Genomic DNA, 271,487 nt, shown 5'->3' with positions numbered 1-271,487 from the left:
CTCCTCCCCCCACCTTCCTCCCTTCTCCCACTGACAATGTGAAAAAACAACCCTTAAGATGTTCAGTCTGTTTACCACTTCCATAATAACCTTGTTCAGTCCATTTAGAAAGAGAAGTCTCTTCTTGCTCGTGCTATGAAACCATTATCACAACGAGACAGCCGCCCACTTCCAAATATTGTTCAGTCCATTTAGGAAGAGGAGTCTCTCTGCTCACGATGTGAGTCCCTTCCCCCGACTTGCAGCTTTTCCCGCAACTGCTTTCGAGGGTCCACTCTTGAAGTTTTTTGGGTACAATTTTAAGGTTGAGCCGTTCAGAAACAAAACCAGAGGCCCTTCTCCTTCCCTGGGAGCAAAGGGTCTTCCTTATCTTCATCGTTAGGACTATCTCTGGGAGCATCTCTAGGGACTGAGGTTTTCTCCTTTCCCGTTTGGAGCAAAAGTCCTCATCTGGTTCATCTCTCCCTGTCCAAACTTCTCATGAAATTACAGCTGCGTCAGCATCTGCCTATCTCAGCGCAGGTGCTTTTGCTTACGAGTTGAACACTCCACCCCCCATATCTTCATGAAATTACAACAGGATACTCTGATATATCATAGCTTCACAACAGAATTTCAGCTTTAAGCATCTCCTCTCTCTCTTCCCTCAGGTTTTCAGCTCTTCACAGCAATAAAAAGGGTTAATCTCACCTCGGCCTTGCAGCTTTGCAGCTGGAATGTTGAATGTTTCTTATCGCAGTGGAGAGGGGGGAGAGCCGAGCCGCTCCGGCTGCCCACGGCAAGGCAGTGGGGGGGGTTCCATGGCTGGAACAGGTCCATGGCTCCAGGATGGCCGTGGCCCGGCCCAGCCTGGCCCAAGCAGGGCCTGGCCGGTCCCGCTGGCCCCCACACGGGGCCCGCAGCCACCTGTCCCAGTGCCGGAAACGAGGGAGAGCTTGGGGGGGAGTTTGTCTGTTCTTAAGTGTGGATCACAGAGGTGGTCACAACTATAAGTGGCTTAAAGAATTGTCCATATTCAAACAGGCCAACTGATAGGTTCTATCAGTTCCCAGAGGAAACTGTAAGCACCCCTTAGCAAGGACATCCCTTCCGGGACTATGCTTGCTAACCTATGACAATTTTATATGTACATTTTTGGTATATTTTTTTATATGTATCTTGGTATATATATTTCATATATAAATATATCTTGGTGCACAAGTCTGTTGAGGAGCAGCTGAGGGTGATTAGCCTGGAGAAAATGAGGCTTGGGGAAGATCTTATCCTCTCTACAACTCCCTGAAAGGAGGTTGTAGCCATGTGGGGGTTGGTCTCTTCTCACAGGTAACAAGCAAAAGGACAGGAGGGAACAGCCTCCAGTTGCTCCAGGGGAGGTTTAGTTTGGATATTAGGAAAAAATTTCTTCCCTGAAAGGGTTGTCAAGCATTTACAAGGGCTGCTCAGGGAAGCAGGAGGTATTTAAAAGAAGTATAGATGTGGCACTTGGGGACATGGTTTAGTGGTGGCCTTGGCAGTGCTGGGTTAACAGTTGGACATATTAATCTTAGAGGGCTTTTCTAACCTCAAAAATTCTATGCTTCTAAAGATAGACCTGTGGGGTCTGTTAGAGGAGGTCTGTGGGGACCTTAGAGCCCCTTCCAATCCCTAAAGGACTGCAGGAGAGCTGGACTATTACAGAGGCATGTAGTGGCAGAACAAGGGGGAGTGTCTTTAAACTGGCAGAGGGCAGGTTTAATGAGATATAAGGAAGAAAGTTTTTATCGTGGGAGTGGTAAGACACTGGCACAGGTTGCCCAGAGAAGCTGTGGATGCCCCATCCCTGGAAGTGTTCAAGGCCAGCTTGGATGGGGCTTGGAGCAGCCTGGTCTTGTGGAAGGTGTCCCTGCCATGATAGGGGTTTGGACTAGGTAATATTTGAAGGTCCCTTCCATCCCAAGCCATTCCATCATAGGATGATTCTGTGGTGTGCTGTGTGATACCTGGTGTGAGCCCCTGACCTGCACTCTTGGCTGCCAGGAGGAGATGGCCTTGCAGGAGGAGATGGCCTTGTAGGACAGGCACAGGCACAGGCACAGGCTGGGTGGGGTGGGGTGGGGCTGGCTCAAGCACTGCAAATACCCTGAAGCCCAGTGTGCTCCTTTCCTATCAAATTCCGACAGAAATCACACCACCTGTTCAAGCACTGAAGTGAAGCAGCTTATTTTGCCATCTCACACCAAGGATGACTCCAGCACAGCAGCTTAGTGACTCACTCCTCAAAATCTAAGATTAGGGCCCAATGCCTCCCACCCTTCAGGGCTCACCAAGCTACATCCTCTCCCAAGTGGTGCTGCCCTGCCTGCCCCTCTCTTCCACTGCTGCATAGCCAGTGCCCATGCTCCTCCTGACAAATCTGTTTTGGGAGAGAAATACCCTCTTTAGGACACTTATCCTCATAACTGAGCCCAGGGCTGAGGGGTATCAAATGCAGAACCCATTTGACCAACTTCCTCACTATGTTCCATTTTTGAACTTCTGCAACTTGAGGATGAAGCTCAGAAGAAGATGGGATTTTTTTTCTTTGTTCCCTTAATAGCCTTTCCTGAAGGATGGTATTTAAATGGCCCCATTTGGAGTGATCTCCCCTCTTTGACTCTCTCTAGGGCTGTGTTAGTGGGTCCCCAGACCATTCTTTTGGGATTTGTGTTTTCCCCTTCCCCTCCAGGTGTTGCAGGAAGCTGAATTTCAGCACCACATCAAGCCCTGAGATTTCAACCATCTTCAGGCCACCTTTGCTCAAATCCCCTACAATGTGCTCCCAAGTGCTGGAATTAGACAGGAGCTGGCAGGGGGGAGGATGGGACCTGCATCACCCCAAAGCTCAGTGAGGGCATCTGGATGGGGATGGGGCAGGGGGTGGCCATCCTGGTCTGCAGAAGCAGGAGGTCATGGGGACCATGTTGCAGATCCTGCAGGTGCTCCTGAAGGCTGAACCTGTCCAGAGGAGGTGGAAAGACCCCACACCTAGACTTGTATGGCTTAAAACCCTGAGCCAAAGCAGCCAGGGAATTCCTGTATTCTGGATGATGCTGCAAAGCCCTCCTACATGCCCAGTTCCTGGCACTCTTCTACCTCCCCACTGCTGAGGCCCCAAACACCACCACCCTGAGTAAAAAACAACCCCTGTGAGTTTTTCCCCAGTGTCTTGACAGCATTTCTCTCTTCCCAACCTTGCAGGATTGGCCATTTGATGATGGAGCGCCTCCTCCCAGCAAGATTGTGGAAGACTGGCTCAACTTGTTGAAGACCAAGTTCTGCGAGGACCCCGGCTGCTGCGTGGCCGTGCACTGTGTGGCCGGCCTGGGGCGGTGAGTCCGAGCCCAGCACCCCAGCTGCCACCCTCCATGAATACAGGAGAGGGAAAACCATGCCAGCTCTCCTCCTTCCCTTCCCCAGCCCTACTTTGAACAGGGTTTTATCCCAGATGCCCTCTGTGAAGGCAGAAGAGGGAGGACCATGCCTATGCTCCTCCTTCCTTTCCCCAGTCCCTCTTTGAAGAGGGTTTTGTGAAACCTTAGTGGGAGTAGGTGTTGATGGGGGGGATCTGCTACCTTGAGCTTCTCCTTGAACTTTAAATGATGGATATCAGCCTCTGGGCTGTGTGACTGGGGAGTGACAGCCACTGCTTTTGCCTTTCAGCGCTCCCGTCCTCGTCGCGCTGGCCTTGATCGAGAGTGGGATGAAGTATGAAGACGCCATCCAGTTCATCCGACAGTAAGTGCAGCAGTGTTGTGGTGTCAGAGCAGAAAGTCCCTCTCTGAGTTTTCCCCTCCATGTGTTGCAGGAAGCTGAATTTCAGCACCACATCAAGCCCTGAGATTTCAACCATCTTCAGGCCACCTTTGCTCAAATCCCCCCTACAGTGTGCTCCCAAGTGCTGGAATTAGACAGGAGCTGGCAGGGGGGAGGATGGGACCTGCATTCCCTCTCTGAGGGAATGGAGAGACCTGGCATGTCCCAGGGTTTTTTTTTTTTTGTGACACCGGGGTTCTCCTTTGGGTTCTCTCCTTTGGGAGTGGGAAAATGAGGCATTGGTATGGAGCACCCTGTGCCTTTGCAGCAGGGCTGCAGGAGGCTGGGGCAGCATCCCTGAGTTTTTGGCAGTCACCCCACCTCCCTCCCCCCTTCCCTCCCCACTCTCCATGTCCTGGGACTCCCAGGGTGGATGAGAGAGGAAAGCTGCTGGGGTCAGTGCCTGTCTCCATCCCTGGAGGGTGCACCTGGCTTCAGCCTCCAAAATCCTTTCGTGCTCCAGACAGGGGGGCTCAGCACCCCGACAGGGGTGGTTTGGGTTGGGGGGGATCTCATGTCACACCTCTGACTGTTCTGGCCTTTCTCTGTCCCCACAGGAAGCGCAGAGGAGCCATCAACAGCAAGCAGCTGACGTACTTGGAAAAATACCGACCAAAGCAGAGACTCCGATTTAAGGACCCTCATAACCACAAGAACAAATGCTGCATCATGTAACCTCAATGACCTCTTGCCAAAATCCGTGCACAGACCCCCGGGCACTCGCACACATCCCACCCCCTCACCTCCTCGCCCAGCCCTGCGCTCCCCACGCGCTGCCCCTCTGCCAGGGCTGGGCTGAGGACATGGAGCATCTCCAGTGTGTTCCAGCACTCACAGCACACTCATCTTGCTGGATCCCCAAAAAAGGCTGCTGTCTCCAGCTGCAGCACCGAGGAGGGAAGGCAGCACTGCCCTCTGACTCTTGATGTTAGCAGGCAATGAGCTCATGTGACCATTCTTCATCACCACCTCCTCCCCCCCTTCCCCTCCTGTTGCACTGAGAGGGGTGGGAAAAGGGTGCTTGGTTTGGGGTGATGCAGACAGGGCTGTGCCAGCTGAGAAGGGATGGGGGTGCAGGAGGGCCAGAGCACCCCCAGAAAAACCTTTCCCCACCTCTTCCCCATAAATAAGGGCTGAAGCAGCGGGGATGGAGGTGGGGATGGCACAGTGGCCTCAGGGGGGAAGGTGGTGATAGCAGGGAGAGGTGACAGGGGCTCTTAGCTCAGTGCTGGCCTTGTGACCAGGGGAAGGGCTGAGCTAAGACCCCCAGCATCACTCCCTTTCTCCTGGCCCCTCTGTCACCTCACCACCTCCCTGTTGCCTCAATGCCAGCTGGGACGCTGCAGATGGGGCTCGTTGGGGGCTTGCTGCAGTGAAGGCAGAGCCCCTGGGAACCTTGGGGACCTCGGCAGGGCTTTTGAGGCACTCAGCTTTGCTGGGATGCTGGATCAGCACTGGGTCCCCCAAAGTGTGGGGTGCTCTTACAGTTTCCAGATTCAGTGCCCAGGGTGGTGGGTTCTCTTCTGTCAAGTCCCCATCCCTGAGCTGTGGCACAAACCCCAGTTCTGGCTGCAGTGGCCTGGGGACACAACATGCCTCTCAAGGCACAATCATGTCCTCCACCATTGTGTTTGCTGGCCAAGGGGCTGGGCTGCAGCTTTCCTAGGGGATTTTGGGTGTTCTGGCAAGAGCACATCACCTAATTTTGCACCTGCCTTTTCCATATCTGTACCGAGGCGCCTGGCAGCCCTTGGCACATGCCCTGATGGGGTGGGCTCAGAGCTGCCACTGAGCTGGGACATTAAACATCTCTCAACTTTCTGCCTTTGAACGCTTGCAGCAGCTGGAGCAGTGGGCACGTAGGGGGGGTGGGAATGTTTTTTTTTCTTTTAACGAGGATAAAAAGAAATTTGCTAATTAAAGGAAAAAAAGAACTTAAACAAACCAACCTGTTTGTCTTCCGCACATCCTCTGGCCTTTCTTTCTCCCATCACTGCCCAGCAGAGCCTGGGAGGTGACCCATGGTCCCCCAGACTGATCCCTACCACTGTGTCACAGCTGGCTGCCATCCACTGTCACCAGGACATATGTGTGGCCCAGGGGATGCTCCAGGTGTCCTTTGAGCTGACTGCTGCTCACCCCTCAGCTGCAGAGGATCACAGCTGCTGGGACAAGGAGGGCTGGTCATCCACCTCCTGGGGTTTTAGGCTGCCCAGCTTGAGATGTCTTCAGTGCCATGTGTTGGGTGTTTTCCAAAGGTTTCTGTGCCTTCCAAAAGTAGATACCCAGAGAAATTCGGTTCAGGGGGTTCCTCCCTTGGGACAGGTGGGGAGGAAGGGTGGTTAGACACCTTCAGTACCTGCAGAAGGTCGGGGACTGCTTTGTACCGCCACATGGGTGGGCAGAGGAGATGTTTGGAGCTGTTCCCAGCACCACTTCTGTCCCGATGGGGGCCAACCCCACTGCAGGGCAGGGAAAGCCATCCTTTGGGATAAGCTGTGGTGCTGAGTGAGGTGGGGACCCTCCACACATGGCCCTGGAGTTGTCACACCACACACCCCGGGCTTCTCCAAGCGTCCACATTGTGAGGCAGCCCTCACTCCCTTGAGTTTCTCTTGCCCTATCCCAGGCTGTTGGTTCCTATGACTCGTGGAGAAGGCAGCAATGGTCAAAGGGTCTGTGTTGGTTGGGAATGGTGTAGAATTGGGCTGATAAAAAGGCCTGACCCTGTATTAGAGCACCCTGATGGGTGGGTCGCCATCCCCTTCCTGTTTGGGTCTGTCCTCCTGCTGCTAAAATAGGTGCTGCTTCATCCCCAGGGACATAGGAGGTGGCTCAGCATTGTGGTGGTGACAGCCTCAATCCCTGCTAGCCAGGAAACCTCCCGATCCCATACCCTTCCTTGTGGGAACTGTTGCTTTATAGGCTTGGAGATGTTTCTGACCTGGCAAGATGAGTTTTCCTCACCCATGCTCATGGCAGCATCACCTGGAACATGGCCCAGGGCCAGAGGTCCTGGGATTCAGCCACAATGCCTTTGAGTTGGAGTCAGGCTGGGGACAGAGGGGGTTGAATTCAGCCTCCTTTGGCCACTCCTGAGCCAGTTCAGTCAGGCCTCAGCTTGGGGGGCTGGTTTAGAGGGAAGACCATGGGGCAGGCTTCACTTTATGTAGCATCAACCCAATCACCTTAAAATCAGGGAGCTTCTGGTATAAAAGCAGTCCTTGACCTGGCCATGTGGCCAAATCCTGAGGGCCTCTGACTGGCAGAGTGGCATCTTGATCCTCTTCAGTTTACGAATCACTGGAAAAAAAAAAAAAACCACCAAACTAAATCATGCTGCTTTAATTGTCCTAGATCTTCTTCCTTTTTTTTTTTTTTTCCATGGAGATCTCCCCCTTAACCATAAAATGTGCTGCTGCCATAGAAAGGACACCTTAGCAGCCCAGGAGCTGCTGTCTTGCATGGAGGGCTGAATTCAAAAGTTTCTCTGGGTTGGACTGCCAAATACTTGGGATTTTTTTAATATGGACTTGGGCTCCTTCCTGTGAGGTACCAGCTTCTCAATGTTTCAGCCTCTAGAGAGGGTTACAGAAGCAACAGGCTGGGGAAATTGAGGGGTCTTCCAAGGGGGATTTGGGTTGGAAATCTGAAAGAACAGCTCAGAAGTCTTGAGACAGTTGGGAAGAGGGAAAGTTGAAGCTCAGTAGACAGCACCAGAGGAAGGCCTAAGCAGCCAAGGGCTCATGGTTTGGGCTGGTCTCGGGGTCTCTCCTTGTACACTAATCCTCATTTCACCTCAAATGCCAAGATGCTGAAAAGAGAGCCTTAAAAATCTGATGTTATTTGCCAGTGCTGTTCCTACTCCGGTTGTTTCCATTGAGTCCTGGCAGATGTCACAGGGAACAGACACCCCCAGGGCTTTGGCTACAAACCAGCCACCTCATCCTGCCCTTTTCTCCAGAAGCAAAGGCTCAAACTGGGTTTTATAATTTCTCACCCCTATCCACCCCCTCACCCTCCATGGAAAGCCACCATCCTCCCATAATTTGCAGGGACAAGGTTCCAAACTGGTGCAAGAACTGTGGAGACCCAAGGGATGGCAAAGCAGAGATGCCCCAACCATCAAACCAAGAGCCTGTAGCCTTTACCCAGGCGTCAGTCATGGTTGAGCCTCATATGAGGGAATAAATCTGACCAGGAATTTGTAGCTGTGTCCTCTCATCAGTGGCACACAGCACACATATGCCCTCAAATATCCCTTCTGTTGTTTGTTTTCCAGTCAGATGGAAACACGTGGAGGGGGCGGGATGGTGGGAAGGCAGAAATGTGGCCATCACAAATGTCCAGCTCTTCATTTAAGAAGGTTCTAGTGACACACATTTAAAGACTTTGCATTTTTAAATTCATGTTATGAGTCTTGCAGTAAGGCTGACACTGTGGTGCTTGGGCTGGGAGCTTCAGAGGTTTATGAGGAACAGCTTTCCCGAGAAAGCAGAGTCTGGCTCTATCCACAATAGAACAAGTAGTTTCCTTTTTTATTTTTTTCATTGGGTTTGTTTGGTTTTTATTAGTCCCAGTGGGAAAGCACACAGGGAGATTCGTGACTTCCATGCAGTTTCCAAGGTCTTGTATCTTATTTGCTGCCAGCACGCTGGGTAGGTGCAGCTTGGCGGGTGGGTTTGGATGGGATTCTGTCTGGTGGGAGACAAATGTGGCTGGTTTCTTGGTGCAGAGGGGGGTCCTGGGCTGGGCTCTTGCAGACATTCCCGGGGAGGGGGCGTTCTGCCGCTTCCCTTCAGACGATGATCTCCCAATGAACTCTCCACTTCCCTGCTGTTCCTTTCTGTGCAACAAAGAACTGCATATTTTCCTTTTTAACCCCCTGGGCGGCCATAGTAGTGTGTAGATTAAGCCCAGATGACTTTTTTTTGTTGGGTTTTTTTTGGTTGGTTTTTTTTTTTTGGTCTGAGCCATAGCTAAATTATTGTACCCAATGCTTTTTGTATCAGACAGCATCACTTTGAATATGCAGATGAGGTATAGGATCTTGACACTTTATAACCTTTTTAAAAAGAAACTTGTCTGTTTACTTAACATCTTGTGTAAAAAGGAAAAAAAAAATGTACGCCTTCGGTAATCTTTTTTTGGTTTTTTGAGTTTTATGAAATTACGGTGGTTACACTCCAGCAGCGAAATAAAAAGCGTTCACTGTTTTGTACATCCCTGTGTGCCTGGTGCTGCTAATGGGAGTTATCAGGATGTGGGAGGAAAAGGCAGAGCTGAAGTCTGGCCAAGGGTGGAAGTGTCTGGGGGAGTTTGTTCCGACTGGAAAAGAGAGGGCTTCAGGAAGACCTCAGAGCACCTCCCAGTGCTACCAGAGAACTGGAGAGAGAGACTTTTGCAAGGGCCTGGAGTGACAGGACAAGAGGGAATGGCTTCAAACTGACAGAGGGTGGTTTTAGATTAGGTATTAGGAAGAAATTCTTCCCTGTGAGGGTGGGGAGGCCCTGGCACAGGTTGCCCAGAGAAGCTGTGGCTGCCCCATCCCTGGAAGTGTTCAAGACCAGCTTGTACGGGGCTTGGAACAGCCTGATCTAGGGGAAGGTGTCCCTGGCCATGGTGGGGCAGTTGGAACTGAATGATCTTGAAGGTCCCTTCCAACCCAAACCATTCTGTGATTTTATATCCAGTAGAGCATGGCCTAAACTTGGTTGGACACCCTGGAATACACCCAGAGGAGACACTACACACACCCCACCTGACCTGCTCATGAAATCAGCTGGGTTTTTAACTCTGTTCCCCATGACCAAGGAAGGCAAAGATGAGAGTCTCCGTGGAGGCTGAGGAGTTGGAGCTTGCATAAACAGGCTGGTAAGAAAGGAAAGCTGACACAAAATTGTGTGAACTCCCAAGTAGTTACATGGGGTTGTGTGGAAGAGGGGAGGAAACTCCCTTTATGCTGCTCTAGGCTGAGGAAAGCTTTTAAGCCAGATGCCAGCTTGGAAGAAGGTAGAGGTGAAGCAGGGTGGCGTGGCCAGAGCTGTCCTTGGATTCCCCCAGCACTTCCCAAGCACTTGGCACAGCAGATCTTTATCTCCTGCAGGCTTTGAACCACAGCTGCAAGGGGCACTGCCTCCTCCTTGTGCAAGAAGCAACTGGGCCTTCAATCAGCCTAATTGCTGCCTCTCCTCTCAAGCAGGAGGGCCAGGGGGACTGCTGAACACGGCATGTGTGCTGGAGAAACACCCACCCGTGCTCCTGCCTGTACATGCTGTCTCCTACCTGCTGCATTCCTCCTTGCTCTCCGTCACCCAAAAACATGCACCTCTCTGCAGGCCAGATCCCATCTCTCTGTGCTAGGCTGCTGCCACTCCGTGCACGAGTTCCTGCCCTCCCTAAGAGGACTACTATGAAAGTTCATTAAATTGAGGGGTTCTGGAAAAGTCTAAGGTGGCCACTCACAGGGATCTGCCCAGAGAAGCTGTGGCTGCCCCATCCCTGGAAGTGTTCAAGGCCAGCTTGGACGGGGCTTGGAGCAGCCTGATCAGGTGGAAGGTGTCCCTGCCCATGGTGGGGGGCAGGGGTAGAACTGGATGATCTTTAAGGTCCCTTCCGGCTCAAGCCATTCTATTATGATTCTATTCTATGATTCTCTGATCTCTTCCCAACTGGTGCCACGGTCCACAGTGCCTTAAACCGTTCTCAGCAGAGGATGTTGGTACCTGCAAGCCCCATCACAGCCCCACATTGCAGCGCATTCAGTCCTGCCAACAACAAAATCAGTGAGATCCTCCCCAGCTCAAGGTGAACATCCACAGCTTGGTCTCATCCCTGACTCCCTTTCCAGTCATCAGAGATCAAGGGACAACACCATAGATTCAGGAGGGACTGACCTCAGATTGTCATGGACACTCCTTTCAGAGCTCCACCACCACAGAGGAACCCCCAGAACTCTCAGCTCACACAGACACATCCATGCTGGAGACACCCAAAGCCTTGGGAAATGACCCATGGCTCACAGCTCTCCATGTTCCTAACCCACCTTAGCAAGACAGATCTCTGCAGAGCAAGGAGGCAAAGGTTGCAGGGTCTTCAGTAAAGTCTAGACCAGCCACAGTCCAGCCTCATAAGACTAGGTTAAAAAATGTTTTCTGAGGGCTGCCTTGGTACATTCTGAACCATGATGAAACCTTCCTTTGATTACTTTGGACTGCTGCTGGCTGCCATGACCAACACTGGCTCTTCCCAGGCACAGCACAGCTCTGATCATTGATCCCATCTACCTGCTTGCAATCAGTCCATTTGCAACACCTCCACATGAGGATCCCATTCATCCTGATGCCTGAAAGGGTCTCCCAGCTTCCCTCTGTGCCCAGGGAGTCTTGAACCATCAGCTGTGCAGGGCAAAGGTCTCACCTCCCCCCAGGACCTGGCAGACCCCGTGGGTCTGGGCACATGGTCTTGGAGGGTGGGAAGTGCTGCCCTGCTTGTGCTGCAGTATCTGGAAACTCCTATGCTCGTAGGGATGAAAATGTAGGGCAGCTCTTGGGTTGGGAAGAAAATTAAAATGTTTGCAACAAATATAGCTGAAAAGTCAAGTGGAGAATTAGGCACTGCTTGGCAAAGGTACAGGAACGCGGATCACCAGGGGTGGGTTTTGCCCGGGGAGCTTTTCCTGGGAACAGAACAAGGAGGGGTAGGAAAAACTCTTTGCCCAGGCTCACACGACAGCCCGCACGGTTCAGAAAGGGGATCCTGCAAATCCCCGCTCTGTGCCGTGACCACACCGAGGAGCCGTGCTGCCCTGCCTGAGCCGCTCGCCGGGCAGGACCTCGGGGCAGAATTTGTTTTAACCATCGGAGAGAAAGAACATTTGAGTGGCAGGAAGAGAAGAGAAGAGGCTTGCGGGGAGCCTGGAAAGGGCTGAGTCACTCGCTGTCGGCGTCAGCAACCGAGGAGAAAAGCGTGACTGCCAAACAGCCACCTGGAGCTTTGTCAGCGCATCCTTAAAAAAAAAAAAAAAGGAAAAAAGTCAACTGACAGCCTCTCCCGCATCCCACTGGAGAGCTGAATGTGCCGCACGCAGCCGGAGAGTTCCGTGCAGACCAGGGGCTGTGAAAATGCCCTTCCCCGGCTGCAGGTGCTGGTTTCTGTTGCAACATCTCCCTTGGGGCTCGCAGAGCAGAGGAGGCAGCGCTGCTCTCCCACAGCACCCGGGCAGCCTCCAGGGACGCGTCACGGCCAAGTCGGGGCTCGGTCCAAGGACCGGGGGCGGAGGTGATTAGAGAGACCTGGCGGGTCGGCGCTGGCAGAAGGACGACGCAAGAGCTGCCTCCGCCTCGCAGAGATAACTGCGGCTGACTTCAGCCAGGGACTGACTCACCTAAGCCAGGGCATCTTGTCTGGATATCAGGTGGAGACAGGGAGAAGCAATGCATTTAAATGAGCTTTGATCTTTAAAGCAAACAACACCGCCTTGTTTTGCAGCGCTCAGGCAGCCGTGGGTGACGGGCAAGGACGGCCAGGCTGGTTTTGGGGGGCCCAGTTCAAGGCACTGTTTTCATGGATGGGTGCTCAGCACTCAAAACAAGGGCTGTGATAAAGGGCTTATCATGAAAACTCACCTGGAGCTGCCAAATACCTTCTCGGGGCTCTGTCTGCGCTACAAATCTGCCAGGTTGAGTAAGACAACACAGCTGGGTAAGGCAGAGACACAACTGTAACCACCCCAGCTGCAGCCAAATGACACATCTGGGAACAGAAGTCTAGTCTTTCTGTTTGCAGTTTCTCAATTTGTTCTATCCAGTCTCCATTCTGGGACTATTTCAGGGTGGGCTGACCCCCATAACTGCCCTGCTTTGAGCAGGAGACCTCCTTCCAGCCTGAATCATCCTGTAGTCCTATGAAGATCCTAGAGAAGAAAAGGATATCTTATAGCTCATAGGGTGCAGAACTGGGTCACTGAAGAAGATTCCAGAGAGAGATACTCCCCCTGGGGCATGTACCTTCTCCAGACACTGCACCTGTCTCCTCCAGCTCCGTCTGCTATGGTTAAAATGTCCATGGCTGCAGAGGGAATTATGTCCAGACTGCCTGCTCCCCCCACAGACAGTTCAGTATGCTCTCTAAAGTGTGATTGTACTCAGTTTCACAGAATCCTGGGATCACAGAACAATTTGAGTCAGAAGGGGTCTCAAAGATCATCCAGTTCCAACCCCCAGCCATGGGCAGGGACACCTCCCACTACCCCAGGTTGCTCCAAGCCCCATCCAGCCTGGCCTTGAACACTTCCAGGGATGGGGCAGCCACAGTTTGTCAGAAGATTTCAACATCCACAACTCATCAGATGAGGATTTCAGACTCATCTAAAGCCGTTAAATCACTTCCCTACATGCACCTATAACTCAACCTGTCTTCTGTTTTCTCTTGAGAGTGTTTCTACCATGAGATGCAGATTTACCACACTCAAAGCCCTGTCTCTGGCTCCATCAGCTTTTGCCATGTGATCCATCATGTCCTGAAGAGGCTGAGCTGTGGCCCCTCACATTTTGATCCTCAATCCACCACTGGGGTGCTTTCCAGCTGGATGGACTGAGGTCTGCATGGAAATGCAGGCACTGGAGCATGTCCAGAGAAGGGCAGCAGAGCTGAGGGAGGGTCTGGAGAACAACTCTGATGAGGAGTGGCTGAGGGAGCTGGAGGAAAGGAGGAGGTTGGAGCCAGGTGGGGGTCGGTCTCTTCACCCAAGTTACAAATGACAGTACAAGAGGAAATGGCCTCAAGTTGCACCTGGGGAGGTTTTGATTGGATATCAGGGAAAATTTCTTTTCAGAAAGGATGATCAGGCACTGGAACAGGCCACCCAGGGAAGCTGAGGTGTCACCATCCCCGGAGGTATTTAAAAGGCATGTAGATGTGGCGCTTGGGGACACAGTTTAGTGATGAACATGGTGGTGCTGGGTTAATGGTTGGACTTGATGCAGAGAATCAACCTTAATGATTCTATGGTTCTGTGAAATGGCTTCATACTAAGAGGGACTGACCAGTCCCTGTGGGTGTTTGTCCTTTTACACCCCATTTTTCTCCCTTCACAGCTTCTTTAGGAGCAATTTCACATTTATTTCCAGCTCACTGGAGGGAAAGGCTGCACAGCTTTGGGCCAAGGATTCTCCACTGAAGAAACAGATCCAGGCCCTGATGATTGGCCATTGATCACCACTTTTTGAGATCTGTCTGACAGCCAACTCTTAGCTCATTTAACAGGTGCTCTACTGATGTGTGATGCTTTTTTCCCCTCACTGGAACGCTACGCTGTACAAATCGAATCTTTTACAAGCATGTTGCATATGCAGTTATATTTATTGCCAGCCTCATGATCTAAAAGAATGACATCAAGCTGGTACAACAAGACCCCTGTTCCAGAAAACCACATTGACTGGTATTTTTTATATTTCTGTTATTTATGCTTTTGTGAATCAGATTCTAGATCAGACGTTTTATTAACAATCAGCCTGTTTTTATTACTAGCCTGACATCACCCCTAGACATGTCTGGCCCACGAAGGCAGTTTTGTTGCTCAGCAGGCTCCTGAGGCTTAGCACCGCATTAGCACTGGAACCAGAGACCAGGAGAAGATGTTGGCCCATGCATCAAGGCCTTTGCATCTTCCAAGGATCTGAGATCCAGGCTTGCTTGGGTTGAGCCTGAAGCTGCTGTTCTACATCCAAGAACCAGTTTCCTTACTTTGTCCTGAAGTTTGTATGAAACTCAGATAGCAGACAGATGTTATAGCAGCCTCTAAACTCATGAGGGTTCATTGTGTCTCTTTTGCACAGTGGCCAAGGAGAGGAGATAGTTCTGGGGAGCCTGGCAGGATACACCAGGTGAGACCTGAACTCACCTCCCTGAACTGGAGGAGAAGCACAGCTACAGTGACCCTGCAAACCTCTTTGTGTGTGACAGCAGAGTGCTGTGCTCTTTGACCCTCAGGCTATGGGACAGCAGGGATAAGGCTGGGTGTCATTATAGAATCATAAAGGTTAGAAAAAACCTCTAAGATCACTGAGTCCAGCCATTAACCCAGCACCACCATGTTCACCACTAAACCATGTCCCCAAGGGCCACATTGAAGTGTCTTCTGAACATTTCCAGGGATGATGATTCAGTGGAGGGTGCACAGCTTTAGGATGCACAGCTTTAGGAAACTGTCCCTGCCCTGAGAAGATTAGGAAGCAGCAGCACCATTTCTAAAATGTCAAATCCTACCCAAAATCAAATGTGAAGCAGCTGATCTGCTGAGACCGCTGAACCACACTGTCAAACCCTGTGTGACCATTTACATACAGACCCTCCTGTTGCCTCATCCCAGGCTCTGCTTGGGGCTGTTTGCCCTCATTTTATTCCACGCATGCAGTTTCCTCCACAGCATGTGCTTCAATTCCTGAACTTCTGGGTCCCCTGGAAACCTCTAAAACTTCACTGTGAAAAAGAAGATACTTCAAATACTGAACCAAACCAAATCCTGGTGCACAGTTTCACCTCCTCGCCCTGAGTTTATACCCAGCCCAGCCTCCTCCTGTTGCAGCCTGTGCTCCAGCGAAATCATTTGCACACTAAAAACCCCACCAGACAAAGACCCAGCTGCCCACCCGTGCTCTCAGCCTGCCACCAGCGTAGAGAATCCCCGTCCTTAAGGACACAGCCTTGAACAAAAGCCAGGGAAATTTAAAAAAACCCAACAAAATAAGCTTCTCTGCAGCCTGACCTTTTATTGTCTGAACGGGGCTGCCAAACCAAACCCGCGCTGTGGGTCCTTCCCGCTCCTTGCATCCTGTCCGAGATTCCTCCCCTCCCTGCTGCGGCTCAGTCGCAGCCCTGGCTTTGTCATTGGGGCTTCCCAGGAGTGAGGAAGACGATGGGGGGCATTCTCGGGGTGGTGTGGGCGGCATCCTCTTCCTCCATCCAAGGAGGGCCTGGGGGTTGGCTCAGCGCAGGGTGGGATCCGCAGCTCCTGGCAGATGGAACAGTGAGCGAAGGTGGAAAAGCATCCGCAGCCTTGCGGGGTTGGCAACATCAGCAGGACCACAGGGGACACATCAGGTTTAAACAATCTTCTCCCCTCCAGGGTCCATACAAGACACTTCAGGAGGGGAAAAAAAAAGAAAGAAGAAAGAAAAGATAATCCCTCTGTGAATGCCTGGTGCCGGCTGCCAGAAGAAAAGCTTGGCTCAGGGCTGTGCTTGCCCCAGCAGAGCCTGTCTCGCTTTTGCTGCCCTTCACATTTCCCCACCACCCCCTGGCTCAGCCCGAGAACTCCTGAGGACACGAGCTGAGCTGGAGCATCCGAGAACCCTTCACCAGGACGTGGCAAACCCTGCCCCCCCTGCCTGCGAGAGCGGAGCCAGAGCTTGTCCACATCACACAGAGCCGGCTGCCTCTCATTAGCGCTGGGTGATAAATCCAGGGGGGAGATGACAACCCAGCGGGATGAATCCAAGCGTCCTACCCTTTCAATTCTCCTCTTCCCATCACACATGGCCGGGCTTGCCTGGTCCCATCATCTACTGATGGCTGTAAGCCATCGCCCCCAGATGGGGAATGAACCCTAACTAATGGAGCATTTCATTTGTGTCCTCCTGTTGGGAGGCAGAGGTTGTCGCGGCCTCCCTGTCCTGCTGAAGGTGGAAGGAGATGCCATGAGCTCTCCCGTGTTAGACCATGGAGAGGTTTAGCCATATTGTCCAGCATGGACTTGCAGTGCCAGCTGGCCTGGGACACCACTTTGATTTGGGAGACAGCTTGGGTGCAAAAACCACCTGGTCTCGTGGTTTACATCAGTGTCCCCTCCTGAAAAACAGGCTGTTGCAGTTGTAAACAGGATTTATGGAAGTCAGTGTTCTGCTGTGAACAACCAAGAGAGGTGGTGCTCAGCATCCACCCCTCCATAAGCCTTGATCCGGTCTGGCACAGGAGACTGGGAGGGGCTTTAAAAGCCAGTGTGCCATGGATGAGGATGCCTGCATGGAGGCTGGGTAGAGGCAGATGGTAGAGGGACTTCCATGGATCACTGAATCATAAAATGGTTTGGGTTGGAAGGGACCTTAAAAGGTCATCTAGTCCAGACCCCACTAAACCAGGTTGCTCAGAGCCCCATCCAACCTGGCCTTGAATGTTTCCAAGAATGGGGCATCCACCAACTCTCTGGGCAACCTTTGCTGGTGTTTTACCACCCTCACTGTAAAAAACTTCTTTCTAATATCAAATCTAAATTGTCCATCTTTCAGTTTAAAGCCATTGCCCCTTGAACCATCACTACAGACCCTGCTAAAAAGTCTGTTCTCATCTTTCTTATATGCCTTCTTTAGGCACTGAAAAGGTCTTCCTGGAGCCTTCTCATCTCCAGGCTGAACAGCCCCAACTGTCCTAGGCTGTCTCCAAAGCAGAAGTGCTCCAGCCCTCTGATGTTTTTCATGGCCCTCCTCTAGACCCACTTCAGCAGGTCCACGTCTGTCTTGTACCTGGGTTGATAACAGGCATTGCCCCGATCCAGGTGCGTTGGCTTTGTTGAACCTCATGAGATTCCCGTGGGCCCACTTCCTGAGCTTGTCCAGGTCTCTCTGGATGGCACCGTGTCCCTCAGATACGTCCTCCAGGATGGAGAGGTGCAGCTCAGACCATTTTTTCACCAGTGATTCTCTATCCTCCATCCTGCCAAGCACAGGGAGGGTCCCCTCAGTGCCACAGTCCCAAGGGCAGGGGCTGCTTTTCCCCTGCAAATCGGAGGGAACAAAATCTGCTTGAGGGCTCTTCTATTCAGCATAATTTGGGTTGAAACTGCCTGGATTACTCACATAAATCTTGCTTCTTTAGGAAAACAAGGGAAAAAAGCTGGCCTGTGGTGTCAAAGCACTTTGCTGTGCCAAGAGCATCCCTGCTGGGTTTGCAAAGCCTTCCCTGGGTCTTGCAGCCCTTCTCTGTCACTGGCACTTTGGGGAGACCATAAACCAGCACTGGACTGTCATGTATTTGGGGAATGCCAGCCCCGGGGGTGATGGAGAACGATGTCCTCTCTGCAGATCTACACAAACTGCTCTGAGCCCAGCCCTGCTGCTGTCCAGGGTGGACAAGCTGTGGATTCATCCCTTCTGAGGAAAAAAAAAAGCTCATGGCCATTTCTCAGCTCTGACCCCTGAAAAGAAAGGGTGCACCTCACTGTGGGGTTTCTGCACAGCCTTGTACGGTTGTGCTTTGGTTTATGGCACATTTTCCATTGCACCAGACTTGTCTAATAAAAAGTGAGAGAAGATGTAGGAAGATGGAAGCCTCGGGTTTGGGGTTAGGTCAGGGTGGGATACATGCTGGATTGGGAAGGAGGAGCTGCAGGATGTGACTTCATGGTGATGCTCAGTTACATTTGGGAACACCTCGTTCCTTGTGGAGGCATCACAGATCCTGCCTCCAGACTGGGGAGGAAAACACCACTGTGGGTTGGGGGACGAGGCAGCAGATGAGGCCATGGATGCAGAGACAGTGAAGGCTGGAGGCCTGGAGTGCAGCCTCAAAGAGCCACTGATCTGCTGGTAAATCAATTCTCCTCTTTTGGAGCAGCCTGACTCCTTTTTGGAGCACAGTTTCACTTGGCTGTGGTGGGCAGTGGCACAGTGGGGTTGGGTGGCACACGTGGCTGGGATGGGAGAGCTGCAGGCCCAGCTGTTCTCAGCCCAGCCCAGCGCTGACCCAGCCCCATGTGGGGGATCAATGACCTCTTCAGGAGCCCTGCAGCACCATCACACCGTGGGCTTCCCCACATGGGACAACCAGGGCAGGATTCTAAGGCAAACTCCATGGTCTGAGAGGAAAGAAGGAGGCAGAAGGGGTGTAATTCATGACAAGGCAAACTCACTTCTTCTTTCCTCCTCACTAACCTCCCTGGAGGAAACAGCAGGGAAAAATAAAAGGCTAAATAGAATAAAACAGACTAAATAGAGCAAAAGAGGGGACCTGGGAGCAGGTCTTTGTAGCTCCGGCTGAGGTAGACTGCTCCCGAGCCAAGCCTAAAACACTTAAACAAGGCCAACCTGGCCATCCCCCAGGCAGGCCACGTGAATGACAAGTGCATCAGCTGTGCTGGCAGCTCTCTTTCATTAGTGTCTTTATAAAGAAATACTATATAATTAACTGCAGGCCAATTAAATGCATCAAACAATCATTGTTGATAACCTCCACCACCCTGTGCTGCCAGGAAATGTGAGAGTGGCAAAACAGGTCTGGCCCTCAGAGTGGAAGTAACAACTCTCATGGCTTGAGGATGTCAGGGATGGGCCATGGCTGGTCACCTGGACTCTGGAATGTCACAAGGCTCCTCCACATCTCCTGGCTTCTTGGCTCAGGTGGATGCCCCCAATGTGGTTACCCAAACCTCCCGGCACCACGGCTCTGGGACACAGCGGAAGGAAGACACACATAAAAATGAAGCCAAGAGCCCTCCACAGGCTCCCATCTGGATGGCCAAGGCCTTTTCCAGCCCCTGACACTCCAGGGCTCTCAGCTTTCTGCTATAGGCAGTCCAGCACCACGGCAGGTTTGCAATGAATATTTCTTAGTGTTTCTCCCCTGCTGCTCCAGGCACTGGGAGAATTGCAACCACTCACAGCAAACTGGTGCTGGAAAACCTACTGGTGTCAGAAAAACAGCCCCAGGATGTCATTGCTCCAGATCATGCCATGCACGAGGGTAGGAAGCTGCTGTGGGCATAGGTCTGCTGCTCCCTGTGCTCTGTTCTGCAGAAGGGTCTTTTGCAGCCTGCAGGAGAGCAGGTTCCCTGGGGCAGGTGGGCAGACCCTGTTCACAGCAAGGGATGTTGGTGTCACAATAGCTACAGGAGCCTGTTCATGAAATAGCTGCCCTGCTTGGAGTAGCTGGACCCAACTTTTCTTGAATGAACTCTGTCAGGGCCAGCCCAAGAAATTACTCCTGGATCCTGGCTTTTAAGAAGCCCAGCAGTCTCCTGATCAGTGGTCCTAGGAGGGTGCACCAGGGACAGTGCTCTTCCAGAGGTTTTCCAGGAGGAGATCCACAGCATCTTGAGAACACCTTACTTTTACTAAAGCCACACACCTCACCTTGGACATTCAGTGTGTCCCAGTTAATGTATTCCTCAGGGAGTGCAGAGGCTGGGGAGTTAGGAGCTGTCTCCTGGTGGGCATTTCTCAGTAGAAATATACAGAAAGAGGCTTCCCCCACCCGGGATCAGACACAGCATAGGCTGGGTGGACCCCCAAATTCAGCAAAATATCTAAGCATCCTTTCAGCTGGCAGGTCGGGCTGGATGTTCATGGGTGCCTACATCAAACTGGGTAAGGGGAGCTGAAACACCTGAGATATCTTGTGAGTGTTGGCTCAGGTTTTTTTTCCTTTATGTCATTTGTACTCATTGCTATTGTGCCATTATTTGGGGAGCTGACACTGAAAAATGTCCCACCACATGATGAGGTAGATAGATGTGAGAAAAGGCCTTTGATTTTTTGGCCTTTGTCTTAATTACACAGTTTAAATTCTTTGGAGAGATTTTCTCTGCTTTTTTTCCAATAGAAATGGAATGGGCAATAATGTCATATTTATAGGTAGGTGTATGATATGCTTGCTTATTGGGCTAATAATTGCTGGGAAAAGATTAATGAAGGACAGATATTTGAATAGTTAAGTACTTTTTTTTTCTGTTTGTGTTACATGAGAGAAAGGGTCGAGTGCCTTGACTGCTACACCAGCCACTCATTGGATCCGTAAGGTTTGTGTTCCCTGTGTTCTTGGGCTAAGTTAACAAATATTTACAGGCTGGGGCTGTGGTTCAGCAGAGCACTCTCAGCTGTGTGCTCAAATCTCCTTGGCCTCAGCGGTGCTTAAATGCAACCTTGTGCAACGTGCTAAATGTGAGGACCTTGGATTTTTTGGATAACAAAGACAACATTTGTCATTGCCAAACCAAGGGTCACTGAGTCACGTTGCTGGCTAGCACAAAGCCCTTCATCCCCTTTGTTCTCTCTGAAATGGTGAAATAGTACCTGACTAGATGATTTCCACAAGTTTCTACTTTTTTTCTATGTGTGTTTGTGTGTGAATGTTGTTGGTTTCTGTATGAAAATCTTTTAACCTGGATCCTAAGTTCACACTTACTTGATTTGCTTTTTTGTGCTGCTGTTGTAATATAATCAGGAGATTTTCTCATACCCACCAGGAGAAGAAAGGTTACTGAGAATGTCTAATGTCCTTTTTTTTGTGTGAAAATGCAGAAGGACTCACTCAGCAGATGGCCAGTAGGGTCTCTTCTCCAGAGGGCTCATTCATCCCGGAGCCAGGCTCATGGAGCACCTCAGATCAAACCCCCTTACATTCAGTGCGTGCATTTCTCTTTTCCTTGCTCTTGCACTCCCTCTGCTGCTCCTGGGGATCTGTTAGAAGAGAAATGCTGGTGCTAGAGATAAGCAAAGTACAGGGGGAAACAGCTGTATGGCAAAAAAATGAACCAACTCATCCCAGATGGAGAATTCCTGAAGTTCAGAGGGCAGAAGAGAAAAAAACAGTGATAAATGAAAATGCAGCAAATATAGTTCCTCCTATCAGCTGATTTCTTCTTTCCGGTGACCAGTGACAGGACCTGAGGGAATGGCTGGAGCTGTATCAGGGGAGGTTTATGTTGGATATTAGAAGAAGGTTCTTCCCCCAGAGGGTGGTTGGGCACTGGAACAGGCTCCCCAGGGCAGCGGTCACAGCACCAAGCCTGACAGAGCTCAAGATGCATTTGGACAATGCTCTCAGGAACATGGTGGGATTGGTGGGGTGTCCTGTGCAGGGCCAGGAGCTGGGCTCGATGGTCCTTGTGGGTCCCTTCCTACTCAGGATATCCTGTGATTCTGTGATTATACTACCCTTCTCTTGGCACAATGCCTGTGAGATGTGGCAACCATGGTTGTAAGGGCAGGGCAGGAGGCAGCTCTCTACTCTTCACAGAACAAAGCTGTCCACTGCCCCCTTTATCTCCGCCAACCTTGTGGTGACAGCTCAGGCCATGGTGATTCTACAACCCAAAATACCTGGGGAAGATGAAGTAACAAGGGGACAGATGGGATTTACCCTCCTACTCCCTCTCCAAACCATGACCAAGGACACCTGTCTGCCTCTCACCCACCCTCCTCTGTGGATGCCTCTTGATCCTTTGGGGTGAACTTGAGCTCTACTTGCATGTTGAGTGCCTACCCCTCAGAAGAACCAAACTCAAAATTAGAAGACTCCTTGCTCTGAGAAGCTGAGGATGGCCCATCCCTGGAAGAGTTCAAGGCCAGGTTGGACAGGGCTTGGAGCAGCCTGGGATAGTGGAAGGTGTCTCTGCCCATGGCAGGGAACTAGATGGTCTTTAAGGTCCCTTCCAACTGAAACCTGTGATTCTATGATTTTTATGATTTAGCTTTGAGGGCCTAAAGAAGCACAACCCACAGGGGCTCGGTTAACCTTTCCCTAGGCTTCGCCTTTCATAAGCCAAAGAGATAAAAACTAATGGGACTGCTGGGAAGCAGGGAAGAAGCACAGAATTGCTCTATGTGTCCTTTGGAAGGTCCCAAAAGGAAAAGGTCCTTGACAAGGAGTTTATTTTCATTAAAAATTACAGGCCCAGCTCAACCAGTCAAATAAACAAAGCAAGTCTGTAAAACAGCAAGTGCAAAAGGTCCTGGGTTATTTATAAAGGGCTTTTAAATATATTAGGCCTAACACCAAGATAAATCAACCCTGCTAGGATTCCAGAGGCATATCACATGTGGCCCTAGCTGTTGTCAGCTTTGTGCTGGAATATATTTAGTGGCCTGTTACACTACGAACCTTCACAGCTTTTTCCCTAGTGACTCCCCCTTGAAAATTAATATGTTGGGACCAGACACAGGTTTCTGTCTTCAGTCACATATTGACTTGATCAAATTCTTCATGGAATCACAGAATATTTTGGTTTGGGAAACATGTGAAAGATCATCTTGTTGCAACCCTCTGCCATGGGCAGGGACACCTCCCACTACCCCAGGTTGCTCCAAGCCCTGTCCAACCTGGCCTTGAACATTCCAGGGATGGGGCAGCCACAGCTTCTCTGAACAACCAATTCCAGTGCCTCACCACCCTCACATGGAAGAATTTCTCCCTCATACCTAGCCTAAATCTACCCTCTTTCAGCCTAAAGCCACTCCCCTTGTACCTGTATGCCCTTGTCAAAAATCCCTCTTCATAACCATTCAAATCCTTGACCCTGCATTCAGCAGACCTTTTGCCACCCAGGGTGTTATGGAATGGTGAAGGGCCCTGTTCAAGACCAGATTATTGGATCCAACAGGGTTGGGGTTTTTTTTCCTGAAACAGGATATTCAGTATCCTGGGCACCAACATTTACCACTATGAACTTCAGTTCAAGTAAATCTCAGCCATTACTTCTCAGCTGATCAGAAGGAAGATGAGGATGTTTGGGATCTTACAGGATTTGTTCACACAGTCATTTGAAGACCCTGGGCAAAGTCAATGCTGGGAAACAGCTATGTGCTTGTCTGCTGCTCCAGCTCAACCTCTCTACATTTCAGATCACTCCTTATAGTGGCACAAACACAGAGTTTCTTTTTGGGTGCTTTCTTCACTTGTCCCACCAAAACAACTCTGCACCTTCCCAAGGTCCAGACCAAGTCCAGCACAACATGGGGTGTCCAGGAGTGCACAGAGCAGAAGAGGGTTTGACTGGGAGTTTGTGGTGTGATTGCTGGGACTGTCCTGTGAAGGACAGGAGTTGGACTCAAGGATCATTGTGGGTCTCTTCCAACTCAGGATGTTCTAGGATTGGCTATAGAATTGTCTACATGTGCTCTACTTTATGCAAAGGGTGCAATTTAGTGTCCTAACACAGGTTTCTCAGACCAGATGGGGTCTGAAACATCAACCTCCAGCTGCCACAACAGGATATGGGTGTCCTAAGGGTTTAGTGGCCTTCTATAAAAATCTGTGGGGTATCCAGGGGTATCTTGAACAGCACCAGATGTTTAGGCAACTTCATAATTCTTTGCAAACCCCCAGAAATTTGGAAAAAACTTGTTCCATTTAATGCCTTGCACTGTAAAGTTAGGGATAGCCCCATTTCCAAGTCTCGTTTCTGGTTTTGATTGCTCCTGCTCCTGTTTGGAAAGAATGCCACATCAGGGGAGGGAACTTTTTAGAGGGAAAATGTTCTTAGAGCAATGTTCAGATGGGTGCCCATCATTAGGATTCCAGTCTACTCCCCATATAATCTGGCTGGTTTTGCATCTCTGCTGGAGCAACCTGGACAACTGATCCACCCCTCCAGAGAGGATTCAGGACAGGTTTTTTCCTTCATTTTGTGATGAGTTCAGACACCTCTGTGGTTCCCTGCCTGGAAAGGTGATGATGTTCTTTCATTATCACAAGGCCAAGGCCAACATCACAGGTAAGTTTTCTGAAAGGGAATGCAGAGAAGAAAGTACGTGGTTTGGGAAACCCTTCGGATCTGCTTTTTTTGATGCCAAATTCCTCAGCTGTTTCCAATTTATTGAAATTAACTCCAGTTTAGTAACACCCAATAATTGCCTAATTTGTTTGAACTAACTGACTACATACAGCCCAGGAGATGCCAGCTGGTGCTCCCCTGCCTTTCTGAAAGGGCTGCAGGAATTGTCTGCAGGAACAATTGCTCAGCAGGATAGACATGTTGTGCAAAATCAAGTTTCGCTGTGAGAAAAAGCTGTGGTTTTGCTCAAATAATTCCAATTTTTTTGTTTGTTTGTTTTTCTTCCCGGAAAACTCAAATAAAATATCTTCATTTGAATAAGGTTAGTGCCAAACATTTGCTTTTAACTTTGTGCCATGACACACACAGAGTCCCAGAAAACTCCTTACTTCAGCTGAGCCGTGTTGGTGGTGCCTGCAAACACAGTTTTGCTTTCTCCTTATACAGACAAGAAGTAGATGAAAGCACTGAGACAGAGGAAAATAAAAATTTAGCTATTTGGCTACTGAGTTATATTATATAGCAACTTCTGTAGTTATTTGCCACCATGAAAAGAAAATAAAACTGGGGTTTTTTTCTGGCGTGAACTCAGCTCTCCATCTTAAATAAAAAAAGGTCATCTATCTTAAAGATAAGTTAGTCAAGTTTTAGCAACCTAATAGCCTCAGATGCTCTCCATGGAAAACAGGGTCCAGCCTCCACTGCCCATTTCTTTTCTTTCTTTCCTCTATCCCAGCACTCATCAACTTGCTCTTTGATGCCCCAAATATTTCTGTGGGGACAATCAGGCTGAAAATGCTGAGGATGAAGGTCATCTCTCCTTGAGCCACTCAATCGAGCAGTGCTGGGCTGGGACCAGCAACACCCCCATTGTGCTGCTCAGTTTTTCAATCCCAGGAAGGTATTTCCATGCTGGAGCTGCTCGGTTAATTCTGGGAACTTGCACCAGATGGCGATGCCAGCCCATCTCCAGCTTCATCTCTGCAAAGGCAAGCTCCGAGGCATCCCTGGATTGTTTGGTTTGGGGTTTTTTTCTGTGTTAATTGCTGATGCCTGCTGGGATCCCTGAGCCAGGCAGGTGTCCCGCTCCAATGTTCCCTGCTAAGGTGTGCTCCCATAGGAATTCACTGCTGTATCTTGCCATTATCCTGTGAGGAACAGACAGACAGGAGAGAAAACAGCCTTCACTGTGTTCAGGACAAGGAAACATTTACAGGGATGAAAACATGGCTGGATATAAGGGGTCAGAGCAGAGTGGATGGAAGGTGACAAGAGCAAGGTCAGGGCTGAGCAGCATGAGCCATCAAGAAACTGTCCTTTCCACTGGCACAGTGGAATCAGTATCATAGAATATCCTGAGCTGGGAGAGACACACAAGGATCATCAAGTCCAGCTCCTGGCCCTGCACAGGACAGCCCCAAGAATCCCACCATGCTCCTGAGAGTGTTGTCCAAATGCTCCTTGAGTTCTTGTCAGGCCATGATCACCCTGACCTCATACAGATATGCAGGTATTCCCACCTCAGTGGGTTAAAAGCAGCTTGCACAGAACCCTGACAAATGCACATCTCTGATCACTGATCCCCCACATGCTGCAGCACCGGCTTTGCAGTGATGTTAAGCAGGTTTTGTTGTCTCTGAGTTTTTTGGGACTCCCCTCCAGCAGTTCCCAAGGGCCCCACTCTCGGAGGCAGACTGCAGCCATCCCAGTCTGCCTGGCCACGAGCATTTTCACCACCCTGATGTTCCCAGTGCTTCCAGAATCTGTCAGGGAGCTGCTCAGTAAAGAGCAATTGGATTTACAAAGCTCATTCTTGGATGAGAAGTGCTGGCAGGGTGACAGGACAGATCCTGCAGATACCAACTTATCTCTGTCCAGGTGGGATCACAGCCCTGCAACCCAAAGGGTGGGAGGCAGAACTCATGCCACGAGCTCTGTAACTCATCTGGCAGTACTTTGGCTTGGATTGGGATGCAGCACGAGCAGGGCTGTGGGCTGCACACAGAAACACCTGCATGGACACAAAACAGACCTGTCAAGACATTCTCTGGGAAAACTGAGCTGTTTCTGCATGGGCCTCTGACATGCTGGTCTGAAAAGCAGCAGCCAGCAAGATGGGACTGCCCCCATTATCACACTGGGGATGCACAGACTGAAAGTTGGTTGAAAGATGCAACTTCCCAGCCTGGCTCATCTCTGTCCAGCATTTTTTACATATTACTTCTACCTGAACAAGACTGTGAATGTGATTTACCTGTTCAGATGGGAATCTGGTCTCCCTCCTGTGCAGAGGTGAAGGAAGGCTCTGGGAGGAGGCAGGGAGAAGGTGGCAGGGTTGAGGCAACCAGTCTGGTCTCACTGGGGCATGACATTTGCCATTGTTGCTGCAATAATAACCACCTGCTCTACACTGCCATGATTTAAAAGCCCAGGTCACAGCCAGTAAAAATTTCCATCCCCCACTTGCCCCTGCAAGCACAGCCTGATCCCAGGGGAATTCTGCATCAGAACCAAAATATGTCCTAACATTAACATGTGCAAAGGTTTAGACCAGGTTGTCAAACAAACCTTGGTCACTCATTGCTTAGCAACTATGGATCCAGGCTACATAAATCGGTGACAGAGCTCACTGGGAATTCATCCACCTTTCTCTTCTGTAAGTCCTCAAGGAATTCAGCCACGACCCAGCTGATCTCTTCAGTCAGGCAGATGTGTTTGCAGGTGATGTCAATCCCCTGCATGACACTATAAGCAACCTCTGGCCACAGAAAGAGCTCAGGGAAGGCACAGAGAGCAGGATGCAGGTACTTGGAGGTACTGCACAGGGTCATCTCTCTATTCAACTGAGTGGGTAATATCATGATTTCCTTGTTCTCAGAACCTCTGACTGAGGGAAAAAAAAAAGTAAATCAGCATTTTTTGTCCCAGGAAATCAGAGAGCATAAGACAGATTATTGTTACTTTGGTTTTTTTGATATATATATTTGATTATTGTTAATGGTTACTTCAGCTTGCCCAGCCCACAGACAGGTCACTTATCAGAGTTGACATCTCTGTTCCACCCTCAACCACCCCAGCTACCCAACTTCCAACCATTGCCACAAGTGAAACCATATTTACCCCTGTTATTCCAGAATCCTACAGGCTGGAAGGCTACCAACTGTTGCTGCCTGCTCCGAGCTTCCCTTCCCCCTCCCCAAGACAAGCCAGGACTTGCCTCTGCCATGTGCTCTGAACTCCTTTGTTCCAAGAGCGGGCAAAACCAAATGTAGCTCAAACTCTTTAGCAGCAGTGTCTGACTGGCCGGGTCCGCCCCCAGTCCGCCCCTTTCCCCTTCTCCGAATAAAAGAAGGACCCGAGAGGGGGCCCGCCCTCTTTGGCTTTGCATCCCTTCTGCGAGCATCATCTGCGTGTCTGTCTCTGTTTGAAAGCTTGTAATTGCAGGAATTAGGCAAACTGAAGGCTGTATTTCTCCCTCTTTGCTTCTGCTGGTGGTATCAGCTTTGCAGCTACCATTTGCCACTTTCAGAGCTTTTGAAATGCTGGATTGCCCGTGCTGCCTCTCTAGGCTGCCCCAGGCTTTCTAAGGCATTGAACTACGAGCGCTAGCCGGTAAAAAGCTGTGAGTATTCCACAACCAACCTTTCCCAAAGCTGGATTCAGAGCCTTGTCTAGTCAAGCTAACAGAACTCAGTATATGGTTAATCTTCATCACTGCAAAGACTCTCTGCTGTCAGGTCTGCATTGCTCCATTTTCTAAAAGCTGATATTCACAGCAGCAGGGATTTCAACCACTGTGATCCTTGTGCTGTGGGATTTCCACATCCTCCAGGCTCAGATAAAATAGCACACAATCTCCTTGCCTCTCTGGTTTTGGCCCCAAACTCAGACCAGGACCTGAGAAACCTTTCTCACCTGAGGTTTCATTGAAATGGGTATGTTCCCATGGAAAGTTTCGGTTTCAGTTACATCAGCATTTTTTATGGGAAGAAAAAATTAATCGGAAAACATTCCAGTCAGATCTAGAGAAATTTGCTAATATTTACTCAAAACAGACACTCATGGCAGACTTGTGTTTCATTATGAAGATGTTTGGGCTTTCAGGTTATACCCAGAAATCTTTCCGATGTAGAAACAAGGCATGAAAGGCTTTGGATTGATGACTTTAATATTTCTGTCTTTCCTTGATTAGGAGTGTTAGTGTTGGCCTGCCTTTGTTCTGCTGAAAAGCCTTTTCTGGATTCAAAGGCATATTTATTGCAATCTCTAAATTCTTCAACTGAACAGGGAAAGGAGTCTGAATCCTTAATAAAGACTTCCTTCCTCCCAGTGTTATTTATTCATTGGATGAAGATTGGCTAAAATAAACATCAATTACTTGTAGACTTAAAAGCTTCAGTGATTAAAACATCATTCTCCTGTGAACACTCCACATAAATTGCTTGATTTCTAGGACACTATTTCTCAGTTTCTCCCATTCAGCCTAAATTATCTCAGATGGCAGACAAAGCCAATCTTTATCATGAATGAAGGTTACAGATTTTTGGAAATAAAGCACTGTGTGCTTTGTGCCTTCTGAGGTGAAATTCCTTAAACTGGGAAGCAGTTAGGGCAAAATATGGCAAAAAAGAGAAATGTTTTCTGACTGCTGATCATGCTGGAACACAACCAGTATCCAGAGTCAGGCAGGCAAAGAGTTTGATACCAGCAAATGCAAAGGGCTTTCCTTCTACACCATGCTTGTAATTAGTTTGTGGGACTCATTGCCAAAGGAGGTCATGAAGGCCAACATTATACATGAAGATCACAAAGGATTTATTAAAAATTGTGGAGGATTTCACTGGGATAACTTAACACAGGGATCTGGCTATGACTTCTACATCAGGAAATCCATAAAATAACGAAAAACAAAGGCAGGGTCTGCCTTGCTCTGGGCATCCGTGTTTCAGATCTACTGACAGGGCAGCAGATTCAGGTGCACTGGCAGAGTTTAGCAGTTATTTATTGACCAGGGTGGCAAGGAAAGATTGGGGATTAAGGACATAATTCTATATTTAATCAGATGTGGAGAACAGATTTTGAACTGCTGTAAATCAGTTTGTGTTCCCAGTTTTCCATGAGGCTCTGGAGATTCTCCTTCCCCAGGGATCTGGTGCTCTTTGTCTTTTCCTGACTGCCAGGACATCAATTTCCAGCATGCCCTCAGGAGCATTGCAAAGGGTCCTGGCAAAGCTCTCAAGACCTGCTGGAGGTTCCCTGCAATCTCTGGATGTTCACAGGACCCTGACTGAAGTCCTGTGCCCACACAGCCCATGCAGGTGTCACATGGAGTTCAGACACTTCAGCACCATCCAAATGCAGGGGAGCAAGCCAAGGAGCCTTTCTCCTGTACCAAGCTGTGCGCCTTCCTCTCTTCTCCCTTGGTCTTGAGACTTTTTCTCTCCCTTCAGAACTGCCCTCAGCAGGGAGGGGAGGATTTCTTGGGCAAAGTGCCCCAAGAAGAGCTAGTAGCTGGTTTGGGAGGTTTTTGATACGGTATGGACTTCACTTAGCAATGAGCAACATGCACCTCTTGGGATCCACCAGCTACTTGGACTTTGAGTGGCTGAAGAAAGGTACAAATCAAGTCCTCCAAACTAACCATGATAAGAAAAGCCAGTCCTCAGAAATAAGGACAGAAACCCTCTGCTGCCAGCAGAAGGATACTGTGCATACTAAGCATAGAGTGGGCACCGGCTTGGCAGCCCCCACCCCTTCCCACAGGACAGCTTTATCTCTTACTGTAGGATTTGCCCCCATCTCAAAACATCTTGAGGTTTCTTTCCCTGTCATTCCCTAAGTAAACTTTTCTAATGTCCGTAATGTGAACCGACCCCAGGTTCTCCAAAGACAGATGGCTCTATCACAGATCAGTATCAGATACACTGACATAACACTCCAGAATTTTGCCTTCCTCACTTCCCACCCCTTGTGATACCCTATTTCACTAAAACAATTCCCAGTCAGCAGCCCAGCAGCTGAAAATGATATGTAGAGAGGAGATCTGCTCCTGCTCTGAAGGATTTATGCCAGCTGACTCAGTTTCTGGAGGCAACTAGGGAGAAAGGTTGCATCCAAGCAAGAACAATTCATCTGGCAAGTTTTGTGGTTCCTGCTGGTTGACGCAGATTCAGCCTGGTATGGTGGCAGCCCATGGAAAACAGGTGATTCCAGACCTTTCTCTGCTGGTTTGAACAGCATAGATCCCCTGCAGAACTGACATCATATGCCAAGCTATTTGGGATGAGAGGCAACATCCACCTCCAAGCCAGTGGCTTTCCCAGTATGAGTCAGCCGTGGCCCAGGGACAGGCTCAGAGGTGCACTGAGGCCTGGTGCATGCCCAGAACTCATCACACTCACTTCTGCCAGCAGTCTGATGTCTAGGAGGTGTCTTGCCTGCCTGGAGGCGATGCTGGGCATCACTCTGGGTGTATGGGGAAGGCTAAGCCTGAGCTGGCCCATCCATACCACAGGGTGATAGCTGCAGAGGGTGCCCTAAAGCACTATGGCTACATGAGGCAAAGTGGGAAACATCAACCTCAGAGGCATGATCTGTACTGTGCTGCATTTCAGCTTTCCTTCTGCCTCCAGACTAGTGAATCCCACCCCGCTGGCCACTTGCACCAGCCTGCAGAGCCCAAATGCTGACAGAAATGCCACAGGCTGCTCCTGTCCCCCATATGCTCCCCACACCCAGCCAAGGCTACTCCATGTGAGTCTAACAGAGACAAACTTCAGAGTTAAACATCCTGCAGTTCAGAAGGGGCTGCCAAAGGAAAAAAATAAATTAGTTTAATTCCTTTCTTTACATTTTTCTGGCTGGATACACCACAGGGTCTTTGCTGGTGTTCATTAGTCTTCTCTCCCCTGTCCCCACTGGAGGGATGCATCTCTGATCCAGCACAGGCCAGGAGCACAAGTGGAAACACTGAAAATCCCATGCCGGATACCAGGAATCACTATCATCTTCCCCAGTGCCAGCTCTGATGTCCAATGCTGTGTGATTATGGAAGCTCTCACTCCCATTTTGACATCTCAAGACATCATCGCTATGCCCTCTGAGAACACCTCCTTTCCTAGGTATGCTTTGGAGGCCCCTCCCATCTCTGAAACAGAAGAGCAGGGCACTGGGTCAAGCCTAGAGAGAGAGATGAGGTGTCTCACACTCAGTTTTGTTTTCAGCATCAATTTCCAAGGAATTGCACCAAAAGAAACCTTACCAGGAGGCTGTTGTCTAATGCCACCCAGTTTGTTCTTTGATATATGTGAAAAAACACTTCACCTCCCTTTGGGCTGGTATGTCTTCTGCCTCCTTCTGCTCCCAGCTCTCGATCCCTTCCTTGTCCCCAGACAGAACTGGAGAAAACAGCAGCTTCTCCCGAGCCTTGCACCCAACAAAGGGCTCAGAGTAACCCCAAAAAGCTGGGCCAGTTTAATAATACACTTGTTTTATCCATTTAACTAACTCACCTTTTCTTCCTGATTTGCTCTTGCTGACCCTGGAGTGCAGTTTGCTGCCCTGCTCTGCAGCCCAGACCATCTTCCCAATCCCAAATCCCTGTAGCAATCCTGCTCATCTTCAGAGGAAAGACCCTTTGTAGCAGATATACAGCAGCAGAGGGTTTTGCTGGCTCTGCCCATGACCCTGGGAGGCTCCAAACCCATTCTTTCACCCTACGGCATCTTATCATCCCTATGGGTCCAGCCACTGTCCCATGGTAGACACTGGCATGGACATGAGCTCCCTTGAGGAAACGGAGACCAAGGTGCCAATGGATATTATAGCCCTGACAGCTGGATTTACACTTTGTTCCTCTGTTTTCACAACTTGTTGCTCTGCTTTCTGTCCAGCCCTGCTTCCAATCCCCGCCCCCCTCCTCTCCCTTTATGTATAGATATTTTATTACAAACACTCTGGCTTTTACGACCGGATTTTTCACGCTCTGGACCACTTCCCCCATCAATTCTTTTGTCACTTTTACTGTCAGCTGCTCCTGGATAAAAATAACAAGAAGAGCCAGGTTTTTTGAGCTGGTCTGTTCTCTGGGGGGAACCTACAGAGAACAAGGGAAAAATTACACTGAATAACCTGCCAGGAGAAGCAGTTGCTGATAATAATATGGCGAGTGAAGAGCCCAGTGCATTGTAACTCACTATTTAATTGAAATTATGACCCTTTGAGATCTTCATCTGACCAGAGTGTTCATTAGACAGCTTCTCACAGTCCCGGCCTGAGCTGTAACTGCTCAGTGAGACCCTGTTCCAATCAGAGCTGAACTCTGTCCTGCTCTCACCTCACCATGGGAGCCACCAGCCGCTCTCCCTGGCAGTCCTTAGTGACCGATTTAAAAGGCATCATGCCATGAAGTTAATTCCAGAGGAAAACTCATCAATTCCCAGACCCAGCACCTTGCCTCACAGTTCCATACCAGCAGTGTCTCATTAGGAATGGGAAAAGCTCCAGAGCCAAGAAAGGCAGCTGGTTCTCCTTGCTTGCACCCCGTGAGTTTTGCAGCTAAGAAGTCAGTAGAATCCCCAATTGCACACCTGATGTAACTGATGCTGGTTTTCTACCACCTTTGAGTAATTAGAAAGGGACTCTGTTAGAGAGGGATCTTCATCAAACCCACAAGAGCTCAGCCAAGCAGAGGGGATCCTGCGTCTGTTCTTAACCAAAGCCCAACTGTCACTGTATCTGTGTCAGCAGGGAAGTACTCCTGGGATCACACTGGAATGCCATCTTTTATACTGTTAAACCACTGGCACAGCCAGGGCTCTCCTAAATGATTCCCTAACACAAAAATCAGGAGTTAAAGCCAGGCTTTCCCACCAGGCAACTTCCATACAGCCACCTCATCTTGGATGTAAGGAGAGTTCAGCAGTACAGATGTGCCCTGGTCATTCCCACTGAGCTCAGGGTAGGAGGAAATTCCCTGACTCAGGCATATTTACTATTGTGGGCATCAGTGGCCTGTGCAGATGAGTTGGCATCACATCTGCTGCCCTTCCGGCCTGAGCATGGCTCAAACTATAGAGCTTTGTAGGACTATTCCTTATGGGACCAGGAGTCAGTGTGGCAGCCAAGGACTTGGCTCCATGCTTGCTTACAAAACCACCAACTGGAACTGACCTTTCACAGCAGTTCCCAGCTGCTGTGACCAGCAGACCTGTTCTCTGCTGGCCTCTGTCTCCAGAAAAGTTCCATCTCTCTGCTTGTCCTCCTCCAAAGATGTTTTTCTGAATTCCCACCCGCCAACACCCAGCCCTGGTTTTAGAAACTCTGAGACACCTCTCAGCCTGCGCCTTTCTGTACCTCCACCTTCTGCTCCTCATGCTGTTTATACTCCCCAAATTATCTTCCTTTTAATCTTTGCAAAACAGACCTTCCTTGGCTGGTTCCCAGACAGCAAAGAGAGGGCAAGAATCAGGCTTTTTTCTTCTCCACAGCACAAATCTGTGGGCTGCAGTTTTAGCTCTTTCCCTTTCCTTCCAAGGCAGGATTGACTGCGCTTCTCATGGCAGCTCACAAGGTTTAGTAGGGATTCACTTGAGCAGTGCTTCCCAAAGTGTCATAGGATCCTTAAATGGTTTGGGTTGGATAGGACCTTAAAAGTCAGCCAGTTTTGAACCCCCTGCCATGGGCAGGGACACCTTCCACTATCCCAGGTTGCTCCAAGCCCTGTCCGACCCGGCCTTGGACACTTCCGGGAATGGTGCAGCCACAACTTCTCTGGCCAGCGTGTGCCAGGGCCTCAGCACCTTCACAGTAAAGAATGTTTTGCTAATATCTAATCTAAAGCTGCCCTCCTTCAGTTTACCCCTTGTTCTATCACCCCCATGCCCTTCTCTTTCAGTAGATTGCCATTTTTTGGTAGAGTAAAAGCCACCTCTAAAAAACAACCACTGCTGCACTAACAAGAGAGAAAGCAAAATTCATTTCACTTTACTGCAGGCCTCCAACAGTTAAGCATTAAAGATGAGCCCATCATTCAAATTTTTCCTATTAGTATCTGAATAGACCATCCCATGTGTATTGTAGCTGAGTCTTTTCAGATGTTAATTATTTCTGATAAAAATACCTTCATATAAAGATGGAAGATTCTCCTTTAAGTGTTTGCATATCTGCCATATAACAAGGGCTACAGTAAACGAGGGCTGGCTTTGGCATAGAATACAATTCCTTGCAAGGAAAGAAAAACTTGATTTAGAGTCTGGTAATTTTCATTTGACAATGATGCTGAAAAAATAATTTCTCAGGGTTTTTTCACAAGCACAGAAGGGAATGTGGTACAGCAGCTCATAAACACCTGGAAAATGAAGCAGCTCATCTCCGGAGATATGAATTTCTTTTGTATTACAAACTAAACAAAGAGACTAAAGTTGCACAGGTTTTTTCATTTGCATTCGTGAGACTGAGAGTTTCACAGACAAAATGACACAATTGTGACTGTAATTGGCAGGAGAGTGCAGTTCCCAAGTTGGCAGGAAAAAAATTTCCTGTCCAAATTGGATTCAAATCAGTAAATGTCTCATTTTTAGTTTCCTACAAACTGGAAACTTTCCAACCGTGGTGCACACCCACCAGAGTTGGCTCTTTATCAGCTCCACATCAGAAATTGATACCAACTGCGCCGCAGTGCCACGGGCAGCGCCCACGCTCCCCTGCTCCTGGGGTTAATTCCGCTGTGAACTCACCCAAGGCTCCAAAACTGGCAGGTTCCAGAGCTCCTGGCCCATAATCCTGGCCAGTTTCCACTGAAGCCTAACCTTGGACTCAGTAAAATCACTTTTAACCCAGGGGTTTTTTTCAAACGAAGAATTTAGTGTTTGCTGAATTGGTATTTTCTCATGACTCTTTAGCCAAAAAAAAAAAAAAAAATTAAAAAAAATATTTCCAGTGGCTACAGTAGGACTTTTATGTGCCTGCCCCTGATTCTACACGGACATCTCTGCAACCTGTCCTACCCAACCAAGGGCCAAGCATGCATAATATACCAAATAGCTAATAAAAGTGGTTATTTCCGACAGCCTGGAAACAAGAGATAAAACAACAGATTAAAAATAACTTAAACCCAGACGAAGTCAAGGTTGAAAACTTATCAGAAATTTTCAGGTAAGCAATTTACAGAGTGGAAGTGCCAAAAAAACCCCAAAACATTGCAAACACTAGGAAATTACTTAAGTTTAAATTTAAAGAAATCCAACCACTTTAATGAAGAATAGCCAAAAATATTTACTCTAACTGTAGCAAGTCCACATTTCATTGTGATATCTGCTCTAATTCTATTTTTAAGTCATCATATGGATTGAGCTGCCCAGGCTCACACTGAATACTCTCACTTTTCTCTTTTGTGATGCAATTCGGACAAAATTAACAAACAGACGTCAAGAGCCCTAAAAAAGTGGTTTTGCAGAAGGACATGTAGGCAGTGGAATTTTCTTGCAATAACAGTCTTCGTGCTGGAGTTGTTTAAATCTGGATGAGGCGCTTGAGAACGAAGCAAAGAGACAATCTCGTCCTGCTCCTGCCAGGGCATGTGGACAGGATGACCTAACAAGTCTTTCCCATCTGCCATCCCTGTGGTTCTCTGAGAAATAAAATCCCAGGAGAGCCAGGGAATGATCCTGAGAGGTGAACCCAGAGGACCAGACTTCACCCTGCTTAGGCTTTGCTATAAATAAGTTTGTGTCGGGGCCAATTACTGGCATTTGCCTCTTTCTCAATCCTTTCAGTCAGAACCTCTTGGCATTTAATGATGTGATTTTTCCAGCAATATGTGAATTGCTTTCACTTCTATGTTTTTCCCAGCTGTCTGACTCAGAAATGCAGGCTGACTTGGTTAAATCGAGGGTGCCAATGCTAGACAGATGGGCAAAGATGTCAAAAAAAGAAAAAAAATCCCACATCCTCATTTTGCAAATATTTGTGCAAAGGAAGAAGTGAATACGCCTCTCTTATGTCTCCCCTTTGCTGAGTTTATAGTGAGAATGCCAGTGAATGGCTTTTCTGGCAGGAAAACTAGTGTATAAAGCACACATTGAGTGAACATTCAAAAATAATCAGGAGGGTTAATTTTCATGGTGCAGCCTCACCATAAATGTCATTAATCTCAATAAAGGTCAAAAACTTTGCTGTTTAATCTGTGTACCCTGCAAAAAGTTAACCAGACATGAAACTGTCACTAACTGAGAAATGTTTACCACCACAAGATGAAAAATAGTATCCCCTAATATGTACGATCAAGAAAACCTTCATCCCCTAGAGGACAAATTAAAAACAGAAAAGGAGGCTAAATTCCTGGCATGTGTTATGTAACTGAATTATGTTCTCAGCCTTCATTTCATTTTTTTCATATGTGCCTTCCAATCTGGGGAAAGCATTTGACAACATTTTAGAATCGTTCAATTTTTTTTTTTTTTTTGTGACAAACTACTTATTTGCATGAAATCCACCATTTTCTGTCCAACTGGTAATTCACACAAGAAGTTTCCAATTTTTCTACAATAATTTTGGCCTTCAAAAATTCCCTGGGACAGACATCTCAGTCCATTTAATGGTTGTTATCAATTTAGTCACAGAATCACAGAATGGTTGAGTTTGGAAGGAACCACTGGTGGCATCATGTGGTTCAACCTCCCCACTCCAGAGTGAGTTGCCGAGAATCTGAAAATTATTTTCACTCAGCTTTCAAACACGGAAAAACTGGAGCTTTAAATATGCTAAAAATCATACAAAGTTTACAGAAAATGGCCTTTTTTCCACATGCCCATCTGGGGGCAGAAGGTGACCTTCTAGCACATCCAAAATTCTTCCCCGCATGCTGGCACCACTGACGAGATCAGCAGCAATGTTGATGCCAACCTGCTGTGTCCTGTGTCTGGCAGCTCCAAGAATTTGCCATCACCAGGGTTGCCCCTCAATTCTTGATGGAAGATTTCTCCCCCTTCATGCCCCACTGAGCCAGAGGCCCAGGAATCAACTGTGGAAAAATGCTGAGCAAAAAAAGGTGACATCTGACAAAGATGAGATCTTCCAAGTTACGTTAAGCAGCACACATGCATATTATCATTTCTGCAGCAGGAGTGGCTAGAGTATTTTTCCAGGCCTTTTCTCACCCACAGAGGGTCCTGAATCCTGGACAGGACTTACTACATGTGCTCCTTAACAATCCTTCATGATTCAATAATGAAACCTTCATCCAGCCCAACATCAGACCAGAAAACCGCTCCTTGACATCCCAGAATGAGACATAAAAGGGTCTTTTGGTGTACAAATGGGTGATTTTCTCCTTCTGACTCATTCCCTGGTTTTCATTTGCCATTTCCTGTCCACTCTTCACAGGATCACTGGCCATGGTGAAGGTGAGGGATGGATCCAGTGCATGTCTGCCTCAAAAGGCCACTGAGCAACAAGATCAGAGGTGAAGATGTCCAAATTGAATGAAGAAAATGTCTTGGTAGACATTGGTACCTTGACAGATGGTAAGACCTGGGGATGGGCAGGGGGATCTTTGAGGTCCCTTCCAACCAAACCATTCTGTGATTCTGTGACATTCCTGGCTCTCTGTACCTTTTTCAATACAGGTTGATCTGTGTCAGACAGAACCACATCATACACCTGAAAAAAGGCAACAAGGAGAATGTCCTCCATGCCCTGCTCTGGTTATGTTCTTGTCCTGACCCTTCCACCCAAGGCCTGTGTCTGGAAGGTGCTGAGTCCTTCCTGGTGGAATAACAAGGTATTTTCTTCCTGTATTCACACAGTCTCAGCACTTGACAGCTGGACAGTGTCCTGAGCTTCCACCCAGCCTGATTGGGCTTTGGAAATTGACAGCCCTTCAGCAACACACTTAATCTGTAATAATCAGATCAGTTATCAGTGATAATGTGAAATGCATTTATGGGAAGGGCTAGGGCCACACTGGGGAATGACTGACTCCACATAAGGAAAGACAACTGCATGCTCATTCTCTGAGGATTTTCCCTACACTGAGCTGGAAGGCAGGCTGACCAGCAGGCCACCGAGCAGGCAGTGAGCTTGGGGAGGACTGGACCTACTGCCAGTGGTGGACATGACGGTGCTGTACCTCTCCAAAGGACCTGGCTATAGGAAGCTCCCACCAGCACGGATTTCTCAACCCAGTCGCAGGAAAGCTCTCCCAGGAAATGCACCGTGCTGCCTGGTCTGCCCAAGCCAAGGCATAAACCTTCTGTGCACAGCAGTCAAGTCTTTAGTCCAGTCTCTGCAATGCCTTGCCCTTACCAAAGTGGCTAGTTCCAAGGGGCAGGAACTGAGACCTGTTTATCTGAGCCCTGAGAAGAACAGAGGCAGCAAAGGTAGAAGGAATTAGGGCTGCTCTGTTCCTGGTAGGTTCTTGCTTCTGTACCTCTAACCACAAATCAAAGCTACTCCTCTTCAAAGGAAGATCAAGCTCCTATCTCAGCTGACAGCAAAACACCCAGCCGTTTCAGTGGCAGCAGAAAACAGCCTCGGGGAAAAAAGGGCAAAGAAAGGCAGCAACTGTTGCCATAAATGTACCTGCACTTCAGCTTTCTATCTGCAAAGGCCCTGTGTGAGCCAACCACCTCCCCTTCACCGTGAGCTGTCAGCCTGTGCGTGGGTGGTCAGGGCAGGTTCATGGCAGGGTGGACGTACATCAAGGAGCTGCTGAGCATCAGAACCTTGCTCTGCCCAGAGAGAAGGCCACACAGGTTGAAATGGCCCATGTTAGGTAGTGCTCAGGAGACACGTGGATTTTGCCAATCCATCATGCCAGACCAAGGAGACAGATGAGGGAAATCAGGCATGGGGCTGGGAGCCTCCCAGCATTGCCACACGGCATTGTCATCCAGTGGTTGCTCATTCCCTGTTGATTTCAGAGGCTGTTCCTGTCCTCATCACCCCATGCTGCTGACACTGTGCAGATGAAGGTGATAGATGAAGGGTCTTTCAGGTGCTGTTTTGAAATACAGATTTCTTCAGGATTTGTTTTTTTCCAGGAAAAGGAACAGAGTCCAGGCTCTGAGGCAGATTGCCAGGCAATGATCCCAGAATCTCCAGCTCTGGGCATTTCACCTGTGGAGCATCCTGAAGGGCCACAGAAAGGCCAGGCTGCCCAGGAACCCCTACATTAAGCAGCAGATAACCATGGAAGGAACCAGGCAGATGTGCACTACCGGTCATTTTGCTTGGAGCTTTATCAACCCAATTGGATTTGCTGGCACATCAGTGCCATGCAGTGCTCCAAGATATGGGAGGGCCTGGACTATACTCCCACTATAATGGTAATTATTCTTTATTTGTCTAGTTCATCAGTTGGGCAGTTTGTCTGGTGGGACAGAAATAGCTTCTCATTTCATCTATTCACAACACCTCCTTTCTGAAAATCCTGCAGAGAAAATCAGAAAATGATAGACTTGGAGATATAACTATTCTCTTGGAGATATGCCAATTTTTTTTTTCTTTTCTCTTCTTTTTTTTTTTTAAGGGAGAAAAGTGTTGACAACCTTTATGGAGGAAGGAGGAATAAATATTTTATAAGATGAAAGAGGGAGGCAGGTGTGACATGTTCGCCCATCTTACGGAGCTGTGGCCTTAAGGAGAAGGATTAGGGCATGGGTTTTTCAGGCATTCATCTCCAGCTCTTGTATAAACAAAACTCTTATCCATCAAGTGAAGGCTTTATGTCCCAGGGAACATAACATTTTTTTCCTGAGAACACTTCAAAGGAAAAAGAAAATGTAGTTCCAGAGCTGCACAACTTTCTGTAAGCCATCGTCACAGCTGATGTCACCATAAATAAACACAGGCATGCTGGGGCCAACCATGACAAAAATGTCAAATTCTTCCTTGAACAGTTACCTTGCCTGCTCTGAGAGCAAAGCAAGCTCTTGTTCTGCTGGAAAGAGGGGTCTTTGGAAAATGGAACAGAGCCTGGAAAGGCCACAGAGACCTAATTGATGACCCATATTGTCACAAATACCACCATTTTCGTCAATGGGCAGAAAAGCCCCAAGAAAATTGTACTCCAGGCCAGTCCTTCCTCGTCATCCCTCACTGTGCAAAATGCAGTATACAAAAGAAACCTGTGTGATGTGGCCAAGGGTTTACATGTAGAGGATGGGGATATTATCCTGAGTAACAAACAAATGTTTGTTTTCTTCTCCTGAGCTTGCCTGAGAGGAATGAAAACAGGATGAAATGGTTTGCATGAATGGCACCTAGGAGGCAGTGCAGGTTGAGACTCCCTCCAGATGAGGACACCCATGTTTAGGTGCTCCCATGTAAATTTGGTGCCTGAATTTCCACTACAGGCACTGAAGTTACAGTCAACAGCCCTAGGACTCAATCCAGCCCAATGTCCAGTAGATACCCAGCTTGGGGTGGATTTACTTTCCTGAAAGGAGACACCTAGAAAGGTGTCCAAGGGTATCTAAGTCATCCACATGAGGCTGGTTAGGTAAGACACAGGATCCACTTCAAATGAGGAGTGTTTCAGCAATTGAATCTCATCCACAGATACCCCACAGGGGTCAATGACATTGACAAATCGGGTACAGATCTGTCCTCGGGAAAGACAAATGCTGTGTTTGCTTTGTGTTTGCCTAAATGATTCCACAAAGTTTAGAAATAGTGTTAGGCAACCGTGCCGTTTTTTCTGTGATGTCTGAGAAAAACTAAGCCTTCAGCTCTCAAGGGTGCCAGAGCAGCATTTCCCTGAAAGCTCTGAGGAGACACCTCAGAAGAATCACTATTCTCCAGCTTGATGTCATGCAGTATCAATGAAACCTCTTGATTTTCAGAAACATTCATTATGTTTTGGGTTTCCTACTATTTATGCACCATTTCCCACCTAGTTTTTGCAGTGGCTTCACCAGTGATGGTGGAACGTCCATGCAAATTATGATCATCCTGTTTGAGTCTTTTCATCCTAAAAGGCTACATTTGAATGTCAGTCATGTCAGCCTATTTCCCCTAGCTCAAAAATAAGAATTCAGAAGAAAACCCTGAGTCACCAGTCTGTGTCTGTACCAAGGTCTGTATCCTCAGGGCTATTTCAATGTCTCCATTCAGTGTAGATGTCTCCACACTGACAGTTCCTTCAGCATGGAGGCTGAGACAACAACAGAACCAAACTGCATCCATTTTCCCACTGAAATAAGGATTTCTTTGACTCTATCCAAGATGTTTTAATTCCCTGGTTCCAGTGCACCAAGCTGTACATACATCACCTCTCCTGGACCCTTCAGACATCCCGTGGGACCAGGAGGAGAACAAGTTGTGTGAGTCAGCATCCTGCCTCCAACAGTGGACGCCCAAGAAAGAACATAGGCTTAGAACAAATATAAAACAATATTTCCTTGAAACACTTCCCAGCATTCAGCAGCTTGTGGGTTGGGAATTTCCCAGGTAAGGAAAGGGATCTTTGCATTTCATAGTCTTCAGTGGATTTTTCTTCCAAACTTTTCCAGTCTCTTTCGGAGTGTACACAAACTTTGAGTATCCACAACCTCCTGCAGCAAGGCACTCCACAGATTTTATAACACAATGTGTGAACAACCACCTCTTTTTTCTTGAACGTGGCTCTCATTAATTTCTTTTGGTGTCCTCTAGTTCTTGAATTGGCAGGGGCTGTGGAGAGTCATCCCAAGTCTCCAGTTTTGTGCTGCTGGAATAGTATTGCCCTATGTCCTTTCAGTCCTCACTTTTCCTGAAGTACCAAAATTTGGCTGCACTTCTTCTCCCTGTTGCAGGTCAGCAGAGGGAGCTGATGGTCTGAGCCCTTCCAGCAGCTGCTGTCGCTTTCCGTGTTCCAGCTTTTAACACTCACCCTAAATATAAAATAATACCCATTGTTTCTCCCGGCTGCACGGCTGAAAGTTTCAGAGGAATGAAATCAAATAGCCAAGAAAGGCAATGCACTCAAAAGGAAGAATGCTGGTACGTAAGATAATGTTTTATTCTGAACTAAGACAAATTTCAGGGCTTGTCCTCAGACAGCAGCCAAGAGAAAAAGACAAGTAAGAAAAAGCAATCTCGATTCAGACTCCTCAACAAGGTTGACAACTCAACTTTAGTTTGTTTTTAACCAGTTGCTCTCATGTGTATTATCAGGATATGAAAGATCTTGCCTTGAATGTCATGTACAGTGGGATCTATAGGAGGAAAGGTTGACTTTTGTAGGAAGCCCCCTTTAGGTCTCAGAGATGTCATCTGAGGTGTCTGTGCCTCAGTTTCTCCACTCCTCTATGCTTTATCCATTTTATTATAGTTGCATTGGGACAAGGAGCATGTCCTAGAATTACAGAGTACAGAATTATTTGGGTTGGAAAGCAACCTAAAGACCAACCAGTTCCAACCCCCTGCCATGGGCAGGGACACCTTCCACTAGACCAGGTTGCTCAGAACTCCATCCAGCTTGGTCTTGAAACTTGCAGGGATGGGGCAGCCACAGATCCACTGGGCAACCTGTGCCAGGGCCTCACCATCCCCATCACCCTTATCACATGCTCAGCTTGGAGGAACTGATTATCTGCAACTGTCTGAAAAGGCCCAGTTTTCAGAGTCTTTCCCCAAATACTTGAGCATGTTTCCCTTGAGCACTTTCTGCGCTGTAAAAGGACTTTGCCTCGGCATGGGGAAAATCAGGAGCTGCAGGGATGTTGCCCAAGAGGAGGAGAGGTCTACCATGAGATTCAGGGCTTGGGAAGCTCTGTCTGCAAAACCTGATCTCCCCACATGTCGCTAACCTGAGTCCTGGACCCACCAGCTGAAATGTGCTCTCTGGGAAGCCAGCTGCATCAGGACAACCAGGAGCCTGACTCCTTCCAGCCTTCCAGAAGCTTCAGGGGGAAACAAACCTGGTTTTGGTCCGATTTGGACCCAAACCAGCTCATAAAAAAAAAATTATAACCCAACATTTGATGAGATTTCCTGCCAAGAGGAAAGCCAGCGAGCTCTCACTCCCCTCCATCACCCCTGGTTTTGGCATCCTCCAGGGGCCACATGCTTTGGCCAAGTTTTGTTTGATCCACAGTGCAAAGGAGCCCTGTGTCTCTGCTTCTGGCAGCTGGATTGCACCATCGGGTAATTCTGTGGCTAAACTGTTTAAATAATGTTAATGGCTTTACAAATTCACTTTCAAAACAGCCTGAAGTGTAAAGCCAGCAGCATGCTGGGGCTTAGGCATGTTTAGATAAGAGTGGGTGCAGAGTAAGCTTTCCACATGAGCTGCAGAAACCAGAGATAGCTGCCTCTTAACCACCCCTCCTGCACTGCAAAGGGATAGATCCTTGCAGGGCAAGGATGGAAAGCCAGCACAGCTAGCGGCTTTGGGATCATCATTTTTGTTCTTCTTGGCAGCCAACTCCCTCTGTGGCAGGTGCTGTTGGAGAAAACCACAGCAGAGCCATGAGTAGTCTCAGGTTTTCAAAACAGCAATAAATAAAATAAGAAATAAAAAATAAAAGGGTTAGCTGACAGTGCTGAATGTACGATGAAAAGTCAAGATTTAACACAGGGCAAGTCTGGCTCATACCCCACCTACTTGAGGCAAAACTACAATTCTCTGTCACGTGTCCTGCTCTTAGCTTTTATTCAGGATGCTTCCTGGCTCCTCAGCTGGTAAAGAGGGAGTTGAGGAGTGCAACACAGCTTGCTGGAGGGCATGACTGAGCTACATGAAGCTGGGGAGAGTGCAAGCCACAGGGATACAAGCCCAAAAGCAGAGGCACAAACATGGCAGTGTGGACAGTGACTCTATTTCCCCATCCAGACCTTTTCTGGGCTCAGCACAAGAAGCTGAGAATACCAGAGGTCCCTGTGCTTGTGTGTATCTGCACACTGACCCTCCCCGGTACCTGCACTGGCTTTGTGCCCACCATGGGCCATGCTGTGATTGTGATAGTCATAACAGCATCATGCAGGATTATCTGTGCCTCTCAGCAACCCAGATTTCACACAGGTCACCCACTGCATTCACGTAATCACAGTTGTACTCAATAATCTCTCTTGGCCCAATAAAAATAGGTTGGGGCTATGTTTGCACTTTGATTTACATCAGGATAAATCAGCTGTTCCGCCCCAGTGATCAGCTGTCTACAGGCAAGGGAAGAGTGAGGTAAGGTCAGCACAGACCTCTGGAGTGTCTGCAGGAGAGATTTAATGTCTGACAGCGTGGCTCAAACTCGTGTTTAGGAAACCAAACAAGTTCAAAAGAAAAATTAAGCACATGCTTAAACAATACGGATAATAAAACACTAAAGTCAGTAACGGGAAGGGGTGGATTTGCCAGTTCTTGATCCTTCAGATCAAAACCAAAGACTTTTCCAGTGAAACATAACTTACAGCAAGTGAGATGCTCTCTGAAACACCCTTTGTCACAAACCATGGAAGATTTGGGGGTTTTACGAAGAAGGAAAGATGGGTTTGCAGCCAGTGAGTGCAGAACCATCCTCACATTGATCCTGACACCAGCTAAGAGGAAAACCAGACATGACCAGGTAAAATCCAGAGCCCAAACACAGCCCACAGTCCCAAAGCAGAATTCATCCTGTCCCTCATAGCTGTGTCCCAACATGAATCAGCAGCTGCTACTTCCGTCTGGATCCAACTTTTTGGTTGTGCAGTGCCCCTGCCAAGAGCATCCACACTGTTCCCCAGTGCAAACACAAGAGAAGAGGAGGGTCAGGGGGGAACCTTATCACTCTGTACAATCCCTGAAAAGAGATTGGAGCCAGTCTCTTCTCCCAGGTGACAAGTGATGGAATGTAAGGAAACGGCCTCAAGTTGTGCCAGGGGAGGCTTAGATCGGATATAGGAAAACTTTCTTCACTGAAAGGGTGGTCAGGCACTGGAAGAGGCTGCCCAGAGAAGTGGTAGAATCACCATCCCTGGAAGTGTTAAAAGAACCCCCCATGGATGTGGCATTTAGAGATGTGGCTTAGTGGTGGACTCGGCAGGGCTGGGTTAATGTAGGACTTAATGATCTTAGAGGTCTTTCCCCACCTTAATGATTCTATGATTTATGAAGCCACTGGCTCCAAACATGCTCTGAACAGAGCTGTTGGTGACATGGACCTTGCTCAGTCTCAGGGCTGTGTCTGGTGGCACAGTCTCATGCTCAGAGCTGGGTTTAGGCACTATGTGGGGCATGGTCCACCCTGCCATGCCGTTCCCATGTCACACACTGCTGGCACTCCTTCCATGCTCTGGATGGGGACTGCCAAGATTTCCTGCTCTCTCATGAGCTTCTGCCCTCTAAGTGGTGAAAGTGAGTCAGCTGCACCCTGGAATAGAAAAAAATGCTAATACACACCACTCCATCAAGCTGCCCCATGTCTCCTCCCTTCCAACAGCAATCCCACAGGTTCTGTAAAAGTGGAGCTATGTCCAGAAAGACGGGAACAAATCATTCAAAATGGGAAGTCTGGGGGAAATTACTTCACTTTGTCAGGCCAGTAGATGCTCCTCAAATGTATTTTTCAATCTGTGCTCATCTGGAGTTAATACAGATTAAGTGAATAAGAGCATCCAGAGACTCACATGTGATGGCTGGCCACTGGTCATCTACAGGATCGTTTTTCTTAACACTTCCTCCCAGAATTGTTCTGGGCAAATTACCCAGCAATGATGCAAAATCCTGAGGCTGCTGAAGTCAGGAGAAGATCTGTCAGTGATTCTGAAGATTTGCAGTCTGGTTTTAGTCCTGCTAGGAAGAGAGAGATCAACCCACGGAATTATGGAATCATTGAATATCCTGAGTTGGAAGGGACCCACAAGGGTCATCAAGTCCAACCCCTGGTCCTGCACAGGACAACCACAAGAATCCCACCAAGTCCCTAGGAGCGTTGTCCAAACACTTCTTGAACTCTCTCAGGCGTGGTGCTGTGACCACTTTCCTGGGGATCCTGTTCCAAATGTCCTTGTAACCTGTTCATCCCTCACCTTGGCTGCGCTGGGTCAGGTCCCCCCAGAGGCTCAGGTGTGTCAGAGTAACCCTGCTCAAAGCACCCACAAAGGAGGCAGCACAGGGAGGAGGCACAAGTCCATGTTTGCTGAAGCTCGACACGGCCCAGCAGCCTTCCTTCATCTCTCCCCAGGAGAAGAGCAGCCTGTGGTCCTACCCAGGGGGGCTTGCGGGACTTTGCTCTTCCCACACCCTCAGTGCCCATTTTCCCTGTGGCCTCTCCCAGGTTGCAGGAGGCCAAAGGCACCTCATGCTGCTCCAGGTTTGCTGTGGCTCCTCCCAGCTCAACCCTCAACCCAGCACGGGTGCCCTGCAGTCCTTCCCCAGCTCGTGCCCTGCCATGATTCATGGCTCTCCTTCTGCTCTTCCTTATATGGGGACTTGGAACTTCACATTTCCTGCACTAGGAAAGCCAATGCCAAAAAGTACCTTTTTCCATGCTCTGCCACCAGCCCCGTTTGTTCCTCTGGTCCCCTGCCCATGCTGGGCACAGACCCAGACTGCCCCACAGAGCTCCCCACACAACAGTTCCTTGGGGTGCCCCTGTCCCACGCCATCCCCTACCCCACAGATGCCATCCACATCCAGAGGCAGGAGTCCCATCCCCATATGGCAACCCCTAGTCATTCCCTTGTCCCCAAATTATGGTGTACATGCAGCAGGGATGACTGACCAGGGAACACATCCCTGCTGACCAAGGCATGGGAATGGCTATGGTGCAGCAACCTCCCTCTGTTTAATCCTGACTAAGGCGTTCGTTTTCATCTAATTGCAGCCAAATCAGAATTTTTGCTTTTATGGTTTGAAGTGAGATTTTTTTCTGTATGAAGAAAAAAAAAAAAAGGCTGAGGATTTATTTAGGGAGCAAAAATGTAATAAAATAAAGCAAGTAATAAAGTAATAAAATAAAGTGCAATAAAATAAAGTGCAATAAAATAAAAGCACGGAAGTGCAGTAATTAACTCTCAGAGCCATTAAACTACATGTTTTTAACTGCCAAAGTCCTTAATGAGAATATTTTGGCCTGTAATGACAATCTGCCTTCTCAGCAGCCCTTTCTTGTCCAGCAATTTCCGGACAAGGGTTTGTCAATCCTGACTATGGCAACCAGCTTGAAAATTCTCTTTTTGCAGCCAGGGAATACAGCAGATATGGCAAAAAGGGATTGGCAGATTCTGGGAGGCAATTCCCAGAAAAGGAATCTGGCTGGTGAGAAGAGGATGGAAAGGAAAACTCTCCTGGGACAGAAAAGCCTGTGGAGCTGAGATGAGATGATGCAGCACTTCAGACATTCCAGCTCTCTCTCCAAACACCTGATTCTCCAGAATATAAAAACAAAACAAGAGAACATGAAGGGACAAAAAAGTGTGGAGTAGGAATGAGTTGGTCAGAAATTCTGGAAAAGGAAAAACTGTTTTTTCCAAACATGTTGGACAGGAGAAGAACATCCAGCAAGTGGGTACTGCAGCCCAGCAGGATGGAGGATCATTGAACAGTTGCTTCTCATCCATTCCCTCCCACCTCCTGACAGGCACAACACCCACAGTGACAACTCCTCCAGGACCATTGCAAAGAGAAGTCTGAGCAAGAGGAAAAAGTGGATCCTGCTGGGTCTGATCCAAAGGGTAGAATGAGTTTTTTGTCATTTCCTCCTCCAATGCTTTCCACTGCTGTGTCTCAGGGTAGCATTGATCTGTGCTCATTCCAGCTGCTTTCCAGTAGGACAAGCCTTCTTCCCTTTCCAGGCAAAGCCAGCTTGTCCAGTTCTCCAAAGGACTGCAGAGCGATGGAAGGCACTGCAGAAGTCCCCAGGGCCCTGGCTGCACAGTCGTGTTCCTGGAAGGAGTGGGGATGTGCAGCCAGGGTGATTCCTGTTTGCTGCTCTCATGTGCTCAGCTGGAGTTTGCAGACACAGAGATTTGGCTCCAAAGCCCTGGGTGTGATTTCAAATCCCACAGTCTGTGCTGCCTCCCTGCATTGCTGCTGCTTTTCCATGTCCCTGGCAGGTGAACAAGGAGAAGGTGACACGTACTCTCATGGGCCTTGGGTGACTATTGCTTTTGCTGCTCACATTTAACAGCCACATGTTCCCACTGACATTTATCTCAGCTGCCTTCTGTCTCTCCATGAAATGATCACAGCTCTCTATATGGAAAATTTAGCTGCTCTGAGGATCAAGCTGTGCTGTGTTGCTGCCTGTTTTGAGCTTCCCCTCCCCCCTCCCAAAGACATGTGCTCATAGCTCCTTTGTTCCAAGCGCGGGCAAAGCCAAATGTAACTCAGACTCTTCAGCAGTGTCTGATTGGCCGCTCACCCCGGGTCCACCCCCAGTCATCCCCTTCCCCCTTCTCCGAATAAAAGATGGTCGAGGGGAGGCAAACGCCCTCTCTCAGCTCAGCTACTTTCCTGTAAACATCTTTGGTCGTCTGTCTCATTTGAAGGCTTCTAACTGCAGGGAATTGAGCGAGCAGGGAGCTATATTTCTCCCTCTTTGCTTCTGCTGATGGTATTTGCTCTGCAGCTGATTCAGGTACCGATTTTAGAGCTACTAAAGTGCTAGATCGCCCTTGCTACCTCTCAAGGCTGCTCGAGGCTTTCTAAGGCATTGAAATACAAGCGCTAGCCGGTAAAAAGCTGAAAAGATACCTTCCGCAGTGCTGCTAGTTCCATGTGGGAAGGATCGGAAGTGGATTAAGTGGGGTTCCAAAACACAGATTGAAATGATGGGTTGGAACGAGATCTTGGTTTGGAAGCACCATGAAAACATCATCTCAGATTTCGGCACGCTGACAGTTAGGAGTGAATTGCATGCCAGGATTTTTCAGACTGAGGAAAAAAAAGATGAGCAATAGGAGGGATGGCAGAGATTTATAAAATCACAAAAGGAACAGAAAGCGTAGTGATTTTTTCACTGTCTCTTTTAATGCAAACTCTAGGGAAATCTAATGAAACCAAAACAAGGAATCATCAAGGCAAAATGCAAGTCAGTTCTTCATGTGACACGTGGTCAAACTGTGCAAGTCCTCATCACAAGATTCTGTGGTGCTAGAAGAGGTGAGGCTGACAGGTCAGTCATTCACAGGGTCCTCCTGGTCCTTCTTTTTATTCTTATTAAGAATAGGTTCAATGGTTTCCTTTTTTCAGTCCCTGGGGACTTCACCAACTGCCATGACTTTTAAAATATCAGAGAGTGGCTTGGCAACTGCATCAGCCAATTCCCCCAGGACTCTGAGATGCCTCTTGTCAGGTCTCTCAGACTTATATATGTTGAGAACCCTCAGGTGGTCACAAACCTGATCTCCTAAAGTGGAAGGGACTTTGCTCAGCCAGTCACTGCCTTGCAGTCCATCCAATTCCACTCTACAGATCATATTCATGCTCCTGGGATGCTCCTGAGTAATTTACTGCTGCAGGCAGTCTGTGCATCCCCTCAGCTCCAGCCACAGTGGGACACATGAAGACAACACAGCACAAAGGCTGAGCTGCAGACACTTTGAGGTGTTGGACAAGGTGAGTTCAGCTGTGACTTAAATCCCTAGTGTTCTTCATGGCTTACAGCTGTCAGGATATGTGTGGAGAAGAAAACATTGTCCACCTGATCCAAAACTGGTGCTGATGTTCCCAAGCATCAACAATCACTCAGCACTGATAAAACACTCAGTCTCCCCCCCGAGCTTGTCTCTCTCCTGCTCTCTGCTCTCAAGTTCAGTCTTCCCTCAGGGGAATTGCTGCACAACTTGGCTTTAACCAAAATAAACTGTTCTGGCACGAGTTCCTGTTTTTCAAGATATAGCTTTAAAATAACAAGGAACAGATTTTCCCCTTCCTTGCTCTTACAGGCTCCATTGTGAAAGCTCCAAAGATTGTCACCTACAACACCATGGCGACCTCCGAGCACCCATCTATTTATTCTCTTATGAGAGGCATTTCTGTAGCTGATGGAGATTTATAGGTTGAAAGCAGACAAGATTTTCCATTACTTGTAAACTTGTGGAAAAATCAGAGGGACAAAGACAGCTTGGGGCTTCCAAGCCGTAAAACAACACTCAGCCCATCTGATTTTAAGTGTTTTAGACTTTATATCAATATTGTTCTTCCATCATGGGGTTAGAAAGAGGACTTCAGAAGGAAGAAGGACTCATCTACCCCAACAGCAGGAGAAATCTTTTGGAAACAACAACAAAACCACAGGCCTGGGTAATCCCTGTTAACAAAACAAAGCTGCAGTTCGGATTGTATGTACAAGCTGGAATCAGGCAGATTTATTCCCGTGGTGCTGAGAGACCAAAGAGATATCAAAGTGGTCACAGAAGTATTTTGGAAACTCACCAAGTGCATCCTTTTGTCATCTTCTCTTTTCTCCTTCAGTTTGAAGGAATCGAGCCCCAAGTACTCTAATCCAGCTTGGATCTCCCACTCTGTTCCTCCTGTTATTTTAACTTTAGGCACAGCAGTCCTTTGAAAAAGTGCCCCGTTCCCACTGCCTGGGAGCTATGGGAAAAAGCTATCTTGGTCCTATCAGGAATGTGCCTCGCCTCTGCCCTGCGGTTGTGTTGCCTTCAGAGAAACTGGTGTCACAAAGCACTGCAGAAGGACAGGCCACAATGTTCCCTTGGAAAAACTGGGGAAAGAGGGGGACAAGTGGGTCAGGCTGTGCTGTTCTTTTGCTTCTGAGAAGCTGGAGAAAAGTTGGAGATACCTGGGTTGTTTTTCCCTGCTCCTTGGGGATGTTTTAGAGAGGTGGAAAGTTTAGGACAACAAGCAGCTGGGATTTGAAAAACTCAATCCCTGTGAGCAGCTAGAGGCTGAGTTGGATTTGACGATCGTAAAGGTCTTTTCCAACCTTAATGATTCTGTCATTCCAGGATTCTAAGGGAGGTGCTGGAAAGCATCTCACACAGTGCTAGGAACCCACACATTTGCAAGTGAATCAAGAGTTTTCTGGCTGGTCTCTCTCCACAAGGTGTGATGGGAGTTCAGACACCTAGTACACATGGATACATGGACATGGAGACTCCCACACATCTGGGTCTCCATCCAGAGCTGAATTCCACCCTGGAGCCAGTGACATGAATTCCCACCCACCTGGACAAAGGGTTTTATGAGTGTGGGTACCATGAGAATGACACAGCAAGGGTTGAGAGAAGAGCAGGTTTTGTAGCTTGGGTTTGCTGCATGTCCTACCTGACACAGTTCCTGGAAATTCATCTTTCGACCCAAAGGTTCAGCTCCTTTGAAAGTGGAAGAGCTTAAGTGAGAAAGAAGGAGTCCAATGAGCAGGTACAAACCCTCTGTGGGAGCAGCTGTACTTGTCTTCCAGCCAGGAGGGGTGTTAAGCTGGAATATATTCCATGCTGAAGAGCTACATCGGGCATTTCCCAAATAGAACCATTATCCATGTAAAGTTAGAATATCCTGCCCCAAATTCCCTAACAGAGCTACAAGGAATGACCAGGAGAGACATGCTGAGAAATTGGGACACCCAGCCTCAGAAGGATGAGAGCCACTGCCCTCCATCCCACAGCGTGTGCAAGCTCCGGGCTCCAAAAGTGTCTCATGTCAGTGTCAGGGAAGTCTACCTGGGGATGGAAGATTTGTCACCTAAGGAACTACAGGAGATCCATGACCTTCTGAATCAACTGCTCACCCAGTATTTCCAGGGGTATCTCAAATACCACTACATGTCCTTGTTCAGCTAACTGTAATCTGACCATTCCTGGCCATCTGACTCAAACAGTTTGAGTTCAAGGAGCGTTTGGACAACACTCCCAGACACAGGGTGTGATCTTTGGGGTGACCTGTGCAGGGCCAGGAGTTAGACTCAATGATCCTTGTGGGTCCATTCCAACTCAGCATATTTTATGATCTTCTCATACACCCAAACCCAGCATTTCCCCCTGATTTGGAGGTTTAGCTTGTGATACTCAGAGTCCAGAAATGGGCAGGTCTTCCTTCCCTTCATGTCCATAGCAAAATTCTCACCGAACTCAGAGAGAAGAATCAGAAGTCACAGCTCTCAGTGGTGGGAAATGCACAGACAAGTGATGAGGAGGGAAATCACAGAAGACAGCTTGGCTAAAGCTCCCCCAGACCACTGTCATTCCCTCCTTCACCTCAGCCTACTCCTCAAGCACAGGGACCCCATCTGTGTCCCCAGCTGCCAGGGATATTGCACTTGGCACCTGCTGTGCCTCCCCCAAATACCCTCAGCTGTGCAGAGCATGGTGGGGTCCAGCCTGGAAACGCAAGCCACTCTGAGAAGAGTTCTTCCCCCACTTGCTGCGATGGAACAGAACTGGTTAATCCTTTTGCAAGGGTGCTAGGCCAGCTGCCAAGCTTGCCTGTGGGGAATCCATCCAAACTTGACTCATCCTCAAGTGATTCAGATTGTTCCCTTTAGTACTTTGAAAAAGGTTATCAGTCTTCTTGCTTCAGGCCAGAGCAGGATTGATGGATGGGGGAGAAGGCAACATGCACCACACTTGGCCTCTTTCAGAGTGATTTGGGAGTGGCTATTCACTTGCCCTTCACAGAAATCCACTTTCCACATGTGAAATGAAGGTGTTTGCACTTCTCTGCAGTATCTGAGTGCCTCAGGAGATGACCTTGGGCTAGCCAAGCATCCTGGCTCTACTGGACTGGGAGCCCATAAAAAGCAAAGCAAGGGCTGAGTCAAGCCCTTGGTATGCTGCCCTTGCAGCAGCCCTCTGCAGTAAATGCACTGGCCAGAGCACAAAGCCCAGTCACAGAAACAGCATGTGCAGTGCAAGCACTTCCTAGAACTGGGAACATCACACTCTCCACAGACATCCCCACGATCACACTGTTTTCCAGGCTCTGGAGAAACCTGGGTGAGAATGGCTCACCTTTGCTGACCCACCAAAGCCAGGAGAGGAGATGATCAGCATCAAGCCACAGGTAGTCACTGCTTCTTTCCTCCTCCCTTGGAGCGAGCAAGTTCTCCCTCCTCATGCTCACAGATGGGTAGATCTCCCTCACTGGACATGTCAGAGTGTTTTCTGGTAAATAACTATTATGAACCTGTAGGAGGGGATAGGAAGAGCAGGTAGGAGATGGGAAGATCAGCAGGGATGCCTGGAAAGGACTAGAGTGAGCTGGTTCTTCAGCAACACACTCAGCACCACCAGGCTCCACACTTGGTCACCCATCTAGACTGTCTCCTCATCTGCTGAGCCCACATCTGCCCTTGCAGGTACCCCAGAAAACTTTTAATACCAAGGATAATTTAGGAAGAGATTTTGGAGTCCTTTTAACTGAATAATACTGAAACTGAAAGAACAGAACTGAAACTAAGAACAAAGGAGATCAGAATGTCACTTGCAACTAGACTTTTTCCAAATAATGGGGTGTCAGAATAGCCCTAATTAGATCAAAGACATAAAACACAGGTCATAACAAATATATTCTAGATGAGAGGTCATGCTTATGTCATTGTGTCCCATCCAAAGTGGTCAGAAGTGACCTTGGAAGACCTCAAAACCAGAGGCCAATTCTGGTAACAGCACAGAACAGCCACACAACCTCCATGTGTTCCTCAGTACTTGATATGGGTTTGCCTCAGAGCTGTGCTGGCAAACAAAGGTAAGTAACATCAGTTTCCCATTAATCTATGGCCACAGGATCATTGGGTGCATGGAATCAAAACAATATTCTGAGGTCTACTTCTTTCCCCCATTTTTATACCCATGATCTTTTGCCAAAAGCTCCCAAAGCCATCAATAAAAACAAATCAATAATAGGACTGCAATCATTTCCAGGAATGAATGGAGTACCTGTTTCTAGTAAACTCCTAAAGGAAAGAGCTTGGATTCCTTGCTCAAGCACACAGAAGGGCTTTATATAATGCAAATGAAAAAATTATAAAAAAATACCAATGGACTAGCTATTCCTTAAATATTTTACTGCTGCCTTTTGTGTCAATGTGTCTTCTTGACAGGCTTGAGGCTGAAGGGCGGTTGATGGATACCACCAGTTGTGTAAGTAGCTGGAGGGAGCTCGACGCTTCAGTGCACATCGGCCAAGTTTGCACAGCACATCCCCTCCAACAGGCTGGTACAGCAGCACAGGGAGTGATGTCAGAGGCCAAGTGCTCATCAGAAAAGAAGCATTTTCTGAGCTCAGAAGGGTAATTACCCATGGCACCATGTCCTTACCAACATCGGCCCGAGTGTAGCTCTGCAGCCATCTCCAAACTGCTGCAGCAAAGGCCAGTCTGGCTTCACCCGCCATGACCTTCCGAGCACACATGAGCTCCCACGCTCCTTTTCTGCAGAAAAGCTCGTGGAGGAAATGGTCCAGCATGGGATTAAGCAATGTTTCATTTTTCCAAGACCCTTTCACTTCCAATTCTCTTGAGTCAGTTCCTAGGAACTTACTCCAGCATTTGCCCAGTGCAAATGGGGCAGGAGAAACGTGTGTCTGGGTGGGAGGGGAGGGTGCATAGACTGCAGGGCTCTGACCAAAGCAAAGGAAACAAACAGCAACTCAGGCATGACTGCTGTCAACCCACAGGCACAGAGGCAACTTCAGAATGTGGCCTCCAGCCCTAGAGAACAGTCCCTTGAGAGCAACAACTTTGTCACTACTACCAGACCCTTTTAACCTTCTCTGTTCCTACCTTTATTTGCTCCATGCCAGAGCAGACATGAAAAAAACCTACACTACATTTTAGGGCTCCTTTGCATCATCAGAGGAAATTTTGCATGTTTCAAACTCAGAAGTGGATTTGTCTATGGAACATATCCCTGCATATACCACAGAGCATGTTGATGGTTTGCCATATCCATACAAGAGCTTGACAACTTTAAATTGTAGTTCAGGGACAGCCCAGAGAACTTCATTTCCAAGGCAGGTTGCTGCCACCCCCTGCCTTGGGTGTAGACAAGGCTACTCAGTAGATACACATAGGAAGAGGAGCACTCAGACATGGGCAACCTGGAGTTTATAGAGAAGAAGAATTAAAATAATTTCATCTCCATCTCAGGTTTTGATTGATTTTTTTTTCACAAATTGCTTTGGGAAACTCTTTTATCCAGAATGACTGTTCTGGAGAAGACAAGGAACAGCTAATACATCTCAAGTAAAGACACAGAAAGTCTTGTGACAGCTCTTAAATTTATGTCACAGTGCATGACACATGGCCTACCATAATTCATGTGGCAGATCCTGCCTAGAAGCCAAAGGACAGAAAGGAAAACTCCCACTGATTTCATAGAGTCATAGAATCATGGAATGGTCTGAGTTGGAAGGCACCATAAAGATCATCTTGTTCCATCCCTGCTGCCACAGGCAGGGACACCTCCCACTAGACCAGGTTGCTCAGAGCCCCATCCAGCCTGGCCTTGAACACTTGCAGGGATGGGACATCCACAGCTTCTCTGGGCAACCTGTGCCAGGGCCTCACCACCCTCACAGAAAATAATTTCTTCCTAATATCCAATCTAAACTTGCCCTCTTTCAGTTTAAAGCCATTCCCTCTTTTTCTATCACTACATGCCTTGTCAAATATCCCTCTCCAGCTTTTTCAATGGGAGACTTAACTGCAAAAGATTAACCCATTTGATTGCACCAGTAATGTTCAGATTCTTGACACTGTTATCCATCAACATGGTGAGATTGCCAAGGAGTCCACCTAACACCAGCCAGCTGACTTTGGCCCATTAAAGTCCTGGCAGTTCCTCCACTGGCTGTGCTCATCTACATAAAATAAATGTGTTATTTTCTTTCCAAACGTCTCAGCTCATCCCAACCACAGATCTTTGAGTTCACTACACACTTGGAGCAAACTGGCTGAGAGAGAGCAAGGACACACTTCCCGCAGGGCGGGAAGAACTTGAGTCCGTGAAGCTGGAAATTAAAGGGAATAGATTTTTCCCTCCCTTTTTCTGCTCTGGGATAGATAAATCACTCTGATGTCCAATCTCATGTATTATCAGAGATGGTTACTGATTACATACCCACATATGAAACTAAACCACAGAATCACAGAATCACTAAAATAGGAAAAGACCCCCAAAATCGTCAAGTGCAACCTTTGACCAAACACCACCATGTCAAGTAAACCACAGCAATAAATGCCACCTCCAGTTGTTTCTAGAACTTCCAGAGACAGTGACTCCACAACTTCCCGGGGCAGCCCATTCCAACACTTAATATTCCTTTCAGTGAAGAATTGCATGTTACCTGTCAAAATCACTCTAAGTAGCTAAGGCGCAAGAGCAAAAAGGGGCATCTTTGCATCAAACTGGCATTCTCCTGGTACCCAGCTTATGGTAACTCTTGTCAAGGTTGGGAACCAGCCCAGCTGGTGTTGCTGTTGCTGCTATGCTGCAGGGCACCCATGCCATTGCACAGCAGGGATGGGAGGAGGTAGTTCCACCCAACCTCCTCCATCCAAAGTTAAACTGTGGAAAACTCCCAAGTGCCAGATGATCTGCCATTAACCAATCAGTCATGTGTGCTCTTCTCTGACCAGTTGAACTAAGGTCCATATGAGTTGTGCTGTTGATTAATGGAAAGCTAAGCCTTAGGGGCTCTGAAGGTTGGGCCATTGAGCCTCAAAATCACTGTGCTTTGCCAGTTCGTCTGAGACATTTCAGGCTGTACAGAACATTGCTGTTGGGTTTTTATTTTTATTTTTAATTTTAATTTTAGCCAGAATGGCAGAGCAAGAGGATGGAAGAAATGTAGTAAGTGTATTTGAAATGGACATGGAATTTTACACAGGGCAGAGCTCCCAAAAATAGATACAAAACAGACTGCTTTAAAAAATTTGAAATGACAGATTTTATTGGTGTTAGAAGAATGATTTCTCAGGGCTGTATTTACTGTTGCAAGCCTAGAAGGAGGGGAACGTGTTCCTGCACAACAGAAAGGAGGAGATGTGCCATCACACAGCTCATGAGACCAGGCTGCTCCACCATGTATGATTATCACAGTGGTGCTGCAGTACTGTATGTTCAAATGCTTTTGTAGATATTGACTGAAGACTCTTGAAGATGTGCTCACGTCACAGGAGAGGAAGAGGAAAAGTAAAGACACAGATTGGTTGCAATGTGCTTCTTCACTTGGTCACTGTGGGAAAAAATATCCACGTGTTCATGTGATGAGGAAACTCCTCGGATACAGTTTCATGTTTCCCTGGGTCTGGTCTCATACATAAGTTTCTGTGATATGGGAAAGGCATAAAAGCAAAAATTCTTGTCAAAATGAGCTCAGCCAAGTTCCCAGTATGCTCAGGCTGAAGCTCCTTTTACAGAGCAGCAAAGCAAGGAAACTGCAAGCTCTGAATACAACCTCCAACTCAGGCAAAAGCTCACTGAGAGAAACAATAACCCCTGGCGGAGCTCCAAATGAATCATTAGGACTTTATGAGCCATTGTTTCCCATTGATGGATCTGCTCTCATTCACAAAAAGCTGCTTTTGCGAGGCAAGAGGAAAAAACATTTGGAAACCCAGAAGCGAGTCCCTGAGTGGTCAGGGTAGCATGGGAGCACTGTGAGAATCCAGCTGTTATTAACCCCAGACAGCTGTGTGGACAGTGTTGAAATGTCTTCATGGACAAATCCCCTTGCTGTCTGCTTCTGTCCCTTATGCCTGTGAACTTTGCAGTGGAGTTTTCCCTTTGGAATTAAAGTTTGGCTACAGCACCTCAGGCAGTTCCTGTTGTTCCGGTCAGTTCCACCGACACAGACCCCAGTGATCACACAGCTCATGCCCTGCTCAAGAGTTTAAATGAAGACAAAAGAGGCTGAAATCTGCTCTGTTTCATCCCTCCACTGATCAGTCAGCCAAGTGACAAGACCACTGCCCACCCAGCTTGGCAGAGGGGGCTGGGGCTCAATTTCATTGTGTACCTGGTGGCACCTTGAGCTATTGGAGTTGTCCCTTGGCACCGGTTATGGCATGTGGAAGCCCATGCAATTAAAGAAGAGCAAACAGAGGTGAAGTTAACACCTCTAAAATGGCATCTACATGTAGGCAACAGACTGGGGACCCTCCTGGCTTGTGCCTGAGTCTCTGTTTTGACTATGCAGCTGTGTGGACTGGATGTCCAGTGACTGGGGCAGGAATCTGGACACCCAGAGGACCAGAAAACACCTACACTAAGGAATCTTCACACCAGACTGAATCCAGCTGTTTGTGCTCTGATGTCTAGTGATGCCTGAGATGTTTTACTGAAACCTACACTCCTCACGGGGCTGAGAGACAAGGCACAAGTCCTGCTGAAGACCTGTGAGCTCAGTGGCTTTTCATCATCTCAAGTGGGACCAGGCACCTTCATACAGACAGTCCAGCCCCAAGCTTGTCTTGTCTGCTTTCTTCTCTAAGCCAAGCCATGCTGGCCCATGCCATCAAATGCACTTACATGCAGAGCTCAGGATGCCAGGCTGGGCTGGCTGCTGACATGCAGCCTTGGGGACCAGCCATGGGGACATGGCCACATGGTCCTGTGTGCCACAGCCAGCTCTGATGTCTCTAACAGTCCAGCCCAGCTCTGCAGAAGGACACAGCAGGATGGCTGGGAAAGGGATGCTTTTTGCCAATGCTACTGAAGCAAAGAGCTCCCACTGTGCTCACAAGGATTCCAAGAGTGGTGTGTCCTCCTGTGCTGGGTGAGAGGCATTTTTTTGGCAGCATGAAGGGCTGAACTCTTGTTGGACCCCACCTCCACTCCTGTTCCCTTTTGGAGAGGCCTCTGCTCTTTCTGGAATGATGCAGATTTGCCTGCCTGCAGAAGAGGTTTGGAAGCAGCTGTTGGAGCAGAGAGATCCCATTCTGCTCTCTCTCCCCAGGACACCTTGGATGTTCATGTCTTCAAAGCACAGAGCCAAGCTCCTGCAGGCTCCAAAGGCCACCTTTGCTCCCAGCATTAGTAACTGGGGGAAATACTTTCTTCCATCTTCAAAAACTCCTCAGATATGTGCCAGGCTAAATCTACACTGTCCCAGCTGCTCTGTGCTCCTCTACACAGTGTGGGATTGGAAAGCTCATCAGCTCATCTAAGTACCTAAAACACTTGGAAGTTTGAAGCCTTATGAGTCTGACACTGCCTGGGGCCCCTCTCCTGAGGAGAAGGGAAGCTGGGGAAAAGAGGATCATGCTTGGAGCCATGAACAGCTGAATATGCACCAGAACATCCTAAAGGAAAGGAGCAGCCAAGTCCTCCCTGCAGGGCCTGGAAAGCTGCTGTTTAGCTTTGAAGAAGAAAATATCCCACAGGCTGCAGCCACCAGCAGAGGACCTGTGGGACCCCATCCTCCTGGAAGGTTTGGGAGCCTACAGCCTCTCTAGCTCCCACCTCAGGCTCATATGTCTAAAACTGCAGTCCTAAACCTCTCCTTCACCAACTGCTCTGAAACCTGAATTCTCCAGTGTACCTAGGGGAGGCTTGCCAATATTTTTCACTAAAGGCTGTGAAAAATGTGAAGGGTGTGAAGGGGAGACTGAAGACACCTGCTCAAGCCTACAGATACCTGTGTTTTCAGATCTGGTCTGCTCACCAGGCCCACCTCACCACTGAGCCTTGCTGAGATCAGGGGCAGTTCAGCCCAGGAGGCACCTCAGCACAACCAGCCCTGCAGAAGAGCACCAAGAGACAAAGAACTTGCTTATTCAATTTTTTTTTTTTTATGCAATAGCTTGGAAACTCCCTCAAAATAGGGAGAGAACTATTTTTCTCACTGCAAAGTCCCTCCTGTACACAGCGGGATTCAAATCCACATGGCCTGACCCTCAGTTACCAAGATAAAATATCCAGGGATGAGAGACTCATATTCACTGCTGTAGAAATTTCCTGTTTTCCACTAGGACTCCCTGCATAGACAGGGCATGTTATTGTGCAGCTATGTAGCCAGGGTCATGGAAGAGATGACACAGTATTCTCCACTCTAATGAGCATTAAGATATTTCAAAAAGAAACAGACCCTGAATATATTCCTCCAGAGTTAACAGAGCAAGGACTGCAGGTCTCCAGCAAGGCTTTCTTTTCTTTGAGGAGTGACAAAGAGCCCCCAGATCTCTGCCATCCTTGAGTGTTACCACCATCTACCCATCTACCCATCAGGGACTATGTAATGAGAAGTATACACTTTTCATTCAAGTTGAGAGCTCTGAATCACGGATTTCAAGTCCCTGCAGCCAGGTGCAATCTCTGTAGTGGCAGTAGTTCTCATTTCCTGGACATCTCTGAGAGCCCTACCCAGGATATGGCACTTTGCTTTGAATCCAGCACCTTCATGACCATAAGACCGCCCTGAACAACCCTTCACACTCACTGTGAAAGACTGTAAACATCCCTGTCAGGTAAATGAAGAGTTAATATTCCTGGGAGGTTATCGCTAGAATGGGACTCCTTCCCAGGAATGATGGCTTTATGGGCACAGCTCCACCGTGATGCTTTCTTCAGACCTAGCTGATCTGCCTTCCTCTGTTCAGGAGGTCCATTTGTAGTAAAAATCTACAAATAGTCTGATAGGTTGGTAGAAGAGATGAAAAAGAGCCAGTGCTGGGTCATTTAATGTATAGACAAAGACATGTTCACTTCATCTGTCATGTAAACCTCAACTGCTCAAGTTTATCATTCACTGCCAAAAATGCTATTACAGCAGCTTGAGATTTCAAAGACAGTTTTATTCCTGTTTCTGACTGACCTTTGGATGGATTTTTCAACTCAGAAAAAGAAAAAAAACACTTTATGTGCTCTGAACTGGAGCTTAGAAAGTCTAACACATTTCTAAGTATAGATGTGGTGATTTACAAGGAACCTTTTTTCTGGTTTTTATAAGACTCTGCCTTTCTTCAGCCATGAACAGTGTATTGGTTCTAACAAGGACACCGCGAACCTTTGAGACTAGAAATATTTATGAGAGGGAGTGTGTGATCCAATGGATAAGAAACTGGACTTATTACTTGGCTCTGCCATGGATGAGCTGAACGAGAAGAGCTTTCCCTTTCTGTGTCTCTTCTTCTCTGCAGTGATGGTACATCAGAGTAAAAATCTATTTTCTCACTACTGTTTTCCAAATAAACCAGTACAGCCCAATCATCCTGACAGCACCAGATGATGCCTCCTTGTCAATAATCCCCGCTCCCTGTAGGGTTTTACTGGCACAGCCAAGTGCCCTCCAAAACAAATACATCAATATCATCAGGTAGTTGGTGCTCTTTATGACTCTGGTACCTGGATTCACACAGACTAATCTCAGTGCCTGCTCCTAAGAGTTCATATTAATTTATTTGTATCAAAGTACAGATGGTCTAATAATGGATGACAGACCAGCTGTGTTAAGAGCTGGACAAACGTATCATGGAAAAGTGATCAATGATCCAAAGAGAGCACAGGTTTAATTGTTTAATTACAGTTGGTCATCAGCACTGGGGCAAATTCTATATTTGCCTTACCTGAGGCTCTGAGATCCAAGTGCTCAAGGGTTTGCATCACACTACTCAACAAAAACCTAATAAAAAACTACCAGCATTTAGGGCATGAAAGCCCTAGTCTGGAATTCCTGGAAGTTATGTGGTCACACAAAGGCATCTGGCTTTGCTCGTGGCCAAAAGAAACCCTAAACATAGGTATGATTGATCTGCCGTGAATAATTCAGTATTAATGATCGCACTTGCAGGTTTCACTTCCTGATGGTGTTCTCCAAATCCCTCACAAGTACCAACCCTTTCCATGCCCCCCAAAAAATGTCTACACACACTTTGGCTGCACAGTGTGTGCACAGGGCTGGGGGAGGGAAATTCTTTATGTTGAAGATAGTGAGGTACTGGACCAGGTTGCCCAGAGAAGCTGTGGAAGCCCCATCCCTGGAAGTGCTCAAGGCCAGGTTGGATAGGAGCAACCTGGTCTTGTGGAAGGTGTCCCTACCCATGGTAGGGGATTAAAACTAGATGGTCTTTAAGGTTCCTTCCAACTCAAGCCACTCTAAGTTTTCTACAAGTTCTGTGTGCGGGTCAGGTCTTCAGTGTACTCATGTTCAGATGACGAGATACACCCAGGATTACCTGGTCTTCATAAGCACCTCTTCTTTCAGCATGAGCACCTAAAACTTCTCACCACTGCCTGCTCACATCACAAAAGTTCATCTCCAGCTCATCCTCATTCCTCTCCCTTCCCGACCCCTCCCCTCTCCCCTGAAGACATCCTTTTTACCAAAACGAGCCGTGGAGGCTCGAAAAGACACTGACGTCAACGTAAAAGTAAACCAAAGAGGTCTGGTTCCTGTATCATCCCCGCGCCGGGCTGAGCGCCGGGGAGCGAGCCCACGGCCACTCGCTCGAGGAATCTGGAGCGGGCTCAGGGCTCAGCAGCTGAGCTTTCTCACTCCGGCTGTGTGAGTACTGGCTGCGGCGTGTGTCGGGCTGGGAGCGAGGGGGGAGAGGGAGGGAGATTCGCCGGCTGCTGCTTGGGAAGGCAGCGTGTGCTGATCCCGGCTGGGCTGAGAGTTTGGAGGCATCCGGATGGGGATGGGAGTCCTTGCAAGCCGGGCCGGGAGCGAAGCACGTGGGTTTGGAAGAAGTTTGGCTCCACGTGGGTGGGAACAGCACTGGAGAGGAAGGAGAGCGTTGGACACCAGATGCTGGAGGGATAGAGGAGGGTTGGGGAGTCTAGAGCTGTTGCAAAGGAAAAGAGCATCTCATCTAGGGAAATGTTGGGTTTTCTATAAACTGAACTGATCTATTTGGATGGTAAAGAGCCATCGAAGGGATTCTGCATGAAAACTTGAATATTTCTGGTAAGCCTCCACATTCGGATTACCTCTGTCAAATCCAGCTACACGCACACCTGTGCATCCCACAAGGGTCCCTGTACAGAGGTGCAGAGCTAGACAGAGGATTTTTAGACCCAGGCCATGAAAAAGTGATCTGAGAAGGCTCAAAATTAACTTTACAGTTTAAGGTTAGGAAGCAGAAAACTTTCCCCAGGGAAACGATATGGAAATGTCCTTATTCTGATTGCTGTGTGGGTGGGAGAAGTGGCTGGGCCAGAGCTGGGGTGGCTTAAAGGGATGAATGGCCTCACTAGGTCCATTGGCAGGTCTCTGCCAACTGGGACATAGTACAGCATAGAGGGAGCATCTCCCTGTGTTTACACAGCCTGCACTCAGTGGCAGTGTGATGAATTGGCAATGTGGCTCTTCAGACTCATTTCAGCTCTGTTTTGATGACAGGAGGCACCTTTTTTCTAACATTTCTCACATGCCAGGGCCAATTGTTCTTCTTCAGCAAAAAGCCAGCTCTTTTCCTGAAATGACAGCTCCTTCTGCAAAGCTAAAACTCCCCCATTCAGAAATAACAAAGTGGGCATACAAGTTTAATCCCTATTACTTGCGCGTGACAGTACCAATTGAAAACCACCAGGGCAAATGCCTCTGTCGCCCATGATTAGATGCAATGCTGCACCTCAGCTTGCCCTGTAAATCCCTCCCTGAGCAGGGGAAAGCTGGGCAGCATGAAAAAGAAGGCAGAAATACCCACCACCTTCCTGTTGTAGCATCTGCCAGCACAAGTGAGGGCAGAAGCCTCCCTTTGGCAGAAACCTCTTACTAAGAAATTTTCCATCTCCTTTGTGCACAGAAATCTCTGCCAACCCACAGTAATAAAGAAAATCCCCATCTTCCCCCATCCTTTCTTACAAGGACACATGGCAACTTAGCAATGCAATTGAGCAGCTACTTTAGTAATCTATTTCAGAGCGTTTTCCCTCACTCTGCTCAAGTCTTCTTCCCCATTTGCCCAGTGCATTGAGATAAAAACACAGTGCCATTTCTTCCCTCCCCACAGAGCCTAAAGGTGCCAAAAGCACCCTAAAAGTCTTTCTTCCCCCGTTTTGAAGCAGGAGGCAAAGGCCAAGGAAGAAACTGCACATGAAACATCTCTCACAGCACGTTCTCCCCAGGGCAGAGCAAGCAGAACGGAGGAGGCTCCTGAACAAAGCAATAAATCCCACCAGGCGCACGTACAACACCACCACAGCTCTGCTCCCCCTTAAGTGCATCATGCCCTTGGGATGACGTGGTTCCCATAGGGATGCAGGCTGTTCTGGCCCTGCATCCCCTTTCAGAGGGTCAAGAACAAAACCCTGGACTCCAGCTTGTCAGGAGAGCAACAGGATTTTGGCTGTCCACATTTTAACAGGCTGGAGACAAGTAAAGAGGGATGTTTAGCAGGCAAGTGCTCAGCACATTCAGAGAAACCTCACCCATTAAGATGTGAGTCTTGATGCCTAAAATCAGAGACATCCAAATCCCTGGACCCTTTTTAAAATGGGAGACAAGTATTCCCCACAGGAGTAATGCTAACAAACACTCAAAGTGCACGTTTTTGTTCTTCAAGTCCAGGTTGGATGGAGCTTTGAACAACCTGGTCTAGTGGAAGATGTCCCTGCCATAGCAGGGAGGTTGGAACTAGATGATCTTTAAGATTCTTGCAACCCAAACCATTCTGTGATTCTATCATTCTGTGATTTTTCTTTCCAGCCTGGGTTATTATAGCAGGTTTCTATAAATGTCCAGTCACCAGGTTTAGGAGATGAGACTACTTATTACCTAAATATACATGTTAGTGAACATCCCATGACATCTGTGGTAAAATCTACAGCCCCTTCTGAGGAATGTCTGCTGCTTTTTAGCCAGCTCATCTGTAAATGCTGAAAGGACCCTTCCTGCTCTCTGTTTTAGCTCTCATCCATTTTTCATTTGTAGCCTGCATTTTAATTTGTAGGTTTTAACTGTACATTTTTTGCGGATCACAAATAGCTGAGCAAATCCTACTGATGGCTTAGCAGGGAAACACTTCCCATCCTGTAAATCCCAGAGGCACAGCAGAGTCCAGCCGAGCATGACAAAGTCCAGAGACACAAGTAGTTGTGCTGAGGTGAAGCATGAATCAGGGGAATAGAAAAGTGAAGCCCAGAGCCAGAGTAAAGGATCAGTAAAGCTGTGGGGGTCAGATGGGATTAGGCTGATCTGGCTGTGACAACCAAAGAAATGATGTCACCCATCAGGACGACACTAACCAGGGATGCTGCTGTTCAGTCTCAGCAGGATATTTACTGGGATCGATACACCGTTAGTGTATAGACACAGAAGGACGGAATTCTTTATTACCTCTTACACATAATCCATAAAAGATGTGCATCTCATCTATCACAGCCTGAAAAGCACCACTACAGCCATTATCACACAGCAGAAAGGATGGCTTCTTCCACATTGGTGCAAAAAAGATTTACTGTCAAATATCCCTTCCTCTTCATGGCTCCAGCCATCTTCTCTACAAATACCTGCCAAAAAGATGGGGCTCTGGGAAATGCCCCTAAGGCTAAGAATGTCAGCTATGGCTTCCAGTGTGGTGCACCAGCAGAGAGCTTCCCATCCTTGAATGTGCTGAATTTGTCAGCCTGTCTATGGGACATCTGGACAGATAGATTTGGCCACTTTGGGGATCTGCCCCATAGTGAGGCTATCACAAGTAGTTTTTGTCCTCATGGATGAGGGCAGGGATGCCTGTGGAGGTTTGCCAAAATTTTGTTTCATTCAGACCTACAAACAGCTGCAAACACCTACATCAGAATAGGTTGTTTGCTGCAGGTAGGCATTAGCAAGGTGAAATGGCACCGAGCTCTGAGCACACTGACCCACACAGAGACCAGCACAGGCATTTGTAACCCACCAGGGTCCTCTCAGTGGTCAACTCAGAAGGAAGCAGTAAAGTGGGTACCTGGGCACAGCAGGACAGGGCACTGAGATGGCCTCAGTAGGACAACCTGCTTCTTACATGACATGAAGGTTTCTAGCAGTCAAGTGCAGAGGACAGGAGATTGCTGGAGGTCACACACCTCCACCACACAGAGCCACTATTGTGCAACCAGCCTCTCCTCTTACAGGGATGTATGATCACCCTCTTGCTGGCCTGGCCACACTCCAGCAGCTGATCCACGAGCAGTGCAGAATGAAGAGGCAGAGCACACCTTTTCCTGCACCCATCACAGTCTAACTGGTCATTACCCATCTCAACAGAGAGGCCAATGCCTTATCAGGCTTATTAAAATCATAGAATTACAGAATAGTCTGGGTTGGAAGGGACATTAAAGATCACTTAGTTCCAACCCCTCTGCCATGGGCAGGAACATCTTCCACTAGACCAAGTTGCTCCAAGCCCTGTCCAACCTGACCTTGAACATTTCCAGGGATGGGGCAGCCACAGCTTCTCTGGGCGACCTGGTCCAGACTCTCCTCACCTTCACAGTAAAGAATTTCTTCCTCATATCTAATCTAAATCTCTCCTAGTTTAAAACCATTCCCCCTTGTCCTATCAGTATCCCCTTGTTCAAAAAGTACAGAATTATAGAACAGCTCAGATTGGAAGGGACCTTAAGCAAGATATTCAGACAGGTGCAACTTCACCTTTATCCTCAAAGTCTTTTTCTGGCAGGATGGAGAGAGAAAGCTGAGTTGTCATGCTGGGTTTCACCTGCTTGGCACTCACAGAGCTGCAGTTCCCCGGCAGCCAGGCTGGCTCCTTTTGCCTGGGTTGAATATGCCAAGCAATACATCTCTGAGAAAAATCCAGGCTGCCAAGCTGTGTTATGCTGTCTCCAGCTACCAATTATGCGGATAAATTGATTGTCATTAGAGTGATAAAGTAGCACAACAAATAAACTTTCAGGAACCATGCAGCCCATTTTTCACACACCAGCTCGGAGGCTTCCCGCTGCTTTGATCAAACACACAGAAAATTGTCTGCAGGCTGCGGTGGTGTTAGAGACACAGACTTGTGGAGGCTGAAGCAAACCAGCAAGAGGTTTAAAATACACCAATGACTCCACATTTGTGCACTATTGTGCAAGACAGGTTGATCAGATGCTTTTTGAAGGGGTCACCATAAAGCTCACTCCGACCAGCAGCCGCCTCAGAGGATACCCAGGACTAAAATAGCAAGGGGCAGACGTCAGGAATCAGTCACTGGCAGCAGAGGGAAAGGAAGAGGAGTCGTGCTGCCTCTGTCCCCTGCCTAGATTAGATCTGTCTCATACCAGGGCTGTTCATCTCCCACTCACAACAGTATCAAGTTCACCCAGAGAATGAGAGCTGCTAAGATGCTGGCATTAATAATTCCCAACTGTATTATTCTTTGTAAGCAGCTTACCTAAGGAAGTGTGAGATTATTTTAAACGCACTGATTTATTAATACACCCAGGATGGCTCAAGCTGCTGGTTCTTACCCAAGGGAGTTCAGCAGTGGAGTTCAGCATCTTGACTCACAGTATTGGGTCTGATATATGACTAACTATGATCAGATGGCATATCTAAAAATACAGAGCCTGCATTTTATTTTTCTTGGAAAATGGAAAAACACCCAAAGAAGCAGAGCCCAGTTTAGCAACCACAGCAGGCTGGATTTTTGCTTTAAAGAAGCCAGCAGTATTTGCCCAAAAGAAGGTGCCATCTTAGGTTGTGTTACAGCCATGGGATTAACCTGTGGCCCCAATGCTGTGGGAGGAACCTCTGGCTGCTGCTGTGGCTCTAACTCTGAATTACAGAGGACAGGGATGCTGATTGCACATCCCTGCCCTAGGAGACACAAGCAATAGGATTCCTCTTACCCAAAGGAAGCCTCTACACTGAGACCACCACAAACTGGGCTGGTCAACTGGTCCAGACTGGTGTTAATGAACTAAACCCTGCGAGACAAACCCGCCTTGCACCATTCCCAGGGAAGCTGCCACAGACATCTCCAGAGCTGTTATCAGGTTTGCCTTCTGTTGTCTCTTCTGTAGATTAAACAAGCCCAATTCTTCTGGTCTGCCCTGATGGTTCATGATTTGCTTGCCCTCAGGTAATTCCTACTGTTTTGGTTTGGACCTTTTCCAAGGCAGAAACACATCCCCCTTTCATTAGTCAATTTAACACTATTTATTTCATGTAATAGTGCTTTTGTAGAAAATAATCCCTCCATGTGACATGAAAGGCACATCAAAAAGCACCTTGCAGCACTCCCAACATAACAAAGACCGAAGCTATCAGTACCAAGATGAAGTTATGGAAAGGAATGATTCAGCAGTGACAGGTTGAGCTTTTGCTCCTGATATAAAACTTGCTTTGAGGCCAAGCACAAACTGGAGTAGGGCTTTGGTCTTCCCTCCATTATGCCATCCGTTGCCCACACCTCAGTGAGTTCAAGAGCTCACCAGCAGTGACAATCTGGTGCTATCTATGATCACATCCCAGACAGAGAAAATATCACATTGGATTTCTGAACCATTATATTTCCACCTGACTCAGGTCTCAGCAGATTTTCTCTGCTCCAGGTGGGAGACAAAAGGGTCCATGACCTAATAGCAAAACACAGCACCACCACAAACACTGCCAGCTGGATCCTGCTGTCCAGCACCCTGTCCCATTTGTTTTCAGGAGAAAATTGATTATTTTGGCATTGCAGTTTCCAGTAAATCACACATGGGATGCCTTCCTTCCCTTCCTGAAAATTTCTCAGAGCACTTCTGCACATTATGCTTAGAGGGATGGTTTCAGCCATAAGGAAAATGAGGCACCTCCCCAAAAAATGGGGGTTTTGTCCCCAGTGAGGCCCCTCACACAGAACGTGCTGCAAGGACAGAATCTGTAAACAGCTGAGAACAAAACAGAACACACGCCCTCCAAAATAAAAGGAAAAAAAAACCCAACAGCAAGTGTACCAGCTTATTCCAGAGGCAGCAATTCTAGGAATCACTTGTAAGCAGGCAGCAGGGTGGTTGTTGGGGTTTTTTTCTTCCCAGATGGGGCCCTTTCTTTTCTTCCTGTTCCTATAGGGCTTTTCATCACTGTGGCATTTCCTACGATAATCCATCAGATTTATGCTGCCCTGTTCCAGATCAGAGCATTGCTGAGGTCTGTGCACGTCTAACAAAAGACAGCCCTGCCCTGAGCCCTTCCGAATCTCTCCAAACCAGGCAGACAAAGGGAATGGGAGAGGAGGATTAACATGTTTGCAGAGAGAGAGCAGGGAGAGGATGTCTTTCCCTAAAGCCTTTTTTTGGTTTGTGGGTCCAAATACCAGATTTTCCAAGTTGCAGGTGTCCTTCCTCCCGGGCTAGGTTACTCATATGGCAAAAAACCCCAAAAGTTGAACAGATGACCCTGGGAGCATCCCACTGCCCCTTTCCAAGTTTGTGGTCACTTCTAAATCAGAGCAGGTGGAGATAACAGACTGGTTGCCTAAGGTCCCCACCACTTCCTTGCCATGGGTTTTCAAATGTTCCTTCGTCCTTTTCATCCTTGCAGGGCACAGCACATCTCGAGCTCAAGGTTTTCTGGCTCAGTCCTGCCTCACTGTGCTTCCCACTGCCACAAACACAGGAGCAGAGTGCTGAGAGCTCCCTGGGGGCTCTTCAACCACCCAGCACCAACCATCCTGCCAATTCCTGCTTTGCAACCTTCAAACCAGAGTGGGGCAAGAGCCACTCCACCCAGCCCTGACCTCCCAGGGCATGGTGCCCAAGCAATGCCAAAGCCCAAAGCTTGTGTAGCTTTCCCCTTCAAGCACCAGTGTCCCTGTGTGCTCAGTGACAAACAAAACCAACAGGAAATACTTTGCTGAGAATAGGGAGAGTTCTGCAGTGAGGTTGTGACACTGGACATTGAGTTCTTGGCAATTAGCTTCTGAATCTTTGAAAAAAATAGCAAAAAAGAAAAGTACAAAAAGTGGCTGCTGGCTAGACCTGGGTTGGGGGACCAGAAAGATTGGAGCGGGACCCTGCAAAGGATCCCAGTGAGGTTTGGATCAGTAGGGGCAGCTGAGACATGACATGCTTTGTTGGGTGGCCAGAGTCCTGGTGGCTCACTTTGCTGGTGCCTTGACTGAGGAACCTTGGCAGAATCCTCACAGTTGTGAGACCTGTGGTAAATTGAGCAGAGTGGAATGGAGAGAGAGATCTGGGTTCAGCCCCACAGGGTACATTTATAACAGGTTAGGGACTTCACACCCCTTGTAAGATACCCCCATGTTCATACCCCATGCAAGAACTGGAGATAGGCAAGACCAATGTTCTCCAAACCAGTCACTCAGGAAAGACCTCAGGGTTGCCCAGAAGAGCAGCTTGCTCTTTGGTCCTGCAGATATCTTCATTTTTCTTTCAGGTCAACAGGTCCATCAGCAAAAATGCCACAGCCTGGGGAGAAAAATGGAGGGGGAGGCAATGGTCAGCAAAGTCAATTCCCAAATATGCAGCTGGCAGGCAGGAAACTGGCTCCTACGCACTTCTTCCCCCATCCCTGACTCAGGCAACAGGAACCATGGCCATCATTCTAGGGCATCACTTGTCTTTCCCTGTCCCTCATCAAGCAGATGAATCACAGCTGGATCCTATCAGCAGAGGCCCCGTATGGTGACTCTCTGATCTCCCTTCTTGCACAAACTCACAGATGGGGAGCCTGTTCAGAGGCAGGGATACAAAATTATGGTGGCCTCCAGCCCTTGCAGTCCTCTGAGGAAAGTGAGTGATAGTACAGCAAGTGCTGGGAAGTGCCTGTGATCCTAAGCAGTTGGCTCAGATTTTGCCCTGCAGAGCTGACGATGTCAGGTAGGTACAGCTGCCTCTAGACCCTGCTGAGATGCCATCACAGAGCCAGGTGGACCATCTTTTGTGGCTCTTCACAGCCTCTGTTATCCATGCTGACAGTTGGGTAAAAAGCCATAGGGGTGTCGAACATCACGGGGGGAACGGTCCAAACCCTCCTTGTCCAGGGACAAGTAGTTCACATTTCTTTGTCTATTTGGTGTTTCTATGCCATCATTGCAGGAAAGGTACAAAGGTTATCTCTTACCTGTCGTTTCAGTCAAATTTTCAGTCATATATCACCCTCCCAGAGGGAGTGAGAAAGACAGAAAAAAAAAAGTAAAGCTTTAGTAAGTGGAAAATTTTCAAGCTTGTTCATTGAATATACAAGAGTGTTAAATACTGGGGTGAGATTGTAGGTGGAAGAAGGCATTGTCTGAGTCAAAATCAGCACACAGGAGGCAGAGACAGATTCTGTCTAAGAATCAGTACAGAGAGCTCTGATCTTTTCCTCCAGTCATTCCAGCTATCACCTTAGGCATAACTAGCATGAATGTCTCAGGGTTCAGATCCCAAAGCGGTCCCAGGATCTCCCAGATGTCCCAGCATGGCACACCTGGATCACCAAGAGAGCAGCAAAGAATGGCCTCTCAATAGCCCAGCAGGTGAAGCCACATGTTGCTCTCTTTGGCTCCACATGAGTAAGTGCCACAAGCCAGGCTGGATACAGATGTCAGCCCTGATCTTCAACTGGACCTCCCATGGATTCTACCTGGATCTGCTTTAAGGATCCATCCATTTGCCATGCTATCCCTTCCACAAAGCACCAGCTCAGGAGCCACCAAAGAGGAGTGTGTTCCCACACTGCTCTCCAAGGGAACATGCACATCACTTCTTTATGGTAAGGAAGTGTGGTGGGGTTGAAGAACACCTCACCTAGATGGAAAATTCCTACACGTTTGAGTAGAGCCTCAGTGCCCACATATTTTCCAGCAAATCAAAGGTGACTCCTGGAGGACGGTCCAGTGCAGCAATTTCTCCACCCTTGATCCACCTGTGAGAACCTACACAGTTCTTTGGGTCAGTTCTGATTTACAGCATCCCACAATAGCCTTGGAGACTGAGGACAATCATGATTTTAGGGCTCACGGGCAGTGCGTATCATAGAGACATTCATGAATGTTTTCCAGCACTTTTTAAGGCCTGAGGATCTTCTAGAGTAGGTTTACCAGAAGGAAGAGGAGTTGAGGAGGGTAAAATGGATGTTGTAGACTCTCCTCAATGCCATTATCTTCCTTGACAGAGGGCTACTCACCTGGCAGAGACCATATTGTTGCCTCTCCATCAAGCCTGCAGCTAAAAAGAGGTTTTCCAGACAGTGCAGTGAAGATCCCACCCTTCAGAGTCCTCCATGCAGTGAGGATCCCACTCTTTGGTGACCTCAACACAGTCATGACCATGGGTAAAGGCTCCTCAGTTTTCTGAACTCTGTTACGTCTATGTCCAAGACCTTCTTGGGTAGGAATTCTCCTTTGCTTCTGGAGAAAATAATTCATTTGTGAGCATCTGTTCAGTATAACAGAGCCTAAATTAAGCTTCCTAAACAAACACAGGCATGTTCAGACACTGGATTTGGGTCCTTGCAGAGTTGGTCAACAGACACACCTTGAAAGCTGATCTGCCCATGTGCCTTGAGCCCGTCTCATCTCTGTTAAAGTTCATTATGTAGTGCCCAATCTCAATCTCTTCTCCTGCAGCAAGGGATCAAAGGATGCTCAATTCCCCTTTTTGAATAGGACTGGAAGAGTACACCCTTCCCCTGACAAAAACAGGACACATCTCCCCAGAGGGATGTGTGGTATCAGCTTACTCTGCACCTCCCTCAAGAGTTGTCTGGCCTCCTGCTTTGCTGCACTGTGCCACAGAAGACTTTTAACCAGGGCCCTATTTCACATGGCAAGGTTAAGGGATTGCTAGGAATTACCATGGGCTAGTAGCATCCTTCCCTGATGTAACTATTAGTCCTCCTGTGTGCTGATTTTGACTGAGACAATACCTTCTTCCGCCTACAATCTCACTCCAGTGAGAACGAAACAGACCACACCCCCTCCAAAATAAAAGGAAAAAAAAACAACAGCAAAGTTGAATATACACTATTGTATATTCAATGAACAAGCTTGAAAATTTTCCACTTACTAAAGCTTTACTTTTTTTTTCTGCCTTTCTCACTGCCTCTGGGAGGGTAATAAATGACTGAAAATCAAGAGATGATAGAAGCTCTTCATTTATCAGCTACAGTTGCAACTCCTCCTGAAGTCGAGTGTGGGAACCGGGTCTGGGACAAAGTGTGGCCCTGAGCCCGGATGTGCCTTCTCCACCTTAGCATCTGCTTCCCAATATGGCATGTTCTGCACTATCTCAGGCACAACTTGAAACTTTGCAGCTGTTGCCACTCAGAGCCTAGCTCTAAATCCAGCAAGGAGGGAGAGGCTGGGATAGTGGGGGAGTGCAGGGCACTGATTATCCCGTGCACAGGGATGGGAATGCAGCTCTCGTGTCATCTGGAAGCATAAAACCAAACCAGTCCTCATACAGGAAGGACCAGGCAGTCCCAGAGAAGGTGGACAGAGTGCAGCTACCAACAGCTCATCCTGGAGAAAAGTCTTCTCTTTCTTACAGTCTCACATTTGTAACTCCAGAGAGACATTCCCTAAATATAAAAATTTTGTTGACAGTCTGGGGGAATCTTAAGCATTTGCCACAATAAGCATTGAGAATGATAGAATCATAGAATTCTAGAATGGTCTGGGTTGGAAGAGACATTAAAGACCATCTAGTTCCAAGCCCCTGCCATGGCAGAGACACTTTCCACTAGACCAGGTTGCTCCAAGTCCCATCCAGCCTGGCCTTGAACACTTCCAGGGATGGGGCAGCCACAGCTTCTCTGGGCCTATCCTGGCACCTTGATAGGGTCCAAGTTCACCCACCCTGCCCAGCATTAGACCATGAGTTGGTTTCTTCTCTTTGTTCTTACCCCTGTTGAATTTCTAGGATGGAGGGAACTGAAGGCAGAATGATCACTCAGACAGGGCTCATAGAGAATTTCCAATCACACTCTCTTCCCAAACATAAGGAAGTGAGAAACAAATGAAAGTTCAGGCATATGCTTGAGCTAGAGGTCAGCTGTGGAAGGCTGGATACCCAGATCAGAGGGCTCATAAAGCCAAGGAGGATGTTCCTGAAACTGGCGGAACAATCTGCCCCTCAATGTGAGGAAACTCAAAATAGAAAATCAATAAAATAACCAGACAAAAAGAATCAGCTCAGTCTTCCTGGGAAAGATCCAAGGGTGAAAAAGTAATTCCAGAAAATGAGGTCAACCTTCTCTAATAACCATAGCTACTGTTTGTGCGCCAGTGAGACGCGCATGTGTGGAGTTTACCTCTCCTCTATTTATGGATTCGGCCTCTTGACCTGGAATTCAGTGCCTCTCAGTTGATCCTGTCGTGTTGTGACAGGCCATATCCTGCGTGTTTATTGCATTGGCACCAGTGTTCTCTTTATCTAAAGTGCGATGCAGGCCAGGACTGATACTAAAATGCAGCATCCATCCTCTCTGTATTTCTAAAGAACTGAATTTGATGTAAGTTCTCACTTTTTTTCTGCATTTTCTCCCAGAAGGACTTTCTAAAGCTACTGAAAAGCTCCTGGGGAGAACATCTGTGCAAACCCCAAAAAAGATGGGGTTTTGGTGCCCAGTTTAGAGCAAGAAGTGGGACTTGAGATGGGACTTGAAGGATTTTGAGTCCTTAGAACATCAATCAGCAGAGGTGTCTTGAAAGCTGCTCTGGCCATGTGATTTGAACCCGTCTCAATAATGGGATAATTCATTATGCTTTGTCCAATGTCAGTCTCTTCTCAAGTAGCCAAGGGTGTAGAGATACTTAAATCCCCACTCTGAGAAAGACCTGACACCCACAATGGCTCTACCATCAGCAAGGAAGAGCTGTGTGAGGATGGAGGAACATGTTGGGGGGCTCATGGTGGAGCCTCAGACTCTCTATTGCCACCCACGCTCAACCATTTCAGCCCTGGATAGATCTCATTATCTCCTCTCCCAAATGACTGCAGGCAGCACCACCAAAGTGTGCAGGGTCACCCTGTGGTTCCCTGTGCCAGGGGTTTTCTCAGGGTCTGAACATCTAGATTGGTTCAAAGGACATCATAGGTTGTGTGGCATTTGGTTCAGCACCTTCCTGCAGCTGCCAGGGATGCTTTTCTCTAATCCCAGTTCACATCAGGAAGAAAAAAAGAGGGGTATTTTCCTCATCTCACACATGGTGGTGCCATTGCAGGGGCCTTGAGCAGGCAAGTTTCCAGCAAGGAGATTTTGTTCCCACAGAGACACAGGAAAATTGACCTGGGGGCAGCAACATCAGTTTTAGTTTACTAGAGATGTTCAGGCATTAGCACCGTGAGTAAGGCTGGAGCCCTCTTTAGCATTTACAGCACTTCATAAATTTCAGAGAGATTTAGGGCAAGGAGCCAGATGTTTGGGGAGAAATTCTGAACACTACAGACAAGTGGAAATATTTTTTTTTTTGGTAGTGTGTATTTTTTCCCATTAGTTGCAAGGCTATATTTAGAAGGGGGGGGGGGGAGAGAGGGAGAGAACGCAAGAGAGAGATTAGGCATTTCTTCATATTCTGTAGTCACTCCAGTTGTTCTGCTTGTAGGAACAGATGTCTCTTTCCTGGGGTGATAGCAGACAGGTCCATGAGGAAATTTTCTTACCGGCAACTCCTCTAACATAGAAGGGAGATCAAGCCAGAGGTAAGTCAGTCCGTCGTGCAGGAACACACTGCAGGGATCATTGCAGGGAATGCTTTGGGATATTGGTCAGAGAGAAAGAGGGGGGCATGGGATTGGAGACAACGTGGGGCCAGGAAGGATTTGCTGGATATTGGACTCCAAGTCCTGGCTATTGCAGCAGGGAGCCCTGGCAGGGGTGGCAGCAGAAGGGGTCCACTGAACATGTGGATGAGTAGCTTGGGAAGTCTCTGGCTCTGCCCATCCAGCAGGTGTGGAAATCCATTGGGAAGTGCCTGACCTGAAAAGCCACGCTGTGCCAGCAGCTGGAAGGGTCTGCAAGGAGCTTCTCCCTTGTGACCTTCTTTGCTTTTGGGATTTGGGGCAGTGTAATGATATTTAGTTGTTCTTCAAAGAGATGGAGAGTGATGGGAAGTGTGCAAAGTTGCTGGCTTTCCCTTCTTGAAAAGTACTGTGCCAGCTCTTGTGAAGAGGGGGGGTGATGTCGTTTGTACATTTGTACTCCCAGGCGTAATTAAATTTTCATGAAATGCATTCAGGAAGGTTTTGGAAGCCAGGAGAAGAGATGATGTACTGCCCGGAATGGGGTCAGCTGTGAGTGGGGATGTTTTACCTGTTTGGCGATGCAGCAGGGTGCAAGCTCAGCTCTAGGAAAGGTGCTGTCTTCCCTCTCTGAACCCACTTGCTGGGTCAGTAGAAGGAAAAAGAAGATCCTTTCTAAGGTCCTTAGCAGACCACTTCGGAAATGCTCCCTGATTTCATAGCAACATACTCACCAACAACAATGAGTTTTTCCAGGTTAACCTGGTGAATCCAAAATTTGCAAAACCCTGAAGGCACTGTGGGGTCTGCACAGCAGCGTCATATGTGCCTCTCTAAGGAAACCCCAGAATCCAGTCTCCCAAAGGGTTAAGACCTGGTTGACCATCTTGGGATGCCTCAAAAACTGTCTGCTCCCTAACTGGGTCTCCCACCTCAATGCATTCCCTGGGCCAAGCCCACACATGGCTTCATGCCTCAGTTTCTCCCTGCAGCCAAGAGAGCAGCACAGCTTGAAGTGAGTGCTGGGAGGCAGAGCTGGTACACCTGACTCCTCTGCATCGCCCCTTCGTCCCTACCTCCACTGCTGTCACCTCCATTCCCTGTGCTCCCTGGGGTGTAAGCATTGTTTCACCAGTCCTGCACTCCCTGGCTGTGCAGGAGCCCAGGTATTCCCCAACAGCAGAACTCTGCTGTTGCTCTTTTACTGCCTTTCTCAGCTTCTTGCCAAAGGACAGAGCAAGCAGGCAGCTGAAGGCAGAAAGAGGACAAAGTGCTCAAAGATTGCTAAATTTGTAATTAAAAATTTCTCAGAAGCAACCAGCAATACACTGGCCAGATTGTTTTTGCACTTGCCTGCGAAGTTCCTGCATGTGCCTATATGGTAATTCTCACTGCAAGGTGCTCCTTGCACACAGCCACAATAGCTGTTATTCCAAACTGACATTTCTAGCACTTTGTCTCCGGCGCCCTGGAAACACTCAATGGATTACTGTGATCCCTATAAAATCAAATACATTTCTCTTGTTCTTTTACAACCTCCCAAGAAGATAGGCTCAAATCCATCTTTCCTGGCTGAGCCCTTAAGAATCCAAATCCATGTGTTTTGTTTAAGATGTAACTTTTTTTTTAAAAATGTTAATCATCTTGGAAAAAAATTCCCCCAAAAATACGTGTTTTCCCCTCACGTATAATGGTCCACAAGGGACAGAGAGGAAAACACTCAGGAAGTCATGCTGTGATTTCTCTGAAAGTAAGAGAGCTGGAGACACACAGCACCTACTGCAGAGATGTCACTCCGTGCTCCCTTGTGACAGATGGCACTTGGTACGAGCCCCGACAGGCTATGAGATATTGGCCTTTTAAATGCTAGCAGCCTGATAGAGCATTCACCAAGACACTTAGCATTTCTGTCACTCCAAAGCCAAGATCTGATAACACAGAAAAGAGGGACATGAAAAATACAGTAGTATTGATAAGGTATCATAGACTTCCAAATGTTTCAGGAGGGACTTTTCTACATAGTGTGGTAAAAACAAGCAAAAATACACAACCTCCTTTTATTATTACCTGTATTATAGATGACCAGTACTAGCAAGCCTCATCAGAGATGTGCTGGGGGATCTCTAGGTGTCCACCACTGCTGGGTGGATATCTGTAGGTCTGGAGAGGCAAAGTATGTACAATCCCAGTTCTCTTTTTCCTTGCACATGCACATCTGGGCTCTTTCAAAGACTGAGGCATTGCTGCTACAAATGGCCATAGAGGAGGTATAAATTCATAAGAAATCTGCCAGTATGTGAATTTTCTCCCCTGTGTATCTTTGGGAGCTTCATTTCAGTTTTTTCATGCATGCTCAGGACAGGGCTAAGGGAGAGCCATGCAGACCTTTCCAAGTTTTAAATAGATTGTCCCTGGAGTGTCCAGGACTATGATCTGTCACCTGGTTTTAAGAAGCAGGTTCAAGCCTGGATGCAGAGAGTTGGCATTTGGTCTAAGCCAAGTGGTATCAGTCCCATCTGGGTCACTTTGCTCCGTGGAGAAGAGGAATGCACTTTGGAGAGTTGTGCTCTCTCCCTCTTCTAACTGGCAGTGATCCCTCATGGCCTAGGGTGACCTGCTGGACTAAATCATTGCTTGGGCACCCACAGACTATTTCTTGTCCCAAAATGAGCCAGGGATGTGGGTTCCTCACTCTCAAAGGATGTGATTTTGGCCTTGGGCCCATAGAGAGCACAGGATCCATCCATGTGTACACACAGCATTGAACACGACGTGGTGGGTGGAGCTCAGATCACAACACAGAGTAATATCCATTGCCCATCCACAGCAGGGCCTTGGAGATGAAGAAGCACATAGAGGCAAACTGGGCATCTCAGGCAGGAGGCAAACAGCTCAAACAGCACATCAGCAACGCCAGCCCAACAATCAGCATCATGCCTGAGACTGGACATTGAAGTTTTCCCTCCAGCCAGATGGGAAATCTGAGTCTCATGGCCAATATTAGAGATTCAAAAGTCAGTGGGGGGTGTTAATCTCTCCTGGCCTTGAGAGGAAGCTGTATGAGGAGCAGGTGAGGTCACTTGGTCTGTTTAGCCTGGAGGGGACCAAGGGGAGACCTCATCACAGTTACAACTTCTTTGTGAGAGGAGGGGCAGGCACTGATCTCTTCTCTCTGGTGACCAGTGACAGGACCCGAGGGAATGGCCTGAAGTTGTCTCCAGGGAGGTTTAGGTTGGATATTAGGAAAAGGTTCTGCATCCAGAGGGTGGTTGTGCACTGGAACAGGCTCCCCAGGGCAGTGGTCACAGCACCAAGCCTGGCAGAGTTCAAGAAGTATTTGGACAACTGTCTTGGGCACATGGCGTGACCCTTGGGGATGGTCCTGTGCAGGGCCAGGAGCTGGACTCAATGATCATTCTGGGTCCCTTCCAGTTCAGGATATTCTGTGATTCTGTGATTCCAGACAAAAGCTGTAACTCAGCACATGACCATTCAAACTACCAGACATTGGCCATCACACTCTTCGTGACACATGGGCAAGAAGGCCATGGCTGGATAGTGCCAACACCCAGAAATTAGCTATGAGCTGTCCCAGTCAGGCTGGTTCTCCCATGGTTTGGCATAAATCTGAAATTATTTCTCTTCAGGAAAACAACAAGAAGCAAGCAATACTCTTTTCTTCACAGAAACCATCCAGCCCTGTTTGCTGTGTTTCAATGCCAAAGCAATTGTAAATTTGCAGGGAATGAAAGGATGTGTGGTGGAGAGTGTTAAAAAATGCCTTGCAGGTTCACATTGGAGGAAACAAGGATCACTCTCAATGCCTGTTTGTGTGGTTGTCAGCTCCAATTTCCTCTGTCCCCCTAATGTTTTTCAATCTGCTGGCTAATTTCAACCAGAATTTGGCAGAAGGCAAAGATCACCTCAATTTTCAGGAAATTAGGCAGCAAAGAAAGGAGAAAGTCAAACAAGTGTTGGAGCCAAGGGAAGAGCTGGAATGTGAGTGCTCATTAAGGCAGCCAAGTGTCCACATGGGAAAAAGTTATAATAAGCATCTCAAGCAGGGCAAAGCATTCCCTCAGCCCTGCGAGCCACTGCGAGACATGAGACTGCAAGAAAGCAGGTGTCATTTAATCTGACACTCATAAAACTATGTGTTTTGTGTCTCCAAAATCCCTTCTATGTCCATGGCATTGGAGGGGAACTCTAGACTGGATTTGGCTATTTACAACTGCAGTTCTCCACAAGGTGGGTGTTTCACACACTTGGTCCAGCCACCCTCAGACCTGGAGGTTTACAGGAGACTTCAATGCCTAGGAATCAAGTGAGAGTAGAGATCTGATGCCCACACAAATGGGATCTTACCTGCCCTGAGAATAGCCTCGTTTCTGCTTCGGGATAGAACCTGTCTCCCTCAGAATTAGCTCTCTTCTCACAGCCCAAGGGGCAGACGGGCACCAGCTTTTTAGTTTCAGCAGCTGAACTAATTCCCTTTCTCTCCCTTTCTCTCTCTGTTTCTCCTGTCAGCAAACCCACCCTCCCCAGGCTAAACACAAGACACACAGAACAAGCTCTACCATGTATAGGGCAAGGTCGACATGCACAAAAACACCATATTTGGCCAGTTTGAGCCAGAGTTGAGTGAGAGCTTGCCAGAAGGAGAATCACACAATTTAAATTGAAAGAGAGTGAGTTTAACCCTTCATTTATAAATATGATGATAAATCACCAGGGGAACTTTAAACATGGGAAGGCTGCAAAGCTAAACACACACTGCTGCCACCCCAGGCAGCAGAATAACACCAGCAGGCAGGACAGGGTAAGGGGGACTGGGGGGGTTGATAGAGGAGCCAGGTTGCCGGATCAGATGTTCCAGTTCAGGACAGGGAGATGAGAAAAGCTGAAGCTGTTTATACTAAATTACACTCGTGCTTGTTAACGTCCTTTTCAACTTTCCGATCCCAGTGTGTGGCTCTGGTGTTTTCTCTGGGTCTGCACACAGAGATCCTTTCTGCACACCAATAAATAACCCTTTTGGCATGCAGTTAGGACAAAGCTCAGTTGTCTGACCTGCCTTTTCATTTGTATCCCATTACTTGAGTTGCTGAGCCGGATCCAAAAGTCCCCTGGGCTAAGGAAGTGAACCCTACTAACTTCAGCAAGTGCAGGGTGAGGCTTAACGCTGACACCAAGCACAAGGTTGGGTGAAGTGGAATACGGGATGGTCAAGGATCTCTTCCTGGGGCAGAAATAGCACTGAGATGCCCATGCTAAGTTAACAAGGGTGATGCCAAGCAGTGAGTGAGTGAGGGAAGAGGCTGCAGGACCTATGTTCAGCACAGCGACCATCTGTTTCCTATTTGGCCCAAGAATGATGGAATTGGTTGTGTCACACAACGATGAGAAAGTATTTCAGAGCAAGTCCCCCTCTCCCAGCGCTGAGCAGGGACCTTTATCAGAATGAGGGAAAGCAGGTCAACCTCCAGTCTCTGTCCCTCCCTTTATCCCATTTCTACCCAGATTCCTGCTGTACTTTTAAGGAAATGCTACCAAGAGTCTCCCAGCCAGACAGACAAAATCCCGCCTCAGAGGTATAATATAACAGCATAGGCCAACTGGCACGGTCAGACAGCACTTAGAAGGATGTGTGTTTACCCATCTTGGGCTTTGCAGACTGCCAGCTCCCAGAAACAGGGATTGCATGGAAATGTGGGGGGCTGAGAGCTCAGTTAGGTATGAAGTAGGCTGAGCTCCAAGCTCTTTGTAGATTTTAGCAAGGGGGTTAACCCAAAGTCTATTTGCTCTGTAAGTAAAGGTGGTTCTTGCAGCTCTTCATGAGCTCATGCCATAGCCATGAGTAATAAATTGTGCAAAACACAGCAAAATAAAGGTTTGCAGAGGCTGAAAAGCTTCTCATTAATTTAGCCATGCCCCTCACTGCCTTCCATATGCCACTACTTCATGGTGATGGGTAGCTGAACTGACTCACTTAAACACCTGCATGAGTATTTCTGATTGCAGAGAAAGAGACCTGGTTGAGATAATATTTGGACTCAGAAAGGGGAAGAATTTAAAATCTTTGGAAATTTTTAGCTTTGCTCAGACACAAGGTCAGGCTGCCTTTCTGTGCTGCAAAATGGGCAGTGTACCTTTCTCATGGGTTTGGAGTCCCACAATGGAAAAATCCTTAGCAGCTGTAAACCAGGGGTTTGGTCCAGCTCCATCTCATTAAGAGTACTCAGAGGAATTTTGTTGCTTTGCTAGTCCAGTTCTCCATCCTTTCTGCTTGTGAGCCATGAGATGAGGACAGTCCCACAAAGAAAGGAAGAGGCCATTCACCCAAACATCCATCAGTAACAATTTGATTAGAAGAAGATTTTTCCCACAACAGTCCAAGAGGCAGCTTTTTCACAGACTGTCAGGGAGGAAATCTTCAGGATTAATTAAATTTGCCAGGACTTCTTTCATGTAGTTGTTTGGATTTTGAGTTCAGATCGGGCAGCAATGGACTGGGAAAAGACACAAACTCTAATGCAGCACTTCTTTGCATATTCAATTTGGCAAACACAATGTTACCTGTTGTTTTTCAGCAGTTTTTAACATCTCGAGTTTTTTTCCTTGCACATGGGGCTCAGTGGAAAAGGTGACTATGTAAGCCAGGACATAGTATATGCTGATTATTTTAATTTTCTATTTGTCTGTAACATGTTCTACATCCCTCAAAGGCATTGTGAGGATGAGGAATATTTGAATGTATTTGGAGGCACTGATTTCACTCAGGCAAGAAACGCAAAGTAAGATAAATATCAGGTGTTTGTGATAAGGGATCTCAAACTGAAGAAAAATCTCCCAGAGGAGGCAAGTTACTAACAAAATGTAATATCAGAGCAAACAGCCAGTGCCATGGAATTACAATGAGAAAACAAATGCATGTGTAATTCAATACAGCCTAGTGCATGCTCAGGGATGGGATGGGTGATTTTGTCTTCTCCCTTGCTCAAGAATGTGTCTGAACACAGATATACAGACTCTCACTGCACTCCAGGGGCATCAAAGTCTTTCTTTATTCCTTGGTTTCCACAGTGCTCCTCTTGATAGCATCTGCAAAGAGAAAGCTGGGAGCAGATCCAGGCATCTGCTCATTTCAGTTTGTTTTTGTAATTAAAGAGTGAAACAAACAGAGAAGATGGTGAGAATTTTAGGAAATCAGTAGCAAACAGACCAGGGTTCTGCATCCTACCCATGCATCTTTCTCAGGTGTCAGACTTTGCAACTCCACTACCTTCAGCCTATCTTGAGGCCAGTTTTTCCTGTTTTTCTCTGACAGTGTGCTTGGCACAAAATGTAAAGAGACAAGACTCTCCCTCAGGAGTCTGCAGGCTCAGTCAGACCCAGAAAAAATGCCGTGAACATGTGTGCTACTTTGGCTGCCACCAGAGCTCAGTACAGGGTGAGGTAATCTGGTCATTCCCAAACCAGATGATGTTCCAACGTCTGGTTTCTGCTGGAGATGACCTAGAGGTAAAAAGGGACAGAAACTAGCATTGTTCCTCTTTGCCCAGTAGTTCTTTGGGACATTAAAGGTGGCCTGACCCCAGGCTTCAGGATTTCAGTCCTGCAGTGTGCTCTGGCACTGCATTGGATCTCAGGAGGGCTTTATGTCTGAGCACCAGCCATTCCAATGGACAATTAAATTCCTTGGGCTTGAGTGGCTACCTAAATAAAACAAATTGCCATTTGATTGGAAATATCCTTCTGAGCTCAAGGATATTAAAAACCAGTTTTTTCCTTCACACCATTTCCACAGACTGAGAGTCAAGAAGGAACTATAGTAATCCCCAAACTCCAGGCCAACAAACCCAAGTTCCATCATGATGGCAAGGTCACTTCTCCAAGAATTTTCACACCTGGTCTTCTAAATTCTCAGTCCTAATCTCTGCTTTTTCTCAACAAATGTTCTGCTTCATGCTCACCTGGCTTGAATGAACCATGCAGAGTAATCACAACTAGGCTGTAGCATCCCGTGAGGACTCTTGATCTTGAATGTTGGCTATTGACCAAACACTGGTGAAACACACCAGGAGTGCTGTATGCAGGAAATGCAGAGACGCTTGGTGGCCAGGCAGGAGAAGGCTTTGGCACTCATCAGGCAGGCTCAGAGCTGCTGTGATGTTCTCTGGACCCATTAGTACTGTACCTGCAAAACATTTTCTTTTGGAGTTCAGCAGGAACTCTTCTGAGGATCCACTTTCATCCTAAGTAGCTTCTTCCTCCACTTTGTACACAGCCACCAACAGCTTGAAGCATCTCACAGGCGACAGAGCACTTTTGGTCCATCATCCTGATCCCCATAAGCAGCAAAAAGGATTAGTGCAGGAAAAAAGCCAGCTGCCAGAGGATGGAGCGTGCTTGGCAAAGCTGGACATCCAGATTCCCTCAGCAATTCCAGCCTTCCACAGTGAAACACCCAGCCCAGGCACACTGCAGTTCTGTGAGCGCTGGGAGATGTGTTTGCAGATCCTTGTCTCCCAGTCCTTCCGCATTTGGCTCACTGGTAGCACGGATTTCAAACCCCCATAAATCAAGTCTTTCAGCATCATTCTCTGCTGATCCAAGCTGGTTTTTTTAATGTCAAAGCCCTGCCCAGCCACTTTGAGATATTCCAGACATTTTTCAACCATTTATTTTTATTGAAACCAGCCAAGTCTCTGTATATATTGGGCCCTTTTTTTATCTTTTTAATATACAAATGAGTTTAAAATAGTGTATAAGTCAGGAATGATTTGCAAATTAAACTGTCAAACCCTGGCAGGACTAGTGGCTGACACCCTTAGCTTGAAATCTCCCAGCTGCTGTTGCTGTTAGTGCAGATCTCTAGAAGATGCCACACAACCTGCTTCTGCTTTCTTAGAAAATTCAGCCATTCCTTGATTTCAGGGAAATCTTACAGCTCCTGAAAACACTACCACATATAACTCTCTAATGGGATCACCTGCCCAAGGCAAGAGATGTGATATTTTAGGAGTCCAGTGCTGGGGTTATGGTTATGCAAAGGTCTTCTGGTCTTAAAACCATTTATGTACAAGGAAGAGGAAGAGGAACTTGAAGTGCGGAGTGTGTGTCTTCCCTAAAACATGCATCTGAAACCACTGGAAGACACTAATTATAAACACAGGTATTTTCCTTGCGATTATTGGTAATCCCATATTGGCAGATGGGGATCTACTACTAAGGATGTGTAAATACGTAGGTTAAAATGTTCTTAGGTGACAAGATTTTGAGCCCTGAGGAATGCTGACACACTTATCATTATACCTCTGTTTCTTTTCTTCCAGACTGCTGGAAGTCAGTGACCATGCCGACCTCCTCCACCCAACTGCCAGCCCTTGACTCTACCAACTCCACCGAACAACCAAAGTCCAACATCAACTTGTTCTCCAAATTCATCCACTCAGACGAACAACTGGCCACAGATTTTTATAGCCTGTGGATTGGCCTGATGGTAGTCAATGCCATCATTTTCCTGGTGGGTGTTGTGCTGAACAGCTTGGCATTGTATGTCTTCTGCTTCCGTACCAAGACAAAAACCACCTCTGTTATTTACACCATCAACTTGATTGTAACTGATCTCTTGGTGGGCTTTTCCTTGCCTGTCCGGATCATCATGTTCTACAGTGCAGGAGATTGCAAGAATTGTCCCTTGGTTCACATCTTCGGCTACTTTGTCAACATGTACTGCAGCATTCTCTTCTTGACATGCATCTGCGTTGACCGCTACCTGGCAATCGTCCAGGTGGAAGCCTCACGTAAATGGAGGAACCCCACCTGTGCCAAGGGGATCTGCATCTTCATTTGGATCTTTGCCTCTGTGGTGACTTTCTCCATCCTGATCATGGCAATAAAGTTTGCCGAGTGCTGCCTCTCCAAGATTCTGGTCCTGATGGTCTGTGAGTACTTCTTCCCCCTCATCATAATCATCTTCTTCACCACCAGGATTATGTGTGCCCTGTCCAAGCCCAGCCTCATGCACCAGAGTCGGGAGAGGAGAATGAGGGCTGTGCAGCTCCTTATCACTGTCCTCATCATCTTCATGATCTGCTTCACTCCTTTCCACGTGCTACAGGTCGCAATCTCCATCAACCCAGACATTCCTCACAACATCAGCCTCCTTGTCTACCACGTGACAGTGACTCTAAGTAGCCTCAATAGTTGCATGGACCCCATTGTCTATTGCTTTGTCACCAATAACTTCCAGTCAACCATGAAAAACATCTTCAGGAAAACCGAGCCACAGCAAACTAATGCAGACATCCTGGGTACGAACAAGAACTCCAAGGGCTCCAATGCAATCATCGCCTTCTCAAACACAATAGGAAGCCCTCTGAGCTTGCCACCGCCAAGCAGTGCCCAGATACAACCCACATCTGATGGGACACACTGCAGTAAGACAGTGCCATGATGCTGGAATATTGCTAGGATGCACGATACTATTGTTTTTGAACTCTTTGTGTTTTAGGCTGAGGTTCAGACTAACAGTGGTGGAATTTATTCCTCAAGAACATTGTGGTCTGTTTGGAAATGGAACCTACAATGCTGTTAGTACCATACAAAAGAGAGTCTATTAATTACTGTTCCCAGCAGGGAAGTTTTCTTTGTATTTTAATACAGACATTTTGCTAGCAACAAACTCTTTACTGTGGTTTTCTTTTCATGTTTGTCGTCATAACGCAACACTTTTAGGATGACTTAGAAAGCAGGATAGCTCTGGTTTGTAATGAAAGATTTTTGTGCCTTGGGCATGTGCTTAAGAATAAAGGACAAGAGGGATGCTTCCAGAGCTATCCACTACAAAGATTTTAGATGCCAATGGAATGGGAAAGAAAGTATTCCAACCCACATATCACTAGTGACTACTCATTTGTTCCTGAAAAAGTCTGAACCTTCTCAGGGAAGAGATGAAGTCAAGCATCTCTTGGCTATGAGACAGCTATAAGAAAACATACATATATTTTCATAAACATTGTCTGTGTTGGGGAGAGGTTAAGGATATGCTCCACCTGTATTTGGATCACTAAATCCCCTGAATTGCAGATGAGTGTACAAAAATCTGTGAAAATGAACATGCAGCCCAGCAAACTCTGCTGTTCTGCTCTGTTTCCCCGAGGAACAGCCAAGATGAAAACCAGAACCAGACTATGATGCTATACTATTCTGGTTTGGTTTTTCTTCCTGTCATGTTGTAACATCAGGGCTTGCTGTTCTAATTCCCCCATCAGCCCATCCACTCAGTCACTCAAACGTTGATACTTCCAAACACAGAAAAAGAATCTGTTGCAGGCATCTAGGTTGAAATTCACCCCAGTACAAACTCACTAGGATGTTTCAAAGAGCCATGTTTAAAGGCTCTTAAAGGTTTAAATAGGCTAAGGATGCCGCAAAATTCTAGCCATAATGGTGGGGGAATGTTTTAGACAACATTATATCAATGAAACAATGCAAATGCAAAAAAATAAAATTATCCTAGGAAAAGTGCAAAACCTGTGGATGAACAGCAGTAACTGTTGTTGTTGCTCCACACCTCACTCACATGTCCATGGCCACTCCAACTGGAAGACTACCACGAATTCATCAAGTCTAGTGATCAGCTTTTCTTGGCACTCACTGGTGTAACCAGTCAGAAGAGCAAGCATTGGTCCAAGCTAGAGCATCCTGGAGTACTCTGCTTCCTTGGGACCTGTGGTACGGCCATCTCCATGCCACAGGAACACAACATAAACAATGCCTCACACTGCCTCTTGCAATGGGGTTTGCAAGAGTTTGCCTCTTGCAACGCATATATGTTTCACCTGACCTTTTTCCCTGCCCAATCCAATGGGACTAAAATTTGAACCGTCAGTATCACTGCAATACAGGGAATGGGGTGCTCCAGTACCTATTCCAGACAGTGGAGTCTGTAATTGCCAGTAATTGCCATGGCCAAGCATGCGACCTCTTTCCTGAGCAATACAGCTGACTCAGTGCCCTTCTGCTGGGACCCCTATTCCTTTGTAGAGGATTTTCCTTCCAGGAGGTGGTGATGAGGGCCACCAATACTGTGGCACTATCCCATGGGAGGTAAGACTGTTGTCCTCATCATCATTTCCCTTCCCAGGGCCCAACTGTACTGTGGTTTCCTTCTGCCTCATCTATTTCCTTATTCATCTGCAAATCACTGATACAGGCACCTCACAGCCAACATCAGTCAAATGATGCACACATGGATCAAGCTCTGACTTCTCAGCCAGGCTGGCCACTTCAAATTTCTGCCACCATTTTCCACCAACCCCTCCCTCAGAGAAAGTAATTTTGTGCCTCAGAGGTCTGCACTTCCCTGCAAACTCCCGAAAACTCAAGCCCACCAACGCACCACAAACACTCAGATATTTTCATGCCTCCCAAGCTATTTGTAATGAAAATGTGTGTCACATATACAGAGTTGTTAACAGCACTCTTTTGCCAAGGCTACTCAGAGAAAGAGAAGGAAATGTGCAGGCCCTGTGCACAGCTTATTTTAGCTTCTTTGTTCCAACAACTCACAGATTCACACCTCCCATTCTCTTGCTATCAACAGTATTTTTGCCATATACAGAAATGTCTTAACATCTTTCTCAGTGCAGTTGTTCATTTGAGGTCAGTATAAAATCTCTAAGATTATTTGCTTAGATTTTTTTAAGTTCCTAAACAGCATCTCAGTCAAAGCTCTGTCTGTCTGCTGTAAACTTCTCTTGTGGTAGTCTGAATTCCCCTTACCGTCAGTGTATTATTCACTCCCTATAAAAGCCTCCTGAGACTGGATAATTCTCTTTATTTTTAATGCCTATTGCCTTATCCAGAGCTTTCAGTGGTCCTTCTTCATTTCATACCAGCTCCAGAACAGGGTCTGGTCCCTTATCAAGGACACAGCCTCCAAAAATAGGAAAGAGGTCAAATTTTTCACAAACTAACCTCCTTTTTTGTGACTTTTTGAGCTCACTATTTAATCCATACTGTTTACACATCTTGCTTTTCCTCAGGGTGCAGTACTTGCTAAACTTCTATCCTATTTTAAATCACCCATTTGTGCTCAGGGCACAAAGTCGAAAACCAGAACCAAAAACTAAGCTATCATCAGAAGTATTTCCCCAAACAGCACGGTTTTGGGGGGCACCTTCCACCAGCCAGTTCCCATTGCTGCTGAAGCATACCTCAGTTCTCTGTGTTTCTGGAGACTGGGGCAAGGTCTCTCAACCCTCGATCTGCACCATCCCTCTGCTCAGTGTATCTCCTTGGGTTGCCTCTTAGTGATCACCAAGAGGAATTGGAATTGTCCCTTCCTACCCCAACCTGCCCTTTCTCTAATGACAACAGCTACACATGTCAAAATATAGCAGCTTCCAAGGGCAATGTGAGTGATTCCATGCATCATTAAAAACATGCCGAGACTGCAAAGGTAAAGCACACACAAGTCAGCTTTTGCAGGGCAGTCTTTCATGCAGAGTATTTAAAGATTTAGATGCGAAATTCCCGATGATTTCAAATTAAATCCAGTACTTAGCAGTCTTTGAGGATCTGGATCATTCCCCAGAGGCTGAAATAGTAATCGAGATGGATGGGCATTGCATGCCATACTACCACCACAGAGTCTGTGGTAGACAGAATGCATTCCCTAAAGAGCTTAACAGCCATAAAGAGCTCTGTAAAAAGCCCCGACCTTTCAGGGAATTACAGCATTCATTCCTCTTTGATGTGTTGTGCTTCTCTTGCGCATCTAAAATCCTATAAAGCGAATTAGAAATATCCTCTTCTACCAGCTGCCCAGAGGCCAGCAGAGAAAGACTGTGTAAAATCTCTCATGTATTTCTTGGGATCTCGGTCATGCCTGGGATACAAAATCTCTGCTAACCCTGAGCCTGAGTCACAACACACAGATATTTGCAGTCTGTTGACATGCCAGGGGATGAGTATCCAGAAACAGTTGAATTTCTTTCTCTTCCTGCTGTGTCTCTCACCTGCATTACATACAGGACAGCCCATGATTCAAAGCGTTTCTGTCTTTGCAAGGTTTTCGTGTTACAGCCCAGAAAACAGTAGCAAGGCAAAGCTGCAGAATATCCAGCCCTCAGTCACACTGCAAATATATCAGGACCCAGAAAAGCTGAAGACCTCCAATTCTGCACCAGAAAATGAGTCCCTGACTGCAATGTGGGGGAGCCTATTAGGCCTATTAGGCTTAGGGAGCTATGGCAGCCTAGCTTCCTCCTGGGCTCCAAGCAAGCTCTGCCCTCCCTCCACAAGCACCTGCCAAGAGGAAAGAGCACAGCCATGTGCAAGGGCAATTTCTTCCTTCCTTGTCCCTCTGGGGTTTGGTCTCTCTAAGATGTGTGCACAAGAGTCACATTAGTCAGGCTAATCAACATTAATAAGCACTGCTAGCAGGTGTGGGCTCTGTGAGCAGAAAGGCTGAGGGAAGTGGAATTGCCACGTTAGGGATATGAGCACAGGTCACTCTGCCTCTTCTGCACCTGTCTTCCAGGTGTAAGGGCAGGAGTGGCTCTGGGCAAGAATTTGGGAGAGGACAGGTCTGATCTCCCCAGCTACTCTGGGTCAGAGGAAGATGAGGAAGGCATTGCAGAGGAACCTAAGCCACAAAGTAATAAAGGAGGACAGGAAGGACAGGGACTCAACAGGTTAAACAACAAACTTAGTTCCATGAAGGGCAGGGCTACTAAGAACAAGGATAAGGAAGGTAGGACAGGGGAAAACAGACAGGCAATGCAGGGACATGATACCCAGCAAATGATGACAGGAAAACAAGGGAAGGCTGGCTTGCTTTTCCTCTTCTGGACACAATTAGTCCCAAAACAGGAGCTCTGGGGAGGATGCCAGTGCTTGGATCAGAGCTGAAAGACTCCCATTTTAGGAAGAAAAAGCTTTAAAGCAGAGCACTTTAGCACCTTCCCATGGTGAGGCCCAGGAAAGGGATGAGGGTGATCTCCCCACATTCATCAGAGCTTTTTTTTTTTTGGTCTTACAGTAGAAGACAGGAAGGCCTCCTGTGTGCTGGGAAAGAGGAAGAGTGTCTTTATCCCTACACCCTTGGGAAGAGGGTGCTGGGGATGCAGGAGGGGATCTGGTGTGGTGTGGGTGCTCATGGACTCGTATCAGCACCCATTGTAAATGCCGGCTACATGACGAGCAGGATTGTCATGGGAAGTGCTGGGTGATGCTTACGACAGACGGTGCCACCTGAAATGTCACATCACAGCACATGTCCCATGCTCTGCAGGGCATCCCAGGCAAGGCAGACTGGGATTGCAGCCATGTCTCCAAGCACAAGAAATGATCGATCACTTCACTGCAATGTTTCAGTGCTTTGTGGTGGGCCCTGTTCGACTATCGGTACCTAATAGGGATGCAAGGGAGAATATCCACTGCAACCATAGAATCATAGGATCATTTGGCTGGAAAGGACCTACAAGATCATCAAGTTCAACCCTTCTCCCAGCAATGTCAAGGCCACCACTATGTCCCTACGTGTCACATCTACACATCTTTCAAATACATCATGGGATGATGACTCATACACTTCTCATCCTTCTGATTCCTTCTTATTCAAATCAGTCAAAAAGCACCCAAACTTCCCTGGCAGATATATGACTTTCTCTAAGTGTTCTTATAAGCAACCAGTGCTGGCAGGATATCAAGGTCTTAGTTCATGAAACTGTCCTTCTTCATGATTCTTTGCTATAGTGTCAGAGATCAGATTAATTTAGGTATGGAGGTATGGGTCTGAGTTCTAGCACAAGTGATTTTGCTTTTCCTTCACACCTGTATTCAGAGCTAAGAGCCCACCTCAGGACTGAGGTTCTTCTTTCCAGCTGCTCTGCAACAAGGAAGAGCCTATCAGATGAAATAAAGCTGAGTTTACACGGAGGAGAATGTTAACCTCACAGCAATCCCAGGGAAAGCTCACAGAGAGGAACTTCTGCCATCACAATGAGAAGGTAGCAGAATAATGGAATCATAAAATATCCTGAGTTGGAAGTGACCCACAAGGATCATCGTGTCCAACTCCTGGCCCTGCACAGGACCATCCCCAAGAGCCACACACCATGTGCCAAGAACTCTGATCCAAACATATCTCCTCCGAGCATATCACCTGTGCTCTCCTCAGTAGGAAAAGCCAAAGAGCAAGGACTAGTCTGAGCTCCAGTCCCAAAAGAAACATTCTTGAAGGCCTTGCAGGAGACCCCTTGGCTTCTCTTTTATCCCTCAGTAGACCTTAATATGACTTCCCTGACATGTCCTTAAAGCAACCAAACAAATTTCCCTCTATATGGTTCAAGTACCCAGGAGCAAAATAGCAGCAAAGGTTTTTGTTTAGAGCAGTTTTATTTCCATCTCCTCCAAAAGATGACTCTAAAACAGGCCTAGAAGTGCTTGTTTGTCTACAGATGGAGAAAAGTAGAAATTGCTGCATATTAGTTAAACAGATTCCCCCAAGGGACTTGCCCAGGGGAAGTCCATATGGGAGTAGGGCATGGCATTAAAGCCTTGGGCCAGAGCCCAGCCATTGGCTCATCCGTCCTTTGATCCCACAGTCAGCATCTTTCCAGAGAAGGATCCTTATAAATTCATTCCTGAAGTTCATTAGACAGCAGCCTAGACCAAAGCCCAGTACCAACCCCTTGATGTTTTGGATAGCTTGGAGACTGCCCAAATCCTGTCTTCCCAGGGAAGGCCTCTCTTGATTGATTGTATTTAGAGGTGGAAATGCCGCCCTGCCCGCATCACTTGGAAAACACGGTGAGCTCAAGACATCGGTTCAGACGGACTTCTCTGCACAGCTGCCCATTTGCAGAGCATGTGGTGGGAATCTGTTGATAGGTTCTTGACAGAAGTTATGGCTTGTTTATCTGGTAGCTTTACTTTGTGCCTCCGATCCAACCCGGAAACCCTTCCTCTTCTAACCTCTTGGCCTGCTATTATACACAGAATCGTCTACATGATAATTTTGGTAACCATGATTCATCTTACAACAAACACTGCATAAAGTAAACAGATTTGTATTGTCATAATTAAAGCAAACGATTGGATGGTTTATCCATACAATCCTAACAGTTCTGCCACTGCTAGCACTGTACCTGACCTGCAGAGCTTTCAGTAAGTCACTGTAGGGTGTATTAACCCATGGAGTATCAAAACAGGCACAACCCTGCTGTTTCTCAAGGCTGGAAGGAACTGGAAGCCAGCAGGACTTCTTTCTAAGGTTACTGCTTGCCTAACGGAGGTGAGAAAACCTCTCCCAGTCATCCCAGCATCAGCCCATTTAAACTGGAGCCCATTTTTCAGAAAGCCTGCAGTTCTGCTCTAATTTCTCTGAGGTTTAGAGAAGATACAGCTCCTTCTTTGTCTTTGCAGTGCTACGTTCCAAAGCCACAGATATTTGTTCTTTGTCTAACAGATAACTACACCCTGAAATGCCAGACCTTTTTTTTCCCAGCAAAGATATTTGTAAACAACCCTCTATTCCTGCATTCCAAAAAAAATTAAATTACTCTATCTCTTCCTATGAAGCATGTTTCCAGGGTCAGGCTTTCTGGTGGTTATTTGCTGAGCTTCTTTAGATGTTTCAGCTGCCTTTTCCACATCAAGGCATCAGAAGAAAGATGGGGATGGGGAACAGAGGAGAGTTAGTCTATCAGTCGATTTAAAGTAGGCTAAATCCCTTCTTTACACTGGGGCAGAAGCAGGGTGAAACAAATGGACTGAGGGACACAGTTGATGTTCCAGGACACAGGACCATGGTGCTTCCATACCCACCACCCAGAGATCCAGATCTGCCAGCACCAATGAGCATCCTTAACATTTTTGGCTTCCTTTCAGCCATCACGCTATGTCTAGATCTCCCAGCAAAGCCCACATACTCTGCATATGGGAGCTGTGTGTGAAGCCCTCCCAAGCCCACAAGGATTGGAGAAGTGGGTGGAAGGGTGTTCTCTGTATGTTGTCTCTACAGCTGCCATGTCTAATACCAACAGCAGCAGCTACCAGTACAAGGGATGTGGATGCACCATTTGTAACTTAACTTTCCCGAACAACAGCACAGCTGTTTGTCCTGCACTATGCTGGGAGGCAAGAAAAATCAGTTGGTTCTGCCATGAGTGTCCTGGAGGGTTATTTGTCAGCAATGCTGAGCGAGGGAGCAGCAGAATTCCAAGGGAGGGATGCACAGAGGAGGGCAGGACACCTGCACAGAACATAGGTGTGCAGGTAAGGGTGGCAAATGTGGAGTGAGTGTTTGCAGTAGTAACTGTGTGATGGAAAAACAGGGCAAGGTTTTGGCAGAGGCAGCAGCAGGGAAGAGGTGGGGAAGTCTCTTCCTCTGTGGCAGGCAGCAGAGGCCTGTGGGTTGTTTAATATACCCTCAAATTCCTGCTATGTGATGCAAAAAAGACATCACCCAGATCCCAATCCAGCACCCAGTAGCAGCCAGGGAAGATGTCAGAGGAGTGTCTGGTGTCTGTTCTGGGCTGTTCCTGGAATTCTGTCTTACTTGCCATTCTAGTGGCATGGTGCAGTTGGGGACCTTGCAAGATCTCCTGCCTGTGGACTCCAGCACATGGCTGAACACCTGAGGACACAAGCACCTAAAAAACAGGAAAACAATTTTGCCATAAATCCAAAAGGGACAAGTTCATGCAACAATGTGTTTGTGTGTGCATGTGGCGAGAGAAAGAAATTATTCAATGTGACTGGGGAGAGGACTCACAGACCCTCACCATGACGCACAAACCCTGAAGAGACCGGGGAAATGAGAGGCAGGACACAGGTACAGTGAGGAGGTGTGGGGTGAAAGCAAGAAGCAAATTAAGGCATAGTCTCTGCATTCAGGTTCCAGTGAAAGATGTCCGGGGTTTATCTACGCCACATCCAAGGGTGTCCTTAAGGGGTCTGGGGAGTTTCCCCCTTGCCAGGTGGGAGAGCAAGACAGCAGCATGGGCACCAACAGGTGATGTGAGCACATGAAAACCACAAGATAATTTTTGTGGGAGAGGGGGCTTTTTAATGCAACTTCAGTAGAGAAGGAGAGCGCTTCATTGTCTTTCCAGTTCCCCTCAAGGACAAAATTTCTTTCCTGTACATGGCAAGGTTCAATTTTTTTCCCTGCCATCAGCAAAAATCTTTCACAGATTAAATATGTTCTAACACCTCTCCAGGGAAGCCTCTTTGTCCAGCTCACAATGAATAAAATCACAGGAAACAGCCTGCCTGAGGGCCTTTCTCAGCAACTGGAGAAAAGACAAAGCTGCTGGGACACAGGCATAAATATCCCATTGGTTTTAGACTCAGGCTTCATCCTGTGAAGTCTCATCCCTTTTGCCTGCAGCAGGACCAGAGGATGCTCAGCACCAGGCAGAATTGCTGTTACACCTGTCCTGGGCACTGCACCAGAGCAGATGTCGCATTTCCAGGTCCTTTCACCTTTCCATGCTTTCACAGCCCTTCCCAGCTGGAACCTATAGAACATACTGATTTTGATTAACTTGTACAGTTAATCTTTCCTGAGCAGGATTTTGACCCAGGTGTCACTTTTAAAACCCCCATATACCTGTGTGGGGAAGGGCACAGGACTATGGCAGGCACACAGTGGGATAAAGGGCTCCAGTGGGCAGGCAAATCATGGCCAAGTGCTGGAGTTTATTTTTGAACCTCACTTCCAGTCCTCCCAGTGTTCAATTCCTCACAAGCTTTGCTCTGAACTTATACCTGTGTTACAGTCATCCCACCCTCTCTTCTCACCCATCCTTACTCAAACCAGTGCATGCAGTGAACTGGAACCCAGCTTTTCCTGCACAGAGGTGGGATCCTGAAACTGGGAAACCCCAAGGCTGCTCTGCACCAGTAAGTTTGATGTCATGTCAGCTGCCACCAGCCCTGTACTCAGCAACTTGCCAGGAATCCCTAGCTTTGATTTCCCTCCCACAGCAGCATCTGCCATGCCAGCATCCACAGGGAGACTATCACAGGAGTTGTGCCCCAGCATCCCCTTCCCAGGCTTTCTGGAGCAGCTCAGAGCAGCTCCACATGAGTTTTTCTGTGTTTAAGTAACTTTCCCAGGACCACTTAGGACATATTGCTCAGTCCAGGTGGCTGGTATCCCTGTGCTGAAAGAATCTTTCCTTTTTCCTGCATCTCCTCCCTTCCCACGGGAACAGGATGCTCCAATGACAAGACACCGCATTGTAACCTTTGCTCATATGAACAGTACTGGTTACAATTACTGTTTAGGGAAATTCTATAAACACACACAGCAGGTTTAAGCTTTCTTTTTATTTATTTTAATTAAATACTCGTGGATAATAAATGGCCAAACTTCTCAAAAAAACAGCAGTAAATCTGAAGATTTAAACAAGGTCAAGGAATCATAATCCTTTTCCTTGAAAACACTCTTTTAGATATATAAACTCATATGGGATGGGAAGAGGGAAGTTTGCTGAATTTCCCCAAGAGACTTCAGTAACCCACCATTACCTCTGCATTACACGGATGCAAAGCAGAGAGGATCTGCTTGCACCATCCTTTTCTGCAGCTTTTTTTGGATTTTCTGCAGCAGAATGATTTCAGCAAATGGCCAAGTCCATGGTCTGATGCTGCTAGCCAAGCAGTGACCAAACCAACCACTGCCCTCTGCTGAACACAGCCTGGAATCCCCACGGAGCTTCCAGTGGTCCAGAAAATTATGGTTGAAATCCTGTTTTGCTGGGAGGATGGGAAAAAAATCAAATTACTCCCTTAGATCATGAACGTTCCCTTCAGGTCAGCTGCCAAAATCCTATATTTCATGGCTTCCATGCTGTATTCCTGCTGCCCTGTCGCATCTTTACAGCATATTTAAGTATCTCCTTCAACCTCAGAATATTAATCACTTTGTTAACTAACACAGTTTGGGTTCAGTTTCCCTCACTACAAGAGCTCAAGGAGCCCTGGGTGTTTCCTCATGGACACCTTCGTGTGCTGGACCCCACAGAAATCCCTGTTGGGGTCTCCTGTCCCTGAGCTCCAGCTCCCTGTTGGCAACAGACAGCACTGTTTGTTCATGGCCCTTGGCAGTAAGCACTGAGGAGGCTGTACCCCAAATTCTGTGCTCAGTTTTGGGCCCCTCATGACATGAAAGACATTGAGGTGCTGGAGCAAGTCCAAAGAAGGGCAACAGAGCTGAGGAAGGGACTGGAGCACAAGTCTTGTAAGGAGTGGCTGAGGGAGCTGGGGGGCTCAGCCTGGAGAAAAGGAGGTTCAGAGGGGACCTTATCGCTCTCTACAACTCCCTGATAGAAGGTTGTAGCCAGGTAGGGGTCAATATCTTCTCCCAAGTAACAAGAGAGTGAACAAGAAGAAATGGGCTCAAGTTGTGCCAGCGTAGGTTTAGGTTGGATATTAGGAAAAATGTCTTCATGAAAAGGATGGTCAAGCATTGGAACAGACTACCTAGGAAGGTGATGGAGTCACAATCCTTGGAGGCATTTAAAAGACACATAGATGTGACATTTAGGGACATGGTTTAGTGGTGGACTTGACAGTGCTGGGTTAACAGCTGGACTTAATGATCTTAAGTGTCATTTTCCATCTAAAGGATTCTATGATTCCATGACTTTTAGTCCCCCTCAGAGCTTGTTGTACACCTGTCCCCAAATCCCCGAGGTTCAGTCACCACTACCCCAGGGCAGTCCTTGCTTCAGGACCTCTGGCATGGCTGGAAATGGTCCCCAGAGCTACATTTAGCTGAAGGCAAAGGGTGGGGAGGCCCCGGCACAGACTGCCCAGAGAAGCTGTGGCTGCCCCATCTGTGGAAGTGCTCCAGGCCAGGCTGGACAGAGCTTGGAGCAACGTGGTGCTGGACGACGCAATTTTTGGGCACAGCAGTAGGAGGGGATTGATGCTCAGCCTTGTCAGGGAGGGGGCCAGCTGCAGGTCATGTCCCCCCTGGGGCTCCTCAGCACTCTGACAGGGTCCCGCACACGAGCTGGGCCGTCCCCGCTCCTCGGCCGCACCCGGGGCCTCGCCGGGCCGAGGGGAGCGGAGCGGGACGGGCACCGCGGCCGCCGCGAGATGGCGCTGAGGGAGAGGCCGAGGCGGGAGCGCCGCGGGCCCTCAGGGACGGGACCGCGGCCCCTCGAGGGCGGGCTCAGACGTCGTTCCCCAGAGACAGGATCTCCTCTATCCTGGGGCTCGGACCTCGTCCCCTCAGTAACAGGACCCCCAGTCCCTTGATGCGGGGCTCAGCATCCCCTCAGTGACCGCAACCCCAGTCCCTCGCTGGTGGGGCTCAGACCTCGTCCCCTCAGTGATCAGACACCAGTCCCCTTAGTGGCAGGAATCCCCCTCTCTGCAGTGGGGGCTCAGACTACATCCTCTGAGGCAGAACCCTCACTCTGGCCCTTGGTTGGGGGGGCTCAGATCGTGTTCCCTCAGAGGCAGGGTCCCCCTGCTCTTCAATGGGGCTCAGAGACACATGAGGCAGGACCTCTGTGGTGGGGCTCAGACCTTGACCCCTCAAACCCAGAACCTGCAGACCCTCGGTAGAGTGTCCCCTAAGAGGCAGGAGCCCCCTGCCCTATGGTGGAGCTCAGACCACGTCCCCTCAGGGGCAGGACCCCTACTCCATCCCTTGGTGGAGTGCTCAGACCTCTTCCCCCCAGAGGCAGGACCCCCACTCTGCCCTCTTGATGACCAGACCCAGGGTGCTGGAGCTCTCCGAACACTCCTCCAGCTGTCTGCAGTCAGGAGCAGGACCCAGGCCAGGTATTGATGGCTGTGGCCAAGGCAAAAACCACTGGGACCACGGCCATAGTAAGAAGCCCACACTCAGCAACAGAGGGAGCCCAAAGATGCTCTGGGCAACCCTGCTTTCCTCAGCCTGTGACACAGGAAAAGGGACACACTCCTCTCTTTGCCCATCCCCACACATAACATAGCTGAGTTGCGGCTCCATCACTCAGCTGCTCTGAGCCTTGAACAGTCTAAGTGCTCCCAAAACCAGCACCAGCCAGGCATGGGACATGGTCAGGGCTGGGAATTGTTTTAGGGCACGGTCACAGCTGGGAGTTGGCTTTGGGTGATGCTGTGCAGGAGTAGCTCCTCTAGCCAGGCACTGGGTGTCAGCCTGCTACAGACCCTTCTCCTGTATGGTTCCCCTGCTCTTGCTGTGGCAAACGCTTGTGTAAATGCCCATGGGATAGCCCTGGGATAATGTTTCCCACTACAACTCCTTCCTCTGTCCTTGCTGAAGCCCCAGTTTGGTCCAAATGACCCCTTTCACCCTGCAGCCACATGAGGAGGTCACTGTCCATGTCTTGACTTGTTTGCTGAGCCATGTTCAGTGTCCTGGAAACACCTGGCTAGAGCTGCTGTCATGGTCTAGAATGCATACACTCCAGGGACAGCTGGTCCTCCAAGCCCAGGCCTCCAAGAGAACTGTGGTTATGGGTGCACTGCTGGATCCATGGCTGGGAAATGCTCTGGGTCAGTCACATCACTGGAGCACGTATGGGAATGTTTTCAGCTCCAATACAAACCTGCCTAGTTACACACTGCACTAGACTCTGACAGTTTCCTGTCTGAAACTGTTTCATTTGTCATCTTCTTGAGTTGCTAGTAAATCAGAGGGGGAAAAAATGCTATGACTTATCCCTTCCATTCTCAAACACAAAGTGCTCCTGGTTAGGCAATGCCTGCATCAGGAATTTCCTTTGGGTTACCAAGTCACTACGGAAGTAAAAGATTCTGATGGAAATAAGTCACCTCACACCAGTCCTGGGAACCACTTACCTTGGAGCACAAAGCTTCAAAAGAGATCACCATGGTCACCTTATGCATTGTCCCCAGGCAGTAGCTGCATGTCTGGAAAAGCCCCCAAAAAGCTCTGTTCGGGGTCTTGCTCAACTACAGCCCTTCATGGGCATCCCCAGCAGTTCACAGTCAAGAAAAGACTCGAAATATAAAGGACTTAAAAGCCTCCAAGTACAATGTGCCATAGCAAAAAGGCAAGAGACAGCAAGTATGTTGCCAAAGTCATGGATCCATGTCAAATGACGTCACCCACCCTCTGCATTACAGAGAAGGAAGGACCCAGCCCAGTTCCTCTCTGATGTTAGGTCTGACTCTGGGACAATTTTTGGGTGTGAGAATGAGCTGGGGCCTTGAAACATTTCTTTCTTCTTCTAAAAGCAGAAGTGGAGTGCTCAACCTTGCCTCAAGCTAACTTTGACTTGGGTCAGTCTAACGCTAACTGAGAAAGGAGAGAAAAAAATCCCAGGAACAAACTGAACCCAAAGCTAAGTTCTGCATTCCTCTTGGCAGAAACCCTGAAACATGGGAATAATTAAACACAGTCAAAATGGCAAGTAACAAACTTGAGAACAGCAATGATCATCTTCCAACACCTTCCTATTGACAAATTCCATACCCTCACTCTGGCAGTCCCTGTGCAGTTCTTTCCTCAACTTTACCTCTTGCACACTGAAAGAGGCTTGATGCCTTTCTTTGGGAAGGTTTCCTAAAATGTCTCAGAGGTTTAGAAACACTATGCTCCTTCCCAAGCTGAAGATGTCTATGTCCAATTTATTCCCACTTGATCCTCCACTGGTACTACCTTTGAATATAAATACCTCTTTTACCACAATATATTTAATATAAATACTTCTTTTTCATCCAGACTTCTTTTGCTTTGTTTACAAACAGCATCTTTCAGCTTTGGTTGACTAAGTGATTCATATGCTTGTAACAAAAAATACATCTCGCTTTCCCTGATCCAAGCACAGTCTGAATTTCCTGAGACTGTTCTGCACACTGTGGACCTGCTTGTAACCCTCAGTGCTTAATTCCTCCTTTGTTTTCCTTAGGAACGGAAACTTCCATGGTTCAAAATGCAGCAAGAGAGACAATATTTCTCTTATCCCACTTCTGTCCCTCACTGCACATATCTCTCTCTGTGACACCCAGCCTGCTGCAAAGCCACGAGGCATCCATATGCTGGGAACATTTTTTGACGTTCTTTTCCTAATCCATTTGAACCCTAACAATTTGACAGGTCAGGCAGACCTAACAGGTTTTGCTCCCAGCTGGCAGAGCAGAACAGAAGAGCTCATCCGTCTTTAAGCAGGACCCAAAGGACCAGGAGGCCACATCAGCCTCCAGCCCTGTGAAATGAATAATTTGGTGGAGTGCTCAGGGAGACAATCACCAGTAATCCGGGAGCCTTTCCCTCTAATTCATGCTCACGAGGACAGGACATGTAACCTGCCTGTGACTCATCTCGTTCTCAGGCAAAGTGCCACAAAGGAAGAACACTCAAAACGGCCCAGGACAACTCTCCGCTGCTTCTCTCCAAGTAAAACAGGAGAAGGAGAGGCAGGTGCAGAGTTGTTTCCAAACAGATCCACAGAGAAATGGTGGTGACACAGCAATTCACACAAGCCCAAAACAGAGCACAGCTCTGACATAAGCAGCCTCTTTTACAACCCAGCCTAAGGAGGGGGGCAGCTCACCTGGCTGGGGATTTGATCTGTTTCTGACTGACAAGTCAATGCAGAAAAACATGGTGATGCATCAGTCAGAAAGAGTTGTGCGCAGCAGCCAGGCAACTCCAAAACTTACCCCTTCTCCTCTTTTCTGCAGAATTGTGTCCCATAGGTCAACATAGGCTGTTATTTCAGAGGCAGAGGAGTCCCCAACCTTGCAGATGAAATGTAGACTCCATGGACGAAGTACAGTGAATGGCTATATCTGGCTAAATATCCACCCTGAAGAAATGGTATCATTACCACCTTGGCACTGTTTTTCATCAGGGCTCTGGGGTTCCCTATACCCTCTACCCTAAAAGATTAACCTACCCTGGTAGATATTATGCTTTTCTCAGTATACTGATGCCTTGCTTAGACCACATTAAATTTCTGTCGGCACTGTGAGAACTAAAGTAACTTTATTTCTAAGCAGTTTCATTCACTTTGTCCTGGTTTAATGCATGCACTTTCAATTCACTTCTTGGTTAGTGAATTTAAAATGCAAAGATGTCTCTGCAGAGATGAGCTACTGCCTTGGCACACATCACAGGCTTATTTCTCTGTGCTTTAGTTTAGCCTGGTTCTGGAAGTGGAAGCTCTGGAAACTCCAGCAGGAAGGACTAACCTATTTGTAGGGTGCTATCTACATTCTAGCTGAGACAATTTCAACATAAATATTGACTGTATTTATTTTCCCCTACATTTGCTCACGCAGGACCCACACAGGACCCCTAATCCTCTTCCCACTCACATCCATCTGGTGAGCTGAGCCCAACCCTTTAGATGTGAGTTGATACCAAAACTGTAGTGTGGGAGGGCAGAGAGACATGGGGAGCAGGGCGAATATAGCTACAGCCATTCAGGGAGAGGAGCTGGCATAAGCCAGCAGGAGCAGAACGGATGGGGCAGGGGTGTTGGGTAGAGCAGGTGTCCTGAGACTATGAGGTTGCTGGCAAGTCTGAGGCCATGGTGGTTTAAGGGAAGAGGAGAGTGCTAACAGCTCAGAGAGCAATAGATAGGGTGCTCTGCTCAGACTCATTCAAAACTGAGTCCATCCTTTGTATGTACAGAAATGTAGTGGGAGGGGTTCCTCCTTCCCTCCCTGGGGAGACAACACCCAAGTCAACCTCATCAGTAGAGGATGGCCCCACCCAAAGACAAGGAAGAAGAAAAGGCATTAGTGACTTTCATGAAGAGGCCCTGCTGCATCCCAAATAATCTTCCTTGCTGAGAGTACAGGAGCCAGCAAAGCTTAGAATCACAGAACCATAGAATATCCTAACTTGGTTTCATGTCATTCCCTTGGGTCCTGTCACTGTCACCAGAAGAAAGAGACTGGTGCTGTTCCTCTGCTTCCCCTTGTAAGGAAGCTGTAGTTTGTGATGAGGACTCTCCTCAGTCTCTGTTGTCCAAGCTGAATAAGCCAAGTGACCTCAGCCACTCCCATATGACTTCCCCTCCAGATCCTTCACCATCCTCTGGATGCTCTCTAACAGCTTAATATCTTTCTTGAATTGCGGTGCCCAAAATTGCACATAATATTCAAGGTGAGGCCGCCCCAGCGCAGAGCAGAGTGAGACAATCCCCTCCCTTGCCCAGCTGGTGATGCTGTACCTGATGGCCCCAGGACAGGGTTGGCCCTCCTGGCTGCCAGGCCAATGCTGACTCACATTCAACTTTCCATCAACCAGGACATGCATGTCCCTTTCTGCAGCACTGGTCCCAGGTTGTCCGTACATCCAGGGTTCTCCCATCCCATGTGCAGAACCCATCACTTGCCCTTGTTGAATTTCATATGGTTGGTGTTTGTCCAGCCCTCTATTTCATCAAAATCTCTGCCTTCGAGGGAATCAACAGCTCCTCCCAATTTAGTTACCAGGGTCATTCCTCTTGTTCTTCTTGAAAACTGGGACAACATTTGCCAGCTTCCAACCTGTGTTGCACATAGATCCTACCAAGACAGAGAACATGATGGATGTCTTCAGGAGGGCTATTAAGCATGCGAAGGGAAGCTCACAGTGAGATGAAATGAGGTACTGTATTTTTTAAAGTGTAAATTATGCCTCTGCTTTTACATCATATTTCCCACAGATTGGAAACTGCATTCTCAGGAATGTCCAAGATGATCTGTATCTCCATAAAAGCTTAGTCTTCATTAAACCAAGGAAATGCATCATTTGAAGGAAGCCTTTGTGCACTCCAGACACAAACTTCTCCAAAATCCCCCCCAGCTGAGACAAACTGCTCTGAGACTTCACCCTTCCTGGGTGAAGTAAGTTCCAGGATACTTACTGTACCCTGGCAGGACAGGCAGCCACAGTGTTTCAGCTGACATTCTCGTTCTGGGAGAAGGTTCAAGTCCGCCCAAGGTTATAACCAATAAGTGAAATTAGCAGTGGCTTCATCTCAGTTAACCTCAAATTGCCTCTGTCTACACAGACATGCCTTGAAGCAACTGAACTCAAGCTTTCCCTTGGCGCTGGATCAAGCACCATGGATTTGCATTTGAGTTTTAGCCCATACTTCACATAACATTTATGCAGACAATAGGCATATATGAGCACTTACCATCAGCTTCCCTTCCTTCTTCCTATTTCCACAGCAAATTGGTGAGGAGTGTTTCTGACAGGCTTTTAAAGCCCAAGTGGTCAAAATAAATAGGTATGGTATTTACAGACTACTAAGGCTATAGGAATCAAAGTGAGAGCCTGCTACTGAGCTGTAAAACTTGGATGCAGCCTGCATTAAATCATGACCTTTAGAGGTCCCTTCTGACCCAAGCTATTCTATGATTCTATGCAAGCCCCTCCACACACAGCACAAGACTTTACTGTGCAGAGAGATTGTATTCACATGTGACACATGGTCACTACAGGTGAAGAGTTAGAATGCTTGTAAATTCTTCCCTTCACCCTCATCATTCCCAGCGCTCTATGGCACAGAGGTCACTGGGGCTGCCTTCAGAAATCTAGTTTCACCCACTGAGTCCCACTGCCTTCCCATTGGGAGACACAGGCAGTTGGAAAAATCAGTGGTGCTCTGGAGAGCCTGGGAATTTGGTTCATTGCAACCAGCTGTAGGAGCTGGTGATGCAGTTTGTTTATAACAATGTCAACATCTCTTCATTCTTGCAAAATAAAGCTATGGGTGTATCATGGCCACAGGTCTATTGCAGTGCTCTAAAACTGGCAGCAGTATCTTGCTGAGATGTGCAAATGTAAGAAAGCACACACAGAAAACGACTTAATGCAGACAAGGACAGAGCCGTGCCTTGTGCCTTCCCAGATCTCCAGGATGCTGCTCAGCACAACACCCTGTGCTTCACCACAGCAATCACCAGTGATGTGCTACAAAGCTTCAGCAAGTGACAAGGCTCCTTGGGATCTGGCTAAAGGAATGCAGACACAGGCAAAAGTAGAAGGTGGCCTACATGGAGAACAAGTTCTGCTGAGAGATACCAGCCTTCATTCTCCTCTTTTGGGTATAACACCCACTCAGCAAATTTGAGCAGTCCATAAAAGTGACACAAACTGAATGATGGCTGGAGGAGGTGGCAGAAATCTGTCTTAGAGGAGAGCACAGGCTGAGCTACAGCAGATGTCTGCTTAGACACTAGGTAGTCAAAATCCTCTTTTGTCTCTTTCCTTACAAAACCACAGTCAGATAAACATCAAGATCTTTTGATGTTCCTGAAATATTGTGGGGTCTTGGCAAAAGACACAGTGAGATGCCTGGGATGCGTTTACCTGGTCCATGCATGTGGTAGTTCAACAGCATTTCTCAGATCAAAAGGAGAGGCTAGGCTGTTTTTATTCCAAGTGCACAAGGTCTGAAATCCCCAGACCCCCTCATTTCTGTTTGTTTAGCATTTCCTTTGTGCGATTTTTCATTTCCATCTGAAAGCCTTCACTTTTGGATTCAGGTGCTGCAATGTGAATCAGATGCTGTCAAGGAATAACAATCTGTCCTCTTGAAATGACAAGGTGTCCCTTACTTTTAAAACAAGAATCATTGGCATTGATATATTTGACAATTACAATATTACTGCCTGCTGGTCCCATTCCCCTACAATCTGTCCCTTTTCCCACTGTCCTTCTGGACACATGGACACTTGCAGATTATAATTCTGTTTTCCTATCTTCTGATAAATCCTCCCAGAGACTGTCAGGTATCCACATGTATCATTTCAAGCAATGTTTTCTACCTCTACTTTCCTTTCAAACCATTATACCCTGGAAAAATGTCTACATCCATCACTGCTGCTAAGTTTCAGACCATCTTTCTCAGTTCTCTCTAGGTACTGCAGGCTCCCACCAGCCCTTAGCCTGCCCTGTGGCTCCACAGCCATAAGAGTGGCAGCTCTTCTTGTTTCAAAGATGATTTCACAGCAGAGGCAAAACAGAAGGAAGGAGGATGCTCACCGAAACTTTCAGAGGCTCCTTTCCCTAACAGCTTCCAAGACTACAGCCCTCAGGACCAAGCAGAGGCCTCTGGAAGACGCCTGTGCCTCCAAGCCCTGTGGAACATCTTTGCCTGGCTGAGCACTGTCACCACACCTTGGGCCATGAGGGACTGAACGGACATACTGCTCCTCTAGCAGACAAAAAGTACACATTGCACAGCTCCAGATCTTTTTCCCTCAGCCTGTTTATAAGAGAGGATGTCAGTGTCAGGCACTCCTCACTCACTTGGCTGGGCTGCTTGGCACAGGGAAGGTGCTGGATGAGAGGCTGCCTGTTTTTCCCCTCCTAAGCCCCCAATGCTACACCTTGTGGAAACTTTGGCCCAGACTCTGAGCTGGTGCAAATGACTATAGCACCATCAAAGGTGCTTAAGCTGCTGCAAATCAGGAAGGATCTGGATCTTTTGCCTCTGGTGCATCCCTGCATGTGCCGTGACTTTATAAGCAATAACTAGGAATAACATTCAGCTCCCAGCCTGAGTGCTGTGCAGAATATCAAAGTAATTCACCAGGAGTGCAATAACATGACTTTCTTCTGTCCTTCATGATCATAAAAATGTCCTCGCCTCCCACATCCAGGGAAACAGTGAAGTCACTTATCCCCTCAATTATACTGAAATCAACAGAAGCAGCAGAGTCCTTGTTTTACCTGATGTTCCACTTGAGAAGGAGCAGCGTGAGAGGCTCTGTCATGGCAACTGCTCGTCCCTTGCAGACGAGCTGTCTCCAGACCTCTCCGATTACATCTTTGCCGTTATAATTCACATCCTGCACTTATTAGTGATAAGGTCAATGGGAGCAATTACAATGGGAGCCACTGAAAACTCTGTTGTTGCACATGCTCCCAACAACACTCACTGTGCTACAGAAACCAAAAATAACTTCCTGGTCTCCCAGAGCAGCATGGAAAATATTTCCCTGTATTTTCTAGGTTATGGATAACTTCCCTTCTTTAGGTTTGCAGTGGTTATCTCTCCAGGAGAGCCAAATACAAATCTCCCTTGGGACATGGACCGTTTCCTCTGCTTTCACCCTGGAGATCTCCATGTCCTCCGTATGAGGGCAAGAAGTCACCCTCGCTCCCTTCTCTGACTCCTATTTATGTGTACACATCTTTACCTCAATATTTTTCCTTTTCTTTTTTCCAGCATCCTCAGACTTACCCTCTTACTTTAGGGTTTTTAATACCTGTATGAGGGTGTGAGCTCTCAGTGCACACCCATGGCAGAAGCAGTGACATTGCTTGCGTCCTGTGTTGTTCCTCTAAATGAAACACACGAAACCCCTGAAAGTCCCAGAGGCTCTTTTCTACTTTCCTAGTGAAGAGAAGGAAGTGTTCCAGGAGCTGCATTTCTTCCCTAAGAGAAATCACATCTGTACTGCCTAGACAGCATGACAGCAATGGACAAGGAAAATTACTTCTGCTCAAGAGATCTAATTTTTTTGCTTCTTCCTGCCATTTTCCCGTTGCTTCCCATGCTGTCTGTCACTGCCTTCACGTGGCTCTGGCTCTGAGTGGCAAATGCAGAGACTGCCTCTCTGCACTGGCTTAAAAGCTCATGAATTATTTCTGATGGTCTATAAACATTATTTGTTTTTGACAAACAGTTGTAAATTACAGAACCACAGTGAGTGCTCAAAGAGACAGGAATGGGATATGAGAATCCAGCTGGGTTGAGAATGAGAAAGAGGTGTATCCAGAGACCTTTGTGAAGGTCGAATACTGCAGGTAAGTCACCGTATCATAAAAGCCATTAGCATAAATTGTTTTTCTAGGGAAAATCTGAGTCCCTTTCCCCCATGTGTTTGAAAATACAACTCACACACACATGGGGTGACCCTAGAACTGCCATTGCAGTGACACCTAAAGACCTCAGATGCCAGCAAGGCCCTGCTGTACCACCCTATGGAGATGAGGCAAATCCCTGCCCCCAAGTACAATAAACAGGTAGGGCAGAGAGGGCAGAGCAGGCACAGGCAGTGCTGGGCAGGGGAATAAGCGATTCGAAGTCCCTTCCCTCTAAATTTATTATTGCACTAGTCACAGAGAGACATTCCTTTGCTGGAACTGATCTATCTCACTGATCCCAGACTCCCAAAAAAGCACATGAACTTCTGTGGTTTAAAGTGTACTAAAGACTTTAACTTTCCCTGATCCAGATGCAAAAAACACCAGCTTTCTTGACAGCTACAGCTGTGGTAATGTCTTGTTGTCAAAGCAAACATCTGTGTCTCATCTAACATATGGGGCAGCACAAAAAGGGAGCAAGATATTCTGATAATCAGGCTAAGACAAGGAAGGTTTTAAGCTGGTCTGAAGTGCTCTGCAGTCTCCAGAACACTATTAAATGTATGAGGATGCACAAGACCTGGAACGGGGATCACATGCCCTTTCCTGACCTCACATGCTGCATTCAGTTAGAGTGCCAGAGCATCACCATTTGTGAGCAGCCAGCTTCTCAGGAAGGAAGCCTGGATTCTGTAGGAAGGATTGAGTCCTGCAGGAGTAGGATCTCCTCTGAAAGGTAAAATTCCCAGCAGTCACTCAGGTCCCTTCCAAGCCTATGGCCTCCCAACTTCTTCTCCTTCTTGCTCACCTGAAACCAAGACCCCAGCACTTAGACTCTACTCTCCACCTTCTTGACCCTGCTCTCCCTGATTCCTAGTCCTTTTGAAGAGCAGCCTTTCCTATATCTAGCCCATAAACCTCACCAGACTTCTTTTTCTCTCCCATGCCTTCTACATCCTCCATGGTCCAAACCTTGGGTGTTTTAGAGCCAGCCCATCCCAACATAGGGAACCATTTGGGTTACTCCTGCTCTTATGGGATCAGATGTGACAGCAGTGAACACAACAGAAAAGCTCTTCACTGAAGGAAATACAGGGAGTTCAGATCTAATGACTGGGAACCATTTCAAGTATTAATCATTCTTTGTTGTTCTTTATCCAAATTGAAGCTAAATCTTAATCTCCTTAATCCCACTATTTCCATGTGAAAGGTCTGCAGGCAATATGGGAGATAAACTCATTTATTTCTCTTAGAAGTTATGTCAAGGAGCACGATGGGAAGATCTGCATAGGCAGGAATTTTTAGGTACAGTCCCCCAGGGTGTGAAAGCTGTGTTCTTTTTTCAAACCTGATTAATTGCATCAGCTGGGCACATTACAGACACCATTTTCCTGAAGTCTACAGTGTATTCCCTGGGCCACAGCTGCTGCTTCTGCCACTACTAGCTATTTGTGGAGTGATTGCATCTGACAAATAGCAATGGGGAGACATTTTGGGAATGACTCAAAGGCAATTGCACATCCAATTTTATATCCAAGGACAGCTTTTCACTGGTTACAGAAATATGAATGGATGAGACTTACTCCCACTGCAGCACTCTCTTGGAATCTTGTCACATCCTAAGCCATGAGTATCCATCACCCTTCAGCATTTCTCTGCTCCAGGGGCAATGACTATCAAGCCCTCAGCACATTTCTTGGGTTTCTCCCAGACTGGTGACAGTGTGCTGGGTTTGGATGTGTCTATTTGTCCCTGAAGAAGCTGCTAGTGATTGATGTCTCCTACCTGAGATACCTTTGTGAGTCACCAGGATTTACTAACTGGCTTTTCTTTTCCAATCTGGGTGTCTTGAGACATTGCACGTAGCTGTGCTGGGATCTTGCTGATTTGCTCATCTAGTGGCCATCTACACCTGCCATTTTTGCAGCCCTCTGCTGTTTGTCCCTTCTGGTGCTTCTACCTCAATCCTCATCCAATTTCCATTCTTTCCAGTCGCAACATTTCCATTATTACTCCCCAACACACACAAAATCCCTTCTCTCACTGACAGCACAACAACACCTTCATGATGGGACAAGATGCTGCTACATAGGAATGTGCCCACACAGACCTCATCATCTGAGACATTTCAAACACAGTCCCAAGTTCCTGTGGGAAATACTGCAGGATCAACAAATTCAGGCTACTGCTCTTCAAATCCTTTCACTAGAAACAGCTGTAAACTTTTAGCCACTCTGGTGTAATCAACCAAGAAACACCATGAGCCAGGGGTTGCATGTTCACGTGGAGCTGTCCCTAGGGGAACATTTCTCTTTGCTGGTAGAGATTGGTGTGAATTTATCCCAGGGAGAGCTAAGACAACAATAACCCTGCCTTCCTCCCCTCCAGAACCATTCCACAAAGCAGAAGCTCTCTCTGCCCCATCCTGGGGAGGTCTGTAACATGCTCCATGTCCACCAGTTTCACAGCACATGGCACTGCTGGGCAATTTGTGGAGTGGTTAAGGGGATCCTTACACTGTAGTGATGAATTATCCATAGTGAGCAACCAGCCTGGCAATACTGAGTGCTCAAGCTCCATCAGGGTGATGAGAATTGAGGCTATTTCCCTTCACATCCAGTCCTTTCTGCAGCACTATCCAAAGCCCATTCAGGAAATGAAACAGCAAGCGGCAGATGTCAGTAGTGCAACTTGCAAGCTGCAACGTTGCTGAGCTTCGGATACAACCCCAGAGCTGGCATAATCCCCAAACAATTAAAAATGGATCTTCAGTGCTCCATTTGCAAAGCACCCAGGATATGAATTACTGGTGACAGAACATCGGTCAGGGTGGGATATGGCCACAGTAGTGACTCTCCTGCACCTGCAGGACCCACCTGCTAATGGGAACCAAGAGAACCCTCGTCCCTCACTGTGGGTAAAGTTGCCCCTGTCACCACATCCCTGCTACCCCTGCACAGAGAATCACTGAATCACAGAATCATTTAGGTTGAAAAGGACCTCTACAATCATTTACAGCCATTAACCCAGCACTGCCAAGTCCATCACTAAACCATGTCCCTAAGTGCCACGTCTACACATCTTTAAAATACTTCCAGGTATGATGACTCCATGGCTTCCAGGGGCACCCTGTTTCGATGCCTGACCACATTGCTCAAAACCCCATCCAGCCTGGCCTTGAACACTTCCAGGAATGGGGCAGCCACATCTTCTCTGGGCAACCTGTGCCGGGGCCTCACCACCCTCATAGTAAAGAATTTCTACCTAATATCTAATCTGTCATCTTAAAGCCATTCCCTCTTGTTCTATCACTGCCTTTGTCAAAAGTCCCTCTCCAGCTCTTCTGTAGCACCTTTAGGTACTGGCACACTGCTGTAAGGTCACCCTAGATCTTTCTCTTCTCTAGGCTGAAAAACCCCAACTCTCTCAACCTGTCTCCATATGAGAGGTACTCCAGTCTTCTTAGCATCTTCATGGCCTCCTCTGGACTCACTCCAACAGGTCCACATCCTTCTAATGTCAGGGACTCCAGAGCTGGATGCAACACTCCAGGTGGAATCTCACAGAGCAGAGCAAAGGGGCAGAATCGCCTCCTCACCTGCTGCCCTCACTGCTTTTGTAGCAGCCCAGGACACGGGGGGTTTCTGGGCTACCCGTGCACATTGACAGCTCATGTCCAGCCTCTCATCCACCAGCACACCAAGTCCTTCTCCTCAGGGCTGCTCTCAATCCATTCTATGCCCAGACCACATTTGTGTTTAAGAATGCCCCAAAACACATGCAGGACTGTGCACTTGGCCTTGCTGAACTTCATAAAGTTCGCACAGTAATGGTAATTAATAGTAGATACTAACACCTGTTTTCACTTCCACTGTTATGAATATTAATGATAGTAGTTGTTGTTATTCCTCTGTCAATTAGAAGAATAATAGAGTTATTGCTGATATTATATGCTGTTGTCATTGACCTGTAACCCTGAAGCACCTCAGAGTGCTCATCGTGGGCAAGGACACCCCTGTTCTAGGCTTTCGCTGAGCCAAGCCAGCCATGGTGGCCTGAGCCTCAAAGCACAAGCCAAGAGGCTGCTTGAGGAGATGCTTGGAGGGAGGTGAAGAGGTGGGGACATGAGACATGTCAGCACCCTGGCATGGTGAAAGCAAGCAAGTTGAGAAGTCAGGAGATCCAGAAGCGTTCCCCATCTCCATCACAACCTTCCTGCATGACCTCCAAGGAGGTATTTGGAAAGCCACTGGAAACAGGAGGCAGACGCAGCTCACAATGCTTAATTGCAAGTGTCTCCTTGTGTGTTAATGCCTGATCTCACATTACAGCCACCAAGGAGCTCATCAGCACTGTCAGCGCAGACTAATTAGCAATTTAACTGAGTGAATGTACAGCCAACCCATTTGCCTAAACATAAGCACCACACATTATTTCAGATGCTTAGAAGTATCTCTGACTAAAACCCACTGAATCTCTTCATGGTACAGCTCCCCACCAGCTACACGGAGATGTTACAGCTCGCTCCTCTATAGCCAGGTGTTCTGACATGCCACCCCTCACAATTAGAGGAGCCCAGAGCTCTGTGCTCGACTGAGAGACATCAGTTATATCAGTCACAACATAAGAGTTTTGCTTTGTGGCAAGGTCACAATGCTCAACACCTGATTAACTCAGTTCTGGGTTTCTATATGAATCTCACATCTGGATGGAAATCTCAAGATGAGCCAAACACTACATCTATATTTTTTGATATATTTACATACTTCAACCCATCCTGGAAGCTTATAAGATATGTGAATGTTGGGGCCCTCCCCCCTGCCATGGGGTCCTGGGGGAGGGGCCCTGGGGGGGAGGCACGGGGTTTCCCTCGCCCCTGGTCAGCCTCGTTCCCCATTGGTTGTTTTGTGTTCCCCTGCGTGGGCAAAGGACCCTCGGGTCCCGTGATTGCAGCAGCTCCTCGGCAGATCCCGGCCATGCGGCTGGAGAAACAAACATCTCTGAAACATCTATCAAGAATCTGTCCATAGATATTTCTTTTCCACGGGCCTCGTTGTCTGATACATCATGTTGCAGTATCCGTACTGTAACATGTGAATGAGAAGACAGCCCAGCTACATGTGCTGACCACATCTCTAACAGTGATTCACTGTTCCAGTCAGGAACATTGCAGAAACCAGTGTTGGTCCTGCTGGCCACCCTCTGCTCCCCAGGAGTGACACATGACAAATGAGACTCCTTGTCCTTCCCCCAGGTCTGCCACAGGTTGTACAAGAGACCTTCCAGTGTCCACTCCAACTTGAATTATCCTGCAATCATAGACTCCTGAAACAAAGCATGGATGCACTATGTGAACATTGTGCCCACCAGTGTGGCCTCATGTCAGGAAGGGTTCTTTAAGAGGCAGTTTTTTGTTGATTCTGGAATAACACCAGTTGTGCCATTTGTCCTTCTCTCGTATCTTCTCTGTGCCAGGAGGCCTGGGGGGCTCTGCCTTGACAGCAGACCTCAGGTTGCCCTGGCCAGACCTGGCTGTGGAACCCCTGCCAAGGCAGAGTGGCTGGGGCACACCACCGCCTCCATCCAGCTCTGAGCAACAGCACAGCGGGCCCAGAGCGTTGTCTTTGGTCACCCTCCAGCAGGTGATTTACCTTCCTGCTTCTGAACAGGGGTTTTGGCAACAAGACCCATGATCAGTATTTATTTGTGAGTCAGACAGATAAATAGCAGTTAGCCCATGTCCACAAAACAGCAACAGAACTGGGGAAGGGTCTGGAGTATAAATTGGGTGAGGAACAGTTGAGGGAGTTGGGGGGGCTCAGCCTGGAGAAAAAGAGGTTCAGGGGTGATCTTCTTGGTCTCTACAACTCCCTGAAAGGAGGATGTAGCCAGGTGGGGGTGGGTCTCTTCTCCCGAGTAACATGTGACAGGACAAGAGAAAATGGCCTCAAGATGCACCAAGGGAGATTCCGTTGGATATTACGCAAAATTTCTTCACAGAAGGGGTAGTCAGGCATTGGAACAGGCTGCTCAGGGAAGTGGTGAAATCACCATCCCTGAAGGGATTCAAAGGACATGTAGATGTGGCACCTGGGGAGATGATTTAGTTATGGAGTTGGCAGTGCTGGGTTGATGTTTGGACTCAATGATTTTAGAGGTATTTTCCAACCTATATGACTCTATCGATTCTATTTCAGCTGCCTTTCCTTATGTGCTTCATTAAGCTGGTGACTTTGAGCTCTGGGCTATGGCTACACAACCAGCCTGGATCCCCATCCCAGGAGTTAACATTGGTGATGGTTGTTGGATGGAGCTTGTGATTTCCTCCTCCTGGCCCAGGGCCATGGGAAGGACTTTGGTACCCAGTGCCCCGTTTAATCATTTACAGCTGGACAAAGGTGGGGCAGACATGGTGTCCTGCTCTCAGTGCCTGGGGAGGTGTCACACCGGAGCGTCTCCCAGCCTGCCCATCCTGCTCCTGCAATCCCACACGAGGCCGATCCGGGGACTCACCCCTGCTGTGGCAGAGCTCTCCGGGAAGGCTGAGTTATTTCGAGGGGGTTTCAAAACACTGTTTACTCCACATCTAGCCACAGGTCTCCCAGGTAATGCCATTCCTTTGCTTCACACTATGTGCCTACTTGACCCACACCCAGTTCTTTGCCCTCCCCACCCAGGGAGAAATTAACTCCTTCCCACCCACAGCAAGACTCCCTGTCACACCCAGGGAGCCCTGGCCATTCCCTGGTGATACAATCTCTGTCCACAATGCTGACACTCGCTCTGAGTCCCAAAATGTGCCTGTGGGCATCCCAGTCCCTCCCTTGGGGTCAGGACCACCTCTGCAGTTCCCTTCCCCCCTGCCATGCACTGGGGGCATTCACATTCCTAGTGGGTGCTCCATGCACGTCATTCCCTGAATCCTGCACTTACAGTCTCAGAGCCCCAAGCACTGCAAACACTGTGGGAACAAGAGCATCGGTAAGACATAAACAAGAAGACTGTAAGAAACTCTGTGTGTCACTGGTGGGAGGGCCTTGTTTCCACAGTAACTGGGTGGATCTTCAAACCATTGAAAGCAGGATTGGGAAGGACACGAGGAGGGGACCTTGTCCTTCCCTCTGCCCCAAGGCAAGATCAAGCATGCCTGAACCAGTCCTGAGAGCTCTCAGTTTAACCTGCCCTTGGAACATCCAGGCCCACAACATTTGTTGCCTCCAGCTCGGCCAAGTCCCTGCCTCAGTTTCCCTACCTGTAAGAGGAGGAATGGACAGAACCAGAGGATCCATTGCTCTTTTACTGGAGAGGAAAGAAGTGGGGAGGGAAACCTTTGGCCGGTGATTGATGATTCACAAACATCTGGTGAAAAGCAGTAAATAAGCCTGGAGTATTGTGTACCTATGGGCAGGGACTGTGATCAGATTTCCAAAGGATACCAGGTATCTACTTTTAACTTGCAGCAAGCCTTGCTTTTTTATTTTATTGGGCATGGAGAAGTGTAGGAATCACAGAGCTGGACTTCCTAAGAAAGGTCAACATTGGGTAGATTAGGCCAGCATCTTACTGCAGTCAGGAGAGTGGCAAGATGATCATTATTTGTGTCCAACACTGCATATATCTGACACTCATGTGAGCACATGATTCCAACTACACTCAAAAGGGTGTTTTTAAAAGGGCAGAATTTTTATGACACTTACAACTTCAAGATTTGAACTCTACTTCCTTGAAAGACATCTTGAGCCTCGAAAACTGGTTATTGTGGGTCCAAGTCTCTGGTCAAGAAGAGTCTGTTTGGAGATGGGAGGTGGCAAAGGCTCCAACATGGGCTGGGGGTACCTTTGTGTGCTGGGGCTCATGCAGAGGCACAAACCTATTTCAGCTGTCTAAAACCATGGATGGGCTGCACCTCTGCTGGAAAACATGAGGAGCCATGAACAAAAGGAGGCTGAAAACCAGGCTTTTAACCTCAGATGCTCTCCTGCACCATAACAGCATCACAACACACATCTCAGAAACCTCCAATTTGCCGAAGGAGCAGGGAGAAAAAAACAAAACTAAAAAGGATTTTTTTCTCAAATTTTAACAATAGTTTTGGCACCTGCCAGAGCAAACTTAGCTGAAGTTGATTTGGTGTCCTATATCTTATTATGTTCCTAATTTAGCTCTGAAGTCACTGCTTCAGCAAGTGACTTGATACACTAAACCTGTGTCATTAAATCATCTCGCAGCTCTCCAGGGAACAGATAAGATTCAGGATGGCCTCTCAGCATTACTGTGCAATTTAGGTCTGTTTAATTCCCTTTAGCCGAGAAATATTATGAAAATGTATCTAGGAGACCAGTAATCAGCCATACAGCTTCTATTCTTGACAGATGCACAAGCCCAGCTTTCCGCTGGTAGTAATTGCTGAGACCTAGGACCTCATGATTTATCCAAGGCTCTTAAGAGCTTGATGTCTGCTGTTCTTCCAGCAAGGAAATGCAAAGTTTAAATATAAAACCTGCCTTGAAAAGTTCTGTGCAATCCAATCAGCCAGTAAATTTCTTACAGATGATAGCACACTGATCCTGGTGTAATCCAATGTTTCATAAATGTCTTAGAAGATTAAGGCATCATTTTCTGCCCAAATGACAGAGGAGATTCACATGTCTGCAGAGTAAACACTGGCAACAGTCTTGCATAAGAGCCAGCAATATTGTTAAAATTCTCCTCTGTGCTGCCTTACAAGGGCAATTACATAACCAGAAGCCTTCAACTATCAAAATAAAACATTTTCATTAAACAAGATGCTGTATTGTAAGTGCACAAACACACATCCATGGGAAGGAAGGGAAGGTGGCTGAATTGCATTGTCTGACTGACCTGGAAGGAGGATTTTAACCCTGCAGTGACTCACCCCTGCTGGCTATTCTCTTTGGTTGATTTCTAGCTCTGACTCATGAATCACAGACCCCAACATGCCAGACACTGTGCGTACAGTCACACATGTCCCATCCTTTATAACAGGCAAGGGTTGTACCTGCAGAGGAGAACGGGTCAGAGCAAGACTCTGGCTGAAAGACCTTCAGGTGCAGAACTGCCAAAGAAACCTCATCAGATGCTTGCCAAAATTTATCCTGCTCAGCCAAGCTCCCTTAGGGACTGGTAGTTCTGCTGCTCCCTCTGCCAGAGGGTCCCATAGTTCCCAGTTTATCCTAAGCTGCAGTGAGATCTGCGAGTTAGGGCAATTCCTGTCTGAATCCTAAGGTGACAGTAGACAGGAGCAGGTGTCTGCATGTGACCTTTCATCCAGATTCCGTAGCATCCAAGAGGAGACTTTCCCTAGGATGAGATGTCCTGGGCAAGCCTGTTTCCCTCTGACTGTGGTGGGTGAAACTGTCACAGTCTGCAACACCTCTGCATCAGTTCTAAAACAGATACAGCAGTGGTCACCTTTGTCACCACCTCGTGGTACTACACATAGCAGCTGTCCCAGGAAAAAGCACATCAAGAGCCATATACGTGTCCTGAAGAACCATGTCCAGTTATAGAACCAGCAAATGTGCCAACTCACCTGGAATAAAAGATCTCTGCTGTCTGCTCCCTAACAAGAGACCCTGGGAGAGCCTGGGCTTGCTCCCTCACAGGAAAGCTGTAGCATCTCTTATCCTCACTGGGACTTTCTCTTGAGCCTGGTAGCTCAGATTAGGACAAATATAGTGTCCTCAAGGGAGATAAGGACAAATCGTGCAGGGGCTCTGAGGATGCCCATCAGGAGTTGGGATGAGCCTCATGTCTCTGTTCTTCTTATTGCCATCCATAGTGCAGCTACAAGGGGAAAATTAGGGACAGAAAGGACCGGATTCAACGTACATGATCTCCTCTGAGACAGCTGAGGAGGGATGTAATTCACTGAAGTGCCTTCCCTCAGCGGGAGAAACTTTCCTGACCACTGATAATGAAATAGCAGGAAACAGTATTTTCCTGCTCAGAGCTGGCAAGCACACAGCACAGAGGGGGAATTTTTGGCAGAGTTCCTCTCAGAGAGTAGAAGGCAACATGATAATTGGATGAAGGCAAATGGGAAGCAAGGAGAAGGAGGCCATGATGGCAAGGTCAGCGTCTGCAAGACAGCTCAGGACAGTTGTGAACTGGAAAGGGAAGGGAAGCAAGCACAAGGAAAAAGAGATTGAACGAGGAATAACTGGGACAGGAACTAGGGGCAGGACATGGGTATCGCCAGAGAGTGCCCACCAGGGGCAGACATACAACAGACATACAGCACAGCTGTGACCTGCTGGTGTGTCTGGGGCTCCTAAAGGGACCATCTTACCTACAGAGCAAAAACATAAAACAAGATGAGTTTATTTCTGAAAAGATCCCACCACATATTTAGGCTTATCCACTTCTGATCTAAAAGTCCATGTTATCTTTCACTGCCATTTCTCTGACTTCAACTCAGGCCTCTTGGGTTTCAAGGCTGAAACAATGCAATGTTATAAGACCACAGAATGGTTTGGGTTGGAAGGGACCTTCAAGATTATCTCATTCCAACCTCTCTACCATGAGCAGAGGCACTTTCTACTAGACCAAGTTTCCCAAAGCCCCATCCAACCTGGCCTTGAACACGTCCAGGGATGGGGCAGCCACAGCTTCTCTGGGCAGCCTGTGCCAGAGCCTCACCACCCTCACAGTAATAAATTTCTTTCTAATATCTTATCTAAACCTTCCCTCTTTCAGTTTAAAGCCATTGCCCTTTGTCTCCCTGTTCCCCCACCACAACCCATCCAGCTTCAATACTTTCCTTGAGAAAATAAATCCCTGCTTCTGAGGCCATAGCTGGATGTCATGAGTGGCAAAAGGAGTTGATTTAACCAGCACAGCTACCAAGGCTGGAGGACACTGCTGTGGTCCTCCCTCCCATCACCAGCATGACCCAGGCCACAAAGCCACAAAGCCATCCTCCTGCAGTGGCAGTTTTTGAGGTCTCTCAGCTCATCCAGTCCAAGACTCACAGACTGGGGAACTACAAGGGCAACAAGGTATGGGAGAGGACCTAAAAAAACCCTGAAAATCATTCACTGCAATGAACAAGCTGTCCTTGGAGAAGTGGATCAATGAAACCTGCTTTAAAGGGATTGGAAGGGTTTTTACAGAGAGATTGTGGAGATTTTTAGAAACTTCTGCTCTGAGGTAATATGTAGTGTCCTCATAGCATTGTATTTCCATTACTGGAGGCACTGAAAGAGACTTTTCGTTTATCCAGCAATTAATATTTGCAAAAGTGTAGGAATTTTGGTATCTACAATCTTTGGCACTTCACCAGACTTGGCTGAAATGGGAAAGGATTCAAAGGTATGGAAGAGTGAAGGGGGAAAAGCACATGAAGAGAAAGCCAGGCAGTATTAGCTTCTTATCTCCAGCACATAAGAAATCAACATCCTTTAGCTACTGACTGTGGCATCCTGCTATCGCAGCAACTGGCCTTGAAAGGTATGAAAAGATGGCTCAGTCATTTCAGAGGTTCAGGATGATTTTGCCACTTCCCGTCAGCATTTTCAGGAAAAGCTGGGTACCCAGTGGGAGGAGGAGAGCAAACACAAGGCGATTGTCTGAGTAACTTTCACATACGTTCACACAGGCAGCTGTGCAGTGAATAGACCCATTGAAAGTGTTTCAAAGCTGGGCACGAGATTGGTTGCAGAAAACAAACTTTTTGTTGGAAAGTATTAGCACTGGAACTAAATACCTGTTGTGCTCTGCCCATGGCAAGGCAGCAGCTTATCTCCTCAGCAGCGAGAAAGCAACACAACCCCTCCAGCAAAACAGCAAACAGCAGCAGGATTAATCAGTAACACCCAAAAAGGAGACAGTGCAGGAACAAGCTGTTACTACTGTACTCAGAGGCCAGACCTGCTCTAGGAAGCCACTTTCAAGCACTCTAGGATGAGACAAAAAAAGGCTTTTAAGATCAATTACTCTTTGCAAAAGATCCCTTGTGATGGAGTTTCCATGTGTCTAGGGAAGGTAACACATAGGTTGTGTTGGGAGCTGGGGGCACCATTCGTCCTCTGAGTCCCAGCAGGGTTAACACAATGCTTGGGACAGTAAAAATATCAGAGCCTGCACTAGGCAGAAGAAAAAAATACAAGGAAAACTGCTGATCCTGCAGCCAAGGGGATTGAAAAGCTGAACTGACTTAGAGCAGGTCACTTCTACAGTGCTTGGAACTGCCTTCAAATTATCCGGTCAAATGAGCGTTAGATAAGCAGAGTCCTTCTGGGCCTTCGGGGGAATTCAGACAAGAGGGTTATTCAGCAGCTGGGTGATGACTAAAACTTTCTGAGGCAGGTGGGGGATAAAACCCTGCTTGGAACCGAGACTCAGCTGGTGCTGGAGGGCTGGCTGGGAGGGTGCCCAAGGGAACCAGGGTGGCTGAGCTGGGACAAGGTCAGGGTCTGTGTCTGTGTCTGTCCTGCCCAGTCACATCCCCTAGCTCTTTGAGGAACCTGATTTCAAGAAAGGGTTTTTTTGCTTGGGTTTGTATTTCTGTCAGGTTTTCTAAGCGGCCAGGAAATCCCCTTATGCAATCGCTGTGCATGACTGTAACTCTGCTCCTGACCAACAATTTTTACCTTGCCAATGCAGGACTTTGAGAAGGCCAAAGAAAGGTTTTTTCAACATGTGATGTGAAAATGGGTGGGTGAGGAGAGTGAGGTGTTGGGGATCAAAAGGTTTAAGCAAAGCATGGGATCACAGTCTCTCTGTCCCCTCCATAACACCAGGGGAGAGGACAAGTCCCTGTAGAAAAGCTGGAGGCTGCCCACCCTCAAACACACCTCAGATTGTGAAGGACAGGAGATGGAGAGAATTTCCATCTAGTGGGGATCATTTCTGCCTGCCTGCAGCCAGGGCCGGGCCTGCTCTGGGACCATGGCGAGCACTCTGAGGCCTTGTGCAGATGAGGGACATGGAGAGAACCACATCTGCTGTCTGGCAAAGGGCTATCCTTGGAGATAGCCTGGCTGGGGATGGAGAGGGCTGGGAGACAGGAGTCTGGCTGCCGACAGTGCGTCACTGCAGAGCTGGGCAAGCTGCCTGTTCCCTAATGCCTCCACTCCTGGCAGAAACTGGGATACAGCTCTGTCCCCACACTGGGCTCTGAAATCAACTGAAGGAGGCAGGGGTTGTTCATTAGCCATCCCAAGCCTGTCACATCCCTGTGACCCTTGAGAAGGGAAAGGGCACAGTTTCTCCTGCAGCCAGCAGGCAGCAATGCCATGTACACAGCTGCTGCTGATTCTAAGTGTATCAATAAGGTCAGTGAAGGACACTGAAGTCATTGCTCCCCCTTGTCTTTCCTTTCCTCTTCTTGTCAAAACAAAGACCTTCTCTTTCGTGTGCTATCAGAGGACAAAGGAATAATTTAGGTCAGAAAGGTCCTCTGGGCATCTCCAATCCAATCTCCTTCAAACTTTGATCAGGATCTTACCTAGGTGACTTCTGGTTATTTCCAGGTGTGGAAATATCACAGTGTCCTGTGTTCCTGCCCCAGTGCTTACCCCTCTCCAAGTGAAAAAGGTTTCCTTTGCCATGCAAGGCTCCATAACAGAAACGTTCAGACTGGAGGGAACGTGGATGTTCTGTGTGGCTGCACCAGAAGGAATAAATGGCAGGGAAGGGCTACACAAGCAGCACATTCTGGTGGCACCTGGCAGAAGAAGCCAGGAAGATCCCAGCACATCTCAGGACACAAAGGCCAGGGAGTAAATCCTGGTGACTTTCAGATGGATGGAGAGGTTCAACTGGTGACATCCCTTGCTCTCCATGTCTTTGCAGGGAGCCCTGGACAGATGATTTGGACATGAGTGTTTTGGTGCCAAACTGGTGGGTACATGCTGCTGCTTGTGGGCATGAAGGTCTGGATGCAATTAATGACAAGAACTTTTGTTTTGATTTGGGTTTAAAATGTAATCAACTCCCCACAAATATTGTTATCTTGTTATTTGTCAGATATCTGCGTGAGCAGAAAGAATAAGCTCCTGCACCTTTGGCAGCAAATCTTTAAGTATTTGCTGATGAGAACTAACTTTCTCCACTCCATTTCATGTGTCTCCTCTGCTCTGCCTGATAAATTGGCTCCCACATCTCCATCTCTGCTGAGCAAAAACTGATTAGGAGCAAACCTAAGAGAAACAAACAATAGAAGGTTCCTGCCGGTTTGGAGATGAAAGGGTGCTTTTAAATCATTAAGAAAATAAGTGAGGGGGGTTTTCTTTCTCCAAAGCAGGAGCCCAGATCAGCTTTTAATTATTTCTTCACCTCTACCAGCCCCCTTGGGAAGTTATTGCCCTGGCTGGTTGAGCTCATTGTGGCCCAGAAGCAAGAGCAGGAGGCTGCAAGACAGGATGTCTGGGCTCCCCTCTGGTTCTGTCCCTGGCCTGCTGTGGGAAACAGAGCTCAGCCCTGCTCCTGATGGGCCAAGCCTGCCTGAGGGGTGGGTTTATGCAGCTTATGTCACTGCAGCTGTGGTTTTCACTGACTGACCACTATGGCACTGTAATTCTTCCTTGTCTTCTGGAAGTGTCAGGAAGATTAGTTGGTGTTTGCTCAGTGCTGGACAGATGCAAGGGGAGGGGGAAGGTTCCAGCTCTTCCTTCTCACTAAGCAGATGCAATTATTTCTCATGTTTTCAAGGCCTGCCAGGATCCCTGTGCTTGTCTTAGCCTCCTCCCCTCCTGTGACCCTTGCAGACCAAGGTCCCAGAGCACAGCCTCTCCAGCCAGCACAACAGGAACCTTCTACGGGAAAAATCAAGGTTCTTAAAAAGCTCTTCTCTTTCACATCTTGTTTTTGTGTCATCACAGAATCATAGAACGGTTTGGGTTGGAAGGGACCTTAAAGATTATCTTGCTCTAAACTCCCTGCCATAGGCAAGGGCACTTTCCACTAGACCAGGTTGCTCAGGGCCCCATCCAGCCTGGCCTTGAAGACTTCCAGGGATGGGGAAAACACAGCTTCTCTGAGAGACCTGTGCCAAGGCCTCACCACCCTGACAGTAAAGAATTTCTACCTAACATCTAACCTAAATCTGCCCTCTGTCAGTTTGAAGCCATTCTGCCTTGTCCTGTCACTGAGGGCCCTTGCCAAAAACTCCCTCTCCAGTTCTCCTATAGCCCTTTTAGGTCCTTACAGGAGCTCTAAGGTTTCCCCAGAGCCCCAGTTTCTCTTCTCCAGGCTGAACAACCCCAGCTCTAACAGCCTGTCTCCATAGCAGAAGTTCTCTATCCCTCAGAGCATCTTTTTGGCCTGGGCTCCACTCTGGACAAGCTGAGAAACATCTGCAAAGCTGACTTGGCCATCAGCGCTGGGGTATAAAAAGTTCCCCTGACAGCTCTCCGTGCCTTCCTCAGCTCTCTGTGCTAATGCAAGCAGCACAATTCCCCTTCCCTGAGACACTGTGGGGAGGAAATGAAAGTGGTGACACAGCACCACAGGTGGCACACGCCCCAGTGCCACCACACCAAGGTGCAGAGCAGCCTGGCTGCCTTGCTCTGAGCACACTCTGCAATGCAGGTGCCTCTCTTCCAGGGGTGATCAGCCAAGAGCTGCACCAGCTCAACAGAACGAAGCCAAGGCACGACCTGCCTCTGGCAGGGACATCCCATTTGTCTCATCTATGGTCCTGCTGGCTTGTCATTCCCCATGCTGAGCACTGCCTGCATTCATTAAGCATCTCCTGATGCCTCCAGGTCTGGTCTGAGCTGGCAGAGAGTCTGCAGCAGGGCTCCTGTGTCCCACAGACCCCTTCTGCTGTGTGGGCACAGGTCAGGGTATAACACAGGCACAGCTTGTAGGAAGCACAGACGGACCATGTGTGGCCAAGCTGGTCAATCCTGCAGCCCCATGGGGTATGTCAAGAGCTCTGGTTTTGTGGCCATGGCCCATGCTTGGCAGATCGTCCCCTCCCACCACGTCCTGATCTCCCCAGCTGACACCCTTTCATGTTTTCCATTGCTCCACCCTTTCTCCAGCCACAGAACTAAAGTGAGCATATGTGCTCTGCTCCACTCTGCAGAGAGCTGTGGCCATTTCTCCAAGCCAACACTGCCATGGGGACAAACACTGCACTTTTAGTGAGCCCCATGGGCAATAACCACGGTGAGTGCAGAGAAACAGCAGCCAAGAAGCACCATGGCTCTGCACAGCTGAACTACTGTTTGAGGAATGAAGAAATCCCATTTTCCGTGACCCTGCATTTGCCCTGCTCCACTCCCTCTTTGCTGCCTGAAGCTTAGACATTGCCATGATTCATCCCCAGGAGCAAGAAGCAGGTTAGCTCTGAGTTACCTCTGAACCCTCACACAGCCCAGTGCTTGCAAAATTGCACATTGCCACCAGCTGAGCCAGCTGCTGCTGAGTGCTCAGCCAGACTCTGAGGCTCCTCTGTGCTGCAGACCAGCAGGGCTGTGGGGCAGGGATGCCCTCAGAGCAGAGAGGGGCAGGAATACAAAACCAGCAGCATTGCTTCAGGAGAGCAATACATATCTGGCTGCAGTGGGGAAAAGGGGATGAATAACTGGACTTGCTTCCAGCTAAAGGCTGACTTCAGTGAAGAGCATTTGACTTCATGCCAACCTCAGAGCCAGCAGATCTTAAGAGGGAAAAAAGCAACCCAACAACAAAAGTTCAAAGTGAAGCATTCCAGTACTTGGAAGGAGGTTTCATGAGGCCTTGACTCACAGGATTTTTTTAAACCTTATCCTTAGCATAACCGAAAGGAGGACAGGAATCTCAGCAGTTGAGGGGACCTTCATCTGGCCAAACAGGTCTGAAACCTTTCTGATGAGGAGGATTCTCAGGTGACCCAGCCCTGAGCAATCTCTTCCTGTGCTGGAGCCTCTGCTGGGGCAAGGTTCCTGCTTCTGCCAGACTTCCCAGCTTTGACAGAGGACAGCAGTATGAGGCATCAGGGAGAATTTATGCATCCATCTCCCTACCTTCCACCTTCTGGTCATGCTTCTGATTAAGCATTGTCTCCTCAAAGCCCAGGTTTCCCTCACCAAGCACGTATCTGGTGCTCTGCTCTGCTTTGTGTGTGTACATCCCAGTGCCAGGGGAGCAGCTCAGGAAGGGGGCCAGGAAATATGGGGGTGAGTAGGACCCCTGCAAGCTTTTCTTGCAGAGAAACAGGTGTGTTGCAGGCAGAGATATTGCATATCTACAGGTCTCCCTCATTTGAGGCATCTTTCACTCAGCTGTTTGTGGTCAGCATAAAGTCAAGGCATGAGGATGGCTCCCTCAAAGTCAAAGTCTCCCCAAATTTATGTGCACAGGAAGCAGAGATTTTGTAAGCAATGCTGCAGAGCACCTCCTGGCCATGTAACAGACCCACAAAGCTTCTCATGACTCTGGGTAAGAGGGACCAGTGACCAGCTGCTGGTTCAGAGTCACAGGGTTTAAGGCACATGGGGTGAACAGTGCTCAGTAATCCACCCTCTTGCAAAACCCAGCACTGACCACTTCTGCTAAGCCCGCAATTTCCTTTTGAGCAATAATTTTGCTGTGTTGATTCAGAGATTTCCAGCAATGAAGAACCTACTGTGCACCAGCTACCCCAGGTGGCTGGTGACAGCGGTCAGCAGCTTCCACCAGTTAAAGCCAGGAGGGCAACAGACTGACTGAACACATCTGGCCTCTGCTCCACATCAATGGACATGGTTTGGTTTTCTCAGTGGGGCTGAAGTGTTGTTCACCCCTTGGAAAGTCTTTGCATCCACCTCATCCAGGTCAGCTCCTTAATTTCTGAACTGCATTGCTGCTTTGGGCACAGCTGTGTCTCATCATCCACAGTGGCCAAGAACAGCTGTGCTCTGTTCCCTACTCTGATCCCGTTGATTCCCCTCAAGGTCATGTTACACAAGATCTTCTTGGATGCTCAAAAACCAAGAGCCACCTCAGGGCCAGGAAAGGCCAAATCAACATCTGCTGGGCAAGTCTCTGTCAAAGAAATCATAGTAAGGGTGCAGGACAGACACAAGACTGTGGATGTTATTATCTGGGTGTACTTTTATTAGGACTCAACGTCATGTGCTCTCATAGCCTCCACTGACCCCCAGCACACACAATTTTGGTGCTCCTGGTAGTGCCAGCAGCCTGGGATCTCAGTTCCACTCATCCTCCCTTCTTGTAGGCTCATGGGTAGAGGCAGGCAATCTGTCCCCACAACACCTCATCCTTTCAGCCAGAGGCTGCTTTCAGCCTGGGGACAGCCACTTTCACGGCATTTGGGTCCAGTGTGCAACTTGTTCTCCCCAGGAGTGTCAGATCCCTGGAGATACTCTGGGCAACTGAGGTGCCCTGTGATGGAGGTGCAGGGGATGTGGAAAGCCTGGATATGCCTTGTCCTCGAGTCAAACCCCAGGCAAGCAGGTTGTTGAGTCCCTGTGAAAACCCGCCACCAAGCTCTGATAAACCCAAACCCCTTAGGAGCCTCTTGCATGACCTCAGTGACCAACAAACTGCTGACCTCACCCCCATTTCCACCTCGGACATCCCCGTGGCCACTCCATCTCTGCTCTGGTTATCTCCCCAGGGTTTTCTGACTGAAGTCAAACCTCCTCCCCAGCATTCCATGCTGTCAGAGACGTCACTTTGCCTTTCAGCTGCCAATTTCACGCGAATCTTTGATATGCCAGCACCTGCCAGGTGGGACACGGCAGGATCCCTGAGCAGTGCAAGAGCTGCAGGGATGATCCATGCAATGCCTGAATTGCAACCGGATCTGGAGAAGGAACACTAGCCTGTGAGATCTGACAGGCTCATAACAAACCCAGCTGGCTTGCACACACACCAAGCCCAAAACACCCCAGGCCACCCCCTCCCACCCTTCTGATACCATCACACCCCTCAGCAGTTAATTAAAAAAGGATTAAAGCAAGGCTGTAAGGACGTGGGCGACACTGAGGTCAAGGGGTGCCTTGCAAACCTATGCCAAGCCCCACAGCTGGTGCTGGGACAGGGGGCTGCCTGCTGGTGACTCCAGCTTCTCCAAGAATAAGGCAAGTCTAATCCAAGACCCAGGCAACCTATCTGGGCTGCTTGCCTATGGCAGTGCTGCTCTGTACGGAGAGCTGCAGGGCAAGGATTGGGATGAGGGACATGGGAGCCTGCAGGGTAAGAGAGCAAGCAGTTATAGCTTGTTTGCCAATGCTTCCATGCTGTTCTGCTGGCCCTTCCCGGGTCTTCTGTTTGGCTGTGTCTCCTTCCAGAGCTCACACCATTATCGCACATGAGCCACGTGCACCCGTCCCAACCCTGGCAGTGAGGTTCATCTCATGCAAGCAGCTCTGTCACAACAGTACAGGCTGTTCCTGCCCGCTCCCTCTTTCCGAAAATATGAGTGTTTCACCGGGGCAGCGCTCAGAGGCTTTTTCCAGCCAGAGTGATGCCAGGTAGATAGGTCCTTCCCACATCCAGCCTCACAGAAAGCCCTGGGAATATGTGTGTGGATGAGGCACAATGCTAAGGAGTCCCTCATCTTACCTGGCCAAGGTGCCATGATCATGGATGCCTGGAAGTCACCTCTGCATGGAGATTGACCCTGGGATTAAAGCCTCAGTATCAGTGAGTTACACCTTCGGGGGGGACATTTTTTCACAAGGAGGTGGAAAATACCCTGGCTGACTCTGAGGACACTCCTACCCTGTTCAAAGGTTTTTGGGAGCAGACTCCATGACATAGCTGGGAAGCTCCCAGATGGAGAGAAGCAGAGGGCAAAGCTCAGCAGGAAGGGGAGGGGCAAATGGAGAGACTGAAAGATGCAGTTTGCTGGCACAGAAACAAAGCAACAGGTCCAGGTCTGAAACCCACCCCTGAGTGACAGGACGTGTTGTATGGTGGCAGGAGAAGAGATGTCTTAGGCTGGTGATGGACTGCACCAACATTCCTGTTGGGAGCCCTCTCAGCTTGTAATCACTGCATGAAGAACTGACCTGAAGGACACAAGTTGGCTCCTCAGCAGCAGCTTCATGTCCCATCCAAGCCTATAACATGGGGCCAGTCCCTGCAGGGAGGACAGGTGGGTCCATGGCACAGTAAGTGCTCCCCACTTCACCCAAAACACTCTCACATCCTCTAGCACATTTTGGTTCAGCCCCAAATCCACCTCTTTCAGAGTGGCTTGGCCATAACAAGGCTGAAGAGCTCAATTAAGTTCTTCGTGGTCTTTTTACCTCCTTCTCCTATGAAATCATTGCCTTTCCCTCCATCGCCTAAGGGACTCCTGCTCCTAGAGCCAGCTGCTCCATGCAGGACCTGACCTCTTTTTTAGGTCCTAAGTGTTCCCAGTCATAGAATCACAGAATGGTTTGGGTTAGAAGGGACCTTCAAGATCATCTCATTCCAACCTTCTGCCATGGGCACGGGCACCTTCCACCAGACCAGGTTGCTCAGGGCTCCATCCAGCCTGGCCTGGAACACTTCCAGGGATGGGGCATCCACAGCTTCTCTGGGCAACCTGTGTCAGTCCCAGTGACCTCAGTAATTGCTGCTGTCCCCTAACCAACCCATCCTGCTGTCACCCAGCCTTGGAAAGTTTTCTCCCTTGTTACCTTGCATTTGCCAGAGAACGGCTGATTCATCCACTCTGCCTCAGGCATCCCACGCAGCCACTGATGATTGAGTTACTTAACAATTAAGCAGAGCCTTAAATCTTTGCAGCACTTAACATGTATTGACTAATTAATCCAAGCCTTATCTGAGGTAGGTTAGTTCAGTCTTGGGTGTATCTTCCAAACATGCCCACGGCCGCTTTGCGGGTCAAAGGCAGAGGGAGCTCTGCAGAGGTGATGGGAGGTCCACCATCCCCACCGCCCACCCTTCCAAGAGGGACCCATGGAGCACTGCCCTTCTGTGCTGTGACTTCAGAGGTCACTGCGCCCAGGGGACCATGTCCCCAGCCCAGGACTCTTGCCAAGCTTGTCCTTGAATGGCCTTTTCTCCTGCATCTTCTCTGGCCCTCCATGATTGCTTCATTCCCTGCTCTCCCACCCAGTGGGACTCTGGGCACATCCAGCAACTGAAGCCAACTTTCTTGGACAAGCAACAAGTTGCCCGAGGCTCTGCCAGACCTCGAGTGCAGGTGGGATAAACCTTCCCCTGGGGTATAGCTGGCAGCTATCCATGAGTCCTGCTGATGCAGGAGAACAAACCTGGCCTTAGGATGGTGACAGGTGAGCACAGCACACTGCCCTGCTGCATCCTGCTGAAGTGACACCCAGGGGAGCCAGGCTTCCCCCACAGCCTATTCACAGGGACTGTCTCAGCCACATCAAACCCCACGTTCCAGTCTCGCTGTCAGCAGGGAACGAGGCCAGGTGTGGGAGGCAGGGAACCCATTCCCTGCATGGATGAGCTGCACAGGAGCTTTGTGCATATGAGTGGGATGGGGAGGTGCAGGGACGCACCCAAAGTTATGCAGAGAGTCCGTGGCAGAGGTCAGTGTCTCAGTGACTCCTAGCCCTGGGCTTTGGGAGAGGGAAAGGGAGAGGGTTTGCAGTAGCTAAAGCCAGGGAATTGGGGAGCTGAGCTGGGTTCCAAACCACACAAGCCTTGGGGCCTGATCCTGAGGAAAGCATCTCATTTTCATCCAATGTAGTCACTTCAGTTCCAAGACTAAAGGAAAATGTCATATCCTTGTGCCACATAGGCTCCCAAACATTAGCTAAGACCAAGGCAAACATCAAAACTCTTGCCATGCTGTGAGCCTCTTGCGCTGGAGCACAGGATCCCCCCAGTACAACGATAGAGACACAGAGGTACAAGATGCTCTTTGACATAACACTGACACCAAAATGTTTCAGCCCACCTGAGTCCTCCAAGCACCTCATGCCCTTTCCCTGCCTCCCTGTCACCCCAGGATTTCAGCTCAGTGATACCCTGCACCCCGACAGGCAGGTGATGAGCCTTGAGAGATGCTTGATGTGAAGGACCTGGCAGCATAAAGGGACTTTGTCAGCCTGGGGAGTCACGGAGCAGCCAGGTGGAAGAGAGCTTAATCTGAACAACCTCACTCAGAAAAGCCAGGACCGGTGGAGTCCAGATCTGCACAACCCATGTGGAGCCTGTAACAGCCAGGTGCTGGTTTGAGTCAAAAGGCATCAGCCTGCAGGTTATAAAGGTATCTCTGCTGCTTGTAAGGGTGCCCTTTACCTGCCCTCCACCTCATGTGGCTCAGGATCCCCATGGATATCACCACCATTTGCTTGCTTTTTAACACATCCAACAACATCAAATGCAGAAGAGAAACTCCTCTCCCTATGAAATTCACCGAGAAAATCCTGAGTTGTAAAGCAGAGCAATTTGTGGACCAACACTTTTCCTCTGGGTCCTAAACCATCACATTTTTTTTTTTTTTCCTTGACTGAATATGTGCTGATCTCATTCATCCTGGGAAAAGCACGGAGTGTTCTCATCCAGGCTATACCTGGCAAGCTGCACACACTGTGACAGAGGGAGCGAACTTCTGAGCAGGCTCTGCAGTGGCTGCTGCTGGGCTTCTTGTGGCTCTTTCCTGGAGTGAGAGGCCGGCTTCTTCACCTGGCATTCCTGGGAGAGATGAAGGGTAAGTCAGCAAATCAGCTTCATGCATTGCAGACATCCTCTGCTTTCAGCCATAGCAGAATTAGCTCAGGTCAGGATTTGCTGGTAGCTGGGCAGAAAAACATCTACAGGGCTTTTTCCTCCCCTCTCCACCTCCTTTGGAGGCAGAAGGCAAGAAAATGTTTTTAATGTGCTGCGTGGAGGCAGGTTGCGGGAGCTGTGGTCCCCGGCATCGCTCAGCAAGCACTGCCGGGGAAATCAACAGGGAACGTTCCTGATGCTATTTTAGACACCGGCAGAAAACGCCAGATAGCAACACCGAATTCGACGGGGCTGCACAAACCCCGGAGCAGCGACAGCGGCACGGAACGCAGGGACCCGCTCCCGCCGGTGTGTGGGTTGTCAGTCGATTTGGTGATGTGTTTGCTAACCACGACTTTGCTTTGACATGTCAGCTGGCGAGCCGGTGTCTGGATGCCATGCAGGCAGCTCCGTCTGAGCCCTGGGGAGAGCAGCTTAGATCCGCTGGCCGGGGTTAAAAATGAGCCGCAGTTAAGCTGTTGAAAGGGATCCGCGCTGCCGCCAACGTGAGTGCTCCGCGCCTGCCAGCGCAGGTGGAAGTTGCATGCCTGTCTCCAAGGGGGGATGCAGCTCTCGCCGGGTGACTGCCGGCTCCATCGGGAGCCTCTTGGCTTGTTTGCCTGGGAGAGGATGGGAAGAGGGCATCTTGCGGGGCTGCTGCAGCCGGTGGTGCTGCTGAAGGCAGCGTGTGAGATTAAAGGCGGTATCTGAGCATAAAGATACCGCAACAACCCCTGACTTTGGAATCATGAGTATTGCAGGGCTGGCTGCTGCAGGAAATATCCCCTTCGTAAGTCAGGCTGTTTGGAGCAAAAAGGACCAATTGTGTGTATTCTGCTGCAGCTCATTGTGGTCAGGTTAATTTGGGAAGAGGATGCTTGCTGGCAGCTAAAGGAGGCAGTCTGGCAGGGGGGTTAAAATGCAGAATTAACAGACCAGGCTGGTGTTTTGAAATGGTACAATAATCCCAAGGCAGGGGAACATGGTTTGGTATGATTTACCTTCTGAGATATTCAGGAGCAGGGAGACCTTACCTTAGAGGGATACTTTAATTAAAAAAAAAAAAAAAAAATTCAAAGACAGATCCTGTTTTGCAAAGCCCCAACACCACAATGACGGGCACTGCTGATAGCAGCTGTCCTGCCTGCCATCCAAATGCCAGGCCTTCCCAGAAACGCTGCTTGTGAAAGCTCCGGCACAGGGAAGTTTTAGCACCCCAGTTTTGCGTGTGGGTGCGAACGCACGTCTGTGTTTGGGGGGAGGAGGCATGAACTGCTCGTTGTACCCCAAGCCTGGCTGTGCAGCCAAAGAATTACTGGAGCTGTGATGATGGGTGTTAGGCAGGGCTGTGCTTTTAAAGGGAGAGCCCGGATGGGTTTAACATGGTGATCCCTTCTGGAGCTTTCAGCACTCATGGTCTTGGACATTTCACAGCTAAAACTGGTGCCTGTTCCTCAAAAGCTGGTGTCAAATTCCTGGTGCTTCCATGGGACCTCCTGCATGGACACAGCAAGGACATGAGGTCCGAGTTGATCTGCAGCTCCAGCTGAGGTGGCATAGTGAAAATGCCATGGAGGTCAACTTGTCAGTGTTGATTTGGACGGGATAAGGATTGGAAAAATGGGCAAATAGCAGTGAATCTTCCTGGAGAGAAGGTGTCCAGGGATCAAAAGGGAGAGATGTCATTGGTGTGTGCCAGGACATGTCTGGGATCTGGAGGGGACAAGGGTATGTGGTGGAAGGGAGTGCTCCCTGTACTAACCCATCACTGTCCGTGCTTGTCAGCAATGCACAAAGCCACAAATGAGAGATATTGTGTGCTTGCAAGAAAAGGGGAATTTTTTCCTTCCTCATTTCTCAATTAAATTTTACACTGCAAACTCCGTCTCAGCTCTCCTTGCAGAGGGAAAAGAGCAGTTGCTGCGAAGGGTTATTTTTTTTAAAGCAATAGCACAAGGAACCTAAAGCACAACCTTCCTCTGGAATAACCTTACTCTGGTCTCATTTCCAGTGGCTGCTTCATGACTGACCAGAACCAAACCATTCAGCAGTGTAAGAGCACATCCTCTGCAGAAACAGCAGCCTGCCTTGGAGGGCTACTTCATTTTCTTTCATTAAATTTACTGTTTGTATTAATTTGTTTAATGTTGTTGAGGGAAAAGGGCCCTCTCTACTGAGCAACCCTATTAAAACATGCCTATTAAACCTCACCCCATGATACCACAGGGGTTGGCTGGTGCTGGTGGCAGTCCTGCTGATGGTTCTGGTCTTAAAAGTTACAGGAACCAAGCATAGACTAATGTAGCTGTTGTCAAAGGCTGGGGGTCTGCTGGTACGAGAGCAAGAACAGTGAGGGAGGGAGGCCTTACAGCTCTCTGCTGGCAGGAGACCTTCCATATGTCTTTTTCCTTCACCCTTCACCTAAGATGAAAAAGGAGATGGAGTGAAGGCTGTCCCATCATGACATGTTGACAGCTTGTCAAGCAGAGGTTGGGAGGAGGCTCCGATTAACACCTGGACATTCCTGTAATTTAGTTCTTTCAGCAGCTAATGCTCGTTCATGATCTGTGTTTTCAGAAACATCTTCATCCACCTGTGAAGCACAGTCACTGCTTTGCTCGGCAGGGATCAGAATCCTGGTTATCACTTGCTATTGACATGGGCATAGCATTTTATCCCTCCCACCTTCCCACCATAAAGGGCTGAAGCCCCACCAGCAAACTGATCCAGACTGCCCTGTTCTCCTGGGCTGACACAGGGTGCCTCTCTCTGCCATGCAGCCCTGTGCCAGTGCAAGCTGCTCTGAGAACAAGGAGCCAGACCCAAAACTGGGTGAGGGCAAGGACCTCCAACACCCCAGAGTGAGGGGCATTGGATCACACGCACAGCGAACACTTTGCCAGCGGCTGCACCATGTACTGAAACAACCACACAGCCTGCAGCCCTGATACAAAACCACTGACCTGAACAGCAGCCAGATCATTTTTCTTATGAGAATGCACCATTCTTGAGCAATTTTTCCAGCACATCCCACGCAAACACGTTTTCTCTGAACACTGCACAGCAGCATTTACCATCTCATGCCAGCTCTTGTTTTTTTCCTAATCACACAGGTTGGGAGGGCTCTCACATGTAACTGGTGTGTCTGTGCTGGTGGGCACAGAGTCTAAGAGGTGTATCCTCATGGAAAATCCAGCATTAAACCATTTCATGTCACCAGTTCTAGAATCACAGGATGGTTTGTGTTGGAAGGGATCTTATGATTGTCTATTTCCAACCTTAAGTCAGATAAGATCCCACCTTTCTGCAGAAATCTGAAGCCTTGGACCTGGCACATACATATTGGTCTAATAACACATCCTTCATCTTCTCATCACTGCAACAGCCTTCCCAGGAAGGGCACATTGACTCTTCCCAGCTGGCATGCAGGGGGTTGCAGAAGCACCATTGATCATTCAATACTGGCACTAACTATTGTTGTTTGTGATATGCTATATTAGCTGAATTCTTGGTGGTAAAAAAGGAGATGTGAACGGAAATGGATAGTGTCTGTAAAGTCTCATTTCTAGCCCAGTGTATTTTGTGCTCACTCTGACCTCGAGTTTAAGTTACTGTGGAAGCAGGGAGATTTTAAGGCATTTTTTTGGCCCAGTTTATCAACTTCCATTGCACAACAGCACCTTGGGGCAGCCAGGATGTATCACCAGATACATAACTGGGCTTCTTAGTTAGTGGTGAGTGATGGCCTTGTGCTATTTGTTCATAACTAAGAGAAAGAAATGGCCAAAGTCCCTCTCTTCCCACATGGTAGAGATGGAGGGATGTTTCTACAGGAGCAGCTCTGCTCCTTGGCAGGCACTCCTTTTTGATCCAAGCTGGTGATTGCAAGCTCCTCAGGTGCCTCATTTCTGTATGTAGGAGGGAGGGAGAAGCAAAAGCAGCAGTGCTTCTCCCACTTGTCTGGCCCTGGTACTCCATACACTGATCTGTTGGGAGAAACAGGGGAAAAATGGTATTTATCCAAGATGATCTAATTAACATTTCCCATCTTTTCTCATTTGGTAAGAGACTGATACTCTATTTCTCCCTTGACCACCCTGAAAAGTCCATTGATTTTAACCTGCCAAAAAATGATTGGCGGATATAAAATTTGAACCTCAAACAAACAAAAAAAAGAGCTGAAATTTAGTATTTTCCTTTATTTGTAATGCAATGCACTAAATAATGTTCAGGAGTGACAAATGCCCAGGAAAAAACATTTCATCATGTAATTTTACAAGGGAGAGAAGAAGCAAACCCAACAGTCATGGACTCAGTCGATACAGTGGATTGAGCCCTACTCCTCTGCAATGCTGGAGGCAGTCCCATGTCTCCTGCACTTATCCTATCAGACCTATCTGAGGGTATTTGAGGTAATTCTTACCTAATTGTCAGGCACAGGAGCAACTTCTGGCTGGGATCATGACTGTGCCATTAGCTGGGAGCTCCTGGGGTTGATTCCCATGTTCATAAACTTCAAGCAAGTACCTGTTGGGAGAGGGAGAGGATAAGCTGGCAGGTAAGCAAGGATCTTCTTGCCATTGTCAGAGAATCCAGTGTGCTTTGGAAGAGAAGCAAGAGAGTTTAGGAAAACAATTCTCATATATACAAGTCTACAGAGAAAGCAATGATCAGCACAGAAAGAAAAACACAGCTTAACTTCAGCAACCTACGAAATTCACAGCAGTGGTGCTGCACAGGGGGGCTTGGCATGGTATGTCAAAAAGTTAAGTGGCCCCAAGAGTGAAAAGACATGGACAACTGCCAATATATTATGCAGTTCTTATCTGAGCACCCGAATTCCCCCTCAGTGTGCTGCATTAGGCTGCAAAGCAGTCTGTAATCAGGAAGTTTGGCAGTCATGACAGAGATGCTCCCTGGCATCCATTTGAGCAGCCTATTGTGCAGCCAGGTCTGCAGAGCCTCTCTGGGTACCAGAGAGAACAGAGGCCTCTCCTGCAACTGGGCAAGAGCTGTGGCTCTCCACACATTGGACAGGAACCACTTCAGCCTCCAGCACAAAGCCCTGGGAGCAACGGAGCCAAGGCCACGTTGTCTCTTTGTACAGAGTCTGGGCAGACACATCCAGGTCACTCACTCCAGACAGCATTCATGACCTGTGTCTTTGCTGTTTTCCAGTCACCCAGAGGGGAGCTCAGAGCCTTGGCAGCAGCCCTGTCACAGTCCCCAGGGTCCCTGGGCTGTCCTGCCTGCTGAAGCATGGCTGGAGCGTGTGGCAGCTCAGGAACTTGGGAAGAGGCCACCACATCCGGCTTGGATGCGATGTGCCTCACCCCACAGTGCCTTTTGGGTTCATTTAGGCTCTCAGCTCATTCTTCAGTGGCTGAAGGGAGATCTAAGAACAGGATTTAGCTGTGGCTCACCCTCCCCTTCTCCTCCTCAATCCTCTAGAAAGAATAAATGCTAAAGAGAATGAAGGTCATCCACGGCCAAGGCAAGTCCATGCTAATCCCTCTCTGGAGTCTTGGCCGAGTTCAGCATTCAAGCCCTGGGAAGTATTAGGAAATGGATAATAGAACAGGAAATGCCAGATTTTGGTAGCTGTGAAAAGGACAGACACACATTACCCATGCCATAGAGATAAAGGGGAGGGTTTCCCTCTCCTCCCAGGCTATGGATGTTAGAACTGAATGGACATGGTGTCCAAACTGGGTGAAAAAAAGACTATGCCTCTCTTCTTGTGAGGCTTGCAGGGAGGGGCCACACTGGGAATAAGTTCATATCTTCAATGTCTTCAGGATGACTTTCACACTCATGGGGCAGCTCACTTCCATGCCTACCCCTCCTGTGCTTGCTCCAGTGGCATTTTCAGAAGGCACCCTTGTATGTGTTTAAGGGGGAAGAAAACCTGTCTGACAGCCCATTGCTCGACTGGATACTCCTTTTTGTTTCTGAGCCCAGCTCAAAAAAGATTTTTCTCTGCCATCCTGGAGAAAGAACTGAAAGTGCAGGATCAGCTGAAAAAGAGGAACTTGCTGCAAGCAAACCTGACACCTCCTGCAACATCCAAGAGACCAGAAGCTTCATTTGCTTTGTTTCTACACAACTGATCAATTGAAACCAATCAATGAAACACTGGGGGTTGGCATGTTCCTGCCTCCACCCCGCGGGCTCTGCCTGATCCCAACAGCAGCCCGGAGCTGACTCCCACACTAATGCACACGCAAGCACAGATCCTCTAGTGACATCCGATCCTCCACGATATCTCATGGATGTCTAATTATTATCTAAAGATCAGCCTGGATACAAAAGAGTTTTTGACATCCCTTTCCTCCCAAACCGTCTCCCTAAATCTTCTCAAAACACAGTGGGCAACACGATGATTTATCTGCCATGCAGGAACTGCTCCTGATGCCACTTCATACCTCTCCTTCAAAGCCCACGAATTTAGGCTGCAGCTAAATTTTGCAGAATTTTTCAAGCCCAGCTTCTCCAGCCCTGCGGGTAAATCTCTTGCATATCTCTTCCTTCATCTGTTACTAAAGCACTTCTCATGGGCCCTGATCACACTTCACTCTTACCCATTCATGATACCACCATGGAGATTTTTCTCCTAACCTTTCCTTTTTGTCTTGTTTCTCAGGTTGTATCCTTTCACTGGTTCATCCCTTCCCATAACACCAAACTCAGTTCTTCGCTCTCAAAGCCCTGTGACTTCTCTGCCCGTAGCCCTTCCCACCAACTACCAGCCCACAATGGTGGCCAACCTCTTTTCTATCACATCTTTGGAAGTGCTCCTCAAAAAACATCCAAAACTCAGTCTCTGGTAGAAACCCATCTTTGCTCCCAGTATCTGCATACTGGTCATGTTGCCACATAACACACTGGCAAATATCACTTTCCTTCTCCATGTTCCCATTTGTCTGAGCCACCCATTTCCCTATGTCTTAATCTTGGAATAGCAAGCGTAAGTGTTTGTTGCGTAGCACAGCTCAGCCCAGCTGCAGCTTCTTGTCCTATGGCAACAGGAACCAGGAATAATAACATCAAGGTGGTGACTCATTAAAACCAATAACCTCAATAATTAGACTTAACTTTTCCAATTGTATAAACAGCTGAGAAAAAAAACAGAATCTTATGCTTTTCCAATATTTTTCCTTCTTCCAGTTTCTCACACAGAAATTGTTGGTATTGGGCACTTGTCACAGTCAAATTTCCTCTCTCTCCACACAACAGTAAATTCATGGAGTGAAGTGAAATGTTTGTTTTCTCCCTATTCTGTGAGTGCTGAAGACTCTCCAGCATCTCTTTGCTCTGAGCAAGGAGGAAACCAGCTGCAGCCCTGCCTTGGTGCCAACATTGTTCCAGCTGCTGTTGCTATAGGAAAAAAAACCACCAAAGGCAGAACTGTCCAAGTTTCGAGTTCCTGAAAAAATCTGTTTAAATCAGCAGGGATAGAGTCTGGATGCAAATTTCTCTCCAGATCTGATGCTCAGTGGGTGCCATCCACCACTTCATTCAGCTGCTGCTGGTTGAAGCTATATCCTGGTACAGCCTCTTCTCTACTCTCCCTGTGACCTACCCCTCTCTAAATAACACTTCCCTGCCTCTTGTCAGAGGCAGAGAAAGAGGCTTGGACCAAGGAAAAAGCTGCCCATGGGATTAACAGAGGGTGTCTGTGCGACAAGGAGCCATCACAAGTAGGACAGCACTCAGAGGGCACTGGAGAGACAGGTACCCTGGGGGCAAAACACTGGGACAAGCTGGTTGATGAAATAAGGAACAATCAGGATGGCAGGGGGTGGGAGAGAGGAGGCAAGGAGCCAGGGAGGAAGACTTGAAAGGACTGGGATGAAAAGGGGATGAAGGGACCAAACTGCTAAGAGAGGTGGGCATCACATCCCTGAGCAGAGCCCCACATTCCACTCCTCTTTCTCAGTCCTTGTCCCTGCATTTTGGGCATACCAGGACCTTGTGTTTAACTATGTCCTTCTTTAATTGCAAAGGATCGCAGTCCCCTGAAGCTCGAGTGGCTGCAGAACCAGTGCTGCCCTGAAAATGGCTGCTCTGACCCCAGCAGGGCAACTGCCCTGGTGCCAGCATTGAAGGAACCTTAATGTAGATCAGATCTCAAGAACCTGTCAAACCTGCCCTACGGACCTCAACCCCCTCCCAAAAGAAGCACACCATTGAGTACAAAAATATGGTGTTAAAAATGGAAAGTGCTTATGGAGGGAGATCAGCTGCTTTGTGAAGCAGCTGTATGTTCTGGAGCTCCTTTTGATGTAAATGTGTGAAATTACACATTTATTGCAGGATTCAAATGTAGCCATGGCAACATGATTATCAAACAGTTGCATATGGAAGTGTAAATCCATACAGGTTTCTGGCTGGTGAGATTAAACTGCCCAGAGACAGCTCAGTGTATTCCAAGCCCAGGCCCTCCATGCCCAAAAGGATTCATATCTGGTTTCTGTGACTGGGAAAAATTCCATTTCTTTGCATCCAAATTGGCTCCACTCAAGTGGGCTGACCACCAAACAGATGGAGAAGAGCACTAAACAGGCCAGTACCCCCAGAAAAGAGGCAGCACCATGTACCTCCCTGCATGCTGCTGCACGGGGTGACCCTGTCCTCAAGGCTGGTTTGAACAAATTCCTCTGCTCAGCCCCTTGCAAGGGGCAGGGACAGTTCAGCCAGGAGCTGTGTCTGCAGAGCAGGTTTCAGTTACACCTCGAGCATTGTCAGGCTGTATTCATAGAGGGCATGAAAACAGGCTGGGCAGCCAATGGCACCCCCTCACCCATGCTGTCCTCATGTGACAGCGATCTGGTGACATCCGAAGAGGGGACAGAAAAGCTGGCATCTGTACTGGCTGCAAGCAGGAAGGGGCTGTGCCCTTATAGCCTCAAAACCGTGACCTTGATGGCCATTCCTTGGAAACAGGGCCCATCCATTAACTTTCCACAGCTGTCAGTTCCAGGCTGAGCCACAGTGTCACAGCCAAGGAAAGTCAGGCACAGTCTCCTCCCCTGGATACACAGCAGGCTCTGACACCTCATGTAACAGTGTCTGCACACAGACTGAGCTCAGCTCAGGGTCCTGGTATGTCTGAAGTGCTGAGTGATAAGTGTCGTCAGGTGGACTGTGAAACAACAGGGGAAAAGGGAAAGAAAAAGACAAAAAAGAAAAAAGGAAAAAAGAAAAACAAAATAAGAAGAAAAGGAAAAAAAAGGAACATGCACCCCAGCACGGAAACAGACTGGTGGGAAGGAAATAGAAGTTTTAAATAGACACTAAAAGATTGGCAGAATTTGGCTGTAAATGAAAACAGAGTAGTGGAAGGACAGAACTTTGTCCTTGTTTTGCTTTTTTTTCCCAGAGACTTGATGTGGCTCTTTCACTGAGAAACACAAAAGTAGGGCACAGTCCTGCAGCGGGCATCCGGGGGTATCCACAGTCCTGAGGATTGGGAACCTGCAGCAGGAGCCCTGGCATCCCTCTGGAAACCAGTGGAAAAGCAGGTTATCTCCACAACAGCGTGGTGAGCAGCTTAATGGGACACCTAAAGCATCTGATGGCAATGCCTCCGAGCCATCATATAGGAATTCACAGGATGGCTTCTCAGTAGGATGTTCCTGGAGTTAATTAACCTCTGGTCCTGATTTCCAGCGGGAACATCTCTTGTTTCCACCTCTAGCGAATGGCTCTAGTAGATTAGACAGCCTGCTTTCACCTGGTACCTTCTTCTGCCGCAGGTTTTTCTGGGCAAAATCCCCTCTCATCTTCCCTACTGCAGTGTAGACATTCCGGAGCTCCACCACACTTCTGTTTCCAAACCTGTGAATTTCCACATCAACCATCCTTCTCAGTTTCTTTCTCTGCATCATGAGGCTTTCTAGCAGAACCTCTTTACCTTTTCTCAGAGACTTTTTAAATACTGCTGTTTCACAGAGGATTTTTGGGTTGGAAAAATATATAGGCTCTTGTCACTAAAGACAGATCTTTCTCGGTAAACATGAGGCTTTTGATTTTAAAAGTGACAAACACTGTTTCTTAATTTAAAAAAAGATTAATTTTCCCAAGCCTATTTAGAAAATAAAGAAAAACTATTGCTGTGCTAATTGCTATTACCCAAACGATTTTCACATCATCTCCTGCCTGTGGCCACATTTGCCACACGTGTCGTGCAAATGGACTTGGCATTCCAGGCTGCAGCAGACCAAGTATCAGATTTCTGGTTAACTATGAATTATCACTAAAATAAAGGCACCCCAACCCTGCCGTTAATGCTGCCTGAATCCCATGGCTTGGGAGTGCCACTGTGTTGTGCTGCCATGGCATTTGCTCCCCAAATTTGGCTTCTGCTCCTTGAGGGAATGAACCAAACCTCCCTAAGAGGGGAGGTGAAGCTGTTGCCCACATCTCATTCCCCTCGCTGCAGTCCTTTCATCTCTATGCTATATTAGCATTCTGGAGAGCACTAATGGGTCTGAAGTGGCTTAAAGCCATTTTCTTTATTACTGGATTAGTGCTGGAAGGGTCTGAATCTGCCGGCACTCGGCTCAACCGCGTCAAGAGCTTTCTTCTCCGAGCAGACACGAGCGCGCAGAGCCCCAGCCCACCTCACACGGCCCTCCTCACTGCTTTTATGAATGGAGTTAAAAACAACACATGCCGTGAAGCTGTTTCTTAGAAGCTTTTTTTTTTCCTGGTGTCCTGACTGCTCCAGCCAATATAAGCCTCACTGCTCCAGAGCAGCACAGCCCTGAAAGCAAGGAAGTGGGCAGGAAAAGCAAAGCACAGGTTCCCTATCTGTTCCCTGCCTGCCTTTAGTTGAGCAATTATACAACTCCAGATCTGTGATTATTCCTGGCAAGATTTGTTCATCTCCTGGGAGACTTTTGGAACAACATGGTGCTTTTGTAGGGAGTGTCAACCACCAGGCGAACGTGCCTTCCAGATCTGATTTTTTTTTTTTAATATGTAAGTAATTGTTTCTTTACAGACTCGTCTTTGCCTTTCAATGACTCACACTTCTACCTTGTCAGCTTTCAGCACAGGCCCTGCCCTCCCTCCCAGTGCTACAATCCTCCCAGATCTCACCCACAGTGCCAGGTCACACCAGGTGAAATCCTGAAGGATGAGAATCCATTTTGTCGGCACCCTGTCCAGATGTTCTGCTTACAGGGGCTGCTTTTTGGGGGCTGCAGAAACTATGGGCACAACAGTCAGAAGGCATAAAACCGAGGTACAAACCTGCCTCTGAAACACTGAAATAGGGGTTTATCTGTGGTTTATTTTTTGGACAAACCCAGATGCATTTTCACAGCGACGGTGACAGATTCTCATCCCCAGCACTACTGCTTTGCTAAGAGTCTCATTCCCACTCCAGCCTCCCGTGGTGCAAACGTGATCTTCAAAATAAAGAGGGAGAATGCTTAAACACCCCTAAAATTAATTCATATCTTTAAGCTCAGTGCAATATAACTGCAGCCAAGAGGGGGATTTTTCTGAGACTTTTCCCCCTTCACTGCTCTCTGAAAAATTTATTCAATGTGAGGCAGGAAGCAATTATGGAAAATTTCAGGCTGGATAGTTAAAGCATGGCCAACTTGTAAAGTAATTGGAAAAGTAGAAAGCAAAATGTTTGGTAACATGGGATAAAAGGTGCTGTGTTAAGTGGAGGATTTTTTCTTATTGCAAACTCTCCTCTCTGATATGTTAATTGTGTTTGGCCTGATCCCTTGACAGTCCATTAAGTTTTTGACCAATTGCAGGCTGCTGAGGGCAGATAAATTTCAGGCTATTATGGGAACACCCTAGAAGTTTGTATAGAAAGGAAACTCTCTGTTTCCTGTATCATCCTTCTGGGGATCTTGAAAGAGTTCACAAAAGCCACTTAAGCAAACTTTCTTTGCTGGATAACGGAAGGAAAGGAAGCTGTGAACAAGCAAACAACACTCAATTCCATGAGACAAGAGATACTCATAGGTCATTCGAGAGAAAGTAAAGTCCATGAATGAAATGCGCGCACACACACAGAAGATATTTTGTACTCTGAAAATAATGGGTATTTCTGCACTCCTGCACTATTTCTGATTTATAACAAGGTAAATCCTGCAAACCACCAGTGAGACAGATGGTGGAACATCTGCCCCTGCAAGGCATGAAATGTGTGGAGGGTTTTTGTCATTCAAATAATATATCTCAGGATGAGTTGGAGATGGTCATGGATCAGCTGAACAGCTTCTCTTTCTTTCTTCCTGTCATTAACAGCACAGCTGCCAGAGCTCTGCTACAACCAGCTCTGGGTTTTATATCACCCAGAGATAGAAAGCAAAGGTCTGAAGAGCTATAAGTTTTCCTAGGGCTGGCTTCAAGTGCAAAACTCAGACAGAGCTCAGGGAGCTGGGACAAAACTCAGCATCAGGTGTGCAAATGCCTTCAAGTCCTGGAAATACTGGGGGACTCAAATTTATAGGCTTGTCCCTGTCTGTGAATTTTATACTAGTTTTCTAAGGAGGTGAGGTTGGTCCAATAGTGTGTCCTCTTTCCTGAGAAGTTTTAAATGTCTTGGCTTCAGCAGCATTTCAGAGGGAGGTCAAAACCAGAGGATGAAATGCTGCAAGTTTGGTAAAATAAGCTCTTAGAGGAGGAGATTTGTAGCTCATCTGAAGTATGGGGTTTGTGGTATTTGATGTGAGTAAATCCATGTGGTAGAGAGACCTTATATCTGTTCAAACCACAGGAAAACAGGTTCAAGTTTGCATTCAACAACAAGGCATGGTCCTTTCAGAAGAAATGGTTTGGGAGAATACTTGGAAATACAGGAAACTAGCTGGGCACTGACTGAAATTTTTTTAAAAGCATTTAGGAAAATATCAATTGTGAAAACATTTTTTTCTAGTAGATTCTGCAACTTATGGTTATGGTCTGACCAAAACTACTAATGGGGGGGAAAAAGGAGCAAGGAAAATATATGAAATTTTTGCCAGCTGGAAAAAAGAAAAAGGTTTCGTTCAGATTTAGAGAAATCCACTCAGGCCAGTTCTTGTTTAATTGGGATGGGGGAAAGGCCTTTTCTGGCAGAAATATAGCTGATTACTTGACAGGACAAATCTATACTCCTCAAAAACATTTCTCCTGGTCTCTTCTCAAAGTTATCCATAGGAACAGTGCTTCCCTGGGGAGCCTGTTAAACCTCCCAAATAACCTCATTGCTAGGAACTTTCTCTCAGTTTTACATACTTCTTTATCTTCAGCTGTAACTTCTTGAGGCTGCTCTCCGGCTTACAAATGATCTCCATTCAAATCACCTGTTGTCCTTCTGTGCTCTGGCCCAGGTGAGGGCTAATACATCCCTGTGGAGAGCATCCGTCTGCCCAGCGTAAATGCATTGCCAGTGCAAAGAAATGGGCTGGAACCTATTCAAGGAGAAAGGTTCTTTATTCCTATTCTGACAGTAATACAAAACTTTTGGTCCTACCAAAGCAACCTTGAGTCTTTGAGGTGCTTAAGTCAGGAGCTTAGTTGCCAGGCTCCTGATATAAATAAGGAAAGAAGCTGCTGAACCAATAGGATTGTCCAATGAAGAAGAGCAGCAGGACAGCACAACTCCATTACAATCTTCCTCTGCTGTTGGAACAGTGTCTATGCATACGGGCCATCTCCAGGTCCCCCTCCAGCAGGTTGTGTTGTAGCCTTCGGAAGGTCTGGGAAGTGTTTGAGGAAATGGATGAAATTGCTTGAGGAGGAACTGGAAAATGAAGCTGTTTTTATAGGGGTCAGAAGTGAGAACTGGAGAGTGATTTATTCTGTGAAAGGGCCTGACCATGACGACCTGCTAGCCTTGGCAAGCTTACGCGAGGTGTAGGACTGTGGCATGACTCAATGTGTGCAGTTTCTTCAACAGAAAACAACACCTTTTTTTTGTAGGTTTCCCACCAAATCAACTAGATGAACTGACTCATGCCAAGCCTAAACTCTTAAAAGTCCTTAGGCAGAGTTCTGAGGTTCCACAGTGCATTGCCATGTATTTATCCCCACAAAAATGTCTGCAAATTGCATTAACTATCCTGCATTTCAAAAGGCTGCTATCTAGTGCAGTCATTTATGGAGAGCACTGTATTCGTGGGGGTCTTCGTAAGTGCCTCTACAGAGTTCAAGCAGTGTCTGGACAATGTCATATGGTTTAGTTTTAGGTCCTGCGAGGAACAGGGAGTTGGAATAAATTACCCTTATGGGTCCATTCTAACCTGAGATATTCTATGATTCTATAGAGTATGAGGAGATGAAAAGGAAAAGTTTCTCCTTTTCAGAGTAAGTGGTTTTAAAATCATTTAAGCTGAAAAGTGAAACTAGAGCCCAAGAACAGCAGTGTGAAGTATCCACACTGTGCATTAGGTAGAGGGATTTTCACAAGTCCAACACTGAATGAAAATCAAACCCCATGAGTGAGATTCAGTTCTAGGAAAGGGGAAAAATTGCTGAATACAATTAACTCAAAAAAACTGTTTTGAGTTAATTCCAAAAACTGTGATTGTTTCAGTTTACATTCAGCTTTTAGGGGCAGTGGGGGGAACGATTAAGAGAATCCTAAAAAAATCCCAGTATTTTGTAGGGGATTTCCACTCCAATCAACTTTGGCATTTCATTTTTTCCTCAAAGTTTAAAATTACTTTCATATTAAACACTTCAGGGTCTGCAGCTGTTTGGTTCTTTGGTTGTGTTTGGAAATTCAAGCAATTAGAATAAAAAGTATTCACCCAATTTGGTTTCTCAGTCACAACTAAAACAGCCTGCTTGGGGTTATTCTTGAAACTTGGGTTGCTTAAGTCATTTAAATAGATTTCTATTTCAGAAACAACACAAGAGCCAACAATTTCACAACTAAAAGCTGGAGGGCTACAAAACTTGGCTCCGCCTAAGACTCTTAACATTGTTTTTCATTATCTTAATCACTAGGTTCTTTACATACTAATTTTCCATCCCGCTGCCAACCAGTGCCAATCCAACTCACTTTTCCATCACCCAGGTGAGTGTTACTCATGTTTTCATGGAAATGTGAAAAAACTCTGAATACAGTCAACACAACAGTGTTTATTTTTGTGACTGCTCATGGACTTCTGCTAACACTGAGTCATATCTGCAGAAGTCACTAACGCAGGTGTAGCTTCTGAGTTCTTTCCTAGGATTTTCCAAAAATATGGAGAACACTGATGGTTGTCCAGATGCAGTCTTGATGACACAGGGCTAAACAATTTGTTTATGCTGGGACTCAGAATATTGCAAACACCGATTAGGTATGTGACTGATTAGGCAAGCAGAGAGATGAGATAAATCACAGCATGTGGTTGTAACAGGCCTTAGCAGAGCAAAGAGTAAAGTGAGTCCTCCAGGAAGGCTACAGAGGCTTCAGGTCCCACCTGGTGATCAAAACAGACGTGCCCAGTAACACCTGCACAGTTTGGATCCAGCTGGAGCCACAAGGCTGCAAAACAAGCAAGCAGCATGAACAGGGGTAAGTGCTCAGTTAACTAGAGGTCATCACTTAAGTGTCTAGAGCTATAAACTAAGCATTTGTGTGGTGATCAGATAAAAACAGGTATTTTCTCCTCTCTGGGTTAGCCCAACTGGCTATCATCTATTAATTAATCTATGAAACATTGTGTTGTAATGAGAAAGCATTAAGTAACCAAGAACTATAGAGTGGTTTGTGTTGGAAGGGACCTTGAAGCCCATCTCATTCCAAACCCCCTGCCATGGGCAGGGACATGTTCCCCTAAATGAGGTTACTCCAATCCCCATCCAACCTGATCTTGAACACTTCCAGGGATGGGGCATCCACAGCTTCTCTGGGTAACCCATGCCAGTGCTTCATGACCCTCTGAGTAAAAAATTTCTTCTTAATATCTAATCTTTACTCTCCCCTCCTTTAGTTTAAAACTGTTCCCCCTTGTTCCATCACTTTCTGGCTGTATAAAAAGTCCCTCTCCATCTTTTTTACAAGTTCCCATTAAATACTGAAAGGTCACAAGATCTCTCAGGTGAAACTTCGGTAAATTTGGCTTCATGGCATGCAGCAGGAGTCTGTGCAAGCAGAAGACTAACTGGTCTTTTTTTAGACATCCACCAGTGTAAACTAAAATTATTACCAGTCAGCTTTCACCAGGGTAAGGCTAACGTGAATGAAACTCATCTCAGGCTTAAACAGCCTCCTGTACTTCAGGCTTTGGTTCAGGATTTTGCTTCTCTGCAATATGATGAAAACGTATCTGTTTTTCAATAAAAATAGAGCGACCAAAATACAAATATCCCTGTGCAGCAATGGAAACCTCATAAACATCACAGTCATGGTTTCATGACAGGCAGCTCAGAACTAAAACTCACTTATCTCAGCTCATTTCCCAAGTGCAGAGAAACAGAAGAGTAAACAGCATTAAAAAAAAAAAAAAATTTAAAAAGAGGTTCTGGTCTCTCCCTGACAAGGGAAGCAGTTGCTGAACTAAGCAAGTCCTGCAGTTCTTAAGTGCTATCTAGCAGCATCTTAACTGCTCTTGGCACTTGAGGACTGAAAGCCAGTTCTCGAAGGATTGTCAAGTCACCCCTTGTCACCTATAAACTGCTCTGAAGCTTAATTCCTCACAGTTTTATTGTGAAGATAATTATAGACCACATAGACTCAAGAGGCGGGTTAATTATTGCAGCCATTAATACCAGGTTTCAGCTGTGCAAACCAGGAAAATAATGACAGGGAATTCTCATTCTTCAAGGCATGAACTCATGATGAGATCTCACAAGTGGCAGAAGCAACAAACCCCATCTTACAGCCAGTATGAGCACCTTGTAACGTAACTGCTATTGTGAGTTGTTTATTTTCCATATGAGGGTTATGTGAGAAGTTGTAGCTACTGCTTTTAGAGTCATACAATCATTTCAGTTGGAAAAGACCTTTAAGAACATAAAATCCAACCACTAACCCAGCACTGCCAAGTTCACCACTAAACTATCTCCCCAAGAGTGACAGAGGTCACCTCTATCATCTCTCTTGTAGAGAGCAATAAGGTCACCTCGCAGCTTCCTTTTCTCCAGGCTGAGCACCCCCTGTTCTCTCAGCCACTCCTCATCCAGACCCTTCTCCAGCTCCACTGCCCTTTTTTGGAGAGGCTCCAGCACCTCAATGTCCTTGTTGTGAGGGGTCCAAAACTGAACAAAGGATTTGAGGTGGGACCTCACCAATGCCCAGGACAGGGGGACTGCAGGTTTCAGTGCAGGATGAGGGCAAAGGGACCCTACACCTGCAGCACCCTGTTTGCTCAGGATTGTTGACATTGCTCTGGGGTGGCATGAACCAACTGGCTCCAGATGGGTGGACTTTGGGCTGGTGACAAGGCAAAGGGCTGAGTCACACTCTATACTTGTGGGTTCTGTCAGAAGCCCTTTGGCTCTCAGAATTAAAAGTCAATTTTGGCCAACATGGGCAACCTGAATGGACCTGAAAATCTGCCTGTCTGTGTGCCAGTCACAAATTCACACAATCTGCTCTTCTTCATTAAACTTTCTTGAGAGTTGTCTGTGTCCAGACAAAATATCTTTGGTTGACCGGCCACAAATCCACATCTGAAAAAAAAAACCAGAAGCATCCCAATACTTTTAGGGGGGAAAAAAAAGTATCAAGGGACTTGGGCCATTTTACACAGCCATTAAAGTTCCATCGTAATGACAGCATGTGTTGGGGGAGGGTGGGAAAAAGGATAAACAGCAGTTTCCAGTCCAGAGTCTGGGTCTCCTATCAGATATATCATCCTTTGTGAGAGATACCCTGGGGCTGAGTTACAGGCCAAATGTGTAAAAGTTGAGACTCATTTTTCATGTCCTGTTTATAAATGTCCTGGCTGGGAGACCTCACCTGTGTTTCTGGGTGCTCAGATTTGCTTCAAGCGTAGCCTCAGGTTTCCCAAACCCATGGCCACTCCCAATTAGGAGACACCTCAGAGAGCTGGCTGTGTCAAATATCATTAAGTCTGAAAGCAAATCAAAACAATCCCAAGGGCTTCTGTCCATCCAGAGGAAGAATTACCTTCTTTTTTTAAATCACAGCTTTGAAAGGATTTAGGAGCAGCATCGGTCTCAGGAGGTTTGTCTAGTCTAGGAATCCCCTTGTTTCATATAAAGCAATTCACACTAGATCTGAACACTGGCAAACAGTCAGCTAAATCCATTATCGCATGATAATGCTCAAACATTTCATTAATTCCTAACCAGCTGTCCTCTGCTCCCTTACCCCTTTCATCATACAAACATTTCTTTAACTGTCTGAGGGAGGGGAGAAGGGAGGATCAGATGCAGCCTCGTAAAATTCCTTTACCCGCTTGGCCTGCGGCAAGTTATTTCTTTTGACACGCGTGTAAAATAATATTGGGGGTGGTGTTTGTTTGGCTTGGCTGGATGGTGAGTTTTCATAACAATTTGGTAAGCCAAGTACCTGTGAAATGGAGTACAGAGAACTCACGGCAGCTTGTTGAGCCTGCCGTCTGGTTAATTAACATATCTCATTAAATAGGGAAGACCCCTTGCTCCAGCATCTATGCCAAGACACAAGGCAAGGTGTTTGGAGCAGGATGTTGCTCTCCAGTGTTTTGAGGTCCCATAGGTTAGTTCTCTTTTAAAGTCCTCGGGTACTCCATGCCAAACAAACCAGTGGAAGTGAGGGTAAGCAAGGGATTGGTACCTTGGGGGGGTTCTCCAACTACGTGACTCAACAAAGTGGGTACGTGCACACCAAGAGCCAGAGAGAGATTTTAAGGTGACTTCTGGATGCTTTCTTTAGAAAAAGCTCTCCCTGAAGTGCCTCAAATCCCTACACGTTGCCCAGGGACTCTCCAAGGAACAGGATTCACCACCCTGCTGAGGAGGGACCTGAGGAGAGCACTCAGGGGTTGTCTCCAACCCCACTCTCAATCACAGTCCAGGGGCTTTTCTCCCAGTCCCTCTCCCGGGCAAACATAGCACACGTCTGGACAGCACATCAGGCTCCTGACTGACGCTCATTTCTCCCCTGCCAAGACATGAGAGTGCGTTTATTTATTATGGGTTAAATATTTGGAGTTGAGTAAAAACCTCAGAGGGAAAAGGTGGGTCTGTTTCCTTGGATTTTTTTTCCACCCCCTCACTCACTATGAAAAATCAGATTTTTTAAACTAAAATATTTGGTTTATGGAAAATTACCCTTTCTGAGTTTAGGCTCAGCTAAAGGCTGAGAATTAACAACTCTTGAGTGAAAATAACATGAGGAAATACAATGGAGAAATATCTGGACATGTCCGGACATGTCTGGACATTGCCAGAACGGGTCTAAAATGTCAGGCTGAGGTAAGGATCCCACTTTACCACAACAGTAAGCAACAAAAGGGCTAAAAAAGAAATACTTTTTTTTTTTTTCCACTTACTTTAAAATGAGGCGTCAAAACATCAGGCAGCTTGGGCTGCCACAAACCCATGGGTAACAAGAAGCACATCTTAGAAGTTGTAATGATATCTTGAGATCCTTTCTTGGTGTTTTTAGGGGTGTTAGCGTCTCAGAATTTCCACTAAAGTCATTCAAGTGTTTTTTCTTACAGAACCATCAGACATTTCTATAAGTATGGTTATATTGTGTTTCTTCTATGGAAGAAACTTTAATGTTTTATTAAGGTCTATCACAGTTGTGATACAATGGACGTTGTTTTGCCGTCAAGACTAGGTGTTACACTGGGCTGTCATGGGTGTGGAACCTTTATCTTCACCATTTGGCTACTTAAGATAATTATTTTGACACTTTTTGTGTTTATAAACATCAGTAGTATGTCTTAAAAACCATCACTCTTTGAATGGACTTTGGACATCCTCACCAAAGGATGGTTAATTTATTGAGTTGTGCATGACTGTGGTCATGCATGCTTTTCAGCCCTCCATCTGAATTAGCCTAAATCAAAAATATATTGATAATAGCATTGTAGAACAAAATATTGTTGTCTTTTTTTTCGTTAGGACTTGTAATAGAGTCTCTCTGTTACATTCAAGATTCATCTTGCTTTTTAATAGATGTGTACAGTTCTTCCATTTTGCCTCCTGTGGTTTTCCTCTTCTGAAGTCTGGTATGCTTCATGGTTTGTTTATTCATGAGTTGTAGAGAAAGAAGTTCATCATGAAAAAAAATGGTTTGGATATATACTTAACGGCATGTCAAGAAACAGAAAACAATTACACTTACGCAACGTAACGTGCATTTTTACATGCCACTCGCACGCTGCTTTATGCATCCCCAGTTTATGTAAGTAATGAAAATTAAATATCACACTAGCCTGCACAATGCAGTCAGCACAATTAAGGCTAGGAGACCTTAACTGGGAATAAAAAAACACACACCAGCGCTAAAAAACCACAGTCTTTTATGGCAAGTTTGCAGAGGGTGCTTCTAATGTGGCAGGGCTATGGCTGCCATGGGGAATGAAGTGTTCTAATGTCCTGAGGGTCACTGGGTGCTGTGTGTTGATTGTATTCTGCAGATGTGACAAATACATGACAAATACCACATGTCACTCTCTCCATGGTGGCCTGGCACACACCCCATCACAGTGCTGGGCTGGACATGAGGAGAGGCAGCTCATGGCCTCTGGTGGGCAGAGCAGCAGGGGCAAGGTAGGGAGTCAGGATGGGACCTTGACTGTAGCCAAACATGAGGAAAAGGTGTTATTTTCCTTCATGATGAAGGACAATTTCAGCTATTTGGGACCAGCATGTTCGTAATAGGCAGAGAGTGGCACCCACTCCTGCACTTTCCAAGATGTTGGTTTGGAGCTGTACTTGGCACAATTTTGCTGGAGAGGGGCAAGGGGCTCCATGCTCTCTTTCTGTGCAAACACCCACTACCTTGGCAGGGACAGTGCAGGTGGAGCCTCCATCTGCCCTCAGGTTGCCACTCGTGTTCCCTTTCCAACCAAGAGCCCTTCTTCAACCCAGGAGCAGTGCCGACAGGCTCATCCTTCATCCCTGAGCAGAAGAAAAAACTCCCTCTACACAAACTGGGGATTGAGATGCTGGAAAGAAGCATTGCAGAAAGGGACCAGTGGGTCCTGGTTGATGGCAAGTTGAATATGAGTCAGCAGTGTCCTGGCAGCCAGGAGGTCCAACCCTGTCCTGGGGCCATCAGGCACAGCATCACCAGCTGGGCAAGGGAGGGGATTGTTCTGCTCTGCTCTGCACTGGGGCGGTCTCACCTTGAATATAGCGTGTAGTTTTGGGTACCACAATATAATATAGAAAGCTATTAGAGAGCATCCAAGGGAGAATAATGAAGATGGTGAAGGGCCTTGAGGAGAAGCCATATGAGGAGTGGCTGAAGACACTTGGTCTGTTCAACCTGGAGGAGACTGAGGGGAGACCTCATTGCAGTTATAACTTCCTCGTGAGGGGAAGAGGAGGGGCAGGCACTGATCTCTTCTCTGAGGTGACCAGTGACACAACTCGAGGGAATGGCCTGAAGCTGTGTCAGGGAGGTTTAGGTTGGATATTACAAAAAGGTAATAACCACCCAGAGGGTGGTTGGGCACTAGAACAGTTTCCTAGGGATGTGGTCACAACACCAAGCGTGGCAGAGCTCAGGGCGTGTTTGGACAACTCTCTCAGTCACATGGTGGGATTGTTAGGGCTGTCCTGTGCAGGACCAGGAGTTGGATTCGACGTTCCTTGTGGATATTCTGTATCCCTCTGTCACGCTGTCACTCTCTAACACTTGCCCCCCCACCGCCCGCCTCGCCTCCCCTCAGGCGGGCGCCCCTGCGGCGGATGCCTGGACAGCCCCGTAGCCCTCCCGCCGTCACCCAGCAACGCCCCCCGCCCGTCCCCCCGCCCCGAGGCCACGCCCTATTTGCATATTCATGAGCAACACGCCCAGCCCGATGACACCACGCCTCTTTGGTACATATTCATAACTCACACCTCGCGTACCCCCAGGGAGGCCACGCCTATCTCGCTGCATATTCATGATCCCGGGGGCGGGAGGGGGCGGAAGCGGAAGCGGAAGCGGGTGCCGGTTCCCGAGGACCCGGTATAAAGCGGCCGCCGCTGCCCGGTGTTGCCGCGCTCGCGCCGCCGTCAGTGACCTCGTCCCTTCCCTCTTTCCCTCCCTCATCCCCCCCGCCCTCCCCGGCGCCGCCGCCGCCTCCCCCCTCCGCCGCACGGAGCAGGTCCCGGGTGCAGGGGGAGACCCGGGGGCAGGTAAGGGGCGCGGTGGGAGCTTGGGCTGTGAGGGGTGTCTGGAGTGAGGAGGAGGTATGGAGGCAAGGGGCGGCTGAGGAGCTGTGGGGTGACGGGGATGAGAGGCTGGTGAAGCCGAGGAAGGGTTTCGGGTGAGTGGGCTGAGGGGCTGGTAAAGGCGAGGAAGGGCTTGGGGTGAAAAGGTCGTGAGGGTGAGGGAGGTGAAGGGCTAGCGAAGGTGAGAAAGAGTTGAGGTGGGGGAGGTGAGGGGCTAATGACGGTGAGGAAGAGTTGGGGTGAAGATGAGAAAGGTTTGGGGTTAGGGGCTGAGAAACTTTTTGCGTGAAGGAGTTACGGGGCTGGAAAGGTGAGAGGGTTGGGGAGCTTTGGAATGAGGGCTATATGAAGTCATGAAGATGGGAAGATAATGAGGGTCTTGGAGGTGAGGGAGATGCGAAGCTGCAGAGGTGGAAATTGGAAATGCCATGTGCTGTGGTGAGAAATCGAGTCAAAGGAGATGTTGGGCCACAGAGGTTGGGAAGGGATGAGGAATGAGTAAGGTGATGTCGGAAAGACTTGTTTGGGGTGTCTGAGATAGCCACCTCGTTCTCATCAGAATTCATTAACTGCCCCTTTGGGATTGTGTTGGGTGGAGACTGTGCTCGAAGAGGACTTGACAAAGGGATCAAAGATGGGAATTAGTGTAGCTTTTCAGACTATTAAACTTCAGTAGTCTGCCATTTGAATAATTCCACACTTAAGCTGTAACCTGATCTCAAAGCTTTATCACAAACCAGTTGAATCTCCCCTTGCCTGATATGATGGTGGGAGGGTACTGGGGGAAATTACTTCTAACTTTACTCTTAAACCTCCCATGAATGCAGCAGTTTCCCTTAAGATCACGTTATCAGTGATCTGCAACTCTTAACATGCCTTAATTTAGCACCTTTAGCAGGTGCAGAAGCTCTGCTTGACCTGGAAAAATACTCTCTCAGTGGGGCAGTTTTCTGTTGGAGTGCTTTGCCTTCAGTATTCTCTAGGTATAGAGGGGAAAAAGGAGGGGAGGAAAATATTTAGCCAAGACTCTGACTTGGCTCTGGGTGCGGTGAGTGAATCAATGTTGCTGGAGCCTGGCTAATTCAGGGTCTTATAAATGGGAAAGGATAGGAAAGATAATGCAGAATGTTGCATCTTAGACAGGGGAGATGTTTTCTCCTTCAGGAAAGGAGATGTTACAAGAATTCTACAAGGAGAGGCAGCACTAGGTACAGAGCACAGCCAAATAACTGCAGCATTATGAGGATCCGTGGGAAGGAATTGCACTGTTACAGCATGTATCCTTTCTGCTCTGCAAAAAACTGCTCCAGTGTGAGCTGCATCATGTTCCACTGCTGTGATCAGACAGTGCTACTAAAATATTTAATGAAATATGGCTTGAGCAGGTGCTTGAGCTCAAAGAGCGAGCTGGTGAATACTTCCTGCTTCCCTCCCCAAGTTAGGCTTTTTTCTAAATATCTGGCAGAGGGGGTTGTTGATGTGGTTGCATTGACATGGCCTGTGTGACTTCTTCCACCAGTATTGCAAAAGATAAGGTCTTCCTCGCTCGGTTTGTTTAGTGATTATCCTGGATTGATGAAGTGTTCAACATGCCTAATTTTTCCCCTTCTTAAATAAGGGAAGAGGTTTCAGACAAGAGATTAAGCTATTTACTTGACACTTTGGCTGTAGATGCTTACAGAAGTGCTTTTTACTGTAAGTTTGAAAAGATGACACTACCTTGAACTCCTAAAACTGCATCCAGTAGTCTCTGAAGCATCCAAAAACATCTGTGAGTTCTTGTGTATGCCAAAGGTAATGGCAGCTGCTGTCTTGGAAGTGAGTGCTTCATTCATCTATTAATTAGATTAAATTGGATACTTAAGGCAGTTTTCATGATAAAATAACAATTTCCATGAGGTAAAGGGTGGGATCAGTGGAACAACTTCTATTTTAGTTAGCTATTTGTAATGTCAGAGGCCAGTTTACATGGGTTGGCCCGTGCCTCTGCAAGCAAGTAAATGATAGCAGTTCTTGTGCTCAATTATGTATGACTGAGGCATCTTCAGCAAAAGGAAAATGTGTGGTTCTACAGATAAACCCTCTGTATAACTGCGGGTTAACTCCTGCAGGAGCCTGCTGCTCTCTGGAGTCTGTTGCTGAGAAAGGAATGAGCAGTATCTGCTGACGTGATCTTGCTTGGATGCTGTGGGGACTGCATGCAGTCGAGGGCAATCCTCTCCCTCCAAGCTGAAATGTGCCTTAAAAATTCAGCCTGTTTTAAATACAGTTGTATTGTGCTGCCCTGTGCTGACAAGGGAAGTTGTCTTCTGCTGGAGGTGTCCTTAGTCATGAGAAGGTGGCAGGAACATTGACTGACAGCTGGTGACCCTGCTGCTCCTTCTGTGTCATGTTACAACAAAACTCATGAAGTGCAACTTTGCTCATGTGCCTTTTCACTGGGGCAACACAAGTAGAATATTTTCGTGGCTTCCAGTGAAGCTTGGCATAGCTGAGTGAAACAATGCACATGCTTGTACGTCTAAGTGCGTGTGACCTTAGGTTTTCACACTGAAGCGAGTGTGGAGCCTATCTGAGGAGCTTTCTGAAGTAATTGCCTTGATTCCTCCAGGTGGAAATACAGGGTCTGAGAGAGCAGGCTGAAGTTGGACCTGTCTCACAGGGCTGTGACCTCCAAGGTTAATTACCTTTAAACTCACTCCGGTCCTGGATTCTCTGGCAGCTAGGAAGTTAAGACTTGGAAATCTAATGTTGCTCTGCTTGTGTGCTGAGGCAGGAATGCATGGACTCTGCCTCTATCCCTGTATAAACTTAAATGGATCATTTATAAAAGCAATGAGAATATTAACATTGGATGGTACCTGCAGAGTAATTCACCAGTGAGCTGCATCTAATGTTTGAAAAACTTTCTTGCAGTTAAAATATGTTGCCAACTGAGTAGCTTAGAAAAGATGTTGAAGCTTTAAGAGTCATGAATTCCTGAGTGGGAAGATGATGGCTGGAATGACCTGGTAGGTAGTGCCTGCAGTTGTGAACACAGCTGCATTTAACTCTTCAGACGCTGATTTAAGCTATAAACAGTTCCTTTACACAGGAGCATTTGATCTTTTCTAGCATGGTCTGTAAACTGCCTGTGATGCACTGCTATCATCCTTAGTTGATCACCTTATGACTTCCAGCATCAATTCCTAGAGTAGGAAGCCAGTTTCACTCGCAGTATGTGAGCACTGCTGCTTGCATATTAGGCAAAACAATTAAATCCTTCATGTTGCCCATCACAACAAGCTGGAGCTGGCAGCTGCTTTTGAGCTTAACTTGTGGTCTGAACCTCCTCTGCCCCTCAAACACCATAAGCCACCCTAAAATATTTGCATCAAATGATCAAGCAGTGTGTTGAGCAACAGTACATATGTGCTGGTGTGCTTGATGTAAAAACAAGCTTCACTTGCCCTTCAAACTGACTGCAATGCTATGGGCTACTTTAAATAATGTAAAAGCATGTTGAACAGAGGCAAAGCTATTGAAGTTAAAATGGAGCTTTCCAGCTGACCTGCTAGGAGAGCCCTGTGGAAGTGATGAGGCTGTTGTGATGGAGGAGGAAGCTTTAGCAGCTTGCAGAGTAATGAGTAACATGAAAAACTGTTTGTGCTGCGTTTTGGTTTTGCAAGGGTCACTCCCATGACCTTTATATCTGTAATACTTGCAGGATCCCAGGCTGTGACCTATTCCAACTATAGGCATAAGATTCATCAAAACTCCAATGGAACAGCCTTGTGTGCAGTCGTTTCCCTTACAGATGGGTTAACTGATCTGCCCTATTCTGTTGGAGCTCCTGGTCCTTCAACGTAGTGTCAGCCTTACTGAACACTTTCATTCAAGAGTAGCCTGTTGACTTGGGGATTACAGAGTGCAGCGGGCATTGCTTAGCTTAATATACCAGCACTAAACTGGCGTGAGTGAAACAATACTTTTCCTAAGCAGAGCATTACATCTGCCCACTAATGGCTGTATCAAGTCCAATAAACTTTCTAGCAGTTGTGTGTTTAAGGTTTCATGCAAAAACAGAAAACAATCCAGTTGTCAAAGTTGAAGCAGAATGATGTCAGGATGACTGATACTAGGTGTACAACTTGACAGCTGGTGTTTCAGCCTGAGAGTCACCTTTCAGACAGGAGATCCTGGGCAGCCCAGAAACCAAGCATGGAAGCAGAGACTGTTAAGCTGTGGAGTGTTGTGAACTAAGGACTGCATGCTTTCAGTAAACTGCTGCTGTCAGGTGACTTTTAAGGTCGGCAGCTTATCAGTTACCCACACATCTTGCATTTGGGTCACAGCCCTGCCCAGAGAAACTACCCAAAGCTTCCACTGGTAAACAGATATTATATCTCGCATCTGGAACAGTGAAGGGCTCTTGTATCCAAGCACTGAATAATTATTGCTGTTCTAAATATTCTGATTACTCTTTAGTGTGGTACAGAAGTATAATATTCCTCTAAGTGAAACAAGATACTCTGCATGAAAAAGAGCTGATATCATACTATTAAATCTAGACCTCCAATAGAGTTGCCCAAGACTAAATTTGTCTTGAGTTAAAAGCTGGACTTCGGGCATCTCAGTGATGGGTTCAGAGCACTGCAATGTCTGAGCCATGGAGTGGTTTGTGCTGTGACCTAACTGGCACAGGGTGGCTATTAACTAAAGCCCCTTCTTGCTGGTACTTCCAACAAGTGCTGTGCAGTCATTTAGACTGCAGCTGGCATACGGCTTTGTAACAACTTGGGACAAGCAGCCAGGTTTCCTCATCAAACTTGCTCTTGGCAAGTGACTCTGGCAAGCATCAGGACACAAGGCCTTTGTTGGGTAATGATTGGGTTTGGCTTAAGAGCTGTTCCTGACCTTGGTTTGGCTCTTGCTGGCATGTATTCTGCTCAAAACGTGAATCTCAATCTATAGATGATGGGAAGTTGGTCTCCACAATGTGGACCACTAATAAAACTTAAAACCCAGTTAAAGCTGGGGAAGACTTGATTTCCAGGACTCCCATTTATGAAGGATAAAGACTGTTAAACTTCAGCTTTAGGAGACCTGGCTGGACTGACACTTCAGGCTTGACACAGTCTTTTGCAGCGTTATATGAAAATGGACTAATCTGGTGGCCTGAGGTGTTCTGGGAGGGGACTGAGACATACTTCCCCTGCATGACTGAAATTGTCAGTCAATAGCTGCTGCTCACATAGCAAGGCATAAAAGTGTAGGAGATAAAGCTTAGTGCTAACCATAAGCCAAAGATGCTTTTAAGAAAATTCTAGTGTGTAAATGGCAGCAGCAAGGTGTTACTGTGACTTGTTTTGCTGAACTATATTTGAAGTGGATTTTGTCAGTGTTCTGAGGAGAGCAAGGTTGGTTCTCTCAGCAGAGTGGAGAGAGGACCTAGTTTCCTCATCTTGTTTTAAATGAGAACTCTAATGTTTTTGTAACTGAAATTGAAACCAGTGTTATGCTGACCCTGCATATTTTCTATTCTCTGCTGGCTGGCCTGGACTACTTCTGCATGCAGTATAATTCATTTATTTTGGAGACTTGAAAACAAGCCATTATCACCCTTCAGTGCCAGATAAATAAATGATCTAACTGGGGGCCGAACCCAGTGTTCTTTTACAAAAGCACAACTGCATGTCACTCTTATCTTCTGCATTCTGTCCTTGAATATGTGATCAATCTTTCTGGACCACATCCAGAAACCAGTGGCTTAACCCAGCAAGCGATGACTGCAGAGCAGTCAGATTTCTGTGCCACTTAATTTCCTATCATCACTTACACACAGCAAACAGTCTTCCAGAATACATTTAACGTGAGCACTGTTTAACCTACAACTTTCTTATCAATCATATGGAAGTACAAATAACAGGAACAGGAGTCAACTCTTAAATAGTCTTGATGCTGGATCTGTGCTTCCAGGTAACAAGAGTTTCAGGGGGTTGTGGGTTTTTTTGGTTGGTTTTTGGTTTTGGTTTTTTTTGTGTGTGTGTGGGGAGGAAGAAGCCACACATGCAGGGTAAAAAATACTCCTCCCATTTTATGAGGGGAATATCTGAGCAAGTACACTGGCCTGAGCAGTCTGGCTCTGGGTACTCCCAGAGGAGTGATTTGACAGTCTGAACTATTGCTCCTTAGAGTAGTGTGGCTGGCCAGCTAACTCCCAAGAGTTCAAAAAATAACCCAAAACAAATGCACAGCTTGCTTTAACACCAACACTTCAAGTGCACGTCCTGTTTGCTGTCTGATATGTATCTGGGGGAATCAGCTTGTGATGTAGGCTGGTTCTTTTTCTTGGCTCTTGTTCTGCTTCTAACTTTGGTGTAGAGAGGGAAAAGGCTTACACTTCTCAGTGCACAGGTACCCTGATTGTTTCCAACATCACAGCACTTCCGCCTCCCTAAAAGTCAAAAAATTTCCTTCAATGGGCTGAAAAAGAGAGTGAATGGGCAGTTACCTGTTCCCTTCATGCTCTTACAGTCATTACTGGCGTTACAGTTGGAGCCTTTTCTGCTGCTTTGTTTTCAGATCACCTTTCCAATTTGTCATCTTCCAGGTACAGTCTGTTCAAAACTCTCATTATGCAGCTGCATAGTCGATCTTTCAGTCTACTGAAGAAATGGAACTGAATCAGATAAGGTGTGTCCTCTTCCAGACAACTGCTCTGGAATACTTTGCGTGACAATTCAGGGTGCCATTTGAAAATAAGCCTTTTGACCCTATAGTACTAGTGGGATCTCTAATCTTCTTTGTATGCATATGACCTGGATACTACCACGGCCTTTCAGTTGTGTAGTAGCCCCCAATTAAGCTGTATATTAAAAGGGTTTGGGTTCCCATACAGTGAATTTTGTGCTAACATCAGATGCCTGTGTGTCTAGTGAGTTTGGTATTGTATTGTTAGTAAGCCTTTTACTGGTTAGGAACAGCAGGATATATTTGTGGGCAAGTGATAGTCTTGGTGTGATGACTTAAGATAAAGCCTCACTACTTTGTCTCAGGGTATTCTTAGCCTGTTCATGGCTAGATCTCTGTAAAATCACTTTGTCAATGTAAAACCTGATGAGTGTCAGGGATGTTCAGTATAAACTTGACTCTGTCCTCCTTGAAGAGATTTCACTGCATCATACTACCTTTTTGTGGTAGAGATACACTTATTGAGCACTTGGGGTTTTTTTAACTGCAAACTACTAAACATGCACATTCATCAAACTACAAACTTCCAGCTCATTCCAGCAGCCCAACACCGCCTGGTATTTCCCTGAACTGCACTTAGTAGCTCTCCTCCTCATTAACTGTGCTCCTAAATTAACACATTCTAAGAAATCAGTTCCAGTTCTTTGTTAAGGCTGGTTACTGAATAACTGGTTGTAATTAATGCCTGAATTTATCACTGGTACAATAGTGGCTACACTGTTCCCTGCACTTCAGCCTCTTTAAGAAGCTCTTTGTCAACAGACTCCCTGTCTGGGTGGCTCTGTGAGGAGTCTGTGTATTGCCAAAAATCTCACTTGCAGGATCCTTCAATGAACCTGGTAAGTTGCCCTGACTGTGGATCACAGCCTCATTCTGTCTGTTTGGAATTTAGTAACTGATGTGTCCCGATGGCCTTTTCTGACCTTTGAAGTTTTAGGGGCTACCCACTGACAAAGCCACTGCTGGTAAGTGGCCTGGGGTCAAACATCCCTGCCAGAGAAAGCTTGAAGTCCCTACATGCAATTACTGTATTGACTGGGTGTGTATGTGGGTGTGTGTATATATATATATATGCACACACACACCACAGCTTGCAAAAGACAAATTCTTTAAGTAGGGAATAAAATTTCAGCTTTACATGCAGAAATTTCTGCTGTCCAAATGATTTGGTGATCTTGCCCTAGGAGATGGGATAAGAAAGCTGCTGCAGTTCTGTGCTTCAGGCAGTAAAATTGCTTTCTCTGTGGAAAAAAAATAGTCTGAAATAAAGAGGTGTTGGTAATGGTTCCCCAAGCTTTAATACTAAAGGTATATTTTTAATAAGGGTATGTGTTTAAGTACTTCAACTCTGTATTTATAACACCTTCACTATGCACTATACTCTTTCTTGCATCTAAATGAGTGTGGTCAGAGTGGAAGTACTATGCAAATGAAAGCAACACTTGGTTTATCTCCAATAGCAGCATTCAGTTCATTAATATTGCATTTCCCTGTAACTTAGAAAATGAATGGAAGCCTGCCTGTGTCAAAATATTAAATAAAAATGGGTTCCTTATTTTTGCATTAATGACTGTCCAGCATAACTTTTAACTTTTACCTGATGCAGTTACGCTCCTGTTATTATAATACTTCATTTTCTTACTCACTGTTGATGTAGGGATTAAATAACTTCCTTCTCATTGTCTGGGTAATAGTCATATCTTTTCAAAGAATGAGAATAACAAGAACACTGGCCAATTCTTGGCTTTCACCAGAGAAATTTTTAAAATACTAGACTGGACTGAGAGGAAAGCAGGAAGCCAAGGCTGGAAACTTCTCTGCTCCATCCTGATAAAGCAAGCAGGAGCCCAGAATTTTCCTTCATTAATTCGTTAGCCTCACAGGACAAACTGGAGCTCTAAGTTGCTTGATGTGAGCAGCTAAGACTAAAGCTACACAAGTCTTGTCTTTTTGCGTCTGAAAGGGCTTAGGCTTGTAGTATTGCTGTGACCCTTTCAGCCTTGCAGGGAATAATGAAAATACAGCAGGCTTACATGAGTGATGAATACATCTTACATTGTTTATATCTGGGCCTGTAATTTAATGTTAGATCTGCACTCCCAAGACTTCTAAGTAGTTTAGGCACAGACTTAAACTGTAGATTGTGCAGCAAAAGTCTCAAAGTCTGGGAAGCTTTATTTCATCAGGTAGGTGGAGGGTTTCACTCCTGGCATATGTGGGGAGGATGTATCCAACGTGACAGACAAGTGTCACTGCTCACAGACTAGTGGGATTCAGCTGTGGCTGCAGCAGAGAACTGCCAGTGCTTCTGAAATCAGTGTAATCTCAGCAAATGGTTGTCAGGCCTGCTCCTCATGGTAGGGAGTGTTTAATAAAAAGCATGTGAGAAGGCACATACATGTGTGCAGCTTGTTTTCTGTTCAGCAAAGAAATCTGGGATCAGGCCACTCAGGATCCTGCCCAGATGGCTGATTTAGCCGATGTGTCCTAAAGTAAACTGGAGTTTGTTTTGATTGCACTATTCTTCAGAAGGAATTAACATTTCATACTTGGGAAATTTGTCCATGCTAATTTCAGTTCCATGTTTTGAAGGCTGAGTTTTGCTCTCTGTGCCAGTCAAGATTTAAGCCTGGCTGATGCTTATTGTAACATGACAAGTATTCTTTCATCAGGTAAAATGCAGAATACAGTTGCACACTGTATATTCATTCTGTTTTTCCAGATTTCATGTATGAGTGGTGAGCAAGAGCACACAAAGTCCTCAGAGAAAGGTGAAAAAGCTTTCCTAGCCAAAACATGTTTGAGTTACGCACACTGCTGTTCACATTACTACAGATAAGTAGGAAGAATTTCAAAGGCGCCATGGGAATTTTCCTGCAGGTTTTATTTTTTCCTCATAAACTATGACTTTTTATCCCCTAACTCTTTACCCCAATTAAGTTAACTTAAACTGACTGCAGCTTGACTGAAAACCAGAATACAAGTTAAGGATAGTAATGTGTCATATCAGGGCTGTTTTAATGTGGAATTGAAACTTGAATTTAAATATTTTTTTGCTTAAAAGGGAAGGTTTAAAACAAAATGGAAGTGACCTTTTGAATTGTGACTGTTTTACTATATGATCATCTGTACTTCTCCAGAGAAGTTTATGGGTCAAAAGTCTGCCCATGTGTTTTGCAGAAATATTTATATAGAGGTAATACAATGAACTTTGAAATTTGTTACTGGAAGAATAAAAACTTAAAGCTTTTACAGGATGATAAATGGATTTCACTTAAATTAGATAAAAGGGATGTGGTGCCCCTGTTTTATCTATTAAATCTTGACTGCTGTACAAAGCAACAATAAATTTTTTCAATCTATTTAGGCTCTTAAAACCTAAAACATTTAAGGATATGTTATGGTTAACTGCTGATTGCTTTAATCAAATATTATTCCTCCTGAAAATCTGGCAGGTGATTGTTCAAACAGTAAAAACATTAGTTTATTGCATATTCTAGTCCTGTAATTGACAAAGTAAAATGACTAAGCACAATGCTCTCAGTAAAGCTGCCAAAATAAAATACAGCCCAGAAGGGCAAGCCACGCATTTCATTAAAATAAGGTTCAGTAACCATGAAATTTATCACCCTTTGGGCTTCCTCACTCTGACAAGTGACTAAAGTGTAAAATGTCAAATAGCTCTGTGTTGACCAGTAACTTGCATTAACTTTAAGATTTTGTTGGTCAAATACTAGATGTACTTTCTTGTTCACAAGCTGCAAGAAATGAATAGTTTTCTTCCTTAGCTTCCTGTGTTACTGCTGAAGACTCACACCCACACATGCAGCACATGCAAATGTCTGTGCCTTTGTGGGCTCTGGGAGGTGGGAAATAGTGTGTGCTCACAAGTGAAGGTGAGAGAATGGCAGGGAATTAACCCTCAGCAGGTAGAGCTGTGAGAAGTTGATCCATGAGTGGGGCAAGGCAGGAGTGAACCTGCCAGTTGTCCTCCCCATGATGGATAAATAGCACTTCTGTTACCCATAGCATCTAGAAAATATTCTCTAATTCTGGTTACAACTTGGCCCAATCATTACCTTTCTGATACCTTTTTGTGCTTTCAGCAGCTCCTACATTTGAAACCCTCTGTCAAGACTTTGTTTAGAGATGTAAAATAATCTCATGCCCTTCAGACTTTGTAGCCATGTCTTCTGGGTCCTATCCTCTTGATTATTTCCTCTCCCAGTTTTTTTCTGCTTGGCTCAATCTGATTTACAATGTGCTTTGCTCACTGAAGCATTTGGCTGAAGTTATTGTGCTTGATAAGGAATCATTTGTCATATGAGGTGGTCCTCACCTCTAAGAGAACATTAGGACAAAAGTGAGAATACCTCTTTTCAGCAGGGTGTACTGACTTGGGTTATGCTTCTCTGCTGGAATCCACAGGTCTTCCTGAAAAATGTGCAATCCCTTCTCCAAACTGCTATAAGGAGCAGTGTTTGAATAAATATTTGCTAGGTTTTTGGTTTTATTTCACACTATCCTTTTGAATCGTTACAGATCCCTGTTTAGTAAACCTGCTCTCAGTGCATGGGCTGATAATACTTCTGGACCGACACTAGAAAGCTCCTGAAACCCTACTTAGGAATACTGTTTTGGAGTCAGCTACTCTTCACAGCAAAATTTGTGGAAGCTGTTGTAATGTCCTTTGAGTTTGAGTGTCCTGCCCACTTCAGTGATGCTTTCATCTAAGTTTAACAGAGTCTGAATATATTCACAGATGCATGGTACATCCTACTGCTTATTAATAAAACTTGTGAAATCCTACATGACTGCTAATTTATGAAAATCTTCAAGTGTTTCAGAGTAGAATTTTCCCCGGAAGACTTCCTGAGTGACCAAATTCAGGCAGTTCTACTTGTCTGGAATCAATTCTAAAATCTCTTCCTTGAACCAGAGACCTATAACAAGTTATCCAGTATGCCAACGTGCTTACACAAGGCTTTTAGAAATGCTAGGCAAAGTTAACATCACCACAGTGTCACCAGGATAACTGCCAGTTTCTCAAAGCTTCCGTCACTTCATATTTTTGGTTTGCCTGCTCTTAACAGGTGTATACTTTAAGCAGTGTAGCACTTCAAATACTTAGGACTATATGCATTGCTATATGAAGGTAACAACCTTTTGTCTGTTTTTCTAGGACACTGCCAAGTAGCTGGTGAAGTTGAATGGCAAGTCTGTTCAACAAACTGTTACTTATAAACTCCTTGCAGAAAGTGAGACAGCAAAATAATTCAGGAATGAATGTCCTATTCCTTATGAACTCCAATAAATGGATTTAGCTGGTTGTGATGTTAGAGAAAGGAATCTGTAAGTGTTAACTATCTTCATAGGAACTGGGGTAGAAGCCAAGCCACTATCTTGTACCAGAATAAACTGATAACAGAAAGTGTTCAGTTAAAAGTAGAGCAGTTGTTTAAAGAAATAGTCTGAAGATGTAAAACTCTTTGAGAAGTTGAGATAGGTGATATGTTCAGTATTCATTCAAGTACTTTAGTTTTGCAACTTTAACTCATTCCCTTGTAGAAATTACAACTGTCTTCCTGGTCTCCCCCATTTTCCCCCACAGCTGCAAGCCTGTGATTTCTTCTGCGGCACAGAAAGAGAACATCCCTTTGAAGTTTATCTAGTGAAAACCACCAAACAGCTTCAGCCAGGTGTATGTGTGCTCCCATCATCCTTTGTCTGACCTCTGCCATTAGTGATGCTCCTTGCTTGGGATGCTGCTGTGAGCAGTTGCTGTCTCCTGGAAGATGAACATCAAGACAGTTTTGAAAATCGAGAAATTTCATATATTATTGCAAGTAGAATCTTGCAAGTTGATTATGAGTGATAGATCAGGCAGTTGGAAATGTTAACATCTGGAATACTGTGAGGTCAGGCTCAGCTTTCCAGAGGAGCAGTGAGAAGAGTCTGCATCCGTTATACTTTTAGGATCAGGGAACAGAAAGCTCTGAGAGCTTACAAAGCTGAATCCCTATTTTGTGCTGTGCCTGTTCCCAACAGCTGCTGCCAAACCATAAAGATGATTAAACCACAGAAAAGAGTAAAGACTAAAAATCTTGCTCTGGTACTTCTTCTGCCATCTGAGCAGAGCAGCAGAAACAAATCCAGACTGAATGTGAGAGGAGCAAGATGAGGAAATGTCAGTGATGCAGGCACAAACTTTAAGCACTTTAATAAAGGTGTGTGGATGACAGAAGATGAATGAGAGCTGTTTAACTTAACTCTCTTCGTGAAGCCCACACTCTTGCTAGATGTTGTTACTCAAATTCAGAGAATGCTCCTGTCTGTTTAGATGCATAAGCAGGTAGCTTCAGTGCACTGAAGGCAGTATTCACTGATCAGCTCACAGTTTGGTCCGTTCTTCTTCTTTCTGTGAACAGCCCTACAGCCCCTGAGCTGAGAGGTCCTTTAATGTTAGGTGCCTGATAGACTAATTGTAAAATATTTATCTGAGCAAGACATTGCTGTTCCTGTTTATCCTTCAAATCACTAAATTTTAAACTTGTTACTCTCCAAGCTGTAGTTGGTGTGCCTTTTAAAAATTTTAAGGAGATATTTGGTCCTGAATTGAAGTTGCAGCTGTTATTTGCACCTACTCACAGTCTGTGGAGTTGCTTTTATATTCCTTCCTCTGAAGGCAGCTTACACTAACTGCACATGTGTTTTGGTGTCTCTTTAAACAATAAAGGCACAAAGCCAAACTTACCTTGTCAGGTGTTCAGGTTACTACTTCTTTCTCTGGATTTCCCCCTTGGCTTGAGATTTCAGGATCTATCCAGGGTAATAGAATGAGCGAAGGAGATTGCTTGTTCTCTGAGTGCACTTTGCAGAGAGGACCCCACCCCTTTCTGAGGATATTCGATGTCTAGTAGGATAACCTGCCAGCTCAGCTGTTACACTTTGGTATCAAGCTATTTTGTGTGCTGCAGTTCTGGTGTTTCCCTCATTGTTTTGCTCTTCACATAACGCTGCTTTCAGTGGCTGCTAGTATTAAAGCAGCTCTGCATTCTTAGAGAAATACCTGTGATATTATCTGACCACAAATTCATTCTGCCTCTGAGAATGATCTGGAAAGGCGCTCTAGCTGGTATGCAATTAGCCTTGTATAAAGAAACAACCACTAGATTAGCTTTGTTTTCTAAACAATCAATTATGCTTGTATAGGCTGAACCTCTCACTGCCCTGTTCTTTATGTCAGTAGCCCTGTATCTATAGAATGACTCAAGTGCAATCACTTTGAATCTTACAGCTAAATTAATATTGGCTATGACTTGTTGACTTTAAATATGTTTTTAATGCAAAGAAACTCTCCCCTTCCTAAAAGAAGCCTGCCTAGTCCTGTAGACACTATTGCAACAATGTTTAGTTCTTACTGATATTCAAGCAAAGCTACTTTAGCATGTGAACGTTTAATTCACTGAGGATGTTTTAGGTAATCTAGCTGTTATCTGATAGTAACCTCCAACAGAAAATGCTTTTGGGAGACTAGATGCCTTTCAAACAGCATTTGCTTGTTGTTTTGGGTGGGTTGGTTTTGGTTTTGGGTTTTTTTGGCAGGAAGTTGGAATACAGCTCACAAGGGCAACCAGTGTTCAAGGTATTTAAATGTACATTAGCATCTCTACTGCCTTTACAGCCTGCTTGTGGTAGTCCCAGCTGGCTTGTGACAAACAGTTATAGTGCAGCTGCTGAAACCATTGATTCCTCTTAACCCCTCTGCTCTGGAAACTTGTCTCTGTGGAGACTTAAAGGGGTGAAAGACCTGTGCTCTGGATAATAAGAAGATGCTTAGAGTTCTGTGGATGAGCTCCACCCCCATCTCACAGTGCAGCTTTGTCCCTTGGGTTATATGTTGAGTTTTCCTTGGAGGATGGCAGCTGTGTATTTTGCAAGAAGCATACAGGAAAAGTTGATGGACTGACAGAGCATGACTGAATTGTCTGACTGTGAGAGGGCTAAATCTAGACTGGGAGATGTTTGCTTTCAAATATTTTCACTTGCAAGTAGTTCTATAGTGTTTGCACTGGTGTGACAGCAGGGTACAAACACTTCTCTGGTGCAGAAGTGCTGCAGGTCTCATCCCATAGTGGTCCAGCTGTCTGCTGTTGAAGTGGCATGGATGCTGGAGCTTGTGCATCCTCTAAGAGGAGAACAGCTGACAGTCATTCCCAAATTAGGTAAAAATGCCAAATTCTGGCAAGTCTTTGCCAAGTATTTCGTAGTTCTACAGAGTCACAAATGGAAGAAGTTTGTGTCCTCTAAATATTGCCCTGCTAGCTGGTCTTCATGTATCAAGTCTAACTGCCAAGCACTTGTAGTCTCTTATTATTTTAGTGTACATGTCAGTAAATATCTTATCCTGCCAGTTCTAACAGGGTTAGAGCTTGGCAAAACACATTCTAAAATAGCATTTGTTCACTGTCCAAAATCAAAATGTCCTGATCAAGCTGCTCTTAAATGTGGCCATCAGCTTTCTGTAGGGCTGCTTATAAGCTAGCTGTCTAAAGCATATTATTTGCACTAAAATTGTCTAAAATGGATGGTTTGTAACTTGGCCAAAATATTGTCTGTTTATTACCTGTATTTCTGTCTCCTATAAGGTGTAACTCTTACGTGGTGTGTGTTCCCTACTTTGTTAGAAGTACTGGTTGTGGAGGTTCTTACAGTATTGATCCTAAATGCTGTAGATAAGGTCTGAAATCAGTGTGGTGATGCAACCTATAAGTGCTGATTTATCCATATTATTGACCAAACAGTAATTCTCTGATTTTCTTAAGGTTTAATAATTATTGGGGTTAAGAGGGGATTCTTAATTTTGTTTCTCTAATACCTTCCTTAAAATATACAAGCTATGTATCACTGCTAGGTCAGTTCAAATGTTTGTCTAAATAACTGAGGAACTAAATCATATAGCTCTACTTCATGGCAGTGTACATAAACACGTCTGTCACACTGGTATTTGGGACAGCCTAAAAAACTGGAGCAGGGATCTGCTCAAGTGCTCCAGCAATACTTTTATGGAGTATGCTTTCTCAATGCTTGTTTGTAATTATTTGTATTGCTAAAGGGAGATGTTTACCGAAGGTGCTGCACCCTAAACCTGCCATTTCCTCTATTAGCACCATCTCATGCATCGCAGGTGTGGGGCCAGAGGGGTGAAAAGCAGCTCTTTTACCACACCCTTTGTAGCACGGATTTAGGAGGAGGTGGGATTCTTTGGGTGCCAGGAAGTAAGTAATAAATAAATGTTATCTCTAAACACTTTTATTCCTTTCTTTCAGTACTGTAGTGATGAGTTCCATTTAATACTTCATCAGGGGATGTTAAAGTATTTTCCTTGGCTCAGATGGAGGGAAGCTCAGCGAAGCTTGGGTGGGGAAGGGAAGGAATCTCTCTCCTTTGTGCTGACAGGAGACAATTTCCAGCAATCATGATGAGTTGGTGTGGGCTCAAACTGCAAGTTAGGCTGTAAATGCTGGTTTATTACCAAGCAGTCACGGTGATGAGGTTCCCCTTTGATCCGTGAGTCCACTCAAACAAGGCAAAATGAGAACACTTTGTGCAAGATGATATAACCAGTTATATATACTTGTTTACAAACCCTTTGGAGAATCTGAAATGTGAGAAACCCTCTTCTGAGATGCCTTGGTTTTTTTCTGAGGGAGTAATTATTTCCTCAGAGTTAGTAAAACCTGGTCAAAAACCTGACTTCTCCATCTTTGTTGGAGGGTGAATAAAATTCTAGGGATATTTTCAAAAGCTTCCTTTAAGAGTTTTCTGAGATTGAATGATGGTAATGCATTTAGGGACTGGTAATTGGAGATAATTCCAATGAATTAGACTTTGCAGACGTTAATGATATGCTAGAGGAAGTCGGCTTATGAAGATCTGTGCTGTGCTCTTTTTTGTCTTGATCTATTGAATAGCTTCTGTAATTGTCTAATACATATTCTGGCAGTATTTGGGTTTCTTAAGCATTTGCAGCCTGAAGAAACCAGCCTGTGAATTTTCAGGCAGTGAATATGATTAGTTTAAATGCCAGTACGTGAAAATAATGTGCTTTTTATAGTAGGTACAGTAGCATCTGCAAGAAATATCTAACTTTGTAAATACAGAAGTAATCAGTCCTGGCTTGACTATTAGTATGGATGAATATTCATGCAAAACTCTAGTCTCAACCTATTACAGAAAGTATTTCTCATTCTGGGGAGTAACTTGAAAAGGTTGCTCTGGTGTATTCCGTTTTCCCCACTGCAATCAGAAGAACAGCCTTGGTGAAAGAACTTGAAGGAAAAGAAAATGCTACTGGCAACGATGCCCTGATAGGATTATTCTTGCACCAGCAGCCCCACTGGGTTAGACATTGCCCTTCCTTCTGAAGGAAGGTGGGATTGGTGCAGTTAATCCACTTGGTTATGTATTAAGATGTTTGCTGATGATAGCCTTAATTTTGTTTTCCTCTGTTCTGCTTCACAGAGACAGAGGGAATGAATCCACTTAACTCTGATGGGAGATAACATTCATGTTCAACATGGTTTAAAAACTTGAGGATCTTTTAGTAGGACCATTCCAAGCTGGACCATACTTTTAGCTTAGGCCAGACTGAAGTTTGTGCCTATCTGACCAAATCAGTGGGTTTTCTTAGTGAAAGTCATTACTTGCAACAATGTCAGCCCATAACAGCATATTTGCACACTGGCCCAAGTGATCTCTGTCCCCATGACTTTTGAGTTTTGTGCTTTTGTGGTGACTTGGTTGTAAGTGTTTGGTTTTGAGAGCTGTTAGTGCTTGCTGTCTTGCCCTTTACCTAATTCTGGGTGTAGAACCTACTAATTGGAGATCCAGCGGTCACAAATCAGGCATGCCTATGCCTTTGCTGTGCTGTGAAACTGCTTCTTAGTGCCTGTTTTTTTCCCAGCATCCCTGGTCCCAGCTGTTATGTTTTCCATTAGCTCTAAAGGCTTCTCTACTGCTGTTTATGCACATATCCCCTTAGCTGTTTACTTGTTTAATGTATCTGTATTAATAAACATTAAGGTAATGTGAGTATATATTACCTTTTTACTTACCAGTAAATCAAAATACAAGTTAAATCAGATAATGCCACCTCTCCAGTTTAACAAAATGAAGTATTTCCTACTAAAAACAGTAGCAACTGTGATTTAACAATGTAATCTGATCTAATATTAGTAACAGGCTGTGCCTTTAGGGAGCAGTATAATATCCAATCCACTGAATAAAGTCTGTCTCACATTAAATTCTGGATCCCTCTTAAAAAGATGGCTTCCCAGAATTGTTTCAGTAATTGCATAAAGACCCATGATTTCCTATGTATTTTTCCCAGTAATGAACAGAGAAGTGATGTTGGCCCCCAAAATACAAAGAATGATGAAATAGTGCTGTCTTACAAAGCTGCTCTCCCTGGTGTCACAAGCACCTTCACCTCTCCACCTTACCTCTAGAGCTTTCTATTTCTCTTCATGTGTCTGGGCAGGAAAAGTCCCATCAGGGGAGTTTATCATGCCCAGATTGCCATCTGTGACTGCATCATGCCATCTTCCAGCAGGAGCCAAAATCTTACTCTTGGTCATTTTCTGAGTAAGCTCCGAGGGGGTGGAAAGAGGGCCCCAAGAAAGCTAAGGGGGTTATAATGAGGGCCGTGCTTTATGGAAAAAAGGAAGCAGGAAACCCTATGGAAGATTTAACATTGGCAGGGCTGGAGTTTGTAAGCCTGTGTATGTCAGGCTTTAATAATTTCTGGAATTTTGTATACATACTGAGGAAAGAGTGCAACAAGTCTTAATTAAGCCTTCCAAAATCAAGCTGTTCACACCCTTCCTTTTATGTTTTGCATTGTGGTTTGGATATTTATTTGTTGGGGGAGTAAAGGATGTCAGATGTTCGGCATTAAGAGTAGAAAAGTTGCCAGCATCATCTGCTTCTCTTAGATGAATTTATATTTCAAACATTGTGTTCTGTCTTAAATAGCAAGGCAGAGGTTGTAAAAGACATCAACTGACTTACAATGTGTGAAGAGTCCTGAGGGCAGGCAAAAGTTTGTGTTGGAAGAAGTGGAAAAAATGCTGTTTCTCCGTGTGAGGTGGATTGCTCCATATTGTTTTAATTCACAATGTGCTGCAGAATGACTTACCCCTGCCCAGACCTTGCTTCTGTGGCCTAAATTGTGTGGTAGCTTCAAAAGCAGGTCATGATGCAAAAGCATTGTGCTGTTTCCAGTCACTCTTTTCTCTTTCTTTCTCCTTTTTTTTTTTTTTTTTTTTTTTTTTCATCTTGGTGTCCAAGATGAACTTGCTAAGAATCTGACCTGCAGTCAGTGTTAGTCATAGGGTGGTTTAGGCATGGTGTCCTTTAGAAGAAGCTGGTCCATGCTGTTGTGCTTCAATGCCTCTGATGACCTGAATGATGAATTAGATGTTGGGACATGTCAAATGTGGTTCTTTATGGCACCCAGTTAGCCTTAACCTTTTTCCTTTGGCAGGGTTTTAGTGATTCACAACAGGCCAGTCCAGTGTAATATAAGACTGTTTTAAAATAAGAGGTTGACTTTCAGGATCTGGAGGTAATATAGCTCATGTATGGGAATGCTGTTAAGTAATACATGGTATAATTGATTTAAAAAAAAAAAATATAGTCTTCCCCCTCTGATAGGGTTAATACAGTTCTGTTTTTAGAAAGTAGTAGCTAAAAAGCTTTCAGTGTTTGCATTTGGCTGTCAGAAGTCTTAATGGGAATTCAAACAACTGCCTGCTTATAATTGCTGCCCTTTTGAACCAAAGGCCTTATGACTCACCTATACAGAAAGTCACAGGGTTTGTCTACACCTTTATGATGGAACGACTTAATCAGATCACAGAGGGATACAGCCCATCCTCCTAACTTCGAGTAGGGTAGTTGAGCACATTTATCCAGCTGGGCCAAAACCTCCAGGTATGTGTTCTAGATGCTTTTCTTCCTAGTGGAGTGACTGAACACTTGAGTATTGACATGGGCCAAAAAAACATCCCTTGTGGCCAGTTCTGTTACTATAAACAGCTGCTAATAATTAGCAACAGAGCCGCAAAACAACCAGAGAGAAAATAGCTGCCTGTTGGCCAAGCAAGTGGTGTTCTGCCTTGCATCTGGCAAGTACAAGGAAAGTACATGAGAGCTTTCCCAGCATGCCTGAGGATCCTTCTGCCTTCTGCACAGCAGGTGTCTGGAGCTGGGCAGATGAGTTTGCTTTTTGACCTTGCAGCCGCAGGGATCCACCGATAGCTCCTTTCCTCTGTGGGCTGCAATTTCACACTGGCTTTGGGAATTGCTCCCCAAAGGGACACTTCCAGCCACTCCTGTGCCTCTCTGTTACAATGGTACGGATCCATGCAGCCAACCTGATTTCATAAAGGATTTCTTTAGCTGCTTGGACATGTTTTTGTCAGCTTAGTTTTCAGCCTGGATCAGTTACAGTGTCTGGTTCGCTGCTGTGCTGCTGGTGTGGCTGTGCAGGAAGCAGTGGGGGTAAGGAACCAGGGGCAAAGAAAAGGAAAAACAGACTGGTGCCCTTAGAGGAAGTACTTGTTTATACCAGCTTAAAGTGATTGAGAAACCTAGAGTGTAAGCAGTGTAATAAACTGGTAATGTATTTTATGTGATATTTCTTTACAAAATCAGTTGCCCGATCTTACAGAGTAATGTTTAATGTATTTTGAGAATGGGCAAGGCTTTGTAAGGTGGTGTAGCCATGCTTGCAGAGGGGTTGAAGGTCAGTCTTGCCTTTAAGAACTGCTCTTTCACAGCAGCATTCTCTTTGGTGGAACACAGAGCATTTGAACTCAAAACACCAGCAATTATGCTTGGACAAAAGCCATTTTACTCTTGAAAAGGCACAAGCCCAAACGATGTGTCCTTTCACAAGCCAGTCAGATGCTGAAGCAGAACCCATTGTCCACTTCGAATTGAATTGTGGAAGGAATAATAAGTGATGTTTGTCTACAATATGGCGGTAGAAGTGCTCAGCCAAACATTTATTTAGCCCGAGGATAAGACAGATAAACTCAGAATGCCTTTATTTCTAATGCTAATATTAAAGCCAAGCTTAAGTCAGTCTAGATAACTTTTCAAGATACGGCCAGATTACTTGAAAACCTGAGCATAAACCAATGTGGCAGAAAAGTATTTGACAAATAAATTCAATGACTGGGCACTTATAGGCTTGTCAGCCTGACATGATTCACAGGTGAAAGTGTGGTTGCTAGCATGGATGTCTGTGGGATGCACTCACTGAAGCATTGGAGGAGGGTAAGTTGTAAGGCTCTGGGAGGAACAAAAATCTTCTCCCATTAGACTGGCAGCTTCTGCAGTCTTACACTTTTTTTCCAGGTAAACATTTGAATATTTCATGAAAAAGTACACTTAGTTAGGCTTGTTTTTGTTGTTTGGGGCTTTTTTGATGTGTTGAGCAGCATGGATCACTGACAGGTCCTAATGCAGTGATGACAACTGTGACCAGAATCATTAAAGCCTATTTAAATTCTGTAATAATTGATTAATTGATTCCTAGCTATTTTCCCTTCTGAAGATCGTGGTAAACAATGAAAAGACATTGTATGCAATGATGGCTCAACGTGTCTCTTCATCTTTCCTTTCAGCATCAAGAAGTTAAAATTCATTTAAACCGTAGAATCTTTGAGTTAGGGTATTTCCTACATAATTAGAAAATAATTCCTGTGAGCAAAACTGAATGCAGCTCTTCATGCTCTGAGACAACTTTGGTCAGTCTGTACCCTTGCATATAAAAGAAAGTCATGATAATGTAAGAGGCAAATCTTGAAGACAGGCGACAGCTGTATAAATGACTGGAAGTTAATGCAATAAACTTCAAAGAGGATGAGATAAGGGGTAGTTTGCCTCTGTTCAGTCCTCTCCTTCTTTTCCTTAGATATTCAGGAGTGCTTGGACAGGACTCTTTCCATCTTTTTCAGTTTGTTCATTCCAGTTTTTCATAGGCTGTGCTTATTTTTCTCATTGTTTTGGGTTTTTATAACTAGTGCATACCAACTCTTCTGAGACTGTTTCTTACACCAGTAAATGCCTGAGGGAGTGCGCAATGGCTTTATAGGAAGAAAACCTTCCAAAAGATTTGAAATCTTCTCATGGTATTCAGTTGGGCCCATTTAACTGTTTTCTACTTGCCAAGCTTTATTACAGCTCAAAAAACTACGCGTGTGATTACCTGAAACGTGTTGTGTACTTCACAGCTTACAGTCATATGCTTTGGCACTGGTTCAGAAATTCTAGTTACTTGTCAAGCAGTGCATTCCTATTCCTTGTTAGCAAGAGAGGTCTGGAAACATGCATCAAAAATAGTTCACTCTTCAAAGATTTGGTCAGGATCACTCATTTATTTTAACTCATTTATTTTAAATGAGTTAACCCCATTTATTTCGGTGTTGATGGGTGTACTACCAGTCTGCTGACCTCCATATGGTGGCATCACAAATGCAGGAACACTGCTTGTCAAACCCCCAAGTCCTGAACTTAAAAACATGCTGAGATGTGTGATAGAAGTCATTTGCCTGAGGCATCATGTTGTATAATTGTGTAGCATGAGCTCTTTGTGCATCTTAAGCATCGTAGTGCTCACTAGGGAAAAGAAAACCACAGAATTTCATGGGCTACAGATATGACCTATATAACACTTCCTCTTCTTTGGCAAACCCTGAGGAAAGGCAGTTATTTTGCTTTGGTTCTCTAATGGTTCACAGGCTGTGTCTGTGAACAGTACCTATTTGAGGCACAGGATTATTGTCTTGTCAAGCCTGTAACATGTTTTGTGTTTGACACAGTCATATTATGCCTCAGTGGAAGGTAGGTAGTAAAAGTATAACAGGTAAGACTGCAAGCAATTTGAGAAGCTTTATAAAATTTTGCTTACAGATTAGTTTTTTGAATATATTACCTGTCTGTTTTGTTGAAATATTAATTATTGCTTTATAGGTTTTTGTCATTGCTAAAACATGGCCAAAGGTCAAAGTAAAACATGTGCAATTAAACTTAAGAAGAGAGAGTGTCATCAGTCCCCTCCTCCCGTAAACACTTGGCAAGATCAGAAATATTTCTGTATCTGAAGTTCTCTTCACACCCAACCTGTGTACAGTGCCCAACAGGAATCTCTTCCCATGGATGAAATTTTTCGTTCTACTGCTTTATTTGTTGTTAGTTTTGAAAATGCCCTTGAAAACCAGCCATGAAAAACAATTTGTGCTGGATGCAGACATCAGAGAATTCAGCATTGGTATTTTAATCCAGCTTCTCTTCAGGTGCCATTTACTTTGGAGTTCTTCGCTGCATAAAAGCCTGTTATATTTACTTCCATCAGGTAAATGAATTTGTCTCCCTCTTTGAATGCCACTATTCAAATTTGCCAAATTCAAAATGAACTTGGAAAAAGCAGTAGCAGAATATATATCAGTCTAAAATGAATATGAACACAACTGAGCAGGGCTTGGGAAAGAACTGAAGACCTTTCTGAGAGGCTCTTGTTATTCTCTGGCTTTTGTATTAGACGTGCACTTGGAGTCAGATGAAAGTGCTACAGGAAGTCTAGCGTTATGCTTACCACAAAATTGACATAATGGAGCAGTAATTCTCAGTTCTTCTAGATAAAACCTGTCCATTGTGCCTCTTGCTATTGCACTTGAACGCTGTAACTGCTTTTTCTGGCATGTTTAAAATATGCTGTTCTTATCTGTGTCAATTACAGCTTCAAAGTCTACCTCCATCTACCACCCATTATTCCTGGCTCTTAAATTATCTGATCATTCCCCATCATCTTCCACTTCAGAAATAACTTTTTCAGTCATCCCTTAAGAGCCTTGCTCAAATGGGCTAAATCTCAGATATCCTCTTTTGTCCTGCCTCTTTATCCTTTCCCGGGACTAATGCTCCTGGCTTGGTGTCATCCTCCTTGCCATGTGCAGGCTGCCCCAGTGCATCACAGAATATTCTGGAGTGATGAACTGCCTTCCTCTCAGTGCCTCACCCTAGAACTGCATATGGAAGGTGCTGTTTAGGGAAGGGGAATTAAATCCTTCACAGGAGAGGAAATCAGGCATGAGAAAACAGCAGAGACTTTAAAGCCAGTTTGTGCAGGAGAGTAGTCCATGACCCTTAGTGTGTAATACAACATACATGTTCTGCTGATTTTTTGAATAAGAGCTAACATGTATACTTTTAAATTCTACTGAATGTCATGTTGCCTGAGTCTGCCAGCAGTTAAACATTTTATGACTAGCCAGCAATTAAAATAATTGCTCCTACTCCGGACCATGTATTTTGTAGGCTTTACTCACTCAGAACTTGTGTTATGTAAAGTGGATATGTTTTTTTTAATACGCAGAGTACTTTACATTTATGATAAACTACTTACATCTTAATTTCTGTGAATTCCGAGTAGGTAGAGAAATGCTTTCTCGAGTGCTTTTTGTTCTGAGCTATTTAATGCTTATAGAAAAAACTTGAACTTAACTTGGTTTATGGAACTAGTTCAGTAAGTTATTTTAACTTTCTCATGGGATTTAAATGTTTGTCCAGCTGAAAATAAAATTTTAGCATTAGTTTTTTGTTGGGGTGATCAAATATGAGAATTCCAGTAATCTTGGGGAGCCTGGAAGCACTAAAAACCCAGACCAAAAAAGATGCTTTGGAATGAAAGAACGCCGTATATGCAATAAACAGTCCAAAGGAGGGTGTCAGCAGGAAGGAGTGCTCAAGATGGTGTTCTCGTGATGCACTTTTAGTAGAACAGTGTCTCAGGTCACACTGAAACAGAGCTGCTCTTGTGATGTGCTTTAAACACCAAACATGTCATCTGTTTCCAAAGGCTCAGTTTTAGGCTCACCACTTAATGATCTGGTTTGTGCTCAAGCCCACTAAGAGTTTTTGTTGCCACAACTGAAGGGACAGGGAATTGAAGCGTGGGGACTTCTACTGAGGCCAGCTTTGCTGCCAGAGCCATCATTTCATGGAAGCATATCCCGGAGGGGTTTTGTCCTGGGGTCACAGCTCAGTCACCCTGTGTGCAGAGATGTAAATATGCATCCTTCTAATACAAACATTATGTAGTCTGACTTTTTATAAGATGCTTTGTTTTCTTCCTCTAAGTGCTTAAACACATTTTGATTGGCATGGTGCAGTATTTGTATATATGTTTAGATTTTTGTCTATGGCACAAAGGAGGGGAAGATACAGAAGAAGCTTCTTACCTGGTTAGAATATATTTTAATAAATTTAATGTGGAAGATATTGTATCATTCTGCTTTCACAAATTTCAGCAGCCTCACAGGATGTGGGAGTAAGATGCTCTGGTCTTGTGTGCAGAAAGAAGATGAATTCATATGCTGTGTGTATCTTCATTAAAGTTTAAATATTTAAATATTAATTCTTAGTTATATTCATCATGTCTTATTTTGCTCATACTTGCTTGAGAAATATCTTCAGTATAAAATGGTATGATAGTTACTGCAAAGTAACTTGCAACTTCCAAGAGTCTAAATGAAGATGTCTGTGTGACCATGGTAATTGATGAATCATCCGACTGGCATAGAACTGGAATATCCTATGCTGTTTCTGAAATGCAGCCTGCTTTACATTTCCTGGAATCATAGTCTTGTGCTTGGTGTTCTGAGGATCTTGGGCAAGTACCCTGATATTCTTCTGTGGCTTTGTGTAGGACCGCAAACCAGAGGAACTGGAGTACAGTAAAGCATCATTTAAATACAAGGCACAACTGCTTTTCAATGGAAAGTTCAGAGGTAGGAGGGAACGAGGCATAAAGGACCCTACGCTAGGCAAAGGACAATGGAAAGCATGAAGCAGGAAATAGGTTATATGGTTAAGGGGGGGGACACAATATCCTGAAAAATCCTATTGAAATTTTTAAATGCTTGCTTTTTGTTGCAGATTAATCAGCCACTCGATGGGGATTAACAGTGGAGCACCTCTTTGTGTCGCCTTTCCACCTCTCTGTAGCACAAATAACAACTTCAGCACTTCTTCAATAATAATTATGGAACTGGTATTAACTGAATGGCAATTATGGATTTTTAACTCTAACTCACAGTAAACCAGCAAGCCATATGTTGAAATTCCTACCAAATAGCTTTTCATTCTTAATGTCTCATATCTATACAAGAAGTTGCAAGATACCTGTTTGTACAAGAGGAATATAAGCATTACTTGCCTGAGGAACAGAAGCTGAAAGAGAAGACACCCTAACTTGTTCGTGGAGTTATGGTAGTATTATTTATATAGATATAACAAATATATATATTTTTATGGTAATGAAAATGGCTCCTCAGAATGCTGACTCGGAATCTATGCAAGTTCAAGATCTACCTGTGGCACAGCTTCAGAAACCAGAAAACAAGGAGAATGAAAGTAGGGAGGAGACCATTAGTGAAGGATCCATAGACCGGATACCAATACGCCTGTGGGTGATGCATGGTGCAGTAATGTTTGGCAGGGAATTTTGTTATGCCATGGAGACAGCTTTGGTAACACCTGTATTGTTACAAATTGGTAAGTAATTCTCATTTCTGTGAGTCAAAGCTTTCTATATATTTTTGCATTGATTGAAGCCAGGCAAAGAGGGAAGATGCGTCTGCCAACTGAAAGTACACAAGGTAAAAAGGATTTTGGTTTTTTTGCTTATTGTCTGTAGCACAGATTCAACTGTGTGATCATGTTTAAGTATGCATTCATCTTCTGTCTAATATTGCTTCCCTCTGTAAAAAATGCAACCTCATTTAATTCTAAAATTCTCTCCTACAAGGTAAGTGTCCTAGAAACTAGAAAAAGTATTAGGCTGTAAAGGATTGCAGTGAAGCATTTTTTTAATTTATGGAGAAATGCTTCAGGTTACAGTACTCTAGAATATCTAAACAGATAAATTGTTTTTTCCAGCAAACTATTACATTCATTTCTAACCACTGGAGAGTCTTGTTTTGTGTGATTAATCTGCAGTTTAAAGCACATGAATACACATGAATAAACCATGATATCAATCGCCTTAGATGATAATGGGGGCAGTGATGGGGTTTAGAATGGGGTAGTCAGTGTTAAATTTCATGGTGAGCATTGTCATTAGGTTTCATATAAACTGTTTACAGTATTAAGAGTATCTGGTATTACCTTTATCAAATACAGAAACTTGTGTTGTCAATCAGATATCAGAAAACAACATGACACTGAATGGAAATGCCAGACTGAGTGGGGAATAAACCAACCGTGTGTGTGCGCTGTATAATTGTTTATATATTTTGTATATTGTATGTTTGCTTTGGCTTACCTGTGCAGGTGTGCCTTACAGCTTGCTCAGCTGTGGCCAAACAGAAGCACTCAACCAACTAAAAAAATAATGTTCAGTGAATACTATTTACAACATTGTTTAAAAATTCCCAGGTTAGCATCTTGACTGAAACACATGGGGGTTTTTTGTTTGTTTGATATGAGAAAAAGGCATCTTAGATTCAGCTTGTGAGCGTGTGATGTACAAGTCCTTTCATGCAGTCTTCCTGCAGTTAAAAATGTGTTTTCCTATGAAATTGCTAGTTGGTTTGAGTGAATGGAGTGAATAATCAGTGCAGTTAGTGCCATGGGAGATAATGATGAGTTAAGCCTCAATGTTTTCCTGAAAATTTTAATTTTCAGAGCTCATCAGATGGTCTTCATGGATCTATTGTTTGCACAGTTAAAACAGATTCTAAAAAGTTCCAAAAAAGAGCTTTTCTGATCAGCCTAAATAAATTTGCTAAATAAAACACATGCAACTTCATCTAGGAATGCTTGTAACGTTCCTAACTTGTTCTGAGGTTGTGTCTTTTGCGTAAGTTGAGATCTAGAAACTTCAGTCCCTTGTACTGGCAGCATTGATTCAATAACTGCCTACCATAAACTCAAAAACTTGCATCCTGCTTTGCATGGAACAGATCACTGGTTTTGTAAGTGACCTGTAGGTTTTCGTTTGCTTTGTTTGTGCTGGCACTTGCATGATTAAAATGTATGGCTGGCTAAACTGACTTTACCTTACCATAGGGTAAGGTCAGACAGTATAAATAAACCATCCTCTTAATTACTGACCAGTCTCCAGTTTACATTTCTTTTGTGAGCTTTTCTAGCTGTTTCCTCCAGATAATTGAGAAATATCTCTTCCCTTCCTTCCCTAACCCCAGTGATCAAAAAAACATCGTGATTTGGGGGAAGGGAAGAAGAGGGCTCCCACTTCTAGAAAAGCTGCAAATCGACAAAGTGATGCCTTTTACATGCGGTAATGATGTTCCCTGCCGCGGAGATAAGAAATGGAGGTAGCAGTTACAAATGTCAGTGCTTTGGCAGCTAATTGAAATCTTTCTGCTTGGCTCCTGTGCCCACAGCATGGCTAAAAACAGTGTTGGATTCACTGAAGGGTTAAGTTATTCACGGGTGACTTATCTGGCCTCTTTGTTAATTACCTCTTACATGGTTCTGTTTACCTTTATCAGCCTCAACATCTGTCTGCCTCAGCATGAGCTATATTTATTCCTCACTGGAGGGGGTTGCAGTATAGCTGTCGAACTGCTGTAATATTCCCTTTGCTTCTTGTTTTGGTAGAAGCAAAGATCAGTTTCTGTGAGATTAAATTGGCTCGAGAAACTATATTTGAGAATTGGCACCTGGGGAAGTGTAGTGACTCAACCAATTTTGCTTATAATACACTGAGGAACAAGAAGCCTTTTGGGTACCCAAAAAAGGATGAGTCTTCACAGAGTGTGTTGAATATTAACAATTAAACTTTACAGTGTGTGCTTGTGCTTTACTGTACGTGGGAAAACTTTGGTCACTGAAATAATCTGAGATTCTTATCAGATACCACCATGAAAACCTTAGGCACATCAGTATGGTGTTACACACTTTATGCTTGCAAGTATTTGACTTTTCTTGCAGTTTGAGTACCCTGGATCAGAGGTGTAGTTATGATTTGGCAGATGAATGAGCTGTCCTACTTGTTCTGTAATCCACGAGATTTTATCAGCTGAAGGAGATGGTCACTTGGACGGTCCATTTCCAGTTCAGTGGTGGTTGAACTCATTGTGTTTAAATTTCCTGAAGGTATGAAATCTTAAAAAAAAGAACTGAAAGTATCAGTGAAAGCTGCTTGAATCAATGGATACTGGGAATTGGAATGGTGCTGAAGCACCTGAGTTAGTGCACCCCTACTGAAATAAGTTCTGACTTCTGACTTTAATCATTGTCTTTATTGCTATAATTGATGTTATATTGCTGTGTCAGAAATGCAGTTACAAATCTCTAACAGCCTTGCAGTCATAACTGGGCTTTAGTAGCCTAGCAACAACTACAAGCCAAATATATATGGTTTTTTTAATTCCAGCTTGCTCTTTGGTTTCTTAGTATCTGCAGCTTGAGAATTCAAAATGAAGCAGTGAACTTGAGAAGAATTCAAATGATGTAAAAAAATGCCAAATATGAGAATTCTGGTCTGAGTCCAGATGAAATTGTATTAGTTGATGCTTGCAAAAGTTATAATCTCTAAAAATCTCTATTAACCTTTTTGAAACCTGTTCAATAAGCAGTTTCTACCAGTGTTAAATTTTACCAGAAAATAAGCTTTCAGCACCTTTAGAACGCGAGTTTTACTTGTTCATGAGTCCAAGGGTTTTGACAAACTGAATGATTCATATTATCCTTGAGTATTAACACTGCTGTTTGCTTCCCCTGCACATAAACTACAAATTCCATAGGAGCAGGATGAGACCTTTGTCTTCTGAAATGTCTGGTACTTAATGTTGCTTATCTGTGAGAAGGAATTAAAATCCCTGCTATTGTTTATAAATGACAGTGTATTTTCTTCCACCATTAAACTTAGCTTTTAAAGAATTAAATCTCTAAAATTACTTCCAGTTCATAAGTTCATGGAAGATTTGGACACATGATAAAATTCTTTTGCACAGGATTTTGCTTGAATAAAAGTAAAAGGAGGAGAAACCAAAGACTGGTATGGTGTAAACTTGGAGAAACTGGTTTTTGAAGAAACTTGTTCAGTGAAATCACAATACATGACTTCTGTTAATAACACTTTAAACCATTAATAAATACATAACTTGGTAATTTCAGATTACTTCTATTTTAATTCAGACAAAATTTTGGTTTTAATGCAAGCTGTAAATCCATTTTAGTTCTTCTGAAAGGTGGGATCTGTGTGCCTGTTTGATTAGGACTATGGAAGGAAAAAAAAAGAAATCTGTATTTTGTGACTTGGGGGGGCTGCTGCTTTCAGCATGAAAAACTCACTGTCTGACTAATGAGTAGTGGTAGCTGTAAACATGAAATTTCACATTTTATATTTAATATGATAAAAGCTTTGTCAAGCCTCTACTGTTGCTTCAAAGGCTCTTTCAGTGCTATTGAGTGTTTTATGAATAGTTAATAGGCACAGAAGTGACTGTCAGCACCAGAGCTGTTCCTCATTCCCCTGCATAAATTAAATATATTACACTAGTGTTCTTAAAAAAAAAAAATCTGTGTACATTTACATAGTTTCATAAGAAAACTTAAGGAAAATTAGTTTACATATGCTGCTTACCTTTATAATGCCACTTAAATTTAGGGATGTTTGTCTGGTGTGGTACAGGAGTAGCTGTGTTTTTTCTGCATTTCATATGTGAGTGCCTCTCTGTGATTGCATCACTTTGTTTTACTGCGAGAGTTAATGGATTCTCAATGTAGTAAACATTGGCTAGTCTAGCATTAAATATTGAAGTTGGTCATTTTAAGCTTAACCCTGAGCATTGGTGTTGTTTTTAGGCAATAACACTGAAGAATAGAATTTCTGGAAACTGAGTATTTCACTGCTAATTATTAGATTTTACTAAAAAGAAAGGCTGAGCTATGCAGAGCAGAATACTGTAGATTATTTTTGTTTGTAAAAGAAATTATTTCTTTCATTAGGTCCTTTTACATCAGCAAAATGCTGTAGTTGTTCGTGTCTCATATATGTAGGAAAACTGTTCAGGGGTTTGGGCTGTTATTTTACAGCTAAAATATTTAGATATAATATCTCATAAAAGAAATAACATTCAAAATTCATCCAGCCTAAAGCTTAGCAGACTGTGCTTAAAGGGTCTTGAAATTCATGTGAAATTGCTGGTATGGAAAAAGTGTGTTAAGCAATAATTCAAATTGCTGATTCTGAGAAATCTCTGTGGTAGCTGAGAATTCGTTATGCTGAAGAGATTCAATATTCCAGAGTGAACTCTTTTAGTGTGCAGTCGTGACTCTCCCCATTGAAATGTAGTGTCGATACCTGCCTGAGAAGAATGCTTGTAGGTAAAGGGAGATTATGGAGATGTATTTAGAAACCAAGCATGAAATGTTACAGAAGAATTGACTTCCAGGTCTGTTTCTTCAAAGGCATTAAGGTATCAATTGCTGACTCAATTCAGTGTGGAAGCAGATAGCCTTCCTAAGGCTAAGCCTGAGATCAAAGGAAATCTAAAAACCTGAAAGATCTCCTGGGAAAGAAGGGAGCAAAGGGTTGTGGATGGGCTGTTAGAGGCTATAATTCAAGTGAAAAAGAGCTGAGTGGCTGGAAAGCCTCTTGCAGATGGAGGAAGCTCTTCAACACAAAGCAGCACTGAATCTATTTGAGTTTAGCTCGAGTAGTTGAGTTTATTCCTCATCTCTGCCAGAGGTTATATTAAGGTTATGTATTTTTAACTGCTTGTATGCAAAGCTCCATCTTCCATTTCAGCTGTGGCCTACCTTACCTTGTCTTACCAGGAAGAAACTGAGTTGCTATAATCTGTCCTTTGACTCCCAGAGTTAAATTCCTGTTCAATCCAGCTGCATCCGTGTTCTCAGGCATGGCTGCATTTGATGCTGAGACTGAATTGCAGGCTCTGAATTTCTCTTTGGAAGAAATAATCGCTTGAGAGCTGACCTGTCCCAAGAGAGGACTGTAACGCAGCTAACCTAAAGGCAAGAATTGAATATACAGTGGATCCAGAAAACCTGGAATAATAAACAATTAAATCCTTTTTTCAGCCTTGTTAGCTTTAGAGTTAGTCTGTAAGATCGCAAAGTTTGTATTCACATCTCATGTGGTGGAATGTGTAAGACTGCAAATATTGTGCCTGAGGCACATGTTAATTGCTCTATAAAACCTCCCCACCCATCTTTTTTTACTTATTGACTAATTTTATATTCACTAAGGGGTTGTGTAAGACTAATTTTACTGTACTTTTTTTTTTAAGTAACAAGCAAGTCAGGCTTTCATATCATGTATCACTCTTACATAAAATATCGTTTGTCCTCGAAGCAATAGCAGCGCAGATTTTGAACACAGATAGCCCTTAGTGGAAGGCTGGATTAAAGATACATTTAAAACCCTTTTAAAAGAAAGATGCTATGGAACTGTTAAGATTTTTAATCCTGGGGGCAGTTAGGAGCATGTACTTTATATTCATATCAAGGCAAGTGGTTTGGCAGTTGTGCAATAGCTGTTCCTTATAGCTTTTTTTATATCAATGTTCTGTTTTTCTTCAAGTAACACTGAATCTGGCCTTCAGAGGCACCACTGATAGCACATGGCAGATTTTCAGCTGGATAATGTGAGGATTCCTGCTGGCTCTAGGGTCCTACAGACTCTGTGACTTTGGATGAAAAGCCTTGCAATGAGAGGGGAAGCTGAGTGCAAATGGCTTCAGAGGCTTCTCCCATAGCATGAAATATGTTTCTTATTACTTACCAGTAGGTAATTTTTTTTTTTTTTTTGGCTGAATAAGGTCTGCTGGAGAAGCTACTTCTAAAATAAGATTCGTACTTGCTATGGTGCTGCTTTTTCCCATTCCAAATCTTTAATAAAAGTCCTTGAGCTTTTAATTGTGTACTGTGAGAATGTTAATGTGGGTTGTTTTGGGTTTTTTTTTTTTCCCTAGCATAGTGTTCACAGTAAAAACTGTGAGTGAACACTTCTTTGAATCCTTGGAAGTTTTCATTTTAAGAGTTTGGTCTGAGTTTAGAGCAAGTGACCGGTATATGACACAAAAAATATGAACAGGTCTAAAAACTGTGGGCTGATAGAAGCAGCACAGTGCAGAGCAAAGCAAACAGTGTAAAAATGCAGGCTGTCAGCGAAGAATGGAGGTTTGTCACCTCTGTTCTTAAAATCCTTTTTTTTTCCTGCAGCAATAGACATTTTAGTCTGTGATTTGTCAGAAGAGCTTGAAGCCTCCAAAAATAATCACTCTCTAAGAAGGAAATGCACATCTCTATCCTTATGTAGCTGCTTCTTTCTACCTGTAAATATTTTCAGTCTAGCATGCTGTCTCCCTTTTATCTGTAGTAGCCAAGGGTTAGGAGAGGCTAAACTGTTTGGCATGACTTAGGGGTACTTTGAGATCTGTGTTCCCCTTCTTTCCCAAATGCCTTTTCTCCTACCCAAAGAGCTAGTAAAGCAGCAGAAATAAGGGCTAATTAATAACACTGTTATAAGCTAATGGTGGTGAACTGGGTATGGGACTGTATTAAATTAAAGCATATTTTTAAAATTTTAATTTTCATATCAGCCAGTAGCATTAAATTCTACTGTAAACAGAGTTTTTACATCTCTCTTATCACTGGGTCACTGAATTGACTTGAAATTCTTTCCTCTCACACATAGCAGACCCACCTTGTTGTGAGATACTCAAGGCAAGCCTTTCTGCTGCTTTCAAGGGCAGTTCTAGAGCATAGAAATGGGCACAGATGGGAATAAAGGAACTGCAGGATTTTTACTAAGATTTCCTGTGAGTAGTGGGGAAAAGATGAGAGAAGTAGGGACAGACTTTGGCCTCCTGGAAATGCACTAAAATTGAGTGGATTTAAACACACATTTACTCAATCTCTCTCTTAGCCTAAACCCTTCCTCTTAATCTGCTTTCCACCCACATGCCCAACATCTCTTTATACTTCTGTCTGAACACCCTCATCTGGAGCAAGATGTCAGGAGAACCCTTGAATGTACATGCATGAGTTTTTCTGCTCAGAATTTGAGTTTGACCCTCAGCTCTGACCGAGAGGTAACTTTGCCATAGTGATAACAGGTGAAACACGATAGTGCTTCCATGCTCTTTATTACAAAGTAATTGCCACCAGGGCAATTTTCCAGCAGGCCATTGCCTGTTCTGTACTGTAAAAAGAAACCTTTCAGCTCTTGGATGGGGTTCTGGTGGCAGAGACTTGCAGATGCAGAACTGATATTTGGATGCCCAACCTTGGAACTGGCGACCCCACAGCTCACGAGTGGGTTTCTGTTGAATGTGGACTGTGAGACAGGTTATGAGAAAAGAATAGCTGAGAACTCCTTAGTAAACAGGAGTCTTACTTTTCAAGGAAGTAGAATTAAAGCTACTTTGGAAATGAAAAGAGCGTCAGCAGGCTTTTGCCAACTCATGTAGTGCTTTAATAAAGGATTGTCAGAGCTGCAGCCCCTTGAGCTCTGTTACCCTCAGTCTCCTGTGTACTTGTTGCAAGAGCCTTTCTGTTGTGATGCCCCTTTGGGGGACCCCATTTAATCATCCTCTTTTCACCAACCAACAGTTGAAGAGGTTTCAGATATACTTCCCGCAGGCTATTTTGCAAGAAGTTACTGGAAATGTTTTCTGCTACTGATTCAGTTTGATAATATTTAATACAAGCCCATTTAACTAAATAGGGCAAATCCATGTTATGGATTATGTCTACATAGGTTTGGATAAATCCCCTATAGCTCATGTTACTCCATAAACATCTTCCTCTCCCTAAAGTCTTGAGTAACTGGTTACAGAGCAGCACAGATGCAGATTTTTCCATAAATAGATGAGCTCAACTCTGTTAACATTTGATGATGTTCAGTTGAAGCCTCATGGTGAATTTTTTGTGGTGTAGTAGATGCAGAGCATGTAAACAAAAGAATTCGAATCTGAGTTTCTATTATTTTTAGGGAATGGTGACTGCTGGATTACAGTTTTTTACAGCAAAGTTAGGTGCCTTCTCTCCAGGTTTTGGGGAGTGTTCCGTGTGAGGACAGAGCTTCCACACTCAGCTCAAAAATGTCTTAACACACTTTCAGAGCAAGAATACATTTTGCCATGGAGGTGCTGATACGGGGAAGGATCAACAGAAAGGCTCAGTCCCTACAATGGCCTAGTTCTGTCCTTGGTATCAGCTTTGTCTTTGGCAAGTGGCCCACTATGGGGCAGCGTGATGGCTTTTATTATGCCAGTAAATTTTGTATAACTTTTGCTCAGGTCATCTTCACATTGAATTTCTATCCTCCCCTGAATCCCAGTGTCTGTTCTTTCTATCTCAAGTGATAAAGTGAGCTGGATCATTTTCTATGTGTTCTCTGTATTGGCTGGATAAAAATATTAATTTCCTGGTTTTATCAGTTGTGCTGCTCTGTAAACAATGGTCTTTCAATAATTCAGTCTATCAGAACTGAGCTTCCCCCCCACCAGGATAATCTGCAAATTCCAAAAATATCCTGCTGGCTTTAAATTAGCTCTTCATCTGAAGTGTTCTAATACCTCTTACAAATGTTATATCTGGACACTTCTGGAAAGTAAAGTATTTCTTTGGAGAATGGAGATCATCATGCCCTTCAGAGTTCATGTAGGTGGCAGGAAAATAAATATTAAATTACATATTCTAAAATTAGTATTAAACTTGGGCACTCTGGGAAGAATCTTCATGAATTTAAACCAAAGTGTCTTGGGTATTCAGATAAATGATTGTTTACTGGGGTTAATTAGTTGCAGTGGAGACAATTGTGGTATTCACTCTGTTTTCTTTGCCTGATTTGGAAAGTCAGTGTCCTACCAAGCCAGACATTTTCTGGCAAGGAAGAGTCATTACAGGCATACCTGCTGTCTTACATGGACTGCATCAGGTGACTTCAAAATGATTGTTTATCATACTTAGCTGCAGTTTAAACAATTTATGCAGCGATTGGATGTCACTGAAATATCTGATCTGCTGTTTTCTTCCAAGCTGCAGTAGAAAAGAAGAGCAGATGCACTGTGCTCTGCTCCTTTTTATTCCCCCTAAGTGATTATTATGTAAAACTTTAAAAAAATAAATTTCTGGTTGCTAGACTTTCGTGCCGGTTTATCATCTCTGTAGTGGTTCTGCACTATATCTCCTGTTTTTCAGCAAAAGGGATTGGTATTCCTGATGTTAATGCCTTTGTAGCATAGAATCATAGAATGGCTTGGGCTGCAAGGAGCCTTCAAGACCATCCAGTTCCACCCCCCTGCCATGGGCAGGGACACCTTCCACTACCCCAGGTTGCTCCAAGCCCCATCCAAGCTGGCCTTGGACATTTCCAGGGATGGAGCATCCACAGCTTCTCTGGGCAACCTGTGCCAGTGCCTCACAGGGCAGAATTTCTTCCTAATACCTAATCTAAACCTACCCTCTAACACAAAGCAAATGATGCTTACTTCATATTGACCTTAAATAAGAGCAGAAGGAACCTTTGTCATCTGTATGAAATTAAAACAGAACTTAATTTTTTTCCTTTCCTTTCCATTACAACCAACAGAAGTATTCCAGAAACGCAGTTTTCAAGCCCCAACTGGCTGACATCTCAGAGGTCATGGCTAAGCCAGTGGTGAAGCAGCAGTGTTGGCACCCCTTCCCCAGTGGCTCACTGGGTCCCCCCAAGACAGACATGCTGTGTAACAGTGGAGAAGTTCAAGAGAATGAGGGAGCTTTCAGGATATTTGGGGTTGGCATGAGAAAATAAGATTGTGTAATCAGTTAAAAGGCTGAGGGTGGTTCTTTCTCTGTAATTTAACTAAGTAATAGTCTAACTAGTGTTCCCCTTTCTCTGAGGTAGTCAAAGTCATGTGTCGTAAATTTTGTGCCAGGGACTCCATCAGTCTGGAGAGCAGTCAGTGTGTGCCAGAGGTTATGGAGATAAATGGAGAGGAGGGTTATTTTTCTGCAGTGTGTATTCCTACCCTGTTGATGTGGCAAATGTATTTAAAATAAGTTTTCAAATGTTTTTAAGCTGTAACCTTCAGGAGAGGAGTTTGGTACAACTTCGTCAGATATGAAAGGATGCCAAATTTTGCAAACTATTTAGGTTTCAATCTTAAAAATTATTTGGGTTCTTTGTTGGATGACTGAATAATGCTGTGTTGCTACACCTGTAGCATATATAACTTGCATATATGTATAAATAGTATATAACATATAATAATATATACATGTATATAATATATAACTTGTTCCATTCTTTTATAAGTTCAAATGGAAAGAAAAAATTACATGCAGAGTGCTATAAAGGAAAACTGCTTTTCATGATATAATAAAAGCACTTGTCTGGCTGTTGGAAGAGAGTTCTGTTCTGCTTTCTCCCCAGTAGGGCCTAACTCTCATAATTTGCACATTTGGAAAGGAAATACTTGCTGTCTTATGTGCTGGTGTGCTCTGCATGTTTAACTTCAGGTTTTACTGGTAAATTTATCCTTCCACATGTAGCTTCACTGATTGTGCAACATAATACATGTGAGTAAAGATCACATTTAATGGTTTGCAGTAAGAAGTCTTATTCATCTTGTATTATTACATTTTATTCCTGACTGTCAATTCCAGTTATTTGGTGCAAAAGGACTCCATGGATCTCATTATCCTTCACGTACAAATACAGTCATATAATTTTTAAACAGCTGAGTGAGGGTGGGGAAGCCACTTTTGGGACACAGTGAGTGAGTTATTTGGAGTGATGCCTGAGACTCTGCTCTAGTTACCAAAATTTCCTATGAGAGCAACGCTGTAGTATGACCCTGCAAGCTCAAAATACTAAGATCAAGGGGTTTATTAACTAGAATTTAGAAGGCTTCAATGGGAAAGCAGCTCTGCTTTTAAATCTCCCCTGTACATGTATAGAACGTGTTTCATGTAAGTTAATGTTCAAGCCAAAACATGCAAGTGCAGGGAAGTTTTAGGCAGGCTCCATAAACACCAACACTGTCTTTAATCAGCCCAGAATTTCATCTGAGAGGATGGTTTTCCATAATGCTTTACCACAAGGCAGGTGGCATGCATAGCTACAGAAAAAACCCACATTTTTTGGCAGGGAAAATCCTCAGTTGATTAAAACTTCTTGTCTCATAGTCCTCATTCTTACATCTAGAGATTGTTACAACCACTGGTGAACTGCAGTGTTTTTCCTGGAGCAATGTACATGGAAAACTGTGCCTGCAAACTCCAACATGTTGTTCATTTGTTGCAGCAAATGGGGAAAGCACTAATAGGATATCTGTTCCGCTTGATATAGCCACATGAGGAATTAACCTCAATAAAGACAACTGCATAGAGGAATGTGGTTTTTCTTTAGGAGCTTAGGATGGGTTATTTGCAAAATTTGCCTGTTTGGGATTTTTTTTTAAAGAAAACAATGAATAAAGTTAGAAGAATCAGCATGTTTCTTTATATGTTCATACATATAATTCTGCAACACTTCTAAAACAGCAAATAATTTAAAATCCAATGCTGTATTACCACTCTCTGCTGACTTTCTGGTAGAGCTTCCCAGTAGCACAGTTGTGACCCAAATGATCCCAGGCAGAGTGTTTATTCCTGTCATAAACAAACCTGTGGTCCAAAAGCTTTTAGAAAGGCCAGAAGGTTGATTTTTCAGCATGGTAACAATTAACAATACACTTTTTGTAAGTCTGTCATGGGAATGGTGCCTTTTTGAGAGGCTTTGAGTATTGCAAAGGGAAGTAAAGCACTTTGAGACTGCACAATGTCAATGGCCTAAGGAGTGTAGGTAGGATCAATTCAGCTTTTTTCCCTTCTGGCAGTTCAGGGAAAAATGGCTTTTGGAATATGAAGTGTATATTGGGTAGTTATAATGTTTATTAGGTATTACATTTTTTCTGTTGGATCAACTAGGGTAATTATAGCAGGAGCTGTCTGCACCACTTTCTGACCCTTAAAAGGACTATGAAAATGTGATCCCAGCTGAAGTGTAAAGATCAACTGTCTGGTCACTAATCCCCAAGAAGAGGAAGGTTCTCAGATGGTGTCTGCAAGGGTACACAGGCCAAAAGCCACCTCAAGTCACTCTTTTCATGTGACTTCCAGGCATGTAGTCAAGTCTAAAAACTGGGAAAGGAGAGAAGAATTTTTATCAATGTGCAGAGACAAGCTCCTTGCATTTCACTCATAAGCCTGGAAATGAACTGTTTTCTTTGCTCCTTGAAATTCAAGGGCACAAATATTGTGCTGGCCAGAGTTTGTCTGGCTGCCTGCTCAACAAAAATATACTTTTTTGGCTACCCTCAAGTCTGCTTGCCTTCCTTTTTCAAATTCTGTTCCTGGATACACTGAGCAGATGCCATGCTGGACTATGTATATGCCAGTCATTTGTTTGGCAGGGCAAACCAGAACCTTTATGATTCCCTAGGGCTTGGGAGTTTGTGGGGTGGATGGACACATCAGGGGGAAACTTCTGCTGCAGTGAGTGGGAATTAATATCTTGGTGATGCCCTCTAGCCCAGTGTTTGCTACAATGGTGGTTTAAAAATCTTGACCATGAGCAAGTCCCAGAACATTTGTGATGTCCTAGCCCCGCTGTTCATCTTGTCCTTGCTTAGTTATGTCAGTCAGGTTTTCACCTCCCCTTGGGGTCTGGGTAGAGCAGTGTGGAAGGGTACTCAAAGCTTTCTTTGGGCACAAACTCCTTGCCCTGCAGAGCAGAACAGGACCAGAGCACAGAGGGCTAAGGCTGCACTTACTGCTGCCTCATGGTGCTGCTGGACAGCCCCATATTGAATAGGTCCCCCTTAAGCCAGTATGATTTTAATTAAAAACTTGTTCTTAAGGTGAAGTGTTGTTCTTGACCAGATTTTTTTAGGAGGTGGGAGGGTTGCTCCAGTCTGGTTTGAATACCCAGAGTTAACAGTTCAGGGTTTACTCTACTTGGAATTAAAACTAGGGGTTAAGACAAGTTTTTGGTTAGGATTTGACTCAGCCACGTAAGTAGATGGTCATGGGTTTTAATGTGTTAATCACTGCAACAAAAGCTCCACTGTTGATTAACAGAACAGGTTGCTGAAAGATTTTCTGTTGTATGTACAAGAACCTCTTGAGTTTGGGAATTTTCAAGGAATTCAAGCCAAAGTCCTTTGTTTATAAATTTGTCGATATTCTAGAAGCAGTGACGAAAAACCCTATTGAGCTTTGGATAAACTGGGATGCTGCATCTCTTCAGGCAACACATGTCACAGTAATTGATGTGTAATCTTGCAGCCAGAGGAGCGGGAAGTGCCGCAGCGTTACGTAATGCGCCGAGCCCAAGTGGGGCATCACGTACGGCTGATGCCTTTTAATTACATCCCATAGGGGTGAGGGAAGGATCAGTGTGGTGAAACAGCTTATTGATTGCTGCATTCATACACGGGCCTGCATACATTTAGACACTTAGGAGCGATGGGAAATGGATGTTGTGTGTGTGACCTTCGAGTCCTTCTGCATCTGCAGCTTGCTTAACTGGCCAGCAACAGGAGATAGGCTGGGAATAAATACCCTTACATTGTGAAGTCAGCCTTGAGTGGTTCTATGATACAGAGCATAACCTCTGTTTTTCTGGAACAGTGAAGAAATTTTTCAGTTTTTTAGTTGATGTAAACACCTGTGTTATACCCTTAAAACTTCTCTACAGTGATGGTTAAAAAGAAATTTTTTTATTAGTGCTGGTTCAGCACACTGGAAGTTGCATCAGATTTAATCTATATTCCATTTCAGCTCGTTAAATGCTGTGATGCAAATTTCTTATTAGTGTCAAAGTGATATATTTCTAAATATTGGTTAATAAGTGAGAGAGCAGGAAAAGTTAAAACCAAGTTTCACAAGAGCCAAAAAGGATGGCACAGATAATCTAGAAAACTTGCGTGAATCAGCTTCAGCAGTAGATCAGAGCCCTTGGCAATACTGTGTTTCCTTGCTCTCTCTGCAGCTTATTTACCTGCTGCAGCATGGGGAAAGCTTGTTTGGCCATCTCAGTGTTTGAGCATAAAAGGTTCAGCTTCTGTCTTAAGTATAGCTGGCACTTTACACTGTACCCTGGCAAAAATAAATACCGTGGGTTTGATAAGTATATAATTCAGTGGAACCTATAGGAATTGCTAACTAGCTATAGTTAGAAAAAAAAAAAATCTACAACAGTAGTTGATTCTTTGGCCTTTCCTTGAGCAGGGCATGTCATATGCATTGCTTTTGATTCCTCCTCCTCAGCAGCAGCAGGAGTAGCAAATAAGTCAAGTAATAGACATGTATGTCAATATTGGATAAGGAAGTAGAAAACTGGATTGTTAAAAAGGCAGTAAGCTAGAAATAGTCTTCTACCTGAATTACCATAGGCTACCCCTGTGGAAGTGGGAGGGTTAGAAACTTTAAAATAAATAATGAAAGCTTTAAAAGCTTTGCTTGACAGCATCTGTGATCATGCTAAAAGGAAAATCTCATTTGCCTGCCTGCAGATCAGCGCATGTGTTCTCTCTCGGATGCCTCAAACCTCAGCTGTTCCCAGGCTTTTGCTTTCCCTCTCCCCCTTCCACACATACCTTTGGCTCACTTCTCTTACCATACGCTTCTCTTTCCTGACACAGCACCATAAAGCTGGGTTATAAACCAGAAATTGTCAGGAAAGCCACATAAACCTTTCTACAACTTTGGCAGAACAGCCGTGCAGCAGCAGAGCTTAGTGAAACACTGACAACTCCCACAGTTGCCAAATGTGAGAAGGGGAGGACAGTTGTAGGAGGTTGAGAAGCAATAATTGAGCAGAGACAGAAAATGGGAGAGCTGGATGATGAAATCCTTTAAGAGGCCTGTCACTTATTTCCTTAATTCCATTTTCCAGAAGTCTTATTTAACCCACCATGGTTGCTGCTGGCATGCTATTGCATGGGGAATTTCAAAAGGCACAATAGCTTTGCCAGAAGGAAATACTCTGCAGCTTAAAAACACCTCCAGAACTCTGTATGTCAAACACCACACTAATATTTCTATACTGAAGCTGTTGAAGAGCAACAGCTTTGTTTTATTACCAGTTTAGCTGGTCTTTCAAAATGGGTGGCTCTAATCTAGGTGCAGACGTGGCATGAAATAGTTGCCAAATTTTTGGAAGTTGTTTCTGCTCTAACAGTGTTGACTTGTTTGCATCCAACTCCTAAGGAAATCTCAAATTTTAAATATAAGTTTTAAGGGAATGTCAGACAGTTTCCCTACATCTCTAACCTTATGTCATCATTTTAGTTTTCCTATTAATTATTTGTTCCTGTATCTCTAACGTAGATGCAGATTTTGTCTAGAATCCTGTTCTTATGATAGGGAGTGACTAAAGCAGAAATGTAGGTGCATTTTAAAGGCCTAAATGTGCTGTAGAAGGTTTGAATGTCACAGCAATGCAGGAAGCAGGTCCCTGTCCTGGAAGACAGACAGTGCCCCAGCGGTCTCCTTTGCAAAGTGTCTCTTTGGTCCTGTGGATTTTTCCTGACCATTCCAGGGTGGCTGCAGCTGGCTTCTGCTGGTAGTGTTGGAAGGAGTTTTCTGCTTTTTGCCCTTGGATGTCAGGTTTCTGCAGTACCATGTTTTTTATGTCTTTGCAGTATTCCTATTAATTATTTGTTCTCTTGATTATCACTCCCCTCAGTGCCCATAACCCCATCCAATGGAGAAATTGTGCTTTATCCCTCCAGTCTTGTGTCCCACAAAAAATTCCTTGTTTGCACAGAGGAGGCAGCCCTGTATGTCATCCAGAGCAATAACAGAGCAGCTGAGTGAGCTTAGAGCCTGGCATCCCAGCCCTTGTGCAGCCATACCTCCTGACAAGAGCTAACCAGGAGGAGGACGAGGGAGAGGAGAGACTTCTTGCAAGTGGGTGATGTTTGTGTTACAGCAGTGTTCGTCTTGCAGAACGCACGTACTCCTGCCTGTAAGATGTGGATAATGTGCTGACAGCTCATGAATGTTGCAGGCTCAGCACAAGAGCTCTGATTCGACAGGCACAAGAGGAATTTCAGGATGTGAATTTTACCAGTGGGAAGATTGAAGCCACAGTTTTGAGATGATGTTTATGCAGTAGGTTGTTCCTGAGACACTGAGCGAATCGAGATGCCTGACAGCTTGCCGGGCAATCATTTTAATGTAGGAAGCTAAGCAGCAATGAAAAATCTCACAGTTTTGTTCTGAGCTCTTCCACCTGCATTCTTGCAATTAAACTGAATCCTGTGACCACAACTGTTGGTCAGTTTTTCTCCAGTGCTGTTGTGCTGTTTGCTGCTTCTTTGAAGTGGCTTCTGAACAAGCACTTGGCTTGAGCAAGTGCCTTATACAGGATGGGCAGGACTCATTGAATGAAAAGCAAAATTTTCACATAAAACCCAAGTTCAGTATAGGGCTTCATTTCTTGTCACCCCAGCAGCTGTAAGATACTGTAGCATTAGGGATGCAAATTAGAGGCTGTCCCCTCTCATGTGCTACCAGGCTCTGATTTCAAGCAGTACTTAAAATTATTTCCTTCTTAAAAACTTGTACTCTCACTGCTCAAATCGTAGTAATAGGCTCCAGGAGAAATTACTGTGCTTTTTCTTATCCCTTCCCTGTTGGTCAGAGTTCCTATTTCAATTCAGAATTTAGAAGGTGGTTTCTCATGGATGCAACAAATTCTATGTACAAGTGCTGACTGTACCTCAGTAGTGCTCAGACCACCAGTCAGGCCTAATCCAGTGCATTGGTTCAACATATATTGGCTCTGATGTAGTTTCTTTGGCAGCTCAGGGTCCCACTCTAAGCCATTAAAAGTCCTAGAATCTGAGGGGAGATAGCAAGAAGCAAAGAATATATGGTCAAAGTTTCGTGGTGATGTGGTTGTCAAAACAGGCACTGCAGCTTGTTTGCAGTTTCTCTGGGAGACGCAAATGTGTGGCAAGTCTGTATTTTTATTTTAAATGTAAGGGAATGGATATTTGGCTGAATTTATGAAATTATTCTGAACCCCTACTCCTCATATAGGCCCTCCAAAGCTAAACTGTTTGAGTTTGCAGTGGTTCCTACAATTTTGATGTATAAGATGAAAAACAGATACCAGAGTTTGAACTTTTTCACAGCTTTTTGACAAGCATTGGTTCTGCTTGCTACACTCCTTTAAAATGCAGTCTAAACAAAGCAGCTTGTATAAGCAGTGCACTTTTAAACAGATCAATGTGAAATATTTTTAGCAGCACGCAGTATTTTATACAAGGATGAAATTGTGGAATAGAAAGCATTTGCAGGGCATGACAGCTTCTTGTGTTCGTTCAGAAATTTGTATGGTGTTTATTTAAAGTGTATAAACAAGTCTCTAGGTGATGATTTCTAACAAATGAAAATAGGACCTTAGCATCCTATTCCCATATCAGATCTTATTGTTAAGCTTATAAAGAACTATTTTTCCCCCAATAGAACTTATCAAAAAGAGGTTTTGAATAGAAACTACTGCATGTGACTTAATCTTTCTTCCGTGTAACTCGTGACCTCACGCAGCCCTTAGACTGATGGTGACACAGTGAGCATTTCCTGTGAACCGTGAGCAGTCCTGGTCCCACTATTGTTGGGCACTTTTTTTGTCTGGGAAAAAACAAACCCTTATTTACTAGAAGCCAGTGTCCTGTTTGTTTGTAGCTGGCTGGGAAATGCCATATTACAAGGGTCTCAGTGGCAGTCGTCACTCCTAACAGAAGCTGTTGTTGTGTTTTGCTCTTTTTCTCACTGATTTGTATGAGACTTCTGAGTCTGCCTTGTGACCTGCTCCACATTCAGTTCACGCCACAAATACTAACCTTGTTTATCCAATATGTTTTTTCCCTCCTCTGTGTTTCCTCAGATTAGCTGTCAGTAAAAGGCTAAATAATAATCCTCCAGTTATTATTCCTCCCCCGTGAGGTCACCAGGCTGCTTTTCCAAGTTGGAGGATGGTGGTTTGCTGTAAGAGCTGCTACCTGGCAAGGCAAGTGTGGAGGTGGAAAATTACAGACAAAATAAAGGAACGGCATTAAATTGGTAATGGGATGCAGCTGCTTTGGCCTTTGAGTCTGCATGTGAGTCTCAGCAGCCTTTGGTAAAGGCATATGCTGCGTGGAACCACTCTTGGCCATACAAAATCAGCCTCAGCCGAGCTGTAGCCTGTTCTAGGGAGGTGCAGCAGCTCTCAGCAGTTGGGACATTTCACTTTTGGCTGTAAGAGGTTGTGGAATGGCTGTCACATGGATGACAATCTTATGGCTGTGCTGCCTTGAAATCCAGTCCAAGCCAGCATCCATGCATCTGTACGCACGTCAGAGACTGGATGCTGTAGGGCTGCTGGCCCAGCATGTAACCATAGCCAAGTTTATTTAAAATACACCCCCCAACTGAGTCCTTGCCACTGAATGGGGGCGTCAGAAGGAACTTCTTGGTGTCAAAACAATCCCTCTGTCTCTACATTTCTGCTTATTGTTGTCTTTTCTGTCTCAGCTGCCTTCTGAACTGTCTTCCCATTTTAAAATACTGCATAAAATGGTGACATTCTGTAGGTTTAGCAGCATACATATACAGAGAAAGGAATCATTAGGATACATACCTTCTTCAACTTTCTAAAGCCCTTGCAGACAGAATTTTTATAAAGTTTCATTATTGGAGCTCATTCTTATGAGGCAAAAAACCCTGGAAGACTTAGGGGGGTTTCTGTTGTTGATACACACACACTTATACACACAATTTCTTTAAGTATTTCAATTTCCAGTCTTATTTTTTTTGCGTCTCCTGCCAAATCACACACGCCAACCTAAATATGCATATCACGTATGCAGACATTCAAGATACTAAAACCAGAACAGCCTCTCTTAAGGGAAGAAAAGTATTTTGGGGTTGGAGTTCTCCTTGTCTGTCTGGAACATTCTCATTTATATGAAAATGTCTAGCACTAAAGCTACTGTTGGAATGAGGAAGGTCCTGCAGACTCTGCCAGCATGAAGGGTGAATTTTTAGGAGGAGCATCTGTGAGGTACTTTTTGAAGTTTCACTTCATGGGACAGTGGAGGTCGTGCTCAGTGCCTCAGAAAACTCTTTCCTGGAAAACTCCTGGTAGAACATGGCTGTGAGCTTTACAGAAGTCTGATTTCTCAGCAACAGTGCTGAGCACAGACATCAGAGGTGACACCTAAATCTGTGCAGAAAGAGAAGACTGTTCTGGGCACTAGAGCTCTTCAGAGTTTTGGTTCACTGGGCAGACTGAGCTTATCAATTACACATCTCAACTTTTAGATCTAGAAAGCAAACACAAAAGGATAACTCACTTTCCTGCCTATTGCTACAATGATTGCTATGTCTGCCTGTGCATTGCTCAGGTGAGGAGTTTGTCAGGGTCAGGAGGGAATTCTCCCAACAGCAGATTAATTTTTTTTCCTGTACTGCTTTAATTTAGTTTTCATGTGCACCCACTTCCCACCAGGAGTCTTCTCTAACCCCACTCAGTTGTTTTCCACTTGAGTAACCAACTGAATTCTAATGTGACAATGTCACAGTTTACATGCTTACAGTAAAGCCATACATGACACTTAATAAATGGTAACAGTTTGGAATTCTGCATAACTGTATGTAAAACACACATGATGATTTTATAAACTGCTGGCGTGCACTTGGAATGCAATTTATCAGGGCCCTGCCACTTAGCTTATGGAAGCAGTCCCATGGCATGGCTTCTCCAGCAAGAGAGAAAGCAGGTTGTGTTCATGTCAGTGATTCCTGCCATTACACAATCTGTGGGAATGGCTCGTGTTTCACTTGAAAGTTATCCCTTTCCTGTTTACTTGGGGGAGCACTCAGAGCTTTTTAGAAATTCTTCCATTTTTCTTGGCATGGGGCTATTAATTCTTGTACAGATTTTTATCGTGGCCTCTTTTTCTAAAGATAGATATTTTGGCTGCTAATGAGTAGTTCAATAAAAAAATATCAAAGTCGTTTTTCTGAAGAAGAATCTTGAAACATAATGTTCTTGGGGTTTCAAGTGTCCTTTTTACCCTTCCATAAAAGCTACATCCATGGCTCTGTTCTGAAATCATTGAGATTCATGTCTTCTGCAAAGTAAGCCATTTTCAGTGTAAATATTTAGATTTAGGCTTTTATTTATAATACTTAGATGTTAGGAAGATCACCCTTTGCAATAAGTAAAAATAAATTCTTCCCAAGAAAGCATTTCAGTCTCTCTCCTCTGACTCACACATGGAAAGATAAAACTCATTCATTTCAGTCATGTATCTAAGGTTGGGTAAAAAACCTTTTTTCCTTTCTTCTACTGACCTGTAAAATCAAACCAGACCTTAATCTGATTTTGAGTTATTACATGCAAAGTTGATCTTGAAAGTACTTGAAGTCAAGTACTGAATTTTTAAAATAATTTTAGGACATTTTTATGACAGTTAGCTGTGGCTATAAAGCATAAAAAATACCTATCTGTCCAGTTTAGAAAAGTGCAGGTTTCACAGTTGAAGGAGAAATATTTGTAAACAATTTTTAGTTCTCTGCAGAAGTAATTTCAAATCATCGTTTCAAATGGTTTCTGTGGTTTTGGAACTTTTTTTTTTTGGTTAAGATCTGTATACACCACAGAGAAGTGTCATTGCAGACTGGAGAAAAGGTGGTGGCCTCAAGGACAGAGGGACAGTGAGCTGCGCCAACCCCTGGTGTCCCTGATTTGCACTCCTATTTCTTGTCCCTGATATACCAGTGTTTCCTTGTTGTTTCTGCTCACAGTCTCCATTAAAACAAATTGTTTGTCTCAATGGATGTTGGAATATTAAAAGAGAATCTCTTAATTGTGTCCATTTTACTTAAATATGCCTATTTGATTGTTTATTCACATAAGATGTGATGAGGCTTGTTATGCTGATGTCAGAGCTCTTGCCAGCCTTCACCCCTGTGTTTATTTAAAGCCTCTGTATGATTTACTGCAAAACCTTCCCAGCGTCTCGCAAGTGTTTACTGATGGATGAGCTCAACTGAGATGTCCCAGCTCATAATTCACAAGTCACAACATAATTCAGAAAAGAAGTGTCTGCTTTCAACACACAGCCCTTGTGTAGTGAAATGCCATCGAGTTATTCCAGATGTTGATGATCACTGCAATAAAGATCCATGACTTTGGTTAAGCTGCAGCTTCTCACTGTGTTTGAAACACACTCTGCAGGGACTTGGCCTCACACAGTAGCAACCTTGGGTGCTTAACCACTGCTCCCAGGATGGCTCTGTGCAGGCAAAATGGGAAGAGTATTTACACATTGCCATGTCTTCTATGTCCTGCAGAAAAATCTTTCACCCTAAATGAATCATGCCCAGCCTTTAGTTTTGCTTGCCTTGAACCAAATGCTTCCTCTTCCCCATCACTGATTAATTTTTAAGCCCGCTCAGGCACTGGTAAGTGTCAGCATCCTGGAGCAGGTGAGGTGCCAGTTAAATATGAGGTGCCTGAACCTGCTTGTGTGCTTGGGAAGCTGTTGAACCTGGTGAAGTTAAAGGGAGTGTTTAAGCCACAGGGAGATGGAAGTTTTCCTTGCACTTCTGCTTGAATTGCTGGCTTTCTAACTTGCATATTTGATGAGGACAGTGTTCATGAAGAGAAGCTGGATGGTCCAAATCTGGATGGGATCTGGAGGGACCTGTGGCTTTTTGAACAAGAGCTTTAGGTCCGATATGCAAACACATAGAGTTACGTCTCAGCTAAAACTTCCATGTCAGCCAAGACATCACCAAACAGTAGGAAAAGCTAAGTAGGAGATAGTGATTTGAATCATGATGTGAACACAGTCCCACCTGTACAAACACAGCCCTTTCCTAAAGATCTAAATCCTGTGCAGAAGGAGTCAACAGTTCCATGGTAAGTAGTGATGTGGAGTACTGGCCTCAGTACAGGCCTCTAGCTGCCTGTAACAAGGAAGGGTGGCTGAACCATGGTGCCATTCCCTGTGGCAGGAGGTTCATGGCGTATTTGGTCTGAAAACATAGGTTGGGAAGTTTCAGAAGGGGCAGGTCTCTTTCCATAACTCTAGGCTCATCAAGGCAGCTGTCACTGTTAGCTTGTTCATTAGCCAAAGTTGAGTCAAATCACACAGACCTCGGCCTCAGACCTGGATTTTGAATCCTGATGATGAAATTGGTTTTTAATGCCAAAAAATAGTTTATTTTCCATAATATATCTCTGTATCACCACAGAGTGTGCAACACTCTTAGGAAAATCTGATCTGTCTCATGGAAGAAGTCAGTGTTGCTAGTCAAGATTTGGTGCTACTTTAAACAGCAGCAGATTAGACTTCCAAATCTGCATCAGAGGCTATTTTGGGCAGGGATTGGTATAATCCTGCTTGGTAATGGATGCCTCAGTGTGCTGAACAGGGAGCACAAGGTACAGGTTGATCTCACCAGCAAAGGTCAAATGCTGCTCGCACTCACCGTGTATGGGTTTGGATAATAAATGGTTTTCCTTCCTGGGATAAAGACACTGAGTTTTTCTGTCTTGGCATCAGTTGGACTGCAAGAAACAGATTGTTATGTTTTTAACGGTTTTCTAAGAACCGTGTCTGAGTGTTACCTGCCCTGTGCTGATAAACGAGCAGGAGGCAGGTCCCAAAGGAGCCGGCTTGGCTGCTGCTGTGGCCAGTCTGCCATCTGCAGGCCACTGCTCCGTGCTGGGGATGTGGAGAGCAGGGCTTGGGAGCTCTTTCTTCTCCAGAAATTATTATTTCTAGTAAGTTGTTGTTTTCTAGTAAGTGCTATGTAGTAAATTTTAAATTTTCCCATCTAATCTCATGAACAGTCACCTCTGTTCTTAAAGAAAGCAAAGATAGTGGGGATGAGCAAACCTTAGATTTATCTAAGTTGATGAATAAATGCTAATTGTTGTTTTTATTGTCTGTTGTTCATTTTTGTATGTAAACATTTTGTGCTTAGAAATGGGATATTTAATAAGACATTCAAATTCTGTCCTTCACTCTCAGTCCATTAAATCTTTAATAATTCTTTTATGGGGGTGGTCTTAAATGAAAACAGCACCACTGTAATGTTCAATTTTGAATCTTAAAAACTTTATTGAGCTGGGGGTCTGTATATATGACAGCCAGGCAGCTTTCAAGCATCCTAAAACCTTTGGGTTTATATTCCACAAATGGATAGAGGATTCAGTAGCAGAAATACTCCAATTGTTACCTTCTTATTGCCCAGGTATTTGAAAGATAAACAATCTCTTCTGTATTTTTAAGTATTGCTAAAGATTCTTAAATGAGTTCTTAATTTGGGACAGAATTCACTGTAGGTAAATTACCCTGAATTTACAATTTTCAACGCTGTAACAAAACTTAATGTATAGAGTGAAATGTTCAGTGTGTACCACATAACCTTTCCATCATTTTTGTCTTTGTTTTAGGTCTTCCTGAACAATACTACAGCCTCACTTGGTTCCTCAGCCCTATCCTGGGCTTGATCTTCACTCCACTCATAGGTTCAGCCAGTGACCGCTGCACGCTGAGCTGGGGCCGCCGGCGGCCTTTCATCCTTGCTCTCTGCATTGGTGTTCTCTTTGGAGTTGCACTTTTCCTTAATGGCTCTGTGATAGGTAAATAACAAGGAAATCCCCTACATGTACCTCCTGCTAATGTACCTGCTTTGATATTTTAACGTAGGATGTAAAGATAATGCTCTGCAGTTGGTTTAATTTATATTTAATGTTAAAATCATTAGAAATCTTCACAGCCCTGCCCTTGAGCTCTGTCCATCTTGCTTGTTATTATTTGAAGTCACAAGTTACAGCACTGTGCTGAGCGTTGTGCAATCGTAGCTGTAACTGGTATTAATAACAATGTTATTAATACAATGGTTACCAGCATGTTTGCAGACGCTGAGACGAATTTGGTCGATCCTTGACATGGGAAAATTGTAGCAACCTGTTCACAGGGAAATGTTTCCTGTTGTGATCCCTTTTCCCTTTAATGCATATCTGGCAACACATCCTGTTTCCAGCATTATTTCAAAAATTATCTTTTCACTTTTTCTTGTGCTTTTCTTAGACCCAGTATTGAAAAAGTCCAGAACACAGTTAATATTTGTTTATCAAAAACTATGTGGGAAAATAATTTTTCCTGAGCCCCCATCAAAGCTGGTAAAAATAGTTTCCCTCAAACATAGTTTACTACGAATTTAATCTACAATCTCTTTGTAAATTTATTGTAGGAGAGGTGACTGCAAGTACATTTGGGAAAATGTTTACAAAATGGTTGGACTGATGCAAACAAAAGGAACTTAGCACCTAATAACATCCTCTTGGCTCTCTTTTTCAGGATTAGATGCAGCTCTATTGTGAAACAGGTCTACTAATTGAGGGAAATGAGTGGAATGTTACCTTGGCTCAGCTTGTTAAAGCCAGACTGGAATGCCCTATGATTGGTTTCAATTCTCTGCAAACTGTAGTGGACAAACTATTCAGAAAAATTACATTTAGCTTATGCTTTTTGAACTTACGCTACTTATTTGAATTGCTTTCCTATGGCATCAATTGTATTTAGTTGTTGTGTCTCCAAGACTTATTCCTCTTCCTCCAGTTGTTTCCAGGATGTTAGACTACAACCCTCTTACAAGATTTTAAGCGATATGAAGCTCTCAGTTCCATACAGTAGTTTAGGTCAGGAGCCATTGATACTGGCAAGCAAACCTCATGCTCAGTTTATAGGCTTATTTTGAAGCCTTAAAATAAATCAGCACAAAATATTGTTGATTTTTCTTCTTCGCTTTCCTATCCTCAGTCTCCACTTACTTGCAATCCTAATTGCAATTTGGGAGAACAGGAGATGCTGCAAAAACTGTATCAGACCCTCTTTCATAACGTGGCCTCTGGCAGTAGGAGTCATAGGGAGGGGAACCAGGAACACAGAGGTTGGCTAATCCCAATTGTGATACAACCATGTCCCAGGGGAACAGCTTACTCAACTCATGTTCTCTCCTGCCCTATTTAGGTTTCCAGCAGTTCTAAAGCACTGTTGGTGTTTTCTGCTGTAGGGTTCAGCTGAGTGTGGAACACTTATAAACTTCTTTAGTCTTCAAAGGGCTTGGTATAAATGAGGATTCAATATGCAGGAATCAGCGCTTAAGATTTAGATGATTTTTGGTGGCTTAGCCAGTTCATCTCCTTCCATAGACATTTTAATCAGTTACACTAATGGTTTTATCAGCCTCGCATGTGTAACTTCTAAATCTCTGTGATTCAAGTAATTTGTTCTTTTGTCACTGGTTCATCTCATGACAAATTATCCACCTCTGTGCTAATGCTGCCTTTCTACTATGTAGACAAAAAGCGTTTCATCCTGTGCTGTCAACAGCAGCTGACTGATGCTTTTTGCAATGCAAAATACATCCTTGTTGCTTCATCCTTAAAAATTTTGCTTATAAAAAGCTATCTAGAAAATAAGAATGTTTAAGAAAGCAAAGACAGAGATGACAGGGTTAAATTTCACTTTATCCTGGTGTACTGCAACCACTGCATGTTAAGTATCACGTCAGGAATGCTGCCAGCAGTGCAGTTACCTGTGAATGTATCCGACAGATGAAATATGTCATTTTGGATTCTCCCCTCTCCCACCACGGCTGTCTTTTATAAAAACAGCCTTCCACATCGGAAGGAGAATACATGGGAGGAATACGAAATAATATCCGGTGCTCCCAGAGGTTTCAGAGATGCTTTATAAAATAACATTTTGACAAATGTCAGTCTGACAAACGTAAAACATAATGTTTGTCCAAGACCTTCCATGATACTGTGCCAAAGAGCTGAAATTGCCATTTTGCACCAAAAGGAATGTTTTCAGTGAGCGTGTTGGCCGCCTCTCTCCTAAGGTGTTAAGCTTGTTCCTGGGAGTTTTCCCTTTTTGAATGAGGTGCTCAGATTCCTCTCCCATTTCTTCCCAGGTCTGGCTATTGGTGATGTCCCAGACAAGCAGCCCATTGGGATAGTTCTCACAGTGCTTGGGGTTGTGGTGTTGGACTTCTGTGCCGATGCAACTGAAGGGCCAATTCGGGCCTACTTGTTGGATGTGGTGGACAGTGAAGAACAAGACATGGCCCTGAACATCCATGCGTTTTCAGCTGGTATGGAGTTAGCTGAGATGTTCTCGGCAGCTGTTCGGTCTTCCTGAAGACTAGGTTGTGGCTGAATTGATTTTTCCTGAACTCACTTCTCACTTTTTTCTGTTCCGCAGGTCTTGGAGGAGCGATTGGTTATATGTTAGGAGGGCTGGACTGGACACAGACCTTCTTGGGTAGCATTTTTAAATCTCAAGAGCAAGTCCTTTTCTTCTTTGCAGCCATTATTTTCTCTGTCTCCGTCGCTCTCCACCTTTTTAGCATTGAAGAAGAGCAATATAACCCTCAGCAGGACAGGATCAATGACGAAGGAGACACACTTTCCAGTGCCAAATTCAGTGGCAGTCTCCCCCCTCTGAATCGGCTGAATGTAATTAGTGAGGAAGAGCCGTATGGAGCTTCCATGTTCCATGATGAGGTTCAGTCGGAGCATGACCTCAATATGGAGTTCCTTGAGGTGAACATTGTGAGAAGCAAGAGTGACTCAGTTCTGCACATGCCCGATGCCACGTTGGAAATTGAATCAGAGCTGCTTTTCCTGCATGACATCGAGCCCTCCATTTTTCAGGATGCTTCATATCCAAACACTCCCCACAACACGAGCCAGGAGATCATGAAGTCCAAACTCAACCACCTGTCTGCTTTCCTTAGGGAAAATGAGAAGGAGGAGGAGATGTTGCTTGATAATCGTTTAAATGAAGATAAAGTCCCAAACATCAACGGCTCCCTACCAAAAGAGTTCCTCAATGGACACGCCAGAATAGGCATGAAGCAGTCCAGCACTTCCAACTCCATGCGGAGGCGGAGGCACATGTTCTACCGGCAGCCGTCCTACACCTTCTCGTACTACGGCAAGATTGGCTCCCACCGGTACCGCTTCCGCCGGGCCAACGCCATCGTCCTGATCAAGTCCTCGCGCAGCATGAACGACATCTACGATATGCAGAAACGGCAGCGGCAGCGCTGCCGGCACCGCAACCAGAGCGGCACCACCAACTCCAGCGGGGACACGGAGAGCGAAGAGGGCGAGACCGAAACCACTGTCAGACTCTTGTGGTTGTCGATGCTAAAGATGCCCAAGGAGCTGCTGAGGTTGTGCGTCTGCCACCTCCTGACTTGGTTTTCCATCATTGCTGAAGCTGTGTTCTATACAGATTTCATGGGACAGGTCATTTTCCAGGGCGATCCAAAGGTAGGAGAGCAGTTCCCATGGGCAGACCTGCTCAGAGTCCCTCATTTCTGAGATGTTCTCAGTACAACAAAGTGGTGTTGGTGTTTGTGTCTGTTGCAGGCCCCTTCGAACTCAACTGAGCTGCACGCCTACAATGCTGGGGTTCAGATGGGATGCTGGGGGCTGGTGATTTATGCTGCTACTGCTGCCGTTTGTTCAGGTAAGAGACTGTGCAATCACACAGTGGAATGCACCTCATGCATGTATTTCTAAGGTAAAAGTAGAATCACGGAATATTCTGAGTTGGAAGTGACCCACAAGGATCGTCCAACTCCTGGCCCTCCTGAAATAGTGTTACTTCAGTTGGCATCCACCTCCTTGTTTGGGGTAAAGAATATTTTGGAAAAGCATTTCATGTGATCATAAGGGGAAGGGCTTCTTTAAGAATCGATATTAAAAAGTTCCTCCAAATGTAGAGGTGGAAATATGAGCAGATGGTTAAGTGGCATAAAGCACAAAATGGATATTGAGTGGCATTTAACAAGCCTTCAGGAAACTAAAATCATTCTTGGTAGAAGATTTAAACATATGCAAGAGAGTTTTTGCAAAGACTGTTTTTAAATCAAAATTATAAATATGTATTTCTGAAAGTCATTCTGCAGATAATTTGGGCTTGGAATAGACCCTGAAATTGAGAGTTTTTTAGTGTAGTGGTTTGGTCCAAAATACTCATTACTGTTTATCTGCTGTGAGATAAGAATTAGGAGAAATGCAAAACAGGCACTAAACTTGAAAGAATATAAAGAAGTTTATTAACAGACTTAAAAGAAGAAAAAAAAAATTATACCACCTTCAGAACTCTCCTCCTCCCCCCACTTTCCTCCCTTCTCCCACTGACAATGTAAAAAGACAACCCTTAAGATGTTCAGTCTGTTTACCACTTCCACAATAACCTTGTTCAGTCCATTTAGAAAGAGAAGTCTCTTCTTGCTCATGCTATGAAAACATTATCACAACGAGACAGCCGCCCACTTCCAAATATTGTTCAGTCCATTTAGGAAGAGGAGTCTCTGCCTGCGTGTGAGTCCTTTCCCCCGACTTGCAGCTTTTCCCGCAACTGCTTTCGAGGGTTCACTCTTGAAGTTTTTTGGGGTACAATTTTAAGGTTGAGCCGTTCAGAAACAAAAACAGAGGCCCTTCTCCTTCCCTGGGAGCAAAGGGTCTTCATCATCTTCATCTTTAGGACTATCTCTGGGAGCATCTCTAGGAACTGAGGTTTTCTCCTTTCCCATTTGGAGCAAAAGTCCTCATCTGGTTCATCTCTAGGGACTGAGGTTTTCTCCTTTCCCGTTTGGAGCAAAAGTCCTCATCTGGTCCATCTCTCCCTGTCCAAACTTCTCATGAAATTACAGCTGCGTCAGCATCTGCCTATCTCAGCGCAGGTGCTTCTGCTCACGAGTTGAACACTCCACCCCCCATATCTTCATGAAATTACAACAGGATACTCTGGTATATCATAGCTTCACAAAAGAATTTCAGCTTTAAGAATCTCCTCTCTCTCTTCCTTCAGGTTTTCAGCTCTTCACAGCAATAAAAGGGTTACTCTCACCTCGGCCTTGCAGCTTTGCAGCTGGAATGTTGAATTTTTCTTATCGCAGTGGAGAGGGGGGAGAGCCGAGCCGCTCCGGCTGCCCACAGCAAGGCAGTGGGGGGGGTTCCATGGCTGGAACAGGTCCATCGGCTCCAGGATGGCCGTGGCCCGGCCCGGCCTGGCCCAAGCAGGGCCTGGCCGGGCCCGCTGGCCCCCACATGGGGCCCGCAGCCACCGGTCCCAGCGCCGGAAACGAGAGAGAGCTTGGAGGGGGAGTTTGCCTATTCTTAAATGTGGATCACAGAGGTGATCACAACTTTAAGTGGCTTAGAGAATTGTCCGTATTCAAACTGGCCAGCTGATAGGTTCTATCAGTTCCCAGAGGAAACTGTAAGCACCCCTTAGCAAGGACGTCCCTTCCGGGACTATGCTTGCTAACCTATGACATTTCCAAACTTAAATTCTGCCTTTTGCAGCACATTGCAGGCATGCCTACACAGCTGACATGGGGACAGGCTCTTTCTGAAGCAGGAACGTATCTTGTTCCTAGTGAGGTCTGGGCTGTGCTGCTCAGACAGCCCAAATATGCACTGAACATCCACATCCTAAACAGGGATAGAGCTTCCACGGCCACATCAGTCCCCTAAAACTTTAGTGAGTAAACTGATATTTAAGAGGAAATGGCTTCAAACTGAAAAAAGTAGGTTTAGATTGGATATTAGGAAAAAATTCTTCCCTGTGAGGATAGTGAGGCACTGGCACAGGTTGCCCAGAGAAGCTGTGGCTGCCCTATCCCTGGAAGTTTTCAGGGCCAGGATGGATGGGGCTTGGGCTAGTGGAAGGTGTCCCTGCCCATGCAGAGGTGGTTGGAACTGGATGATCTTTTAGGTCCCTTCCAACCCAAACAATTCTATGATTCCTGTTTTATTCTTTATCTCTGCAGCCTTGTTGCAGAAATACTTGAACAACTACGACCTTAGCATAAAAGTGATCTACATCCTGGGCACCCTGGGTTTTTCCCTTGGCACTGCAGTGATGGCCATGTTCCCCAACGTGTATGTCACCATGATAATGATCAGCACGATGGGAATAGTCTCCATGAGCATCTCCTACTGCCCCTATGCGCTTTTGGGACAATACCATGAGATTAAACAGGTACGTGGAGTATTTGGAGTATATATGTGAATAAAGGCAGAGCATTCATGTTTCTCTGAAGATCACAGTGGCAAAATGGATTTGTTAAATCCCATTATTGAAGATACCTGTTTTGTTGGGATATGTGCCACACCTTGAATGGATAGTGAATAGCAGGAGCTGATGCTGAAATCTGACGGTCTTGGCATTGAGTTGGGGTCATGACTGCTTCAGAGGGGGTCATGACTGCTTCTCCCTATGCTGAGGTATAAAAGGATCTGGGTGCATATGGCAGATGAAGAGAAATTAAATTATTATTGGAGTATTTACTACATATCTGTTTGTTACTTCTGTCTTGGATGTGATATGGTAGTGTTACTCAGATTTTTAACAGTCTTAGATTTTGAAGTGAGTCTGGAAATGCAGCTGTAATTTGGGGATGCATAAGACAAACCAGTTCTGCTGGAAACAAGGACGATATTAATTCCCAACAGTGTAATTCCACTGTTCCATTTGGATTGCAAATTACAGTAGGATCATTTGTTACAAGTTCCTGCATTGCGCTAGGGAGGGGGATTCCTTTTTATGATCATAAAAATAATGTTTCATGTAACACCAAATGTTCGATGTAAAATTGTTTTTACAAAACCTCCTCTTGGAGCTGATCTGGGCTAGAAGTGACCCAGTCAATACCTGCCTCGTGCTGCAGGGTGAGGAGGTTGTTGATGAGCAGATAAGGAGGCTGTTGCTCTGGAGTTGTGTCATGGATGATGTAAAGTTGACCATGGGGCTGAGAAATTTGCAGAAAGTTCTGGTGTTTAAGTATTTGCTTTCATCCATTGTTTTACCTCCTACCATGTTTCTTGTCTTTTTCCAGTACATTCACCACAGCCCTGGGAACTCAAAGCGGGGATTCGGCATTGACTGCGCCATCCTGTCGTGTCAGGTTTACATCTCCCAGATCCTCGTGGCCTCCGCGCTCGGCGGCGTGGTGGACGCAGTTGGCACGGTCAGAGTCATCCCCATGGTGGCTTCAGTGGGATCCTTCCTGGGTTTTTTGACAGCAACTTTCTTGGTTATTTACCCTGAAGTCAACGAAGAGCCAAAGGAAGAGCAGAAGGGACTGGGTCCTCCAGAGACAGCCGAGGGCAAAGGCACAGGCACAGAGAAGCCGACGGTGCTGAAGCTGACGCGCAAAGGAGCTGCGGCAACAGAGCCAGAGGGCGAGTCAGCCGTGTGAGGCCACCGCCACTTGTTCACCCACATTCCAAGGAGTGCAGGTGCAGGATCAAGAACTTTTGTTGTGTTTGGTTTTTTTTTTTCCAGGAAAGCAAATTAGGACCTTCACTACTTGTAGCTAAAATTTGCAGAAGAAAAGGCAGTTTTGTGCAAAAATGTAAATTAAATTCTGTAGTCCTTCCTCTAGGTTTGAGCAGGTCACTCTGATGCTAATTGCTTTCTCTACAAGTTAGAAACATCATTTCTGAACACTTTTTTATTAAGAATACATTTAGATTTCGAATAAGTTTTATTAATCTGCATGAGACTCACAGTGTATACAATTAGCAGTTAGAAAAATTAAGTTTTCGGCTGTTTTTAAACTAACGGAAAATGGAAGCTATCTCGACCTATAGTCTCTTGCCATTTTTTTGTCGGAACATTTCAGATTTCACTAGCGTAATAATGGACTCAAATGCTTAGACATCGATCAATTCTTTTCATGAGCATGATATTACTGGTCTGACAGCTACATTAATTTTAGACTTCATGTTTTTGTTAGTGCAATTACTACAGAATCCTTTTATTTGCAATTATTTTCAAGAAAAAAAAAGCAATTACTGCAGTTTCTAAGAAACTGCTGTGAATTCTTTTAGTCATACTATTCACAACCACTCCCAAATCTGCTGCTCGTCAGGAGAGGGTGACACTGGGTGCTGGATGTCAGATGCAGATGGAAGGAGCAGCAGCTGGGAGAGGTGACCAGCACTCACAGGTTTTTTTATCACAAGTGCTGTATTTTATGAATGTTGTTGGAATACGCTGTGACAATTTTTAGCTGAGAGTTTCACGTGCTGGTGATCTCGGGGGTGTTTTCTTGGCATTTAAACCTGATCATCTCTGGATGAAGCTGCCATGGAGAAAGGGCATCTCTGGGGTCAGCTTCATGGGAGGGGCATGCGATTCTCTTCCGTAGGGAAAGGAAGTCATTGATTAATTGCACTTTCTACGATCCTTTAACCTCCTGGCTGGAAACGCAGCAGCCGAGGTAAAGGCACAGGGTCAGTACAACAAGGAGAACCCAAGGCCTACCTCTGTCACTTTATGGCATAGTCTGGGTGTATAAAAATCTGTGTCAGAAACAGTTTTTAGGCCTTAAAATTCAAAAGTTGCTGTTCCAGCCCCTGTGTTGGAGGAATTGTAGGCTGGAGCTCTTCCGAGCTGCCGTACCAATGTCGTCAGCGCATCCTCCATGTCCCCTTCTGTGATTCAGGACACAGCTGCAGTGCAAAGATACTTTTCTGGAAAGAGCTTGAAAGAGTTGTGCTAACTTCATTTAAAATAGGTTTGGATCATTATCCAGTAGCCATTTAAAGCAACTTTCAAAACCAAACTTCCGTTTGTCATTCGTAAGAAGTGTTTGTGATGCTGTTGACTCATTTTGGCTTGGGCCTCCCCAGGCTGCCATCAATCCACGTGCTGGACAGGCAGTGTGAGATTCCTGCTGCCTCAAACTCCTCCTCCTCCTTCAAGACTTGCAAATGCTTGTGTCAATCATGCTGCAATACAGGCATTCAGACAAAGAAGCTAGATTTCAATATGAAAAGCAGTTCTTAATGAATTACTTGAATTGTCAGTGTATTTGAGAAATGGATGTTTGGGTGTATTTGAAGATGGCATCTGTGGGTTTCTCTGAGGGCTTCCAGTCATGCCCATGGCCTCTGCTATCAAGGGTGACAATGTTTTTAGGCTGGTGACATCACAGAGCACTGAAGTACATGTAATCACACAGGACTTAGGGGTTGTATTTGTTTTTCCAAGTGTCTTGAGGAAGTCTTTTTTTTCTATGGTGAATATTTTTTATTTAGAACACATACTGTGAACTGTGTTCAGCCAGGAGAGCGATACTACTGAAGAGTGTGAGACCTCACTGAAGAAAGCAGTTGTGAGAAATTCTGCCGTGCATTTTATCATCTCAGTTACATTTAATATATTCTGGTGATGTTCATATGTGAGAGACAAGTGTTGTGTTTCACCCTAGAACTGGCATTTGTGTAAGTTACGTATTGAGTTACACATTTTAAAGTGGCTTTAATATTTTAGTTTTGAAGCTCCTTGAAGATTCTGCTTTTGGTTAATGACCGGTGTCAAGTACTCCTTATTTGAATCTCTACTGCTGAAAAGGTTCTTCAACAGTTTAAAAACCTGCATCTTCTGACCAGTGCCAGCCTTCCACTTTTCCCAAGGGTTCCATGGACCAGCGTGGATCAAATCTTCTTTACTCCACACTGCACTTTCTAAGCTAAGATCTCTTTCACTGCGCCATCACACTGACCAAGTCGCTGCAGAGAGGGAGGAGAAGCTGAAGCTCCCTCTGACTTCACGTCCCACAGAGAGAACATGAAACCATTTTGGGGGTGAGCTCACCCATGTTTATGGAGCTTTCTCAGCCAGGGAAGGGCAAGGAGGGAGGAAGGACCTTTACTTTCGAACCCAGAGGCTTCAAGCAAAGGCAGGGAAGGGCCAGTTCTGTCACGGACAGCGTTTGGCAGAGCCTCATTTCTAAGAACTGGATGTTAAAATCCATGTTTGGAGTTGTTTATGGGGCTCATAACACAGGAGTATGCGTGCTGCCACGACAGGAAGCTGATTTCACTCCCTGGTAAAGGCAAAGGAAATAATTATTCATTGTAAATGTGTTGAAGTTTTTGTAGTGTTGCCAGAAGGATTAACTTGGGGAGCCCCAGCCAAAGCATCTCCTCCTGTTCTTTGGCCAGCCTGGGAAACCCCCACGCTGGCTTCACCTGCTGAGGTCTCCCTAGGGCTTTTCCTTGGATGTGAGAGTTTTCTTTCTAGCCCCAGCACTTCTCAGGGTAGAGTGGGCAATGATTTATTTCTTCATCTGTCCCTTACCTTATCTTTTGATACAGATTTTTTTTTTTTGCCACAATTAAAGTAGTACAGTTTTATGTGTTTGTTGCAGAACTTGCAGAAAGAGAAGTTTGAAGTGGCTTTTTTTGTTATTCCTGGTGCCAACAAGCATCTTTTTTTTTGTTTGTATTCCTGTCTAGTCAAAGTCATCCCGTTGGACCTTCAGTATAGTAGGACTAAGGTTTAGCATTGTTCAAGACCATAAACTATTTTAACCTGTTCTGCTGCCGTGATGTGTGACATGAAGCACTGCTGGTGCTCAGACCCTTGAGGGCTGTGGTCGATCAGCTGCACATCTTGATATGTTTCATGTGAGAGCAGAGAAGCTTTAACTTCCACCTCTCGGAAAGGCAGAGTGTGCATTTGGCCCTGTTGGGTTATTCCAAGAGCCCAGTGAGATCTGTGCTGTTGGTGGATGGCCATTTCAGACTCCAGAAGCAATAATTTCTTAGGAATGTTTCTCTTCCTGCTGGTTCAGTGACTTTCATGAGATTTATTGCCTAAATAGCCTTTTAATAACACGAACCTGGTGGTTTGCTGGTGCTGGCTGTGAGCAGTCATGGAAAGATAGGGGTTGTTCATCATCAGGAGGGAGGAGGCCAGTAAATCCAACAGAGGTTTGTGCTCCTTGAAACCCAGGATGTCCTTTTCCCCTTTCACTTGGAACCTTTTTCTAGGCTCTGGAATATTCCCAGCGCATCAGTCTGAAAAGGAGGTGGCTGCAGATTTACCCTCTTGGTTTTCTTGCTGATACCAATGCTGGCACTCAGGCCCCAGGATGGAACAGGCTGCGTGAGGTTTTCCTCAGAGGCGAGGACTGAGTCTTTCTTATCCCTCTCCCATCTGATCTGAACCCCCTAGCACTTGGAATGACAGCAGCAACCACAGTGCTTTTTGCCAGGTTCCTCATTAAAACCTGGGTTCCATCGTTAAGAATGCATCCCCTGCCCTTGGTCGGGGGTGAGTTTGGCTTCCTCCAGCATCCACCACGAAAAGCAGGATTTTCCTGGCTGCTAGATCTCACGGCTATGCAGGTTGAGGTCACACTTCTGAGTCAAGGTGGAGAAAGTCACATTTTATTCCTAGGAGAGCTGGGACATTTGAGCAGGAGGGAAGTGCAGGAGGCAGGTGCTGAGATTTGGGGGTTTTAGGGATGTGTGTGTGTCTGCACCTATGTGTTTGTACATTTCCAGACACACTGCTCAGGCCAAAATACCTTTGGGGGTTGTGTGTTGCTGCCACTGTACTCCACAGTGTTCTCAACTGAGTTCTTCCGGGTTTCCCTCATCCTAGTCTGATGCAAGACAAGCTCAGCTATAAATATGTATCCTATTTAAGTTAACAAATGAACTCCTGCATGATATTCCAAGCACATGTAGCAGCTTCGGCATCTGAAGTGTCTGTCGTGAAAGAGAAGTTGGGTTTTTTTGCAGCTGTTTTGTCCTCGTTTCCTTTGAAAAGGCCAAATAAATGTAACGGACACCAAATGTTGTACAGAAATGTTATTAATGACTGTGTGGAAGAAATACCAAATTTTATTTTTCTTTGCAGAAACTCTATGGTTCCAGAGAGTCCTTTAGCTGTTTTCCTTCCTTAAATGACAAAGCTGAACATTTGTAAAGCACGTCAAAAAATGGTCATTTGGAAAAAGTGGAGCTACCCAAAGTTTTCTCTTTGTCATGTTGCATCCAAAGGAGCTGCAGCAGCTCAAACACCAACTGGGGTTTGAATTTGAGGCTCAGCAGTTCGGAAGCTGCCTTAGAAAACAACAAAAAGGCTCAGTTCCTTTTCCTGACATGGCACTCACACCCACTGATCTGCTCATTAAGGTGTTCCAGGTTTTCCTGTCATGTAAATTAAAATCACCTCCTGGAAAACCAGTTCAGTTTGGTTCCTCAACCTGAGCAGCTTCAGCTGAATTTCCACCTCAGCTTCCCTCGCCCCAGGGAACGCAAGGGGTGCCCAGGAGGGACAAACACATCTCCCACCAAAAGAGAGCATCTGCTGTAATTAAAGGACTTTTGATGCCCTTGCGACCTACTAAAATTTTAGGGAAAATGCAGGGCATGGTTCAATTTGACCTGCTCTGGCACATTTATTCTTAAATTTGGAAGTTCGGGGTGAAGCTCTGGGAGCATTTAGTCAAACTCGCTGTCACCTTATTTACTCTGCACCTACTCAGTCCTTAGCAACAGCCAAATTGTAATAAATAACCTCAAAATCCAGACTTTTCTCTCAACAAATTGGCAGTTCCCAATGTGAATTTGTTTTTCCTGATGTAACATGAACACTAAGCCCTTTAAGTAGCCAAATGACCAGCTTATTTTAAATGCCTCGTATTACTAGAAAGCTGCATATAGGCATCTCATAGCGGGGAAAAATTTAAAAAAAAGAAAAAAAGAAAAAAAAAAAGAGAATATTTAGTTCCTTTGTGAACTGGCCATATGACAACTACTTTTTTATCAACTTATTAAGTTGGGGCACTATAATAGCTCTTGCTGAGTTTAGCAATGTTTATAAGCATGTGTTAAACACATAATGTTGTTTTATGAGGAAAAAGGGATAAAGAAAAGTGATGTCACAGATGAATGTTTGAGTGCGTAGACGGCATAATGTATGTATGATTTTTATTTCTACACTGTTGAGCTTATTTTCTGTTTAAAGATTAAAAAAAAATTGTTGCATGAGAACTGTTTTGTGTTCTGCACTTTCTGTTCTTTTTGTATAATCTTGATTTTTTTTTCATTTATGCATAGAAAAGAAAAAAATCAATTTAGAAATATTCTACTCCATGAGACATTGTGTTCCAATCCGTTGTTCCGAAGTTCGATCTTAATAAACATTTCAGTAAGAGTTGGTGGCTCGTGTGTGTCCCTGTGGTGTTTGTAGGGAAGGTGAGCAGAGGGACACCAGGTCCCTGAGCTGTGAAAGGCAAGTAACACTCACCTGCACCCCAGAGCTTCATTAAAAAAATGCTACTGCCAAACATTGCCTGGCAAAAATCCAGGTGTTAATATTCACAGATGGTTCTAAACTCACCTGACACTTGCAGGGTTCCGGTGTAACCCAGGAGAGAGCACAGGTAGAGGAACAAAATGGGGATACCTAGGGCAGGTGTGTGTCCCCAGCTCCAGACTCTGCTCTGACAAAGGGTGGTGGCTCCCACACAGAATCCGTCACCTCTCATGCCATCACGAGGGCTGAGGAGCTGAGGGTCTCCCCAGTCACCTATGAGTCTATGATTCGATAGCCACAAGCAGCTTCCAAAGAAATCAAGTTCCCATCCAAACTCATCAACTTCTGGGACCATTGGGAACAAGAAGAGGGGAAAGCTGGAGCCAGATCACAAACAACAGCTGATGGGTAAACTTGCAGTGAAGAGCTCACTTGTCCCATTTGATTTCTAGTTTCCTTGACTGATTTGATCTGTGGTTCTTCCTAAAGGAGATTCCTCACAACGAGTATCAGCACCTCCAAGAAGTCAATGCCCACCTAGGGTTTGGTTCATTTTCCACAGAATCATCACAGAATTGATTACACTGGAAAATACCTCCAAGATCTCGTCCAGCCTATGACTGATCACCACCTTTGTTAGGTGTCGGGGTCCCTTCCCCCCTGCCGTGTAGCCCTGGGAGAGGGGCCCTGAGGGGACAGACACGGCATTTCCCTGCCCCTGCTCAGCCTCGTTCCCCATCGGTTGTTTTGTGTTCCCCTGTGTGGGCAAAGGACTCTCGGGTTGCGTGATTGAGCAGCTCCTTGGCAGATCCCAGCCATGCGGCTGGAGAAATAAACATCTCTGAAACATCTATCAAGAATCGGTCCATAGATATTTCTTTTCCACGGGCTTCTTGTTTGATACATCGTGTTATAGTATCTGCACTGTAGCAGTTAAGTAGACGAGAGCACTGAGTGCCACATCCAGTCTTTCCTTAAAAACATCCAGGAATGCTGACTCCACCACCTCCCTGGGCAGCTCCTTCCAATGATTGACAACCCATTCCACGGAGAAATCTTCCAAATATACAATATAAACTTCCCCTGGTGCTAATTGAGGCTGTTTTGGCTTGTCTGACTCATAGGATGGACTTGATGATCTCCAAGGTCTTTTCCAACCCAGTTGATTCTGTGATTCTGTGATTCTGTGCTTGTGATTTGGGAGAAGAGACTGACCCTCACCTGGCTACAACCCCCTCTCAGGCAGTTGTAGAGAGTGAGAAGGTCCCCCTGGAGCCACCCTTCCTCCAAACTGAGCCCCCACAGCTCCGTCACATGCTCCTCATTAAACTCGTACTCGAGAGCATTTCCGAGTGCCATTGCCCATCCCTGGACATGCTCCAGTACCTCAATGTCCTTCTTGTCATGACTGGCCAAGAACTGCAGACAAAACTCGACCGCTGGCCTCCCCAGTGCCCAGCACAGAGGGACAATCACCACCCTGGTCCTGCTGGCCACACTATTGCTGACACAGAATGCCAGGAGGCCACCGGCCTCCTCGCCCAGCTGGGCACACGCAGACTCACATTCAGCCTCTGTTGGCCAGCACCTCCCGGGCCTTTCCTGCTGGGCAGCTTTCCAGCCACTCTGCCCCCAGCCTGGAGCACTGCAGGGCCTTTGTTGGGACACGAGGGCAGGACCCAGGCCTTGCTCTTCATGATCCTCATCCCGCTGGCCTCACACCATCCAGCCAGCCTGTCCACATCCCCCTGCAGAGCACATTGACACCCCCACCCACCTTGGTGTGGTCACCCAAGGGCACTACCCAGCTCTTGGCCTTTAATACACTGGGGAATGCAGCCACTAATGCCAGTACCTCTGACACGCTAAGTGCGCACACTGGCTGAGATAATTCCTCTCTAAGCTAAACACAGAATATCCAGACACTTCCCTGGACATGCTGTTAAGGAAGAACTAAAAACATAAAACACAATAAATTGGACATCAGGCCCGCCCTATGCTGTTGGCATTTTTCACCAGCACAGAGAGGAGAACAGGTACCTGCCTCATTGCGGCAGGAGGCTCTCCAGATACCTACACTCAGAGAGGGGCCGTGCTGGGTTTGGGTGGATAGAGTTGCTTCCTAGTAGCTTCTATGAAGTATGTGAGCAAGTAATGAGGGCAAGAACCTCCCCTCCTGGCCCCACTCTGCCCAGCAGAATTTTGGGTTCATCCTCACCTTGAGGGACTGTACCTGGAGAGCCCAAAGTGACGGGGGGAACAAGTGGCAGGGATTGTCCTACATCCCCGTCTTCTCCTGGTGCAATGACAAGTGAAGAGGCCCTGTCCCCTGTGCCAAGCGTGGGGTGGGGAAGCCTTCTTGATCCCTTCCAGCACCACAGCAGGATGAGGCCTTGAGAGAGGGACAAGAAGCAGAAATCTCTTGGGTGCTGTTGTGCCTTTAGGGTGATCCCCCTGCTCTGCTCAGGGGAGGTGACTCATCCCTGGCCCTGGGAGTGGGACTCTGTGATCCTTGTCCAAGAGCAGCAGGTCCCTGCTTAGGCTGGGAGCGGGGTGCTAGGTCTGGGCTGGCTGGCTTGTGCTGTGCTGGGGGTGAGGACAGTGGAGCTGGGTCACTCCCTTGATGAGATTGACAGCTGGACTGACAGTCTCATAGTCAGACCTGAAGCCAGTCAGAATTTACCCGTGAGAATATTACAGTGAAATTTTGCAGCTTTAGTGAAACCCACAGAGAAGGCCAAGAAGATAATAAGAGATGTTCTAGACACAAGGGGAGGATGTTCTCGTTATGGGACATTAAGAGTGTACAAGGAAGAGCCTGTAGGTAATATATAGCAACTATACCTTTGCTTGTATAGCTAATTGTTTTACTGCCTGAATGGTCATTGCTTGTTAGACAGCCTTGTCACTGTTTGCTAATCTCAATTAGGACACAGCATTTGTGAAGAGGTATAAGAATAGCAGTAGGGAAAATAAAAAATCTACCTCTCTCAACTATGGATTATGACTAGTATGTGCTTTTATGTCTGCCTCAACAATAGCCACACTCCCTGAGCTGTTGCTTGTTACAGAATAACTCACAGTGGCCTTGGAGTGGTTCGGAACAGCCTGGAGAAGAGCTGCTCTAGCACTGCCTCCACTTCCCAGTCTGGACCAAGAACAATCAACAAACCAGTATCATCCCTCCCTGAGCCCAGTCTGCCCCAGTGGGGTCAGTCCCTGCGTTCTCCAGGTTTGGCAGGAGCCAGGGTGTCTCTCGTCCTGGGGGGTGGGGGTGGCATATTGTCCCCACATCCATTGGCACATGGTCCCCATGCCCATCACCAGCCGAGACCTCGTGCACTCCCAGACCCCCAAGGAGCACCCAGGCCCCAGCAGTGCCAGCCCGGCTGTGTAACCCTTATGGCACACACTCACTGGGGACATGGAATGTGCCTGTGGGATTTCACCTCTTCCAGGTGACATCCCACACCTCCTCACATTGGTGTCCCATGTGCTGGGCAGCCCTTCACATCCCAAAACGGGGCTAGGGACATGGGGGGCTGGTGGCAGCATTTCATGCATTTGTGCAGCACTGTCCCTGTCCTGACAACTGGGGTGGCACAGGGCCACCCACTGCTTCTGAGAGCAGGGGACCTGTGCCAAGACACCGGGGAACTCACCATGGAGAGGGGAACAGGATGCCAGGCAGAATCCTGCAGGTTACCATGACAGATGAAACAGATGCAGGAAGGTAAGGAATGCACATCCAGGGGTGAGGATGTGGTTTAGTTTGCCTACAAAAGGATTCAACTGGCACTGAAGGAAGACAGGGCCTGGTCCCATGAAGCCCCCCAGCAGCCCATGAGCACGGGCTGGGAGGCAGAGGAAGGGGCTGTTTCCTCCCTTCCTGCATGGCCCTGTGGGGGAGATCACACCCAGCACACAACACCCTGAATTTCCAAGCAGCTCCCATCTCCACAGCCGAGTTATTTCTGGAAGCAGACACTGCCATCCCTTGGTTTGATCCAAGAATCACAGAACAACTCAATTTGGAAGTGACCCATAGGGATCATCGAGTCCAACTCCCTGCTCCACACAGTACTTCCGAAAACTGGACATAGGACCAAGAGCATCGTGGGCTCCTGGCAGGTCTCTCTGCTCCCCTCAGGTTTTTCAGGTCGGGAGACCAGGAAAAAGAATCAGCAAACATTAGCCTTGAGGTTTCCAAGAAACAGGCAACATTTCCTTGAGGGAGAGAAGGGGATGGCAGCACAAGCTGGACTTGGAGGCTCAGACAGAGGCTGACCAACCCCAACAGCAGCACGGCCTCAGGGCCAGAGAGGGATGGGGTGTGCTCAGTCCGGTCACTCAGGGCCTCCCTTCTCTGCCGGGGCAGCTCCTGCTCCCTTTGTCCCTTTGCTGGGAGACAGTGACTCACAGAGGCAACTACACCTGGCAAGCTCTCAGCTGGCAGCAGGGCAAAGAGGAGCTCTGAGCAGCTCAGAGGGTCCTTCCCCTGTGCCTTCCCAACACCAAGGGGCTCACAGGAAGTACCTGAAACTCTACTGGAGAAGTGAACAGAACCTCACAGTGCTATGACTGCAGGTTCATTCCACAGCTGAAATCCTGGAGCAAAGCTGAGATGGTCAGTGAACACCTACAAACCAGCTGAGAAGACAAGCAGGTTTAAAAAGTCTGTCAGGAATGAAAATCAATGAAGGCAGCAACAGGTGGGCAGCAGGCTGGTGCAGCTGGTTCATCTCTGCAGCCAGGGGAAATTCATTAACAGGCCTTGTGTGTCTTTGAATTCAGTAAATAATTCCTGTCACTTACCCCAAGCAGGCCGACAGAGCCCGGGGAGGAAAAAAGGAACCTGAAAGTCACAGGTAAGGGGCTCAAACTGGGACATGTTACAGCAGAAGCTGTTTCAGAAAAGGAGAACATGCAGAGAAAAAAACCCAGGCAATTATTCTTTACAGCACACAAAGAGGATGCAAGTCAGTGCTAAAAATCATCATTTTTCAGTATTGCATTACACAGGAAAAAGAACAAGGTACAGAGGCCAGAGTATCAATATAGTGTTTAATATTCTTAAATTGATACAAAAGCTAAAAAAGTAACATTTCTGTTACCATGATACCATAAAAACTTTTATCAGCAGAAATATTGCACAGAGTCATAAAATTTCTAGTCATAATATTTTCCAGTTGTTTATACCCTTCGTTTTAGCCCTACACTGGTTTATATTTATTAAGAAAAGTAGCAGCCCATTTTGTCCTTCTATTTACAGTCTTTTAGACACTGCTTTCCACTCTGCACTGATGCAGATAAAACCATTCTGCATAGATTTATTGTTTTACTTGTAGATAAATGTGACCAGTGGAAAAACCACTATGCATCAGGCACCAATCAGGGAATGCTGCTCTGGAGACTCCTCCAGGCTGCAGCCCCTGATGCTTGCTCCAGAGATTGAGGAGGAGTTTCAGAACTTAAAAATGGAGCAGGTTCTACCCAAAATAACAGCAGTTCCTCTGATTGCAGAAACAGGAACTGAAGGGAGATGGGGCAGAGGTTGGTCTGCACAGGGGGTGAGAGGTGCTTCCAAAAGCAAGAATAATATATACAGGAATTAAATAAATTAATGCTTCAGATAAAAAAATCATCAATTTCACAAACTGTTCAAAATGCCAAGTATTGTGCATTGTTTTCAAAGAAAAAATAAATTTAAAACCTAAAACATTCATTTAAAATACCTTGTTTCAGCTGGAGGAGCTTTCAGTGCCATCGGGGAGAGCCTGTCTGTGCCTGCATTTTAAACAAAACGGCCCCAGAAATCCCACCCAGGGTAAGGGACACTGCTACAGCTCCGAGCTCAGAAAGATGATCACAGTGACAACTCCATAAGTCCAAGTGCACTTGTTTTTTTCCTTTTAGTGTCCTCTTCCACCTATTACAGGCTGTAAAGACATTATCAAATCCTATTTTTAAGCAACCTTGCACTGCTAAGAGAGAGCTCCCATGGAATTACTGAGCCAGCTCTGGCATTCCAACATGACCTGCCCCAGGCAGCCAGGTAACCCCAACCCTCCACACCACCTCGTGTCCAGTTTGAAGACAGTGACCTGTCTTCTCCCATTTCTGTTCCTTTACCAAATGTACAGGAGCAGGACAAGGTGTGTGGGAGATTTGCTTTGATTTCCATTTTCTACAACATAGGGATGGAAACCAAATAAATACAAGACAATAACACTGGCAGGTGGTTGAAATAGATGCAAAATGCTGAAGTAAACACAGCCCAAAGTCTTTGCCTTTCCCCAGAGGAGGCAGACACACTCAGAATAGCTTGGCTATCCGGCCTTCCAAATGGCAATCTTCCCTTCTTCCTTCCCAGAGCCGCTGAGGACGTACCTGTCCTCCGCTGAGCACAGCGCCTTCACCACATCGGCGTGGCCAACCAGCTCCTTCTCCACACTCTTGCTCTCAGCACTGATCACATAGATCTTCCCTCTGCTCTTGCCCTGCAGCCACCCACTGCTGCCAACCCACAGCTGGGGGAACAAAACAAACCCACAGTCATTTTCACTATCAGTCCAGGACACAGTTGAGGAGGTTTATATGGCACATTGGTACAGTCTCACGCTTGACTGGAAAAGGGAAACACTGAAAATTTCCTCTTCAGTATAAATAAGAGGCTTGGCTACTATTGCTCCTGGCCTCCTCCAGGCCTCCTCAGCTGCTGTGGCGTGAGCTGAGGGCACCTGGTGGGTGTCTATGCTCCCCTCTGGTTCCCTCAGTTCAGGAAACCCCCTGTGCCCCATGCTGGAATGTTCAGCTGCAGATCATGCCAGCACTGGGGCTGCTCTCCCTTATCCCTGTGAGAAGCACAGTGTGCTCTTGCAGTGCAAGAGCAGAGAAAATCCAGGGGAGAGCAACTAGAACTGCAAAGAGGAAGAAACAGCTGTCATATGAGCAAAGATCAGAGAATGGTTTGGGTTGAAAGGGACTTTAAAGATGTCATTTCAACCCCCTGCCATGGTCAGGGACAGCTTCCACTATCCCAGGTTGCTCAGAGCTCCATCCAACCTGGCCTTGAATGGGATGGTGCAGCCACAGCTTCTCTGGGCAATCTGTGCCAGGGCCTCACCACCCTCACATGGAAGATGGAAAAGCCAAGACTCCTTAGGTTGGAGAGAAGGCAGCTAAGGAGCCTTTACAAAAGGTTTACAAACTAACAGAAGTGCAGATAAGCTGAATGTAGAACCACTGTTCTACCCTGAAATTAAGGAAGTCAGGGACACGTGGGAACCAGTAATAGTTCCGTTTCACTGAGAAGAAAGTACTTCTCTGTACAGGGCTGGCAGTGAAATTCATGAACCTGCTGCTCTCCAGGGAACTATGGCACCAGCAAGATCAGAGCCACAGAGACTGGGTCAAAAAACAGGTAATAAAAGACATAGACCGAGGTACCAGACAGAACACATCCTATTTCAGATAGACACAATATGCAGCTGGGTTTCTCTTCGGTTTCTTAAAGAAAAACAATGGTTTGTTTTTAATTAAAGCCTGTGACTGACAGCCCTATCAATGTTGTTGTCAGCCTTTATCAGGCTGCAAGCTCACTCTCCGTAACTCATTGCTGTGTAAAGGGAACAGGAGTGTGAGTGGTGGTTGGAGGGGCAGGGCCTGGTTGGAGCCTGTCACTAGTGGTGTCCCCAAAGGGTCAGTACTGGGCTCAGTATTGTTTAACTTATTCATAAATTACTTAAAGAAGTGAAGAGAAAGGAACAAAGTTCTTCTGTAGAATAAAAGAGAGCTTAATGCCTTGGGGGTTCCAAACAATCCTCTCACTCCCTTGAAACAGAGGTTATTAAATGTATCAATCTCTGCCTTGGGGAAGAATATCTTAAAATGATTTCCCATTTTAGTACGAAAGTCTAACCAGAGGCTGAATACAGAGAAAACTTCCCTATTCCACTAAAAAAATTTTTTTGAAGAAGGAAGGAGGGAAAATCTGAGAAAAAGATTCCAAAAGTTGCTTTCCCAGTAGATATACATTAGCTATTTATTTGCAAAGTAACCTTGAATGGGCCCCTGTGGTAGCGCAACTCCAATCATTTGCACAGCTACTGATACGACATAAAAGCAGGTACACAGAGGCCAACAGTGACATGGACACAAGATGCCAAGGTAGGAATCCACTGCCTCCTTTGGTCTGTCCTGAATTAGGAATGTGGTAACTAATCAAGGAAAAGGTCATCTACAAAAACAGGCCAATTAATTGGCATTTGTTGGTTGTCTGGTAACCATTTTTCAAGGCTTAGTCTGAGGAGTCCTGAGATAAAATATCAAAGGACCTAAACTTTCAGTTTCTGCAGTTCCCTGGAAATGTCAATAGCTAATAAATGTCACCACACATTTAATTACTGATGAGAGTTTTGGCTTGCCATGCATTTTGGGGTACACCTGTAACAGCCATTTGTGTTGGGCAGTCTTTAGCTTCTCTGATTTCGAAGAGGAATCAACATTCCAAACCAGTATTTGTGCACACACCAAGTGAGGAAGCAATGAGAGCCCATGACAGCTGCAAACAAAACTTCAGTAAAGAAATCCACACGAGGCAAAATAAGCCCAAATGTCTCTCACCTGATTTTTAACTCTTATCATACAAGTAATCTCAGAGCAATCCTGAAGATGAATCTTTTGAGGTGTACTTGAAAGGTCTTTGGTGTTCCAAATGTACAGGTCGCTACTCCTTGAGGAAGACGCCCACACTTCATCTCTCTAAAGCACAGAAAGATACATTTGAGCACTGCTGACAGAAAATGTATCACAATAACCAGGGCTTGAAGGAGGCACAGGGCCCTGCCTCCTTCAAACTCTATCAAACAGAGTAAGTGCAATACCTCGGGAAAGAGCTGGAATCCAAGAAAAGAGGAACACACATCCTTCAGGTGGTGCTCGATTTTCATCTGTGGTCGAAACTCGTGAGTTGACACTACAAGAATGCAACTTCTGGTACCTTCAAATATTAAAAATACAGAGTTAGTAACAGAGGTGCCCACTTCTTCCATCTCTACAAAATATGGAGGAAAAAAGCAAAATAAAATGGAACATCCAATAACTGTCTTGCTTCTTTATGTGAAGATGATTTTTGAAATTATTATTATTTGAGGAAGGGACTTACAGCACCATAGTTGACCATTATGAAGCCTTATAGAGGTGAGATTTTGGCAGGGCAGCTGAAAGACACGGTTCACTTTCAGAGTACTGATGTTCCAAGCAATCACCGTTCCATCTAAACTGCTGGAATAGGCTTCACTGTTGGCACAGATTAAAAAATAAAGAAGTATAGTGTGCATTCATGTTCAGAAAAGAGAACACACACAGAAGATACTTACTTGCAAAATAACCAATTTTACAGTAAGCCAAATTCATGTTCATTTTTTAATTATCTTCAAGATTATCCTTTACAAACTCTGTACCACTGGAAACACTCCAGGCTAACTCAGACCTCTCCGTGAACGAGAGCACAAATTACATCATGCATGAGGAGTAGAGCACAAAACATTCCCTATAATTCTTCTGAACAACATTTCCTGATGGATTTTCCCTTGAGTTAGAAAAAAAACCTCAAATTGTTTTTCTTTGTTACTGCACCTGAGAAAACAAATTATACTATCCCTTTTCTTTTTACCTTTAACATTTGTTGTCTTAGAATGAGAAAACCTTTTTCAGAAGGTTCCAACAACACTTAAACAAATTCTTCCTGAAACCCAGTTACACCTGGTGCACCACTGGCAGACCTATTGACCTTGGAGTTGCCTTTCCCATGGGAAGACAGCAGGTTAAGACATTCAGCCAACACTCTTCCCAGTGCTACCAGAAGATCAAAAGCGTTTTGCCTGAACAGAACAATAAATGTATTATTTCTTTTACAAACAGGCAGGAAAAATCCAGAAGCTTGCTGTAAACATTTAGTCGACGACATGCTCAAAGCGAAAGTGAAGCGGTCTTTAAGCTTCATCTGTATCAGCTCTTCACGGGGTGCTGCCAATTCCTGGCTGTTCTCATCCTCATCCAAAAGAGCATTCCTTTATCCTCTTTGTTCCAAACTACACAGTGCTCTTTACTTAAAAAGCAAATTCTTAGTTGACCATACACAATATGGGAGCTACAAAAATGGGCTAAATTAAGACTTTATTAGCAGGATGAACCCTCCCATTTAAAACAATAAATTCTTTCAACATGTAGGAAAATCAAATTAGATATACCTGGGTGTTCCATTCTTCTTCTCCACAATGATGTCTGTAACATCAGAGCGATGATCATTCAGTTGCTTATTACAAGACATACTGTGGGTGTTGATTATATAAATAATGGAGTCCTGAGAACCAATCCACACTTGACTCTGTTCCACCATGACCATGCAAGTCTGGGGAGAAAAAGCTGGGTTAAATAAAGCCTAGAAGAAAAATCACTCTTTAATGTAACATGGAAAATGCTGTATTCAGAAGCTACAGTTTGCTGGTGATCATTGTAGGAGACAAGACTTGGCTCTCCAGTGTTCTGTCCTTTGCTCTGCTCTATAAAAAATGAGAGGACAGATCTCTTTGCAGTAAATAGGATTAATACTTTACCTTAGGGACTGACTAAAGGTGTGCTTCCTGGCCCAAACAAAGTAAAAGTTACAGAGGGCATCAGGGGGAACCACAGAAGTTAGTTAGTGTGCTCCTTTCCTCTGGATTGGAAACCAACCTAACCGTCCAATATATCCACACTTCCAACTTCAGCTAAAAGTAGTGTTTAAGAAAATACTGTCTCCTCTACTGTCTCTGGAATGTCCTTCCCCTTAATCAAACATTCTTCATTTATCTCCCTCCAGAGTCCCATCAGTTGCCAACTTTTTTTGTCTTCTTTTAGGTCAATATCTGACTCTCCTGGAATTCCATCTTTCCTCCACCCAGCTCTTCACCATCAGCTTTACGCCTCCCTTTCTGAGTCTCTCCCACACTCATCCACAGTGATGTATCTTATCTTGCACAGAAGTGACATGTCCAAACCCTTTTCCTGTGTGTTCTCTCTACTGTGTGTTTTTCACTCAGGTTCAGATTCCCCTTTCACAGAGAGAGTTACTCTTTCAGGTGGTCTTTGACAAGCAACTCTTTCACCTGCTGGTTGAGACACTTTCTTTTAGAGCTCTATCTCTCTTTCAATAGCATCTACCTGGTTTCCTTACACCTTTTCCCAATCTCCAGGTCTTCAGCATGGATGAATTTTCATCTATTCGTAGGATTCCCCTTCTCATCTTCTCTTTGGGTTAATTATCTTCTATTCTATTCTTTCTCCTCAATTGTTTCAACCCTGCTTTCCTGCCCCAAGAACCCATCAGGCCCTCCCAAATCCAATCCATCACTTTTCACCAGTTGACTTGTTTTATTATTAATCCATTTAGCCTCCTTTCCCCTTTTCTCAAAAATCTCCATTTTTTCAGGTTAACTGAAGCCCAAACAACTCAACAACTTTTAAGGAATGATGTGATTCAGGGTCAGACTACAGCAACAAAAGCACCCAGCTGAAGCAGGAACTGTGATCCTGTGCCACTCTTACCAGTTTAGAGCGGCCCATTTTGAAGCAGTGTTGTTGGATAGACCAGGTGGAGGCATCAAAGACCACTACCTTCCCCTCATTTAAAGCACACCAGAGTTTTGGATGAGCATTATCCAGTCTTTCTGAAGGGTCAAGATGCCCTTGAAATAAAGCAGAGAAGATGAGAGAGGTGAAAGAAAACAAATTACTTTTGGAGACCTATGGGAAAGCCATTATTAGGCAGAGCAGGTTTGTAATGAAATACATCTGTGTTCTGGAATTTCCATCACCAGTTACTTACTGACACAGTTCTCACAATGAATTTGTGCTCATTCTAATCTGTTTGTTGAGTTCACCCAATGATTTCATCTTAAACTCCAAAGAGAGCAGAGATAATCTCTTCCATTGATGACTAAGAGCTGAGCTCACTGGGATTGCAGGAAGGCTTTTAAGCCCTATGAAATACAACTAATAAATCCACTCACTCTTGTCTACTCCATCAGAGCCTCTCTTAAAAGCATACTATGAATAAAGAAAAGCACCACTGAATCCAACACCCTCCACACTACTCCTTGCACTGGGGTTCAACCAAACACCCCAACAGGACTACTGAAAAATAAAAATATAACAATGAATATTGATCAATGGGGGAGCATCGTCCATCCACCCACCCCGCTCAGTAAGTGAGCCAGAAATCTTAATGAGAAATCAGCCCATTAACACAGAATTGAAGTCTGTGATAAGGCACAAATGTAGAGGAAGGCAAAGTAAGACTGTGGAACACTATGCCTTGGAGTATCTTAATATGCAACATTACTGTTCTTTTTTAATGATTTTTCTGGTTTAATATTCAACACACAACCAATCCATGTCAGAATGTGAACACATCAGGCAGGCATAATAATACCAGGTGTTACAAGACAATGTGCTTTATAGGCTAATTAAAGCTGGGCTAACCTGAAGAGAGCAATACATCCCCTTACCTGGTGTGTAAAGCAAGACATCTATTGCCTGTGGAAACGTCTCACCAGCTGAGGGGTTGATCTTGTGCTTTAGTGTCTCTGCAGTTGTTTTGGGGACCATCATAGGCACTAAAATAGATTTTTAGAAGGTTAGGAAGTGCACACTTAAGCCTGAAATAGAACTATAATACTAATGAGATACCAATTCTACACCATTCATTCGCATTTCTCACTTTTCTTTCCCTCTAGCTTTAGCTGAGGGCCCAAACACCATTTGCATGAATTCTGGTAGCAGAGACATCCACCACCCAAGGAGTCTAAAAAGCAAGACAAAAACACAGCATCCAAGATGGAGACAGAAGCAAAAACCAAAACCAAACCAAACAAAAAAAAAGGGGGGGGGGGGAAGGGAGGAAAAAAAAGAAAAGACAAACCCTAAACTTTCTATTTACTATTAAATAAACTACATTTGTGAAAGTGCAATCAGGCTAATGTCTTTTTGTATTTCTACACATAACCAGTTTGAAAAACAGAATATATACTGAAAGAGCAGAAAGAGATGACGCAAACACCAGCAGGCTTTGTAGCATTGCTGTGACTGACCTTCATTTTTCATCCTGTCAAAATAAGACAGTTTAGAGGCTGCATAGATGCTTTTGGAGGACTGCAGGGCACCAACCACAGCATCCATCAGGAGAACATTTGTCAGTGCTTGCTGGATATACTGAGGATCCTAAAGACAGAAGTCTTACTGTAGTTTATCTATTGCTCATTATTCTTACAAGACACCATGTTCAAAATTACAACATGTGTCATGCTTAGCACAAGCACCAGCCAGTTGCTGCCCTGCAGCATAATTCCTGCCACCTGCTGTCAGACCCCACTCCCACATCCATGTTCCAAGCCAGGTCTTGGAGCAGGAAGCCAGAAGCCAGTGTTATTTCATTACAGGAATACTTCAGATCTAGCACAACCTTGATACAGGATGTGCAAACAAAACCATATGTAAAGATACAGCAGGCACAGGGTGGATACCCATTTCCAAGCTGGATCTTTCTTCACAGGAGAGAAGCACCATGAAATTCTAAGATTAGTGCATGAATTATTTAGAACAGAGATAGAAAGCACATTCTTCATACTTATTTGGTTACAAATTCCCGATTTATACCTTGTGATCATATGCCATTTTCTTTCCAGCCCACATTTCTTTCACTATCAGGTACCAGAGATCACACTCAGTTTTAAGGTTGGCTTCAAAGACTTCTTTTTTAGATAATGTTTTAATCCTCAGAGTAGGTATTCTCAAAAGAAGGAAAGCTACAGTTGTGCTCTTAACATCCTGGAAAGTTACAGGAAAGAGAAAATGAGGAGAATGTATCAAAATGACAGATAAGGTTCAGCACTCAGCCCACAGGGCAGCTTTCTCTAATTACAGCTAATTATTTCAGTTGTCCATACACACCATTAAGGAGAGCTGGATTCATGAAAATAAGTTTAAACATCATCATACAGCCTTGGCTCCACAGTGGGTAGAGGCTGACCCACTGATACCTCAGTCACACGAGCACATTTAATGCTCATGTTATTAAACTTCTCTACTCCATATCCTATGTGCTGCACTCTGCACATTTCTCTGAGGTTATAACCTCTTGATTTTCAGTCACGAAATTTTTGGTCCAAACCCCCAGAATTTTACCTAATCACTCATATAGTGACTTCAGCAGTGTTTCCTACTCTCCTTACTGAAACTTTACCTTGAGAGCCAGCTTATTCTGGAGAATGGAACACAACCTATATCCACAGGCATGCCAGAGGACAGAAGTTGATGCTCACCTCTATATCCCTGAAAGCAGCAATCGGGACATAGCCAGGATGGCCTCCTTCAGTCAACAGGAACAAGCGCTTCTGGGTCAGAGCTATTTTCCCTACACCATAGTTGGTCTTAACTGAGCAGGATAACTTGTAGACACATTCATTTTTATCTAGATGCTCAATTACTGCTGGTGGCAGATTCACCTCTTGAGCTTCTGCTTCAGTTTCCTTCCAGTAGTTGTAGAAATCTCTGAATGTTTCAGGATCAATTTGTTTCTGCTGTCCTAAAAATATTTTAAAGCCCCTTTAATGTGAGAAAGTATTACACAAATTTGCACAGGAAGATGGGTTTAAAAAGCTAGTAACTGTCAAACTGTGCCTCTTTATTGTGCACACAAGTATAGACATTCTAGGCACATGTCCCCATCCAAAGGTTATTTCAGGCACTATCCTGAAATACCCACCCCCAAGGTACAACCACCCCTCACTGAGTAAGATGTGTGACAAAAGTCACTTCAGCTCCATCTAAACATAAAGGAATAGTATAAAAGTGAGCTAAGAATGAGGAAAAGTCAGAGAAGACTCCATATAAATTCTGGGATCTGTCAAGAGGCTGAACCTGTCTTCTCCCCCATAGGATCACCTACTGGGTAAGAACCATACTCTAGGCACACTGATTCATTATCTCAAGCTGGCTCTTATTGGGGATTAGAGCTTGTCCATATATTGATGTGAATTAATCATATTGCTTTAAACATATTTTTTGCAGTCAGATACTACAACCAGCAATTCTCAAATTTTAACCTCTGACAATTTTACTAATAAACAGTGTTCTTCTTTAAGCTGTTAATGTGAGTCCTGCAAGGGTGGTGGCAGTGGGCAAAGGACACCCAGGAGGGGTCTCTCTGTTTGGCAAGTGACCCTGGACAAGTCAGTGGAGCCTCCCTCCATCCAGCAGCTGCACAGTGAAGGGTCCCCACAATGGAACACTGACAGACTGGTCAGGCACAAGGGGCTCAGCTTTCCCAGGGCACTGACAGACCAATCAACACTAAGGGATTGAGTAAATCTCCCTTTTTCGTGTGACAGTGCTAAATAATAAACAAAAAGGAAAACAAACATCTTACACTCACCTACTGTCAGGGCATCAAATAACCGGTGGATAGTGTCTATATCCCTGACAATCCCAGACTCCTGAATTCTCTTCACAAAATCATCCAGCTGCATGTGTGTTTTTGGCAATTCGAAATTTTTTACGTGGTCATCTACTTTTAGAACTTCTCTTTGTTTTTCCATCACTCGACTTATCAGCCTCTTGAGCTCAGGTTTGCGGTCTGCCTGCAAGCGCTCCGAGCGAGGCAGGGTCTCCACTATTTTTCTTACAAGATCAGTAGGGAAAATTCTTAAGTCTGTTTTTTCTAGGTTCTGAAAGTCAGAAAGTGCATTTAGTAGTTTTCCTTGCATCAAGCTAACAAGGCCCCGGAGGTAGAAGTACCTTGCCAGCATCGCAGAGTTCTCAGGGGGTAAGGTACTGATAGCTTTGCTGAGGTGGTTGAAGAAGTCTGTGTAGTAGGAGTGAACACACTGGAACATCAGAGGAAAGTGAATTTCAGGGATTTTGAATGTGGTGATGGATTTGGAGGGCGTTCTCACAGCTAGAAACAAACACCAAGAGAGTACATTGATCAGGGAAAGGAGTAAAAGTCTAAGTATCTTCACAACCAGCAATACTACAAACAACAAACAGAATCCCCATCACAGCAACAAGCAATTACAAGAAACAAGAAGGATTACATCCATGCTAGGGACACACATACATTTCTATGCCCATTGTCTTTATTATCAGAATATTCCCTAATCAGATAATATCAATTCTGGAAAAGGAAAAAAAAAAAAAGAAAAAAATCCCTCATGTAATTATTTCTAAACAGTGGTAAGCTTAAGCCTGTGTTAACAATCACTCTTTTGTGGCCCAGCAAAACTTACAGCAGGCTACAGACTGACTTCACAAGCAAGGGGAAGCACAGACAGGCCCCAGCTCAAAGCGACTCAGCCCATCATTTCCTCCCAGCAACTGACACTGTTTCTGTGACAACTGCTCAGTGATGTCACCCCAAAAGACAACAGAAGAGTATTTGTCCATCACAATCTTCCCTTACCAACACTTGTTTCTACTTTTCGAAGTGAGGAGTTCCTGATGGGGCCCTCTGGCAGTTTGATGTCCTGCAGGTTGGGCATGCTGATCACCATGCGCCGGCTGGCCTTGCGCTCTGCACTGACTCGCTTGGAAGCCATTTTCTCTATCATCAGCCTTCTGGGGGTGAGAAACATCAAATCAAACCTGAGAAAAATAAAAATAACACATAACTAGTTTCAGAAATCCGTACACATACACTCTAAATTACTGCTTGTTTTTATTTTTTTTTGTATAATAGTATTACATCTACAATTTCAACAGCCATGTGTTCATGTAGCCCTTTTACAATAATCTTAATTGAGTTAAGAATTAATCATAATCTTGTTTATAGATGGCCTGATCTCATACCAATAGAGTCAAAAGGACTTTTATCACTGATACTAACAGAAGATTCAAAACCAGGATAAGAAATGAGAAAACTCTACCTGTCCTCTTCAGACTGGGTACTCAAGTCAAGCTGAGCAAAAGCATCCATCTTTCTGTTCAGACGAGCTTTAAGGAAAGAGTGAAACATGTAGGTCTCCAAAACCTGTGAGACACAAAGGGGTTAACGGTGGATGATTTATAAATTTACATTAGTATGTTTTCCTCATTTTTATTATCTTTACATATGCATAACTGAGACCTTCCAATTTAGCAATCACAAAAATAAAAAGATTGAAAGCGTCAACAGAAAACTAATTAAGATTCCATTCACCTTCTGGACTTTGATGATATTTGCTTAGTAGGAAACAGTAATCTCAGACTGCCCCCCAAGAGGTGAAACCAAACAAAAACGAGAAATACTGAGCAACAGAGCTACAAGTTTAGTATTATCTTTCCTACTTAAACCAAATGCTGATAATGCTGTCTATGGTTTGGAATAAGAATTTTGGGGCCCTCTAAATTAACATTATGTCATCATACTGAAAAGACAAGTGAATCTTCTCTTCTTCTGGTAACCCACAAAATTGCTCCCTGATCAGGTAATTATTGTAGTGTCATCCAGAAATAACTTCTAAAAGGTCAAATTGCTCCTTTTAGGATAGAGGATACCACAAAAACCGCCAGGTGTGAACTAAAAAGAGGGAAAGCCACCATCTCTCATCACTGCGCAGTAAAACAAGGTGGAATCTGGGATTTGAGGCAATACAACATGTCTGTTATATAAATGTTCAAATGCCTCTAACTAATGCGCTTGCAATGTACTATGTGAAACAGCATCTCCAAAAGCATTAGGATTCCCAATTTCCAGTATTCCTCCAGTAGGTGGCATATTTTGCTAGCAATTTTATGTCCAGGAGATTCCAAATTTCAGTCCTTTCTAATGGATGTTTTTGAGTTTTCTTAATATAATTCCAGACACCACTAGTAACTGCTCCATATTGTGTTATTTTTCAAGATTCATCTGAAAGCAAACCTGCCACTTTGCTCTTCCTGGTATTTAAGTGAATCAGCTGCTCAAAGTTCTTCTTAAATACATACAACTGAATTTTAAACTACTATTAAATTTCAATTCATAAAATTGCCACCATTTAATTTATAGCATTAGAAACTGCTACTGTAAATATTTTAATTCTTTCTATTCATCTGTAATCCTGGTCAGAAGATTTCCAATCAATTTCTCTCCTGAAGACATATTATTAGGTTCCTTTTAGTCTGTTTGTTTTTAAGAATGTGTGCATATATTGGAAGCTTTATCCAACAAACACTATTTCTCATATAGGATTCATTACTTTGTTGCCTTTAAATTGCCAGGTATTGGCATTAATCCTAAAATACAGATTTATTAATAACAGAATCACAGCACTGAATTTACCTTTTTGTAGAATAGCTGGTCACCGATTGCCCTTGTTTTCAGAAATTCTTCACTGTTAAACACTCTGTGTTCATAATTTAGGTGGTCTTTTACCTCCCTGGAGACAAAAATAAATAAATAGGTAAATCTGCTTGGAGATTTGTAAGCAAGTTGTACTTTTGCAATAGCAGAAGCCCACTGGAACTACTAGAAACATGCTGCAGCATCAGAAAATGGAATAGCAATGTGCTGCAGTATCAGAAGGCAAATTCAGTTTTAATGAACAAATCTGAGTTACTGAATCATAGAAAAAGAATTCAAATTCTTAGAAGTAATGTGGGCTATCTGCTGACAAACTCACATACACTCTGTGAGATTTAGTAAACCATGAAAGAGAATCTGTGTAAATCATGCCTTAGGCTCCAATCCTGGAATTAAATTTACATACACAGTTCCTGAGTCACACACAATCCATTGGAGCACAAAAGACAAGTGCATTTATCACGGGCAATTTGAAAGATGTGACCTGAGCTCACACTGTCCCATCACAATGCATCTGTAATAGGCACACGAAGAACAGGACTCAATTTATTATTACATCTTATTAATAGTTTATGCAACCATATGGGGTCAGGAAAAATTGCGATCAATGAAAGGACATAGTTCTACATAATTCCATATAATTTAGCACTGTTTGCTTTAAACCTGGAACCTCCATGCAGACAAAATCACTACAATGCTTTGCTGAAAACAGAACAACTGGCAGCATAACTGCATCAGAGTTACTTTCCTTCACTCCTGGATGCTGGCAGACTTAGAAGATAGAAGAAACAAGGCTGAAAAAAAGAACAGAGAAAGTTTGAAGGTGTCATAGGTTAGCAAGCATAGCCCCAGAAGGGATGTCCTTGCTAAGGGGTGCTTACAGTTTCCTCTGGGACCTGATAGAACCTATCAGCTGGCCAGTTTGAATATGGACAATTCTTTAAGCCACTTACAGTTGTGACCACCTCTGTGATCCACACTTAAGAATAGACAAACTCCCCCCCAAGCTCTCTCTCGTTTCCGGCGCTGGCACAGGTGGCTGCAGGCCCCGTGTGGGGGCCAGCGGGCCCGGCCAGGCCCTGCTTGGGCCAGGCCAGGCCGGGCCACGGCCATCCTGGAGCCATGGACCTGTTCCAGCCATGGAACCCCCCCCACTGCCTTGCCGTGGGCAGCCGGAGCGGCTCGGCTCTCCCCCCTCTCCACTGTGATAAGAAAAATTCAACATTCCAGCTGCAAAGCTGCAAGGCCGAGGTGAGAGTAACCCTTTTATTGCTGTGAAGAGCTGAAACCCTGAGGGAAGAGAGAGCAGAGATGCTTAAAGCTGAAATTCTGTTGTGAAGCTATGATATACCAGAGTATCCTGTTGTAATTTCATGAAGATATGGGGGGTGGAGTGTTCAGCTCGTGAGCAAAAGCACCTGCGCTGAGATAGGCAGATGCTGACGCAGCTGTAATTTCATGAGAAGTTTGGACAGGGAGAGATGAACCAGATGAGGACTTTTGCTCCAAACGGGAAAGGAGAAAACCTCAGTCCGTAGAGATGCTCCCAGAGACAGTCCTAACGATGAAGATGATGAAGACCCTTTGCTCCCAGGGAAGGGGAAGGGCCCCTGTTTTTGTTTCTGAATGGCTCAACCTTAAAACTGTACCCCAAAAAAACTTCAAGAGTGGACCCTCGAAAGCAGTTGCGGGAAAAGCTGCAAGTTGGGGGAAGGGACTCACATCGTGAGCAGAGAGACCTCTTCCTAAATGGACTGAACAATATTTGGAAGTGGGTGGCTGTCTCGTTGTGATAATGGTTTCATAGCACGAGCAAGAAGAGACTTCTCTTCCTAAATGGACTGAACAAGGTTATTATGGAAGTGGTAAACAGACTGAACATCTTAAGGGTTGTCTTTTTACATTGTCAGTGGGAGAAGGGAGGAAGGTGGGGGGAGGAGGAGAGTTCTGAAGGTGGTATAATTTTTTTTCTTCTTTTAGGTCTGTTAATAAACTTCTTTATATTCTTTCAAGTTTGGTGCCTGCTTTGCATTTCTCCTAATTCTTATCTCACAGAAGATACACAGTAATGAGTATTTTGGACCAAACCACTACACTAAATTGGTGTTTCTGCCCGGTTACGAACCCAACCCGCTACAGAAGGAAAAGAGAAAGAAAGCAAGAGAAGAATCAACCCCTTTGTGACACACATTATCTCTTAGAGAGCAAAGCATCCGTTCATTTTTTTTGCAGCATTTAGTGCATTAAAGAGTTCAAGCTGTTATGAGCAAAAATACATTTCTCCTCATCTTTGTCTGCAATTATTGTTGCCAAACACTGAAATCCACAAAATCCCACTGTGGAAATAAATGCATTTCAGTTTCCATAACTAGCTATCTGTAAAGGCTGTTCTATTCCCCACACCCAGCAGCTACTCTCCTTGGAGGGTCCAGGCACTTGTAGGAACACTCCTTAAGATGATCCAATAACAGACACCTGACATCTGGACTCTGTATATTAACCCAGCACCTTCTGACTGAAAGTGCCAAGGAGAATTCCCATGAGCAATTCAGTAGCTGATCCAAAGAGAGGAACCACCTCCAGCAAGAGGCCACATCAGCATTAAAATGCCAGTCCCAAACACACCCAATACCCCACATTTCTTACCAAAGAATTACAGAATACCCCGAGTAGGAAGGGACCTACAAGGATCATTGAGTCCAGCTCCTGGCCCAGCTGTCCCTTCTTGTGCCAGCACTTTGTCCTTGAGTTTCAACAGCTCCTCTCCCTGCTTCTTTCTCAGGTGGTTGCACTCTCCAGGTATCTCATCCATTCTCAGCCCAAACACTCCCAGGTGTTCTGAACTCTTGTTCCTGCTTTCAGCTCTTCTACCCTGTCCTGGTTTAAATTCAGGTTCCTCTAACAAGAGTGACCAAAATTTGACTGATATCCCTGCTGGGCCCTAAGCTTTTCCAAGGACTGCACTTCTCTTCCTGAAATCTTCATACAAAAGACAAGGTCAAAATTTTGTCAAAGTTTTATCTAAGATGTTCTAGCAATGTATATGTACATCAAAACATCAATGACTCATATTCCAGCAGGCTACAGGATCTCCTTCTCATAATCCCTAACAAAACCTAATCTCTACAAAATATCTATAAAGTAAGACGAAATGAGAATATTTTCACAGATGCTTAAAGTACTTAACCAGTACCACATGCTCTTGTAATAGAAAATACTACATCCACTTACCTGAAGATATTAACAATTAACTGCAACATGGTTTGCTGCACATCCATGTTCAGTTTCTGTTGCCAAGCCCTTCTGCGGGTTTGGAGCTCACCAAGGTCTGTGCTGGCTCGGAGATGGCAGAGCTCCAGATCAAAGTGCAGCTGCAGACCCTCCACTCTACACACAAAAGAAAACTATTAACTTACATCCTAACATCAACAATTTTTTTTCATACTTTTAAAAAAAATGAAAGTCATTTAGGCCTGTGCATCTTACAGCTGAAGAAGTGCAAGATTGATTTACAAGTGCTGACAAGCTAACAAGATTTCAGGGAGCCCCACTCAATTAAATCACAGTGCACTCAGTCTTCCTTGTAAAGTTCAGACTATAACCGTATCAATAATAAAAAAGAAACAAGCATTCCAGTTGTTACAGAATTATTTGGTGATTATAACTGCTTAAAGCCACTTCTATACTAATTAACTGAAATTTTCAATTTGCCCTTTTAAAATACAGTGGGGTTTATATGAATGAAATAATATAATAATAATGAATAATACAAAATAAAAAACTTGGAGCATCATGCATGATTTATGCACTAAGATAAACACATCTTCAAGATCTTGTCACCTTTTTATGAAAGTTTCTGCTGCTTGTGCTGGAACATCTGGAATGTCAAGCTCCTCTTCAACCATTTTTGAATGTGTAATATCTCCATTATCTATATTAATTAGAATTAAATCTTCACCTTCCTTTTAACAAAAGAAAATAGAATGACTGTACATATATTTACATTGTAAAAATATTAACTTCTCATTTACATACTCCTCAGACAATTAATTTCATCAAGGAGGTAAACCAGAAAAGGATTGAAATTTTTTCCACAAGTAGAGAATTGTATGGATAACTAAACAATTACATTCAAAACAAATAAATACAATTGCCTTAATAGATGCTAATCTCAATACATAAACTTAGTAATCTAATATGCTCTAATATGGAAGGGGACAAATGCACTGCAAGTAAAAATCAAGAGTGGTCATGGTGTAAAACATACCGTGCTCACTTCACCAAAATGATCAATATGACATCCCATGAGAAAAGATGTTGGAGCCATCACAAAATCCAGCATTTGCCGAGACAGAATAGGCACAAAAGTGTGCTGCCACTGCAGAGGATGAAGGTACAACATAAAGCATTCAGCAACAAGTGTCAGGAGAGCCCAGTCAGAAGAGAAGAAAACGATTCTCTGCTCAGTCAAAATGCAAGTCATAATCTGGAAAACAAACCCAGAATGTTAAGTATTTGTAATGAGGTATCTAGAACACACTAGAAATGCAAGTATTTCACCTGCATGTGAGACTCAGCCTCATGAGCTCTCATTTTTAGTAGCTACCTTACAGATTTGTAAAATTAAATAATGTCCATTTCAAGATGCTCCAGCTGCACAGGACCACTTAGGATTTGAGGTACTTTTATTCATAACATGCACATGTGGGCAAAGCCCAAAAAAAATAAGGCAGTACTGCCAACTCTCAGGACTGAGGAGGTTTCTTGGAGGAAGTGGCTCAGATGCTACTGGTAACCTTAAATAACCTAATTTAACTTCACAGGTGGCCTTTGAGCAGGCAACTGAATTAGGTAACCTCCAAAGGACACTCCAGCCAATATTATTGTGAGATTCTGTGAAGCATTGAAAAAATTCAAACAGCCTTTTGGATTTCTTGTCTTTCTACACCATTTACACTTTATTTGTATGAGAGTGCCAACTGTCAACCAATCCTTCCTTCTGTCCCCTTCTTAAACGTGAAAAAAACTCTTATAAATCTTGTAGTGAATGTAGTTTCGTGTAGTGAAAATTCAAAATAAAATATGTCAATTGGCTTGGATATTTACATTTTAAAATACATTCTTAAGAAATTTAGCACCTATTTCTAAACCACAGGAGGAAGAAATGCAATATGCCTTAATCTAATTGGGTCTATAAATAACAAAATATCTTAAGAATAAGTATATTTTATTGTGCCAGATCTCTAACATTCAGAACTAATACTATTCTGAATTGTTGGTCTTTTAAAGTTCTTTTAGTAAATAAACATCTTGATTTTTTCCTAAACTACAAATTACCAGTACTTTCAATCCCTAAAACATTTTAAAGTATGAGTTAGTTTTACCTGCAGCACCTTCTCTGGCTTGAAACACAGCAATGGAAGATGGAGATCCAAGTCAATAATTGGACTGTCTGGATCCTCTCGTGAAGGAATTATTATTTGAAGAGGTTTCATATTAAATACCTGTAATAACAGATGGTTTCTGTTTACTCCTTAATGAAAATGTTATCACATGACATTTAATTCAGGATTTTAGTTCCAACTACAAAATATTAATTTTAATTGAGAGCAAGAAGACAGGTGTTTGCATACTGCAGAACAGTAAAATTAAAAGAGAAGGAAATATTAAAAGACATAATAACTAGTTTGAAAAATTAATATGGACTTGTTTCCTCTCATTCTCATAGGGTGATTGGCTGGCAAATTTTTTTTAAAAACATCTTTTAACAGAATTAAAGTTGCTTTGTTATAAGCATAACAAAATAATTGAATTAAATATGTAGATACAACTGGGAAACTAAATCGATTGAAAAAATTCATACACGAAATAGAAAAAATATCAACGAAGTAAGTGAGCATGGGTTGTCATGCTAAGAAAATAAAACAAGCCAAAAGGAACGAGGTCTCTCAGCATTTCAGATACTTCAGCTCAAATCTCTGGGGGTCAGATCCTGCATGTGCTGCATATTTCAGCACTCACAGCTGGTTTAGCCAATCACCCAGTTGTTTTCCAGCTATGCTATTTTTCCTCCACTCCTAACCCCACATCCCAGAGTCAAGGAAAGCAGCTAAGGAGAAGTCCATGGCTGAAACTCTGCTTCCCTGGAAGCCACTGCAGTAGATAACAACAGAGTGTGTGCTGAAATCACTGACCCAGCTCACATCTGGCTTGACTTGGGAAAGGTCAGAATGGAACAAATACACAGCACTAAATACAAATGTTGATGTGAGTTTCCCCTCTCAGTTTGGTCTTATCCAGGCAGCAGCCAACTGAACATTTCATCCACATCACACTGTTCTGCTGCTCCCAGACCTGCCCAGGCATCATCTCAGACCATAAATAGTTGGCATGAGCCAAATCCTTCCCAGAGGAGTACTGAAAACTAAAGAACATGACTGGCTAGCACTCAGCCTGAACACTGGCCACACTGTTATTTTCGCCACTAACAATGCATAACCTTATTTTTAAAGCACAGGTACTGACATCAGTCCCACACCACCAAGTACAATCTCTGACCTGACACTCATGAATGTCACCCAGTTTACTGAACACAGCATTTTAGTATCTTATAAGAAATAATGTAAAAGTGATTATGGAATTCAGGAGGAGTAATTACCAAGTGGAGTGGTCCTGGTGGCGGGCTGGGGATTAAAAACAGCTTTGCTGCAAATTCTTTTATGTGCTCCTCGACATCTAAATCCCTGAAAGGTCGTAGCTGCACTAGTAAGCTGTAATTAAATGATAGGAAATTACTTATCAATAGTAACATGCAAACACAGAAAACTCTTTCTGCTGATAATCTTGAAAAAAATTATTAGGAGTAATGAAGCTATTATTTCAGCTAATTAATTTCTAATTTATTAGATGCTTCAGCAGCTTCATTAAATTTTAATGATGCTGCTGCATCAGAAGCAGAGTTTTTCGTACTCCCATGTATAAAACACTACTGCATTATATCCGAGGACACAGCACAGTGGTTTGATGGCCAAAAGAAACCACGTGTGAGGCGAGATGGTGAGGTGTAGCTACAGTGTCTTATAGAGACTGCTTGAGGAACCAAACCCACAGCTGCAACACAGTGCCTTGGCGTTCCTCCCATCCCAAGCATCAGACACCAGCTCTGAGATGGAAAACAGCACCAGAGGAAAAGAGAGGTTGCAGACCTGGGTTTGACTGCAGAGGAATGTGAAGCAAGAACCATATTTAGCATAAGGCTTAGGCCTGTATGGACACTGCCCTTTGCTGTCATTCCTGCCCACACAAAAATAAGAACATTTGTGCAAACCTGACATATGTTTTTGGCTTAAAACTTATTACCCTAACAAAGGTCACGTGGTTTTTATTATACTCCAAATAAATTATGGAACATTTAAACATACACACCACAGCATTTCTGAAATGCAACAATTACCAAGTTAGATATTTGTGGTCACAAAGGGCATCTTGTTCAACAGAAGATTCTCCTGCACATTTATAGCAAAGCCCCCAAATCTTTACAAATTCAGAAATCTAGGCCAGCAAATCTATATATACAGAAACTAGGAACTGAATATGGTTTTCTTCTCCCTGAGGGTTTTACTTCAGTTTGCAGCTTTACTGGTTTCCTGCAGAAGATTACTCGCTGTTCAGGAAGAAAGCAACTGAATAGGTCAAGAGATACATAAGAATTCAGGACACCGTATTTGTGTATAGCATTTAGATTCCAGAAAAAAACATATTCTGTCATATATCACTGCACTTTTTAATGAGATATTTAAATTCACTATACTCCCATATGAAGAAAGACCTGGGCTGTTATAAATATACTCACAAAAAGTCCATCAGCTCTTCAGGGGCTCAAAGAAAGGAGAATTTAAGAATTATCAAAGTAAACCAGACAGTAGAACCATCAATTTAAACAAATACCCTGTCACACTTAGTAATGCCTCAGATTTGGCCTAACAGATTAAGCAGACCTGTCTTTTTTTTTTCTTTGAGACAATACACTCTTATCATGACATCCAGTAAATGTCACAACAGAAACAACGTGACTGAGAAAGCAGCAGATGTAAAGAGAGGACAGTAAGAGCTCCCTAATCAGGACATGGTGCCCATTAATGCAGCCTAACAGCAGCTGACAGCTCTGCACTGCAAACGTCTGCAGAAATAAATGAAGTAATCTCTGAAATACTCAAGTGGAGAGCTAAGGAGTTTATGAACCTTTCATTACTGCTATTAACTGTCCACAGACAGGTGTTTCAGAGAGCAAGAGCAGTTCAGAATAGGCCCTTTGTACTGCCTCAGTGCTGGGAGCTATTTGCACACTCCCACCTTTTCCCAAGGCAGCTGAAAGGACGAATGCATAGGTTGGAAGATTTACTGTTTGAATGGAGCGTATTCATCCATCCAACACAGAAGTTCATCCAGGAGATTACTGCCAGGAATATTTCACTTTTCATGCAGTCTAACAGATTGAGGTAATACTACATGTGCAAAGTGCCAAAACCTCTCAAGTTAAAACTGAACCCTTTCATAAAATGTAGAATAATTCAACAGCCACCGTGCTGTGGAACAGTTTAGGTGCACACCTGCCTGCTTTGGAGAGAGGCAAGACATACTCCACACAAAATGTTCTGGATTCGGAAGCACTGTGTGCCAGCAATACGGAAATTAGTTATAAAATTAATGACATGGAACACAAAGACCTTCATTACTATGATGACAATTTGCAAATCCCCTTGCAGTTCAAAGCATCTACATGGATTTATGGCTTGATGCTGCCTGTGCATCTCAGCTTGGTTGTTTTCAGTTGTGATTTCTACTCTGCCACTTGAAAAAGTTTAGGAACCTGGATTTTATCTAGGAATACTTATGAAAAAAAATACCTTTGATGATTGCTCTGACTGAAAACCAGTACCACCTCACCTACAGACAATTTTGCACACTTAGGTACTGAAGAAAATAATCTATGCACAGAATTCTGGAGAAAAAGGAAACCTTCTGCTGCAAAAAATCCCATCCTGAATGGAAGCAGAGCCCCTTTAGATGCTACTTCAACATCAGGTCTTCAGGAACAACAGCATTCTTGCACTAGTTCTCACAATGAAAGGGCTACACACTAGAAATAGGTGGTTTGAGGTCCGCTAACAAGTGCTTTCAAATCTCCTGACTGGAAAATAATTAATCAGTTGAAGCATCCTGCAAAACACATCTGCTGCATACCAAGGATACAAGTGTACTGTTGAAGGTGTTATTATTTGTTATGTATAAGAGGCACTGCTACTTGAGTACATCCAAACAATGAAAACACTTAATTAGCTGTTTAACTCATTGGTCACCTGATTACACACAGTAACTCCCTTTCTGGTTTATAGAAATACAATGTCAATGCTTTGTAATGTCACAAAGTCAGAACATCTCCAGCTGTACAGGGCACTACATTCAAAATATATCATAGAGGTCTTGGCTGTAATTGTTTATGTTGCATTCAGAACAGCCACAGACCCCAGCAGCTGTTTCATGCCACATGGAAACATTTCAGTAGTACAACCTAAATAAGGAAAACCGGTACCTCTCCACCCCTTCCCTTCCCTCCACCCTAGTGTACTCTGGCACAGTGAAATAGTTTTTCTAAAAAAAACCAAGACACAAAAACCAGAAGGGCAGACATTCTGAAACAATCCATTAAATAGTATCAAGATAAAGGAAATTAAAAAAAAAAACAGAATAAAATTTAATGGAAACGTGATCAGTTGAGTTTCCAGTACAGTGGGAAATGCAAACACCAAATTCAGCTCTGTCACTGGCATTCCCCTCCTCTCCTTCCAGTCACACACACTCCCATCTCACAGATGCAGCAGCAAAAAGGAGAAGAGCTGTGCAGCTGTGTGAAAAATTCCCCTGTTAAAGCACCAGGACAACACACAAGACTAACATGGAAGGTTATTGTCCTGCTGAACTTGCCTATAAATATTCACATGTTTACAAATCACTTTAAGCTCAGATGGTAGGGTACTGATCAATCTAAACTCCTCTCAGAAACCAGTGCAGACTCAAAAGAGAAAAGTCACATGTGGTAGTTGGCTTTGGACATTAATGCTTTAAACAGGTGCTAAACCCTACTATATATGATCAAGGCAGAGGTGTTTAATTATAATGTTTAAATAATTATAAAGTTTAAAATACCCACCCAGAGGCAGAAGCAGCTCTAGAGGGTTAACTCTACCTGGTTACTGTCTCCTCTAAACAGATACGAGAACTAGAAACACTTTTGCAACATCTGGAATTTTCCATGGTTGTTCTGAAGATTTTCCCACTTCTCCCTCAGCAGGCTCTTTTAAAATCCATTTGCCAATTGACTGCTTCTCCCAGCTCAGAGATGTCTCACTTCAGAGAAGAAATTACTCACTTATGAATACTCTACATAAACCACTGACGAGTACTGTAACTGTCAAGCTGAATCCATATTATTTCTCACTCAGTGGAAAGCTGGTGTGAGGTGAGCCCTCTCACAGGCTGAGTTCACAGTATAAAAGAAGCAGGAATCCCACTATAAAGGCTTGATAGAAACAGTAGCCAGAGCTGTAGTCACAGCTGGAAGAGTTCCATATGCAGATTAGCATTGACTTGAGATTTGAGATTTATAAAAGGCAGCAATGAATCAGTTCCTGCAATACCAAGGGCTGATGTAATTGACTGAAATATAAGAAGCGGGGGTGGGAGTGGTCTGGGCAAGAAAAGAGAAAGGAAAACAAACATTTGCTTTTTATTTCACTGAACATTTTGATTTCACACTGACCTGTGCACAGTGAGTTTCCATCATGTTGAAGTCCCTTGTCCACATTAAACCCCTTTACTAATGCTTTAAAAATGACAGAGCAGAGGTACATGCCCTTAAGGGCTGCTAGAGTGATTCATTTCTGATCTCACAGCCTTTTTGAGCCAACGTCTCAAATGCCCAAGTGGAAGGCACTGCTTTGCTCCTCCAGGGCTCTCCTCATGTAAACCAGGGAAAGCCAGTCAGTGCTCCAAGATGATCCAAATCCACAGCATGGGGAAAAAGAGCTGCATGGGCTGGGGAAATCAATGCTCAAGTCTCATTTGGTCTGGAGCCAGGTTGGGAGTTGGTGATGCACCTCAGTTGGTATCCAGAGAGTGCTCCCTTGCTCATCTGCTCGAGACACGAGCACCAGCAGAACAAAGGGGAAGAGTCAAGCTCCAACCTAAAACACCAAAATCTTTCAACTTATGTACAAGAAGCAAATACCTGCAACTGGCTTCAAATTTGACTCTAGAAAGCTTGACTGAAATTTAGTGAAGAAAACCTCTTCTACCTTTGGACCACAGGTCTGCAAGTGAAGACACACAGTAATGTCCAATCTACACAGACAGGTTCCCTGATATGAAGAAATTTAAATTCATAAAAGATGCAAATAGATCCTAACAATTTAACAATAAAGTAACCTCAAAATAAGTGAAATTACTTAATTACAACATATATCCACGTTCACTTACCTTTTCAATCATCCACACTGCAGACTGTTTGATTGTCTCTAACCAGTGTATCCTAAGAATTTCTCTGCTAGTTCTACAACAGCCAAGCAACAACTGTACTTCCTCAAGTGACTTGGATTATTTCCCTGAAGTGTCATTAACTGCTTATTAATACATATATATTCATGTTCTTATGACATTTATTTGGTGCATTATAAAAACCTTTTTGTGCTTTGAAAGTGATTTTTCTAAGAGTGGCAAAATTACAGTTAACCATCTTCCAAAACAACCAATAATATCTGTGAAAAATCTGTTCCCTACACATCAGCAAAAACCCCAAAGAAAATGAAGACAACATCATAACTAATTCCCTTGGTATTCAGAATTTGCACTTACTGTCTGGGCAACATTGACATAGCATTTCTTCTTTCCTCTCCTGCACACCTCACACTACCTTAACATAAAACTAACCACTGTTTCACCCCCATGCAGCTCTCCTGACCACATCAAGCAAATTCAGGTGTTAAAAACCTGCAGTCATTTCCAGCAGAAACACACACGGGAGCAAATCTTACCAAGAGAGACAATCCTTGAGGGCATTAAAATATGGGTATCTGGATATAACACAAACAGCAAAGGGTACAAAACAGACAGGCACCTTCCCAGTCTGCGCAGACTCCCAATGGCCCCGCCCATTCGAGGAGCTGGAACCATCCTGCAAGGAAACTGCATATTAATGTCTTTATGTTAATCACGAATTTATGGCTGATATTTTCTTGAGAACCTTAGAGATGTGATACCCAATTCCCCCTAAATTTCAAAGGGATTTGGATGTCTATCTCCCTTTAGGTCTTCAGAAAAATGTCAGCCTGTAAGACTTAAACAATATGTATTAAAAAGAATTTCAGCACAAAATGTATCTAGAAAGAACATGTTTCATTGTTTGGAAAGAACAGTCTTTACCAAAAAAAATCCAAGGGATAAAATCTGCTCCTAAATATCTAAATCTCCTAAATGAAATCCCTAACAATTTTTCCTAATGCAATGTGTTCCTAAGTACTTAATTTAAAATGGCAATATAAAAGTATGATTTGTCCTGTACTACTTCTAACATAGAAACACACCTGTTAACTAATTTCATAAATTAAATCTCACAGTATTTTCAAAGTGCTTTGTTTTTATACATTTTAATATGTTCTAATAAACGAATGAGTTAAATAACATACTTGCATAGACTGGTAGTACTGTGCAACAACACCATATGTTCTGTTACCACAGACGTCAGTGAAGACCAGGAAATGGATGTGGTCTTCTTTTGATTCAGAACTTATATAAAGTCCTCCTGAAATGAAGGCAGCAACAATATTTTTAATTACATATTTAACTACCGCTGTGTGAAAGGCAATTCATGACAAATACTGCACATTGCCACTTCATTTCAAGAGAAATGTTTCATTTTAAGGGATTAAAATGTAATATACAGTCCACTTGAACTAAAGGTTGTTACAGAGGCTATAAGATGCACATTACTGAAGAAGCAAAAATGGAATTATTCTGCATTTTCAGAGACAAAATACAGTAAATGGGTTTAATTCACTTTTTTCCCCCCAAGATATTAAAAAGGTCTGCAATAATGACACACATATTAAAATTTCTCCCATTAAACCCGGAGGAAATATTCACTACTTCAGATATATCAAAATGCCAAATGAAAAGCGAGAGAGTACTCAGCCATTTTGGGGGGAAAAATAATTTTTCAAGTGTATCCATGTGTGCACTTCACTCAAACCAAGATCTACCAACAAGGACTAAAAAATAAGGGCTGTAGTATAGGTCAACAAATATATACATTAAAACAGTTCTCAACAATAAGTGTGAACTCTCATGTACCTGGGAAGCAGAGCTGTGGCAAAGCAATAAGATCAATGTCCTTTGGAACTGTCACATCTTCTGTGTCAGGTGCTTTCTGCTCCCTGTTGAGGCTCTTGGCATTTTCAATCTTGGGTCTCTCTTTTTTCTTTCGGAAGGACCGGCGTTTGCTTTTATTCAAGTTATTGCCAGCATTAATCACTTGAAGATCATCTCTGCTGATAAATGGAGGCACAAATACAGAAAGAACTTCTGGATCAAGGGGTGGAAGACTTTTGAGTCTTCTTTGAGTGCCCTATAGAAAAACAACAACAAACAAAACAAACACTAAGTTGACACTCATCCTGATATGTGTTTTTTTTAATAATTTTTAACTCTGTTTTTTCTCTCCCCCTAAAATTGTGGGTTTAGAATACATTTTTTCTTCTTCCTAAATAATTCATTTCTCCTTTTTTTTTTTTTTTTTTTTGTTTTATGCATGTTAATGCAAGGAGAATGAGAATTTTTAGCAGGCAAGGAATCCTTCATCATTAAAAATGCACCATATCAATATTACGCCTTTGCCAAAAGAAACTAGCAAGTATCAAATACCATATTTCCTCCTTTTCACTGTTAAGATACACTTAAGCTATACTTAAAATAAACACTGGGAATAGGAGAAACCAGGCAACAAATAAATTGAAAGAAAGAAAAACAGCTGAGCCTCTTAGATAAGTCTTCATTCAACTTCAGGAAGAACTTCCTTTTAACTCAGAATAACATGGACCAAGAAAAACCCCAAACAACAAACACAGACTTTCACAAGACAACACTCAACTTTATAAGGCAATTAACAAAGCACAATTAAAAACTACAATCACTGTTACAATAAATACAACTTTAAGACACTGTAAAGCATGAAGCCATGAGAATTCCTCCATATACCGATGACTAAGTGGAACAGGCATCCCAAGAGCACATATGAAATTACAACATTTTTCGCAGGCAGCTTTGCAAAGTACAACTGGCCTGAAAGCCCTCACTGCCCTGCAATGAAAACCTGTGGAGGAAGTGATCAGAGAGATTTCCTTGAACTTGGGAGCACTTTTTGTATTCTTGACCATATAGTCGAGCCAAGTAGCTGCATTTCCAATTACTTCATTGCAATTTTAATTCTTCCTGCAAGGTTAAAAAAACAAATAAAAGCTTTGTTTAACCAACGGATATTTGGAAACAGGAAAGGCGAGCCCCACTGTGGTAAAAAGTTGTTTCGTTTTCAACTTTTTGCAAACAGCTTCAAAGTCAGATGAGGTGAAGTATACATGCTGCTTTTATCACCAGACATGATGCAAGATGCTCCTTGAGAACCAGTGCTGGCCTCACCCATCATTTCCCTATTGTTTTTTAAACAGCTACAACATAGAAAACTCTGAAGACAATCTTCCACTGTCCGAATTTTGAGACAGAAGTCTCAGCACTTACGTCCCAGAAGGAAGTCCACAAATAGGTTTTTTTTCCACATTTGAGCATCATAGGAAAAATGGGAAGGAATGCTTCATGATATATTAATTATGGTATCTTAAATTCCATAAACTGCACCATATTTATAATAGGGTACTCTAAAGAAACTACTTCACTAAAAATAAGAAGCAAAAAACCACTTTTAATGAACAAAGAGCCTGAACTAGAAATAAATTGGAGTGGAAAAGAAAAGGTCAGGTAAGTATCCACTGGGATAGTCAAAAGACAGCAATGACTTTAAAAAGCACATCACGGATTGGGGTACTGAGTGACACATCCTCCCCATGCTAAGAACTTTCAAGTGTCATTTCCTTAGTTGGCAGCTGACAAAGGCAGTGAAGAAAGTGGAAACACAGACAAATTCACCATGATCACCCTCAAACTAACATGCAGCTAAGCATTTCAGGAGGAAATTAAGAATTAAGGCTCAGCCCTGAGGCTGTTATGCAAGAAAAACACAGATGTAGTCCAACAGTAGCCAACTCAACTCGGCAGATTTGTCCCACTGAGCTTTTCATACAGAGTTGCTTTGACAGGGCAATCCCTGACTTACACTGAGGCATCTCTGTGCTCTGAAGTGCTGGATGGCAGCCAGCAATTTAATGGCCTCACAACCTAACAGCTCCTGAAATGGCAGATCCTTGATGTCTTGAACTACAAGAGAAGCATTAAACACCATTTTTTCCCCACAGAACAGCACTGTCAGCACTGTCGCTGACCCACTGACTCAGTCCCCAGCATTCAAGTCAGCTCATATTAATGTCTTGGCCAAAGTCACATCTTCTTACTCCTTGAGTTCAGGGATAGTGAATAGGCAGCAACAGAACAAACAATATCCACTTGTTTCTGCTATTCTTTGAATACTTTATCTTTTCTGCTGCTACTGTTACTTCTTCACTTTGAAATACTTCTCTTTTGTAGCTTCTTACTACCAAATGTCCTTGCATCATACATATTTTCTTACAAACAGAAGTGGGGGATTTTATTCCATCCCCATTTGCTGAGAGTGTTCCTGTAACAGCGGTGCTGTAAAGGACACCGATGCAAGACAGACTTTTACAATGACTGCATTATTCAAACACAAAGAGCAGTGTGTTGAAACCACAAATCAGAGCATGACCTCAGTCGTCTGGTGTTTCCTTGACCTCATTCTCCTCTTCCCATCACTGAAGAAGTTAATTTCACTTTGAATGTCATGAAAGAACTGGCTTCTTTAACAAATAATCAGGCAGGGAAAGTATGAAGCCTCAGAAAAATTAGATTGGGCAGGACAATTAGGTTGCAGTAATAGGACCAGAGGGAATGGTTTTAAACCAACAGAGGGCAGGTTTAGACTAGATATTAGAAGAAATTCTTTATTGTGAGGGTGGTGAGGCACTGGAACAGGTTGCCCAGAGAAGCTGTGGATGCTCCATCTCTGGAAATGTCCAGAGTCAGGCTGAATGGAGCTCTGAGCAACCCGGTGTAGTGGAAGATGTCCCTGCCCCACAGCGAGGATGTTGGAACTGTGTGATCTTTAAGGTCTTTTCCAACCTAAACAACTGTAGGATGATCTCTGGAGATTCTTGTACAACTCTTTGCTCAAAGCAATTATAAGGTTGATGTTAGGTCTGGCTGCATTGGGTTTCACTCAGTCAAGTTTCAGAAGTCCCTTAGGAAGGAGATTCTTCCGCCCTTATGCCCCAGCCCTCAGATAGCTCAGCTTCTTCTGGACTCACTCTTGTTTGCCAGCAGTTCTCCAGTAGAAAGGTACCCAAATGTGGGACAGTATCCCAGATGGGAACTCAAGGGTGTTGAGTAATAACAACAATAGTAGTAATCCCTTCCCTTCGCCTGTGAGCCACAGTCCTGATGATGCAGGCCATTACACAGTTACTTTTCAATCATACAGTGGCTTGGGTTGGGAGGGACTTTAAATTATCATCTCATTTGAATCCTCCTGCCACAGGCAGGGCATCTTCCACTAGACCGAGCTGCCCAAAGCCCCACCCAATTTGACCTTGAACACTTCCAGGGATGGTGCATCCACAACTTCCCTGAGCAACCTGCGTCAGTGCCTCACCACACTCACAGTAAAATTCTCCCTAATATCTAATCTAACCCTGCCCTCTGTCAGTTGAAGCCATTCCCCCCTGTTCTATCATTCCATGCCCTTGTCAGAAGTCCCCCTCCAGCTCTCTTGGAGCCCCTTCAGGTACTGAACAATAAGGTGACCCCAGAGCTTTCTCTTCTTCAAGCTGAACACCCTCAAGTCTCTCAGCCTTTCCTCATACCCATCTGCTCATCTAATAGTCTTTGTGGCCCTCCTCTGGACCCAATCCCAAGAGGTCCATGTCTTTCTTGTGCTTAGGACCCCAGAGCTGGATGCAGCACTCCAGGTACAGCAGAGGGGTCAAAGCCCCTCCCTCAGCTGCTGCCCACACTGCTTTGGAGGCAGCCCAGGATATGGCTGGCTTTCTGGGCTGCAAGTGCACATGGCTAGGGCATGTCCCACCTCCCATCCACCAGCACCCCCAAGTCCTTCTTGGCAGGGCTGCTCTTGATCCCCTCATCACCCAATCTGTACGAAGAGTAGGCACTGCCCTGACTCAGGTGTAGCACCTTGCACTCAGCTTTGTTGATTGTCCCAAGGTTCCCACGGATTCACTTTTCGAGCTTGTCCAGGTGCTTTTCACTGCAACAAGCACACACTGATAACTGATGCTCAATCTGATCACACATAATTTCTTTCAGCCAAGGAGGCATAACAGAAGCAGAAAAAATTGTTTTGGTGGTTATGTCTGCATCAGCAGGGCCAGCAAGCACGAGACAAGCTCTGTACCACTAACTGTGGTGGGTAGATACAGAACCCGAGGATGGAATCTGTAGGAAGATCTGAGACATGTCACAGACAGCTTGCATACACTTGACAAATCAAAACCCAGCTTTATAGCTACAGATAACGTAGGGAAAAGAAGCATCACTACTGTACATTTCATTCTTACAAAATACATGCTTCCAGTGCTAAAAAGAAATCTCTAGCTGAAAATAGCAGCCTTTGATCTTTTCAAATTGAAATCTCAGAGTGACAATTTTCTTGGCAATAAGGATAAGCAATGGATGACAGCCCAGAAACTTCTGTTTCATGAGCTTCAGTGGGAAACTGTATCTTTTTTCCTGGAGTCCCCATGAACAACAGGTCAGTCATATAAAAATTTTCTTACTTTGTGTGTGGGTTATATCACAGTCCCATTGACCTCATTTGCTTTATCACTCCATGTGATAGAATGCACCAACGCACTGTAAAGACCAAGATTTGAAGCACTATCAGGATTTTTACCCACTGTTTCATCTGTAAATACCATCAGAGATACACTACTTTCCATTGGAATGGTATCTTCTGTCGATAAAGTATTTTCTTTCTACAGCCACTAAAATTAGCCATAAAACATATTCCATTCTCCTCATGTAGATGTAAATCTCTAAACTTGCCCTAAGACAGTGACTGAAATTCCTGTGGTGCAACAGCTTGCAGGGACTTTACTGAAGTTCATATTCACAAAAGAAGGGACTACTTTTTTTTCTGATACCTTTTTGTATCTTGAGCAAAGAAACAATTCAGAACCTGCAGTGTGATCGGAATATCAGAATGGCTTCTGCTTTCTGTAGCCAATTTCTTATTTGTTGTTCCACAGGGTTTTTTTCAGAAAGCAGTAAGATCAAACTAAGCAAACTGGAATGAATAAGAAATTCCCCTTCCTTTGGGTTCACTTCTCATGCTTCTGATAAAACACCATGCACATACTGATTTCAAAAGTCTGGTGCTAACATTTAGGAACTATTTTCCCATTCTGAAGGTACACATGAATGAGATCCTGGAATGTGAACCTGCGCTTGGCTGTTATCACTTAAGAAGCTGACATCAGCAAAAGCTGTCTCCTGAGCGAGTGAACAAGTAAGAAGCCCAACAAAGACTTCTTTATCTAATGCTATTAGAGCACAATCAAATTCAAGTTCAAGCAAAGCAATTGAGATCCCTGGGAGCTGTTTGGCTTTTTTTGCACGTGCTGGCACCACAGCTCTTCCCATTGCGGGGCACCTCGTAGGTATGGAACAAACCCGTCAGCACACTTGAACCAAGCAGAACCGGGAGGAGGGCTATAATTGTGAGCCCACATGTGAATAAATACAAACAAATTATAAATCATATATTAAAAGCAGTAACCAACCCATCGGCTCCCGCCGTATCCAAGTGGTTCAGGTTATGCCAAACTCAGAGCACTTGAGCACAGGGATTTAGATCTCGTGTTTTCCTGAGGATACAGATTGCTTTTCTCTCCACAGGACGTGGAGTAACACCCAGAAAGAACACGCATCCTTAAGCGTTTTGCTGTTCCTATTTATATAAACCTACAGTGAGCTCTCCATCTAAACTCAGACCTTTGGGAAAGTGCAGCCACCTCACACCGCTACCAAACTCTCCCTGCTCTGCTGACGTTCGCCTGTCAAAACAACTTTCTGTTGGGGTATATCAGCTCCATGTGCTGACAAACCCTACCCCACGCACTGGCACCGCCCGCCCGAACCCGCTCACCTGGAGCAGCGCCCGCACCCGCTCCCCGGGCGCCCCGACCAGCAGACAAATCTCCAGCAGGCCCGAGGGCAGCACGTCCTCCATGGCACAGCGGGGACAGGGCGGCTCCTTCCCTGCGAGCAGCGGCTCCTGCCCTCGGGACAGCGGCGCCTTCCCGCCCTCAGCGCCGCCCGGTCCCTCCCCGCGGGGGTGGTCTGGGGGGAGTTCCCGACGCCACACACGGGAGCCCTACCCGCCCGTCACGACTCTGAGCTCTTTGATTGGCTGTCTCTCCTGTCACTCGAAGGAGATACAACCAGTCAGAGCGGCAGGAGGTGTGGCGGGCCGGGCGGGGGTGGGGCTTTGGCGCGAGCGCGCTGTGGGGCAGAGGCGCTGGCAGCTGAGGGGCTCCGGTGCGAGATGTTGAGGTCTCAGGATTGAGGGATAAAAGATGAGGGGCTGAGAGTTGAAAGGATGAGGTGCTGGAGGATGATGGGCTCTGGGCTGAGGGGCTCAGGGTTGAGGAACTGAGAGCTGAGGGATTGAAGGGCTCAGGGCTGAAGGCTGAGGGTGCAGGGCTAAGGGGCTGAGATACCATTGGCCCCTTTAAAGACTAGTGATGAGGTTTGTGATTTACAGTCACGTGATTCCACGTTGACATGACGAAGGGCTATAATATCTGCTACTTCTAAGCAACAAGTTGAGGACCTGGCTTGAACGAGAGGAGTCCGCAGTTGTTGCTCCATCCCTGGAAGTGTTCAAGACCAGGCTGGATGGGATTCTGAGCAGCCTGGCATAGTGGAAGGTGTCCCTGCCCATGGCAGGGAGTTGCAAGTGGATGATCTTTAAGTTCTCTTCCAACCCAAACCACTCTGTGATTCTTTCCTCACCTCGTTTCTCTGTCTCACTGAGACATCCACTGGGAAAGACACTTCCCGACTCAAGGTCGAGTTAATTTTTCTCCACGGGCTGTTTTCCTCGTGGGGCTGTTGGCCCAGAGGGGCTGAGGTGCCTCAGGGCTGCTTGTCACCCTGTCAGACATAGGTGATGTCATGGTCTGGCGCCTTCTTAAGCACAGCCATTCCCTGCTGTTTGCTCCAGGTGATTCAGCACGACTGTGTCACTTCAGCACGACTGTGTCACTGCCACTACACGAGAGTTTTCTATTTACGTTACCACGGGTCACAGTTTCAATGAACTGTAAGCACAGAGCTGGTGCAGGCTGTGTGGTGCTTTCCCCTCTGGAGCAGCAGAGACACAGCACAGGGAACTCCGAGGTTTCTTCTTGAGCTGTTTAATCTAAATACACCATGAGTCACTCTGTATGTATTGGCTCTGTGCAGATCTTCACTGAGAGAATGTAATTCCTCTGGGACCGGAGCATAAAGTACCCGAAACTAGAGATTGGTTTCTCTGAAACTGGATGTATGAGATAAAGTTTCATCACAACCACAAACATTTTTTTGTGGACTAGTGTTCAGGTATTTTAAGTGCAAAAAAAATCCCAGTCTAAGTGGTTCCAGGAGTTCATGAACTTCTTGTCAGTTCAGGGGTCAAAACAGGCTTCCTCAAATGTATGAAGAACATAGGGAATTTTATTATTTCGTGGGGGTTTTCTTATCTGAATTTTTGTGGTGTTAAAGCTCAGGATTATACAGCCTCTGGTTGTCTCAAATGTTGAGGAAGACACACATCCAGGATATAGGAAACTCTGTTCATACAGCAGTGACTAAAAGACGAAAATTCTTGAACACCTGGAAGTTCAGGGATCACTTCTGCAAAGTGGTAGAAGATCCAAAGCTCAAAGATTTTTGTTCATGAACTTTGAGGTCATAAGGGTTTGTTAAAATGATCTTGTTTAGCCTGTGTAGCCCAGGTCACAGAATCAGAGTGAGTCCTGTATTAATGCTGTATCTTCTGGCTGAGGCCATCCAATAGGAATTGTTAACAGTCCCTATTAAATGTTGGGCATCTCATTTTTAGTTTCACTTTTTAGCTTAGCTCTTTGTCGCTGGATCATGTTACACTGGCTGCTGCTTGAACAGGCATTTTACTATGAAAAGATTTCTCTCTGCAGAGTTCAAGATTATTAATCTCTATTTCTAAAAGATTGTACAACTCATACTGTTAAAACTCCTTTCCTAATCACTTGTGTGCATCTTTTCTCAAATATTTCAAATTTTTCCAGTATTATTTTTGAATTATGAACACCAAAACCAAAGCTTTATTATTGCTGAATGTTCAGTGATAAATCACATTGCTGTTTCTGACTGATATCCCCACCTAATTAAAACACAGACAGATACATGAATCATTCAGAAAGGATGTAGTGTTTAAATTAGTTATCCCCTGCAACTCAGTACAGTTTTCTTAGGGTTATTACTTCCAACATGACAATCCTACATCATACATTGCTTGACCTGTGACTGTGACCAAGCATTTGACCATATTAAAAGAAAATTACAAATGAACCAAGGCTATTAAGCAATTCAGGTCACCCATAATTAATTAATCTATATCATGATTATTTTCTGATTTCTCTGCTATCTGCAATGATAAATACGGGATGATTCTTGTTCATAATTAATGTAGCCCTCAAAGCAAAGATACGGTGAAGTTATTATCAAAACAGAACTACAAGATGAAAGGTACTAATGTTAGTCTGGTAAAATCTCAAGAACCCTGGAAGGAGAAAACCTGCTTTATGGGGTCCCTGGTAAGAGACAAAATCATTCACATAAGAAGAATCCCTCTGTGCTACAAAAAGATTCATGTAGTTGAGTAATTTTCTTCCTAAGAAAAATTGTCAGCTGAGGAAGAAATGCCACCTTTTAATATGTGTTTTCTTTTTGTAAGATCACAAATACAGTAAATGTTTGTTTGTTTGTTAACTCCCTGAGGTGGTACTAGGCTGCTGAATGCAGAAAAAACTGCTGTTCTTGATATGTCCTCAACATGGGAAAGGCTTTCTCAGACCTACAGGGCCATATCTGAATAATTAAAGATCCTCTTGGCATAGAATCTCATTTACCTTCCAAATACAGTGTTTCTGTTTTAGACAGACTGCCTCTGTTAAAGGGAGAAAATAATTTCACAAGTTGTATTCTTTTGATGTGATCTTGTTTATAAAATAACTGAGTGACTTGTTGAGTTGTAGATGCCTACACTGCAAACACCTCAGTCCTGAGGGATGTGGGCCGGGTGAAGAGTCAGGATTCTGAATTTCAGGAGAGCAAATTTTCAGCTCTTTAAGGAATTAGTGAATGGCACCCCCTGGGAAACTACTCTTAAGGAACTGAGAAGAGCTGGCAGCTCTCTGAGGACAATATTCTTTGAGTGCAAGAGCACCTAATTCCCATGTGTAGGAAATGAAGCAAGGAAGGCAGGAGACTGGCATGGGTCAGTCAGGACCTCCTGGTCCACCTGAAGTGTAAAAAGGAAATGCTCAAGCAGTAGAACAAGAGACAGGTATCCTGGGAAGAATATAGGGACACTGCCCAGATGTGTAGGGATGGGATCAGGGCAGCCAAGGGCACAACTGAAGCTGAATTTGTTGAGGGATTTTACAAGTGTGTTGGTCAAAACTGGAAGATTGAAGAAAGAGTCCACACCCCCACACACACAGATAAATAAGACAGGAGAACTGCAGAAAACCAACATGGAGAAGGCCAATTTTCACTCATGCTTCTGCCCCTTTCCAAACAGCGCTGGAAACTACACATTGACTAACTCAGGGCTTGTGCATCCTGAAGAATTTCACCATGATAGGTGTAAGGACTGCAGGAGTTTTCATTTTGAAACTGAATACAGACATCACTCATGTTCTGCAGGTTTAATGATAGTTAAATACCCTCTCTTTGGCATATAATTAAGCTTGTGGCACAGCAGTATCTGCAGGTGAGAACTGAAACTCAGACCACTGCTTCCTTCCACTGCTTGGCTCACAGGAAGATATATTGCCCAGAGAGGTGATGGATGCCCCATCCATGGAAACATTCAGGTCAGGTTGGACAGGGCTCTGAGCAACCTGATCAAGTTGAAGATGTCCCTGCTCATTGCAGGGGGATTGGACTTGGTGACCTTTAAAGGTCACTTCCCACCCAAACTCTTCCATTATTCTGATTTCTGTGTCTATGCTGAGCATGACTGCATAAATAAGAAATCTTTATTCTGTCCAGTAAGAACTGTGTGTTCTACCCAAAGAGAAGACAGGACACACAGCCTGACGTGTGCTGCCCTGATACATATCAGACAACTCTTTGCAATCTGGAAGTCTGTTTAAAAACACCACATCTCAGGATTTTAAATTCCTTGTCTCTAAACACAGTTCTTATGCTCTTATCATCAAGGTCATTTATAGGGCAAGGGATTTATTTTGAATAAAATTCAGGGAGTCAGGTTGACATATTCTCTCCAACTTAAGCATTTCTCATTTTATATTCCTTCTTCCAGAATAATGAAGCAGCAGATTTCCATGAATCTGCAGTGAAAGATATTTACTGACAGACATAACATTTCTTTCATTCAGGACAATTCACTTTCTAAATTTACACTGAAATTAGCAACCAAGCAACCACTGACTATGCAAATCAAATGAGGATTTTAAAATTATGGCCCTGCACAGACTTAAAATTTCTCTCTTGATGCCTCAGAGACTTATTCCCATTTTTAATAATGCTACAAAAACCTATAATGAAACTTCTTTGTTGTTGCAGGTATCATCCAACTGAGTGCAATGACTTTGGCCTCAAAATTATTCTGTAAAAGATCACTAAGTTCAGCATAAACATGTCAGAGAGGAAGGAGGAAAGTTCAGAGATCTCTGCACCTATTAACAGTTTCATTTGCATCTTCTTTCTTTTTTACTTGGCTTGTCTGGTTTGTGCTCTCACCATTTATGGTATTACAGGATACAAATTTTCTGCAACATTAACTGTCATTTATTGTGCATCTCTTTCAGAATACATGGATGTATTTCACTGGCATAACAGAAGAATGCCAGCATGGAGCAGGTTTTACAATGTGTCAGCATGTGGGATTTGTGTTCTCAGCTTGAACCTGCCTGTGTGTTGGAGAAGCCACCTACTGCCTCCTATTTCCTCAGCTCTTGATGTATGGAAATGTACCCCCAGTTCAACCTTTTGTAGGGAAACACGCCCCTTAAAGCTCAGATCCTTGTGACTGATCCACATATGCCAAACGATTTTGTTGTGTTTCTCTGTCACCTCTGAGAAAGGCTGACCATGTACTAAAATCAGGCAGCAGAGGCCTGGAGCTGTGCTGTCTCCATCCTCAGAGGTTTTCAAGAAGAGACCAATAAAGCTGTGAGCAAACTGGGCTGACTTGACAGCTGACCCTGCTTCATGCAGGAGGTTGGACCACAGATCTCCTGAGGTTCTCTCTGACATGGATGATTCTGTCATTCTTGGGGTCTCTGTGTACTAACACAGCAGGAGGGCTAAAAATTTGTATATGAAGGAAACAAGATGTTAGAATTATAGCAAACAAAATAGGGACAATGCTCAGCCAGTTGTACAGTCAATGACCTTTTAAATGAACACAATTTTTCTGTGATGGGATAACTGAGTCCCAAGGATACAGCTTTGGGTGTCAATGCAGCACTTACTCCTCATCATCTCTATATTTCTGATAAGAAGGCTGGCTGTAGTTTTATTTTTTAGAGAAAAAAATTGTGAAAGTCCTAGGAGGGAAAAAAAGGGAGATTAGCTTTATCACAACCCCTGCATCTAGAGAGATGTAGCAACACTGAGCTGTCAGGCCTTGGCAAAGAACCAGACTAATCTGAGTGCTCTGAATATTAGAAACACTTTGCATTGTAGATACCATGGGATACTCCTGAGGCTACAGAAAAGCTTATTCCTGAATCTCATCACTCCAGGGGCAGTTTTAGCAGTGTTTTATTTATGTGGGATGTATAACGTGTCCCTCAAATCTGACTGGCTTAATATGACACTTATTATACTTCCAGTTCTTTACCATCTGGTACAATCTTGGGCAGCCAAGGAGATTTTGCAGCTGCTTTTTATAGTAACATTAAGATTTCATAACATTTGTTCTTTTACAGCATTGCTGTAAGAGAAATGCAGACTCAGAATTCCTGAAGTAGTAGGACAAGAGAGCGAAGAGGTCAGTTAGTGTACAAAGATTGTCAGTCAGATACAGAAAATAAAATGTCGAATTTAACAGTTTTAGTGTAATAGCTTCTTGTATACATCACTGTAAGAAACCTTAAAATACATCAGCATAGATATCATCATTCATAACTATGAACTGCTTTTTGCTTTTTTTAATTTAATAAAGTGTGCTTGGTTTTTCTCCCTGGAATCTGGGGAATCTCTTGGGATACTCCACTGTGTTCAGAAAAGATCAGCAATTCATAGCTTGACAAAAGCACCATATAGTAAACATCACCCTTATTTAATTTTAGCTTAGTTAAATGCATATTAAAAGCCAAACACTTTCGCTCTTGATTTTTTTGTAGCAGCCCTTACATCACTCTCTTTATGAAAAAACAGCATATGTAAACAAAATGACCTTTGTTATATAAGAAACAATCTTCTCTAAGCTGGTGAACTGTTTGTATATGAAAAGGTTTTTAATTTTTAAATGATCACATAACAAAGCTGTTGAAGAAGATTAATCCAGGCTTGGATCCAACCAGAATAGCCATCGTATTTTCCATGTAAAATAGCCAGCTTCCAAGTGACCTCTGCTTATCTCCAGGCAAAAAATGCTTTAAGAAGAATCCCAAAAGCAGCACAGACCAAGTATCCTTTAGAGCAGCCTAAGACAGAGAATTCACAGGTATTAGCCAGTATGGCTATGGATAATGTGAGACCATTCTAACTTGTCAGCATTCCATGCTGCTGCTCCTCATTCCTAGCAGACAGTGCTGCATTGTGGAGCAAAACCTCATGAAAATCTTTTGTAAGCACAGAAGGGACAGAACAATCTCCCATCCTTGTACCCAAAGCTAGGAAGATATGGACTAGACAGATGGACCACAAGGTGGCTGAAAACTGGCTGGACCATCAGTTTCAAAGGGGAGGGGTGAACAGCTTGAAATCTGACAGCTGGTCATGAGTGGCATTCCTCAGTGTTTGATACAGGGCTAAAAATACTTGGCATCTTCACCATGGATGTGGACCATGGGGTGGAAATCGTCCTCAGCAAGGCTGTGGATGGCACCATGGGTGAAGGCTGAAGGGCAGAGCGGCCATAAGAAATCCAGTGCCATCCACCTGAAGAGGGGTCATAAAGAAGAGCAACACAAACTCAGAGGCACACAGTGGGAGCACAAGAGACAACAGTTGAAAGGTGCAGCAAGGGATTTCTGATTGAATACAATGAAAAAGGTTTTCACCATGAGAATGATTAAGCACTTCAGCAGGTTCTCCAAGGAGCCAGTGTGACCTCCTTCTTTAGAGATTTTTGAAACTGGAGGAAGAGCAGGGCAACTGGATCTAACTTTGAAGTTGTTGCTGCTTTGAGCAAAGAGTTGGGCTAGCGACCTCCAAAGGTCCCTTCTAAACAACATTTGTCTTTGTATTTAATTAAGCCCATATTGCTTTATTTGCATCCAAGGTTCCTTAGAGATTTAACAGTGCAGTAAACAGAGAACAAAGTTCAACCATTTGCATGGCTAAACATATAGTCTACTTTTAGGTGTACTGCTATAGCATTATAAAAGGAGTGTATTTAAATATTGCCTGACATATCAAATATAGCAATTAGGCACATGTTGCTGTGTCATGTAGGACTGAAACTGGGCAGAACATAACCTCATAAATAATTAACTCCTAGTTAATCATGTGTCAGCTTCTATAGTGAGACCAAGGAGGATTCTGCACAACTTACTATATAGAGAAAAGGGCGTTTGTACAAACACCACCCAATAGTCTGTGCTTGTTTTCCATGTTGCACTTCTAATGTTAAAAGAAACAAACAAATTTTGGGTTTGAAACCTTAACTGACAGTGTGTCCCCACTGTCTTGTTTTCTGTGATTCTTGTTTGTTCCTCTATAATGGCTACTTCAGTTTTCTCTGAAGAGCAGAGAGAATATCTCACCTACCAGGGTGAATTATTCATCAAAGATATTTTAAGAAATAATTTTTAGAACAATTTAGGCTTCCTTTTCTGGCACAGCTGAATCTAATGTTTTCCTTGATTCAATTTATTGTTCTTTGGCATTCAGAGAATTTTTCAGCGTTGATTCACCTGTAATCTTCTATAAGGGAAACCCACCAAAATATAACATTTCTACATGAGGAAGGAACATAACCTGACATAAATGGAAATGACTGAAAATTATAAAAGTGGGTTCATATTCCACAAAGACTAACCTTATGTCCAATTTTCAAGTGTCAGAAAGAGCAAACCATTTCTGACATCTGGCCTTCCTAGTGCAGGGTGATCCTCCTGAAGGGTGGCTCTTAGTTTTCTGTGTTTGCAGAGTACACACAACACCAGGAGCCCAGCTTGGTTAGCTGCCAAGTTACAATATGTTACAGGAGTGTTCATGGTGACTGTGAAAAAAAAAAGAGTTCTTTTATTTTACCAAGAGTTGTTGTGGAGGCAAAGGCAAGTACTGGAGTGAAAAAGGACTTTGTCATATGATTTGGGAAAGCTTCCTCCTAGGAGAAGCAGTGACTCAGAAAACACTGCTCATAGTTCCTGTAATATTGTCACCAATGCTGCTCACCTACTGAGAGTAAAAATGATGTAATATAAAAACATATAGAATTACAGCTTGTATTAAGTAAATTTGTATGAAAAACTAAAACCAGATATAGCCCAAGCTACAGTTAGAAATAAATTTATTTGTACTTCTACAGAGAATGGTACTTACTTTTAAGTCCTGGCTAAAAAACCCCAGATTGTTTTGAATTCTCATGTTATATAGACTGAAGGCATAAACAACAACATTTTCTTATTAGTTCTGTTCCCAACTACTTTTTTTGTATTGGCAAGTTCACTTGCTGCATCTTTTCTAAAATTAAGCCTTCAGCCCTCTTTTTTTTTTTTTTTTTTTTCCCTTCAGGATCAATCCCACTGAACTCATTATCGTGTTGCTACCTGAGACTGGAAATGCCTGAGGGCGGGAGGAGTTTCTCCGGGTGGAGCTCAGTCATCCTGCAGAGCAGGGCACCGGTCCAAGGCTGCGGAAACAGCACAACAATAACCAACTGCTTTCTGGTATCTCTGTTAAAGTTCTCCATTGTTTTAAAGGAAAGCTGGTTTACATCTGTCAGCAAATTGCATTTTGGTCCCTTCACTGAACATGGCTGGAGGGGACATTAATATAATAATTGTGAAATACATCATTCTGCATTGTCCCTATTGTACCAAAGGAGAGGTGATTTTTTAGAGCATGTTAGGAATGTGCAGTTTGGCACAGCCATGTGAGGCATTCCCTTTCAGGCCTTTCTTCAGGCACTGCAAATTGCTCATATGTCAAAAAGCCAATTGTACACTAATAGATTACATGTGTCTTTGATAACCATAGTACATGCTGGTCATAAAAGCTGGTTCAACAAAATTTCTAGTGTCTTTCCTGTCTTTCCCTGGCTATAATTACAAGAAAGCAGCATTGTTTAATTGAGAAAGCACGTTAGTGGAGTTCATAAATGAATCTACAAACAGATTTTCCTGAAAAGTCTCTTCTTTAGTTCATATTTCCCTGGGTTTTCTCCCAGATTTAACAAGATTTTTCATGGAAGCTTTCTAACAGAGATTTGCTGCTAATATATTGCAGCACCACTAGAGAGCTGACTGACTTGAACAAGATATGATCACCCCTTCATAATGACATGCATGATTACCCCTGCAAATCATGCAATTATGATAAAGATTTCAAAGGAAAGAAGGTAATTTATTTATGCACTGTCCAGAAACATTCAGTCTCTTGTGGAGCAAAACCTGAATCTCAATATGGAAGTCTTCAGAGTAACTGTAACAAGACCAATCAGCTAACCAGGAAGGAATCAAAGACATTATCATTAAAGCAGTGCCAAGAAAAGTCCTACAGGGCACTGTGCTGCAGTATGTAGTTACAATATGATAAAAAGGCTGCATTTATTTCAATACTAACATCTTTAAAAAGCAGGAAATTTTGTTTGGGAGACAGCAACCCTCGAGTTTCCAAGTGATCTGGACCTTTCTAATTCTTGTCAAATAACAACAGCCAAGCCTTCTGTTTTTCAGCACAGCCAAAAAGCAAGCCTTAAATATAAACAGCACTAAAGCTTTGGCACAAAGCGGAATTTGTAATTCAGCACTAAGCCAACTACTGAATTTATTTTTCCTAGCACCTAAATACCCCATGGGGCTTGTAACACCACTGATGCTTGGTGCCCTACAGCCCCATGGCACAGTCTTTTCTCTGAAGAGCTTACAGAACCCACAGCCAAGCAACATGGGCTTGTTTTGTCTTTATTCTCTAAGTACAGATGGCATTCAGTACTGCTAAGTTAAAATAAATATCAGAATTTAAATATAACAGCCACATCCTCCAGACAAGTGATTGCATAAATATGCAAAGTCTGTGGCCTTGCTTTCATATTAATTTTAACTGCATCTCACATCATCAGGCAAGGTTTTCTCCTTATTATCTTTCACTACCTGTCTCATTTCAGACAGCAAAGCCAACTCCAACACATTCCAACTCTATGATAACAGAACATCCATGGCTACCTCTGTAGTCAATAGCAGAGCTCTGAAAATGTGTGCTTACCCCTCCAGCTGCCAGCAAGGAAAAGGAGAAGGTGCATGAGATGAAGATTCAAAGGTTGCCAGTGCATAAGCAACAGCTACTGACTTCTGCTTTCCCATTCTGTTCAAGGTAGAAAGAGCATGCTCTTCACAGTTTTCCCACGAGATTTCTGGCTCAGGTCATCTCATGCATCCTGTTTCCTGTGCCAGGGAGTGCTTAGTCTCAGCCAGGCATCTGCTATCACTCCCTAGGATGACAGGGGTCAGATTGCCTGTGATCACAGTAACCCTGAACTATGCACACTTGAAAAATAGGGGCTTTTTAAATATCCTCTTGTTTCAGTGCTCAACATTTGTTAAGGTTGTTTTCACCCTGTAGCTAAAGCACCACTGAAAAGGATAATGGAAATACCCAGTGAATAATTTTGTCCTTTGTCGTGTACAAGACCTTTTCTGATTTGCCACAGGGGAACATGCAATGTTTCTGTGAAAGCAGAGGGTCAGGATGGAGGCTGAGGTCATCAGGTTTTTCAGCTGTACAGAGTTTACAGAGTTTATAGACTGCCTGACCCTTACCTTTGGAAATGGAACTCACAAGTGGTTCCTACGGAAGTCATTAGAACTTAGAAATTAATTAGAAAGTCATTGTACTCCAGTGGTATCTACAGCCATCAGGATCCAGATTTTGTTAAATGCAGTATAAACTCCAAGTCTTTCCCCTAGGGAACGTTTTCGCTCCATCTTTCCTCACCCTTACTGCATATTCTGCCCCAAGGCAGAATGGAAGCAGTTAGTGGTAGCTGTAACATGACTGCTGTCATGTGAACACTTCTCACTGCAAACTGTGGGGATGCCAACACTGATTTCTCTTCACATCTAGTTTCTTGACATTCAGCCAACCTCAGAAATGGTTAAGTCCGAGTTGCAAATTAGTCTTTAGTGTCCCCTCCTGCAAATCATCTACCCATCCAGTTTTAATTCCTTCAAATTGATAAAGAGAGGCGAAATTCCCATTCCTGGGCACCCTATCGAATTTCCTTGTTATCCTTGCTTCAAGCAGGGGATTAAGCTAGACACCTCCAGCATTCCCTTCCAGCTTGAGTTTTTCTTTGATCCTACATTTTATAAGAGATGGTATATTGAGTGTCCATGTCCAGGTGTTGTCAGTGGAGGAGCTGCAGGGGTGGTCTCTGTGAGAAGAGGCCAAGGACTCCCCTGTGTCAGAGCCAGCTCCAGCCTGCTCCAAAAGGGACCCACCACAGGACACAACTGGAACAATCAGCTACAGTGGTGGCACCTCTGGGAAAACAGTTAAGAAAGGACAAAAAATCTGCACATCAGCTGAGAGAAGTGAGAAAAATGTGACAGAAGCAATGCTGTAGACACCAAGGTCAGTGAAGAAAGAGGGGAGGAGGTGGTCCAGGCACCAGAGCAGATTCCCTTCTAGCCCATGGAGAAGACTGTGCAGGTCATCTCCCTGGACCCCATGGAAGACCCCTCAAGAGCAGGTGGATGTACCCCGAAGGAAGCTGCAGCCTGTGAAGAATCCAACTCTGCAGCCTGAGGAGAGGAGCCCATACAGGAGCAGTTTTCTGGCAGGACCTGTGGCCCATGGGGGACCTGTGCTGGAGCAGTCTGTTCCTTAAGGTCTGTATCCCATGAAAAGGACACACACTGGAGCAGTTCTTGAAGAGCTACAGCCCATGGGAAGGACTGACCCTAGAGAAGCTCATAAAGGACTCTATCCTGTTAGAGGGACTCCCCACTGCAGCAAGGGAAGAGTGTGAGGGGGAAGGAGCAGCACAGAGGAAGTGTCATGGACTGACCACAAACCCAATTCTGCATCCCCCTTCACTGAACAGAGAGAGGCAAGGGTGTAGAAGAGTTGGGAAGGAAGAAGTGAAGTTGAGCCTAGGAAATAGGAGAGAGTGACAGCAAGCTGTTTTCAGCTGTATCTTTTCTTCTCACTATCCTGCTTTATTTTTAATTTGCAATAAATTAAAAGTTTTCCCCAGGTCTGTCTTGCCTGTGATGGTAACTGGTAAGGGATCTGTCTGTCTTTATCTTGACCTGTGAGCTTTTCCATCCCATTCCTGCCCCCATCCCGTTGAGGAGAGGGAGGGACAGCAACTGGGTGTGGTCTGTCAGCCAGCCAAGGTCAAATCCACCACCGCAGAGACTGAAACAATAAAACTGTTGTCCATTTAAATTCTTTCAGTTGTCAGTTTAAGTTCTTTGCGTTCATTGCTGTCCTTTTGGGTGAATAAATACAAGCTTGATACATAAATGTAACACGGATGATTTCTCAACAGGTTCTGAAAAACAAGAACCCACTAGCAAGGCAGTACTAAAGGATGGCAAACCAGAGTTACTGCGAACTGAAGGACTGATTAGTTTCACATCCAAAGGTGAGCAGGAGTCATTGCTATCTCCCTTCCTCCACTGCAGTTATTTTCTTTTTAAGTTTTAATCCTCTGCTCTCCCTAGTGTCCACTTTTTTCCAGAAGGGGGAAAAAAAATTACTTCTGGTAGCACTCAAGATGGAAGGAATAAGGAAAAGTACAAGCTTGGAAAAAGGCTGCTCACATTTACTGGTGAGTACTGTGCAGCGTTTATCTTGCACGTGTTGATGAAACCTGCTTTGAATGTTTGAAACTGGGTTCTTGCAGATCAAACAGAAACAAAACTCCCAAACCTCAGGAGCTGCAGAACAGTTACAGCCCCAATGACAGCTAAGGAATTAGGAATGCCAAGTGAAGAATGTCACAGTGGATTTGCAATTAGATATTAGGAAGAAATTCTTTATGGTGAGGGTGGTGAGGCCCTAGCACAGGTTGCCCAGAGAAGCTGTGGCTGCCCCATCCCTGGAAGTGTTCAAGGCCACATTGGATGGAGCTCTGAGCAACCTGGTCTAGTGGAAGATGTTCCTGCCCCTGGCAGGAGTTGGAATGAGATGATCTTTACAGTCCCTTTCAACCCAAACTCTTCTGTGATTCTATGATGATTCTATGATGATTCTATGATTTTCCTGGGAAAGAGAGGGGAAATGCTGTATTACTATTGATGCATTTATATGACAGGTATGACAGCTGTTTGTGGCACACTGTAAACATACAGGCTGCTAGTGGAAGGAGCCTGCCTTTGTAAGGGTGTGCAAACATCCTGGATGCAGATTGTGGAACTGTAAGCAAATGTCCACTTTTGACTAGTGGTGTGGGCCAATGTGGTGCAAGAAAATAGTCTTACTCTGTAACCAGATAATACCTATCTTCCAAGACTACCCACAAGTAACCAACTATGCAAAAGCAGGTGACAGGTAAGGATGTTCCACAGCATTTGAATTTCTGAGCATCATTGCCACTTTTATGTTTGCAGACCAAAGTAAGTCTTCCCTCCAGCCTGCCATGCTTCAGACCTGTAGATACTGCTTACACCCAGCAGGATATAAAGAGGATTGGTAGGTTTTGAAAGTGTACTTCCTGCTTATAACAACCATGGAGCAACTTAGACCAGCATTCAAACTGACATTGAGATGAGACCACTGAGAACAGAAGGAGCTTGGACTGGATTTCAGTTTAGATACTTCAGATGGTACCTAAAGATTGATGTGATAAACCTCAGATTAATTGTTCTAATAAAGGTACAGAGACACCAGAACAACTAATACATACATACGGGAAAGTTGCAAGTTTCTCAAGAAACATTTGCATGTCTGCATCTTTCCAGCTACAACTGATGAGGAAAAAATCCCACGCTTGAAGTTATCTGCACATTCAGTGCTTAGTCTGTCGTTGGAATGACTAAGAAGATGATTATGGAGGATTTTTTCACCTTTTTGTTTTGACTGCTAACAATTACTAAGACTGGCAAATGACACTGCCTGAGAGGTTAGGTCAAAGTTTATAGTTCAGATGAACAAAAACTAACAAGCTGGATTTTCCTTCACTGCCAGCCCACTCGTGTTGAGTTGTATGAGCAGCATTTTCTGTATGATGCACAGTAATGCTGTTATTTGGTTCCTCTGGTTTAGAAATAAAATAATTCTATCTGCACCTCTCTTCACCATGACTCACGTCTGTAAGATCACAAGGGAAAAATCAGTGTGCAGCTTTCTTCTCTGTCAGACAAACAGTGTTGGTTGCCATCATGCCTTGACATTCAGGACCTGAGCTGCCTTCTTCTTGAGTGCTTCACATCTGTGCAGATAAAGCAGGTACAGTAGCTCCACAGGATTTATTTTATCCAGTTTATTTACCTTGCTCCATCTGTTCAAAGTAAACAAACACTGTGAACAGGGCAGGTAAGAGGCTGAACTGGATGTACAGAGGTAATTAACTGTCTTATCTTTTATTCAGCTAGTGCTCTTCAAATTTAATAAACAAGTTCTTTCAGGCACAGATGAAGAGCATACTTTCTTCTTTTATTCTTTCTTTGGAGTGTAAGCACATCCTAAATGGAGGCAAGGAATTTCAAAAGTACCTACTGATTTTGACTGTGTTTTTATATATTGAATTTGAAGTAGCTTAATAGAAATTTTCAGAAAGGCTGCCTCTGTGACTGTGGTTGCAGTCAATATAAATTGGATATATAGGGCCATCATGGCTTCTGGGCAGCCGATGACATCTCTGAGAAAACGTCAGGGAAAATTATTTACCCTTTCTCTAAAAACCAGAAATCATATAAAATGCAGTTGAACTGTGGACTTTCCATCCCTTCTCTTCTGCTGCTGATAACAGAGGAGAAAAAGCTACAATTATTTGTTCCTGCCAGTGTGCAAAATCAAAGTTCTGTCTTCTCCGAAGGACCTTCTTGGAGTGAACTGTTTCCTATAACTGAGGTCTTGGGGTTTCCCCCACCACAGAGTACTCCTTTTATCTTCCTTTTTATGTGCAGTGTCTTCCAGCTGAGAAAATCCCAGGTCCCTTTTGTCATTTTGTCCACAGTCACTTAATTCTTGGTAGGCCTAGTCTCAGATTCCCCTGGTAAACTGTCTGATTTTCACTGAGACTCAGCAATCCTGTTTATGTTTCACAGAAACTTCAAAAAAAATTGACTTGATTAAATACCCCAGCATATGTGTCCACAGCCACAGAGTGAGCTCCTGTCTGAGCTTGCCTGAAGCTAGAGCTCAGGACTTGTTAAATTAATTTAACATCAGCCTACACAGATCATCTAGCCCACCACTTCCCTTCAAGGACAGGGAAGTACTTCCCATGTCATAAACTTCCATTTTGGCATAGAGTGATCAGACACATAATTGTCTGGAAGAGGAAGAATGCTGTTCTTCTATGGGCTCCAGCTCTGAAGGTCATGAGGAGAAGGCAGGAGTAATTTCAATTGGTAATGACAGAAAATATTCATTCAAATACATTCAGTGTGTCAAGTGGCACTTTAAAAATCCTTTGAGGGCAAGATGGACACAGCTGCAGGCGACTGCTTCTGTCTAGGCAGGAACAGGGCACAGGGGGATCACATTTGCTCAGGCCTGAATTATCTTGCACAAATCACATTAGAAAGATTTTTCTAAAGGCTTCTTGAAAGATCAGATTTGACAACCTCAAAATCAGCTCTTTAAACTAGGACAGAGAAAACCTCGTATGTTTAAAAAATAGTAATAGACAAAACTTTGCAGTAATTCAAATTGATATAAAACCTGGAGGATCTGTTTTCTGGGAAATGTATTCAAGCTGCTGTTACATGTCACAAATAACTGTAACTTCATACAAAGCCTTTTTCAGAGTGGTTCTCCCAGTTGTCTTCACTACAGACAGCAGACGAAGAGTGTTCAGGGTCAGTGGGCTATGTCAGGAATTGCCTCTGAGGAGCTTTGTGAGATTAAAAGTTGGAGTTTTTTGACAGTTACTTTCTGTTCCAAATAATGGTTTCAAAACCAAATTTTATGTGGGTTTAGCTATGATGCTTTCTTCATTACAGTTCCTCACTTGTGCTGAGCTTACTGCTTTGACAGGAACACACTGGCTCTAAGTCTTGCTGTGTATTTTAGTTCTTCCATGCCAACACACATAAGTAGTTCTCTCACCCCCAGTGAGATGTCTTTTACCTCCTGAAATCAACACACACTGTACTGAGGTCAGAGCAGCCACCAGTATTTTAGGCACTGAAAATGAAAATAAAATGCAATCTGATACAGCAGAGGCTGCAATTGCTAAAAAATCCCTTTGGAAATTTTCATCTTAATGATCTCCTTTGCTGATATCAAAAGGTTATGGCCTAACAGCTTCCAATTTCTGCACTCATTGCCTGTGTAAAATCATGCTGCCTTTTTAAAAAATGATTCTGAAAAACTTTTCCCTGGACTGATTCA

The 271,487-nt window shown here is 45.0% G+C and overlaps 4 protein-coding genes and 3 long non-coding RNA genes across 14 annotated transcripts in view; 4 read left to right on the top strand and 3 right to left on the bottom strand.

The window, feature by feature from the left end:
* PTP4A3 (protein tyrosine phosphatase 4A3) overlaps positions 1-9,052 on the top strand; it is a 44,104-nt gene extending 35,052 nt beyond the window's left edge. For both annotated transcript variants that reach the window (XM_042035968.1, XM_042035967.1), the window contains exons 4-6: positions 3,217-3,347; positions 3,679-3,753; positions 4,389-9,052. In XM_042035968.1, coding sequence (XP_041891902.1) covers positions 3,217-3,347; positions 3,679-3,753; positions 4,389-4,506 — 324 coding nt within the window. In that variant the 3' untranslated portion in view covers positions 4,507-9,052. The remainder of the gene's footprint in view (positions 1-3,216; positions 3,348-3,678; positions 3,754-4,388) is intronic.
* Positions 9,053-62,645: 53,593 nt separating this feature from the next.
* GPR20 (G protein-coupled receptor 20) lies at positions 62,646-86,528 on the top strand. 2 transcript variants are annotated; one of them, XM_042036441.1, is made up of 3 exons: positions 62,646-62,747; positions 75,706-75,802; positions 85,177-86,528. In XM_042036441.1, exon 3 carries the CDS (start codon positions 85,197-85,199, stop codon positions 86,298-86,300), a length of 1,104 nt encoding a protein of 367 aa, XP_041892375.1. In that variant the 5' UTR covers positions 62,646-62,747; positions 75,706-75,802; positions 85,177-85,196; the 3' UTR covers positions 86,301-86,528. The 2 variants fall into 2 exon arrangements, with proteins under 2 accessions (XP_041892375.1, XP_041892376.1); XM_042036442.1 differs by lacking the exon at positions 75,706-75,802.
* A 43,563-nt stretch (positions 86,529-130,091) lies between these two features.
* SLC45A4 (solute carrier family 45 member 4) lies at positions 130,092-216,535 on the top strand. 4 transcript variants are annotated; one of them, XM_042035796.1, is made up of 9 exons: positions 130,092-130,275; positions 130,709-130,840; positions 178,371-178,988; positions 202,933-203,121; positions 205,464-205,643; positions 205,754-206,829; positions 206,929-207,028; positions 209,343-209,554; positions 210,411-216,535. In XM_042035796.1, exons 3-9 carry the CDS (start codon positions 178,745-178,747, stop codon positions 210,771-210,773), a joined length of 2,364 nt encoding a protein of 787 aa, XP_041891730.1. In that variant the 5' UTR covers positions 130,092-130,275; positions 130,709-130,840; positions 178,371-178,744; the 3' UTR covers positions 210,774-216,535. The 4 variants fall into 4 exon arrangements, with proteins under 4 accessions (XP_041891730.1, XP_041891729.1, XP_041891732.1 ...); XM_042035795.1 differs by lacking the exon at positions 130,709-130,840; XM_042035798.1 differs by lacking the exons at positions 130,092-130,275; positions 130,709-130,840 and adding an exon at positions 145,302-145,371.
* On the bottom strand, positions 151,954-176,418 carry LOC121668235. Its single transcript, XR_006017323.1, has 3 exons — positions 176,408-176,418; positions 168,511-168,520; positions 151,954-152,082 (listed from the first exon to the last, which is right to left on the bottom strand). It is a non-coding gene; the product is annotated as an uncharacterized LOC121668235 (long non-coding RNA).
* A 5,147-nt stretch (positions 216,536-221,682) lies between the features above and the next one.
* On the bottom strand, positions 221,683-254,654 carry DENND3 (DENN domain containing 3). 3 transcript variants are annotated; one of them, XM_042036061.1, is made up of 23 exons: positions 254,452-254,654; positions 248,400-248,673; positions 247,736-247,851; positions 247,085-247,224; positions 241,654-241,765; positions 240,380-240,499; positions 239,263-239,481; positions 238,836-238,957; positions 238,227-238,382; positions 234,975-235,071; positions 233,602-233,705; positions 233,139-233,293; positions 232,113-232,634; positions 231,001-231,263; positions 230,336-230,506; positions 229,771-229,900; positions 229,189-229,296; positions 228,227-228,366; positions 226,891-227,051; positions 225,804-225,937; positions 225,523-225,638; positions 225,263-225,400; positions 221,683-223,167 (listed from the first exon to the last, which is right to left on the bottom strand). In XM_042036061.1, exons 1-23 carry the CDS (start codon positions 254,533-254,535, stop codon positions 222,967-222,969), a joined length of 3,783 nt encoding a protein of 1,260 aa, XP_041891995.1. In that variant the 5' UTR covers positions 254,536-254,654; the 3' UTR covers positions 221,683-222,966. The 3 variants fall into 3 exon arrangements, with proteins under 3 accessions (XP_041891995.1, XP_041891994.1, XP_041891996.1); XM_042036060.1 differs by having other exon boundaries at positions 233,139-233,320; positions 254,452-254,632; XM_042036062.1 differs by lacking the exons at positions 247,085-247,224; positions 248,400-248,673; positions 254,452-254,654 and having other exon boundaries at positions 233,139-233,320; positions 247,736-247,850.
* Positions 254,655-260,722: 6,068 nt separating this feature from the next.
* On the bottom strand, positions 260,723-266,043 carry LOC121668592. The gene is made up of 4 exons (XR_006017478.1): positions 265,185-266,043; positions 263,528-263,610; positions 262,795-262,977; positions 260,723-261,692 (listed from the first exon to the last, which is right to left on the bottom strand). It is a non-coding gene; the product is annotated as an uncharacterized LOC121668592 (long non-coding RNA).
* A 1,342-nt stretch (positions 266,044-267,385) lies between these two features.
* On the top strand, positions 267,386-269,224 carry LOC121668388. Its single transcript, XR_006017357.1, has 3 exons — positions 267,386-267,570; positions 267,650-267,756; positions 268,538-269,224. It is a non-coding gene; the product is annotated as an uncharacterized LOC121668388 (long non-coding RNA).
* The last annotated feature ends 2,263 nt before the right edge of the window (positions 269,225-271,487 follow it).

Source organism: Corvus kubaryi, unplaced genomic scaffold (genome assembly GCF_017639235.1).
Source record: "Corvus kubaryi isolate FWS band 111438036 unplaced genomic scaffold, C.kubaryi_AGA036_p1.0 37385, whole genome shotgun sequence".
Classification (NCBI taxonomy): Eukaryota; Metazoa; Chordata; class Aves; order Passeriformes; family Corvidae; genus Corvus; species Corvus kubaryi.
The sequence above is the reverse complement of the archived record's forward strand: the minus strand, read 5'-3'. Positions and strand labels throughout refer to the sequence as shown.

What these genes read in the sequence shown, in the direction of transcription:
- GPR20 (XM_042036442.1), top strand. Translation starts at nt 85,197, where the DNA reads ATGCCGACCTCCTCCACCCAACTGCCAGCCCTTGACTCTACCAACTCC.
- SLC45A4 (XM_042035795.1), top strand. Translation starts at nt 178,745, where the DNA reads ATGGTAATGAAAATGGCTCCTCAGAATGCTGACTCGGAATCTATGCAA. An exon ending in CATCCATGCGTTTTCAGCTG is followed by an intron (nt 205,644 to 205,753) that starts GTATGGAGTTAG and finishes TCTGTTCCGCAG; the next exon opens with GTCTTGGAGGAGCGATTGGT. An exon ending in TTTTCCAGGGCGATCCAAAG is followed by an intron (nt 206,830 to 206,928) that starts GTAGGAGAGCAG and finishes TGTCTGTTGCAG; the next exon opens with GCCCCTTCGAACTCAACTGA.
- DENND3 (XM_042036060.1), bottom strand. Translation starts at nt 254,535, where the DNA reads ATGGAGGACGTGCTGCCCTCGGGCCTGCTGGAGATTTGTCTGCTGGTC. An exon ending in CACCAGGACCACTCCACTTG is followed by an intron (nt 240,500 to 241,653) that starts GTAATTACTCCT and finishes CTGTTATTACAG; the next exon opens with GTATTTAATATGAAACCTCT. An exon ending in AAAAGTAGAAACAAGTGTTG is followed by an intron (nt 232,635 to 233,138) that starts GTAAGGGAAGAT and finishes GTTTGTTTCTAG; the next exon opens with CTGTGAGAACGCCCTCCAAA.